General features: G+C 36.1%; 3 protein-coding genes and 1 non-coding gene across 5 annotated transcripts; 3 read left to right on the top strand and 1 right to left on the bottom strand.

Moving 5' to 3' along the window:
- Nucleotides 1–661: 661 nt before the first annotated feature.
- Nucleotides 662–16,766, bottom strand: Crym (crystallin mu). 2 transcript variants are annotated; one of them, XM_046429979.2, is made up of 8 exons: nt 16,539–16,765; nt 15,912–16,065; nt 13,620–13,682; nt 9,995–10,096; nt 7,778–7,961; nt 3,655–3,776; nt 2,959–3,043; nt 662–1,006 (listed from the first exon to the last, which is right to left on the bottom strand). In XM_046429979.2, exons 1-8 carry the CDS (start codon nt 16,706–16,708, stop codon nt 942–944), a joined length of 945 nt encoding a protein of 314 aa, XP_046285935.1. In that variant the 5' UTR covers nt 16,709–16,765; the 3' UTR covers nt 662–941. The 2 variants fall into 2 exon arrangements, with proteins under 2 accessions (XP_046285935.1, XP_046286020.1); XM_046430064.2 differs by lacking the exon at nt 13,620–13,682 and having other exon boundaries at nt 16,539–16,766.
- A 4,234-nt stretch (nt 16,767–21,000) lies between these two features.
- On the top strand, nt 21,001–155,432 carry LOC124093513 (phospholipid-transporting ATPase ABCA3-like). The gene is made up of 31 exons (XM_046445981.2): nt 21,001–21,074; nt 29,079–29,200; nt 29,494–29,746; nt 49,764–49,891; nt 56,647–56,803; nt 60,164–60,423; nt 71,954–72,070; nt 72,415–72,532; nt 77,009–77,182; nt 81,844–82,025; nt 83,756–83,890; nt 88,519–88,648; nt 95,812–95,966; nt 96,194–96,349; nt 96,540–96,750; nt 98,473–98,623; nt 106,290–106,388; nt 107,154–107,319; nt 109,337–109,637; nt 119,337–119,589; nt 119,747–119,951; nt 122,213–122,435; nt 131,747–131,908; nt 137,319–137,497; nt 144,331–144,456; nt 144,712–144,906; nt 150,746–150,933; nt 151,511–151,681; nt 152,058–152,248; nt 154,836–154,909; nt 155,292–155,432. Exons 2-31 carry the CDS (start codon nt 29,141–29,143, stop codon nt 155,430–155,432), a joined length of 5,061 nt encoding a protein of 1,686 aa, XP_046301937.1. The 5' UTR covers nt 21,001–21,074; nt 29,079–29,140.
- Nucleotides 147,420–147,525, top strand: LOC124093648 (U6 spliceosomal RNA). Its single transcript, XR_006852014.1, has one exon. It is a non-coding gene; the product is annotated as a U6 spliceosomal RNA (small nuclear RNA).
- A 1,746-nt stretch (nt 155,433–157,178) lies between the features above and the next one.
- LOC124093507 (phospholipid-transporting ATPase ABCA3-like) lies at nt 157,179–239,464 on the top strand. The gene is given in 23 exon segments (XM_046445970.1): nt 157,179–157,409; nt 161,235–161,321; nt 161,902–162,166; nt 164,396–164,523; nt 166,154–166,304; nt 171,844–172,103; nt 175,318–175,434; nt 175,875–175,992; nt 183,969–184,142; nt 184,858–185,036; nt 186,010–186,144; nt 197,307–197,436; nt 211,069–211,183; nt 214,420–214,522; nt 214,524–214,563; nt 224,726–224,904; nt 231,281–231,406; nt 231,623–231,817; nt 233,568–233,755; nt 234,422–234,592; nt 235,001–235,182; nt 238,761–238,834; nt 239,318–239,464. Coding segments are annotated over 22 exon segments (3,237 nt in total). The 5' UTR covers nt 157,179–157,409; nt 161,235–161,261.
- The last annotated feature ends 4,329 nt before the right edge of the window (nt 239,465–243,793 follow it).

Below are 243,793 nucleotides of genomic sequence, written 5' to 3'. Positions count from 1 at the left end.
GGCAGCCACAGTATCTTTACAGGGGAGAACACCCATAATAAGAAAACAGAATGGAGAGATGCAGAGAATAAGACTGGCTCCTGATCACACTTGCAGCCTGTGTAGACACCACCATAGCTGGAACCAGTTACCTGTTTACTTCTTAATTACGAGAGCCAGTAAATTCCATTCCACTCGTTCATTCCACTTAAGAGAGACTGAGTTGTGCTCTCTACTATCTGTGACCAAAGGATTCCTGACCTATAATAGAAACTCTATTTTTCTTTAAATTTTAAAACAGGCACAAAAAGTTGCATGGAATAGGATTCCATTTATAAGAAATTTCCATAAGAGACAAATCCATAAGAGGTAGAAAGTAAATTCGTGGTTTTTAGGGGCTAGGAAAATGTTTAGTAACACTAATGAACACCAGGATTCTTTTGGGGTGATGAAAACATTCTGAAATTAGATAGTGGGGATGGATGCACAACCCTGTGAATATAACAAAAACAACTAAATGGCACACTTTAAAATGGTGAGTTATGTGATGAGTTGTATTTCAACCAAAAAACAGAAAAAAAATTGTCATTACAGTCATTGAAGGCCCCCCAGGGAGTAAATGGAAGCATGAGCCTCCTCATTTCTTCACCATGAGGGATAGACGTTACTGAAACAAACAATGCAGAATTGGAAAATGCTTTATTTCAGGGGAATACAAAGTTAGTGAAATACAAGGGAGGGGGAATGTTATAATAATCTGGAATAACAGAAGGAATGGTTACCAGTGTTGCTTTCCAACTACAAACATTAATGGGGACCTTAGTATTTAAGATAAAACATGATAAGCACAAGTTGTGAGTCACTGGGGAATGGGCTTTCCTCATTTGATCTAGAAATTATGAAACAATCAGGGGCAGCAACCCTGGAGCTGTAACATCCATCTCAACACAAAATCTTTTGTTTCATTTACCAGATGACCAGGAATCATACACTAGTTTGGCTGCCACCATGTCTTCTATTGCCATTCCTGGAATGAACAGAAATTTGGGTCACTTTATGTCAGAACAACACCCAAAATGACCCAGGCCCTGTGACTGGCAGTTTTCTGATAATATTGTGCATGCTGCTAATGCCCATCAGGATAATAGGGACTGCTATCCAGAGGTGAGTTCAGGCTTGGATATTTCTGCAAAGGTTAGGTCAAGGCATGGACTATGATGTTAAGCAATAAATGCCCAAATGTGTGTCCATCAAGGCCTTGTTCAGGGGTCAGCATACTTTTAGCCACATGGTCTCTGTGACAAGTACTCAACTCTGACTCTGACAGTGGAAAAGCAGCTGTCGATGATAGGTCAGTCCATGGGCCTGCCTGTGTTCCGATAAAACTTTATGGGAACTCAAATTTGAAATTCTGTCATTTTCATGTGTCATGAAATATTATCTTTCTGGTTTTTCTTCTCCTAATCATTTGAAAATGGGAAACAATTTCTTTGTTTTTACAAAAAAAAAAAAAAGTTTCTGTCTCCTGGGCCATACAGAAACACGTGGTTGGCCAAGTTTGGCCCCATGGTCTGTAGTTGCTGACCTCTGGTCTGGTTCAACCCTGCATCCTTTGCATCTCCCCTTTGTTTTGTTTAGCTTGAGCATCCCTAATCTGAAAATCTAAAACCCCAAATGCTCTGAAATCTGAAACTTTTTGAAGATCAATTTTAAAGCATTACAGATTTCAGATTTTCGGATCAGGGATGCTCAACCAGAGCAGCCTGTTAAAATACTCTAAAATTGAAAACACCTCTGGTCCCAAGCATTTTGGATAAGGGACACTGGATCTGTAATTCTGAATATATACCTTAAACTTTGCACCCAGCACAGATACATAAAGGTGTTCAGATGAAAAGATGTGCCAGTAAACCAATCCCCAAAAGGTAGAAAACAGAATACTGCTCAAAAGGGGGAGTGCAGGTTTCTGCAGTGTTTGGCCTCCTTAAGGAGGCTGACGTCCTCTGGTCTGCTGTGAAGCCTGAAACTTTCAGACACAACAGGATCAGTGGGATGTCTCTGAACCAAATTCTGCATAAAGCTTATACTGCCTTTTTTGCCTGTCTTCAAGTATCTGAGAGATTTAAAAAATGTTTAATAACTGGCAAGGCATGGCTACTAAACCATACCATGGCTTCTGGGTGGCCAGAGCCCTCTTAATGCTCTGCCAAGCATTTGAGCTTGTTATGAAGTATGGAAGTCTTAAGAGAAGGGCAGAGGGCACTCCTGAGGGGCTCAAGGTAGCAACTATATACCAACAAATTTGGGATTATTTCAGTATTGTAGGCCTATCAGTTGAATGTGTTCTGCTCCCATGCACTTCTATTCTCTTAAATCTGGTAGAGTGGAAGAGGTGAGCCCAGGGGCCCAGAGGGGAGCCACTGGGAGCCCAGTCTTGATGGGTTTCTTCCCGTACCAGCGCAGGTAGTTTATAGCTCCCATGAACCACATTGTTTGAGAAGCAAGGAGGAGGGTAGGGAAGGAGGGAACAAAGAGGTATCAGGCTGAGCTTCCTATCTGAATCTCTTTTAGGCTTTCCCCCTTGTTCTCCCTGCCCCTACCTCTGAAAGCTGTCTCCTGAATTCATTTAGATCTAAGTCTGAATGATAGCACCAATCGGTTTCCAAGCACCTCTTACTTAATCCTCATAACAACTCAGAGTAACAGGTGCTGAAGAATGTGTGGCTCAGAGATGTCAGGATGAGGACACACACACCCAGTACATGGCAGAGAAGGGACTCCAAGCCAGGACTTCCCGACACGTCTTAGTGCAGTGAACTTCCCAGAGTTCACTGCACTAAGACATGTCAATAATTGACTGGCGTGATGGACTCAACAGCGATCCAGCCCCAGGGCCTGTTGACTCATTTCTCTTTGCCCCACTTGGGAAGCCTGCCTGTGCTCTGGCTGGATTTGTGCCCAGGGAGCAATGGATCTTACCCAAAGACTTGAACACCGTGGTCTTCTCACAGTGGGCTGGCTTTATGCCCTTCACTACTTCCCCCAGCTCAGCGAAGATCTCAGCCTGAGAAACAAACACACACGGACTAAGGGAAGGAGCCAGAGTCTGCTCGGGGTTGGCTTCAAGGGCTGAACTTGATAAAAGACCATGTGGAAACTGGATGCTGTCCCCTGAAATCCTTTCTGATGCCAAGAATGCAGACAGCTGAGCTTGCATGGAGCGGGGTGGCCTGCCAGGTCCCGGTCTCAGTGAGGAAATAGACGTGTCTTGATCTGAACATGCATTTTGGCTGCCCCCTTCTTGCTTCTATGCCCTGATTACAAGGGAAAAAGGCAGCCAAAAGGGGGTCAATCACAGTCCCATTGTCCTGGCCACACGGGGAAACTTTCCAGGCTGCAATAGGCTCCCAACTCCCAATCCTACTTCCTTATAAGAAAGTCCATTGGAAAAACCCCTCGAGCTTCTCTCTCCTGGCAGAGAGGGCAGGAAAACACATGCCATCACCATAATGGCCATTTTTTCTGGAATTGGATTTAAAAGGGTTATATGATGTTTAAGAGCTTCTTCCCCATCAGGAAGTGAGTGGACCAAGGTCTGGAAGAGGATAAACTGAAGGGGAAGTTAGTGAAACCCAGGCCAGACAACAGCTGTGCCAGGCAGGACAGGAGGCTCACCCCTGACAACAGGACATCCCCTGACTCCTTCAGGGCGGCCTCCTGGGAATCCACGTACAGCACGGCCTGCTTCATGAGTTCATCGTCCAGCTCACGCCAGTCAGGTCTGCTGGCTCCGATGGCTACGAGACAGCAAGACAAAACCTCAGCCCAGAAGAATCCCAAGGGATACTCATCAGGACAAGACATTCGAGAGAGCTGAACAAAGGTCATGTGGGAATATTCAGACTTGGAAAACTACATAACTCCCTAGGCCAAGCAGCCCCACCCAATTGGTAAGACCAAATATTATTAAAAATAATTCTTACCATTTTTTCTCCTTTCTGTTTTAAACTCTACCTTATTCCTAAAAGATTTTGAGGCTACTTAGCATTCGTTTATTGGATACTTACTGTGGGGTGTCTTACATACACTATTTATGGTCTTTACAAGTACACTTCGATGTCTGATTCCCATTTAACAGACACACAAATTGAGGCTTTGAAGGGTGGACTCTTAAGGTTACATCTCATCCTGAATCCAGGTTTGAGAGTGCCTCTTACCAGAAGTGATGGTATCCTAATAAAAACCTTGAAACAGAGCCATCCCTTAGAGCTTATTCACACTCACACTCCTTATCTTCTGCTGTTTAGTTTCCAATCATTACCACTCCTCATTCCTAAACACTTTTCTTTGAACTCATGAGAAAATAGCACAATGTCAAGGTCACAGGGAAGCCCTAATAGAAAGAAGGCTGGCTCCTTCCTGGCCTTGAGCATTCACATCCTCCACAGAGCCCAGGACCAGAACAATGAATCCAATACATCATGCCTCCTACTGCCTCCTGCTACGGGGACACAAGATAATGCAGAGCCTGCAACCAAATGCCTGCAGAGCCAGGCAGGTAATGGAAAGGAGCAGAGTTGATAGAGGTACCAGATTGGAAATGGTGGAGGCCACGAAACACAGAAGAGAGCCGGCCTTCTCAAGGGGATGGTCATTGTTCAGTTCCAGCTAATTACTGCCATGTGTGAATACTTGTCACTGTTACCAGATATCCCCATTTTTTTTAAGAGACCGGAAATCTATTTGCAAGTGTTATTTCTTGATTTCTCTAAGGTCCAAACAAAACAGGCTGGCTGGATCCAGCTCAGGGCAGTTAGTCTTTGAAAACTGCTGTGAAGTCTTTTCCAAATAGAAGGCAGCCTTTAAGTGTTTTCTTGCACTGACTTCCAGTTTTCTCAACTGTTCTCCTCCTCCTGTTTGCCCTCACTCTAATTTTCAAAGAGAGTAATGTAAAACTGTCCATCTTGAAGGTCAGGTTGTTGGTGCGGGGAGTTCTATAGAACAACAGCACTAGCTATTGAAGCTCGTAAATAAATCATAATATAGTGGGGAAAAAAAGCCTCCAGTTTCTGAGGGCATCCCTCATTCTGCAGTGTTCCCCTCAGTTCTCTGCTGCCCGTGAGCTCTCAAAGGGTTGTTTGAGGTTACTTAGGCAGATGGAGGTGGGCCAGGCAGCAAAGGAGGGGCCTAACTCAGAAAAACTGAGGACTAGAAAGACTTGAGAGTCAGAAGACTGGCTGGTGGGCTGGGGGACAGGGGATGTAAGTGTGGGGGAGGTTGGAATCAGGCCTCCTCTCAGCTGAGCTGTAAACCAGGTAAAGTCTGTTGGTGTTTCCCTGTTGTCTGTGGGGATGAGCTTTTTTTAAGTGCACTTGATGCCTCTGTGAATACAGACAGCAATTTTGACCCTAAGCAAGGGAACTAGAAGAGATACCTTGACTCAAGATCAAGTCAGACCTTCCTGGAGGGAGTTTTGAAGTCTGAGAAGGATCCAACACAAGGAGTTCTCTGCTACTGACTTTGAGGATGAGGAAAGTGGAATTGAGACCCTCTGTTCTACAACACAATGGACTAAATACTGTCACAACGATGTGGCCTGGAAGAAAACCCTGAACAACTTGATGAGATTACAGCCTAGAAAACACCTGATTTCATCCTGGGAGACTTCTGAGCAGAAGACCTAGCTAACCCATGGCCAGACTCCTGAACCACGGAAACTTTGAGAGGATAGTTTTAGGTTGAAAAACAAAAAAATCAAATCAGTCTTGGTGGATATTCAGCTCTGGCCCTGGGAACCCACTTCACCAAGAACTGATTCCTTTTGATTCCCCCAAGTCCTTCCAGAAAAAGTTTTAGTTTCCAAAAACCACCTCATACCTACTCTCTGGACCTACCTTATAACAACAGTCCAACGCAAACTGGGACCTTGATTTTACTTTGGCGCGTTCCTCAAACATGCCATGATCACTGTCACCCCTGAGGTCTTTGCATTCACCGTCATCTGCCTGCAGTGCCTTTCCTTCAGCTCCTGGCATAGCTGGCTCTTCCTCATCATTTAGGTTACAACTGAAAAATGCCTCCTCAGAGAGCTGTTCAGATAACCCTACGGATAGGACCTACCTCCACGTCCGCCCTCTGCTTCACTATCAAGTTCTGTCATGGTCCTGTTTCCTTCAGAAAGGCTCATCTTTAGCAGAAGCTGTCTATGTATTTGTAGTCTATCTCCCCTCATTAGAATGTAGCCACCAGGAGAGTAGTGTCCTCAAGTGCCTAATTAATTGTGGCATCCCCAGCATGGAGATCAATGCCTGGTGCATGGTAGAAATTTAATAAATGCTTATAAATGAACACATATCACCTGACTTGGCTCCTGCCTGCTCATCTGCCCAAGTGTACACAACTCCTAGCTTCCGAGTCTATATCGCTGTGCTTGTCACTGAAACATAGGGCACTGGTACCATTTTCTGATGGCTCTGCTCATCAGAAGCCAGTCTTTTTTTGGAGGGAGTGGGTGGATACCAGGGATTGAACCTAGGGGTGCTTAACACTGAGCTATATACATCCCCAACCCTTTTTATTTGTTGAGACAGGGTCTTGCTAAGTTGCTTAGGTCCTCAATAAGTTGCTGAGGCTGGCTTTGAACCCACGAACCTCCAGCCTCAGCCTCCTGAGCTGCTGGGATTACAGACATGTGCCAGGGCACCTGGCTCAATCTTATCAGAAGATAATATGGAACTTTGTTTAAGAGCTTGGGCTCTAAGGATAGACTTGCCTCTGTTCAAATCCCAATCCTGCCACCAAGCACCACTGGCTTTGGGCAAATTACTTAATCTCTCTATGCCTTGGTTTATCCTACCTGTAAAAAAGGAGCCCTGATAATTATGGTTACTACCTCATGAGGTTGTTGTAAAGATTATAACATAATAAAAACTTTAGAGCAGCACCTGGTGTTAAGTATTTGATATAGACCAGCTCTTGCTGTAAACTCAAAGGCGGATTAAAGATCTTCAGAGGCCCCAGATATCCTCAGGCTTAAACTCCTCTTCCCTCCTCCATCTCACCACACAAATTAAAAGCATTCACATGTCTTTTGTACTATAATTTCTTTGAAAAATTTTATAATTTTGTGTTTGAAAAACAAATGATTTCCTTTTGGCCTTTGAGATTTAAATTGCATCACATTTAAGAATGAAGCTGTGCTTTACCATTCACTGCAGTATTACATTTTATAGAACAGTATTAGTGAAATATTTATCAGTTTCAGAGTTGCAATTTCCTTTTTTCATATATATATGTACACACACATACATATATATACACATATATATATACATATATATATGTATGTGTGTGTGTGTGTGTGTGTGTGTGTATATATATATATATATATATATATATATATATATATATATATAATTTCCCCCCTTTCAGTACTGGGGATTGAACCCAGGGTGCTCTACCACTGAGCTACATACCCAGCCCTTTGAAATTTTATTTATTTATTTTTAAATTTCAGACAGGATTTCACTAAATTGACCAGATTGGCCTCAAACTACGTGGTCCCTTTGCCTCAGACTCCAGAGTTTCCGGGATTACAGATATGTACCACCACGTCTAGGTTCCTTTTCATACTTTGAGATATAAGATCTCCAAAGGCTCACATGTTTCTGAGGTCCTCATAAAGCTTGGGCATTCTGCACAATGAGGAAACCAGCCCTACCTATGTGGCCCTGGGGTCCAGTCTAAGGAGGACTCTTCGCCAAACCCTACCCATGGCTCATGGAGCCCCTCTGCTTACCATTGATGTGAGCCCCAGTCTTCACCCATTCACCAAACAGAATGGGTTCTGTTGCCATGGTGACTGTGATGATCACATCAGCACCTGTCACAGCCTCTTGCACTGATGAACAGACCCGGACCTCTCCTTGCACTGTGTTTGCAAACTTCTCTGCATTTTCTTTGGTGCGGTTCCATATCCTTACCTTCATTCGGGGTAACAAGAAGGACACTGGTGTCATTTTTTGTCTACTTACGTTACACCGGGTCCAGAGGTGCCAAAGGGAAATTGAACCTCTCTGGTTTAGGACTGTGATAGATTCCACAGGGAATCTAAATCATTCCCTATGGAGAATGGACATTTGATCAAGGACATGTTTTATCTACAAATTTCCTCTATAAAAAGGATGGAAATTCTCTAGTTGTAGGCAAGGACACACAGCCTCAGTAGCTAAATAGCTACTATACTATTACTGATTAGCAGATCGAGTTCTGGAGCCAGGCAGAATTAGAATCAATCCTTGCTTTGTCCCTTACTGCTCCTGAAATGACTCTACCTCATTCAGCCTTAGTTTTCATGTCTATAAAATGGAGATGATAACTAGGCAAAGTCTGTATAAAACTCACACTTTATGTCCGAGACCTGTAAAGGAGTCATATGGGTGTGATATTCATAAAAGGTATCTGGCAGTGCTTTGCATGGAATAACTTGATCTCTGCAAGGTATGCGGTGATCAAAGACCCAAAGGGTTTGAAGGTGAATGGAGAAGCTGATGAAAAGTCCAAGAGTGTGAGCTGGAATCAGGTTCCTGGGAGGTGCTGAGGTGGTGTTAAGGGATATCACTGACATAACTAGGGACTTGCTGGCTTGTAAACAGGTTTCAACATTTGGGTCTGGGGTTGTGAATCTTCAACTGAAAATAAGGCCTAAAGAATGTCTCACAAGGAAATATAGTAAATACAGACATAAACTTAAAGAAAGTTCATCAAGCCAAGGTGAAAAACAATGCATTATGCACAGTCAAAAGCGAACAGCTAGCCATGTTACCCCTCTTGACCAGGGAACATCACAAATATCAGGGGAAAATTAGAAAATTTGGAAAAGTGATATTAGAGCATTCAACAAAAAGGATAAACTGAATGCCTGACATGATTAAAACTATAAAAAGCTAATGAAAGAATTTTAAAAAACATTAACCTCTTGTCTTTGAAAACAGATGAAAGGTCAATTTCCTATCTTAAGTAATACCTCTTCTTTGGGAAGAAAATTCATTAAAAATTTTAAACATTCATACTTTAAATCTGTTCCACCTCTCTCATACACACACATAAAATAAAACAAAAATAGTATCATGTTATATGCACCTATAAAGGTACCAAAGGTGATTTCATATATATATATATATATATATATATATATATATATATATATATATGTGTGTGTGTGTGTGTGTGTGTGTGTGTGTGTAAAAGGAAGTTTAGTAGAGTAGATGAGGGAGAACAGGGGAGAGGAGGATGGGAAGGGAAGTGAGAGTAGGGATTGACACCAAATTCCTTACATGCATGATTTTGTCAAAATGAATCCAAATACTATGTATAACTATAGTTCTCTAATAAAATGTAAAAAAAAAAAGCATCAAACATTCTCAGTAGGAAGCATGAGTCAACACAGGGGAAAGGTGGGCCAATATATAGACTGCGGGAGGGAGATGCTGTGGCCTCCTGCTTGCTAAGCCTCATCCCTGGTTCCTGGATCCATAGCCCTGGATATTTGAAAACTCCTAGATTCTCCTAAAAAAAGCACAGAGAGGGGCTGAAAGGACCATCTATATGTAAGAGTTATAGTTCTTTAACTGACCAGGTGTGCTGCATCCCTGTGAACTGAGAAACTGACAAGAGGTTGTTATCAGGGGTTGGGGTTGTGGCTCAGTGATAGAGCGCTCACCTACCATGCTTGAGGCACTGAGTTTGATCCTCAGCACCACATAAATACATACAAATAAGACTAACTTTTGTTTTATTTTTGTATTGTCTGCTTAAAATTAAAAAATAAATATATTTTTTAAAAAGAGGTTGTTATCATACCTTCCTCTGACACTTACCTCCATCAGGACTTCTGGTAAAGAATTGTCTAGATTGGACTGTTAACCTAATTATTTCATAGAAACTCACACTGCAGTGAAGGAATACAGACAGAGTTCACTGGCCACTCCCTCCCCACCCCTCACCCTGAACTTACCTCCTTAAAGGAGAATTGCTCTGTGAAGATCTCATAATGGCTATAGGCCTGGACACCGGCCCCAAGGATGCACAGCACATCACTGTTGGGTGGTTTCAGAAACTAGGGGAGAAATGGGGTGGGAAAGGTCAAGGAAGAAATTGGCAGCCAGGTGAAAACAAATACAGTTTGAAAATCAGGCGACTTCTGCTCTATCTTCAAGACCTTGCAGGCAATCCCAGAGACGTCGATTTGTGTTTCAGTTTACTCTCTGTACAGTGAGGAGGAAAGAAAGAATTTTCAGCGAGCACCTAACCTATGCCAATACTTTACCCTCATGATCTCATTTAGTCTGGAGAAGGACCCTATGAGCTGGAAACTCAAATTATTGTGCTCTTTTTATAGATAAGAAGATTGAGGTCCAGAGAGGTTAAATAACTTGATCGGGAGTCTAAAACTACTAAATACCCCAGTGGAGCTCCAAATTTACATCTTCATGCTTCTAAAAACATTCATAGTGAACTGCTGAGAAGGAGAAAAGTTCAATTTGGTATTGTGAAATAAACCATAAATCTTAAACTTTTCTTTAAACTGTTCAGGATCTGATTAAGGAAATCTGATTAATTCTTTATTTTTTTTATTTGTAGGATTTTATGATCGACTTCTCTCCAGTGAAGTCTTTCTGACCTCCCTGATAGAATCCACCACTTCAAAATATGTGTTTGGAAATTCATTTTCAAAATTCATTTTCTTGTACTAGTCTTTAAGCCCCAAGAGGACAGAGTTAGTCTTATTTGTATAGAAATGATACATGCAGTATGTGGTGGCACATGCCTATTATCCCAGCAACTCTGGAGGCTGAGGCAGGAGGAGATCAGCTTCAGAATTTTAGCAAAACCCTGTCTCAAAATAAGAAAAAACAAAAAATAGAAAGGGTTGGGGGTGTAACTCAGTGGTAAAGTGTTCCTGGTTCAATTTCCAACACTGTCCCTGCTCCAATAGGGTAGGTGCCTATTATGACCTATAAGAAAGAGAATGGGGTTTCTCCATCTTGGCACTACAGAAATTTGGGCTGGGTCCTTCTTCAGTGGGAAGAGGGCTGTCCTGTGCAGTATATGATGCTACATAACATACCTTATTTCTATCCATTAGATACCCGTAGCACCTCCCATCTCTTTCCCCTTCAGTTGTGACAACCCAAAGTGTCTCCAAATATTGCTAATGTTTTGGGGGCAGATGGTGAAGTCCTCCTCCATTGTGAACTATGGATGTAGAGAAAGACATCCTTCACTTTTCAGACCATATTTATTAAGACAGACCCTCATCTGCCTTTTTTCTATTGAGTAAAAATTGAGTTTTTTGTGTCTGCTGTTTATTCTAATGCTACTTGCTAAAATTCTGGAGTATAACCTTAAAAGTGAAAAGTCTGTAGTGAAAAATCTTAATTCTGAATTCCCCATAAAACTCTTTAAAAAAGTCTCAGGACATTAGGATATTATCTCTTAAAGCTGCAGGAGGGATACTTTTCTGTGTTCAAAGAATCTGGGTTGAAATGTTTCAAAGAGACAAGATCCATAAGAATAATAATCCTATGCTCTTATCCAATAAATAGAATTAGGTAATATTACCATGTTTTTCTGTTCATAGGTAATATAAATCTAATTTTGGAAGTGCACTCGAGTTTCAGAAATTGTCAATGCTGGGAATAAGGCTATGAGTTTCAGCCTAAACTCTGAAATGTCAACCCAACTGTTCTGGGAGTGCAGATTGTATGTGTGTATGTGTGTGTGTGTGTGTGTGTGTGTGTTTGTTGCTGGGGATTGAACCAAGGGCCTATGTATGTGAGGCAAGCACTCTACCAACTGAGCTATACCCCCACCCACAGATTTTTATTAATGCAAACAAGCACAGTGTTCTGTGTAAAATGAGATCATTAATACTTGCTCTGTCTTCCTCAAAATCCAGATGATGGGTTGGAAACTATTTTGAAAAAGACTGAAGTCCTTCACAAATGTAAGGCAGTAAGATTCCTTCTGTTTCTAAATCACCAGCAAACTTATCACCAGCAAAAGTTATCTCAAGGAGTCTCTTGATTATTTCGATCTGATGTAATTAAAAACTAGTTTGTCGAGGTGTGTTCTGTGATCTACTCTCTTCACATACAATTATCAGATTAATCCTTGTTTCCTTCCCTCCCTGTAATATATTGAGAAAACCTTAACTTGCAATCTGAACACCTGGACTTGGCGGCTCCAATCCCCTCAGGGTCATGTTTCCATTAGTTTCCCATCATCCTTCTCCATTTAACATAAAAGCTTCCAGACCGGAACTGTTCCCAAAGACACCTCATTTTCTAAGCCTCTTCTTCTTAACTCTAACCCCTAAAAAGACATTGTTATTATTATTATTGTTATTATTATTGTTATTGGGATACCTTGACGCTGTTTAAAAATATTGTCAACCCATCACTTGTGGTTCCTTCTGCCTAGAGGGCTCCTCCACACTTTTGCATGGGTCACTCACTCACCACTTTGAGTCTTAATTCAAATGTCATCCTTTCAGTGAGGTCTCTCCTGAATAATTTAAAATGTCACCTCTTCCCTAATCCTCCTGATTTCTGATTTATTTTCATCTTTCTAACATACTAAGTGGATTTCTGGGGTTGTTGTTTGTTTTTCAGGGCTCTGAACACAGTAATAATTACTTATTGATCAATAAATATTAATTACACAGTAATATTTATTATTAATTAAGGATTATTGATGCAATTCATTATTAGACTCAAAAGGCTTTTTTTTCTGTTGTTTATTTTTTTAAGCAAATCATACTCTGTGTTTTACTTTTCACTTTTATTTTATTTTTGATCTTTTCTGTGTGCATCTCTCTGTTTTGTTCACTACTGGATCCTCAACAGTTAGAAAACTGTCTGGCAGCCAGGCACAGTGGCATACACCTGGAATGGAGGCTGAGACTGAGTCTGGAGGCTGAGGCAGGAGGCTAAGGCAGAGAGAGGATCATGGTTTCAAACGTCAGCCTCAGCGACTTAGCAAGGCCTTAAACAACTTAGCAAGACCCTGTCTCTAAATAACCCATAAAAGGGTTAGGAATGTGGCTCAGTAGTTTAGTGCTGGTAGGTTCAATCCCTGGTGCTGGAAGAAAAAAAAAAGTGCCTGGAATGTGGTAGCAGCTCAGTCAACACTAGTTGAATGAATAAAAGAGTGTGGCTTAGATTTGATATGCTCACCCTCTGCCTCTTGTGCACTACTGGCTGTCCTGTGGGGCAACCATACTGTCTTAGGTCTAATGTGGTACAGGGGTAAGAATGTAGTCCTAGGAGTTAGGTCAAGATTTATTACTTATTAGCTGTGTGATCCTGGGCAACTGATAGAGCCTCTTTGAGAATCTACTCTGCAAAGTGGATGGGAATAATACATGTGAGGTATTTAGCATCTGGTCATGCATGCTAAGTGGCAGCTGATAATTTGGTGAATCATTGTGCCAATATCTTGTATTTGGCATATAAAGTTCCAGCAATGTCCAAAGGAAGATAAGAAAACATTCCTTATTCTCTATTACTCTCTCAAGATTGAGGCACCCAACCTCACCCACCAGTTCACCTGATGGCACAGCCAGCCACTCATCTTACCTTGGTGGCGATGGCAGATACTGCAGCTGTTCTCTTTGCGGTAATGACATTTCCATCCATGACCTTGGAGGAAGTGGAGACAGTGAACAAGGGGTTCCCCTCTCTAGTACTCAAACTGGGATAAACAGCTTTGAAAGAGAAGCCCTACGAGTATAAAGTATCCTATAGAGAGCGGGGGCTTATGTCAGAGTTGGATAGAATCCTTCCACTTATGAGTCATGTAACTGAACATTTTAATCCCTAAGCATTGGTTTCATCACCTGTAAAAACAAAGATAATATAAGCCTTTCAGAGGGGTACTGAGAGGATTAAAGGCATTAGTGTATAGGAAAACTTCTAGCACATGGTGAGTTCTTAACAACTGACCATCTTGTTTCCTTGCCCTGGGATTTTCAAACACCAAACTGAGAAGGAACTTGTGGGATAAGATTGTCATTTCAGGGCTGGGGCTATAGCTCAGTGGCAGAACGCTTGCCTAGCACGTGTGAGGCACTGAATTCAATTCCTAGCACCACATTAAAAAATAAATAAAAATTGGGGCTGGGGATGCGGCTCAAGCGGTAGCGCGCTTGCTTGGCATGCGTGCGGCCTGGGTTCGATCCTCAACACCACATACAAAGATGTTATGTCCGCTGAAAACTAAAAAATAAATATTAAAAAATTTCTCTCTCTCTCTTTTAAAAAAATAAATAAATAAAAATAAAGGCATGATGTGAATCTACAACTACAAAAAAAAATTACAAAAAAAAAAAAAAAGATGGTCATTTCACATCTGTCAGGGGCCAAGAATTCCACATCAGTGGTGCTCACTCCAGCTGTTTATATGGGGAGCTTTGTAAAGATACTATTCCCAGATACTATCTTTAGATTAATTGAATATGAATCAGAGGTAGAGCATATGCCCAGCATTTAGGCCCTGTGTTCACTTCCTGGCACAGAAAAAAAAAATAGAACAAAACAAAAAACACCCCCGGCCCTAAAACCTAAATCTCTTAGGTGTAGGACCCAGACATCCTCATTTTCAAAAGCTCCCCCCATGATTCTCATGCACAGTGAGGACTTCTGTTACGCCTGCTCAATAACTATCTTTTGCACTGACCTCCATTTATAAGTTATTAACTTAGCCGACCTTCAAAAGGTAGGCATCATTATTCTCATTTTACAGATGAGGACAGAATCACATAGTACTGAGCAGAAGCAGCAAGGATCTAAGGTTCTGTCAAAGGCCCAGGAATCAGGTTCCAGGGGAACCACTGTTACAGGTAGACAGTATGGATGTTATCACCATTGGATGAATTTAGGCTGGGAAGAGCTAGATACTCGACATAGAGGGGTGATGAACCGTCAAGAGTCCTTGGGGAATCAGAAATTCAGGAAAGAAGGAAAGAGAGTTTAAGAGCCAAACTGAAGGACACTTAAGAGCATAAGCTCTAGTCAGTCAGTTAGACTTAGGAATGATTTTTAGGTCTTTCACTAACCAACTATGTGACATGCAAAGTTGCTCTAGAAACCTGAGCCTCAAGGACATCATCAGAAATTGGGTGGAAGAAGAAGGAGTAAAAACTCCCAAGGAGGAATTGTCAGAATTGAATGTGACTAGAATCTCCTGCCTGGCAGATAAGTGCTCAATTAAGTAGCAGTTAAAAAGGCAGTAGAGCACATCGTGGGCTTAGGCTGAAGTCCTGCCATGCCACTTACTAGCTACCTAGATTTGGGTAAGTTGGTCTCAGTTGCTGAATGACTTGATTTTCTCACCAACGAAGGGGGGTAATATTTCCTGCCTCATAGGTGGTTTTCAAAATTAAGAGGGCTAATACATGTGAAGTGTTTAGAACAGGACATGACACATTAAAAACTGCTCAATAAATGTGAGGTACTTCTACTTTTTGATTCTATAGTTACATATTAAAACAGGTCACTGTGTACTCCTCAGAAGAGACTTCCACGGATTGGAGAACACCCTCCCCCACGTTGATAGGGATTCAGTAAATACATATTCTCTCAGCTCAAGCTGTATGTGAGGTATCTGAGCAGATACGACCATGCAGAAGAATGAGGACATTATTATTTCCATACTGTCACACACTGGAAGCAGCAGTGGGCTGGGTTACACACCCTCAGACAGTCATACAAACAGACACACAGTTACAGATAACCCTCTCTGTGGCTAGTATCCATTCATTGGTAGAGGGGACTTGGGGTCACAACCAGAATGCCTCCCACTCATGCAGAACTAACTTTTGAGTCTAGCTCTGGAGCCCCAGCTCCACCCCAGGATAAAGAGTTGCTCACCGCCAGCAGGGTGCCATTGCTAGGCTCCAAGAGTAGCACAATTGCCTGGTGCGAGGGAACGGTGGATGTGGTGTTGTGGCCCTCATAGAAGGTGACCAACTTGGTGGTCAGGGCATCCTCTGCTGCACTGTAGACGGGCATGACCCCCAGGAAGCTACATGGAGAGAGGGAGCAGCTTCAAACCCTTCCCATCAACACTGGGGTCTCCTATAAAGTCCGATTCGCCATCTTTTCTGTTTCCTCCCCCACAGCTCCACTCCCGACCCTCATTACCTCTGCCCTTCCCTTATGCACTAAGCCGAAAAGCTTAGTGTGTTCAAAAGCCTGACTCTGGTCAGAAAACAAACCCAGGTCGGCCACTTATTAGCTCTGTGTACGCCTGGGTAAATCATTTAACCTCTCTTGAGTCTCTTTTCCCCATCAATATCTCCCGATGTGGACTCTGTTTGATTAAACCTGGTAACACCTGTAAAGCGCCCACTTAACAGAGGTTACCGAGGAAGTGACAGCTGCCATTAGCAATGATCAAGCAAGTCCTCTTTTCCCTTCTCCCACAGCATCCCTTCCCTGCCTCCTGGTCCTTCTCCTCAGTGTCTCCGGACCTTTACCCCGGTCTTTCTCACTCACCCCCTGTGCTTGGCCACCGGCACCACGGTGCGCACGGGCTGCACGACTCCTCTGTCCGGGCCACTGGAGAAGTTGGCCAGAGCCGCCTCCAGAGGCGGAATGAGGAGGCTGGAGCTTCCGAGGTGGTCCTGCACCTCGGCGGCGCTCAGGAATGCGGGCGCCCGGCTCATCTCGCCGCCTGCCTTCTAACCTCAGCCCAGCACCGACTGACACCCACGTTCCCCCCGCGGCGCGCTATAAGAGCGCGCCCGCTGGGCTGCGGTGCCGCCTACTGGGCAGCCGCCAGTCCCCGGGAGCCGGGCAACATCGCCCCGCCCAGGCTTGTCTCCGCCCCCCCCCCCCCCCCCCGACTCCAAGAGCGAGTGAGGTGGGTGCTCCCCAGGGGTGGAATCGGCGTCAGGCCAGGAGTTAGAATTCTTGAGTCTACTTTCTTAATTTCCTGGGATTAGCTCTAACTACATTCCTGGCTAGACGTGTTAGTGAGGACTTTGGCACTCCATCTCCGCTCCTCCCCACCAACTCCGCTCTTGGCTACTGTCTTGGCAAAGGAGATAGGGAGATGGGGCACAGGATCCTGTAGCGAGCATCTCTTATGTCTTAAACTATTACCTGCTGCTAGATCTTGGATGAAAGGAGACAGGATTATTAAATACTTTGCTTTCAATTCTGTCCCCATCTGGAGGCTCCAATCCCAATCTTACTCCCACCCACACTCCCCAGATGCCTGGCTATTAATGGCTTTAAGTGCAAAGCTGTCTCTCAGGCTAACTTATCAAATTAAACTTCACCTTAGAGGAGAGAGTTCTCAAGGCAAGGTGTAATGACCTCAGTCACACAAAGAGCAAAATGCAGAGGTTTTTTGTTTTGTTTTGTTTTGTTTTCCCCAAGGAGTTCACATTGCACTTGAGGAAACAGGACAGAAAGCACCCTGGAGGGAAATCAATGATGTACAGTAGTAACCCCTGGCTACTAAACCAGTCATATGGAAACAACTTTGTGTAATTCAAAGAAAAGAGATTATTTTGACTTGGAGTGGTTAGAGTGTCATGAAAAAGCAGGAGAAACCAAGGCTTGGAATGATAATAATGATGACAATACTTATGATCACGATTATTATTGATATGTGCTAGTACAGCACCATGCATTTTACTGCATTATTTCACTTAATTATGCAATAATCTCCGAGGTATGTAGGTGGTGTTATGAGCCTTACTGTCCATTTTAGGCGCTGAAAAGGGAAGGGATGTGTCCAAGGTCACCCAGCAAGTTAACAGAAGAGTTGGGCTTTGCCTTTGGAATCAGATTCCAGATTGATACTCATGATCATTAAGCTACTCTGGCAGAGAGGGAGGAAGAGGACATTTCAGGCCAGGTGAATCCCAGGTGTGCAAGGAATGTTGTCCAGTCCATGGGAACAGTAAGTTTGCCAGATGAGTTGGGCTAGAACTAGGGACTAATGTCAGGAGCATCAGTAGTAAAACTAGGATTGCTTCTTGGAGACCATTGGCTAAGAGGGTATGGTTCTTTGCAAAGAAATTACATGCTCAGAAAGATTAAGTACTTAGAATGCAAATGTTTAGGATAACACAGATGAGCAAGAGTGGGATCTGGAAAATAATAAATACAATTTCTTGGTATTTTGGCTGGGCATTTCTTAGGAAATGGTCACATCATAATAGAATAGAGTGAATTAGTAAAGGGTGTGAAAATATATATCAATGAAGTGAGAAATCATATATAGTGCATTTGGCACAGTGTTTGGTACAGAGTAGCCATGTGATAACCAAGTTTTTAAAGTAGTATTCCCAGGGAAGGGGGAGGAGAAAGGAACATCCACATGCAGGCACAGAGAACTGGGAAAAGCTGGTTTTCACACAAGGAGGTTGAGCACCTCCAGGGCTGTTGGGTTTACAGAACGTTATGGCCCCTTATGTGTATTGTTATAATCTTTATTACATAACATTTACTGGATTTTTAAAACACAGAGTATAAAGAAAATACAGTTTGGTCTTTCATTCTTGAGGAGAAAGCAAAATAAAACGAAACCAAATACTCATCAACTAAAAGTATGAAATAGGAAAACCACCTATTTATTTGCTTCCATTGTGAATTAAGGAATTTAATCCTGGTGAAAGAGAAAGCTTAAGTATTTGCTTCTAATATGTCCAGTAGGAACAGGACTACTCTGTATATCGTCTTCCTTATGAAGCTTTAGATGACATCACCCAGGTCCTCAGTTAAGCATAAGTAAGAAACTTTGCCTTAAATTAGTTCAAATAGGACTAGAGACATAGAAAACTAACTCTTGAGGTTCCAGAGCCTTTTCAAAATGCAAGTTATCCTGTTGTGGGTCAGGATGTATAAAACCTAAGCAGGTAGAAGAGAATTCTTAGTTGGCCCCAAATACCATTAGTCCAACTATCGGTTTTCATGAAAGCTCTTAATACTTAATGATATCTCTTTTATTATTTACTTAATATGTTTTGTTAAAAAATTATACTACCTTCTTTAGCTTTGGGTGAAGCAAAGTAACATAGATTAATGACCTACTTCAAGCATTTCCAATTTGTATCAAAATAAATGCATAGCTGCCAAACTAAAAAACAATCCTCCCCCCCCACCCCCACCAAAAAAGGGGGGGTCTGTAACTTACCTCAAATCATCTTCCTTGGAGGGTTTTGGGTAACCTTACCCAGGTCCTCCTGATGTTTTAGCTGCCAACTTGATGCTTTGATTTTAGCTAAAGAGCTTGTAACCATTGTTGGAAAGAAGACATAATAAAATGGGAAAGCAGCCTTCTTCCTTCGTCCTTGCTTGGTGGTAGCAGCATTGGTTCTAGTGAGACTGGTTGGTCCAGAATTCCAGGTGACCTGCACCAAGGCCAACTGTATACTGTATACTGAAATACTGCTATATTCTAGAATAAAAGCTGGTGATGCAATGGAAACTGACAGAGGGACCCATGAATGTACTTACTGCCCAGGGAAGAAGGAGATTACTGAAGTTCAGACATCTCATGACAGTCGGGGCTGTGGAGTTAGCATATTTTTGGGTGACATATAAATACTCTTCTATGATTACTTTCCAGAGCACTTTCATTAGGGATGGTTGTTAAGAGTCTTATATACATTTAAGAAATGATTATATCATTTCCCTACTTTAACTAATTGATGTGATGCATTATGTGAACATCCTATTATCCTAACTAGTTTTGGGGGGTTTATTGGAGTTCTAATGCTTTTTGGCTGAAATTCTCACCAAGTAGCTGGTAGTTGGTCAGGAGCTTCATATTTAGTGATTCTCAAGTAAGGGCTCTGATATTAGTCAGTTTAGATTTGAGTCCAGGCTTGTACATATGAGATAACCTGTAGACAAGAGAGGTAACCACTCCTCTAATCCTGATTACTCAACTGTAAAATTAGATAATACCAGTGATATTAGAATCAACCTTCCAGAGTTGTGGTGAGATAAAAGAGATCTTCTGTCAAGTGTTTAGCAGGCAAGTATTTATTTAATAGGTATTATTCATCAGCATATGAATAATTATTATTAAATATTATTGATGTTTTAATTATTATTATTAAAACAATGACACTACTAATTTAATAATGACTGAACAGAAAGAATGTCAATAAACTCACTAGTAATGTGGGGGCCACTATCCAGGAAACCAGGATCATTCTTCTCCCCACACTCTCCTGCAACCTTGTTATGGGATAAGTCTGAGGGGTTTGTAGGATTCTGTGCCTGAGTCTCTGGAAATTCCCTGCTTAAATCCCAATGGATTCTGGGGGACAAGGTGGCCCCTTGCACTTCCCCAGATTTCTGCCCACCACCACACTGAAGGTGAGGGTAGCACAGAGCTCTTCCTAGGGTGAACCAGGTATAGTGACTGCCAGTGGTACTCACCTGCAGTACAAAATTTATGGGACATACTCAGTACTCAAATAGTCAGTATTCCAACATGAAAACATTTTAACGCAATGTTTAAAGAATAAACATTAATGCAAGAAACCACGATGAACAAAATATCAACATGTTAAGTAAAGACAGGATTCGGAGTTTCTGTTTTATTTTAGGCTCTAATATATCTCCTTGTTTACTTTTTTAACTTTAAAATATCATATTAAAGAATCTCCGTAGCTGGTTGGCTCCCCTTTAAGACTAAGGCAAACGTCTCACCCCCTTTACTCCAGTCTCTGTCTTTCTAGAGGGAGCGCACGGCGGGGTGACCTAGGAAGAGCAAGCGGTGAAATTATTGTGAAAGTCTGACAAAGGTGGGCTAGGACTCCAGGGGGCTTTTGCAGGGAAGATAGACGCAGCAGCCGCCAGCCCTGCAGGACAGCCTCCCTGTCTCCCCAGTCTCCCCACCCCCGCTCGCGTCCGCGCCTTTGATTGGTGCGCGAGCCTAGACCACGCCCCCGATCGCGAGCCCGCTGCGCTGCAAGCGGTTGGGGAGCGCGTTGAGGAAGCGCTGCTCGGGGTCGACGCGCGCCACTCAGCGGTGGAGGCGGAGACGGTTGCGAGGCCTGATTGGTGAGTGTGCGGGTCTGGGACCTTTCCTGCTCCTGCCGGAGTGAGCCACCCTGCTTTGCCGCTACTCCAGAGAACTCGACTCCGCAGGGACGGAAGGTGCCCCTTGAACGCAGACAGACAAACAGACACCCAACAGGGACTTAGATACTTAGGGTTAAATTTAAACTTTTTTTTTTTTTTTTTTTGGATCAGCCTAAATTCGAGAGACTCCTTAAGGACTACGGGGTTTATTCGGGAGTAGCAGGGGACTCCAAACTGGATTGTGCATGCAGCAGAGGACATAGGCATCAACAAGGAGGTTGAGGCAAAGGGAAGCTTTTCAAGGCAAAAATGAAAAGCGTGCCGTTATTTGTTGTGAAATAGAGAAGGTTGGTTACAGGGCTTTAGCGCAGGAGCTAACTTTAGTTCCTTAGTGAATACAATGTCCAGCAAGCTGTCCCTGTGACTTATGGAACAAGGTGCAGTGTGGGAAGTACGTGGCAAAACGTTTTTGTTATAGGCATATATGCTTAAGAGCCCTTAAGGGAGCTTGGTGTTAATGTGCTTATCACAGACCACGTGTGCATGATGCGCTTCTCTTCTCAACCTCCTGACTCGCTATTTTGTTTGGGTTTGATACAAGTGACTCCATGTTGATATATGGACAACTTTTCTCAGGTTGTAGTTTAGTGGTTAGATGGATTTGGACCGTGTAGTCAACTTTGGTTGTAATCTGACTTGAGGCTTGACCTAGGATCTGATTTAGGATAAAAGTAGCATTTTTATCCTCTCTTGGAGATTTTCATTTAAAAAATTGCAGTAAAATTCAAATAACATAAATTCAACGACTTTACCCTTTTTGAAGTGTACAGTACAGTGGCTTTTACCATATTCACAGTGTTGTACAACTGTGCTATCTAATTCTAGAGCATTGTCATCACTCCCCAAAATAAACCCTCTTTATTGCTGCCCCTGGCAACTGCTATTCTGCTTTTGTGTCTATGAATTTGTGAATTGTGTAAATAGAATCATATGTTTCCTTTTCTTTTATCATGTTGTCAAGATTCTTGCCGGTTGTAATATGTATCAGTACCTCACTCCTTATAAGGTCAAATAATATTCCATGGAATGGAAATATCACATTTTGTATATTTGTTCTTCAGTTGATTTCTATGGGGTTGTTTTTACCCTTTGGATATTATGAGTAATGCTGCTGTGAACATTTATAAACTTCTTTTAGTTTAGTTTTTAGTAGAAAACATAAACTGGGAGTAGAATTGGAGAGTCAAATGGTAGTTCTGTGTTATAAGGTTATGAGGAACTATCAAAACTGTTTTCCGTATGGGCTGCACCATTTTACATTCCCACCATCAGTGTGTGAAGGTTCCTGTTTTTCCATGTTGTCAATACTAGTTATTTTCTATTTTGTTTTTATTAGTCATCCTAGTAGAGTGTGAGGTGGCATCATGTGTGGTTTTCCAGTTTGATTTGTCTAGTGACAATGTTGAACATCTTTTCATGTGCTTATTGGCCATTTGTTTAATTTCTTTGGAGAAACATCTATTTGCATCCTTTTCCCCATTATTTACTTGGGTTGTTTTCTTGTTGGGTTGTGGGAATATTTTATATATTCCAGATATGAACTCCTTATCAGATATATGATTTGCAAATGCAAATATTTCATTATTTGCTTTATCTTTTCCTTTTCTTGTTAGTGTCCTTGATGCTCAAAAGTTTTTTTTTTTCATTTATTTTTGTGAAGCCCATTCTATCTATGTTTTCTTTTGGTATTATGTCTAACAGCATGTTTCTAAGTCCTGATCATGAAGATTTACTCTTGTTTTATTCTAAGTTTGTAATTTCTGTTCACATTTGGGCCAATGATCCATTTTGAGTAAATGTTTATATATGATGTGAGGCAAGAATCCAGCTTTATTCTTTTGTACATGACTAGTTGGTTGATTAAGGACCATTTATTCAAAAGACTTCTTTTGTTAATGAATGAGCATGTCAATGTAGAAGTTCCCAGGAAGGAGGACCTTGACTTGGGTCCTTGGTATACATGATTAAAAAGAATTTCAATACATACCAGTCAGTCACTGATTTTTTTTTTTAAAGGAAAGCAGATACACATTCAAGGGAGAATGTGGGCCATATCCAGAGGCAGAGAAAGAAGCCCCTTGTTCTGGGGTGTGACAGTAGAGTGACAGTAGCTAGGGGCTAGACCAGAGGTAGAGTTAGGACAGAATTATATATACAATTTTGTGCCACTTTTCCCTGAATTTGAGAATCAGAAGAGATGTCGCTACATGCCATTGAAATGTAAGAAATACCCACAAATGTTTGAAGTGCAAAATAAGCAACCAAACCTATGTCCATGACCCATTTCCTTGTCCACAAAAAGTAACAGGATGCCAGGGCAATAATCAAGTTCAATGGCATGTAGCTACTTCTCTTCTGATTCTCACTATATCTTTCTTTTTCTTTATCCCCAAATTCCTGTTGTTGCCATAGTCCTAGGCGAGAGGCCTGACTTTGGGGATCCAACAAATTAAGTCTGGCTGCTTATTCCAGAAACCCAAGAGGAAAAGTAATTTTCCTTCTGTGAAAAGTACAAAAGGAACTTTTATTATTATAGCTACACTATAGAGACAAAGTGACCCATTTCCTTAGCTCTGTCTTTGAGGTGCTGATAATGACTTTGAGGTTTTATAGAATGGGGAATGAGGGCAAGGGTTTTGGTGGTGGGGGTTGCACAGCTGAAGGCTTTTCACAGCTGCCAAAGCAAATGACCTTGATCAGTCGTGGTCATACTGGTCTCAGGATTGGTTAGGTAGATCTTGTCTTAATAAGAAAGTTGCTGTTGCTGGGGGTGGGAGTTAGGTTTGATTATCACAAGATGTTTATCAGACCAGACCTTGTTCCTGGAATCCAAGGTGACTTGGAGCAAAGGAGATGAGTACAAAAATGGATGCCAAAATGTCAAGGTTTTAATTCTTCTTTCAGCTGCCCATCAGACATTTGCAGGCAAAAGTGAAAAGTTACACTATTTTAACAAGGATTTATTTAATGTATAGATTTATTTCTAGACTCTTAATTCTATTCCATTAATAATTTCAGTTTTTTTCTTGGACAGTCCAGATAATAGATGTGTTCCTTTTGTTGATCATTTTAAGGGACCATTTGGTTTCCTGGATTCTGCTATCTCTGCTTTAACCTACTTCTGGCCTTCTAGTAGCTTTGGTTTTAGTTTGCTCTTACATTTTTTTCTAACTTTTTAAAGTGGAAGGATAGGTTATTGATTTGAAATAGTTTTAAGTGTAAGAGTTTACAATTAACTTGCCTCCATTGCATCCCACAGGCGATAGTATGTTGTACTTTGTTTTCATTTATCTCACAGAAATTTTTAAATTTCCCCTGTGATTTTTTTTCTTTCATTCATTGATTGCTTAAGATTCTGTTGTTTAATTTACAAATATTGTGAATTTTCCAGATGTCATCCTATTACTGATTCCTAATTTTGTTTCATTGTGGCCACAGGAGATTCTTACTATGTGTTCTTTCATTATTTTTTAATTTATAGAGACTTGCTTTGTGTCCTAAATAATGCTTTGTCCATGTGCACTTGAGAAAAAAATGTGTATATTGTTATTTTGGAGTGGAGTATTTTATATATGTCTATTAGATCAGGTGGTTTATACTTGCTATGGTTTGAATGTGGTTGGTCTTCTCCTGAACAAATGTGAAATTTCATTGCCATTATGACAGTGTTTGGAGGTGGGCTGTTAAGAGATGATTAGGTTGTTAGGAGGATTAATGCCTTTCTCCAGGGAATGGATTAATCCTTACTAGAGTAGGATAGTTGTCACAGAGCAGGTTGTTATAAAGTCCTTTGTTCCTTTCTTCATTATACATGCCTGCTTGCTCTTTTGGTTTTCTATCATGTTATAATGTGGCATGAGGCTCTTGTAGGATCAAGCCACTTATCTTGGACTTCTAACTTCTAGAACCTGAGTTAAATAAATTTCTTTTCTTTATAGATTACCCGTCTTGGGTGTTCTATTACATACAACAGAAATATTAATACAACAGAAATACTAATAACAGAAATACTTTCTTTGTTGATCTACTTATTATTGAAAATGGGCTAATGATACTATAATTTTTACACTGTTTCTCCCTTATTTCTGTCAATTTTTGCTTCATAAATTTTGGGGGCTCTGTTGTTAGGAACATGTATGTTTATAATTATTATGTCTTCCTGATGTATTGGCCTTTTGTCAGTATATAATGTCCTTTGTGTCTTTTAACAATTTTTACCTTAAAGTCTGTTTTTTTCTGATATTGATATAGATATGATCCATTTTGGTTACTATTTTCATGGAATGTTTATTTTCTGTCCTTTAACTTTCAGTTTATTTCTGTCTTTGGGCATATATTTATTGAGTCTTTTATAGATAGGATATAATTGGATCCATTCTCTTAATCTCTACCCTTTAATTAGAATTACTGATGGGAAACCACTTCCACATTTGCACTTTTTAAAAAATGTCTTATAATGTTTTTGTTACTCAGTTTCTTTTCTGTAAGATAGATATTTTCTAATTTACCATTTCCTTTTTTATGCAGTATATTTATAGTGATATTTTTAGTAGATTCCCTGTGAAGTACAACTAACATCTTAATTTATAACATTCTAGTTTGAGTTAATTCAACTTGATTTCTATAGTATACAAAAATATTGCCACCTATCTATCTCTTTTCCACCTCTATTATTATTTTCACAAATTATCTTTACACATTGTTTGCTAAATCAGCATGGATTTTTATGTTTTTATGCAATTGTTTTTAAAATAATAGGAAAATGGATTATAGAATATTAATACTGACGTTTATATTTACACATGTAAACTTTGCCAATGTTATTTCTTCTTGTGTATTTGGTTTACTATCTAGTGTTTTTCTTTGCAATTATCCATTGTGATTTTGTATAGCTTTTTAGTTGTTATACTAGGGATTATAAAATATAATCTTGTTGTGGTCTATTTAGAATAAATATTTTATCATTTAAATTACAGTATAGAGATTTTATCAACATATAGGTTTTCTTACTCTTCCCTGTTTATATTGTAGCTTATTCATATACTACATCTTTATTCTTTGAAAGCTTCATCAGGGTGTATTAACTGTATTATTTTCAACTATCAAAATACTCCAGAGTATACTCAGGAAGAGAAGAAAAGAAAACCATTTTGCTTTATTTATCCAGATGTTTAACACTTCTGTTGCTCTTTCTTCATCCCCAATGTTCCAAGTCCTTTTAGTATCATTTCCCTTTCTCTGAAGAACTTCCTTAATTAATTCTTTCAGATCAGACCTACTGGCTGGGATGTGATGGGTATTAGTTTCCCATCATCTGTGATTATCTTCATTTCAAACCTGAGTTTCTGAAGGATTTCTTTGTTGAATATCCGATTCTGGGTTAACAAATTTTTTCTGGCATTTAAAAAAATGTTTATCATTTTCTTCTGACCTCTGTGGTTTCTGATGGCAATTTTCCCATTTTAAAAAATATTTGTTTTCTTAAAGGTAATGCTTTGTTTTCTTCTGACTTCTCTCTTTTCTTTCTTCCCTAGAGTTTTTGTCTTTAGTTTTTATTAGTTTATGATATGTCTAGACATTTATTTCTTTGCATTTAGCTTTATGTAGGGTTTGCTTAACTTCTTGTGTCTTTTGGTGCATTTGAGAAGGTTTAAGCCATTATTTATTCAAATTTTTATTAGTATCAGACTTTTTCCCCTCTTCTTGGATTCTAATGAGTTGAAAATTAGAATTTTTATTAATAACTCGCTTATTTTTCCCCTTCTCTCTCCCAGTGTATTTATATTTTATAATTTATATTAGATCTACATTCTAGTTGATGGATTATTTTCTCTTGTCATCTTCATTCTACTATTGAGTCAACCCAATGAATTAAAAATTAGTTTTAAAATTTTCATTTGAATTATCTTTACATTTTGTCTTTCTTCAATAATCCTTTCTACTTAAATTTTATTTTAGTACTATATGTGATTGTTCTCTTGAGCATTTTAATAGTAGATGCTTTAAGGCACTTTTCTATATAATTCCAACATCTATGCCATGACATCATTGGCATCTATTAATTGTCTTTTTATTCCAACCCCTCTGCCCTATCTAGAGTTCCTCTATTCCTCCTATGCTCCCTATCCCTATCCTACTATGAATCAACCTCCTTATATCAAAGAAAACATTCAGCATTTGGTTTTTTGGGATTGGCTAACTTTACTTAGCATTATCTTCTCCAACACCATCCATTTACCTGCACATGCCATGATTTTATTCTCTTTTATTGCTAAGTAATAATCGATTGTGTATATATGCCACATTTTTTTTATCCATTCATCTATTGAAGGGCATCTAGGTTGGCTCCACAGTTTAGCTATTGTGAATTGTGCTGCTATCAACATTGATGTGACTGTGTCCCTGTAGTATGCTGTTTTTAAGTCCTTTGGGTATAGACCAAGGAGAAGGGCAGCTGGGTCAAATAGTGGTTCCATTCCCAACTTTCCTATAGAGCACCTTTTAAAAAAATAAATGGAGGGGCTGGGGTTGTGGCTCAGTGGTAGAACACTTTGAGGCACTGAGTTTGATTCTCAGCACAACATATAAATAAATGAATAAAATAAAGGCCCATCAACATCTAAAAAGTTTTAAAAATAAAAATAAAAACATAAATGGAAAGCTAGTACAGTAGAGGGAGTGAGATGTGGGGTGAAGCAGGGAGGGAAAGTGGAAATAGTAGGGATTGAAATGGAGCAAATTATATTCCATGCAAGTATGAATATGTCAAAATGAATTCTACTACTGTATATAACTATATGTACTAATAAAACATTTTGAAAAAGAGGTGAATAGGAAGAAACTCTTACAGGCTACAAAATGGATGGACTTTCAAGTCATTTTATACCAAGGGAAATAAGCCACTCACCAAAGGACAAATGCTATGTAATTCCATTTGTATGCTACCTCCTCAAATTCAGAGAGAGAAATTAGAAAGGGGATTTCCAGGAACTAAGGGGAAGGAAGAATGGCTATCTATTGTTCAGTGGGTTTATCATTTTTGTTTAGGAACATGAAAAAGTTAGAAATGGTGATAGTAGTTATATAAAAGTCCAAATGCAATTGAGGCCACTAAACTGTACACTTAAAAATGTGATAAGGAGCCTGGGGTTGTGGCTCAGCGATAGTGCACTCAACTAGGGGTGTGCAAGGCGCTGAGTTTGATCCACAGCACCATATAAAAATAAGCAAATAAAAATAAAGATATAAAAAATACATAAATAAATAAAGGTATTCTGTGTTTAAAAAAATGGTGATAAGGCAAATTTTAGGTATATATTTTATCACAATTACAAAAAAAGTTGTGCATAGCCCTTCAGCTGTCCCCTCCATAGGAGCAAATAGAAGGACTTTATGAGGTAAGTGCTATAATTTTCTGACTTACAGACGATAATCAGTGATAGGTTAATTATTTTGTTGCTCAAAATTATATAGCTTGTTAAAGAGTTAGGATTTGAACTCAGTAGTCCTAAGTTCAGATCCTGAGTTATTAATTACTATGCCACACACAAAGAAAGATCATGCCTGTTTTGAATTGACCTAATGTTTAGCACAGAACATTGCACAGAGTAGGCATTAAATAAATAGTGGGTATGCAGTGTTGTGATTTGTGAAACTTTCAGAACCTGTCCAAATAATAATTGATATTCTACATCTGTGTTTTACATATTTATGAAAATGGAGCTAGAACTTTTGCTCTTTGTATCTTTATTGTATATTTTATACATATTAGAAGACTATTGGATGTGAATTTAATTAGGATATAAAAATATATAAGGAGAAAATATGTATTTAAAATTTTCATGTAGTTATTTTTCAAGATTGACAAAATAAAACTAGAAAATGAAGTAATTCTTTATTTGATGAAATTTAATATTTTGGCAGGTAACCTTAATTATTTTAGAGTTTTACTTCTTAAGAATTGAGCTTCCATTCTTTGTGAAAAAATGGATTCACTATGGCTCAGGCAGTTTTCAGTCCTCCTCTGGAAAAATTTCCACTTAAAGGTAAGTGGAAGTCTCTGTGAAAAATGTATGTAAAGGTTAGTGAAGACAAATGGGAAATTTCTTAATAGTTCCTTTGTTTCATTTTTTTTCTTATGCTCCAAGGCTTGGGGTAGCCCTTCTAAATCTGAAGAATACCCATAGGGTGAATCAATAGAATGAGTAATAAAATGTAGAAAAGACAATCCAGGAAACCATTCTTATTATAGAAGGAAGCAGGATAATTTAGGTTTGTAAACCCTAGAGTGAAACACACACACATGCCAATTAACATAGTTTTTTTGTTTCTCTTACAGATGCGGGAGATGAGTGGTTTGATTTTGGAAATGCTCTTGGTATTTCTGTTCTTTTTATGGACTTTGACTGTTCGAAATTATAGTGAAAAGAAGCTTTATAATTCTTCCACTTTTGATTCCCTTCCCCTGACGCTTCCTTCTTTTCTTGAAATACCTAACTTGACATTTGAATTGGTTTATGTGCCTTCTGAAAGTGATGTAGCAAAACGTATTACTGAGATGGTGAAAGAGGATTTAAACTTCGATTTTAAAGGTTAGAAATTTGTAATGCCTGCAAGGTTTTCTGCAGGATGTATTGTCAAATTCCATTGACTTTCATTATTTATGCCTAAATATAACAATGTGGGTTTTGTCAAATAATATTGAATGTATTCTTAATGTAATCATTATCAAAACATAATATTTAAGCTTAGATGTCTGAGTTACTTTCTTGTTCTATAATTCTAAATATTGTTTGTCAGTAATTATTCTTCTTAATCTTGGGTAAACATTGGATCTTTGGATTTGGTGTCATGGGCACACAAAGTCTTACACAAAGTCTTAATATCAGGTACATTTTCCTGGGTACGGAAACTTTTCTCAAGGTCATGACTTTTCAACATTTCATTAAAATATTACTTAAGCATGATACATAATACATTTGAAAAAATTGAAACAATATTAAATTATATAAAAAGAAATGCTTATCTCCTTACCCTTCACCTTCTCTTCACATCCAATTTCTCTTCTGCAGTTAAAAATACTGTCAGAATTTGTTCAACCTCCCTCAAGTCTTGTCATATGCTTTCCATGAGTGTTTGTATTTACTGTTATACACATTTAAAATTATGATTATATTCAGAATAGCAATAGCAAGACAGTAGAATAGAAGGTCCTCTGCTTGTATCTATGCATGGCAATAATTTTGCAGCCATCCATGGGGAAAAGTGCCTTTGTGGGAGCTTTAGGATCCAAGTAGTATATTGTGAAATCCCAGTGGAGCCCAAGACCTGGGAGAGCTATTTTGAATGAACAATGCCTAGGTGGCAGACTTGACAACCATGTCTCTGCCTTCAAATCTGGGCATGACCTTTACTATATCCTAATTTATCTTGATCTTGCTCTCAGAAGCATCCACCCAGAGACTTGGAATGAACAGTGCTCACTTATACCTCCAGTGATAGACCTGCTGACCTTAGTTCTGGCTGTGGACCAGAAATGGCTGTGAGACTTAGCTCAGCCCCTCTCAGCAGTGACCAGAGATCAGCTTTCTGGCAACATAGGAACTTGGTGAGAAAACATTTTGAGTTCCTAGGGCAGGCTTGACAATCTTGGTACTAGTTGTGGATGCCTAAATACATCTAAGACTTGGGTATAACCCCTCTCTACAGTGAGATCAGTCCTGCAAGTGGCACAGGGACCCCAAGGGAGGGGTGCCTTATGTAGGCTTGCTGATAATGGTCCTACTTGTGGACTCTGAAACAGCCTCAAGACTTTGTTCCAGCCCATCACAGCTGCACACCGAGAGTAGTCTTGCTCACCTATAGACTCAGGGAAAGATACAGCAGATCTGCCAACAATGATCTAACAGCAGACTCTGAAGTAGCTGCTAGACTCAGATGTAGTCCATCTCAACAGCAGGCTGAGATCAGTCTTGCTGGTGGCAAAGGGACACACAGAGGGATACATGGCCATCTGTGTTCCCTGGAAAGACCTAACCTCAGTTCTGGCTTTGGAACCTGAAGCAGCTCCGCAACATGTTTCCACTCATCTTAATACAGACCAAGGAAGTATCGCTGAGTCCTCCTGGGACCTGGAGGAAGCCACACCCATCTGTGTACCTCAAAACAGGCCCATTATCTATACCCTGAAGCAGACCCTAATCCTAGTACCAGATTTACATACCAAAAAAGATAGTCCATACCTGTTAGAGCTCCTGGTAAAAGACTTTCCAGCTGTGGACTTCACTTCATATCCAGAAATAGCCCCATGCTTAGATCCAACCCCAATCCCCATGATCCTGGAGGCAGTCCCATCAATCTGGGAACTTAACAGAAGGAGGACATAACCTGATGGGACTAATCAGTAAAGCCTGAAAGAGGTACTTGCTTATTCAAAAGTACAGACACTCATGCAAGACTGCATGGATAATGAAGAATGAAGAAGATAGCACTGCTGAAGGAAACTAATGAAGCAACTGACCCAAATAAATGGAAATCTACAAATTGCCTTAGAAGACTCAAAATATCCACCTCACAGAAGCTCAGGAAGATGCAAAATAACACAGATAGACAACTAAATAAAATTACAAAAGCAATGCAGGAACAAAATGAAAAGCTTAATAAAGAAATAGAAACCATAAAGAAAAACCTAACAAAACATTTTGAGTTGAAGAAAACAATGACATATCTGAAAAATTCAGTAGCTTCAATAGCAGACTCAAGCATGCAAAAAAGAATCGGTGAACTTGAAGACATAAATTTTACTTAGCCAATTAGAGGAGCAAAAAGAAAAAAGATGAAAAAGAGTAAAGAAAGCATAAGGGTCCTATAGGACACAAATGATTGTATGAATATATAAATTATATACCATGAGGAAGAGAAGTGGGGACATACTGTCTGAAAACTTTCAGAATCTTGGGAGAGATATAGACATCTATATTCTTAAAGCTCAAAGGTCAACTCAAAGAAGAATACTTTGAGGCACAATATGATCAATTGTCAAAGTCAAAGACAGAATCTTAAAAGCAGCCAAGAATAAGAGACTCGACACATGTAAGGGAACTTCCATAAGACTATCAGCAGACTTGTGAGAAGAAACTTTGCAAGCCAAGATATGCAAAGTGTTGAGACAACAAAAACTAACAATAATCTCCCAACAAAGTTTCCTTCCCAAATAATTAGGTACTAAATCACCTAGCTCTGAGAGCTAATGGAACCTGATATTTTTAAGTGCCCAATGACCAGAGAGAACAAAGAAACAATTTTAAATGGGTACTTGAACAATTTCCAGACTAATACTCTCGGCTCAGCATAGAGCAACTAACCCCAAATTCCTAGCTTCCAGTGTTTTTTTCTGGAAGGAGTTTGTATCCTTTTCAATTGCTGCCCATGGGTTTGCCTTCTTACTAGCCTAAATCTGGGAGCTGATGGGGCAGGAAATTAGTAATCCTCTGAAAGCCTGAACAACCACGAGGGCACTCTCTATACCTTCTCCTCATAATTCATTCCAGTAAAAAAACAAAACAAAACAAAACAAAAAAACCAAGTCTCTAGCTTCACCATGAAGAAATTTGTCCCAATTTGGGCACCATAACTATTATGGCTCCTCCTAGAGGGACTGCCTCATAAATCACCTGTCTCTAGGAGTGAGTCCCTCAGGACCATGGAACATAAAGAGATTATGAGTGTGTGAATAATTCCTAATTGCTGTCTGCCTTGTTCAATGCAGAGCAAGCCCAAAGGCAAAAATGTCCAACTCTCAGTTTCTTTCTGGAAGAAGTTCAAAATCACCCCTAACATCCTGTATTTCCCAGCTGCTGTGTATGGTAGGTTGGGCTTCTAATTGCTCTGTATCTGATAAATGATGGGGTAGGCAAGTAATAGTACTAAAGGAGCCCAAAAAGGAAGGAGACCATTTCCTACTGGCTTGGTTCAACGTAAAAATCAAGGGCCAAGGTCTAAATGTTTGTGTCACTAAAAAATTCATATATTTAAATTCTAATCCCAAGGTTAATAGATGAGGTTTGGGAGGAGGAGATAGTATCATGAGGGCCTTTATAAATAAGAAAAGTGTCTTAATTAGAGATCTGGTTTGCCCCTTCTATTATTTGAGGATACAGGAAGAAGGTACTGTGAATTAGGAAATAGGCTCTGAATCACCTTGATCTTGGACTTCTCTTTCCTCAAGAACTGTAAAAAATAAGTTTATACTCTTTAGAAGCTATTTAGTATTTTATTTTATTGATGTGATTATGTCTTGATATGATTATGACCACCGTGTGACAAAACTAGAAATCAGTATCCATGGGCTGGAATGTAACCCAGTGGAAAATGTTTGCCTGGCATGTGCTAGGCCCTGGGTTCAATCCCTAGCACTACATGGGGGGAAAAAGGAATCAATAACAGCAAGAAAATGGGAAAATTCACAAATACATGGAAATTAAATTCTTGAACAACAACTGGGTCAATGAGAAAATCAAACGGGCATATAAATATGAATAAAAATGAAAATATCACTAAAACCTATGTCATGCAGCAAAAGCAATACTGGGAAGAAAAGTTATAGTAATAAAATGCCTAAATAAAGAAAGATCTCAAATAATCTAACTTTACACTTCAAGAAACAATAAAGAAGAAATATACACTGGAGAAGATAGTCTTTTAAATAAATGGTGCTGGGAAAACTGGATATTCATACCAGAAGAATGAATAAAACTAGATCCCTATATCTCACCCTGCATAAAAGTCAGCTCAAAGTGGATCAAAGATCTGGAAATTAAACTCTTCATCTGCTAGAAGAAAACATAGATCCAACACTCCAACATATAGAAGCACACATTGGCTTCTTTATTAAGACTACTAAAGGAGGATCCAAGATGGAAGAATAGAGGAGGTCCTGTTTCTGACTGCTCTGTGGCATGAAACCAAGAAAGCAGACAGGCAGCTTCTCTACAAGGTCTCACCTAGATGGAACCCAATATCTCAGTGTGAGAAGACCCCTATACAGTGGATTTTCACAGGAATCACCAGCACTGCAACCACCCACACAGAAATCAGAGCCTCTGCATTCAAATTTAGACTCCAGACTCCGACCCAAAGACTGCAGTTCTAGCTCATGCATGGCTCACAGGCAGCTTAGCAGAATCACTTATCAGCGCCTCTGCAGAACTTCAGACTGTGATCCACTCCCACACAGGTAATTCAGCTGCTACCTATCCATAGCACAAGGCCATTGCCCAGCTCCCCCCACCTCACCAGACATCCCGGCACTGGAAGCAGACTGACTCCATCTTGGAAAACCTTTCTTGCCATTTTTTGGTGGGCGTGGCTATCAGATTGGATCTCCATTTGAGTAGGTACCTGGTTTCCAATTCCCCCCACCCAGTGGCAATAACTTGGCACAGTGGCCACTCAACACAAAAACAGCTCTCAGTTGGACAGGAGTGCAGTGCGCCGCGCACTTGGTGTGAGCCTGGGGGTGAGAGGTCCCGCAGTTGAAATCTGGTAAGTAAGAGAGGGGAGGGAACTAAAGTTTGGAGCACAACAGAGAGACCAGGATCTGGGAAATCTCCAGGCAAGAGAGGCAGACAATACTGGGGGCTCAAGTCAGATGAGTGGTCACAAAAAAAGACCCATGAGGTGCAGTTTCCCTGCTGAGACTGGTGGGTGGCACTCCCTGTTTCCAGACACTCCACACCAGATCCAGTCTTCTCACTCTGGTTACCTACACCATCCTGAGGGCAGAGGCACCAGCTTAAAAAAGACAATCCCATCTACTGGATGAGAAGAGAAGCAGGAAAGAAAGGGGTCTCTAAGAGTATTTTTTTCCTTCTTCTTTCTCTTTTACCCCTCTATCCTCTGGCCCTCACATTCCCAACATATGTGAAACCAAGAACTTTGCATGAAATAGGACTTTGAGGACTGAGTCACCTGAATAATATAATACAGAGGACTTGCATAAGCCCCTTTTTTCTTTTTCTTCTCTTTTTTCTTTCTTTCCATTTTTTTATCTTTCTTATTTCACCTTCAAATTTTATTATTTTTACATCCTGTATTTTTCTAAATACATATGTGTGTTTGTTTTATGTACTCTATTGGTTTCCCATGTATTTGTCTACCCTAATTACTTCCTATTCCCCTGCTACTAACCTTCTTCATTAGATTTCTCCTTCAGAATTCCTAAGATATATTAACTCTATACCCTCACATCTTTCCCCCTTAGCATATCATCCTATGCCTGGCCCCAATTCATTGTTTACTGCCAGAAACTGTAAACCTTTTTATGAAACTGCTGATTATATTTTAAATAATAATTGAATCCAACATTTTTATGGACATTGAGGCTAAACTGTAAATGTCTTAATAACAACAATTTGTTCATAAGTGGTGTATTGTTGATATTGGGATCTGTTAACATTGTCCTTCCCCACAAAGGAGAGATCTTGGAACCCTACAAGAGCACTACAAATCTATAGGATAAAAACAATAACACTGTAGATCCACAGAGCTGGAAAGGAAAACACATGAGCAACATGAAAATATAAGGGAAGGAAGTACCACAAACAAATCAAGACAACACATCATTAGAAGTATTGGCAGCAGAAAAAAGACAGAAGATTTCAGGATATTCATGGTTAAGATGTTCTGGGATCTCAAGGGAGACATAAAGAGAACAAATATAGGCAATGAAAGATCACTTTGACAGTGAGCTACATAAGCAAATCCAAGAAGCAAAAGATCAACTCAACAGGGAAATAGATTCTTAAAAAAGAAAAGAGAAAAAAAAAACAGAAATCCTTGAAATGAAAGAAATAATAAACCAAATTAAAAACTCAAATGAAAGCATCACCAACAGAGTAGACCACTTAGAAGAAAGGATATCAGACAACGAAGATAAACTATATCATCTTGAAAAGAACATAGACTGTACAGCAAAAATGATAAGAAACCATGAGCAAAACATTCAAGAAATATGGGATAGCATAAAAAGACCAAATCTAAGAGTTATTGGGATAGAGGAAGGCATAGAGTTCCAAACCAAAGGAATGAACAATTTATTCAATGAAATAATATCAGAAAACTTTCCAAACATGAAGAATGAGTTGGAAGCCTACAGGATGCCAAATGTACAAAATCACAACAGATCTACACCAAGGCACATTATAATGAAAATGCCCAACATACAGAATAAGGAGATAATTTTAAAAGCCACAAGAGAAAGGAATCAGATTACATATAGGGGAAAAACAACTAGGATAATGGCAGATTTTTCAGTACAGACCCTGAAATCTAGAAGATCCTGGAACAACATAAATCAAGTTCTGAAAGTTAATGGGTGCCAACCAAGAATCTTGTATCCAGAAAAATTAAGCTTTAGATTTGAAGATGAAATAAAAACCTTCCGCTATAAACAAAAGTTAAAAGAATTTGCAGCTAGAAAACTGGCACTTCAAATCATCCTTGGCCAAACGTTACACGAAGAGGAAATGAAAAATAAAAATGAAAATCAACAGTGGGAGGTAGTAAAGGAAAAACTAATCAAAGAGGAAAACCAAGTCAAGTAACAAAAATAAACAAATATGGAAATACAGACCATGTTTCAATAGTTACCCTAAATGTTAATGGCTTAAACTCGCCAATCAAAAGACATAGGCTAGGCAGATTGGATTAAAAAGATCCAACAATATGCTGCCTACAGGAGACTCATCTGATAGGAAAAGACATACACACAATGAAGGTGAAAGATTGGGAAAAATCATACCACTCACATGGACTCCGGAAGCAAGCAGGGGTTTCTATCCTCATATCAAATAAAGTAGACTTCAAGCCAAAGTTAATCAAAAAGGATAAAGATGGACATTACATACTGCTCAAGGGAGCCATACACCAACAAGACACAACGATCATAAATATATATGCCCCAAACAATGGTGCAGCTATGTTCATCAAACAAACTCATCTCAAGCTCAAGAGTCAAATTGACCACAACACAATAATCTTGGATGACTTTAACACACCTCTCTCACCACTGGATAGATCTTCCAAACAAAATTGAATAAAGAAATTATAGAACTCAATAACACAATAACTTAAGACTTAACTGACGATTATAGAATATTTCAACCTGCATCAAGCAGATACACTTTCTTCTCAGCAGCACATGGATTCTTCTCTAAAATAGACCATATACTATGCCACAAAGAAACTCTTAGCAAATTCAAAAAAGTAGAGATACTACCATGCATTTTATCAGATCATAATGGATTGGAATTGGAAATCAATGACAAAAGAAAAAAGAAAAAAATTTCCATCACCTGGAGACTAAACAATATGCTACTGAATGAACAATGGGTTACAGAAGACATCAAGGAGGAGATTTAAAAATTCTTAGAGGTAAATTAGAACATAGACACAGCATATCAAAATCTCTGGGACACTATGAAAGCAGTACAAAGAGGAAAATTCATTGCATGGCGTTCATTCCTTAAAAGAAGAAAAAGCCAACAAATAAATGACCTCATACTACATCTCAAAGCCCTATAAAAAGAAGAACAAATCATCAGCAAAAGCAGTAGAAGACAAGAAATCATTAAAATTAGAGCTGAAATTAAAACAATTGAAAAAATTGACAAAAGAAAAATTTGGTTCTTTGAAAAAATAAATAAAATTGACAGACCCTTAGCCACACTAATGAAGAGAAGGAGAGGGAGAACTCAAATTATCAGCATACATGGTGAAAAAGGTAATACCACAACAGACACTACAGAAATACAGAGGATAATTAAAAATTATTTTGAAATCTTACACTCCAATAAAATAGAAGACATTGAAGGCATCAACAAATTTCTTACGTCATATGATTTGCCCAGATTGAGTCAGGAAGACATACACAAATTAAACAGACCAATATAAAGTGAGGAAATAGAAGATGCCATCAAAAGCTTACCAACCAAGAAAAGCCCAGGACAAGATGGATATACAGCTGGGTTCTATAAGACCTTTAAAAAAGAACTAATACCAATACTCTTCATTTTATTTCAAGATATAGAAAAAGAGGCAGTAATTTCAAATTCATTCTATGAGGCCAATATCACCCTGATCCCAAAACCAGGCAAAGACACATCAAAGAAAGAAAACTTCAGACCAATATCTCTAATTAACATAGAGGCAAAAATTCTCAATAAAATTTTGGCAAATCGGATACAAAAACATATCAAAAAGATTGTGCAGCATGATCAAGTGGGATTCATCCCAGGGATGCAAGGCTGGTTCAACATACGGAAATCAATAAATGTAATTCATCACATCAATAGACTTAAAGATAAGAATCATATGATCATCTCAATAGACACAGAAAAATCATTGGACAAAATACAGCAAACTTTTATATCTGAACATTGTAAAGGCTATCTATGCTAAGCCTCAGGCCAACATCATTATAAATGGAGAAAAATTGAAGGCATTCCCTCTAAATCTAACAAGACAGCGATGCCCTCTTTCTCCACTTCTATTCAACATAGTTCTTGAAACACTGGCCAGAGCAATTAGAGGAAAGAAATTAAAGGGATATGTATAGGTAAAGAAGAACTTAAATTAGCACTATTTGCTGATGATATGATTCTATACCTAGAAGACTCAAAAAGCTACACCAGAAAATTTCTGAAACTAGTAAATGAATTCAGCAAAGTAGCAGGATATAAAATCAACACCCATAAATCAAAGGCATTTCTGTATATCAGTGATAAAGCCCCTGAGAAGGAAATGAGGAAAACTACCCCATTCACAATAACCTCAAAAAAAAAATAAATAAAAAGATCCTTGGGAATCAACTTAACAAAAGAGGTGAAAGATCTATACAATGAAAACTACAGAACCCTAAAGAAGGAAATCAAAAGAAGACCTTAGAAGATGGAAAGATTTACCTTGCTCTTGGATAGGCAGAATTAATATTATCAAATGACCATACCAAAAGCACTATATAGATTTAATGCATTCTGATCAAATCCCAATGGCATTCTTCATAGAAATAGAAAAGGCAATCATGAAATTTATCTGGAAAAATAAGAGACCCAGAATAGCTAAAGCAAGCCTTAGCAGGAAGAGTGAAGCAGGTGTCATTGCTATACAAGACCTTAAATATACTACAGAGCAATAGTAACAAAAACAAGATGGTATTGGCACGAAAAGAGACTGGTAGACCAATGGTACAGAATAGAGGACACAGAGACTAACCCACAAAATTACAATTATATTAGACAAAGTTGCCAAAAACATGCACTGGAGAAAAGATAGCCTCTTCAACAAATGGTGCTGGGAAAACTTGAAATCCATATGCAACAAAATGAAATTGAATTCCTATCTCTCACCATGCACAAAACTTAACTCAAAATGGATCAAGGACCTATGAATTAAACTAGAGATTCTGTGTCTAACAGAAGAAAAAGTAGGCCCTAATCTTCATGATGTGGGATTAGGTCCCAACTTCCTTAATAAGACTCCAATAGTGAAAGAATTAAATCCAAAAATGAATAAATGGGATGAAATTAAACTAAAATTTCTTTTCAGCAAAAGAAACAATCTGTGAGGTGAACAGAGAGCCTACATCCTGGGAGCAAATTTTTACCCCTCACATACCAGATAGAGCACTAATATCCAGGGTACATAAAGACCTCAAAAAGCTAAGCACTAAAAAAAATAACCCAGTCAACAAATAGGCCAAGGACCTGAACAGACACTTCTCAGAAGAGGACATACAATCAATCAACAAATATATGAAAAAATGTTCATCATGTCTAACAATCAGAGAAATGCAAATCAAAACTACTCTAAGATATCATCTCACCCCAGTCAGAATGGCAGCTATCATGAAGATAAACTACAATAAGTGTTGGCGAGGATGTGAGGGAAAAGGTACACTCATACATTGCTGGTGAGACTGCAAATTGGTACAGCCAAAATGGAAAGCAGTATGGAGATTCCTTGGAAATCTGGGAATAGAACCACAATTTGACCCAGCTATTCCTCTCCTTGGACTATCCCCAAAGGACTTAAGAACAGCATACTACAAAGACACAGCCACATCAATGTTTATAGCAGCACAATTCATAATAGCTAAATTGTGGAGCCAACCTAGATGCCCCCTAGTGGATGAATGGATAAAAAAAAAACATGGCATATTTCAGTCTGCATGCAGTGCCCATGGTGTGAAGGGTTCGTTCATGTGGGAAAATCCTCAGAGTGTTTAAATTAAATACACAGTCACCATTTTACCTTTAAAACAGCTCCAGGATGGCTCCTCAAACCCTCAGCATCAAGCTCCCCAGGGGGGCAGCGAGGTTTTACTGAAGAGGCTAGTGAGAGAGAGAGAGAGAGAGAGAGAGAGAGAGAGAGAGAGAGAGAGAGAGCATGCTAGGGAGAGGCTTTTATTGAGGAACAAAGAATTCTGGGGAAAATCCCATCTAATGAAGGTCAAGGGGGGCAGTGTTGCAAGGTCAGGTGCATTGATTGGATCTTTGGGGCAGTGGTGAGACATGCCTCCACACGGACAAGCTCTTGAACCCAAGAAGGGTGGGGAAAGCTCTGCCACATTAAAAGTGACTGAGCGCCTCATACCCAGCCAGGGAGGAAACTCAGTAACATGCAAGGATGGTCTCCCACATATTCCCTCTTTCTTTGAGAAACAGGTGATGATTTACTCTCTTGAGCCCCCGAATTCTTGTTTTGAAGACTCTTCATCCTATAATTACAACACAAATGAGAATTAACAGCAAAGAGAACAATGCAAAAACATACCAGGCTGAGTGTTTAAGAATGTTTCCAGGGTTAAAGCCATTTAATTCTTTTAATATTTGATTAGCTAAGGAAGAAGGATCCGAAAAATCAGCTCTATTATTTTGAATATCCTGAATATGATGATGGAGCTCCAAAAAATCCAAGCTGTTATTATTATTTTGCCAAATACCCAATAAATGGTTTTTCACCTTCTCCCAATCCCACAGGGAGGTATTGTACTTGGCGGCTGTAACACACACATATTTATAACTTGCATGACATTTAAGTCTTTCTTTAAACTTTAAAGCCAAAAGCCCATTACCTATATTTATGACAGTTGCCTCTAAGGCATTTAACTTAGTCTCAATCCTTTCATCAATATTTATTTGATTGTGAAGAGCCTTGGAAGTATTTTGAGCCAAATTATTAAGAAAATTTACATGTTGAATATTTTGAGGTAAAGCCACCGAAGCTGTGACTGTTGACGCAATAAAGGAAACCAAGGCAACAACTCCCACTATTATTAATTCCAATGGCACATTTAGGCCTCACTTGCTGGGCATGTATTTGTTGTAAAACTTGAAAACCAGTATCAGCATATCATGGCTCTGAAATATTAGCTGGCAATAAGACAAAAAGAGGGCTGATAAAGAATCAGCACTCCTTTTCCTTTATTATATCTGGTAATACAATTAGTTAGATTACATTTGTTACATGTTACAATATATCTATCATCTATCCATTTAATTTTCACATTTCTAATAATTAATACATAAGGAGATTGAACACAGGCTCGTAAGCCATAGCAAGAACCTTCCTTACAGTTCTTGCCAGCAAATTACGGTAAAGGCTTGTCTGTAAAATGTAAAAATTCTGAGGCTGCAATTAAGTGCCAAACATCCTTCTGAATACCACCTTCACTGTAGGTCAAAATATTGCTAACAATCCTGTAGGTATCATAGCAGAACTTTTTTGTAATTGTCTTTTATCAATTTTTGGAGACCAATCTAAACTATACCCACTATCTTTAGACACCTTATGTTGTACTGGAAAGATATTTACACAATCTATCCATCCAGGAAAGGTGCCAATTTCTATTGCAGAACTGTTAGGACAATTAGGTATTTGTGGAGGTTCTGCAGAAATGACTGGTTTGTTATGAGAAAGTCCCATTTTAATAACTGATCTAGTATAAGGTTCTAAGTCTCCATTAATAGTATGATTAATCAGTCTAGGTCTCCCAATTGCTGTCTTTTCCTCAAATGATACTCATAGACAGCAGCATGTTTATCGTGGGACCAACAAAAAGGTGATAGGGCACTATAGCCAGAATAATAAAATCCAGTCACATGATTGGGAGTAATATGAGTGTCTGTAAATCCTCCCATCATATATGAGTCATTAGTAAATACTGGGATGGATTCCCAGTCCACACAGCTGGGTGTACTAAAGGTGGATCTGGAAAATAGGTCCAATAAGTGTCTGACAGCCGAGTAATGCTATTACTGTGGCAAGCATCATAATCGGAGTCTTATTTCTCCCTAGGAGCCAAACCATTCATGAAGCATGTGTTGTCAGCTTCTTCAGGTCTTCCCACGAGATCAGCTTTTCCATGGGGTCTTGCTGGGTCATTTTCCTTCTTCAAAATCTCTTCCTTTGAGGGAAGGCTTCTCTGGGTCGACCTTCAGTTGTTTTAATTTGGTTTTATTTCCTCCATCTCTGATTGCACATTCAGGCAACCAAATAGAACAAAAAGCACCTTCTGGAAAAATACAAGCATGACCTCTGCCCCACATAATCACTGGATCTGGGCCTTTCCATTGACCAGTCTATAAGTCTTTCCACCAAACATGGCCTAAGGGGCCTGTTGTTGTGGAAGACATATGTCACTCAGCTGTAGTGTGACCTTATCACTAGGATAATGGCTTTCTATCTGATCAGGAAAATCAGCAAAAGCTATTTGCCACAAATTAGAAGCTTGAAAAAGCCAATTATTCTGTTGAACAGAAAATGGAATGATTATAATATCAGGTTCTGATCCAACTAGTTGTAAAACTCTTGTTCTGCCTTTTATTACTAATTGAGTCATGAAAAGGAATTAATGTCTTTTGGAGAGAGTGGGCTAAATGAATCCACTAAATGAATCCACTCAACAATTCCCAATATTTGCCATATAGCTCCTGTGAGGGCCATGAGCAGTTGGGAATATTAATAAATATACCAGCTCTTAAAAATTAATTCTAATATGCTGTGCATTCTTAATTGCAATTTCCACTTTTCTCAAAGCTGCTCTAGCCTGAGAAGAAGTTGGAGAAGGATCTCCTTGTAATATCTGGAATAAGGGACTTAAATCAGAAGTAGTTAACTTTAAGGATGGCCTTAGCCAATTAATATCTCCTAATAATTTTTGAAAATCATTAAGGGTATGTATCTTAACTCTTATCTGTAAGTTTTGAGGACTAATTGTACGTCCTTCAAATACATGGTCCAAATACTGAAAAGGAGGCATCTTTTGCATCTTTTGAGGCGCAATGCACAAACCCATTGCTGAAAGTGAAGTCTCTAATTAGGTAAAAATTTCTGAAAGTACTTTTGGATTAGCATGAGCTAATAATATGTCATCCATGAAATGAATAATATATGCATCAGGAAAATTATTTCTTACAGGTGTTATTGCTTGAGCCACAAATTTTTGACATAAAGTTGTACTATTACGCATTCCCTGAGGCAAAATCTTCCAGGAATATCTCTCAACTGGTTCTTTAAAATTAACTGCTGGGACACTGAAAGCAAATTTTTTGCAATCCTCAGGATGTAATTTTATTGAAAAGAAACAACCTTTCAGGTCTATTACCATTAAACTATAATCTGAAGGAATAGCTGTAGGAGAAGGAAGTTCAGACTGTAATGATCCTATAGGCTGAATTGCATGATTTATTGCCCTCAGATCCTGTAATAACCTCCAACTACCTGATTTTTTCTTAATAACAAAAATGGGGGTGTTCCAAGGGCTATATGACCAGCTTGAAGTTGTTCTCAACCAACATATGATTAAGTTTCTCCCTGAGATAGGCCACTGAGAAATCCATTTAGGCTCTTCTGTGAGCCAGGTAATTTTTTTTGCTGTCTTCTGGATTGGGGAGACACTCAGGGTCCCTAATGAAAATTTTGGTCTGAAGCATTTATTAATCTCTGTCAAGGAGACTGGTTTGTAAGCAGATATTCATCCTGCAAATTTCTTTCACTATCCCTAGGAAGAAACCCTTGATTAAATTTCTCAAATGACCTCATAGAATTTGCAGTTATCAATAGTAATCCTAATTTGCTTAGTACATCCCTTTCCCATAAATTTACTGGTACAGAATCTAACACATATGGCTTAAAAACTCCACTATTTCCATCTTGGTCCTCCCAGTGAAGATATTGGGCACTCTGAGCAGGCTGTGAAATCTGTCCTATTCCTTCTAAATTGGCTGGTGCTATATGTAAAGGCCAGTTCTTAGGCCCGAATTTGTGAGAGAGGACTGATCTGTCCACACTGGTGACAGTCACTCCTTTGAATGTTTATGATTAATTTTGAGTTCTAGTAGGGGGCACTTCTGTTGCACTAATTGAGCCCAGTACACTCTGATAGTTTGGGAGAGGTTTTCTCCGAATAATCGAAGGAATTACAGGGCAAAAGAATCAATTGAGCTACTGTATTCTCAGTAGAAACCTGGATGGCATAATCTGATTTTACAATAACTGTTATCTCACCCCCTAAAATAAGAATCCACAATTTCTGGTAGTACCTCGAGCACCTGTTTTAAATTGCTACATCCCCAAATCAACCCTATATTTCCTGTAGGAAGCAGCCCAAAAACTCTGGTAGGAATTTGCTGCAGACCCATTTCAGGTGTTAAGTCAGTTACCATGGCTGGTCGCAGAAGGATTCTCTGGGCAGGTTGCACTGGTAAAAATGGTGACTGGCCATGGCCAGCTATGATGACATCAGGCCCTTCGACCTCCCTTCCGTTTCCCCTGTTTTTTTGGCCCTGGGAGGGGCCAACCAGAAGTTTTTTGACTCCCTATTAGGTGGAAGTGAAGGCCAAGATGGAGGTGGACTGACGCCATATTGGTCAATTTCCTCCACTGCCACCTGGCCTCTCGCCCTGTAATAGCGCTGATGTGAAGCAGGAAGAGCCCTGGCCTTATGGCGTGGGTTTTGCAGTCTAGTGTAAAATGACCATTTCTCCCACAATTAAAACATCGCTCGCGGGATTGGAATTTCAACTGGCTGCGGTTGAAATGCTTGTTTTAAGGCGGCTGCAAGGGTAAGACCTTGTAATTGAGTTGGACCAATATCTGAACACAAACAGATACATTCTAAAATTGTTTCTTTCTATGGGTTCTGAGAACATCCTGACAAAGTTTATTTGCATTTTCAAACGCTAACTGCTTGACGATATATTCACAAGCACCTGGGTCTCTGATTGATCTGTTTGCCATCTGATACACATGGTCCACAAAGTCTGAGTAAAGCTTGTCTGTGCCCTATTTAATCTTAGTTAAAACTAATCTAGACTGGTCCCCCGGGATTTAATTTGTCACCATGCACACTTAGCACATGCGGTTATCTGATAATAGACTGCAAATCTGTAATTCAACTGTCTTTCCAAGTCTACAAATTCACCCCTTCCCAAAAGCATCTCCAAAGGGGTTTCAATATTTTGCCTTCAATTTCTTTCTGCTTGTTCTGAATAATAATCGGACCAATAGGACCTCCAAAGCAAAAAATCTCCATCTCTTGAACAAGATTGTGTGATGGCGATCCAGTCACTTGGAGCGAGTGGCTGATGACAAATTGTTTCTAGCAAGCTTTGCACAAATGGCTAATTAGGACCATATACATCACAAGCATTTTTTAACTCCCTGATAGTTTTAAATGAAATTACAGCATGGATGTGGACATGCTGGTCTTGGTCGTTAACCTGTTCAAAAACTGGGAAAAACTGAAATCCACTAACGTCTTCATCGGCCTCCTCAGCCTTCCTGAATCCACGTTGTAATGGTGTAAGGAAGGTCATTGCTAGCTCAGAGTACCTGTTAAAATTTGTCCTCATAACTGGAAGCGGCTGAATCTGAATAGCTGGAGCAGGTCCTGCTAGACATACTGTTAAAATTTCCTGGATTTCACTGTCTGACTCATCTCCCTTGGTCTGAGACCCATCCATGTGTCCTTCCTCGCCTCCATCTTGGCTTTGTTTCCCAAAGTCTCGAGGAGGAAGAGGACTCTCTACCTCTCTAAAAATTCTCTCTCTATTCTCCTCTCTCCAAGGGGCATTATCTCTCCCTCAGGAGGCTTCTTATCTATGGTTTTCCTCCCAACTTTCTTGGGAAAGATGTTTTTTCTAAGTGATTAATCTGGTCTCGTTTGGGTGGAGCTAACCTCCCAATCTTGGGTCTGGCTCCAAGGTCACCAGCCTGATGGGTAATTTGAATGGAATTTGATTCTGCTCTCAACCTAGGTAAAGGAAGAGAGATTCTTTTAGCTTCAGGCAGTTTTTCCATTTCTATAGATTTGATCACTCTCTGAATTCCTTTCAATAGATCTTGGGGGGGGGGGCGGGTCATGGACTCTGGCCCAAGTTATCAAAAAGGCAAATTTCTAATACAGTCCAAACCATCAGAATATTATCAATAGTACTGTTTGGTAATTCAGCAGAAAGACAAGCTTTATGTAATTTTCTTCCTAATCTCTCCCAAGTATGTAAATCTGATAAATCTTGATCACAAAACCATGGACAAATTCACCAACCATCTTTAAGAACTGTGCTAGTTGAGTCCTTTTGACCTGTTTTCCCTTTTGATTAATTACTGTCTCCAAAATAGTTAAATACATGTCTTTATCTGTTGAAGCTGAATTTCCCATTATTAATCTTTAACATCCTTAGCTCCAAACTGTCTGCTACCTCTGTGACCCTACAAAATTGCCAGGATCCACTAAATTTATATATAGCAGATGCTTCTCTACTCAAACTAGGATTTAACCCGAGTGCCCCACGTTCAAGGGCGCCCAGCACAGATGGTGTGAACCATTTGGTCATGGGGGGAAATCCTCAGGGAGTTTAAATTAAAGACACAGACCATTTTACCTTTAAACCATCTCTGGGATGGCTCCTCAAACCCTCAGCCTCAAACTCTCCAGGTGGGCAGCAAGGTTTTACTGAAGAGGCTAGCGAGACAGAGCAAGCACTAGGGAGATGGCTTTTATTGGGGAACAAAGAATTCTGGGGAAAATCCCATCTAATGAAGGTCAAGGGGGGAAGTGTTGCAAGGTCAGGTGCAATGATTAGACCTTTGGGGCAGTGGTGAGACACGTCTCCACAGGGACAAGCTCTGGAGCCCAAGAAGTGGGGGGAAGCTCTGCTACATTAAAAATGACTGAGTGCCTCACACCCAGCTGGGGAGGAAACTCAAGTCACGTGCAAGGATGGTCTCCCACAGCATATATACACAATGGAATTTTACTCAGCAATAAAAATGAATAAAATCATGGTATGTGCAGGTAAATGGATCGTGTTGGAGAAGATAATGCTGATTGAATTTAGCCAATCCCAATGAAACAAATGCCAAAAGTTTTCTCTGATATAAGGAGGCTGACTCTTAGTGGGGTAGGAAGTGGGAGCATGGGAGGATTAGATGAATTCTAGATAGAGAAGAGGGGTGGGAGGGAAAGGGAGGGGGCAGGGGATTAGCAAGGACAGTGGAATGTGGTGGACATCATTATCCAAAGTACAATTGGGTGTCAACATACTTTATATACAACCAGAGATATGAAAAATTGTGCTGTATACGTGTAATAAGAATTGTAATGGGGAAAAAAGACTACGAAAGCTTAAGATGTAAAACCAAAAATAAAAAAGGAAGGCATCAAATTTAAAAAATCTTCTGCAAAGCAAAGGAAATGAGCAAGAAGAAGGGAAGTGTGAATCAAAACTACTTAGATTTCATCTCTAGGTAGAATGGCAATCATCAAGAATACAAATAGCAATAAATTCTGTTGCAGATCTGAGCTAAAAATGTACTAACCCATTGGTTGTGGGGCTGCAAATTAGTACAACCACTTTGGAAATCAGTATGTATATTTCTCAAAAGACTAGCAATGGAACCACCATATTACCTAGCTATACCACTCCTGGCTATTTACCTGAAAGAACTGAAATCAGCACATGTGTATTAATATTTATAGCAGTGAAATTCATAATAACCACGTTATGGAACCAGACTAGGTGTCTGCCAACAGATGAATGGATAAAGAAAATGTGGTAAATATAAACATTCAGCATAAAGAAAAACAAAGTTATGTCATTTGCAGAAAAATGGATGGAAATTGAGAGCATTATATCAAGGAAAATAAGCCACACTCAGAAGGTCAAGGGTTACATGTTTTCTTTCATATGTGGAAGCTAGAGAGGAAAAAAGAAAAGAGGTGTGTGGGTGGGTGGGTGTGGAATCTCATGAAAATCAATGGGAGATCAATAGAGAAAAGGGACTGGGATGGGAGGAGGAGAGAGAAAGAGGAAGTGCTGGTGAGTGATATTGGCCAAATTATATACATGTACATAATCTCATATATATAATCACGTATAACAATGCATCCCACCAATATGTACAACTACAACATGCCAATTTAAAAGAATTTAAAAAATTGAGCTATATCCTCAAAAAGTTTAAAAGCTGCTTACAAAACTAATTTTACCCTATTGAAAATTATACTTGTGAGAGTTGAGAAGTCAGTAGAAACTGCCTCTTCATTTATGGAATTTGGATATCTTGTGTCTTTCCCTTCTTCATATATCATTCTTCCTTTTTCTTTCCTTCACACCCTCCTTCCCTCCCTATCTACCTACTTTCCTTTACCCTTTTTGTTTCTATTATTACTTATGCATTACATAAATTTTATCTAGTATTTCTATTTTGGGGAAGCAAAATATCTTAGCTTAGATAACCCATGTGCTTGAAACCAGAAGATGCTTGCCTTTGCATCAGGTTATAAATATGGAGCAACCAATTCACTGGATTCTAGTAATAGACAGAGATGACAGCATCCATCACTTACCTTTAAGGTAAATGTCATATGTTTTTATTTATATGGAAAAGGAAAAAATAATGAATAATTTTCATTTAATGTATACAAATATTGATATAACTACCAAATTCTAGCCATTTGATGCAATATGTTATGGAATCATTTTGTTTCTAACTTGCTTTACTCTGATTAAAATCTGATTTGAACACATCTTCATATCCTCCTTGGTCAACTCAGTCTATTGTTTTACTGTGAGGAGCTTATGCAAATATTTTTCATTTCACTATTGGCTTGACTATTTTTTCTTACTGATTTTAGGAGTTATTTACATGTTTATTTGTTGATTATAGGTATTGCATATCAGCTCTGTCTGTCTTACTTTTTACTTAGTGGTAGCTTTTGAAGAATAATGGTTCTTAACTTTAATAAAATCTAATATACCTCAATCTTTTTCTTTATATTTTTTGCTCTTTGTTTGCTGTTTAAAAAATTTTCCCTATTCCACAGTCATGAAAATATAGTCTCTATTATCTTGTGGGGGGGCTTTTTTGTTTTGGTTTTTATGTGCATATCTATGGTCTATTTTATTTTGGTTTTGTATCACATCCATTAAGTGGTCTGATATGTCAATGTTTAAGTAACAATGTTTTGAAATTTACCATTAGGATTTTGGTATTAATAGACATGTTACATATATGTGAATAATTTAGATTTTTTTCTTTCTACAGTTCGTGGCTTTTCTTCAGAAACATCTTTTGAAAATTATATTAGGACTGAAAATAATTCTAATCCTGTGATGGCTGCTATCATATTTGATCATGACTTCAAAAGCAGTGATGAGAACTTGCCACTTAAGGTGAGAAAGTTTATCTAAAAACTGATAATTATACTTTTAGATTTTAGAGAATTAGTGAGAAAAACTATAACTTGTTTAGGATCTTAACTGCTAATTTATAACTGAGCTCGCATTTGAATCTAGTTCTAACTTTTTAAAAATACAAGATTTTAAGCATTGCATTATTCTGCTGAGAGTCTATATCTGCCACTCTGTGGTCTTATATCAATGGAATATGGAATGATAGGAACATTAACTAGTCAGGATATTAACTTTGAAAACCTATTTGTCCTGGCAGATGCTTCTAGTTCTTCTTCAAATGGTGGGCAAGAAAATAAGAATATGCCCAGGTCAAACATATTCAAAGCAAAAGCAGACATATAAGTACTAGCAGAGATTCCAACCTGATAAACTTGCTTCTTTTTCATTAATTAGAATTACTTCTAAATCTTTAATAATAGCTGTTAGGCTCTGTCAGGTTGCATTGGAATTAGTACATACATAGATGCTAAGGGTTATGATCTCCCTTAAAGAGGATAGAAAAGGACAATGGTAACTTGGTAGTTTACCAGATCCTTTTTTTTTCATTAATTAATTAATTTCTACAGAAATGGAGCACAACTTTCCATTTCTTTGGTTATAAATGGCGTAGAGTCACACCATTCATGCAATCATATCCGTACATAGGATAATAATATCTGTCTCATTTCACTATCTTTCTCACCCCTACACTCCCATCCTTTCCCTCTCTTCTGCCCAATCCAGAGTTCCTCCATTCTTTCTTTGTGCACACCCCCTCCCCCCATTATGGATCAGCATCCACTTATCAGAGAACACATATAGCCTTTGTGTTTTGGGGATTGGATTACTTCATTTAGCATGATATTCTCTAACTTTATCCATTTGCCTGCAATGCCATAATTTCATTCTTCTTTAAGGCTGAGTAATATTCCCTTGTGTATATATACTGCAGTCTCCATTCCTCTAGGTTGATCCCACATTTCAGCTGTTGTGAATTGAGCTGCTATAAACATTGAGATGGCTATATCACTGTTGTCTGCTGATTTTAAGTCATTTGGGTATGGACTGAGAAGTGGCATAGCTAGGTCAAGTCATGGTTCCATTCCAAGTTTTCTAAGGAATCTCCATACTGCTTTCCCCAAAGAGTTGAAGCATTTTTCAATCCCACCAGAAATGTTTGAATGTACCTTTGTACCCACATTCTTGCCAGCACTTATTATTATTTGTATTCTTGATAATTGCTATTCTGACTGGAGTGAGATGAAATCTTAGAGTAGTTTTGATTTGCATTTCTCTAATTGCTAGATATGTTGCACATTTTTTCATATATTTGTTGATCAATTCTATATCTTCTTCTGTGAAGTGTTTGCTCAGTTCATTAACCCATTTATTGATAGGGTTATTCATTTTTTATGTGTGTTAAGTTTTTTGAGTTCTTTATATATCCTGGAGATTAGTACTCTGATGTGTATGTGTTAAAGATTTTCTCCCATTCTGTAGGCTCTCTCTTCAGGTTATTGATTGTTTCCTTTGCTGAGAAGAAGCTTCGACTTTGAATACATCCCATTTATTGATTCCTGATTTTATTTCTTGTGCTTTAGGAGTTTTGTTAGGAAGTCAGGTACTAAGCTGATATGATGAAGATTTAGGCCTGCTTTTTCTTCTGTTAGGCACAGAGTCCTCCTCTAATTCCTTGGTCCTTGATCCACTTTGGGTTGAGTTTTTTGCAGGGTGAGAGACAGGGGTTTAATTCCATTTTGCTGCATATGAATTTCCACTTTTCCCAGCACCATTTGTTGAAGGGACTATCTTTTCTCCAATGTACGTCTTTGGCACTTTTGTCTATGAGATAACTGTATCTATGTGAGTTTGTCTCTGTGTCCTTCATTCTGTACCATTGGTCTGCCAGTCTATTTTGGTGCCAATACCATGCCATTTTTGTTACTATTGCTCTGCAGTATGGTTTAAGGTCTGATATTGTGATGCTTCCTGCTTTAATCTTCTTTTTTATTGATTTTTTAAAAAAATAAATGACAGTGAAACTTATTACAATTCTTATTACACATATACAGCACGATTTTTCATATTTCTGGTTGTATAGAAAGTATGTTGACACCAATTTGTGTCTTCATACATGTACTTTGGATAATAATGTCCATCACATTCTGCCACCCTTGCTAACCCCTTCCCCCTCCCTTTTCCTCCCACCCCTCTGCCCTATCTAGAATTCATCTATTCCTCCCATGCTCACTCCCCCTACCCCACTATGAATCAGTCTCCTTATATCAGAGAAAATATTTGGCATTTGTTTTTGGGGGGGATGGGCTAACTTCACTTAGCATTATCTTCACCACCATCCATTTACCTGCAAATGCCATAATTTTATTCTCTTTTATTGATGAGTAAAATTCGATTGTGTATATATGCCACATTTTTTATCCATTCATCTACTGAAGGGCATCCAGGTTGGCTCCACAGTTTTGCTATTGTGAATTGTGCTGCTATAAACATTGATGTGGCTGTGTCCCTGTAGCATGCTGTTTTTTTTCCTCCAGTGTATGTTTTTGAAACCTTTGCCAAGAATCAGATGACTGTATCTTGTGGATCTGTATTATGGATACGTGTTATGGATATGATAGTTAAGACTATCATAACCTAATCATTCTCCTCTAAACCTTCTTGCATTGTCTCATACCAGAAGCTCATGTGTGAGACAATGCAAGAAGGTTCAGAGGAGAATGATTAGGTTATGATAGTCTTAACCCAGTCTGTGAATTAATCTCCTGTTGGGATTAACTGAGTGGTAACCAAAGCCTGGGGTGTGGTGGAGGAGGTAGGGCATTGGGGCGTCGAGGGGTACATATTTGTATCTGTCTAGTGGAGACCCCTCTCTCTCTCTGATTTCTGATCATCATGGGAGCTGCTTCCCGCCACCTCACTCTCTGCCATGATATCCTGCCTCACCTAAAGCCTGAGGAATGCAGCCTGCTGTCTATGGATTGAGACCTCTGAAACTGTGAACTGCTAAATAAACTCTTCCTCCTCTAAAATTGAGCTGTTCGGGTCTTTCAGTCACAGCAGAAAGAAAGCTAAAACAGCCTGTTTCTATATCTTCTGTTCCATTGATCTTTGTGTCTGTTTTTGTGGCAATACCAGGCAGTTTTTGTTACTGTACCTCCGTAGTGTAATTCAAAGTTAGGTATTGTGATGCCTCCTACATTCGGTATTTTTGGCTTAGAATTCTTTGGTCACTTTGGGTCTTATTCCAACTGAATTTTGGGATTTTTTTCCTAGTTCTGTGAAAAATGTCATTGGTATTTTGATGGGTATTGCACTGAATCTGTATATTGCTTCTGATAGTATGACCATTTTGGTGATATAAATTCTGTCTATTCATGAACATGGGAGGTCTTTTTATGTTCTAAGATCTTTGGTTTCAGCATTTTATAGTTTTTATTGTAAGGTCTTTCATGTCCTTGGTTCAATTTATTCACAGGCTTTCTTTCTTTTAATATTTTGAGACTATTGTGAGTGGGATTGTTTTCTCAGAAGATTCATTATTAATGTTTAGGAAAGCTATTGATTTTTAATGTTGATTTTATAACCTGTTACTTTGCTGAATTTGTTTATTAGCTCTAGCAGTCTTCTAAGATCTCCAAACAGTAATAATTTCACTTCTTCCTTTCTTTTTACTAATTGTTCTGGATAGAATTTCTAGTACTATAATGAATAGGAGTGAGGAGAGTGGGCCTCCTTGTCTTGTTTTAGATTTTAAAGGAAATGCTTTCAGCTTCCCCCCATTCACTATGAAGTTGGTTTTGGGATTGTTGTATATAGACTTTATTATGTCGAGGTAAGTTTCTTCTATCCCTAGTTTCTTCATGAATGGGTGCCAGATTTTGTCCAAGGTTTTCTCTGCATCTTTTGAGATGACCATGTGATCTTTAATTCTGTTTGTGTGGTGAATTACATTTATTGGTTTGCATATGTTAAACCATCCTTGCAGTCCTGGAATTCAACCAACTTGGTCATGATGTAAAGTCTTCTTACTATGCTTTTGTATATGTTTTTTGGTATTTTATTAAGGAATTTTGTTCATAAGGGATATTGGTTTTAGTTTTCTTTCCTGTGTATCTGGTTTTGGTATTAGTGTGATACTGGTTTTATAGAATGAATTTAGAAGTGTTCCACCCCTTTCAGTTTCATGGAATAATTTGAGGACCACTGCATTGTTTAACTGAAACTCCATGAACCTGGGTTTTTGTTGTTGGTGGTGATGATGGTGTTAGAAGACTTTTTATAACTGTTTTTATCTCATTGTTAGTTATTGGTGTGTTCAAATTTTCTGTGTATCTCAATTCATTTTGGCAGGTCATATATATCTAGAAATGTTTCCTTTTTTTCTAGGTTTTCCAATTTATTGGAGTATTTGTTTTTGAAATAGTCCCTGATGATCCTCTGGATTTCTATGATGTATATGGTAATTTCTCCTTTTTCATCTCTTATTTTATTAAATTGGGTCTTCTCTCTTTTCCTTTTGGTTAGTTGGCGAAGGTTTTATTTATCTTGTTTATGTTTTCAGAGAACCAACTCGCTGTTTCTTTGTTGTTGTTTCTCTTAAATTTGCTATCTCATTAATTTTGGTTCTGATCTTAATCATTCCTTGTTGTTGACTTCTAACAGTTTAGCCCTATGATGTCTTAGACAGCACCTTCTTGGTTTGAGTTTGTTATCTTTTGAATTTCCTTTGGGTGTCTGTATTGCTCCAACAATAGAGAATGTTTTCAGTAATTACTTTATTAGGTATGTTTTCCTATGGCTTTTCCTGTCTTCTCTCCTTCTTCAATAAATGTAAACATTTCTTCACTCAATGATATACTAAAGTATTACAAGCTTTTTCTTTCTTCCTTTCTCTTTAAAATCTGATTGGGTTATTTCAAAAGACCTGTCTTCCAGTCCAAAAATTCTTCTGTCTGATCTGTCTGGTCTCTTGTTAAAACTCTCAATGGTAACTTTTTACTCCCCGGATTGTTCAGGTACATGGTTTTTGTTTGATTCTGTTTTTGATATATCTCTGTTAAATTTTGCATTCCAATAATGAGTTATTTTCCTGATTTCTTTGAATTGTCTGTTCTTATTCTTTTGTATTAGTTTCTTGATATCATTATTTTGAATATTTTTGGCATTTCATATATTTTATTTTCTTTGCAGTCTGTTTTTGGATAATTTTTGTGTCCCTTTGGAGGTGTCATATTGCCTTTTTCATATTTTTGTGTATCAAAATTGATATTTGCACATGTGGTAGGATAGTTGCTTATACTAATTTTAAAGATTTACTTTCATAGTGGAAGTCTTTCTCCTGGAAATAGAATGTAGGATGTTGGTTTCGTAGAGCAAATGTTCTCAGGTGGGCCCAATAGTGTCATTGCCATTCAGTTTCTTCAGCTAATCAATGCTAGCAATGCTTGTGAGTGCCTCAACTGCATAGGCTACAGAGGTGTCACATCACTAGCTGTGACTCACTAGGGGCAGGTTATCGTAGTATTTTCCCCAGAAGTTCCTGAAACTGGTCTCAGGTCCTAGGTTGGCTCTAGGATTCTCCCATGGCACAAACTTCAGGTGTCTGTGGTGTCAAGAGGGGCTTTCAGCTTACCTTTTCCCTGTTATGAGAAATACCTCCTGGTTCTAAGTTGCTTCCTCTGGGGAGGTGAGAGGGAAGATGCAAGGTCCTTTGTTCCATTGTTCACAAGGCAACTGCCGGTCTTCGTGCTCCACAGTGTTCTTCATCAGACCCCTCTGCACTTCTGTCTCTCCCTCAGTTGAATACTAGTTGTTTATTCTATGTTTTAGTCATTTTTTTTGTGTGTGAGCAGAAGTATTTCTACTCAGAAGTCTTGCTCTTGTCATTCATTGTCTTTAATGCATTTTTTTTTTTTACTCAGTTCTGTGTACCATCGATGATTCCAGATTATTCTTATGTTTTGGGATTTTCAACAAAGTGTTCTTGTTTGTTTGGAATAGTGAAGCCTGGGACTTCCCTTTCTAACATCTTTCTTTTTTTTTTCTCCTAGAAGATTTATTATTTTGCTTTTCATATTTAGATCTACCATATACATAATTTTTTTTGTGTGTATAATTTGAAAGAAGATCAAGTTTCTGGTTGCTTCTGTGTCAATACAAGTTTATCCCAGCACCATTTATTGCAAAGGTTATTCATTCTCAGGGCCACCTGCCTTGGGTTCCTTGGGCTGCTGGGACAAAGCACTACAAACTGGATGGCCTAAAACAACACAAACGAATTTCCTCATGGTTCTGGATGCTGGAGGTGTGAAATCTGCTCTGGGCTGGGCTGGGCTTTCTGTGAAGGCTCTCGGGGACAATCCTCTCTAACATCTTTCTGATATCACCCTAAGTAGACTTTTTGATGTTCATTAACTAGGCAGACCTATTGCGGGTCTAGAACAGTATTCACAAGGATGACCAAGCCCCACTGTTGACTTTGAAACTCAGATGCCAATGTCATGAAGGTGAAAGAGGACAGATAAAAGTTTAGATAATTTCAATTTTTGGCTGTTTTTTTGATTTACTGTTTGTCCCATGTCACAGTGATAGTGTTGTTTCTCTTCATTTAGAATCCTAAATTGTTCATTCTGTCCTCAAAACACAATTTAAAAATTTGTGTTTTACTTTCCTTCATAAGTTTACTTTTCAATGTTCATTGTTTTAAAATGTTTGTTTTCTATGGTCCACTTTAGGTAAAATATCATCTGCGTTTTAGTAAGTACTATTCAACTTCAGAAGATACAATACCTGAGAGTGATAAAAGGACGAAATGGGACACAGCTCTTCTTTTTCCAAGTACCCCTCCTGAATTTCATAGAAACCCCATGGAAGATGATGGGGGAGAGCCTGGTAAGCAGATCCTTAAGCATATTTATATTGTTATTTTATTGCATGAAGGCAGGTACTACACATTTTAGATGTGAAAAAGTTGTTTATTCATTGTGGCCGTAATTTTTTCATTTTAATTTATATTGTAAAACAAACATATGAAATCTTATACTTATGAAAAATGTCTATATTGCTTTAAATTGTTTCCTGAAGTTTTTATATCTGTATATTTAAATAGTTTTAGTTGGTAAATTTCTGGTCTGCTGATCTGATAGATATATTTTCACATACCAACATGTCCTGCATACTTATGTTGATGATTTTTTGATTAATCACACAAAGGTAATTTTAATTTTTCTAAATTACCTTGAAGAAAAAAAAAGAACACCAGTAAGAACTAATGCTCCTAATTTTCTTTAGGAAATTATTCAACAGAAGACAAGAACTATGTTCAATTTACCATTACCTTTAAAATTTGAAAATAGTGAAAATCATCTGTGATAAGCACATGGTTACAGTTTGACAGACTTTGATGTAGTTATTAGAAGAATTACTTTCAGCTCTGATTAATATAGAGCTATAAATACAGTTATGGCTTTGGAAAATAAATATGAAAATATATAAAGATTTGGGTAGTTGTGAACTCAGGAAGGTGGGATTATGTGGTACTTTGTCATTTTATCAAAAACATTAAGAATATTTTTCTAATCAATAGTCTAAAAAGGAATCTAGTATCTTATAATTAATATGCTGCATCCCAAAGATATTCTGTGGGAACAATGGTAGGAAATGTCATGGTCTTAGAAGAGAGAGAGAAAGTTGATCTTATAAAAATATTTATATGCAACATTATTTTTGAAGAGAGATTTTACTTAAAATGTTGTCTACAAAATAAGAAAGAAGATAGACAAATTACAAATATTGAATGACTTTGTATATCAAATTAATATTTAAGTTTGGCGTGATGAGACACTCTTTTGTAAATAGTACTGTAATGTGATCAGGAGTCAGTTGACCTGTTCCCCCTTAAATTCTGTTATTTGGGATCATTAAGATCTTAATCTTATTTTCTTCAGATAACCCAAAGTGTTCTGGAAGGTGATCTCATATGTCTGTCTGCACCAAAATTCTGTAATGCTAGTTATTAGGACTTTTACCAGTGTCTTAATCTGTTTTGTATGGCTCTAACAAAATACCTGAGCTTGGTTATGTTTTATTTTCTTAGTATTCTGGTTGTTGGAGTGTTTAAATATCATGGCACCAACATCTGAAGCATTGAAACATCAGAGAAATGGAAAGGAAACAGCCATATGCAGAAAGGGCATGTACATGATCAAAGAAGCAACAGAGCAGGGAGGTGCCAGGCTTACTCTGCAGCAGCTCACTCTGCAGGAACTAATCCACTTGTGCTCATTCCATGAGACCAGTATTAATCCCTACTGATGGCAGTTATGGCCCAATCACCTCTCACTAAGCCTCCACCTCTGAATATTTGCACCACTTCTGTGTCACCACACTGGGGCCAAGCTTCCAGGACATAAACCTTGGGAGACAAACTACATCCAAACCATAGCTGTCTGTTAGATCAATTGAGAAAGGTAGTAGGTGAGAAGATTAAAACAGATTATTTTGGTGAATTTTAAGGGTGAGGACACATTTTGTGTGTTTGATAAGAATATTTAAAATGATGTCTACCCTCTTAAATTTAATTATTCCTTTGCTGCACAGAAAGTTTGGAGTTTGATGTAGTCCTGTTGGTCAAGTTTTTAGTTTCTCTTGCTGTTACAGTTATAAAATCATTACCAAATCCTGTATCATAAAGCTTTTCCCATATGTTTTCTTCTAAGAGATTTTTCATTTTGTGTCTTATATTTAGGTTTTTCATTCCTTTTCATCTGGTTTTTGTATATCATAAGTAGGAAGCCAGTTACATTTTTCTGGATATCTAGTTTTTCCCAGTACCAATTATTAATAAGAGACTGTCTTTTCCCTGTTGTTTGGTTTGGAGACCCTGATGAATATCACTTCACCACGGATGAAGCCTGTTCATTCATCTGTCATTATGCCAGTGGCGTACTCTTTTGGTTATAGCTTTGTAATATGTTTTGAAATGGAGAAATGTGAGAACTCTAGATTTATTCTTTCTTCTTGTTTGTTTTTGTTATTCAGGATTCTTTGGGATTCCATTTATATTTTAGGATGTTATTTTCTCTTGGAGAGGTGCATACTGAGGATTTAACTCAGGGGCACTCAAATCACTGAGTTTTGTATTTTATTTAGAGACAGGGTCTCACTGAGTTGCTTAGTGCTTCATTTTTGCTGAGGCTGGCTTTGAACTTGCAATCCTCCTGCCTCAGCCTCCTGAGCTGCTGGGATTACAGGTGTGTGCCACTGAGCCAGGCTTAGAATGTTATTTTCTATTTCTAGGAAACATACAACTGTGATTTTGATAGTGATTACATTGAATCTTTAGGTTTCCTTGGGTAAGTATGGACCCTTAAATAATATTAAGAATTTCATGAATATGGGATTCAAATGACTTGTGTCTTTTAAATTTTATTTTGGTAACATTTTATAGTTTCCAGTGTACAAGTTATTCATCATCTTGGTTAAATTTATTCCTAAGTACTTTATTCTTTTTGATGCTATTGTAAATTGAATTGTATCATTTTTTTCTGAGTTTCCTTTCTATTTCATATATTCAGTGTCTTAGTCAATTCCAGGCTGCTATAACTAAATACCACAGACTATACAACTCAAAATAATAAAAATTTATTTCTCACAAGTCTGGTTGGTTAGGAAATCCAAGACCAAGGTGTACCCTCTGATTAGACCTCAGGAAAGGGCTTTCTCTGTGCTTCCACAATGACAACTCACTGCATCTTCTGGAGGAGATGAAAGCTATGTCTCCATGTGGTGTGAAGGGAAAAGGGCAAAAAGATTATGGTATTCCCTTCAAAATCTTTTATAAGAGCACTACTTCTCTTCATGAGAGTGGAATATTCATGACTTAATAATTTCCTATAAAGCCCCACCTTTCAAAACTATCTCACTGAGTATTATTTCAAACATACAAGTTTTTGGAGGGACATATACATTGAAAACTATAGCAAGAGTTCTGTCTAATATTTGCTGTACTTCTCATTTAGTTTGATAAAATCACATAAAACAACTGTTCCGTTTTTACGTAATATTTTAGATTGGGGAAGGTAGTAATACAGTTTCATGGTGTTTATTATATGTGGATCCCAAATCACAGTATATGTTCATGAAATTGTTTTGTTTTCTGAGTTAAAAGCTTTGAGTTACCTGACTTGTCTTCTTAGCTTATACAGCTTTTTCTTAGTATCCAAACTTGACAATCTTTGTTTTCTCATTTAGGATACTTCAGAGAAGGGTTCCTTACTGTGCAACATTCCTTAGATAAGGCCATCATGATATATCATGGTGGTGAAGCTGCAAAACAGATATTTGAGAATACTGAAATTTACGTTAAGAGATTTCCATACCCTGAATATTATCATGATGGGTTTATGTGGCAATTCATAATTATATTTCCTTGGACAGCTTTATTTACATTCTCTCAAGTTATACTTATTGTTGTTGGGACCATTATGATGGAAAAGGAAAAGAGATTAAAGGTAACTTCATTTTCTTTGTAAAATTTTGGGCCTTTGTTACAGATGTGTGTTGGGGGGAGGGTTGGATTATTGATGTGTACTTGGCAATGGTAAATGGATATGGTGCAGTAGCAATATGCATATATGGACTTGCTAGAGTGTGCGTGATGTTACTTATCAATTTTTGATGTTTTGCTTTTATGTCGATTCTCCATTTGACTTGTAGTTTTATTGACTGTATGACTATTTGAAAAGAATGCTAGGAACAGAGGTCAAATATTAAATGCTCTGAATCATCTTTGAAATAAAATGAGCAATGAAGAAATAATCATAAGAGTTTTAGAATTAGATAAATTGATACACTTCACTTCCAACATTCTATGATCCTGTGATTCTTTAGTATCTAAACCTTAACAATCTGTGTTTTATCATTTAGGATTTTAAAAGATTATTTTTTTTACCAGGTTTTATCCTTCAAATCTCCTTTGAGATGACATTCAATATTAAGTCAAATCAAAGCCATATTGTGAAGAATAGTGGCTCTGAAGTCAGAGAGAAAGCCATTTATTTGTCAATCTATTCATCAGTTTATTCAGCATTTATTAATTACCTCTTTTGTTTCAGGAGATCTGACAGATCTTAAGTTTAAATCCTGTTCTCACCAGTTGTTAACTTTGTGAGCATAGTCTCTTTCCTTAGATGTAAATTGAGGATAGTAGTAACTAATTTTTATGGTTATTAGGAGATTTAAATGAGATATTTTTACGTTTCTAGATCTGTAGAAAGCATTCAACAAATGGTAGTTTAAAAAGAGAAAAAATTCCTACCTACAAAGGTATGAATTCCTACTTGTAAAAACCTTTCTTAAGATATCAGTAATCATATGATTTATATGATGATTTATTTAGTGATTTTATGATATGATAATTACCTATGCAGGTGGAAAACATTATTCTTTTTGTGTGTGTGATACTGGGGATGGAATATAGGGCTTTCTGCATGACAGGCAAGTGCTATACTGCTGAGCTTCACCCCCAGCCAATGAAAGTCATTCTGGAAGTGCAGAAGGATTGTTGCTTTTTCTGTACAGTGAAGGATAATGGAATTCACCAGGCAGATAGGAACAGGGCATGGTCTTTGAAACAGGGTAATGTATTCCTATTATTGTTGCCTCCAGAAAGGGGTATGGAGGATGGCTTAGAGCCTGGACAAGCATACTTTTCTTTTCTTGGGATGGAGGTACTAGGGATTGAACTCAGGGCACTCAACCACTGAGCCACATCCCCAGCCCTATTTTGTATTTTGTTTAGAAACAGGATCTCACTGAGTTGCCTAGTGTCTTGCCGTTGCTGAGGCTGGCTTTGAACTCACGATCCTCCTGCCTCAGCCTCCTGAATTGCTTGGATTATAGGCATGCGTCACCGTGCCCTTAATGACTACCAGACTTCTATGGAAAACAAAGATGGTAATATTTTAGGTTTTGTGGGCCACGTGCATCTATTCTTTGTTTTTTTTTTTTCAGTTAAAAAAACATTTTTAACTCTCAGTACACACAAAGATGGCCTGTGGCCTAGTTTGATGCATAGGCCATAATTTGATGATGAAGTTTGGCTGTGAATCCTGAAGATGAGGACCCAATTACAAGGTGATCATTACAGACCAGAGGAGAAGCAGAGAGGGCTTGATTGAAGGTGGTTTAGGATATTGGAACCAAGAGGGAAGGTTGCAAGAAATGCTGAGGCGGAGGAAATCAGGGGAAGTGAATGTATACACCATTAACTTCCAACTTTTGGAATTTTGCACATATTTCTTTCAAGGACTTGTCTACATATAAAGTTTTTTTCTAAGGTGGTTTGGGGAATACTTGTCAAATTATATTCATTTGAAGAAATGGCACTGTGTTTACTGAGGAGACAATGATGCTTACGTTCAATAAGACAAATGTCAATAGAGATAAAGCCATTGTTCTGGGCAGTGGTTTGTACCTCTTCCCCTGTTTCTTGGTTGCACAAATGAAATTATCCTTAAATCTTCCAGGCTTGAAACCTCAGTTTTATCTATGCAGTATCTTATTTAAGAATCCAACCATTTCCTACCTTTATAATTTTGGGGTAGGTTTATTAAGTTCTCTATACTTCATCTGTAAAATGGAGATGAAGATATTCCTACCATGAAGACCAGTTGTGATGATTGGTAAGATACTACTTGTTAGCACGGGATATTGGCTGTAGCACCAGTGTTAGTTATTTCTCTATTTTCTGAGTTCCTTCTGTGCAGCATATGTGAGGTGTTGAATTCTGCTTCTTTCTGCTCTCTCATGATTTATCTGCTTCTTTCCTTCTGCTTGTGGTAATGCCATCTTCTGGTTCAAGCTCTTGTTATTTTTTTTAACCATCTATCTATTTTAGAAGACTCTCATTTTTAAAAAATTTTTTATTTGTTTTAATTAGTTACACATGACAGTAAAATGACCTTGACATATCATAGATTTGAATCATATGGGATATAATTTCTCATTTTTCTGAGTATACAGGTTGCAGAATCACATTGGTAATGCAGTCACATATATACACACAGTAATAATGATGTCATTTCATTCTATTGTCCTTTCTATCCCGCCCTCCCCTCCCCTCCCCTCCCATCACTTCTCTCTACCCAATCTAAGGTGATGCTATTCTTTTTTTTCTTACATCTTCATACATGTATTCTGTATAAAGATGAGGGTCTCCTTCCACCTTCCATGCAATTCCCCTTTTTCCTCCCTTTCCTTCCCACCTCTCTTCCCTATCTAGAGGTAATCTTCTTCCCATGCTCTTCCTCCCTACCCCATTTTGACTCACCCCACTTTTATCAGAGAAGACATTCAGCATTTGTTTTTCTGGGATTGGCTCACTTCACTTAGCATAATCTGCTCTAATGCCACCCATTTCCCTGCAAAAGCCATGATCTTGTTATTTTTTACTGCTGAGTAATATTCCATTGTGTATATATGCCACATTTTTTTATCCATTCATCTACTGAAGGGCCTATAGGTTGGCTCCACAGTTTAGCTATTGTGAATTGTGCTGCTGTAAACATTGTTGTGGCTGTGTCCCTGTAGTATGCTGTTTTTAGGTCCTTTGCGTATAGACCAAGAAGAGGAATAGCTGGTCAAATGGTGGCCATTCCAAGCTTTCCAAGGAAAATCCATACTGCTTTCCAAATTGGCTGTACCAATTTGCAGTCCCACCAGCAATGTATGAGTGTACCTTTTTCCCCGCATCCTCGCGAGCACTTGTTGTTGTTTGACTTCATAATGGCTGCCATTCTTACTGGAGTAAGATGGTATCTTAGAGTAGTTTTAATTTGTATTTCTCTGATTGCTAGAGATGATAAGCATTTTTTCATGTATTTGTTGATTGATTGTATATCATCTTCTGAGAAGTGTCTGTTCAGGTCCTTGGCCCATTTGTTGATTGGGTTATTTGTTTTTTTGGTGTTTAGCTTTTTGAGTTCTTTGTATACTCTTTGTAGAGCTCTATCTGATGTGTGAGGGGTAAAAATTTGTTCCCATGATGTAGGCTCCCTATTCACCTCACATATAGTTTCTCTTGCTGAGAAAAAACTTTTTAGTTTGAATTTATCCCATTTGTTGATTCTTGGTTTGATTCTTTTGCTATAGGTGTCTTATTAAGGAAATTGTGGCCTAACCCCACATGATGAAGATTAGGGCCTACTTTTTCTTCTATTAGACGCAGAGTCTCTGGTTTGATTCCTAGATCCTTGATTCATTTTGAGTTAACTTTTGTGCATGGTGAGAGATAGGGATTCAATTTCATTTTGTTGCATATGGATCTCCAGTTTTCCCAGCATCATTTGTTGAAGATGCTATCCTTTCTCCATTGCATGCTTTTAGCACCTTTGTCTAATATAAGGTAGTTATAATTTTGTGAGTTAGTCTCTGTGTCCTCTATTCTGTACCATTGGTCTACCAGCCTATTTTGGTGCCAGTACCATGCTGTTTTTGTTACTATTGCTCTGTAGTGTAGTTTAAGATCTGGTATAGCAATACCACCTGTTTCACTCTTCCTTCTTAGAATTGCTTTAGCTATTCTGGGCCTCTTATCTTTCCAGATGAATTTCATAGTTGCTTTTTCTATTTCTGTGAGGAATGCCATTGGGATTTTGATTGGAATCACATTGAATCTGTAAAGTGCTTTTGGTAATATGGCCATTTAAATAATATAATTCTGCCTATCCATGAGCAAGGTAGATCTTTCCATCTTATAAAGTCTTCTTCTATTTCTCTCTTTAGGGTTCTATAGTTTTCATTGTATAGATCTTTCACCTCTTTTGTTAAGTTGATTCCCAAGTATTTTTTTTTTTGAGGATATTGTGAATGGGGTGGTTTTTCCTCATTTCCCTTTCAGAGAATTTGTCACTGATATTGATTTTATATCCTGCCACTTTGCTGAATTCATTTACTAGTTCTAGAAGTTTCTTGGTAGAGCCTTTTGGGTCTTCTAAGTATAGAATCATATCATCAGCAAATAGCGCTAGTTTAAGTTCTTCTTTTCCTATAGTTATTCATTTAATTTCTTTCATCTGTCTAATTACTCTGGCCAGTGCTTCAAAAACTATGTTGAATAGAAGTGGTGAGAGAGGGCATCCCTTTCTTGTTTCAGATTTTAGAGGGAATGTCTTCGATTTTTCTCCATTTAGGATGATGCTGGCCTGAGGCTTAGCGTAGATAGCTTTTACAATGTTGAGGTAAGTTCCTGTTATCCTTAGTTTTTCTAGTGTTTTGAACATAAAGGTTTGCTGTATTTTGTCAAATGCTTTTTCTGCGTCTATCGAGGTGATCATGTGGTTCTTATCTTTAAGTCTATTGATGTGATGAATTACATTTTTTGATTTCCGTATGTTGAACCAGCCTTGCATCCAGGGGGGTGAATCCCACTTGATCGTGGTGCCCGATCTTTTTGATATGTTTTTGTATCTGATTTGCCAGAATTTTATTGAGGATTTTTGTATCTATATTCATTAGAGATATTGATCTGAAGTTTTCTTACTTTGAAGTGTCTTTGTCTGGTTTTGAAATCAGGGTGATATTGGCCTCATAGAATGAATTTGGAAGTACTCCCTCTTTTTCTATTTCCTGAAATAGATTGAAGAGTGTTGGTATTAGTTCCTTTTTAAAGGTCTTGTAAAACTCTGCTGTATATCCAACCGGTCCTGGGCTTTTCTTGGTTGGTAGTCTTTTGATGGCTTCTTCTATTCCCTCACTTGGTATTGGTCTGTTTAAGTTGTGTATATCTTCGTGACTCAATCTGGGAAGATCATATGACTTAAGGAATTTATCGATGCCTTCACTATCTTCTATTTTATTGGAGTATAAGGTTTCAAAATAATTTCAAAATATCTTCTGTATTTCTGAAGTGTCTGTTGTGATATTGCCTTTTTCATCTCGTATGCTAGTAATTTGGGTTCTCTCTCTTCTTCTCTTCATTAGCATGGCTAAGGGTCTGTCAATCTTATTTATTTTTTTGAAGAACCAACTTTTAGTTTTGTCTATTTTTCAATTGTTTCTTTTATTTCAATTTCATTGATTTCAGCTCTGATTTTAGTTATTTCTTGCCTTCTACTGCATTTGCTGCTGATTTGTTCTTCTTTTTCTAGGGCTTTAAGATGTAGTGTGAGATCATTTATTTGTTGGCTTTTTCATGTAGCTCACATTTGTTTGCAGCTCCATGTGACTGTTGTGTTATTATTTTCTCCTATAGATTTGTATTGCTCTTGTATAGTTCCGAGATCTCTCCTTTGTGATGGGAGACAACGTCTAGAGATGTTAGATTCAATTGTAATTTAAAACAAATTCATTAGGTTCATAAAAGGCATACAAATTCTGGTGGCATATAGAGAACTGATGGTTAGGCATAGGACTTTATGTTTAGGGGTAAAGATGTGAGGGTATGGGGGTTAATATGTCTTATCTACTTTGGTGGAGAAATCTAATGAAGGTGGTTATTAACAGGAGAATAGACAGCGGGTATTTTGGGATAGCTAAGTACATGGGAGGACAATAAGAAGCATAGAAACATTAACCTATTTGCATTTAGTAAATTTCATGTAGTAGAAATAGTAACACTTGGGAGGTTGGGAGAGGAAGAGAAAGAGGAAGAAAAGTAAAAAGAAAAGAAGAAAAAAGGGGGAAGAGATAGAGAAAAAGGAATGACAAAAGAGAGAGGAAAAGAGAGAAGAAAAAGATAAAAAGAAAAAAGGAAAAAGAAAAAGAAAAAAATGCACTCTTAGAATTCTGTTTTCTTCTCTTCCAGTAGGCGGCCTTGTGCATTCCAGGTTGAGTCTCTGCCCTCAGGGTGAGCCGGCTCGCCCTCCCCTGCCTGGCGCCTCTCCAATCCCAGTCTCTTTGAGTTGCTCCAGGTCTCGATTCCCCTCACTTCTCCTGCCCTCCAGGCCCCAATTACTGGGACTGTTATCCACAGCCCTGGGTTCACTCTGGGCTTGCAGGGCCCTGGCTGCCCCGTGCTTCTGATCAACTGAGCGCTACCTCTGTGTTGGGTAGTCACCAAGTCATCACAGCTGTGGAGAGGGGGAGTTGGAAACCGGCAACTTCTTCTGACTTATTCCCTCTGATAGCCTCGCGCACGGATAGCTGGCGAGAAAGGTTTTGGGTTATTACAGCTGGGGGACGGGGAGTTGGAGATCAGGCACCTTCTCAGTTTCACTTGGCTCTGATATTCACGCCCACCGAGAGCTGGCAAGAAAGGTTTTGAGTTATCACAACTGGGTAGAGGCGGGCTGGGACACACCTGTGCAGACACCCATCTCGCTTCCTGTTACGTTGCCCAAGGCTGATGAGGTAGATTTTCCAAGATGGTGACCACCTGTTTCCGAGCCGGGGTGTCCCGTGAGCCGGGCTGCTCCTCTACTAAGTGCTGGCTTCGGTCCTCGGTCCAGTGCCCTGTGGACGTGGGTCACAGTCTGCTGTGCTCTAGCCCCAAAGGATCTGAAACTCTGTCTCTAGGCTGCCAGAACTCCATGGCGCTCAACTCCCCCGTCTCTGGCAGGCTCCCGGGCTGCGCGCTGCTGGCCAGTCTCGTGTTCTGGGCTGCACTTGTAACGAACCACTATTTAAAATGTTGTCACAGGCTCCATGAAGCTTAAATTCATGAATGGGGGCCTCTCTGGGGGAGAGTTTCCAACCACTCACTCTCCGCCATCTTGCCTCAATCCTCTCTCGTTGGTTTTTCTAACTACTGTTTCCCCTTAGTTTTATTTCATATTAAACCCTTTCCCTTCCAGCTAAAATGGTTCACTTTGAAGCTTTATTTGTCTCCTGATTTTGTCTTTCTCTTGTTTTACTAATGAGTAATCTCTTTGAAATCTATTGCCAACTTTCAGCAACAGTTTTCTCTCTGTCTTCAGGTCATGTCATACAAACAGGTAGTTCAGGTTATTAATTTTGATTCTAAATTTTTAATTAAAGTATGATACATGCATACAAAATACACATGTGTGTAGATAATTGAATTATCAAGCCTGAATACATTTCATAGAACCATGATGCTAATCAAAAAGTGGAATATTTCCAGCAACCTAGAAGCACCCTTGTATTCCTTCCATATCATTACACCTTTTCTCTTCCCCAAACGTAATCACTGCCTTAACTTTTAAAATCCCATTTTAGTGTTGGCCTGGTTTTGAATTTTATTTAAATAGAATCATGCAATAATTATCCTTTTGTGTTTGTAAATCATTCATATCATTTCAATTTAGCCACTTCATTTCTGTTTTTGTTATATTTTATATTAAAGTTTATCACTGTGTTGTTTTGGTCATTTCATTATTTGAGTATTGGGCTATTACAATAATGCAATAGTTCTCATGTCATTCATATAACCTGTCCTAATGATACTATCTTTCATAATCACATAAGAGAACTAGGAAGTTGTTGTGGTATAATATTCTACTTGGCTTGCCAAGTCTCTGGTAGGATTTCACCAGTTTGGGGATGGGAATGTAACTCAGTGCTGGCCTATCATATGTGAGGCTCTGAGTTCAATCTCCAGTACTGAAAAAAAGTAGGCTGCATTCCATGTTTTTTCAAGGGAGGTAGGGAAAGAAAACAGCACATAATTCTGTAAGTTTTGTTACAAATATCCATGTACTCACCTTCCTCTTGCAGTATGATTTTATTACCTCCCCCCAAAATCATTTGTGCTAGCTCTTTGTAATTGTATTTACTTCCTGGCAACCACTGATCTGTTCTTCATCACTGCAATTTTGTCTTTTCTAGAATGTTATGTAAATGGAATCATACAGTATATAATATTTTGCGATTTCTTATGTCACATCATAATACTGCTGAGATTGTTCAAGTTATTGTTTGTAATTGCTGAGTAGCATTCCATGGTATGGGTGTTTTATAATTTGTTTATCATGTCCCCACTGAAAAGCATTTTGATTGTCTCTAGTTATTGGCAATATAATTAAAGTTTCATTCTCATATTCCTTTTGTGTGGACACAAATATATACCTATTTGCAGAATAAATAAAAAAGGGAAGTGTTAGATTGTTGGATAATGTATAAGTATGTATTTTAGTTTATAAGAACTGGCTAGACTGTTTTCAGGAGTGGTCTTAATATTTTGAGTTCCTATGAATAGGTTATGAGAGATTCAGTTGCTCAGCACTTGGTATTGTTTTTTTATTTTAATAATTCCAAAAGTGTATATTGGTATCTCATTGTGACTTTAATTTGCATCTTCCTGATTTAAAATTATGTTGAATATCTTTATGTGCTAATTTATTAGCCATGAATATCTCTGCTTTGGTGAAAAGTCTGTTAAAATCTTTTGCTCTGTTTTCAATAGATTATTTTCTTACTACAGAGTTTAGAAAATTATTTATCTATTCTGGGATCAAAAGCTCTGTGAGATATGTGATTTTCAATCTGTATCTTTTAATCTAATCTAAATCTTTTTATTCTCATAATAGTGTCTTTTGCAGAGCAAATGTTTTTGATTCTGATTAAGTACAATTCATCGAGTTTGTGCTTTTAGTGTCATTTGTAATTCATATCCTTTTTGATCTAACCCTAGATCACAAAGATTTTTTTTCCGTAAAATGTATGGTTATATGATTTTCCTTTTAGAAACATTATCCATTTTGACTTTTTCCCCCTTAAGCCTTGAGGTTTAAGTTGAGACTTTTTATGGATGATCAAATACCCTAATGTAATTTGTTGAAAAGACTGTTTAATTATTTTTGTACCATTTAAAAAAAATCATCTGTTTTTAAAAAACCACATCAATGTTTATAGCACCCACTTCAAAATAGCTAAACTGTGGAACCAACCTAGATGCCCTTCAGAAAATATTATATACATAATAGAATATTACTCAGCAATAAGATGAAAACTTTGTGCTCTATATATGTAATATGCATTGTAATGTATTCTGCTGTCATATATAAATAAAAAATTAATTAAAAAGTTCCAAATCTTATTCAATAGTGGACAAAGTGTAATAAAACTATCATGTCTCCATTAAAAAAATTACCTGGCCATATTGATGGGATCTATTTCTGGATTCTATTCTCCATCATTGAGCTGGGTGTCCAGGGTATCCAAAGCTGTATTATCTCTGATTGAGAAAGAGGTGGGTGGGTGGAGGAGAAAGACTTAAACTAGGGTAATGTGATTCTTTCAACTCCAATAATTCTTCATTTGAAAATTAATTTTAATTTTTCATTCCTTTGCCTTTACACATATTTTTTAGAATCAGTCTGTTCATATCAAGTCAATAACTTGCTAGGTGTCTGGTAAAAGTTCTGTTAAATCAATAGTACAATTTGAGAAGGATTGACATGCGTTAGATTATTGTGTTGAATCTTCTAATCATGAACACAGCATGCCTTTCTATTTATTTAGTTTTTAAAATTTTTTTCTTCAATGACTTTGGATCATCTGTGTTAATATATTTTTAATATATTACTAGTTTTCTATAGCATTTAATATATTAATATAACCTAGTGTATTTTTCATCTCAAATATTTTTATCTCTCATGTCTCTTATTTCATTTTCTTATACTTACTGAACAGATTGAATGTAGTTGTCATAACTTCTGATGTCCTTATTTTCTGCTTCTATAAATTGCACATTTTATGTCATTGTGGGTAATATTTCTACTTCTTTGCATAACTGTTATATTATTTGTTGTCATATAATATCACACAGCTTATTAACTTAAAACAGCTCACATTCATCTTACAAGTTCTTCCTGTTGGATCAGGTACAACTTCATTGGTTTTTTGCAAAGATATAGTCAAGGTATCATCTATAGTGTGGACTCAAAATCTGAGGCTGAATAAGGGAAGATTTTTTTATTCTAAACTCATGTGATTGTTGGTTTAAGCTTTAAGATTTAGGTCCTTAAATTTGTAGAACTGAACATTTTAGTTTCTTTCTAGTTGTTGGCCAGATATTATCCTCAGCAACTTTACATACGGGCAGCATGGCTAGCAGCACCCAAATACAGCCAAGGAGAGCTTCTCAAAGTGAGACAAGTGCCATAATCCTATGTAACATAATCACAGAAACGACATTTCATTACTCTTGCCAAATTCCATTGATTTAAACACTATAACTCCAGCAAAAGGGACCACATGAGAATGTGAACACTAGATGGGAGAAATGATGGGCCCACCTGGAATGCTGTTTTTGGGACATAATAATTCTTTAATTGAATGCCAGACATGTTCTCCTTCACCTCAGGCCCAAAACTATGGCCAACTGACCATGGACTGAAGCCTCTGAAACTGTGAGCCAAAGCAAATCTTTCCTTCTCTAAGTTGTTCTTTACAAGTATTTCGTCACAGAAACAAACAGCTAAACACAAGGATTTTACTTTCTAACTTTTATCTGGTGGGACAAGAGTAGCATTTATTCCACAGCAGCTGTTCTCACTTTTGGGCAATTTTGCTCCCAATGTCTGGGGACATTTATCATGACTAGGATAGTTGTTACTGGAACCTAGTGGGTAGAAGCCAAGGATGCTCTTGAAGATCCTACACTGCATAAGGTAGCCTCCCATAACAAAAAATTATTTTAAAATGTCAACAAAATTATGACTCGGAAACTCTGACGTACATAAAGTATCAAGAAAAATGCTTTATACCAAGAAGTGGTGTTGAATAAACCAAGAAGGTTTATTCCTTCATGGAAACAGAAAATAATGAAAAGAAAGGAAGTCTTATTTTTTGATTTTAAAGTTTAAAGTGTTTCTTGTGTCAGAACCAGAACTGGCAAGGTATTGGGGAAAAACCGGACCCAGAATTTCTGAGTTGCAGACACAGCACTGCCTCTCACTTCGTGGATGTCTTTGATCAGGTCATTTGGTTATTTTTGCACCATGATTTCATACTCTGTAAAATGGGGATGATATTTAACTTATATAGGTTGTTGTAGGAATTAAATCACATAATACATGTGAATGCATTTTGAAATCTACAAACTGTTTTTCATGACACTTGGTTTGTATTCTCTCACAGGAGTACCAGCTCATGATAGGACTCAGTAATGCTATGCTCTGGTCTTCGTATTTCATTACTTTCTTATTCTTATATGCAATAGTCATCATTATACTTTGTATACTGTTATTTTACAAGGCAAGTATCTATTTGAATGGAGCATGCTACAAGCTAAAAAAAGCTTTGAGAGGGATACAGAAATTGTGTGATAGGCAAATTTTTGTTTTCAGAGAAGTAAATGTGTTTTTCAATGACTCCACTATGGAAGCTCAGAATATGCTTTAGTCTCATAGTAAATCAAACAGTATACCTAGATGAGAGACCCTTCTGTGAGAAATGAGTTATTCAGTTAATTTCCATCTCAATGAGCTGTGTAACCTATTTTACTAGGGCCACGAAATGTTTGATATGTTCCTTCACCTCCCTGTTTTTCTGCCATCTCTTAAAATATTACTGAACTACCTTTCTGATTGTTTTACTAGATTGTAAATGAGACAGTTCTCCAACACAGTGACGTGATGTTACTCTTTGTCTTCTTCCTGTTTTATGCCATTGTCTCAATAATGTTTGGCTTTATGATTTCCACGTTCTTCAATAAATGTGAGTCTACAGCTCCTTTTGTGAAAGAGCCTGAGTGTTTTGACTAAGAATTTTATTTGTGAGCTCCTTCTAAACTTTAGTTGTTACTTCATATGTAGGTTCTGCTTACTTTCTCACTAAAAAGTCAAATATCATACATGCATGTGAAATGATCTAAAAAGAAGTGCAAAGATCTACTAAAATAGGTTCATATAGAAATGTGTATTTATTCACTTTCTGAAATCTTTGGATCACTTATGGTGTACCTTGAGCAGTGTCAAAAATACAAACAACAGTAAAAACCAACCAAACAACCAAACAAAAAAAACCCAAAGAGAATTGTTTTTCTGCCCTTTCTGTCTAATTCAGATTGGACTAGTTGGGGAATTTATAGAGGTAATTCTTCAGTAGCCATTTTTTTGTAGTCACTTATTTTTTAAAGATGATAACAAATCTTCACCTTTTTCACTTTTGTATTTTTATATCTTATGTGATAAACAGCATATTACCTTCTCTTAGCTGTCACAAATACAATTGTATCATGGGAAAGACTTTTTTAGTGTTTTCACTAGAACATTGCTCTCAATTTGTTCTTTCAAAGTAGAGTGTCAACTTATCGACTTCCATAAAAAACTGACAATCCATAGGTATTACAAAAATATTAAAAGTATGGTTTCTGTGTGAAGAACATAAGTGGATATGATCAGCAGATTGAAATTCCAAGTACGAATATATATATATATGTGTGTGTGTGTGTGTGTGTGTGTGTGTGTATATATATATATATATGTAGAAAATTTTGTATTTTGTAAGCTCCACAATGTTTCTTTATTCTTCCAGCCCTTTACTTACAAAAATGTACTTACATATCCAAAGTATTTTTTTTCTTTATGATTCCTGTTTTAATTAACTTTTTTGACTAAAGAATAAAATCCCATTTATTCTTTAGGGGATAACCTACACATAAATTGATAGCATTCTACTATTTTTCCACAGATGAGTTTGCATATAGTTTGTCTAGATTTATAAGCCCTTTCAGATTTTTTTTATAACCATCATGGCCTCATTTATTATATTAGAACATAGAAATTTGCTAATACTTGCTCCATATGCCATTTTCTGATAGTATAACTGATATTCTGATTTACTCTTCTTTATAGCATGATTGCTTCTATAATTAAATAGTGTGTTAATTAATTTTGGTGAAATTTTTTTTATGATTTTTATATAACTCAGGATTACAATTTGAGCTTCCTCCATATAGTTGTGGGTAGCTGGTTTCATTTTTACTGCTGCTTAGTATTGTGTAGTTATTTTTCTATACTTGATGTATAGTTGGGGTGTTTCTGGTTAGTTACTATTATTAGTATTATAATACTAATATGAGCATTCTTGTATATGTTAGCCAGTGCAGATATGCAAGAGTTTTCCTGGGGCACATAACTTGGAGTGGAATTTCTAGTCTATCATAGAGTGTTACATGTTACCTTAGTAGGTCATATCAAACTGTTTCCAAAGTGGTTGTACAATTTTGCAGTCTTCCTAGCAGCAGATCAGTGCTTCTATTGTTTTATATTTTTTGGTAACTCTTTCAAAACTTGTTGCATATTTTTGGGCATGATAAATATCTCATAATAGTTTTAAGTTACTAATATTTGGTATATATGGAATGGCAAAATATATACTCTTGTGTCTGAATTGTTTCACTTTATATGTTTTCAACTTCATTCACATTCTACATGGATGATACAATGTTTCTTAATTGCTGAATAATATTTCCTTGTATAGATACACCACATTTTGCTTGCTTATCCATTCAGCCAATAGTTGTCATTGGATTATTTTCAAGTTTTTGTTGTTTCACTCTCTTTTTTAAATTTCTTTTCTTTTTTTCTTGGTACTGGGAATTGAACCCAGGGGCACTTAAGCACTGAGCTACATCTATAGCCTCTGCTTTATTTTTTATTTTTATATATTTATTTAGAGACACGGTCTTACTGAGTTGCTTAGGGCCTGCCTTCCTAACTTGTTGAGGCTGACTTTGAACTCACAGTGCTCCTGCCTCAGCCTGTGAATATTTCTCCTATGATTATTGACATACAGTTGTTTTCATTTCTCATAGAAGTAAAATTGCTGGATTATGAGGTAAATTCATATTTTAACTTAAAAATTTTAAAAAAATGTCTTCCAAAATGGACATACCTTATATTTATTCTTATCAGCAGTGAATGAGAGTTTCAGTTCCTTATATCTTTGCCAAAATTTTGTACTATCTATATATTAATTATAGTTATTATGCTGAGTATGTGGTAATATCTTATTGTGTTTTTAATTTAAATTTTTTAAAGACTGTTAATGTTGAAAATTTTTCACATTCTTATCAGATCAGCCATTCATATCTTTTCCTTGGTAAAATATCTGTACAGATCTTTTGCCTACTTTATAAATGGATTGTTCAGTTTTTGTTGAGGTTTTGTTTTGTTTTTGAGGTAAAATTAGCACAAAATAAAATTGACTATTTTAAAGTATATGTTTTGGTGGCATTTAGTACATTCACAATATTATGCAACTATCACTTCTAACTCAACATCTTCCTTATTTCCAAAAGAGACCCTGTGTGCAATAAGCAGTCACTTTTCATTCCCTTTACTAGCAGATCCTCACAACCAGTGACCTATTTTTGTCTCTACTGATTTACTTATTCTAGATATTTTAACTAAATGGAATCATACAGTGACTTTTTATATCTAGCTTCTTTCATTAGAATGTTTTTGAGGTTCATGTATGATTAACATGTATCAATACTTTATTTCTTTTTTATGGCCAAATAATACTCTGTTCTATGGAGATATCACATTTTTAAATGCCTTCATCCATTGGTAGATATTTTTATTGTTCCACGTTTTGGCTATTCTTCAGAATGCATAGGTAGGAGTGGATAGCTAGGCGTGAAACATAACATAATATATTAATTCTAGAAAAGAGGAAACTTTTGGTCAGGAAAAATAGCAAACAAGTAGTAGTTTGTAGGAATTTGGGAGAGAGATGAAGAGATGAAGCAAAGGGTGATTTCACAAAAATAGTGCACTAAAATTATTCTGCATGATATTATAATAATAAATACTTGACATTAAGCATTTGTTAAACCCCCTGCACCATACAACAAAGAGTAAACCCTTATTTAAACTATAGACCAGTTAGTAGTACTGGATTAATATTGATTCATCAATTTTAATTAATGTAACAAACCAATGAAAGACGTCAAAAATAGAGCAATGCTATGTTGAGGTAGAGGAGAGTTTACAGTTTTCCTGTAAACCTAAAACTGCTCGTAACCTAACAGAACATTCAAAAGACTGTAAACATCAATTTACCTGCAAATGCCATGATTTTATTCACTTTTATTGCTGAGTAAAATTACATTGTGTATAAATGCCACATTTTTTTAATCCATTAATTCACTGAAGGGCATCTAGGTTGGCTCCACAGTTTAGCTATTGTGAATTGTGCTGCTATAAACATTGATGTGGCTGTGTCCCTGTAGTATGCTGTTTTTATGTCCTTTGGGTATAGTTTGAGGAGAGGGACAGCTGAGTCAAATGGTGGTTCCATTCCCAGATTTCCAAGGAATCTCCATATTGCTTTCCATATTGGCCACACCAGTTTGCTCTAGATAGGGAAGACAGGTGGGAGGGAGGGAGGGGACAGGGGATTACAAAGGGCGGTGGAATGTGATGGACATCATTATCCAAAGTACATGTATGAAGAATACATGTATTAAGCATACAGTAGAGGAAACCTCCTCATGGCCAGAAGTGAGAGAGAGGAAGAGGAAGGCCAAAGTCCCAATGTCCCCTTCAAAGGCATGCCCTCAATGACCTCACTTCCAGCTATAAGGCTTCATCTCATAAAGGTACCACTTTCCTAGCACCAAGCCTTTAAGACTGGGCTTTTGGAGGATTTTTCAGTTCTAAACTATAGGAAACTATAATTTTGTTGTCTGTTTTAGATGTTCTTCTATGTCATCGGGAATAGGTATTTGAAGTATTGTAGACTAAAAGTATGTATAAAAAATACTACCAAGTTTTTCATTTTTATCTACCAAAATTTTAAAATTCAAGGAAATCATGTAGACATATTCTTGTGATGGGAATACTAGTGTACTAGAGTAATCAAGATGAGGTAGTCATGATCAAAATGAAGAAGAAAATTTAAATAAACAAAAATAAGTACTTTTTCATGTGATTAAATATCCATGACAATTGCATAAGTAGGAGAAGGATAAATTCCAGAAATTTTCTTCCTAAACTTATTCATTTAAGCAAAAACATTTATTGAGCACTTACCCTGTTAAGCACTGTGCTAAGATGATTTGAGCAAGATGATTTACCTTCTTTTGTAGAGGTTATAAATCTCTGTGTAGTAAAATGAGAGAATTTGTGTTTTAGGCTTCTTTAGCTCAAGTCAACTAACTATATTTTCCATCTAACTTTTCAGCTTCTTTGGCTACTTCTATTGCAAGTTTCCTCCATTTTGTCACGTTCCTTCCATATTTAGTGTTCCTTAGAAGATATAATGAAATGAGCCTTAGTGAGAAGCTGGCCATCTGTCTCATTACAAATACTGCATTAGGTCTGGGAACTGAAAAAATATGCAAGCTGGAAATGAAGGGTGAGTCTGTCCTTTGTAAAACTGCCTTAGATGTTTTGATTCCCAGAAAGAAAGGGCAATGATTTTGGGTCAGTGGTGGAGTAACGGATTAAGGGATGGTTTTATGTTTTGTGACTATTTTTTTGGATTATGGTATTTAACATAAAATTATATTTGTGCATTTTATGTACATATTGTGTATTATGAATATATAATATACACAAATGCATGCAAATATAAATAAAATAGTATAAATAGTAAGCACAGTAATATAAGTGATATATTAGTTATTTATACTTTCATGAATACATATGTCTATGTTTTATCTTTATCACTGTTCTCCTTTTGGAGCTAATTTTGCCACCTGGAGGATAATGGCAATATCTGGAGATTTTTTTAGTTTTTGTTGTTATGACTGAGGAGTGCTACTGACATCAAGTGGGCAAGAGCCAGAGATGCTACTAAATATACTGCAAAGTTCTGAAAAGTACTCACAACATAGAATTATACAGCTCTAAATGTCAGAGCTGAGGTTAAGACACCATGGTTGATATCCACTTATTAACCTCTGTGAGTTCTTTGTTACATCTAATTCCAATCCAACCTAGAGGCTTCTTCCTAGCTTTTCCCCATTCCATATTTTATTTTCCTTTCTAGCTGTGAGAAACTTGACACTTACCATTCTCAATAGATTTGCTTATTTGCTCAGTTTTGCAGTACTTAGGAAGTAATTACACAACTACTAATCCATACTACTGTGAACAGCAAATACTTTATACTTATTCTGAGTTTGTACTTGAAATATTGTGTTCAAACATAATGTTGGCCGTGTCTTCTTTGTACTTTCACTGTGGTTATATTATTTATTTGAACTAGGGATAGGTACCTTTGTTTTTATTTATACTCCTTTTTTAGTCCTCCCTCATCATTAACATAATGAAAATTTATGAATACGTAATTTTGCAGTTTTTAAAAAGTAGAAACATAATAGAATAATCAGTTTAGAGTCATTCCCTCCTCATGCTCTTACATCCCACACATGTGTACTACTCTTAGTTATTTGTAGTTTATCCTTTCTGTGTTTTACTTAAAAATATATCAGTTTTATATATATACTTATTTACTTACTTTCTTGTAAAAAATGGTACTGTACTGTATATTTCTTTGCAATTTGCTTTTTTCTAACAACATATTGTATAAATAATTCCATATGACTTTACATATATATTTTCTTCATTATTTTTTACATATACATTGTGTGGATATGCTATATTCATTTAAATTATATATGGACATTTAGGAAACTGAAAATATGATCACGTGTCCCTTAATGATGGGAATACACTCAGAATACTGCATCATTAGTTGACTTCATCCTTTTGCAAATTTTATAGAACAAACTTAGACAAACCTAGATGACATCGGTCCATCACTCATCGTGGCCTCTGATACATTTGAGGCTTCTGCCAGTGTATCATGGCATATGATTTTACAGAAAATGTGTTTTTCGTAAGTAGAAATACATTCTAAAATGATAAAAAATATAGTAAATAATAAATATTTAAACTAGTAACATAGTCATTTATTAAATATCATGATCAAATATGTACTCTACATAATTGTATGTGTTGTACTTTTATATGACTGGCAGGGTAGCAGGTTTCTTTGTGCTGGCAACACCACAACATACGAGTGGTGAATTGCACTATAGATTAGGATAGCTCTGATGCTATTAGATGAAAGTCATTTTCCAGCTACATCATAGTCTTCTGGAAACAGCATTACCTACACAGTCTACTTGTGATCACAACATTGACACATTGTGCTATGGCACCTGATGGTATTTTTCTGTTAGAACAAACGTGAAATGGGCTTATCCTTTGTATATGTATTTTTGTGTTTTTGTAGGTATATCATAAAGGGTAAATTTTTTAAGTTGTCCTGTAGTATTATTTGCGGGACTTTTTTTTATTTAGAAATATTCAGGTTATTTATTCTCCTTGAACAAGTTTTAATAGCATGTGTCTTGTATAGAATTTGTCCATTACAAATAAGTCAAAATTATTGACATCAAGATTTTCATCATATTCCTTTTTTTGTCTTTTCCTCAGGTCTTTTGAAATATTATTAAAATTTATATTCAGTAAAATTGCTCTTTTTGGGTGTAAAGTTCTGTGAATTTAAGCACCTGTCTAGACAACTGTAACCATCACAGAAATTAGGACACAAAACCTCCTTCCATCCAAACGAGTCCCTTGTGCTGACCTTTTGTTGTTGCACATTTCCTTAGCCTGTAATACCTGGCAACCACTGACCTGCTCTTCATCCTTGTAGTTTTACTTTTTCCAGATGTCACACAAATGGAATGATACAGTGTATGAACTTTTGCACTGGCTTATTCCACTTAGCATAAGGTGTTTGCTCTTCACCCATGCTCTTGCCTGTATTAGTAGTTCATTTTGTTATACTGCTGAGTTGTCAATTGATTATGGATCTTAATTATATCAGTTTTTCCATTTCTGCAAAAAGGGCTATTGGGATTTTTGAGTCTGTAGACTGCATTGGGTAGTATTGCTGTCTTAGTCTTTGCATCCAGCAATACAGGCCATATTGCCACCTATCTAGGTCTTTAATTTATTTCAGCAAAGTGCCATAGGAGTCAGGCTTGCATTTCTTGTTTAAATGTGTCTCTAACCATGTTATTTTGATGACATTGTAAATGGAGTTGTTCTCTCTCACTCTATTTTTTAAAAATATTTATTTTTTAGTTGTAATTGGACATAATACCTTTATTTATTTTTATGTGGTGCTGAGGATTGAACCCAGGGCCTTGCATGTGCTAGGTGAGCACTCTACCACTGAGCCACAACCCCAGCCGCCTCCATACTGTTTTTTATATTGTCTTTACTAATTTAAATTTACACCAACAGTTTGTAAGACTTTCTGTTCCCCCACATCTTTGCCAGCATTTATTATTATTTGTGTTCTTGATGACAGCCATTATGACTGAAGTGAGATGGAATCTCATTGTATTTTTGATTTGCATTTCTCTGATGGCTAAGATGTTGAACTTTTTAAATATACTTTTTGTTTATTTGTACTTCTTCTTTTGAGAAGTATCTATTCAGTTCATTTGCCCATTCATTGAATAGGTTATTTTGGTTTTTGGCTCCCATGTGAAACCAAATGTGACTGGTCCCATCTCTGGCCTCAGAGGAGGTTCCCTGATCTTTCGATTTCAAAGAGTGGGTCCTCCTCTCCACCCTGAGTCAGGAATTGTGTCAGAGTCTCTCCCCTGAGTCAAAATGGTCTCATGAGGCCATCACCTGCCCAGGCAACACAGGGGAAGAGATATAAATATGCTTGGATTTTGGGCTCCCAGAGTAGTACAATAGGATTGTTCTCAAGATAGCTCCTGACTCTAGCCATTCAGAGTTCAATAGGAGATGCAGTGAACTCCTCTAAAAATAGCTTGCTGTTCATTCATACTCCAGGTCTTTGATTTATTTAGGCTGTATGTCTGCAAATTGCAGGCTTCTGCACTAAACTAGGACTCTCTCTCTTTCACCTTCACCTTATCAAAGGGAAGAATGTCCCTTTTTTAGCTGTGGTGCCAATTGTTCTCCATAGTTCTTCATATTCAGATATAATCCTATAATGCAATATAGTTCTGGGATAGGCCAAAAAATTAGTTGCTAAGTTTAGTAAACACACTACAACCTTAAGTGAGAGGTAAAAGAGAGGAGGAAAATATTGGGCAGAAAGTAGAAAGAGAGACAGAAAGGAAGAAATAAAAGAGACCAAGAGAAAGATAAATACAAGAATAATTTACACCAAGGTAGAAGGGAGAAATAGATGAATGGTGTGTATTTGAGATAGTAGCAAATAATGCAAGAGAATGAGTTGGGGGTAAGAGAAGCAAGTATAAACTAGAGCTAGGATAACAAAGATAGGAGGATTGATTCCAATTAATGCTTTAAACCATTAGATGAAATACATTCAAATGGAGTCAAAGCACAATGTTGGCTGTTGGATTAACAATTGCAGTTCAAGTTGAACAGTCATTTTTATAATCAAAGTTAACATTAGAGTTGTTTGTTGTAAAGCCTATCAAGGTGAAGAAATTCTTGTTGACTCTTGGTTTTGATTTTATTGCAGTTTGGACATTTATATATCTTCCTGGTTATTTAAATTAAGATTAGCCTCAGGGAGAACAGAGAGAGAGGGCTGCCTTGCAACCTATGGCTCTGCTCACTGCTTTGAGTCTTACCTTCTTTTAAATTATTATTTTTGTTTATCACTATTAACTTTTTTTAAAAAAATATTTATTTATTTATTTTTAGTTATTGGCGGACACAACATCTTTGTTTGTATGTGGTGCTGAGGATCGAACCCAGGCCGCACGCATGCCAGGCAAGCACACTACTGCTTGAGCCACATCCCCAGCCCTATCACTATTAACTTTTAGTTGGTTTTGGTGTAGAGAAAGCCTCTTACATCATTGTTTATTTTAATTTCACTTGGGCAATCTAAATATAAAGATATCAGTAAATAGCAGAGTCAGCACCTGTCTCCAGAGAATATTAGTGCATTTTTCCTTATTATTTCATTATGAAGCAGCTGGGTAACTTTTTCTAGTCTCTGTTGGACATCTGAAGTAACTATCTCCTGTTATATTTCAGGGTTTGGTGCTAATTGGGATAACTTCTACTTAAAAGAAAGCCCAGATGATGACTTGACTTTGGCCCACGTTATGGGAATGTTTTTAGTTACTGCTTTCCTTTATGCCCTTGTGACCTGGTATGTAGATGCTGTTTTTCCAGGGAAGTATGGTGTGCCCAAGCCATGGAACTTTTTCTTGGACGTGAGTTCTAACGTTTCTGTTATTTAGAGAAACCCCAGCCCTTATTACGCATCTCATTTATAGATGAGTGAACACCATTACATTTGACATCCTCCCCTTGGTGCTTTACCTTGTTGTACTGATACTTTTTTTCCTTCTTGACTAAAGCCATTACGAGTTAACTTTGTAACATGTACAATATAATAAAGGATTTTTTTTCAAAAGAAGTCCCATTTGAATGAATACATGATGGTTTTCTCATAGACCCTAGGGATGAATTATGCCATATATCTTCTATTTTTTCTTTTTTACTTGACATAATAATTGTGCATATTTATGGGAAACAGTGTAATAATTCAGTGCACATATATAATATATAATGATGAAACCATAGTATATAGTATTTTCATTTCCTTAAACATTATTATTTCTTTGTTTTGAGAACCTTTGAACTCCTCTCTTTTAGTTCTTTATAAAGTATGCAATAAATTATTGTAAACTACATTCATTCTACTATGCTGTAGAACACTAGAACTTATTTATCCTGTCTACCAGTATTGGGGACCTATTATCTTGCCTCCTCCTCCTTCTCCACATTTTTTTCTAGCCTCTAGTGACCATTTTGCTAATCTCTACTTCTATGGAATCAACTTATTTTTAGCTTCCACATATTAGTGAAAATACAGGTCATGTGTCTTTTTGTGCCTGGCTTATCTTACTTAATATAATATCTTCCACTTCCACCCTTGTTGTCAGAAATGACAAGATTTCATCCTTGTTACCACTGAATAACATTACATTATGAATGAACCACATTTTCTTTATCTATTCATCCATCAGTGGAAAAGCTTAGTTGCTTCCATATCTTGGCTAATATGAATGGTGCTGGGATTGCTTAATCATATATAGTTCTGATTGTACTGTTGTTGAGGAACTTTATGCTTTACATATGGCTACACTAATTTATATTCTCAAAAATTATGTATGGGAATTTATTTTTCTATGCATATGCATCAGCATTTTGTTATTTTTGAACTTATTGTAATATCCACATAAGTGGGTAAGATGATGTCTCTTTGTTTTTGTTTGCATTTTCCTAATGATTAGTAATATTGAACATTTTTGTTGGCCATCTGAAAGGACTAAGACTTAAAAGGTTATTTTAAATTCTTCATCAAGTATGTAATTAAGTGAAACAGAGTATTTTCCTGTTAGTATCTTAGTGGTGAAGAAAAAAACGACTGTTTAGTATAGTTTTGTGCTTGCATTTTGATTTGTATTAAAGCACCAGCAGTTTTACCTACCATTGCTTTTATTCCTTTGGTGAAAATGTCAACACAGAAGAAAAGACAAATAATGTATTTTAAGAAATATTTTATGAAAATAATTTTGACATCATAGATTTATTGAAAGGCTAATCTATAGATCTCACATCCAAATAGACCTGATTCAGAGTGATATAGTACATTGTACTGTGCCGTTTTGTGGTGATTTCTTTTTGTCTCTCTTCATATATGACAGCATTTTGAATAGCATGTTTGTTCTGTGGTTACGTTTTAGGAACTAATATTATAAACAATTTACTTCCAAATTTATAATGATGAAACCATTTATAATGATGAAATTTCCAAATTTAGTTTCATGTTATCTGCTATCACCCATCTCAACACCAGAGTGATGTGAGCTAAAGAGTTTTCAAGTCATAAGCCACTTCATTTTTCAGTGACATTATGATGTTTTTGTTCTTTTAGAAATCCTACTGGTGTGGGGAACCACCATTAGAGAGTGAAGAAATTAGCGAAATTTCTGATATATTGCCAAGTGATTATATTGAACCTGAACCTGTTGGTTTAGCGACTGGAATCAGGATTCAACACTTGCGGAAGGTATTGTTTTACAGGTCTCTGTTTCTTGATAGACTTAAAAGTTAATCTTCTAGGGCTGGGGCTGTAGCACAGTGCTAGCACATGTGAGATACTGGGTTCTATCCTTAGCATCACATACAAAATAAGTTGCCATAGTTATTTGCTGGGAGCCATTAGCCAAGTAGGTATGACAATTTCCTTGCCAGCGTACCCCATGTTGCTGACATGTTGCAGTGACATTGAATGTAGGTGACCTTGCTCAAGGACCAAGGCAGATTAGGGTGTTCCCGGTTTTAAGATAATCGTGTTTAGGGCGTTCCCAGTTTAGGTTCCAGGTTTAAGGTTTAAGATTATTCCTGCTGGGAATAGGGCATATCCTGCTGCCTGAGTTCCCCTTGAGTTCTCACGGGATTCAGACAATATATTTTTTGAGAGATAGAAGCCCAGAGAACGTGGATTTGGGAAGAGAACGTGGATTTCCCCAGAACGTGATTGTAGACGGCTGGTGTGAGTTCGGGAATAAAGAGTTGCTGTTTGAATCTACAAGCTGTGTGGTGGCTCGTGATTGTGTGCCCAGCCAGACTGCGGCAGTTATTTTATATGAAATGCATGACAAAAAAAGAAAAAAAAATGACTAGGTATCTGAAGTTGTACAAAATTGTGACCAGTAACCAAGAGTAACAACATATAAAAGATTTTAACCTAGAATATGATATAAATATTGGTGCTAGCAAACAAAGTTATAATAATGATTGATATGTTAAAATGCTTTAACAGGCACAAAAATATGAAAATATAAAGAATAGCAGAGAAATAGAATAATTAGTAAGTATATAAATATGTATATAAATAATGGAAAACGATGATTAACTTATATGACCTAATTGATGTATTACATTAAAAAATGCAGAAAGCACATTATTCACCAAGTACATATGGAATATTTTTTAAAAGATAATAGGTTATCCATAAAGTACTTCTCAGAATAAATTAAACTCAAACATAGTCTCATTTGCTCAGGAGGCTGAGGCAGGAGGATTGCGAGTTCAAAGCCAGCCTCAGCAAAAGTGAGGTGCTATGCAACTCAGTGAGATCCTATCTCTAAATAAAATACAAAATAGGGCTGGGGATGTGGATTAGTGGTTAAGTGCCCCTGAAATAAATCCCCAGTAACAGAAAAAATTAAAAAAATTAAAAAAAAAGGTTCACCCACAACTAAAAAATATATATTAAAAAAGAGTAAAAGAAAAAATAATTAGAAAATCTCAAATGTTTATTAAAGAAAAGAGGATATTAGAAACTAGAACATATTTTGAAATGAATAATATGAAACAAAATATGTGCAACTAAATCCAAATAAAGAAAGAAGGCAATGTAAGGGAAAACTAGACACCACAGATAAAGAAGATATAAAATAAAGAAAAATTAACATAAGTCATTTATCTGGCAAGATCAATAAAATGGATACCTCCTAAAAAAGACATTCAAGAAAAAATGAAAATACAAAATTATCAATATCAAGTTTGAAAAACATAAGATGCAATAGATCTTACAGATATTAAAAAATAATAAAGTGTTAGAAACATTCATGTAAATACATTTGATAATCATGTGAAAGGTAATAATAAATTTAAAAGCATAACTTACCAAAATTGGCAGAAGGAAGCATAGAAAAAAGAAAAATCTATCTTATAACAACTGAATTGCTTTAGAACAGTTAGCCTCATTGATGAATCTTCCATATAGTTAAACAATTAGTTAAGAAACCCTTATAAGATCATTAAAAGAAGATAAAATTCAGTAACCAAATTGTCTCGTGTGCATAGATATAAAAATTCTAGACAAAATATTAGCAAATGTACTTCATCAATATGTAAAATGGATATTACATGATGACAGGGGAGTACCTGTCTGGACTACAAGGTCTGCTTAAAATTTGAATTTCAATTAGTTAATTCACCACTAGAAAAAAGGGTAGACATATTATTAGATATCAAAAAATACATTTAATATAATTAAACATACATGCCTATTTTAAAAATAAAGCAGTTAACAATGAAGATTAGAAATCTTCATAGATGTAACATGAAATGTATTATCTTAACCATTTTAGAGTATGCAGTTCAGTGACATTTAGTACAATCACAGTGTTTTGCAACCATGACCATTTGAATATGGGTATTTTAATCATCTCTAATGGAAAGACCAACCCATTAAGCAAGCATTCACCACTTTTCCTTTCCCTCTGACCTTGGAAAACACTAATCTGCCTTCTTCTATGAATTTTCCTAGTATGGATAGTTTATGTAAATGGAAAAATAAAATGAGGTCTTTGGTGTCTCACTCTTTTCACTTAGCATATTTTCATGGTTGGTTTATGTTATAGCACTGATCAGACTTCATTCATTTTTTGTGGATGAGTAACATTTCATTGTAAGTTTTTACCACATTATTTTTTCCATTCATCAGTTGATGGATACTTAGATTGTTTACACCTTTTGACTATTGTGAATAGTGCTGCTTTGAACATTGTTGTACAAGTTTTTGTTTGAATTTATGTTTTCAATTCTTTTGATTTGTTCCTGAGAGTGAAATTTCTGGGTCATATATTGATTCCGTTTTTAACTTTAGTGAAGAACCACCAAATTATTTTGCTTGACTGCAAAAATGGATATACCATTGTACACTTCATGAGAATTTCAGTGTTGCTACCTCTTGCTAAAACTTCTTATTGCTGCATTATAATTATACATAACAGTGGGATTTGTTAAATTCATGCACACAATGTAACAGTATAATTTTGTCAATTTCATTCCTCTGCACCTCCCTTTCCTTTTACCTCCTCTCTCCATGGTCCCCTTTCTCTACTTGAGGGATCTCCCTTTTGTTTTCACAAGATACTCTCACCTTTTTTTTTCTTTATTTCCTTTATAGTTCCTTTTTTAAAAAAATTATAAACCATCATGGTGGGTAGGAAATACTATTTAATTTTGGTTTTGATTCATACTTCCTTAAAAACTATTAATAATAATCATATTTCAATATTCTTTGATCATTTTGTATGTCTTCTTTGTATTAACATCTATTCAAGTACTTTGCCAATTTTTAATTGGGCACCTTTGTGTTGTTGATTTGTAGTTGTTCTTTATGTGTTGTGAATGCTGCACCATCATCAGATTTATAATTTGCAAATATTTCCTCCTGATCCTTAGGTTATCTTTTCTCTCTTAATGGATCCTTAGAAACATTCTTCTTCTCCGCCTGTTTGTTAGGCTCTGATAAAGTTGTTTTCTTCAATGACAGGCATTTTGTTTTATAGAGAACAGAACACTTTTTAGCTGCTTGCTGGAAACAGGAAATTATTTTTTCCCCTAATCTTCACCATGAGAAACCACTGGGGTTTTTGGCAGTTAAACTAAAGAAAATTTGCAGATCTCCTTTGACAGAGCCCACAGGAATATTTAATTCTTCAAATTAGTTTACACAAAGTGTCCAGCAATTTGTCAGTTACCATTTACATGTTCCTAGAAATTGTTGGCCCTAGTGACCTTTATTCCCAGGAAACTGTAATTCTTTGTATTTATCTGCCTCTTCAGTTTTGGTGCATAGTTTGCGTTGTGACCTCAAATTTTCTCATGGATCTAAGAAGTGATAATTTTTTAAAGCATTTTTCCCCTAACAATGAGAATGAGTGTGATCACTTCCAATATCTTTTTTTAAAAATTTATTTATTTTTTAGTTGTAGTTGGATGCAATACCTTTGTTTTATTTTTTTTTTATATGTGGTGCTGAGGATTGAACCCAGGGCCTTGCATGTGCTAGGTGAGCACTCTACTACTGTGCTATATGTTGGAGCAGACTGTTAACATCAGTTAAGCATGCTAAATTTTGGCTTTTAGCTTTAAAAGTATATAACTTGAGAGAAACTTACTTTCTTATATGAAGTGACATCTTTGGCTAGTGTTTAGTAAATGTCTAATCATATATCTTTAGGTATATATCTATGTATGTGCATGCATGCCTATTTTTTCTGTTTTTGCTAAAGCAGGTACAACGTCTGTCTGGCTCATAAATGTATACATAGTACTTTACATAATTTATGCCACATAACAAGACTTGACGATTACTTATTGAATAAATGAATGAATTGATCAGGAGTGATTAGTGACTGATGAGTTTTAATAGGTGAAGTATAGAGTGATGTCTAAGGAAAGTCAATCCCCAGTTGCTGGTGTGTATATCTAGGTATATAATGGTGCCCCTCCTGGAGATAAAGAACATAGCAGGAAGAATACATTTTCAGGTATGGTTATGAGTAGAGTTTGGAATGTGCGTAGAACAATGAAGTATGATAGGTTTCCAGCAGACAAACCTGCAACATCGAAAGACATTGTGCAGAGCAGACAGTGACTTCACCAACTTCAAGATGGTAACTGGAACAAAGGGTGACTGAATGAGATTGTTTTGGAGGAATATGCAAACCTACGTGAAGGACTATTCATCCATTGCTTCTAAGTATTATTTATTTCTTTCACTATTTAATCTAATTTTAAAATTTTCTTTGATCCTTACATTAATTATCTGACTAAAACTCTTGTCCTTTATAAGTAATAGTAATAAATATAAAGCTAGTATTTGCTTTTTTATAGGAATTCACATTTGGGGGTGCTACTGTAGTAGCAGTGAAAAACTTGTCTTTGAATTTCTATGAGGGACAGATCTCTGTTCTTCTAGGACCTAATGGGGCAGGAAAGACCACCACCTTATCCATCCTTACAGGTATGTATTCAGGGTCACCAGTGGTAAAGATACAGTGGATCAAGCTCTGAGGCTTTATGTAATTCTTGATAGTGACATTATTGTCATTTAACTGATACATACAGTTACTGACTAATTAACTCTCTTCTTTAAGTACAAATCATTTACTATAAAATTTAAAAGTTAGTATTTGTTTTTATATATCAGGTGCATTAAACTTATCCTTGTTTAGTGTACCATTCTTATTGGTCAAAAGAAGGGAGAGGTACATTTCACAGCTATTCAGACCAGGATACCCATAGGACAGAAAAGAAATAAGAATGACAAAAATGGTTCTGGAGTTTCAGGCAAAAGCCTAAAGTGAGACTGAGTTTCTCTTTGTGAGTCAACTCGAATGGTCATAATTTTGAAGCAAGAAACAATGAAAAATAACAATTCTTATCTTTGAATTCCTCCTGAACCTCAGTTATAATTCTGTTTTTTTTTTTTTAAGAATTGCTTTATAATCGATGTCACATAATTGTTAGGTGAATCGTTGCCAGAGTTGTAATCAGCATAGTATCATTGCCACTGACTAAATGTTTCTACATGTATTATCACATTCCATTTTTATATATGTTTGGAAGTTGTCCTTAAAGATAATGGTCCCCAAATGTATGTTCATATCCTAATTTTTGGAACCTGTGCCTGCCACCTTATAAGGCAAAGACTTTGCAGGTATGATTAAGAATTGTTAGATGATCTTACATTATCTTGGTGTGCCTCAAGTGCAAACACTAGTGTTCTTTAAAGTGATAAGCAGAGCAACATAACAGGCTGAAAAGCAGAAGAAACACAGAGGAGAGAAGGCTGTGTAGCAACGGAAGCAGACGGTGATGCTCCCACAGCCCAAGGAATGCCAATGGCCACCAAACCTGCAAGAGGCAAGGAATGGATTTTCCTCTACATCCTCTATTGGAAACATGGTATTTCTGGCACCTTTATTTTGACTCAGTGGCATGGATTTTAAGCTTCTGGCTTCCAGAACTATGACAGAGTAAATCTATGTTATTTTAAGGCACCAAGTTTGTGGTAATTTGTTACAGCAGCCACTGGAAAGCAATACACTTGTAATCTAAAAATGCATTATGCATCCTTCTGTGTACATGTATTTATTGATAGCCTTCTCTTCATTGGAATTGGCTGAAGGTTAAAGGGACAAGTTAAGGGGATAGTGAGAATAAGTATGGACCAGAATGTCCAGATTTGTATTATCTTGAAGGACACTGGCTTTCTCTCATGTGTGCTGGGAATTAGGGCAGGTGAGTGTTATCTGCCGAAAGCTGCATTCTTGCACACACACTGAGACAGTTGCTCCTTGGGATGCTGGTCAAAGAAGGAACAAAGCAAACTAAAAAAATTAATGATGCATTACTTCTGTAGTCTAATTTATAAAAACCCTCTCCCTGTGGCGACTGGTGCAAATCAGAGAACCATGGGAGGGAAGCGCTCACCTTGGCAGCTGCCCCTGGAAAAAAACATCAGGAAGGAAAGGAGGTACTACTTTCCAGTGAGTCAGTAGAGACACTGTGGAGCAAAGGTGCATCTGTCCAGTCTGTCACCATTGAACTTTCTGGTAAAGAATCTGTCTAGCTCGTTATCACTGAACCTTTCCTATAAATATTTTCAGTAAACTTTATATCTCATATTCCATCTCTGGGTATCTTCTTTGGTCTCTCAGCTAGACAGAGGCTTCCTGACCTCTACTTTAGCACAACTGGGCTGTGAAAGTTGCAAATAGTATGGCAACCCTGAAAATCAGATCTCCCTTTACCCTGGGGATTACCAATGGGTTTTGTTGTTTGTTTATTTGGTGACTTTTCTAAATTCTTTGATGTCTTCATTTTTTTTTGTGCACGATAAATATAGTCTGTTTTCTATTATCTTAGCAGTGAAATAGTGGGTTTTTGTTTTGTTGTTTGTTGTTGTTTTGTAGTAATAGGAATTGAACCCAGGGCCTTGTATAAGCTGGGCTAAGCACCCTACCACAGCCGTGTGCCCAGCCTGGTAAGCTAGTGTAAGATCACCTGAAAAGTCTGCAGAGAAAGAGGGCAGGGGCAGGGATGGGGGGGTTAGTCTCACAGTCTTTGCATATTGCCCCTCTTTGGAGCACATCGTCATTGCCTTGAAAAGCCATTTGTCTTCTACCCTTACTTGAGTAGAGTCTGAATATCAGTCAGAGATAAGAGTTAGGGCCTTCTTATCAGATCTTTTCTTATCATGGGTCCAGCCGTGTGTACATATACAGAAGTCTGAATTTCTCAGTTTACATAGGACTCCTAATTCTCCCTTGTATCTTTTCCCCCAGCCTTATTTCCCCAGACTTTTAAGTCTATTTGCTTCTCCAAACTTCTATCTCTTCCCCTAACTTACTTCAGATAATCCATTGACCTTTAAATATTTGGGAACATGCCACCCAGGAAGTTGCCTCAGCCCAGGGATATTTCAAGTTGGGCAAAATAAGTTTTCCCATAGTTCTTTGAGAATAATGATCGTATTATTTCCTTTGGCACTTACAAACAAATTTATTTTGTTTATGGCCTGCTGTCTTTATTGCTACTTCTGATCTTGGAGTTGGGAGATGGCAATTTAGAAATTGAAAATGACACACGCACTTTGCTACCTCAATCCAGCAGAATTTTTCTTCATTAAGATTTTCCTGGGCCAGGCACAGTGGCGCATGCCTGTAATCACAGTGGCTCAGGAGGCTGATATAGGAGGATCTCGAGTTCAAAGCCAGCCTCAGCAACTGTGAGGCACTAAGCAACTCAGTGTTATCCTGTCTCTAAATAAAAATACAGAAAAGGACTGGGGATGTGCCTCAGTGGTTAAGGGCCTCTGAGGTCAATTGTCACCCCCCGGTTATTTTGCTGCAGCCAGACTGCGGCAGTCAATTGCTGCTACCAATAAAAATAAATAAATAAAAGATTTTTGGGGTTTCTATATTTTTTATTAGATCCCAGAGTTCTGCAAAAGTTGATTCTGTCAGGTTTTATCAATATATAGGGTTTGTGTGTGTGTGTGTGTGTGAAGGGTTAGAGTCCTGGATTTCCTTACTCTACTATTTACAGTGATGTTACAGTTCTGTTAATTTTTATAAATACCCTACAGTGATTTATACAAAGCAGATAGCAAGTACATGTTTGCTGAATTTGAGTTTTGTGAATCCTCAACACACATTTGTATTATTTTATTCTGAATTTGACTTTAAATAATGGTATTTAATATAAAGAACCACATTGCTTTGCTTCACCAAGATTTGTAACCATATCACCCATCTCAAAAGAAAATAACTTTATTTTATATATTGAACCTTTTAACTGAACTTATTATATAATATCTATAATAATATTACATATTCATCAACAGACCAAACTTTCAAAACCTTTTTATTCCATTAAATTGATGAATAAAATAAGCCAATATTAAAACTGCTTTTTTATTTGAATTATCTGATAACACTAATAGGTAAAGCTATTAGTTCTTTAAGAAATTTCTTCTTCTTATAGTAGCTGAACATTTATAGCTATCTCTTCATAAGAAATCATGGAATAAAAATTAATTTTGATTCATCTTTTGGTCTAAATAAAAAATGAGTCTTCATGAAGAAATATGTAGGGGCTAGGGTTGTGGCTCAGCGGTAAAGCACTTGCCTAGCATGGGTGAGACCCTGGGTGCGATCCTCAGCACCACATAAAGATAAATTAATTAATTAAAGATATTGTGTAGACACATCTTTTATAGCTATAAATATTAGGGTTAGTAGTATTAAAATAGATTCTATGTATAAAAGCAGATTAATTTTCCCCTAGCTTTCATGTGGTCCTTGGTATGATTTGGGACCCCACTGTGGATAAAGTATTTGATAAAATTTATGTAAATTTATACTTTCATCTCAACTTTCTTGAGAAATGGGCAGAAAGCATTTCCTTTTTCATTATATATATATATATATATATATATATATATATATACCATTTTTTCTTTTTCTTAGTTTGTCTTCAGAAATATTTATTTTAAAATAAGAATCACAACAAACATGCAGGAAAATTTGACATAATAGCCCTGAGATGACTACTCTTAGAAAGGCCTGTTTGTAAGAATGACCCTTGGCTAGCACCCGGGAACTCAGGTTAGGGGAGGGTTTATACAATTACCTAATAAGAGTTGTTCACAGGGCTCAACATGTTTGCATGAACAATGTGATTTATGCTAAATATCTGCTTTCCTTTTAGGGGTCTAGAAATAGTATATGTGCTAGACAGAAGCTGCCTGCCTACATGATCAATCCCCAATAAAATACCTGGGTGCTGGGCCTCTAATTTTCTTCTCTGGTATACATAATTTGAGCACACACTAAAATGTGTGGTTAAAACGTATTGTTGGAAGAATATATCTTGTATGATTGTACTGCAAAAAAAGATTCAAAACTATGTACCTGGTTTCCTCCAGAGTTTGTCCCACATGCTTCCTGCTAAGCTATAATAAATTTAGCCATGAGTATGACTGCATGCTGAATTCTGTGAGTCCTTCTAGCAAATCATGGAAACAGGGTCATCTTGAGCAACTGTATGCCAATAAATTTGGTAACTTAGAAGAAAAAATGGACAAATTCTTGGACATATACACCTTACCAAGAGTGAATCATGAAAAAGTGGGAAATTTGAACCAACCAATACCCAAGTAAAAAGATTGAACCAGAAATGAAGACTCTTATTTTTAAAAAAGCCCCAGATGAGATAGCTTCACTGATGAGCGCTACCAAACATTTAAAGAAGACTAATACCGTTTCTTAAATTAATTTCTAAAACCTGAAGAGGAGAAAACTCCTCCAAACACATTCTATAAAGCTAGGATTATCCTGATAACAAAATCAGACAAGGACACAATAACAACAACAACAAAAGAAAACTATAAGCCAATATCCTTCATGGACATGGATGCAAAAATCCTTAATAAAATACCAGCAAAGTGAATCTAACAGCCCATTAAAAAAATTATTCACTGAGATCAAGTGGGACTCTTCTCAAGGAGACTAGGATGGTTCAGTATATGCAAATTAATAAGTATGAAACAACACAGAATGAAGGACAAAACTATATGATAATCTTAATACAGGAAAGGTATTAACTCTGAACAAATTAGGTATATAAGAATCATGTTTCAATATAATAGAGGCCATTAATTATAAGCCAACAGCTAATATCCCACTGAATAGGGAAAAGCTAAAAGCTTTGCTTTTTCTGTAAGATTTAGAACAAGAATGAACATGTTTATGAATTTATTGAATGTACTAGAACTGGAAGTCCTAATTAAAGTGTTCAAGTAAGAGAAATAAAAGGATATCCACACTGGAAAAGAGGAAGCCAGATTTTTCACATTTTTGGATAATTTATCTAATGAAGAAAACACTAAAGATTTCGCCACAAATCTACTAGAACTAACACATTCAGCAAAATTTCAGGATGTAACATCAACATACAAAACTGAGTACCATTTCTGTACATGAAAAGTGAATTATTTGAAAGAAGAATTTTTAAAAATTCCATTTATAATAGTTATGAAAATACCTGGGAATTAATTTAACCTAAGAGGCAAAAGATCTCTACAGTGAAAAGTGTAAAATAGAAAAAAATTGAAGAGGACACATAAAAGTGGAAAGACATTCTGTGTTCGTGTATTGGGAGGATCAGTATCTTTAAAATGTCCATATTTGCCAAAGTGATGTAAATATTTAATAGTATACCTTTCAAAATAGCAACAACATCCTTTGCAGATGTAGGAAAAACAACCCTAAAGTTTGTATGGAACCACATGCACACGTGTGCGCACACACAAACATGCACATACACACCAGGTAGCCAAAACCATCTTGAGGGAAAAAAAAGAATGAGAGATTTCATACTACCTTAGGTCAAAATACACTACAAAACTGTACCAAACAATATAGCAGTGGCATAAAAACAGGCACACAGCCCAATGGAACAGAATAGATGTACAATCAGTTGGCATCTAAAGCCAACTGATTCAGAATGAAAACAGAACCCCTATCTCTCATCAGCTACAAAATCAACTCAAACCTGATTAAATATTTAAATGTTAGACGCAAATCATGAAAATAGTAGAAGAAAACATGGGGAAAATATTTTAGGAATGGGTAAAAAATTTAGACAAGACCCCAAAAGTACAGGAAACAAAAGCAAAATATAGAAATAGGATTACATCACACTAAAAAGCTTTTGCTCTGCAAAGGAAGCAGTCATTAAAGTCAGGCATCCTAAAGAGAAAATATTTGCACAGTATTCGTCTGACAGGTGGTCAATATCCAGAATATATATGAAATGTCAAAAATTTTTTACTGCAAAAATTAAGCAATATGATTATAGAATAGGCAATAGTCATAAATAGACATTTCTCAGAAGACATACAAATGGTCAATAGGTATCAGAAAAATGGCAAATAAAAAAATCACAAGATATCACCTCACCCCCCAATAAGAATGGCCTTATCAAAACACTAAAGATACAGGTGGTAAGGGTTTATAGAAAGGGGAACTGTTGGTAGGAAGGTAAACTAATGCAGTCATTATAGAAAAAAGTATGGATATTCCTTTAAATATTAAAAATGAAACTACCATATGATTTAGCAATATCACTGGTTATGTATCCAAAGAAAATGAATTCAATCTGTCAGACATCTGTGCTCCCGTGTTTCTTGCAGCACTATTCACAACAGTGAAGAAATGGAAAACAGCCTAAGTGTCCATCAACTGGCGAATGGATGAAGAAAATGTAGTATACATGCACAATGGTGCTTAGATCATAATGTGGTTCCCATGTGTTATCAAATGGCTGATAGCTGTACTAGAACATTGTAATGCAGCAAATTCTTCAGTTACAGTACTCAGATATTTCAGAGTATTTTATACTCATGGAGAGTATAAGATTAAACAAAGAAAGGGAAGTTTTTTTAATTTCCCCATCACCAGATTATAACCATTGATATTTACTAGACATCCTATGTAGGAGATATTGCTAATTCTTTTACATCTTCTACAAGTACACTGTGAAGTTTAGGTGCTAACAAGTTCTCTTTGGGTACCCTTACTAAAACTAAGCTCCTGTCATGTCTTTGCTTCATTCTAGGTTTCTATCTTCCTACTAGTGGAAAGGTCTACATTAGTGGATATGACATCTCAAAGGAGATGGTTGAAGTCAGGAAACATCTGGGCTTGTGCCCTCAGGATGATATACTGTTTCCAAAGTTGACAGTATCAGAACACCTTTATTTTTACTGTGTGGTGAGCAAGAGATATGTATATTCTTTTCTCTCACTTTTTCCACATGTTTCTGACAGTGTGACCAAGGACCAATAGCATTATCTTTATGGGAAGTTCATGCTTTGAGGCATCATTCTTTTATCAGAAAGGGAGACAAAGAGAAGGAAAAAATGTATGTGGATAACTGTTAGAAAATTCTGTAAAACTACCTTAGAAGCACCATGTAGATTCTTGGCTTCTCTTTCTAGATAAAAGGAGTACCTTCTCAGAAGCGTACTGAAGAAATTAACAAAATGCTGACTGCCTGTGACTTGATACACAAGCGTAATGAATATTCAGAGAAACTGAGTGGAGGAATGAAGCGCAAGCTCTCTATCATGATAGCATTTGTAGGGGGCTCCAAGGTAAGTAACAGTCAAAATGTGACCCCGAAGAAGAATTGATATGAATCCAAGTCTTTATTCATCTAGCTGATATAATGTGTCATGGGTTTGACATTATTAATTTTGCAGCTTATGGATTCCGTATCTTAGCTTAAATATGAGGCAAAGCATGAGTTAAATACGGCCTTGCAATTATTCTTTTGGTCTCTAGGTGGTGATCCTTGATGAGCCAACATCAGGCATGGATCCAGTTTCAAGGAGAGCCACCTGGAATCTCATTCAGCAGCATAAAGAGGATCGTACCATATTACTGACCACACATCACATGGATGAAGCCGATATCCTGGGTGACCGCATTGCCATCATGGTCTTGGGAACCCTGCAATGCTGTGGCTCTTCCGTTTTCCTGAAAAAATTATATGGTCGGTCTCCTTGTGATCAATTTTTGGATGCTGATACCTTAATGATAGTTTTCTTTACACAGACTTAATTTTATTCATTAGGTCTAATATATTTTACTTGTTTTTCATGACTCTTTGTAATGTAGATATAACCTATCTGTTCAATGATTTTTACCATTACTACCCAATAATTATATTCCAATTTTGAAAGTTCTCTTTATTGATTCCACAAGCATCATGTTTATTTCTTCCATATGATTTCCATTGAATTGGTAATTTGTCATAGGAATGAACTTATCCCTTCATTTCTCTGGTTGTACACAATGTAGAATCACATCATTTGTGCAATCATACTTACATCCAGTGTAATGATGTCCATCTCATTCTACCATCTTTCCTACACCAATGCTCCCTCCCCTCCCATCACTTCCCTTTACCCAACCTCAAAGTTCCTCCATTCTTCCCATGCCCCCCCCCAGGCCTTCCCTAGGCATAGCTAAAATTTCAACACAATAGGAAGCACAATGTGAATTGATGACCATAATTTCATATTGCACTTCTTTGGACAAATGTACTTTTTCCTTAATGCTATCTAACACAGTATACACTTTGATTACATTTATATGTCCTTTCCCGCTGGAAGGACATCATTATGATGTTTACTTTTTGGCTCATTTGTATCTAGAATAATGCCTAACTCATAAAAGGTATGCAATGGGTATGTACTGAATGAATCAGTTACTATTGACCATTGTCCTCCCCATTCTCAATTGCAGTTATAGAAAGAAAGGAGATTATATCTCAGAGGACTTTGGGGAACATAATCTCCAAATTATCATCATCCCTAGACTCTTGGAGCATGTTTTGTAAACTATAGAAATGCACTTCCCTAGCGTTGTAGCCAACTGAGTTGTGATCTGTTGTGTTTTATTCTCTGTGCGCCTAGAAAACCTGAACCATGGAGACTAAAAATGGTTTTTAAGGAGTATAAAATATTCAAACTGCTGCGGATGCTAATTCACAATAAGGTGGGGGGCACTAGAGAAAAATGGTAGCATTACCTTAGATTAGGTAGAGGGAATGGAAAGGAGGGGGGAGGAAGGGGATGTGGGGATAGGAAAGATAGTAGAATGCAACAGACATTATTACTATATATATATATATATGACTGCATGACCAATATGATTGTACAACATGTACACTCAGAAAAATGAGAAATTATATTCCATCTATGTATGATATATCAAAAGTGTATAAATGTATTTTACTGTCATGTATAACTAATTAAAACAAATTTTTAAAAAATTTAAAAAGAACATTGAGCTAAAATGAAAAAAAAGTGAAAAAATAAAAACACCACATTTTTCCTTTAGAGTTTACATAGTTTCAATTTTACTGATTGCATCCCCACAGTATTTTGCAGCATGATCCTTTGTTCTCTTGACTTTCTATAAATTGTTGAGGAGATTAATTAGATTCAGGGTGGGATTTGATCTTGTTCTTGACTTAGTGTTTGGAAACACTATTCATAATTGATATTGTGGTTTTTCCCTCTTTCTTTTGATGGTAATAATCACTGACTATCATGTCTAAGGGCATTAATTCATTCAGGGGATGCAAAATGGTGATAGTTTCAATATATTATCCCGTCCTCATTAATTAGATGAAATATCTCAATAAAGAGACAATTTATTAGACTTAAAAATAAACTGCTTGATTTGGTTTTATAAATTAATCTTTCAGGTGTGGGATATCATATAATCATGGTGAAGAGTCCTAATTGTAATGTTGAAAAAATCTCTGAAATGATTAAACGCCATGTCCCAACTGCCAGTATGGAAACCAACATTGCAGCTGAATTATCATTTATACTACCCAAGGAGTACACACACAGGTATGGGTTCAAAGAATGTTAGATGAGTGGTTTGAGATCACTAGAAATCACTACTATTTTTCTAGATTTCCTCAGACTTGACAAATGGATTCTTTCTAGTTGCCATCCTTGACAAGTACTAGTCACAATGTTGCTTCAATAAAGATTTCACTAATGTACTGAGGGATGCTACAAATGTTAGATTTAATTTAGCAGTGCCTTAATATTTTTAGTTCTATTTCTCGTAACTTAATGCTAAATTAGTGGTAAGATATGGCAAATAATAAATTTTCTTCTTGGTGAGTAAAGCCAACTGAATTCATTTTTTGTTTTACAAAGAGTTATTTCCTTTTTTTTTTTTTTTTGATTTCTTTTTGTTGTTGTTGTTTTGGTTTTTTTTTATAATTTTTTTTATTGGTTGTTCAAAACATTATAAAGCTCTTGACATATCATATTTCATACATTAGATTCAAGTTGGTTATGAACTCCCAATTTTACCCCAAATACAGATTGCAGAATCACATCGGTTACACATCCACATTTTTACATAATGCCCTATTAGTAACTGTTGTATTCTGCTACCTTTCCTATCCTCTACCATCCCCCCTCCCTCCCCTCCCATCTTCTCTCTCTACCCCATCCACTGTAATTCATATCTCTCCTTGTTTATTTTCCCATTCCCCTCACAACCTCTTATATGTAATTTTGTATAACAATGAGGGTCTCCCTCCATTACCATGCAATTTCCCTTTTCTCTCCCTTTCCATCCCACCTCATGTATCTGTTTAATGTTAATCTTTTCTTCCTGCTCTTCCATTTCAATTGTAATTAAAAAATTAATATTGATTTGTGAGAGTCATTGTGATATTTTGATAAAATGTTTATATTGTGGGATGACTTAGTCAAGCTGATTATCGAATCCATATATACTTATTTTTTATAGGGAAACATTTAATATCTACTCTTTAGCAGTTTTGAAATATACAACCTATATAATAAATAATAAATATCTATTATAGTCAACATTCTGTATAAGAGATCACTAAGGCTTATTCCTCCTGTATAACTGAAATTTTGTACCCTTTGATCAACACCCTATCATCCACTCCCTTAGCAAGCCTCTGGTAACCATCATTTTATGCATTCATTTAACTGTGGATACCTAGTTTTCTCCCATGTCTTAGTTACTGTGAAAAATGCTGCATTGAACATAGAAATGAAAAAATATCTCTTTGGGATACAGATTTTAATTTCTTTGAATATATAACCAGAAGTGGGATGGTTGGATCATATGGCATTTCTGGTTTTTGGTTTTCTGAGAACTTCCATGCTATTTTTCATAATAGTTGTAGTAACTTACAATCCCACCAATAGTGCACAAGGGTTCCCTTTACTCCACATTCTCTCCAAAACTTATCTTTTGTCTTCCTTATAGTAGCCATTCAAAAAGGCATAAAGTGATATCTCACTGTAGTTTTAATCTTTATTTCTCTGATTATTAGTATTGATGTTGGGCATTTGTAAGTCTTCTTTTGAGAAGTGTCTCTTTAGGTCTTTTATCCATTTTTGATTGGATTATTTCCTTGTTATCAAGTTCTCTGAGTTCCTTATGTGTTTTTATTTGGGGTATGAGTCCTTTTTGAGATGTAGAGTTTTCAAGTAATTTCTCCCTATCCATGGATTGTCTTTTCGCTCTATTGATTGTTCCCTTTGCTGTTCAAAGATTTTTAGTTTGATGCAGTTCCAGTTTTTAAAATTTTTGCTTTTGTTGCCTGAACTTTTAAGGTAATATTCAAGAAATCTTTGTCTAGACAAATGGTTTTATACTCTTTTTATTTCTAGTGGTTTCAAAGTTTCATGTCTTTTATTTAAGGCTTTAATCAGTTTCCCTCCATTGTCCCAGATGTGAAATGCCTATAAAAGTTACATCACTTACAGTAATTTTGGAATAATATTTGAATATTTTTATGTCCACATAATTGAAGTTTTGGAACTTACTGGTTTTTAATCCATTCTGAGATGATTTTTCTATATTGCTATAAAATAAGGGCTCCATTTTATGCTTCTGCATGTAGATATACAGTTTTCCTAACACTGATTATTGAAGGGACTCTCCTTTATCCATTTGGGTTCCTGACACTTTTGACAAAATCAGTTGGCTATGAGTATATGGGTTTATTTTGGGACCTTTGTCCTGTTCCATTGGTTTCCATTGATGAATGGTTATTTTTATTGCAAAACTAAGTTGTTTGATTGCTGTAGCTCTGTAATAGATTTTGCTGTTTCGTTTCAATTTAGTTGTCTGGGGTTTTTGTGGTTCCATAAGAATTTTGTGATCATTTTTTCCTATTTCTGTGAAAAATGACGTTGAGATTTGGTAGAGATTGCATTGAGTTGGTAAATTTCTTCGAGTAGTGTGGATGTCTTAATAATAATTCTTCTAATCCATGATCACATGTTGTGCCATTCCATTGTTTTCTGTCATGTACCATTTCTTTCATCAATGTTTTATAGTTTTCAGCATACAGATCTTCCACCCCTTTGGTTATAATTATTATTCCTATGCTACTCTGGATTTTTTTAATCATAAAAGGAAGTTGCGTTTTGTCCGCATCAATTAAGATGATAATGTGTTTTTTTCCCATTAATGTGATCCCAACAGATTTTCATATGTTGAACCATACTTACATTCTAGGAATGACCCAACTTAGTAATGGTGTATAGTCTTTTAAATATACGGCTGATGGGCTAGGGTTGTGGCTAAGTGGTAGAGTGCTTGCCTAGCATGTGTGAGGCACTGGATTTGATTCTTAGCATCACATATAAATAAATAAAGACCATTGAGAACTAAAACATTTAAAAAAATATATTGCTGAATTTGTTTTGCTGAGCATTTTTATATCAGTATTCATAAGAGATTTTGGTCTGTGGTTTTCTTGTAGAGCTTTTGTTTGTCTTTGATATCAGGATAATGTTTCCTCATAGAATGATTTAAGACAGTTCCCTCTTCTTGAATTATATGGGAAAATATTAGAACATTAGTATTTATTCTTCTTTAAATGCTTGGTGGAATTCATGAGTGAAGCCATTAGGATCAGGGCTTTTCTTTATTAAGTAGATTTTGATTACTGACCTGATATCCTTACTGGGCATAAATCAACTCAGATTTTCTATTTCTTCATGATTTCATCTTAGTAGGAATTGTGTTTCTAGGATTTTGACTATTTCATGTAAGTTTTCCAATGTGTTGGCATACAGTTGTACTCACTTCTAATCCCTTTACTTCTGCAGAATTTTAAATAATGTATTCACATTCAGTTCTTATTTTAGTAATTTGAATCTTAATTTTGTCTTAGTCGATTAACCTAAAGATTGGTCAATTTGAGAGCTGGGGTTGTGGCTCAGTGGTAGAGCACTCACCTAACATGTGTGAGGCACTGGGTTCGAGCTTCAGCACCACATAAAAAAAAATAAATAAACAAAATAAAGGTATTATGTCCATCTACAACTAAAAAAATTAAAAAAAAAGATTGGTCAATTTTATTGATATTTTCAAAGAACCAACTTTTGGTTTAATTGATTTTTTATTATTTTACATTATTTCATTTATCTCTGTTATAATCCCTGTATTCTTTCTTTTGCTAGCTTTAGGTTTGTTTTGCTGTTCTTCTGGTTCCTTAAGGTATAAAGGTAGATGGTTAATTTGATATCTTTCTTGTTTTTTTTTTAATATAAGCATTTGGTGGACATCTGTTATCTCAGTGACTTGGGAAGCTGAGGAAGGAAAGGGCAAGTTTGAGTTTGGCCTTGGCAACTTGGTGAACCCCTCAACAAATTAGTGAGACTCTGTCTCAAAACCACAAAGGGGACCTAGGGATGTAGCTCAGTGGTGGTGCCATTGGGTTCAATCCCTAGTACCAAAATAATAATCATGGTCATAATACTAGTAAATTTTCTTTCTTAACATCACTTTCTCTGTGTCTTATAAGTCTTAGAATATTGTATCTTCATTTTAATTCATCTGTAAACATTTTATAATTTCCCTTGTGATTTATTCTTTGATTCACCAGTTGCTTAAGACCGTATTTCACAATTTTTTTGATGAAATGTTTAAATTCTATGATCTCATTCCTTTTTGTGTATGTTCTTCAGTTATTTTCTTTGAGTTTAACATTCTAAAGTAATAACACTCTAACTTCTATTTATACCAGTTTAATTCAGTAATATATAAAAACTCAGCTCCTTTTTAGCTTCTTCCCCACACCTACCTGTTATTCACGCCAAACAATTGCATCCTTGTGCATTGTGTGCCCCAAAACATAATAATTCTTTTAAATACATTGTATCTTAAATTATATAGAAAGCAAAATGTGGATAAATGAAGGTTACAAATAATACTAGCTTTTAGAATAATTAAGTGTATATTCATTTCTTAAATCATGTGCAAAACAAAGTTATTACAAATTATTGTAAAAATAATACTAGCTTTCACAGTTGTTCATATTCATCTTTATAAATGTTTTTTTTCCATATGTCTCTGAGTTCTCTGTAGTATTTTTCCATTTCACCTAGCAGAATTGTCTTGAGCATATCTCATAAGGCAGGTCTAGCATTAATGAACTTCCTCAGCCTTTGTTTTCCTGAGAATGTTTTAATTTTTCTTCACTTTGGAAAGAAAGTTTTGCCAGATACAGGATTCTTGGTTGACTTTTTTTCTTTTAACATTTTGAAAACATTGGTCCATTAATGGCCTTCTGGTTTTTAATGATTTCTGTGAGAAATCTACTGATAATCTTATTGAGGATTCCTTGTATGTGATAAATTGTTTCTCACTGCTTTCAAGATTCTCTCCTTGTCTTTTAAAAATTATTGGCACATAATTATTCAGAATAGTGGGTTTCATTGTGGCATAATGTACACATGCACATAACATAATTTAATCAGTTTTATTCCTCAGTACATCCCCTTGCCTTGCCTCTCCCTCCCTCCCCCGATCCCCTTCCTCTACCCTACCTGTCTCCCTTCTATTTTCAGGAGATTCCCTTTTGTTCTTTTGTCTTCTAGTTTCCACATAAGAAAGAAATCATATGATCCTTGACTTTCTGCTTCTATAACTTGGCTTTTGTGAATTGTGATGCTGTAAATAGGAATATTCATATGTGCCTGTAGACTCTAGTGCATTGACATTTTTCTTTTTGGATAAATATGAAGGAGTGGTACACCTGAATTTTCTGGTGGTTCCATTCCTAGTTTTTTGAGAAACCTTGATAATTATTTCCACAGTGACTGTACTAATTTACAGTCCCACCAGTGTATAACTTTTCCTTTTTCTTTGCATTCTCATCAGCATTTATTGTTATTTGTATTTTTGATGACTATCATGTTAAGTAGGGTGAGATGAAATATTAGTGTTGTTTTGATTTCTACTTCCCTGATGGCTAAGATGTTGAGTATTTTTTCACATATTTATTAGTCATTTGAGAAGTCTGTTTAATTCATTTGTCCAGTTGTTTTTTGTGTTATTTGTTATGGGTGTCCTCTGTCGGAGGAGTAGCTGGAAAAGATTTTCTCCCATCTTGTTGCGTGCTCTCTCTTCATAGTGTTGTTTCTTTTTCTGTGCAGAAGCTTTTTAATTTGATATTATTTCATTTATTGATTCTTGGTATTTTCTGGACTATTGGAGTCCTACTGATGAAATTATTGCCTGCATCTGTATTTTATTCTAGCACTTGCAAAGTTTCAGGTCTAATTCCTAGGCTTTTGATTCATTTTTAGTTGACTTTACTGCAGGGTGAGAGATAGGGAGGGGTCTGTTTTTATTCTTCTCCATATGTGTGTCCAGTTTTCCCAGTACCATTTGTTAAAAAAGTCTTTTCCTCAGTGTACGTTGGGGCACCTTTGTTAAGCATCAAATGACTGTATCTGTGTGGGTTGGTCTCTCTGTCTTTGATTATATTCCAATTGTTCTAAATATCTGTTTTTATACCAGTACCATGCCATTTTAGTTACTATGGCTTGGCAATATATTTTGAAATCAGGTATATGATGGCTCTACCATTTCTCTTATTGCTCAGAATTACTTTGGTTATTCTGGGTATTTTGTTCTTTCACATGAATTTTAGGACTATTTAAAATGTAATTTGGTATTTTTATGGGCATTTCATTGAATCTGCTTTTAACTTTCAGTAATATGGCCATTTTAATAATATTAATTCTGTCTACCCATGAACGTGGAGAGTCCATACTCTAGTGTCTTCTATTTCTTGATTTTTGACCATATGATTTTACATGTCTATTTGTATATCTCTTTTGAGTTCATCTTACTTGGCATTCATTGAGTTTCTTGATGTTTATATTCCTCAAATATGGGAGCACACTTCTGGAGGTACATTCGCATGGTGTTCTGAATTGCTTCACCAGTTTTGATAAGTTTGGCTTCACATTCTCCTAAAGTATAGGAGCCTTTCAATTAGCTTCTGATTTCTCACTAAGACAATTTGTCCATGAGTGTTTGCTGAATTAGTAAATGACATTATACATCTCATTATTATAATGAAATTATACAACATTGATATGGATGGAGTATGAACAGTTTTCAACATTTTAGGAAAATATCCATATTGTTAAATTTGGGTGCATAATTCTTTAATATATGATTCCAATGTGTAAAATGTGAAGATAAAGTAAAAAAAAAGATAAAATAAGTATACCAAATTTTTAATGGTAGTGTCTTCTCTGGGTGGTAGGATTATTTTTATTTTATTTACACATTTATATTATCTGTGTTGTCTGCATTTATTATGTTTTAATCAGGAGAATGGCTATGGCAATAATAATGATTGACTAATTTGTTGTAAATTTTGTGGGGTTTTTTCCTGATCTCTCCAGTTTGGAGTTTGCTGTTTAACCTATATACGTAGAAACATAAAAGTTTCTCATTATAATAATGATTGAACTAAAAAGTGAAAGGATCACAAAATCTTTCTTGGGTTTATTGTACACTGCTATACTGATGTATGTGTATGTACACTTGTTAATCTTGAGACATGTAGAAAATAATATACAGAAACTTTTCATTCTAATCATGAAATAGAGGGAACAGAATCTAATTTTGGCTCAAAATATAGAGAAAATTTTGACAGAAACTTCCACAATGGAGAATTTTCTGTTCTCATGTGGTTGGGTTCATAAACTGAAGGATTTTTGGAGTGATTAAACATCTAAACATAAAATCCTAAGAAATCTCAGAAAAACTATTTTTCAGAAGCTTTATACCATCACATTATAACTACCCAATGTTATATACTTCCCCTGGTTATGTGAGTGGACAGTTTTCTCCCAGTCCCAAAATTTTCTCTACATATCTTGATTTAGTGTGTTTCATGGGAATAATGCCCTACATTAAATAAATTAAATATTAACTACCAGTGAACATTAATATATAAAATGTCAATTGATAATTTTACCAGAAATTCAGGAAGCAGTTTGATACAGCAACTTGCTAGTGTTTTTGTTTTGTTTTGTTTTCTTCACATGTTCCACATTTTTATGGTTTGTTAGTGGGGCATGGAAACTACCATTTCATTAAGAAATAAGCTGTATTTTTTTCCACTGCCAAGAACAGAAAATATATAAGTAGAATAATCTGTTTTACTGCTAGCTCTTTCTTTGCTTCTATTTCTTCTAGTTTTGAAGACCTGTTTTTGGAAATAGAACAAAGAAAGACAGAGCTGGGCATCGCTGGCTTTGGTATTTCTATGACTACCTTGGAAGAAGTTTTCTTCAAGTAAGTAATAATAATGAAAAAGGGCAGAGCAAAACTTCCTACAAGTATATAAATATGTGATACACACGGAGTAAGGAGGTTAGAGACAAACATCCAAATAAAAAGCCCATGTAAGTCTTTAATGCTATCAATTACTATGGGGAACTTACTCTCCTATTATACTATGAATTCTAGTACCCTGTTTGATTATACCTGTCAGTTTCTTCCATGGAGTTGTAAACCCACAGAGGACAAATTAACCATGTGCTCACTTGCTGGATAAACTAACCCAGATAATTAGATTGCCTGGACTAGGAAATTGAGAAAATAAATCTATGGCACTAATATAAGCTTAAAATATAATAAAAAATAAAATCTGTAAATATTATTATTATTTCTTAGAATATAGATTTAACAACCACTGTCTTCTCAAAACAAAAGGATAATGTCTTAGATCTTTTACTTGACGAAGTTGTTTATTTTATCTATTGGGGGGTGGGGGGAGTGTATCTCAGTGGTCAAAGGACTTGCCCAAGATGCCTGAGGCCCTGAGTTCGTTCTCCAGCAACACATATGCACGCACGCACACACACATGCACAAAAAAAGAAAGAAAAGTAAATTTTACTGTCATTGATGTTAACATTGCATAATCATCATTAAAAAATGTTTGCTTCAATTTGTGAAAATCTTTGATGGATTGGGTATTTGGGAACCACTGTTATAGCTAAAATTATTATAATTTCTTATCTATTTGTGTGTGTGTGTGTGTGTGTGTGTGTGTGTAGGGTCAGTAATCTGGCAAACTACAAAGTGAATGAGGAGGCTCTCCAGATGTCTTCTGAACCAACCACAAATACAAATGAAAACAATCAGAATGTGAATGCATCCAGAAATTCTGAAAGATCTGCACCTGACACGAATAAAAATTCTGATACATCATTTAATACTGGGGTGAGCATCTTCACTAAGAATATAATGACAGAATAAAAGAAGTACACTTCATTAAAATATTTTAACTCAGGATCTTGAGTTTAGAATTTATAGTTTAGAAAGCCCAATAATGTAGGGAACAATTTGTAAAGCAATCCTATTAATTTTTCTACCTCAAACATAAAATACTATAGGCAAAAATCAGATTTTATTTTCACCATTGTTATTCCTTAGGATATTTCTTATGTCAGTTTTCATAACTGTTAGTTCATTCTGAATTGAAAAAGGGTCCTGTTAAAATTTGTTTTTTATATCCCTATTCACACACATAGAAGACATTTAAATTTATGCATTGGACTGCATTGTTACTGCCTAAGATCTATTTCCAATTCATCATATTCCTTCACCAGTGTGGGAATTCTCACTGAAGTGCCTAGCATTTATCTTGGTCTCCTAATTTCTCTTCCTTCCAATTTTTTGTTTTTTATTTTTGATGAGGGGTTCTGAGGAAGAGAATACATTTATCCAAGTTGCTTATTAGGCATGTCTTCACTGTGGGGCTTATGAGCCAGTTGTGAAGCAAAGCGGGTAATGCAAGGGAGTGTGGAATTTTTTTTTTTTTTGTACCAGGAATTGAACTCAGGAACACATAACCACTGAGCCACATTCCAGCCCTTTTTTAAAAAAAAATTTATTTTGAGACAGAGTCTCACTAAGTTGCTTAGGGCCTCCCCAAGTTGCTGAGGCTGGCCTTGTTGTCCTCCTGCCTAAGCCTCCTGAGCCACTGGGGTTATAGTCATGTGCCATCATACCCAACTGAAAGTGTGGAATTTTGAGCTAGACAGAACTATACTCCCGCTCTATCATTTACAGGCCGTTTGTCCTTGGCAAAGACATTTAGTACTTCTGAGTTTCAATTTCATTCTGTCTGAGACTATTTCAATGAGTTAAAAATACTAATTGTGAACTGTACAATGTTTGACATGAATTGGGTACTTAGGAATTGTCATTTCCTCCTTTCCCCACTTGTACATTTCTACTCCTCTGGCATTCTTCCCTATTTCCCCCTCTTGAAACATGCAGATGAATGACAATTTGACAGATCAGTCTAGAAAAGTAGTTGATTCCTCGACACATTTTTAGTTCTAGGAATATATCTTAATAAACAGTCTTTTAAAAGCTAGAAGTCACTTTTTTCCTACCATGAACACAATGTGAGGGGATTCTCCTTCTTGACTTATTTCTAGTCAGAGATGGCCTCAAAGCTGCTCATTTTATTCGGAATATATTGGTTGATTAATTAGGGATGTTTTCTCACTTTGTATCATTCATGGGGTATTCAAATATTGAGGGAAATAGGATAAGCATGTTTCTAGACCATTGGTTATATAGTCATGTAATATGCTTAATGTGTTTTTCTTTTAACTTTTTGACATTTTCAAATTAAGTCTCTACATTTGAAACAAGGGGTTCCATTGTCAATCTGAAAACATACACAATGAACTATGTATTGCCCCCAAAGTCTGGAGAAAGCTGTATATTTATGCACATTTTTTAAATATTAATGATTGCCCTCATTATTTTAAAATTAGAGGTTGGAGAAAACATATTGAGCATATTGCAATTTCAAAATAAACTTCTCCTCTGTTTCCTAACTTGCCACAATCCTGTTGATCACATAAATTAAAACCAGATAATAGAAACCTATTATGTATGCACATGCACATTGCCTCTGAATGTTTCCTTTACAAAATGAAGATATGATTGACAGATAGTGGTTTAATATGAAGAAAGATAGATGTATTGTTCTGTGCAAGAGAATGTTAATAATACATTAATGATAGATAAAAATCATCCTTTTGAGACTTTTGTTATTATTAGGTTAGAGCCAAGCCAGTCCTTTTAATGAACACATTATACAGATAGTAAATTTTACTTGTATGTGTGTATACAAAGTGTGTACATCTCTTATCCTAAGATTTGAAACATTCCATGCTGGTCCGTGATCTCTGTAATGCCACCTTTCTCTCCTCTACAGTTGGCTCTTCACAAGCAGCAGTTCCATGCCATGCTCTTAAAGCGGGTAGGATTCAATCGGCGCAACTGGAAAATATTATTGCTTCAAATCGGGGCACTTGTGGGTTTCATGTATCTTCAGATGAGAAGAACGACTGTTCCACCAACACTGGATGAGCCTGCCAGGGAAATGGATTTAGGACAATATGGTGAAACCATTGTGCCTTTCTCAGTTTCTGGAAGTTCTAATTTAACTGAGAATTTTAAAAAAAATCTTGAGATCATTCTAACGGATAAGAAACAAAAACTTAAAGAAGTACAAGGTAAGGCTCTTTAAAAATAAAAAGACTGCTAGTAAATGAAGACCAGCTTGTATTACTTTACAAGAAAGGACTCAACTGGAATATTGAGGTACTTGATTATTTATTTTTTCATAGTAGCCAATCTCATGAAGGCAGCCAAATCTGAGGCAGGAATCATCTTTCAAGCAAGTATTGAATACATGCTTTTGGCAAGAGCTTTTCTAAATACCTGAATGATCTAAATTTTGATAACCACATTTGCTAAAGTGGAAGACATTGAAGTTTGAAAATATTCAGTAAGTTGTCCCAAATCATGTATCTAGTACATATTAGAGCAGGGAATGAACGTTCAGGCTGCCTAGCTAGAGGCTACTATCTCAACCACTTGCTAGGTTAAATCATTTCTGAAGGAAACAACTGGATCCTCTTCCAAGATAGGTTATTTCCTGCCAGATACTTTATTTTTATTTATTTCAGCCATTGCTTTTATTTACAACATTACTTTAGGTAATTATATAACCTGTGCAGTTTAGAGGCAGCCAATACTGGTAAATTGGTGGTGGAGTGTATGGTGGGGGTGCCTTTCAAGAAGAATATATCCATAAAGAACATATCCATAAAGGATTTGTTCTTTTTTTCCCTTTAGGTTTTATTGTGAGAAATGAAATTGCTTTTGGAAATACTGGATGTTACTTATACCACTATCCTGACTTTACAACCAATACATCAGACTGGGTAGCATAAAAACTGTCAATAAATCATATATCCCCTTTCCTCTCTCATTACAAGAGCACTATAGATGAGTGCTTATTAATCGAAAATCAAATAGTTGTTCAGAAGAGAACAGGGAATAGAAGAGAAAGAAAATGAATTTCTCTGATTCATAATGTAATTCTTTTTTACTGTATTATATTACTCATATAAAAAATTTAAAAACTATGCTTCAAACATACATCAGTAATAAGATTATCCAGTTAAATATTTTTCTTTGTTTATTCTTTGAGTACCTTGGACTTGTCTTAATTTAAAATCAGGCAGTTTTTTTTTCACACACAAAAAATGGTGGACTAGGAAGCTCTGTGTATTCATCCCACTACAAAAATACTAGTAAACAACAGCAGACTAAGAACAATTTTACAGACGTTCTGGAGGCCAGTCAAGGGTCCTACCCAATTTTTAAAAAGACACTAAAAAACTTGTGTGGCACTTTTGCTCATTCTTGCCCCACCCCACCTGGCAAGGCAGACTTGTGACATGTAACTGGTGGGAGATGTTAGCAGCAGAACACAGTAGAACATTCAAGGCTCTACAAAGGAGCAAAGGTAAGACTTAGAGGGGAATTAAGATATTTAGAGGCAGCCAATACTGGGAAATTGGTGGTGGAGTGTGTGATGGAGGTGCCTTTCAAGAAGAACATATCCAGAAAGGTCTGAGAACAATTGAAGCCTTAATTTTGGTCTAATTAGTGAAGTTATTTGCCTGCATGGATGTAGTCAGCAAAGGCTGGGAGAGTGGTTGCTTTTGAAAATACCTAATTTTCATCAAAAGATCAGAAGATATACTGGGTGTATATTGAGATACTAACACAAGAAGCTAAATAAACTCCAAGTAGAACACGTTTAAAAAGACCCACACAGAGAATTTTCGAAATGGCAAGAGTAAATTGCCTCATCACAAACAAAAGGTTCTCCATAAAATTAACAGATTTTTCAGCAAAAGTCCTTCAGGTCAAAAGTCAGTGGGATGAATTTAACATGCTGAAAAATACTTTTAAATGTGTCAGCCAGGAATTCTATCCAGCAAAACTGTCATTCAAAATGAGAGAGGAAGGGTTAGTGGACCTGCAGTATGTGAAGGGGTAGTTTGTATGTCAGGAGCAAGGAGAAGGGACAGAACTGTGAAGGAGTAGAATTTTTGTTTCTGTATGTGATTGAAGTTAATTTAGTATCAGTTTAAAATACAGGATGTTATTTGTAATACCCTTGGTAAACAGAAAGAAAACATCTATAAAGGATACACAAAAAGAAATGAAAAGGGAATCAAAACATATCAGGAGAAAAGCAGTAAAGAAGAATATAAGGATAGAGAAAAATTAAGACATGCAACAAAATAGAAATTATTATTCTTTATTAGAATTACTATAAATGTAAATGTATTAAAATTTCCATTTAAGCCAAACGCAGTAGTGCACACCTGTAATCCCTGTGACTTGGAAGCTGAGTCACGAGGATCTCAAGTTCTAGGCCAGTCTCAGCAACTTAGTGAGTCTCTGTATCAAAATTTAAAAAGTTAAAAGGACTAGGGATGTAGCTCAGTGGTAAAGTATCCCTGGATTCAATCCAATACAAAAAATGTTTTCCAATTAAAAGACCCATATTGGCAGGCTGCATAAAAAACAGAAGCCAAATATGCTGTCCACAGAGATTGACTTTAACACGTGAAGGCTACAAGTAAAAAGATGGCACATGTGAACAGAACCACAGAGAACAGATCTACTTTACTAATACTAGAGTAGACTTTAACTCAAAACTGTTATAAAGAACATTAGATAGTGATTAAAGGGGGAAATTATAATAATCATAAATGTCATTCTTGATATCAGAATATATATCAAGTAAACATTCAAAGGAAAAGTAACTCCACAATAATAGTAGGAGACTTTCAATAATAGTCCCACTTTTAGTAGTAGACATATGAACAGCAGACAGACCAAATGTACCTAACAGACATATGCAGAAATGTCCAATCAACCACAGAAGGACAGATGTATTTTCTCATGTGCATGAGGAGTGTTACTCAATATAAACTAAGTGTTGTGCCACAAAAGTCTTAAAGATAAATTGAAATCATATCAAGTATCTTTTGTGTCCACAATGGAATGAAACTAGAAATCAATAACATTAAGAAATTCAGAAAATTTACACATGTAATAAAAATAAACAGCACACCCTTAATCATAGGGTAAAAGTCAAAATTGTAAGGGAAAAAACTTCTTAAGTGAAAATAAAGACATGTGATATCAAAACTTGTGGCATGTAGCCAAAGCAGTTCTAATTTAATGCTTAAATTTAAAAAAGAGGAAACCCCTAAATCAGCAAACCTAACCTTACAAATAAAGTAATTGGAAGAACAAACTAAGCCCTAAGCCAGCATAAGGAAGGAAATAATAAAGGTTGAAGTAGAGAGAACCAAAAAGACTAGGAAAACAAGAGGAAAAAGGTCAACAAAACCAAAGATTTTTTTTAAAGATCAAGAAATTTGAGACACATATTTTAAAAAGGAAAAAAAGAAGAAGACTCAATAATCAGAAATGGAAGGACATTACTTCTAATCTTACAAAATAAAAGGATTATACTAGAGTACTCTGAAAAATTGTACATCAAAAAATGATAAGATAAACTATATAAATCGGACAAATTTCTAGTAATGCACAAGCTACCAAGACTTAACCAATGAAGAAATATAAAGTCTCAATAAACTATAACTGGTAAGGATTGAATCAGTAATCAAAATTCTCCCAATTAGAAGCAGCCCTGTTATGGAGTGATGTTCAGCTTTCCATCTGGATTTTAAAATAATAATAGTGGATGGTAACTGTTATTTTTGGGTATGAGGTGTCCCCCCCAAAAGCTCCTCTGTGGATGCAAGAGTGTTTGGAAGTGAAATGATTGGATTGTGAGAACTGCAACCTAATCAGTCCATACTAGATTGAAGGGACTACTGGGTGGTAATCGTGGGCAGATGGGATGTGGCTGAAGAAGGTAGGTTACTGGGGGCTTGCCCTGAAAGCGTTCATCTTCCCTGTGGCCCTTCCTCTGCAAGCAGAGCAGCTTTCCCTTGGCCACACCCTTCTGCCATGTTGTGCCTAATCTTGGGCCTAGAGCAATGGAGTCAGCTGACTGCAGACTGAATCTCTGAAAATGGGAGTCCAAAATAAACTTTTCCTCAACTAAAAATACCTGTTCTAGATAGGTATTTTGGTCACATCAGCACACAGCTGGCCAACACACAACCAAAGATCAGATGGCATCATTGGCCAGTTATACTATCCATTTAAAGAGGAATGAACACCAGTCTTCCTCAAACTCCTCAAAATTGAAAAGAAGTGAATACTTTTAATCTTATTCAATAAGGTCTGCATTGCTCTGGTACCAGAACAAAACAAGGGTATGGTAATAAAGAAAAACTGTAAATCAATATCCCTGATGAAATATTTATGCAGTAAATGGGGTGGTATCAAACTAAAAAGACTCAGAGCAAAGGAAACAATCAAGAACATAAAGAGGAAGCCTACAGAATGGGAGAAAATCTTTTCCACCTGCAGTTCAGATTGAGCATTAATCTCCAGATATATAAAGAACTCAAAAAACTTAACACACACACACACACACACACACAAACAATAAATGGGCAAAGGAACTGAATAGACACTTCACAGAAGAAGAACTGTGATTGATCAACTAGGATGTTCGATTAGTATATTTCAGTTTTGTTTTGTATTATTTATTTTTTTATCTCACTTATCTGTTTCCCTTCTTTCTCTCTTCTGCTGTCAGCCAATCTCTATTGTTTTTTCACTCTTCCTTTTAATTTTTTTACTTCTATTTTCTACCCTCTTCCATCATAATCAATCACATCCTACATCACTACTGTTCTTTCCCTATTCACCATTAAAAATTGTAAACCCTTTTACAAACTTACTGTTTTTACTGTGGGCAGTAACTGATCACATCATTTCTGTTTATTGTAAAAATTAACACTGTGTATGTCATAGCAGAAACTACTTGGTTTAATGCCATACATTGTTTGTATTGTTTGTTGTTATTATTTGTCTCCCCCTAAATAGTGAGGTCCTGGAATTATTCAGGAATACTATTAATCCACAGGGTAAATCTACTGCCTCAGATCCATAAGGTTATATGGTAGACACACAAACAACATGAAAAAGCAAGGGAAAAAATCATCCCAAACAAACCACAGTACTTCAGTAATAGACTCCATCAACACCACAGTGGAAGAAATGTCAGAGAAGGAATTTAGAAGGTTCATAGTTAAACTGATCTGTGAGGTAAAGGATAAGGTAAGGAGTGGAATCAGAAAATACAGAAAGTGAAAGATCAATAAAGAGAAAGCGATTCTGGAAAAAAAAAAAAGCAGAAATCCTCAAAATGAAGGAATCAATAAACCAAATTAAAAATTCAATGGAAGCATCTTCAATAGATTAGACTACTTGGCAATGAAGACAAAATATATAATCTTGAAAATAAAGTTGACTGGAGAAAAAATGTTAAGAGACCATGGCAAAGCTTCCAAAAGATATTTCCAATATGAAATGACCAAGTGTAAGATTTATTGAGATACATTGTTATGGTTTAGATATGGTGTCCTCCAAAAATCACACATGTAAGAAAATTCAAGAAGGTTCAGAAGAGAAAGAGTTGGGTTGTAAGAGTTTTAACTCAATCACTGCATTAATCCCCTGATAGGGATTAACTGAGTGGTAACTGAAGTACTAGGATGTAGCTGGAGGAGGTGGGCACTGGGGTGTGGCTTTGGGTATATATTTGTATCTAGAGAGTGTGGAGTCTCTGCTTTCTGATCATGATGCAAGCTGCTTCCCTCTGTCACACTGTCCCGTCATGATGTTCTGCCTCACCTCAAGCCCCAAGGAATGGAGACAGACTTCCTTGCTCTGAGACCTCTGAAACTGTGAGCCCTCAAATAAATTTTCTTCCTCTAGAGTTGTTCTGGTTGGGTCTTTCAGTTGTAGCAGCAAAGAAAGCTGACTAATACATAGGTGAAGTCTTGGAGATAGAAACCAGAGGAATACACAGTCTTTTCAATGACATAATATCAGAAAATTTCCCAAACCTTGAGATGAAATGTAAAATCAAATACAGGAGGCTTACAAGACCCCAAATACACAAAATTACAACAGACCTACATTATTATGAAAATGCCTAACATACAGAATAAGAATAGAATTTTAAATGCTGCCAGAGGAAAACTACAGGTCATATTTAGAGGGACACTAATGCAGATCTCAGCTGATTTCTCCACTCTAAAAGCTAGGAGATCTTGGACTAATACATATCAAGTTCTGAAAGAAAATGGATGCCTACCAAGAATACTATACCCAGAAAAATTAAGCTACAGAATTGACAATGAAATGAAACTTTCCATTATAAAAGTTAAAAGAATTCACAACTAGAAAGCCTGCAGTATAAAACATTTCATGAAGAAAAAATTAAAAGTGAAAGTGAAAACGAGAAAAGGGAGGCACTACACAAGAAGAATAGCCAATCAAAGGAAAACCTAATTCAAATTAAAAAATGAGAAAAAAACAAAATGACAGGGAATAAAAATCATATCTCGATAATAACATTGAATGTAAATGACCTAGACTCATCAATTAAGACCCGACAATATGCTGTCTCTAAGAGACTCACTTCATAGGCAAAGACATCCTCAGACCGAAGGTAAAAGAATGGGGAAAAACATCATTCAGTGGCTCTTCATAAATAAGCAGAGGTTTCTATCTTCATATCTGATAAAGTGGACTTCAAGCCAAAGCTGATCAGAAGGGACAAGGAAGCTCATTTCATACTTCTTAAAAGGATTATACATCAACAGGACATAGCCATTGTAAATAGTTATGCCCCAAACTATGAAGCATCTACACCCATCAAACAAACCCTCAATTCTAATATCAAGAATCAAATAGACCATAACACAATACTTCTGGACGGCTTTAACATGCTTCTCTCATCACTGGATAGTTCATCCAAACAAAAACTAAATAAAGAAGTAATATACCTAAAAATATAGTTAATAATTTAGATTTACCAGACACATATAGAATATTTCATCCATCAATGACTGAATATACTTTCTTTTCAGCAGCACACATATCCTTCTCTAAAATAGATCATATTTTAGGCCACAAAGCATCTCTTAGCAAATACAGAAAATAGAGATAATACCTTGCATTCTATTAGATCATAATGGAATGCAATTAGAAACCAGTGATTAAAAAACAGAAGCCTCTCTAACTATGAGGACTAAATAATATGTTATTGAATGACCATTGGAGAGCAGAAGAAATCAGGAATCAAAAAAAATTAAAGTTAAATGAGAATAATGACACAACATATCAAAATATCTTGGCATTATGAAGGCAGTTCTAAGAGGAAAGTTCATTGCATGAGCCCATTAAAAGAATAGGAAGTCACCAAATAAAATAAACTAACATGACATATCAAAGCCCTAGAAAAAGAGGAACAAATCAACACCAAAAGTAGTAGAAGATAGGAAATAATTAAAATCAGAGCCAAAATTCATTAAATTTTAAAAAAATCAAAAAATCAACAAAACAAAAACTTGAATTTTTGAAAACAAAATAAACTTGATAAACCCTTAGCCAAGCTAACCAAAGACAGACTCTAAAATTCATGATGAAAAATACTACTGAAATACAGATGATAATCAGAAACTATTTTGAAAAGAGATAAACCTGTTTGCTGACAACATAATTTCTGTATTTAGAAGACCCAAAAAACTCCACCAGAAAACTTCTAGAACTCATAAAAAAGTTCAGCAAAGTAGCAGGATATAAAATCAACACCATAAACTAACTGCATTTCTCTATACAAATGATGAATCAGCTGAAAGAGAAATTTTTACCCCTCACACATCAGATAGAGCAATAATCTCTAGGGTATATAAAGAACTCAAAAAGCTAAGCACCAAAAATAAATAAATAAATAAATAACCCAATCAACAAATGGGCCAAAGACCTGAATAGACACTTCTCAGAAAAGGATATAAAATCAATCAACAAATATATGAAAAGATGTTCATCATTGCTAGCAATTAGAGAAATGCAAATCAAAACTATCATCTCACTCCAGTCAGAATGGCAGCTATTATGAAGATAATAATAAGTGTTGGCGAGGATGTGGGAGAAAAGGTACACTCATACATTGCTGGTGGGACTGAAAATTTGTGCAGCCAATATGGAAAGCAGTATGGAGATTCCTTGGAAAATTGGGAATGGAACCACCATTTGACCCAGCTATCCTTCTACTTAGTTTATACCCAAAAGACTTAAAAACAGCATATTACAGGGACACAGCCACATCAATGTTTATAGCAGCACAATTCACAATAGCTAAATAGTGGGGTCAACCTAGATGCCCTTCAGTAAATGAATGGATAAAGAAAATATGGTATATATGCACAATGGAATATTATTAAGCATTAAAAGAGAATAAAATCATGTTATTTTCAGGTAAATGGATGAACTGTATACTGTATACTATCTGTATACTATCATGCTAAGTGAAATAAGTGATTTCTCAAAAAGCTAAGGGCAAATGTTCTCTCAAATGTTCTCACAATGCAGGGGAGGGAGAGAAGAACAGATGTTCATTGGGTTAGACAAAGGGGTATGAAGGGACAGAAGAGGGGATGGGAATAAGAAAGACAGTAGAATAAATGGGACCTATCTTCCCTTCGCTCTTATATATGAATGTGCAACCACTGAAATGCCACATCATTTACAACTGAAAGACTGGGATCCTAATTAGAATAAGCTATACTTATATATGTATGATGTTAACATATACTATACTGTCCTATATATCTAAAAAGAACAAATAAATTAAAAAAGCCATCATTACTATTTTAGACTTGACAGGTCATAGACAGTATGTCATCATGTTGTTGTGGTAGTAGTAGTTATTGTTCCTTCTTCCTCCTCCTCCAATTGAAAATGTAAGAATAATTTTTACCCTATCCACCTAAATAACAAATATTCAGCTATAATTTGATGGCCCCAACATAGAGCGTAAGACTTCTTCTATGAACTTTTCATTCTAGGTCTTAGATATTTATGTTGTGGCTACTGGGCAGTCTAGAAACTCCTCTGATGTGTACTTCATGAAACTTTGAAAGCTCTTGATAACTATAGCTCTCTGCTCAACTTTTTGCTATACTTCTTATCATCTTGATCTGCTGTGCTTATATTTCTAGAACTATATGGAAGAGAAAAGTAGTATAGATTGTTGGATTTAACTCTTTCAGATCTTTGCAGTTTCGAATCAATTGTCATAGTAATTTTCTGGTTCCTTCAGGTTTATTTTGTGGCTTTAATTTAGAGTTTTTCTTAAAAAGTTACATTCCCAGCCCTTGTTTATTATTTTTATTCATTCTTTTTTTTAGGCATAGACAGATATTTACGAATGTAGATACAAAAAGAAAGGTAGATACAAATTCAAAGAGGGATATGGTCTATCTAAACAGTGAGAATGCCCTTGTTTATTTCTATATTGAGAGGGTTGTGCTAAGTTCCCAAGACTGGCCTCAGACTTGCAATACTCCTGCCTCAGCTTCTTGAGTAGCTGGGATTACAGGAGGATTTGGTTTTCTATACACTGATCTGTCCAAGTAGGAAATGGCAGTCCTTCCAAATCAATTTTACTAGTGAAAGTTTTGAGAGGAAGAAAGAAATTTGAGAGAATACTTGGTGGACTGTATTTTCTCAGCAAAAAGATATGAGGTTTGTGTGGATTTGCAATGGAACAGACTTCTTGAGAAGAATGATCAAGACATGTCAGAACCACTGTGAATTATTGGATTCTCTCTCTCTCTCTCTGAAACACACAGGAAGTGGCCCTACTGTATGCTCAGCTCATAACTGGTAGTGTTTCCTCATTTCAGGTGATCTGCAGGAATACTTGGTGAAGAATAATGAATGCCTTTATTCATGCATTATTGCATTTTCCATTGAGATTACTAAAACCAACATCACAGCTGTCTTTTGGTTCAACAATGAAGCTTACCATTCACCATCCCTATCCCTTGCAGTATTAGACAACATTATTTTTAAAATACTTTCTGGCCCTAATGCTTCTATTACAGTCTCCAACAAACCACAGCCTAAATATATTTCTCATAAGAAATCTGAGATAAGGTATGTATGATTTTTTTTACTGTAATTAAGCTTTGGGCTTTAAGTGTACTACATTTTCCCTTTCTAACCATGTTATTAATAAAAAGTAATATTATTAGTAATCAATATTCACCACTTTGTTTTTACCAATGTGTCTCCTTTTTCCATTCTTTTGTAGAGAAACACCAGGACTCCAGATAGTCTTCACTTTGATTTTTGGTATGAGTATTTTTGTCAGTGGCTTCTGCCTCCTGACAGTGACTGAGAGAGTTAATAAAGCAAAACACATCCAGTTTCTGAGTGGGGTCTACACTTTTAACTTCTGGGTTTCTGCTATATTTTGGGATTTCATCATCTACATTTTTGGCTGCTGCTTACTTCTGGTGAGTGTTGGACACAGTATCTTGAGGACTCAGTCTCCCACATGCCACAGAAAATTTCCCCTTGGCTAATATCCTAGATGTAAATCTCTCAAGAAATATGAAAACACATTAACTAATCATGCCAGATAGTACATTGTAGGTTACATCTCATACTAATATTTTTCTCCCTTGCATTCCTTCTAAATAAAATTTCCCCATGTGCTGAAACAGAAATGTTAAGGAAGTTTCTAACATACTTGGTCACTGATACGTACTGGCCCCGAAGATGCTTTGCACATGGCAAGATCTGTCATAGTAGACGACCAGTCCTATACTCTATAAGGACAAATAATTTGCATTTATTTTTATCCTGCTTCTGGAGTTTCCCTATTTTTGTCATCTGTTGTGATTCTTGATTACACAAGAGATACTTGGACTCAGCTTTTGCAGTTTCCCTCTAGAGATTTTTAAATTTTTCTCCATAGATCATTCAAATGTGTGTGTGTGTGTGTGTGTGTGTGTGTCTGTGTGTCTGTGTGCGCGCTCGTGCCTGCCTTGTCTTGCCAATGTGTCAAGTGTGATCTAGATCGAGACACCTCATTGTTGAGGTGTCCACAGCCTTTGTGTGAATTCTGTTTTTGCTGTAGGAGTATATGTCCATGAGTGGAACCTCAGTGCCCATGGCTTTTCTTACTTTGGGCCTTGCTGTTAGACTGGGGCTTTTGCCTCTTCTATTCTTTGTATTAAAGTATTGGTGAAGTTTGAGTGTGGAGCAAGGTACACTTTCTCTTGGCTGGATTTAATTCAGCAGCAGTCTCTATTCAGAGCAACCATAAATTAACCATCTTGACTCTCCAACATTTGGATTTCTTGATGCTTTGTTTTATCATCTGAATAGCCTCTGCCTGCTGGAAAGGTAGCTAGCACTGTGTTTCAGTACAATCTAATTTTTCATTTGCACACATTTTGGTGTAGTTTGAAATTTTGCTTCATATAGTTTGTTTTATACAATTTCCTGTTTGAATGACCTGTTTTATCTTCCCATTCCTCCTTTTTCTACTAAGTGTTTGTTAAACATTATTTTCATGCTAGGCAAGTGCTTTACCACTGAGCCATATCCCATGACCAGGGTTTGTTATTTTGATATATGCACATAATGTGTAATGATCAAATTAGGGCAATTAGAATATGTATCACCTCAATCACTTACCATTTCTTTGTGCTGGGAACATTCAAAGACCTCTTCTACCTATTTTGAAATATTTAATAAAATTTTATTAACTATAGTCACCCTACTGTGCTCTCCACTTTCTATAGTAAATATCTAAATATTTTAAATATATCTGTATCATTTCTGCTTGTGTATGTATTTCCACTTTTTCATTTTTCTTTTAATATTTAATTGTGATCTTTGGCATGCCTTCTAATTTTTTATTGTGAACCACACATTATAGCCCTTTCAACAACAGCAGAAAAAGCCTCGGTCATTTTTGTTTCCAAATGGTGATTGTATTTATTCCATTTCTCTGGAGACTGAAATCGTGCGGTGATAGAAACAAAGCATCCATAACCTTAGTACCCAACTAGTTTTAACTAAATTATAATGATTTCTTTGTTGCTTTTTCTACTCCTTTAAAAACATTTTAATAGTCCTTCTCATTTAATCCCAATATTTCTCAATGATTCTGCCACTTAATTATTCAATGCTAAAAATAGACAACCAAGGAACTTTTGTAGAAACTATAATTAACAACTAATAAGATGATAATTTCTGGAAATTTATTTCCCTCCCCCATCTCTACAGTTCCTTTCTTTCCTTACATAGGTCCCCTCTAGCTTTGGCTTTCCCTGGGTGTTACTCAACTGAATGGCCAAGATGGGGAGAGTAGAAACAACAGGCAGAACCTAAGCATCAAGGGCAGTTACAGTGGGTCTCAGAATCTCAGTTTAAAGCTGCCAAAAGGGGAATCTTCTGATTTCAGCAAATATTGAGAGTGGGCTTATTGGGGGATTCGAGAAGAAAAAAAGAATGCACCCTGATCTTGTGTGAGTAGAACAAAATAAAATCTTTCCAAAAATAGAAAGGAGGAGCACAGTGGTTCTACTCACTGGTGAGCAAGCAGATCTTGCTGTTTTCATCAGCAAGATGATTTGATTGCAGAATAATACTGTGTCCTATTAAAAGAAGATTTTTTTTCCTTTGCTAAGTTTTCAGACTTGACTATTTTGGTATTACATAGTTTTCTTCACTTTGACTGTTATTTCTGTACTCTGTGTTTCAGGTGGTATTCATAATCACTAGATCGAATACATTGATCAAGAATGGGAACATAATGCACACAACATTCATCTTCATCCTGTTCGGCTGGTGTGTTATTCCCTTCACATACCTGTTAAGTTACTTGTATTCTAGTAGCACCGGTGCATACATTAAGCTCTTCACACTCCATGAAACTTTAGGCTTTCTAGGTGTTGTTGTGGATCTTGTAATAACCATCATGGAAGGTAAGGGCTTCATACAATTTCCCTTTTTCAGAGGTTTCCTGTGAATAAACAAACATGAGTTTGACAAGAACATTATAAAATTGTTTTGTTCTGGATTTCTGGGGAAAATATTTTTGTTAGTTATAAGGTAAAAAAATTTATTGAGTGACATTAATATTATAACATTATATTTACTATAATGCAAAAAATCATGCAACTAATATTATCACTAAACTAATCCCCTGTTTTCAAGGCCTTGTTTGCTCAGGATATGTACATTCTTTCCATTTTCCTCCTTTGCTCATAAGTTTCAAGGATAGCTTCCTGGACTGACAACAACCACAAATAGGAATGTTTTAGAGTATAGGCAGCTGCTACTCCTTTGTCAAAGCACCCTATAAACATTAATTTGGCATCTGTTAGTCAATCAACCACGCTTGGTCTTGCAGTCTTCTAATTCATTTCCTGACACTAGGCCTCAACCTTCCACCAATGAATTCCTTGAGTTACATGAAGACTACTTTAATACTGATTGCATGCCTTTTTATTAAACCCTATGAAAAAAAATTGATCTCTGACTAGTAGACTAAAATATGCAAAAAGTCTTACTGCTCATTCTTTGAATTAATCACATTGCTATCAATTAGTCTGTATTAGTTTTTAATGCTGTTGTAACAAATAACCACACATTTAGCAGTTTGGGTTTTTTTTAATTTTTAAAATTTATACAAATTTATTATCTTGAAAGTATGTAGATTAGAAGTCTGGGACAGATTTCACACGGCTAAAATCAAAATATCTGCAGGGATTCATCCCTTTCTTGAGGTCGTATGGGAGGATTTTGATGTGTTTTTGTTATTTATTTGACAGAACTCACCAGTAAATGCCTCAGGATCTAGAGTTCCCTTTGTGAGAGGTTTTGTTATTAATTATAGATTAAATTTCTTCAAGATATGTGGCTATTAAAATTTCTTATACCTTCCTGTGACACCATTGTGTGGTCTTTTTCTAAGAACACTTGCACTTTATCTACATTTTGAAACTATTGACATGAAGTTATTTATAATATTTCCTTATGATCCTTTAATGATCTTTTAAGGTCTCCTTTGGTCAGTTTTTTTTTTTTTTTTTTTTTTTTTTTTTGCCACTGTGACCTAAAGACCTGACAAGAACAATTTTAGAGGAGGACCAGTTTATTTGGTGCTCATAGTTTCAGAGGTCTCAATCCATAGATGGCTGGCTCCATTGCTCAGGACCCAAGGTGAGGCCAAACATCTTGATGGAAGAATGTGGTGGAGGAAAGCAGCTTGGGACATGATACCAGGAAGCAGTGAGAGACAGAGAGAGAGACTTACAGACCAGGGACAAACCAAAGTACACCCCAGTGACCCACCTCCTTCAGCCCAACCCCATCTGCCTATAGTTACCACACAGTTCATCCCAATCAGAGAATTAATGCACTAAGTAGGTTAAAACTTTACTAAACCATCATTTCACCTTTAAAATTTCTTGCATTGTGTCACATTTGAGCTTTGAGGGGACACCTCATATCTAAAACATAGCAAGGTTTTTTAAGGTACAGGCATTCTTAATATTACTGTCTTCTCTATTTTTTCCTTCTTCCTCTCCCTCTCCCATAATTTTGCCAGGATTTTTACCAGTTAATCTTTTCAAAGAGTGACCTTTGGACTTTGTTAATAGTCTCTATTTTTTGTTTCCTATTTTATGGATTTCTGTTCTTATATTTATTTTTCCTTCTTTCTGTATAGCTTGATTTAATTTTATCTATTTATTATGTCTGTGTAAGGTCAAATATTACATAATTTAAAGTCTTTCTTCTTTGTGACACAAACATTTAAAGCTATAAAATTTATTCAAAATACTGTTCTATTTGCATCCCATAATTTTGATATGTTGTCTATTTATTATTATTCAACTAGAATTATTTCTCTAATTTCCCTTGTAATTCCTATTTTAACTCAGAGGTTATTTAGTGTGTGTTTATCAAATATTTGATAACTGCCTATATTATCTAATATTTGATAACTGCCTATATAACTGCATATATAGGCAGTTATCAAATATTTGATAAATAGTTGTAATAAAAATTAAACTTAAAAATATTCTAGTCTTTTATAATGTAATTGTGCTCCAGGATATCCTCACCTCTCAATCACACTGTTCTGATGAAAAGAAAATGTCCATGTCTCAAGACAATCCTGTGTTCTAAAATCTCCTGAAATATTAGATATTGATTCAAGAATATCCTCACAGAGTATCTAAGTGCTCTGATTCCATGTGTCTACAGGTCATATAAAATAGTTATATAATGTATTTCAAGCCTTATCTCCCCAAGGAATTAGATATTCTCCAAGAAGTAATTCAAGGATGGTTGGTTTGAAATTATCTCTTTGCATTTTTATTAAGAAAAATACCACTGAGAGACCAGGATCTGTTAAGCAACAGTCTCAGAAAAGGGATCTGTGTGCACAATTTACAGAGCAGCAAAGATATAAAATAATATTTAACCACCATAAATTCAGTGCCCTGATGTTCAAAGCCTTCTTATATATTTGCTCAAAAAATTGAATAGATTAATAGGTAATCTTTGAGCAGAAATAGGAGCATTTCTTCCTATAAATTTTTTAGAAATGTCATATTCAGAGAAAAGAGTCATCTAAATATCTAGATGGCTTCATGGAAGGATTTTCTAGCCGCCATATTTATTTTTTTCTACTTTGAAATCTCTTCAGAATAAATGGAGATACTGGGAATAATTTGGCAGGATTTGTCCAGTTTAGTGTTCCTTAGCAAATTGCATTGAGAGTGTATAAGGAGGCCATAATCCTGGAGAAAGAAGACTTACCTTGGTTACTTCTAATTCTTAGATATCAGACATGATTTCTCATATCTCTGATTAGAGGATCTTTATCTATAACATGTGAATATTAGTACTATTCACTCACAAACTTGTGAAAATTAAATGGTTGAGATACATGAAAGAACTTTACAAGTTAAAAAACATAGGGCCAACACTTTAACATATTGGCACAGGCATTAACTTCCTGAAAAAGACTCTTAAAGCTCAAAAAATAAAGAAATGGTTTCAAATTAAAAGCTTCTTACAGCAAGAGAAATAAAAACATGAAGAGAGGGCCTTCAGAATTGTAGAAAAGCTTTGCTAGCTACTTTTCTGATGAGACTAAGAACCACAATATATATAGAACTCAAAAAACATAATCATTAAATTCACAATTGAACTAAATAGATATCTCTCAAAAGAAGAAATGCAGATGGCCAACAAATGTATGAAAAAATGTTAAACATTCCAGCAATCAGGTAGGATGCAAATCAAAACTATGCCGACATTCCATGTCACTCCAGTTAGAATGGCAATCATAAAGAATAAAGATAATAGTAAATGCTGGTGAAGATGTGGGGGAAAAGGTACTTACATTGTTGGTGGGACTGCAAATTGATACAACCACAATGAAGGACAGTATGGAGATTTCTCAAAATAATAGGAATGGGTCCACCATATGACCCAGCTATACTATTCCTTGGCATTTAACCAAAAGAACTAAAAACAGCATATGATAGTGATAAAGGCATATCAATGTTTATAGCAGTGCAATTCATAATAGCCAAGTTATGGAACCAGTGCAGATGTCCCTAAATAGACAATTGGACAAAGAAAATGTGGTATATATATATACACAGTGGAGTTGTACTCAACCATAAAGAATGAAATCATGATATTTTCTGGTAAATGGATGGAACTGGAAAACATTATGCTCAGGGAAATAGGACAGATGCAAAATTTCAAGGGTGGAATGTTTTCTCATATATATGGAAACTAGAGAGAAATATAAATTTTAAAAAGGGTAGAGTCTCATGAAAATAGAAGAGAGATTTGTGGAGGAGAGGAAACAGGGCTGACCAAAGGGAGGAAGAACAGAATGAAAGTAGCCTGTCATGTACATGTGTGAGTATATCACAATGAATTCCATTTTTATGTATAACTACAATACGTCAATTTTAAAAAGTAGATTAAAAAGTTTTTAAAAATAAAAACAATAATATTAGAAAAATAGCAACATAGATAGCACTCTCCATCTGCATAAACATGAAGAAAATAAGCAGAAACTATCAGAACAATCTTTAGCTGAACTCTGCAGAATTGACAGAGTTTTGAAACAATCAAGTATTGCTGAACCAGAAAAAAAAAAGCAACTTAATGAAATAGGAAAGATCTATGGCATTATTACATGTCCTTGCTTTATCCCTTTGCCACCTTGGTGGCAGACTTGAAGACACAAACCATTCTCCAAGAACATAAACGTGTTCCTAGGTCCAGCGGAAATACAGCAGAGTTTCATCATAAATTTGCATGTAAGTCTGTATGGTCTTCCTCATCTATAGGACCAACATAAGTCCCTTTTCTCTGTTTTGCCTCGCTCAGAAAAACAGGGCAGGAGAAACAACAGGCACTGCTGAGAAACAATTTGCCTAAGGTCAGAGACAAAAGACAGGGAAAGGATCGTCAGGAAAATGGGGCATTCAGAAGCACCCATGGACATGAGATATTTCAGAGAGCCATATACATACCAATTGACCAGAAATAAAAAAATGAGTAAATGATTATGAACAATTGTACATCAAAAGTTAGATAACTGAGATGAAATGAGCAAATTAATAGGTACACATAGATGATTTAAACCAATTCAATAAGAAATAGAAAATCTCAATAGACCTCTAGCAAGTAAAGATACAAAATGAGTAATCAAAAACCTCACAGAAAAGACCAGATAAATTTCCTACTGAATTATACTAAATATTTAAAGATGAAAAATTGTGCTCTGTATGTGTAATAAGAACTGTAATGCATTCCACTGTTGTGTATTTAAAAAAAATAAAATCAATTAAATAAAAAAGGGACATTTAAAGTACAGGAAAAAAAAGAAGAGTTAACATGAATCCTTCTCAAGTTCTAATAGCAGGGGAAAGAGTATTCCTTAACTCACTCTATGACACTAGCATCACTCTGAAAACAAAGCTAGATAAAGACATCGCAGGAAAAGAAAATAGAGACTAATGTCCATTGTAATTATGTATAAAATCCTCAATAAAGTACTAGAAAATCAAGTACAACAAGGATTATAGGATTATGCCATAACCAGGAAGGATTTCTAGTAAATTTCAGATTATAAGATTAATACACTAAAATCAGTTTTGTAAAAAAGAAAGCAATTCCATTTGTCATAGCATCCAAAAGAAGTAAATACTTTAGAAAAATTCTAACCCAGGCTGGGGTTGTGACTCAGTGGTAGAGTACTTGTCTAACATGTGTGAGGCCCTGGGTTTGATCCTCAGCACCACATAGTTAAAAATCCATTGGCTACTAAAAAATATTTTAAAAAGAAAAATTCTAACCAAGGAAGTGAATAACTTGTACATTGAAAATTGCAAAGCACTACTGAAAGCAACTAAAGAGTACCTAATTAATAAATGGAAAGACATCCCATGTTTATGGATTGCATGACTTAAAAATGTTAAGGTACCAATACTAGTAAATTATCTACAGATTCAACACAATTCCTAGCAAAACACCAACAGCTTTTTTTTTCACAGAAATGTAAAAATCAGTTCTCAAAATTCATATGGAATTGCTATGGACCCTGAATTACCAAAACAATATAGTCGAAGAATAATAAAGTTCTCATACTTTCTGACTTCAAAACTGTGAATCTATAGAAATTAAAGTAGTATGGAGCATATATTATCAACTAATTTTCAACAAAGATGCCATGATCATTTAATGAGGAATGGATATTTTCAGAAAATGGTGCTAGGAAAATTGGCTCTCTGCATCTAAATAAAGTTGAACCCTATTTCACACAATATACAAAGGTTATCCCATCATATATTAATGATCTACATATAAGAGCTGAAACCATAAAACTGTTGGAAGAGAACAGACCTTGGATTTGGCAATGGGTTCTTAAACATAAACAACAAAAGAAAAAGCAATCACCAAAAATTTAAAGAAAAAACTTTTGTGCATCAAATAAAGTAAAAAGATGGCATATAGAATGAGATAAAAGATTTTCTATTCATATATTTGATGATATAGTATCTAAAATATAATGAACTTTTATAACATAACAACAAAAAGCTATCCCAAATAAAGAATGTGAAAAGGGCTCTAAATAGACTTTTTCCCCAAGGAAGATGTACAAATGCTAAACAAGCACATGAAAAGATGCTCATATCATTAGTAGGTAGAACATAAAACTTAAAGCAAGAAAGAAGTAGCACACTTCATTTCAATTATGATAGGTATTATAGGGAAAAAACACAAATAACAAGTGTCATGAAGAATGAGAAGAAATGGATTCCTGAGCATTGTGGAAAAGAATGTGGTAGTTTTTCAACAGGTTAATGTAGAACTATCATATGACCCAGCAATCCAACTCCTAAGTATGCATCCCAAGATTTTAAAAGAAGGACTCAAAAAGACATTTGTACAAAATATATTATGGGCAATAAATGGAACATTATTCAGCTATAAAAAGTAACCAATTTTATATGCCAATTACATCGTGGATGGACCTTGAAAATGTTATGCTAGGTGAAATTGGAGGGACCCAAAAATGCAAATATTATATGGTTCCACTAATATGAAATATCTAAAATAGGCAATCTCATATACACAGATATAGAAAAGAGATTGCCATAGTCTAGGGATAGGGATACATGGGAGTTATTGTTTAATGGATACAGTTTCTGTTGGGGAGGATGAAAACATGTTGAATAAAGTTAGTGATGACAGTTATACAACATTGTAAATGTATTTAATGCCACTGAATTGTACTCTTACCAGTTGTTATAATGATAAATATTATGTGTATTTGACCAAAGTAAAAAGATACTTAAACAACTATAAACTAATGATTTTTATAGATACAATATGTTAGGTTAAGATAGTTTCCTTCATTTGTAAGTTTAATAAGCTTTATAATGAACAGGTGTTGAATTTTAAGAAGCACTTTTTCTTTTGAATTAGTGAAAGATAATCATTTGGTTTTTCTTCCTTATTTTAATGTGGAGATATTTACTAATTGTTTGTTAATGTTAAATTGTTTCTATAATAATCAAACATTTTTATTATCCCTTATCATGCCTTTCTAGATCCAAATTGTTAATATTTTATAAAGCAATTTTTTGTTAGTGTTCATGAACCTGATTGACCTGGAATTTCCCTCCTTTATAGTGTTCTTAGATTTTAGTATTATCATTATTTTGTTCTTGCACATGAAGTTATAAAGACATCTTTTTATATTCACTAGAAGATTTTTTATGATATGTACTATTGTTGTTAAAGATATCCATTTGAGTTTGTAGATATACCAAAGATGCTATCATTTCTATGTTCAACATGGTCCCAGAAGTTGTAGTCACTATGACAAGCCAGAAAATATAAAGTGTAATATTAGAAAGAACAAATAAAGCTTATTATTTGTAGATGGTGCTATTGTATATATGTAAAATCTAAATTAAATGCAGATAACCTGTGAAAATTAATGAGTGAGTTTTGCAAAGTTATTGTATATAATTGAGATATAAAATAGACATTATTTGTAAAAGAATATTTAAGATAACCTAACAGTAATTTGCCATGACCAGCGCCACTAAACTCGCAGTATGTCAAAGGGCGATGGGGGATTAAAAACAAATACTCACATAGTATATTCACACCAATTTGTGTCTTCATGCATGTACTTTGGATAGTAATGATCATCACATTCCACCATCATTAATTACCCCATTGAATGAATATACTATGTATACAACCAGAGATATGAAAAAATTGTGCTCTTTATATGTAATAAGAATTGTAATGCATTCTGCTGTCATATATAAATAAAAAAATTACATTAAAAATAAATAAAAATCAAACTGAAAAAAATACTCACATATGCAGATATGAAGATAAAGCTGGGATCAGGTGGAGTGCTGCTCTCTGATGGAGAAATCAGATCTAAAGAGTTATGCAAGCAATCTTGAAAGTGAAAGAAGGAAGCAAACCACAAAATGGCACTCCACATTCTCCATATATGATATGCTCAGCCCTCTATCTGATCCCTGAATACATGAGTGCAAGGTATTCTACTTATTGGTCAGTATTTAGCCAAAAGAAGAAACCTGCTGTAATGGAGGATAAATATTTAATGAATATTATCCATGTTTTTACAACACATTGTATCCCTGCCTCACTCCCAACCATATGATAGTAGCTTTCAGCACTTTGTCAACTAAGGAATCATATTACTCCTCTTTATCTGGAAGATTTTCCTCTGCTCCTTGGAGGTAAGAGGATGTTTAAATGCCTTCCAGAGAGAGACTAGATAAACATTATCCTGTTGTTATTTGGGACATCTATTTAAGTGGGCAATCAGTATTCCATATTATTTCTATCTGTCAAATTATATGTATCTACACCAATTATTACCCTCTTTGCACCAGACTTGGATGACTTTACCACTTAGAGAATTTACGTGGTAGGTGGAAACTTCTCTTTCTTTGTCATCTGTCATCCTCACTCATTGGCCACATTTCTTATGTCAGAAAGTCTTATGAATAGTCTTTTTACTCAGAGTTATTGATTTATCTTTATTCCCAATGATCTGAATTCAGTCTTCAGTGACAATTCAGAACCTTAGTACTTAACTATGTTTCATGTTTCCTCATGTATATCCATCAACTATTATATATCTTTAATAGAGAAACCTCTATTAACTTTGTTTCTTTGACAATATATCTCCTTTCAACTGACAAAATATTCCTTATATTTTCCCTACCATTGAGTTCTAGGATAAATTTCTCATCACAACTTGCTTCTTTATTGAACACATAGGATAGAAATAAGAGAAATTATCAATATTAATTTCCTGTTCACATCAGATGACAGGAAAACAGATTATAATGGACATCAACTTTTTCCTAAAAGGATTTTCCAGAATTGCAATTATCAATGCAAACTATGTTTTTAAGATATCAAAGGTAGTATAATTCCCAGCAAGCAACTGGAGTTTTTGTGAAAACAGTATTATGGCTTTATAATTTCTCAGTTTAATTTGACCAACTTAGGGAGATATTATTTTCCTGGGAGAGTTCATTTATTTATTTATTTGTTTATTTATTTAGGTGCTGGGGATCAAACCCAGGGCCTTGTACATGCAAGGCAAGCACTCTACCAATTGAGCTATATCCCTAGCCCAACAGTTCATTTTAGATGGAACATGCTAATGTTATCTTCTTTTTAATTAAAGGCTATAAAGCTGCCAGGAAAAATGTCATACTTAATATGTTGACACTGATACCTATGTATAACTTTGGGATGAGCATCCTAAAATTTTATGATCTTGAAGAGACAAAGAAATTGTGTGCCTCCTTACCAGAAATGGCTAACACCCCAAGATGTAGTAAAGAAAGTGAGTATCTGTTACTTCCCAAGTCTCATCAGAGTTATTAGTAACAACTTATGCAGTGTAAATAACTCTTCTTACATTATTGTGAATTTTTTCATTAACATATCAAGTTATGTGATGTAATCATCATTTTGAGGGAAATAAAAACCTTGCACAAATATAAATAACTTGCGCTATTACACAAAAATTTGTACAAGATCGAGCTAAGATTCAAAAAATGTTTATATGTAAAATATGTACATAATGCATCTTCTCTATGAGAAAAGACTTCCATGGTGAGGATCTAATTGTAATCTGTGTTGTATTTGCATTTTCTGTCATCCCTCTTCCCCTCTGTTATGGTTTGGATGTGGGGTGTCCCCCAAAAGCTCACATGTGAGACAATGCAAGAAAGTTCATAGAAGAAATGATTGGATTCTAAGAGCCTTAACTGAATCAGTGAATTAATCCCCTGATAGGGATTAACTGGTAACTGAAGTTGTAGGGTGTGGCTGGAGGAGGGAGGAATTGGGGTGTGGCTTTGGAGTATATGCTTGTATCTGGCAAGAGTCTGTCTCTCTGTCTGCTTTCTGATCATAATATGAGACTAAGTTTCAGACTAAGACCTCTGAAACTAAGCCCTCAAATAAACTTATCCTCCTCTATGGTCATTATAGTCAGGTTTTTTTAATCACAGCAGTGAAAAAGCCTGAGTAAAACACTTTCCACACTAGTTTTGAGGGAAAGGTGAAAAATTAATTAATTCAGTGAAAAGAAATGAATAAACATTCATGTCAACTTCAGAAATCCCCAGTAGGGACCCTGTGTCAGTTATTACATATTTCTGCAGTATTTTCATATCTCTGGGGAAAAGAGAATGTGGGAAAGAGAAAATGTAAGACAGATTCTACATATGGGGCAGCACAGAATTAAAACAGTTGTACTTCAAATGCAGATATTCCAATAAGCTTAAGTGGATGGGTCCTGGGGAAAAATTGAGAAGAGAGAGCTCCCATGTATAGTGTAGTAAAAGGATAAGACAGGATAAGGTTATAATCATGTGTGTTGTTTCCATGCATAATCCAAGAAATAAATGAGAGCATAAAACAGATTAGATGTGTCACACACAAAAAAAGCTGTATAGTTCATAAAGTTGTAAGAAGGAATTGAGAAATTCAAAGTCAAAATTGAGAGTACTGAAAAGTAGACAAATCCACAATGATAATTTGGATATTTCAATATTCTTCTATGAAAAGACCTGATAGAACAGGAGTTTGAAAGTCAGAAGAGATATAGGAGATTTGATTAATTCTAGTAATCAATTAGACCAAATTGACATTTTCATCAACAGTACTCAAAAGCAGCAGAATTCATTTTTTTTCATGTGTACATAGAATACTCACTAATATACAGCATTAAATAGCTGTCTTCAATGAATTTAAAAGCTCTGAAATGACTCTGTGTGTATACAATTATTTGAAAAATTTTCAGATACCTGTTATTAACTTAGTTCATAAAAGACATCTAGAAAAATCTCAAAAGAATTGGAAATTATATAACATACTATCTCTTTTGGATAGTAGTCATCCTTACCAGAGGAGGTGAAATTATTATGGTTTTGATTTGCATTTCCCTGATGATTATTGATGTTGGGCATTTTTCATATACTATTGTCCAATCAATGTCTTCCTTTGAGAAGTACCTGTTTAGGTTTGCTGCCCATTCTTTATTGGTATTCACTTATTTCTGCTACTGAGTTTTTCAAGTTCCTTATATATTCTGGATACTCTTATCAGATGTATAATTTAATTTTTTCCACATTCTTCTGATTGTTTGTTCACTCTAGAAGCATTTTAATTTGATATTATCCCATTTGTCAACTTTTGCTTTTGCCCAGTTCAATGTCCTGAAAAATTCCCTTTATTTTTTTCCTACAAATTTCATAGTTTTCAGGTCTTACACTTAAGTCTTTAATTCATTTTTTAGTTAATTTTTTGTATATTATAAGAAATAAGGGTCTAGTTTTATTCTTCTGCATGTGAATATCCAATTTTCCCACCACCATTTGTGGAAGAAATTGTTCTATCTTCATTGTGTGTTCTTGAGTTTGTAAAAAACCAGCTGAAATTGTGTAGGGTTATTTCTGAGTTCTTTATTATACACTGTTGGTCTATGTGTCTTTTTATGCCAATACCATGAATAGTTTTCTTTTTGTTTTGTTTTGTTGATTATACCGGTGCAGTACATTTTGGAATCTGATAGCCCTGATGCTGTCAGCTTTGTTCTTTTGCACAATATTGCTTTGGCTATTCAGGGTCTGTTGTGGCTCCATACCAACTGCAAGATTTTTTTTTCTAATTAAGTGAAAAATGGCATTAGTATTGTGATGGGGAAGTATTGAATCTGTAGATCAATTTCAGTAATATGGACAATTCAACAAGATAAATTCTTCCAATCCATGAATATGGGATATCTTTTCATGTATTCTCTTCCGTTTCTTTCATGAGTTTTTATCATATAAGTCTTTCTTTCACCTCTTTGTTGAATTTATTTCTAGTTATTTTATTTTTCATAGCATTGTTCTCTTTATTTATTTTTCTAGTATCTATTAGCATATAAAATGCTACTGATTTTTGTTTGTTGATTTTGTATCCTGCAACTTAATTGAATTTGTTAATTCCAGTTTTTTAGTGAATTCTTCACAATTTTCTATATAAAAGCTGATGTCTGCAAACAATGATAGTTTGATTTCCTCCTTTATAATTTGCATGCCCTTTACTTTTTTCTCTTGCCTAATTGCTTTGAATAATTCTTTCTGTACTTTGTGGAATAAAACTGGTGAAAGTGGGAATCATTGTCAGAAGAAAATATGTCAATTTTTCCCAATTCAGAATGATGTTAACTGTGGGTTTGTCATATATGGCCTCTATTTGTTGAGGTATTTCGCTTATATATTTAAATTGTTTCTATCATGAATGGGCATATATCACAATTAGTGGTATATGCATGTTAAACCATCCATATTTCCCATGATGAATCAAGCCCACTTGGTCATAATGAATGACCTTTTTAATGTGCTATTGAATTTGGCTTACTAGGGTTTTTTATTTTTTTAGCACTGGTTGAACCCAGTATAAATATAAATATACTTTTTATTATGAAACAGGGTCTCACTGAGTTGCTTAGGGCCTTGCTAAGTTGCTGAGGCTGGCTTTGAACTTGCAATCCTCCTGTGTTAGCCTCTAGAGCTGCTGGAATTACTGGTGTACACCACCATGCCTGGCTTTTGCTAGTATTTTATTGAGGATTTTTGCATCATTTTTAGCTATTGTTTTGTCCTCATTTGGTTTTGCTATCAAGATAATGCTAGCATTATGGAATGACTTGAGAAAAATCCCTTCCTCTTTGTTTTTAAAAAAGTTTGAGAGGGATTTGTATAAGTTCTTCCTTATTGTTCAGTGAAATTGTTCTGTGAATCAATTAGATTTTGGCTTTTACTTTGATAGAAAAGATTCAGTATCACTGTTTGTTATTTATCTGTTCAGGTTTTTCTAATTCTTCACAGTTCAACTTTGGTAGCTTGTATGTATCCAGAAATTAATCCATTTCTTCTGAATTTTCCTTGTCAGGTATTTTGATTATACTGATACAAAGCTGACGGACATATGTGATGAATATATCTTTGGGTTTTATTTAGCTGGAGATCTCTATGCTTCTAATATCTAGATGTTGGCTTCCTTAATCAGTTTGGGAAATTTTCATCCAATATTTCTTTATTTTTTTTTTTCTCCTCTAGTTTGGTAATTTCAAATGTTCTGTTTTCAAGCTCACTGATTATTTTTCAGCTTAATTGAGCTTCAAAGTTTTCTGTTGCATTTTAAAATGCAGACATTGTAGTCTTCATCTTTAAGATTTCTGGTTTTTTTTTTAGTAGTTTCTATCACTTTGTCAAACTTCTCATTTTGTTCATTATTGTTTTCAGTTTCCTTTAATATTTTATCTGTATATTCTTGGAGTTTACTAACTTTAAAAAAATATTTTAGTTGTAGATGGACATAATACCTTTATTTTATTTATTTATATCTGATGCTGAGGATGAAACCCAGTGCCTCATATGTGCTAAACAAGGGCTTTACCACTGAGCTACAACCCCCACCCACTCACTGAACTTTCTAAAGGTGATTATTCTGAATTATTTTACTGACATTTCATAAACCTCCCTTTCTCTAGGGTCCATTGTTTGTTAGAGCTTTGTTTGGAGACTCTGTTTTAGAGGTGTTATAATTCCCTAAATCCTATGTCTTTACTTTAAGGTTTACTCAATGGTAGAGGCCAGCACCTTTTCTGGCTTTTGCAGGTATTCTTTGAAAATGATAGTTCTTCATTATTTATAGCAGCATATGATTCTGGCTGAGTCAGCCATTAATGTCCCTTAGCTGGTAGAGCTTGCTTTTATGTTCTCTTTGCTGCTGCCTTTGCTCTGAATTCAGGTTTGGCAGCTGGCTCTGTTCTGCTATCTAGCAAGACTACTGGTTGTAGTATGTAACAAGACTGGGGTTCTAAGTGAACAGTGCAATTGCCAGTGATGTGGCTAGGCCAGAGTGTGTGTTTTCTGGTACTGTGGTAGTCTTGTTCTTTCTGAGTAGGATCTGAAGTGTGGCGCTTTAAGCCATGGGATGCGCTATTTAAATTCCCAGGTTTGGTTTTATCCCACTCCTGGCAAAGTCTAGAGGTGTTCTTCTGGGAGGACATTTTAACCTTCAAATGCGGCCTATTAGCTTTTGGAATTTGCCATGGGGGCCTTTTTCCCTCCATGGGAGACCCCAGGTTATAGGGTGATGCTACATCTCAAAAATGGCTGTCTAGGAATCATGGCCTAGATTGGCTATGCCAGTGGGCTATGTTGTTTTTTAGTGAAGTACCACTTCTGGCAGGCACACTATACTTTCACTAAAATGGCTTGCTGAGCTCCGTAAGCTCTGCTTACTTGCTTTGTTTCTATCTGGCCCAGTATGGTTTAGACCATTCAGTTTTTCTACTAGAATCTCAATTGAGAGTTGAGAACCAAAATGGATTTACCCTGCTTCCTATGTACTCTTTTCCCTCTGTAGAAACTGTGGGCCATCAGGATTCCTCTCTGTGTGATGGTGTGCCACCCGGCTAGAAAAGCAGGGAGGGATGTGGTCTAAGGAAGACCCTTTCTCTTACCCTATCAATGAGGATTTTCATTAATCCCAGGGAGCACACTCAGTCTTATTCTTACATTTTGAGTGTTTTACCAAGGTGTTGTTTTCCATTGATAATTGCTAGGATGCATCCATGGGGGCGGGGAGTGAAAGTTAGAATCTTCTTCTCAACCTTCTTAGTGGCCTCTCATTATGTTAACTTTTATTAAGTGATCCTATATATTTTTTGTTGTTGTTCTTGTCACCAGAAATTGGAATTTCTGTATATAGTATGGAGGAAAATGGAATTGGAAAGTATGTAATTGCAATGGCTGTCACAGGATTTCTTTACATCCTCTTGATTTTCCTTCTGGACACCGTCTCATGGAATGTGAGAGCCTTAGTGTATCGCTCTGTTTTATTTGGCATCTTCAAGAAAATTAATAAGGTGAGTACTTGAGCGTGGACCTTAGAGACAAAAAGTGTATCTCTACACATGCTTAGCTCTATTACTGGATATAGGAAAATAAGTCAATCCATATTGACTGGGCTATATATGAATCAGAGATCTTAATAATCATAATTTGAACTTATGGTTTCTAAACATTGTGACCTCCATCAATTAGAACATTGTTTTTAAGGGATTGCTTATAACATAAAGTTCTCCCTTGAATACCTCCTATGACAGAGACTCATTTCCTGCCAGTGCTTTTCCTTCATCCGAATTGGCTCTGGATATTTATTTTAAAAATTCTTAGGTTCTTGTAGAACACATATTTAATGTCAAGACTCTAAAGCAGTTGTTGACATACTTCAGCATTTATTATAATCACCTGTAGAGCTTATGAAACCTATAAATTGCTAGCCTCTGTCCTCTGATATAGTACCTCTAGAGTATGTCCTGAAAATTTCCATGTGTAACACATCCCCAGGTGATTCTTCTGCTACTGCTCCACATTTGGAGAACCAAAATCTTCAGAGGAAAGAAAAGTATGAGGCAGGGTGGCCGGGGCGGGGGTGGGGGGGAGCCTCTTTGTTACCAAAATACATGAAACTGCGTAACTGTTCCATAAGACCTCAGTCTCAGTTCTTGCCACTTCAATGTGGCTTTTCTTCATATTGCCCAGCACAGGCCTGACTCTGAAGGTACTCAAGAAAATGTGTGTGAAGAAGAAATAAATAGTGGAATTAGGTGAAGCATGAAAAACAGATTATCCAGTATATGCCTCTAGAGGCCCAGCACTGGTGACACCAGTGGACTCAGCATCTGGCATCTAAAGCCTATGATAATATTCTGTTCAGCTGAGGTATTAACCTACAAGATGAAGTAGGGCGTTTTCCAGTGGGTAAGCAGAAGCTAGGGATATGGGAGTCAGGACAAGTCAGCAAGCAAATAACTGGTTATTAGTAGTAACATTGCTCATAGGAAGCAAAGTCTGATGCCCCACTCTGAGGTTGTCGTACATTCCAAAGATGTTCCTCAGGTACCCATTATGTGCCTGGTATCACATTAGAAATTGTATAGCATTCAGACTCCTTAAAGGGGTCCAGGAAGAGAAGCAATAGATCCTAGGACTTGAAGGAGATATGAAAGGAGACCTCCACAGATGTGTAAAGACCCCAGCCTTAGGATGGGAACTAAGCTAGAGATCAAATACCAACCAGGGAAATACGAGTTCTGATAAAAGGAAGGAAGTATAAGATGTTGAAATTGTATCTAGGAGGCACCAACAACAAGCTACAGGCTTTGAGGAAAGTGAATTCAAGGCAGAGGGGTCAGTTTATGTGTAGACAAAGAGGTAGAGAATATTCAGAGAGCTACAAAGAAGTTACTGAGTCTGGAACCAAGTTCAGGTATTGTCAGGTAGTATAAGATGCATGCAGAAAATGACAGGAGCCAAGTGTCAGGGAAAGCCTCATAAGTGCTAGGCTGAGGATCTTCTACTCCATTCTGAAACAATGAAGAATAGTTGAGGAATTTATTAACATAAATATTTTTTAGTTGTCAATTTTATTTTATTTATTGATACATGGTGCTGAGAACCGAACCCAGTGCCTCATGCATGCTAGGTAAGTGCTCTGCCACTGAGCCACAACCCCAGCCCTTGACATAAATTTGTTTATAATTTCTTTTTATTTTGTATTTAGTGTTTGTAAGGCAATTGTGTTTTCCCCAAACTCAACCCCCATTTTATTCCCTTTTTATTTTATAAACTTTGTATTTCTTTTTTAAATTTTTTATTTATATGTGACAGTGGAATGCATTTCAATTCTCATTACACATATAGAGCACAATTTTTTATATCTCTGGTTGTATACAAAGTATATTCACACCAATTCATGTCTTCATACATGTACTTTGGATAATAATGTCCATCATATTCCACCATCGTTTCTAGCCCCATGCCCCCCTCCCTTCCCCTCCCACCCCTCTGCCCTATCTAGAGTTCATCTGTTCCTCTCATGCTCCTCCCTCTCTCTTCCCCACTGTGAATCAGCCTCCTTATATCAGAGAAAACATTTGGCATTTGTTTTTTGAGGACTGGCTGACTTCTCTTAGCATTATCTTCTCTAACTCCATCCATTTACCCACAAATGCCATGGCTTTTATTCTCTTTAATTGCTAAGTAATATTCTATTGTGTATATATGCCACATTTTTTGATTAGCCTTACTAAACTGTTTACCAATTTTATTAATCTCTCCTGAACACCCACTTCGTAAATTTTTACTTCTTTGTTGCATATTTTTTTCCATTTCACTGTTTTTTTTTTCCTGTTCTATTTTCTTATGAGGCCAAAAAAATCCTTTTTTTGTTCTTTTTAGTTATACATGACAGTAAAATGTATTTTGACATATTTTACATACATGGAGCACAACTTACCATTCTTCTGGTTGTACATGAGATAGAATTACATTGGTCATGTATTCATATATGAACATAGGAAAGTAATGTATGATTCATTCTACTATCTTTCCTATTCCCGTTCCCCCTTCATTCCCATTTGTATAATTCAAAGTACTTCTGTTCTTCCCTAACCTCTGCCCCCTTATTGTGAGTTAGTATCCACATATCAGAGAGAATATTCAGCCTTTGGTTTTTGGGGATTGGCTTATTTCACATAGCATGATATTCTCCAGTTCCATCCACTTACTGGCCAATGCCATAATTTCATTTCTCTTTATGGCTGGGTAATATTCACTTGTTTAAATATACCACATTTTCTTTATCCATTCATTTTTTAATGGGCATCTAGGCTGGTTCCATAGTTTTGCTATTGTAAATTGAGCTGCTATAAACATTGATACACCTATGTCACTATAGTACTGCTAATTTTTAGTCCTTTGGGTATACACCAGTGAGTGGATAACTGGGTCAAATAGTGGTTCCATTTAAAGTTTTCTAAGGAATCTCCATACTGCTTTTCAGAGTGGTTTTACCAATTAGATGCAAAAATTCTTAACAAATATATTAGTGGTTTGAATTCATGATCTGGCAAAGTATACTCCAAAAATGTAAGAATAGTGGAACATTATAAAATCAATCACCACATTATCATAAAATATGGACAATGAGAAAAAAATAAAATTTTGAAAAATTTAGTAAAATGATTTTAGGGGAGTGGGTGTGTACCTGGGATTGAACTCAGGGGCACTTGACCACTGAGCCACATCCCCATCCCTGTTTTGTATTTTATTTAGAGACAGGGTCTCACTGAGTTGCTTAGCACCTCACTTATTGATGAGGCTGACTTTGAACTCATGATCCTCCTGCTTCAGCCTCTGAAGCTGCTGGGATTACAGGCATACACCACCATGACTAGCTAGTAAAATGATTTTATAAAATCCAGTTAATTATAAATTTCAAGAGAAACTAAAAATAGAAGGGAATTTTCTCAGTCTGATAAAAGTATCTATAACAGCTATGAAAATATGCAGCAAATATTGTAATTCTTGAAAGTCTTCCTTCCAGGTCAGAATAATGTAAGCATTCCCAATTCTCTATAACAGTTTTCTGCAGGGTTTAGTCAGTGTAATAAGGCATGAAAAAGAAATGATATGCATAAAAATTGAAAAGAGATCACGACTATAATAATTTAAACAAATATATAGATAAGTATTGGAACAAATATTGCGAAATAAAAAGCCAGAATCTTTAAAATAAATGAGTAATGAAGACAGACAAATAGAATAGTGCATCAGTAAACAATATGAATAATAAAAGAACCACACACTTTTCTTTAAGTGTTGCTATCTTCTTCAGCTAGGAATTTGTTAGGAATGCAAAGTTTTGGCCCTCATCCCAGACCTAGTGAATTAGAAGCTTTTGTGGTATAAATCAACATTCCATGTTTTAACATGCCATCTAAGTATTTCTGGTGCAACTTAATTCTGAGAATAACTAGAATAGAATATAAAGAAATAAATACACAAATATGTGGTCATCTGACATGACGAAGCTGACATATAATGCAATGGGGAAAGGATGTTTTCAAAAAAATGGTGTTCCTTCTGTTGACTATGTATGTGGAAAAGTAATAAACTCTAACTCCTTCCTTACAGTTGTAGATGGATGACTCTTTTTGTGAACTAAACATAATAGGCAAGACAGTAAAGCTTTAGAAAAAATGTAGAAAATAGCTTGACCACTGAGCCACACAAAGACACTGTTAAGTGAGTAAAAAGGCAAGTCACAGAGTGGAAAGAAAATTTTAATTACACATCAGTGAGAAGAAGGCAGACAATCCAATTTCAAAGACTTGGACACTGACTTCACACACAACCAAAAAAATTCCAAATGTCTGATAAACATATGTAAAGGTGTACAAAGCCACTGAGGGACATTATGGTATACCCATCAAAAATGCTAAGGGTTGAAGATGCAGAACAATTAGGAATGTAAGTTGATACCCCTTTGGAAAACTGCTTAGCATTGTCTTCTAAAGCATCCTTTATATGCCTATTAACATATGCAACATTATGACCCAGCATTCCCTTCTAGGTGGATACCCAATGGAAATAAATACTATTTGCCCACTAAAAGACATGTAGTTCTAGACATTCTAACAATGTTCATATACTATTATCCATAATAGAAAAGGAAGAAAATCACATGTTTATCAATATTATAATGGATTAAAAATGTCTATTTTTTTTACAATAGAGTACAATCATGAGAAGGAAGAGCCTGTAACTCGTGTAAACAGCATAGAATAATTCCACAAACATGATATTATACAAAAGAAACTAGACACAAATCTATATGCAATAAAATTTCACTTAAATAAAGTTCAAGTACAGGTAAAACTAACATGTAATAAGTATGTATGGTGTTATAAATCAGAATCATAGTTCCTTTGGGGGGTAATGTTCTTTTATTTATCTAGGATGGTTTCACTGGTATTATTGTAAGCTGCATACCTTGTGAAAATTCATTAAGATGTAGATTTATGACTTATGTACTTGGCTGTTATTTTTCAATAGCTTAGACTAAAATTGACATTCAAAGTTGTAAGCAAAAAGAACTGAAAGAGGAGCAGACCTCAATGGATCAGCAAGCTTTCTTTATTAAGCAGCAGTGGAATGGCACATTTTTAGGGGAGAAAATGGAAACTGGTTACAAGAGGGGGGATCTCTCTTTTATACACTTTGGTTAGAGTTAATCGTAGCAGAATATTTAGTGTGACTTAATCATCAGAGTCCTAGACATGCTGCTGGAAGTCAGGAAACTAGGTGTGCAGGTTCAAAGTCTAAATCAGGAAAAAAGTTGGAACCCATTGTTACTGGGATGAAAGTCCAGAGCCCAGAGCCCATTGTTTGCCTTCTCCACCTGGGACCCATCCTTTCTCTCTGGGGGTTGTTGTTCCATATCCTTCAAAAGTATTCAAGCTATTTTGCACTAAGATTGAGTAATATCTGTAGTTTAGATAATTAAACCAATGTTGATTTATTAGTTTTGATCAATGTACCAATGTTATATATATATAAGTGTTAGGAAAATGGTAAAATGTATACTGGAACAGTGCTATAAAGATTCTATAATCACAATTCTTTTGAAATAAAAAGTTTAAAGTAAAAGAAGACTGAAATAAAAAAGAACTATGGCACAAGTTGAGAGTTGCCTTTCGGCTATATGGAGTGCCCAACTCATCCTCTCTCTTCCCATTATAAGTCTTTTTTTTTATTGGTTGTTCAAAACATTACAAAGCTCTTGACATATCTATTTCATACATTTGATTCAAGTGGGTTATGAACTCCCATTTTTACCCCGTATACAGTCTTCTGATAAATTCCTATTTTATTTTTTTTTTCAATTTAACTCAGACATTTCCTGCATAAAGCTGTTCCTGGTTTCCCTTTTTCTCTAAGAAAATAGTTAATCTTTCCCCTATTTTAAGAATATATCTCACATACACACACACACACACACACACACACACACACACCTTCTAGAATATATTTTATTATTAATAAGTGACATTTGGCCACAATTTCTGACATCTGTTGTGGTTTAACTTTTTTTTTTTTGTGGTCTCTACCTTGATGAGAACATGCTGCTTGCTCATGACTGGGAGCCTGGTTTTGAACTTTGGAAATAGGGAGTAAGTTTATATATGAGAGCTGAAGCAATGTGTAGGAAGTCTCTTGGAAATGGCTCAAACTTTCTGTATTTACATCATTGAAGTTGCTAGCACAAAAGGACCAGGCCAGATGCAAACTTTACAGATTAGCAAAAGCCTTTATTCAGGGACAGAATCACACCTCTGATGGACCCACTTTCCTGGTGGAAAATGAGCCACTGGCCAAAGGGGGAGTCTGCACTTATATAGGTTACACTGAGAGGTGACTTAATGAGCATGTCAGTTTGGGCACTCAGGAATTTGGGATCTGTTTTATTGGGTGAGATGGGCGTGGTCTGGGGTTAGCCATCAGTGCCTGGGGTTTATCTTTATTGGGCCAGATGGAGGGTCTGGGGTCAGCAGTCAGTATCTGAAAAAGGATTTGTTTTGGGAAGGATCAATGCTTTGGCTTCTTTCCAGAGACTGTCATTCCAGACTTGAGAGATATCTCCTGCTGGGGGCCTGTTTTGTCACTGGGAAAGAATGTATTGGGAAAGGATCCATGTATTTCCTTCTCCTTCATTCCCTCTCCCCAGGCCACACTATTTTGTGGTTTGTCATTTTCCATATTCAATAGAAATCATCCTCCTGTTTTGCCTCCCTAAATTCAACTAGTCTAGGCCAGGTGCTTCAAAGATATCCACCACTGATTTTTGTCATAGGAAACAGTGTCCAAAGAATTTTCTGGGGAATCTGACGATGAAGATGTACAAAATGAGAGACAGAGAATCGTGGAGCAGCCTCTTGAATCACTGAATTCCACAGTGGTTATTAAAGAACTCACCAAGGTAACATCATTCAGTGGTCAGCAATGCTAGCTTCATCCATGTGGTTCTGTGGGATCTACAGGTCTACGGGTGTTCTCCTAGTAGATTCTCTGAAACCCTCTGAGGTCCATGGTGGCCCAAGGTATTGATTATATTTGGCAAGTATACATATATACACCTACATGTATAATACATATCTATACACACAAATACATACATTCACATGTGTATGTATATGTGTGTGTAAATTTGTATTGTGTTTTCTTTATTTTTAAGATATATTTTCAATGTCCACCCATTCTGGCTGTGAGAAACATCTCTGTTGCCATCCAAGAGGAGGAGTGTTTTGGATTGCTTGGATTAAATGGGGCTGGAAAAACTTCTACCTTCCAAATTTTGACTGGAGAACATACTGCTACTTCTGGAGATGTGTTCATTAAAGGTTTTAGCATCACCAAAAATATCCTAAAGGTAAGATTCAATTAGTGTCTGTGAGAAGCATGTCAACTTGGGAGTGCAGGTAACAGACAAGTGGAGGGAGATCACAGATGGCAATCATTATAGGCATTGATATTGATTCTGGGGACTCAGCCAATGCATTTTGGAGAGAGAAATATATTCTTAGGGAAAGATATTCAGGTAGGAAAAATCACTTTACCCTGAGAATCTAAGTCAAGAATAGACAAGTTCTCTCAACAGTTCTTCTAACATATTCCAGATAATGTGCTTGATCTATAAAAAATAAATTTGACTTGTAGTTTCTGGTCCAGTATTTAAGAAGTTTGCTGCTCTGATCTTAACAAGTAAAAATCTCAACAAACTGAAAAAAACTTTTTAGATCATAAGAGAAATGAGATTATAGGGCCAAGCATTACCACCAAAACTGTAGATGCTGAGAAGTGAATACAGAGAATCACAACTTACCTGACCCAAAACTCACAGTGGCTGCACTACATTACATTTGCTCCATCAGTGTTTGGGGATTCCAATTTTTCTAGTACTTGCTGATATTATCAATTATGTTCATATTTGATATTGATTTGGGTTTATTTTTGCTCTTCTTTTCCAGTAAAATCATGTAATGCTATAAATTTGTCTCTGCATTGCTTTACCTACATCCCACAAATTTTCATAGTTGTATTTTCATCATATTAAAAATATTACATAACTTATTCTTAAAACTCTCTTTTTGACCCATGGAAGTATATTGTTTAATTTTCAAGTTATTTTTTGTTTATCCCAAAAATGTATGTTTTTCAGAGTCTACAGTCTAGGTTGGTGATTGTTGTGGTTTGGATATGAGGTATCCCCCAAAAGCTCCAGTTAATAATGTAGGAGTATTCACAGGCAAATTATTGGATTATGAAAACTCTAACCTATTTAATTCATCCTAGTTTGAGTGAACTGCTGGGTGGCAACCATAGACAGTTGGGGGTATGTTTGGAGGAGAATGGGTCACTGGGGGTGTGCCCTAGATGGGTTGTTCTGCCTAAGCCTCCTCCTCTTTTTTCTCATGGTGGTCCTCCTCTTCCTCTTTCTCTTCCTCTTCTCCTCCCCCCCTCACCATGAGTTGAGCAGCATTCCTCCCTGGGCCTTTCTCCCCATGATGTGTTGCTTCACCCAGTTCCAGAGCAATGTATTGGCTGTGTATGGACTGAGACCTCTGAAACCATGAGATCCAGATAAATTCTCCCACCTCTGAACTGCTCTAATCAGGTATTTTGGTCACAGCAAAGTAAAAGGTGACTAAAAGACCAGTTACTGTCTTTCAGCATATTGAAAATATTATTCCTCTCTTATTTCCCTCTTGATTCCTTTGACTTCTGATAAAGTTATCTGTCACTTGGTCCTTTGAAAGTAGTGTTATTTTGGGGAGAGAGGGGCTTTTGGTATTTTCTCTTTGTCTTTGCTTTGCAGCACTCACACTATGGTGTATTGGAGGAGCAGATTTTATATTTATTGTTTGAAGATTTGTTGGCATTCTTTTATCCTACATTTCCTTCTTTGTTTTTTTTTTTAGAGAGAGAGAGAGAGAGAATTTTTAGTATTTATTTTTTAGTTATTGGCAGACACAACATCTTTGTTGGTATGTGGTGCTGAGGATCGAACCCGGGCCGCACACATGCCAGGTGAGCGCGCTACCGCTTGAGCCATATCCCTAGTCCTCCTTCTTTGTTTTTAAAATATTTCTTCTGCTTTATTCTCTTTCTTCTTTCCTTTTATGAATCCAGTTATTTTTCAGATATCTTTATAATATTCTCCATATCTTTGCTTTCAGATTTTCCATATTTTATCTCTTTATACTGCCTTCAAGGTAATTTCTTCTGAGTTTTTCCAATTCATAATGCTTTCTTCAGCTATATCTAATCTTGTTAAATTCAGTCATTTAGTTTATGCAGTCTTTTCAGATATAGTATTTCTCATTTTTAGATGTTCTTTTATTTTAGTCAGCTAAGTGTATATGCTTTCTGTTGCTTAGATATTGTCAAATTTTTCATTTATTTTTTTAGCAACAGATCTTTTTAAGGGTTTTAAGTGCATTCATTGTACTTTCAGGTTTTCTTTTGTGTTTAGAATTCTTCAGAATAAATTGGGAGATATTAAAATTAGTTTCTTATTTACTAAAATGAGTAAACATAGTAGTTTTCTCATGGGAGAATGCTAATTGCAATATCTAAGGTTATCAAAGAATTGTTTCTGTTGTCTGTCATTTCGGGTATTTGTCATTTTTGGTTACTTGTTAACTTGTGCACTGAATTATTCTTTTTTTTTAACTCTTTCTTCCTCCCTCCCTCCCCCCCTTTCTCTTTCTTTCTTTCTTTCTGTTGGGGATTGAACCCAGGGCCTTGTACATTCAAGGCAAGCACTTTACCAACTGAGCTATATCCCCAACCCCTCAATTATTCTTTGAATCTATGTTACGCTGCCTCTAAAACATTATATTTGAGAGTAATTTGAGACCTTTCAAAAAGAAGAGAGTTTGAGTGCTTGCTTCGGTAGCACATATACTAAATTTGGTATGATACAGAGAAGATAGCATGGCCCCTGTGCAAGGATGACACGCAAATTCATGAAGTGTTCCATATTTTTAGGCCAGCCTACTGAGATGTTTTCCATCATCATTTAACCTGCAATGGTTCTAAAAGTTTTCCTTTTAATGATTGTATTAACTTTTGAGCTTAGGTAGTATTTTTTTTTTTTCTTAAGGCTATCTTAGAGCACACTGGCTGAATGTTGGCATGTGTAGCAAAGTGTTTACTTTCTTTAAATAACCAACTCTGTAATAGTTCTTTATATTTCTAGCAGTCTATGTAGTTGTCTTCAGAGGAAGATTTTTTCACATTTATGGGGTTTCCTTATGTTTAGGGTGGTAAGAATCATTCCCCGCCCCTTTTTCCCTAAAGTCAATGCAGATGAGGGTGCGTGGGTAAAGGGATGTTTTTAACTAGCATGATAGGTATAGTCAGTTGTGTGGGAAGGTTGTTAGTATTCTTTTATTATGAATCTTGTTTAATACTGTCCATTAGCTCTCATGCCTGGTCAGTAAAATGCTTTAATTTTTTTTAATAGAATCTGACTTGGTGGAGTGAGTTTGTTTGTTTGTTTGTTTTGTTGTTATTGTTGTTTTAAAGGAAAAGTAAATGCAGGATTGGGGGATTCTAACACAGGTCTTATGCATGGTGTTAGTCATACTGACTACATTAAACCTCTAATTTTTATTTTTGTTCCAGGCAAACTGATAGGAGAAATATGCACCACCACAATAACTTCTCTGGCTTCAGAAAGCAGACTGTTGGGGTGACAAATACCTTTTGCCACTTTTTAAGTGGTCTTGGCCTCGGGAATGCCAACCCCATTATTTCAGTGGATGGGTGGGGAAATCAAGATTTCCCCCAAAACCTTTAGTAGGAAAAAGTGGGGTTTTCTTTGTTTTTATTTCCCCCTTCCCCTTTTTGGCGTTTACTTTTAAATCTTAAATGTTAATATTGCAGGCCATAGGCATGACAGGAAATGACCAGATGAAGAACTTACGAAAAAGTGTTCAAAAACTCCTGAATTAGCTAACAGGCTTCTGAATGTGTCACTGTGGTCCACAGAGAAGGCTGGGGAAGGTAGCAAGGAGATGCTGTAACAGCTACTACAGCCTTAAAACAAAGTTGGTGTCTCTTTAGACTTTAAAATTATTCCTATGCAGTTCATTTTATTTTTGTTTAATCAAATAAACAAGAGGGTTTTCCATGAAGGGGGGAGAAGTTTGGGTTTTCCTCTGCTAGGGAGATGAACATTTTCAGAATTTTAGAGCATTTTAAATTTATAGTTCAGGATTTTCTGTCACACATTAGGTAATGTGGTGAAAGTTACTGAAAATTATATCTAAAGGTTTGGCTCAGTGCCTGGGTTAAACCCTCTTATCCTGAGAGGTATAATGAGTTAGCTTTCCTTTTATTTTAGTCTTTGACAGTAGTCTTTGGCAGAACCTTCACATATATTGTAAACTTATACAACACAGATTCATCCTTTGTATCCTTATCTCTTGAAATCCCTGATTATCATGGGAAGACTCTCCCAATAGATGCCTTTATTTTGGAAAGATTCTTAAATTTTCTTTCTAAGTCAAAACCAAAATTTATATTCCTCTAAATCTTCAAATGTCTTCAGGGCACACACGACTTTGACATTAGGATTATTAATGTATGCTCTTGATATTTGTTTAAAAAATATTTGACCTGTTAATTACTTATCATGTCAGCACTTCTATGTTTTGAAATATGTTAAAGACCAGTGGAGGTAAAGGAAGGTAATCGTGGGGAGGGGGAGGATAGGGAAAGGTAAAGCACTGGGGAATGAAGTGGGTCAAACATTTTACATGCATTCATGAATATGTCAAAATGAACCACTAATTTGTGTAACTATAATGCACTAAAAAGTTAAAAATATTTTAAGGTATTTTATCAAGGCTGTTTTGTTGTTTTTGTCAAGGAATTTGACCTTATAAACCTAGTTATAAATGAACTGAAAAGAAGTGCTGGGTTTTTTTAGCTTTATGAATTTATTGATTAACTCATTCAATTTTCAGTCTTCTTTCATTGTGAGTTTTTATTAAACCATGATATCATTTGGAGTTCAGTTTCAAATTTTCAAACACATTCTTGTAGAATTTTTTATTTTTTTTATTTCAAATTTAGTTGCATCATAGTTATGAGTTTTCAATGGGTTAAAGAGATATCAAAATATGTTTTGTATAGGATTTTTCAATGATTTCCTCAAAAGGATTGTTCTGAAAAACTGAATCTAACATTCAATAAAATGAATCTGTTTTCTTTTTAATAGCTTTATGAGTTGACCTCTTAATCATTTATTTAACTCATTTATTACTCTTCCTTGTTTGAAAGTGGCCTCTTCAATATATTTCATATTGCTTAAAATATTTTGTAAGTTGTATTGAGTTCCCTTAACCCATGAATTAAGGGTTTACTCTTAGACATTCGTTTCAAATTTCCAAATGTATGGAAATTCTAAACATATTCATCATTCTCTGTACTGTATTAAGACTTTCTTTATGATTACTATGTGACTGAAATAAGAGTTAGGATCCCAACTCTGCTCAACTCTTTTAGGTAATTCTCATAAAGCCACATTACACACAAAAGAGAGATGTAGGACCCTGTTGATAAGCCATCCATCTATCATTACCAACAAAGAGTAGAATTTGAACAAACCTAACCTATGTATTGCAGTCCTTCTATAACAGTCTTTGATTTCCATATCCTGGCATCCTTTGAGATTGAACTCATGAAGACATATTATAGAAAATAAGACCCCACGAATCAAAAATGTTCATCTAATTATTACTTCCAGACTTATTACTATTAATTTTACATCTCTTTTGCTGCTTAGGGTAATCAGACTTCTTTCTTTTACAGGTTGAGTCATTGTTAGACTAACCTTTTTCTTTTACATTCCTCTTCAGATAAATATGTGCATGGTATATTGCTTTAATTTTTAATTATTTTAAATTTATTTTGGATCTGGTCTATGGTATATGATAGGAAGAAAACTTTGTTTTATGAAAACTTACCCTGAATGCATACGTTTTTGTACACTTACAATCCTAACACGTGACAGTAGCTTCTAACTACGGTGAATCTGTAACCACTGAATGACAAGAAATTCCTTGCAAGAACTCTGTGAGGCATCAAACCCTCTTAGAGGAATGGCCTAGGGAACTTTAAGTCTTTTATGTCATCCATGATTATTCAATTCTCAATGAGATAATTGATTTATGTCCAATGCTGTTCTCTTCTTTTAGGTAAGGTCAAAAATTGGTTATTGTCCACAGTTTGATGCCTTGCTGGATCACATGACTGTTCAGGAAACGATGATAATGTATGCCAGGTTGTGGGGGATCCCTGAGAACAACATTAACTCTTATGTGAACGACATTTTGAAATTGCTAAATCTGCAACCCCATGCTAACAAGCGTACTCAAACTTTGAGGTGAGATACTATGCAGCTTAGTTTTTAGAGCCTCCCTGTGTTTGAAATACTCACATTAACCTGAGCTATACTGACAAACAAGGAATGACTGTGAAATAATAGGTTTAGATGCTAGCAACAAAGCTGCAGAGATGAAATTCAAAAACCTTCTATTTGAATCGTAGCCATTGAGTTATAAAAGGCAGCACTCTTTCCCTATTTTGCTATGGTTTTTTGTCTCCCAAATAAGCACAGATATGAGATTCTTTGTTTTGGCCTGGCCACCATGTAATCCTGAGGAATTCCTAGAATAATGAATTTCACTAGTAAATATCATCGAAATGAATTAGGTACACAAAAGTCATCTTTCTATACTTCAAATGAAATGAGTTGATTTATATATCTGGATTTGTATCTCATGACTTGACAGAGTCACATATAGCTAGCATTTTTTTTTTTGACTCTGCTGTTTCCTGCAACTCAGTTTTGGGAAACCTTAGCAAATTGTTTCTTATAAATAACAGATGTATATTAAATTACTGATTTGTATGCCTTAATGTGCTTCTCCCACTTTTTCTCTCCTTCCTTGGCCATGAAGTGGAGGAAACAAACGTAGGCTGAGCACTGCTGTTGCCATAATGGGAAGACCCTTTGCTGTGTTCCTGGATGAGCCATCCACTGGCATGGACCCAGTAGCCCAGCGCCTGCTCTGGAACATAGTGACAAAGACACGTGAGAGTGGCAAAGTTATCATCTTGACCTCTCACAGGTGTGGTTCAGTGGGAAGTCTGGTTGAAGACTATGAAGAGTTGTAATAATTAAAATGGAGAATTATTTGGGGACAAGAATACTGGACAATAAATTTTCCAAGTATGTGAGCTCCTTATGAATGGAATCCTAATGAAAGGAATAGCTGGAATCCTTATTTGGTTAACTAGTGAGGGGAAATTCAGGTATTCCATTTGAGGATTTGATCCTCTGCTATTTTGAATTTGAAAATATCTTTATTTCCTGTGATCCTGATGATAGGCAAATGAAACTTCCCATTTAAAAGAGAATCACAATATAGGAATGTTTGAATTACAGAATATCCTCCACTGGAGACGTTTTTAGCCTTACATTGTTCTGGTGTCTTGTTTTTCTAGTATGGAGGAATGTGAGGCTCTCTGTACCAGGCTGGCCATTATGGTGCAGGGAAAGTTCAGGTGCCTGGGCAGCCCTCAACACCTCAAGAACAAGTTTGGAGATGTTTATACCATGTTTGTCAAGTTCAAGACTGGTACAGACCAAAATATAATAGAGGATTTTAAAATATTTATTGCCAGTACTTTCCGAGGTAAGTCAGGTTGCGCTAATAACTTTGTTAGTGAAATGGTAAAGTCATATTTATTGTTCTTGCCATACATATATTTTGTATTTCTAACAACTGTTTGCTATGAGTTATTGCTACTTTCAACCTCCCTTCAATGAGTTCTTTTGGAGATTTATGTCCCTATAAGTCTTTTGTACCTGATTATGCTAAGAAGTTTGCAGGAAACAAAACAGAAGTTCACCAATCTCTTGTCATATGATTTATTATCTCATGTCATAAAATTTAAAGTTATAAAGATTGAGCATAATTTTTAACAGACATTTTACTTTTCCTTTTTAAATAACTTATTAATTTATTTATTCATTTTTATGTGGTGCTGAGGATCGAACCCAGGGCCTTGCACGTGCAAGGCAAGCACTCTACTGCTGAACCATAACCCCAGCCTGGAAGTTTGAGAATAATTTTTATTCTTTGAACATCATTTGTATTAGTCTGCCACAACTTCCACAACAAAATGTCACAGACTGAGTGGCCTAAACAACATTTGTCTTCTTACAGTTCTGGAGGTTGGCAGCCTACTAATAAAATGTCAGAAGGTCTAGTTACTACTGAAGCCTCTCTTACTTATAGGACTCTTTTCTATCCACATACATTTCTGGTGTATCTTCTTTTCTTAAAATGATACCAGTCATAGTGGAATAGGAGCTTCACCCTATGACTTCATACAAACTTAATTACCTCCATAAAGTCCCTGGGGATTAAGGCTTAATATGTACCATGAAAAGTCTTAAGGTATTTTGTCCTGTACTAAAAAAAAGGTAATTCTAGCCCTTTCTTGTCTTAGTCAGAACATAGTTTAAAAATGCAAAAAGATCTACCAAGTGTTTCTCTCTTCTCAAGAACCCTTTTCCTTCTGAGTAACAAATTCACTAAGCACTTTTTGCCAATATGGTACAATGCAAGATACGTGTCAAGGATTTCAGTCATTGTGGGTTTTCATCTTAGCTTTGTCAGGCTGAATAAAATGTAACAGAAATGTCTGTTATGAATTAGGTTAAGGAGTAGGAATTTTATCTTCTTTGCAAGGAAAAATGACATGATTGATTATACAGTAGAAATGGAGATTATAAAATAGATAAAAATAGATGGGGACTGGGGTTGTGGCTCAGAGGTAGAGGGCCTACTTGCCTAGCACATGTGAGGCACTGGGTTTGATCCTCAGCACCACATACAAAAATAAATAAAATAAAATCATTATGTCTATCTACAACTAAGAATATTTTAAAAAAATAGATGGTAGAACAGTTTGTGTGGGAAGGTAATCAGTGGTCATTGTGACTATGATATGCCTATAAAAAATGTCAAGGGTCAAGGTTTCAGTATGGTGGATTAGAAAAAAAAATCACCTCTTTCTCCACAAGTTGGAAGCAAAACACTAGAGAGCAGTATTCAACAAGGTGGAAAGACTGGAAAAATGCTATAGTTCAATAGTGGACAGACAGAGACTTGGAGAAACCCAGATACTCTGGATAATAGAACAAAGGTTGAGAAAGAAAGCCTCATTACCAAGTGCACAGCAGCACAGCAAAGGGAAAGGGTAGTGGAGAAATTGAGACACCTAGTAAGCATGACTAGCACAGAAATTAGCACAGTGCAGAAAGGCAGCCTAAACATAACTGATCTGGAATCTATATAACAGGCTGATGCTGGAGAAATTGTTTGTACTTCTCAGAGAAGTATATAGACCAAAAATAAAAGCATTGGTTAGGAGAGACAAAGAAGGTATTGATTATATATTGATGAAGAGAACAATCCCTTCAAAAAGATATTATGATTAGAAATATATACTCACTAAATGTTGGAGCACCCAATTTTATAAAACAAACACTACTGGACATAGAGGGAAACAGACCCTAAAACAGTAGAATTCAGTACCCTATTCTCACCAACAGATTATTCAGACAAAAAAACTAATAAAGAAACATCAGAGTTCAATTACAATATAGATCAAATATACTTAGTAGATATCTACAGAATATTGCAAACAGCTGTGGAAGTATACATAGTTTTTTCATCAGCTCATGGAACTTTTTCCAAAACAGATAAATATTTTATGTCGTAAAGTGAGTCTTAGAAAAATGCTTCAAATTTTTAAATAATTTCTTGGGTTTTATCATATCTTAATGGAATGGAACTAGAAATCAACAGCAATAGAAACTACAGAAATTACACAAACACATGGAAATTGGATAATACATTTTTGAATGAACAGTGGGTCACTGAAGAAATCAGGGGAGATATTAAAAGATTCCTAGAATCAAATAAAAATGGAAACACAACATATCGGCATCTGTGGAATATAGTGAAAGCAGTACTAAAGGAAATTTATAGCTGTGAGCACCTCTACACTATAAAAAGAGAGATCTGAAATAAATAATGTAATGATGCATCATATCATGCATAGCAAAAAGAGTGGGTTATTGGATCATGCTCCCTTTTGTATAAATCCTGTATATTCATCTCCACCGTATATAACATTAAGTAAATGTAGCAATATTTAGCAGTTTTTAAATCTGTAAAATTATTCTCTTGTTCTGTTTTCCTTTCTTAGGTAGTGCCTTGAAGCAGGAGACTCAAGGGGTCCTTAACTTCTATATTCCCAGCAAGGAAAATAGCTGGGGAAAGGTGATGGGAGCACCCATACCCTTCTAACGCTATAGGCTAAGAGAGCACTAATGATGGGAAGTATTGGGGATTCTGTCAAGTATTTGGGATTCTGTCATCAGAGCCTTAAGGCTACTTTTCAAATACTCCTTGAGTTTAATGACTGATTTCGGCCCCCCAAATCGTACTGTTAACCCAACAAGAAAATGGGGACAGAGAACTCCCTCCTCTCAGCTTCTCAATTACCTATTTTTTTTTTCTATTTATCATCTCTCACTTCTGTGGCTCTAGCCTTTATCATTAACTTTTGTTAAGTTGTGGAAGAGATGGGAGGCTCATCTGGGTTGAGTACTGGAGGGGAGATTGCAATGGTAACTACACATTTTTATCATTGTTGTTGAAGGTGTTTGGCATTTTGGAGAAAGCCAAAGAGCAATTCGATTTAGAAGACTATTCAGTCAGTCAGATAACACTGGAACAAGTCTTCCTGACCTTTGCTAATGTAGATAAACCAGCAGGTGGCTCTGAAAAGCAAGCACAATGAGATTCAGTTGCCACCGGTCACCTCCTGGATACATAAAGGAGCATTTCTCTGTGTGTATATCTTGGTGTAAATATAATTATGCAATAAAGAGTTCCCCAAAAGAGAAAGTTTGCCCGCTTCTTTGCAGATTTAGATGAGTGGCCTATATATCTCACATGCACAGATTTATAGCCATTAGGCGAACTATCCTATTTTCCGTCCTAGAAATATGAAAGAGCAGAATTTATCAGGGTGAGGACAAAGACTCCTATTCCTGAGTATTCTGAATATTTGAATAGAAACATGGAAAATAATGGTGCTGTCTTATGAGACAGTCTGAAGAGCAAGAACATCATATTTTAGCAGCTGGTTATGGATAAGAGGGGTTTAAATACACACGTTTATATTGTTTCAAAGATTAAGATGCAAGTTGGATTATTATTTCTAAAACTCAAACCAAGATTCTAAATTTGTAGCTGGGAGGACCACAAGTTAAAAGCCAGCCTCAGCCACTGCAAGGCACTAGGTAACTCAGTGAGACCCCGTTTCTAAAATAAAATACATAAAGGGCTGGGGATATGGCTCAGTGGTTGAATGCCCCTAAATTCAATCCTCAGTAATCCCCCTGCCCAAAGAAAGAAAAACAAACAAAAAAAAATTCTATATTTGCAAGATATAATCTTTGCACCAAGAACGTTTGGAGTTAAAGAACAGAAAGAAAGAAAGAAAGGAAAAAAACCCATGATTTAAAAAGTGTTCTCTTTCCTATTCTCGGCCCACCTATAATTAAGACGGAAAGAAGAAGGAAATTGAAAGAAAACAGGGATCTCATTCTTTTTAGGGCCGATTGATTCCCCATAGGCTTCATGAGAAATGTAATTTCCCCACAGGATTCACGGTTAGATGAGCATACAGAAAGGATAGGCATAGTTGAAATGCAAAACGAAGAGTAAGAAGCTGCTCTACTTTAGGGTGTCTTGTCAAGATTTTTATATACTCAGTTGGTTATTGTAAGTAATAAAGTGATATTCTGAAGTTATTCTCTGTTCTATTTCTCTTGTCTTTAAAAAGGGAAAAGGAACCATTACCGGGTTATTAACAGGCTTCCACTCAAAAGCAAACAACCGAGGCACCTGCATTACTCAGTAAGAATCCGCACTCATGGGGTGCGGGGCAAAATGCCAAGGAACATCCTGGGAGAAGCTCCTTGTTTTACAGCGTTCCTCTAGCGCCCTCTCCTGTCAACTCTTGTCAGTTCAATAGTCCTGCTCCCATTTGGGGTTGAGGCAATAAATTCATACCCAGCACATTGCCAGAGTGAATTTGCCTTTTAACAGAATCCCGAACCTATGATTTTTGCAGCTGAGCTACTGGGGAGGTGGATGGAGTATGCCAAGAGAAGGGGGCACCAATGTACTTGGGGAAGACATCAGGATAATTAGAAAACTTGGGTAGGGAGTCCCACATGTTGAGTGGACAAGGGCTGAAGCAACATAGCGGGTGGAAGTCTGGGTAAAGCGCAGGCTCAGTAAAGGGACTAGGAAACAATGTCCTTTGCTTCTAGTGGGCTAGAGCAGCATAGTGGAAGCCGGTGGGCAAACAGGGACTGTGGAGTAGGCGCAGCCTTGAGTGCGCGCGCTGGGGACACCGAGCCCCGGCCCCCACACGTGCTACGCACGTCAGCGCTTTTGATTGGTGCACGGGCTGAGGCCACGCCCCTATTTGCGTCCGCATCTTTGGTGCGCGAAGCCGAGGCAACGCCCCTGCCCTCGTCTGCGGAGGCGGGTTGTGAGTCCTGAACAGTTGGAGAGTGGGCCCTCGGGACCTTTCCTGCTCCTACTTGATTGGGTGGAGTTTCTCTGCTCTACCGCTGCTCCCGAAAGCACACGCTGTGGGAGCCGGAAGGCACGCCCTGTACGCGGACAGACTCACACTGGCGGGGTGTGAGAGGCGTCCGGCCTTGTGCCCCCACTTGTGGAGACCCACTTGTGAGAGACGGTGCGCATTCCTGTTGGACTTAGGGAAAGCGAAGGTTTGGGAGCTCGGTAGAAATTGGTTACGGTCCTTTTGCCGGCTGTAGGAGTCTCATCCAGCCTCGTGCGCAGTGGATGGAGATAACGCTCACACTCATCTCCACAGGGCCTGAGGCAGGAGATTGAAGCTAAGGGCAAAGTGCGGGCGGAAGGGCGTGCACTGGGAGTGCAGGAATGTGAGGAGCCCAGAGTCTCAACTTTAAGGAATTCATGAGTACGTGCTCTCCTCCCAACCAAAACCACAAATATACACACAAAGCACTAGAAACCCAACCAACACACACGCCCTGAACAACCCGAATTAATCAGACTGATGGACTCAGGAATTTTATTTTGACTAGTTCACAATGTATTGGGGATGATTCAAATTTCTGACTCTTAGGAATAATCCTACCAGGACATTCTTGTATAAGGCTTTTACTAACCCCCCATATATATTTTTGTTCCTGTTAGAGTTAGATGAATACCAAGGGGTGTAATTAATTTTATTATTGGATAAGCAGGGCTTCTCAACTTTGGCACTGTTGTATTTTGTCGCATGGAATTCTTTGTTGCAGGATCCATTCTGTACAACTTCACATCCTCTACTTAGTTGATACCAGACATTGTTAAATGTCCCCCGGATGTGAGGCAAAGCTGCCCCACTACTTGAAAACCACTGGTTAGCTATTTCACTTCTTTAAGAAATTGCTAAGGCATTCCTTGGACACCCACTAGTGATTGATGAGTCTTTTTTGCTCTGCATGCTCTCCAAAGGATTGACAACATTTTTTGACGTCACTGATTTAGCCATTGTCATGTGTGTGTCAAGATACCTTGTTTTAGTTTTCATTTATATTTCACTGATAGCTTATGATGTTAAACTATTTTTCCTGTTCAGGTTTTTTTCCCCCATTAAAAATTAATACTGGCTTGTAGCAGTGATTTATATACTCTGGATATAAATCTCTTGTTAGATATCTGTGTTAAAAATACTTTATTTCAATCTGTGGCTTTTTTTTTTTCGTTTTTCAAAAATTTAATTTTTTAAATTTCTTTTTAGTTGACAAAATGATTAGCATGTACAATGTGTTTTGAAATATGTATAATCGTAAAGTGGGCTAAATTAAGCATAATAAATGCAAACATCATATACTTTTTGTGGTGAGAACATTTAAACTTTAAATAACTTTTGAGAATATAGTGCATTGTTATTAGCTATAATCACCATGTCATATAATAGGTCTCTTGAATGTATTTCTCCTATGTAATTGAAATTTTGTATTCTTTGACCAATATCCTTCTGACCCCCACAACACCCTTACCCCACCCAGCCCCTGCTAATCTACAATTGCACTTCCTTAGATTCCATGTATAAGTGAGATTGTGTGGTATTTGCTTGGCTTATTCACTTAACATAATGACCTCCAATTCCATACATATTAATAAATGACAGAATTTCATTTTTCTTTATAGCTGAATAATATACACATTTTTAATCCATTCATTAGTTGATGAGTGCTTATATTGATTACCTATATTGGATACTGTAATACTGCCATGAATGTGGGATTTGCAGATCTCTTTCATATAATGATTTCATTTCTGTTGAATATAAAACTAGTTGTGAGATTGCTGGAACATGATAGTTCTAGTTTTAATTTTTGAGGAACTTTTGTACTGTTTTTTGATAATGACTGTATCTGTCTTTTTTGATAAAAGCCATTCTAATAGGTATGAAGGGATATCTCACTTTGGTTTTAATTTGAATTTCTCTGATATTATTTTTTAATAGACTTGTTAGCCATTTATATGTCTTCTTTTAAGAAATGTCTATTCAAATTATTTAAAAATCTGATTATTTGTTTTCTTTCTGTTGTGTTTCTTTTTTTCTTATCTACTTTGGATATTAACCCCTTTGAAAGTGTTTTTGCCCATGTTGTGGTCCTATCTTCACTCTGCCAATTGTTTCCTTAGCTGTGTAGAAGCTTTTTAGATTGGTGTAATTCTATTTATTTTTGTTTCCTGTGCTTTTTGGGTCTTGTCAAAAAAAAAAAAAAAACAGCCTTTGCCTTTTTCAGTATCCTTAAGCATTTTCTTTATCTTCTAGTAGTTTCAGGTCTTACATTTACATTTTAAATGCATTTTGAGTTTATCTTGTGGATATCCAATTTTCTTAGCACTACTTATTGAAAAGACTGTCCTTTCTCCAATGCATGTTCTTAGCACCTTTGTCTAAAATCACTTGGCTGTAAATGTGTGGATTTACTTCTGGGCTGTAGTCTGTGTGTCTGTACTTTTGGATACTTTGTGTTATATTTTGAGGTCAAGTAGTATAATGCCTTCTGATTTATTCTTTTTGCTAAAGATGGCTTTGGCTATTAAAAGTTGTGTGTGTGTGTGTGTGTGTGTGTGTGAGAGAGAGAGAGAGAGAGAGAGAGAGAGAGAGAGAGACCATATGAATTTTAGGATTTTTTTTCCAGTTCTTTGAATAATGCCATTGGTCTTTTGATAGTGACTGCATTGAATCTGTAGATAGCTTTGAGTAGCCATACATGTTTTCTTGATTTTAGCTTTTATGGGCAGACATTTTAGATGTTGATTTGAGTCCTTATCATCTAGTTTAAGAAAGTAGCAATAGAGATTTTCTGTTTTTATGTATGTGTTATATTCAGAAAGAGTATTTGCAGGTGTAATTGACTCTAGCATCATGTTATTTTCTCCAGAGAAACTTGTTTTATGCCAGGCAGCTGAGGGCAACTGCAATCTAAAGATTGTGATGGTTTGAGGCTAGATTGCAATCCCTGCAAAGGCCACTCTCCCTCAGGTTCATCTTTAATTATAAAGTGAAATCCTAATCTCATGTCTCATATATCTGGTCCTGAATTTGAACGCTCTTTCTCATAGTCCCAAGAATTCAATCTGGTGTTCAGGTTATATTGTTATTGTTAGAGCTGGGATTTTTATTTAAACAGTCTGATTTCAGATTCCTAGTATTAAACATAACCTGCTGTGCCATCCACACCATGAGGGATGGGTTTTATTTGTTTTGTTTCCTATTATACACCTTTACTAATAGGGCACAAATTTGCAGAACAAATGTTTATAAAATATAAAAATTAATCCATAAATTAGTCCATAAATTAATAAGAACTAACTTTAGTTCATTTTTGCTGCTCTAAAAAAATGCCAAAGACTGCATGCATGGCTTATAAACAGAAATTTATTGCTCACAGTTTTGGAGGCTGGGACATCACAGGTTCACCTACTGGCAGATTCAGTGTATTGGGAGGTCCCTTTCCTGGTTCACAGATGGTGGTCTTTTCTTTATGTCTTCGTGTAGTGTAAAGGATGAGGGATCTCTCTGGGACCATTATTATAAGTACACTAATTCCATTCAAATCACATCCCAAAGTCCCTATTTTTAAATACTGTCAAATTGACTGTTAGGATTTAACGTGAATTTGCGGGGGACATAAACATTTAGTCTGTTGTGAATCCATTCGTCTTAACAATTTTGTTAGTGGCAGTCATTTCCAAACCTAGAAACTTGCCTCAATAACTCATTGATCTTTGTTTTGTATTTGACATTTTTTACATATTAGAATCTCCATAGATATTGAATAAATTAAAAATTAGGGATAAACTACTTCTCAAATAGTTCAAATGCTTATTCTTTCTTATTGTCATCTTTAAAACTTGATTAGAAAATTAAGTGATTTAAATTTAATTTACTCTTTGAAAATATACATGTCATTAATCTTAATTTTCTTTTCTTAAAAAAAAAAAAACAACTTTGCTCCCTCCATAGAGTTGAACTTCCACTCCTTTTAGAAGAATGAATTTGTTTGGGTACAAAAAACTTATGATTCTTCTCTGGAAGAATTTTACTTTGAAGGTAAGTTGAATTGTTTATATTTATTGTTGTATACACTATTGTATATACAGTACAAAGGCCACTGGGTGAAATTCTGACAACCTAATCACTAAATTTAAGTTTATATTCTTTTACTTTTCTTAGATCCAGGACTGGGGCTATCTGATCCAGACAGAATCTCCACAGAGTGAAATAATAGCAGATTATAGAAAGGGGGAAAAAAGGCAATCCACAAAACTGCTACTATCATAGAGTAAAGCTGTGCTTATTGTCTATCTATTCTTTATGCAGTATCTTGTTAATGTAAAAAAAATTAGCCACTGGGTATGGTGGTGCATGCCTGTAATCTCAGTAGCTCCAGAGGTTGAGACAGGAGGATGGCGAGTTCAAAGTTAGCCTCAGCAATGGTGAGGCACTAAGCAACTTAGTGAGACCCTTTTTCTAAATAAAATACAAAATAGGGCAGGAGATGTGGGTTAGTAGTTGAGTGCCCCCCGAGTTTAATCCCCAGTTACCCACCCTCCCCCCCCCAAATTAGCTATTTGCGTACCTAATGATCTCTGAGGAAAATCAACATAATCTTGTTTTTTCACTCTTATAGAGGCGGAAACTTGTGGCTTTAGTTGTGGAAATAATTCTGACAATTTTATTTGGTATTATACTTTTGGCAATATGCAAGTTTATTATCATAAAGAAGATTGGACCTTTCAGTTACAATGCTCATCCCATCAATGATTTGCCTTCATTCATCAGATCTCCTGTCACTGTTTCTTATCCTTGGGAATTGGCTTACGTGCCTTCCAAAAGTATTGTGGTACAGAATATTGTTGAAAATGTGAAAAGAGATTTAAACACGAATTTGAAAGGTCAGAAATTAAGGTTTTCTGAAAAAGCATTATTAAATTGTTTTAGCAAAAACATATTTGTAATCTTTTTAATTGGGCATTCACCTTCGAAGGAAAACATTGTAGTATGATATTATAAACTTGAGAGTTAAATTTAAAAAATCGGGGGGAGGGGGGAAGAAGGACAATAGAATGAATCCAGACATTATTACCATGTGTGCATAAAGGATTACATGACTGGTGTGATTCTACAACATGTATCACCAGAAGAATGAGAAATTATACTCCATTTATGATGTGTCAAATGCATTCATCTGCCATCTATAACTAATTATAATGTAAAAATATTTTTAAAAAAGAATTACCATATGAGTCAGCTATACCTCTCCTAGGTTTATATCCAAAAGGAAATGAAGTCAGCATACAAACGAGATATCTATCTCTATTGTGGTACTGTTCACAATAGCCAAGTTATGCAATCAGCCTAGGTGCCTGTAAAAAAATTAAAAAATAAATAAATAAATAAATTTAAAAAATCGTTTTCCCCCCATGGAGCCAAGAACAGATGCTTACTATTTACCCTCTTCTTACACTGATAAATCTGAAGTTTCATATCATAACTTCTCATCAGCAGTAGTCCCTAAGGAACAATCACAGGTTTCTTTGATACCTTGTTTGTATCACAAAATAACATACCTGTTAGCATTTTGGACTAGAAAAACAATACTTTTTTTTTTTTTTCAAAACAAATTGGGTTATCCTTGATATCATCCCCAGCCCTTTCGAGACACAGTAGTGTACTCAGATTTGTGCTAGAATATTGGATACTCCCCCTGGCCATAAATTACCAGTATTAATAGCAAGTCCAGAGAAATGCACGTCCTGGTGAGTGCCCTGAGATTTGTGGAAATTGGTGAATGATTTTTAAAAGGGAAGAATAATGGCATCAGAGTATGAACTGGTCCTATGGAGTCACATCTGAAGCCGGAATGTGTTTAATTCATCTAATGATGGAATGCCATCAACCTTGGGGAATGGTTACATTGCTAACTAGAGGTCAGATTTAAAGTTTGGGCACAAAAAATAGTCCATGAGGCTGGATCCTTCTAGTGGCTGCCTCAAGTACATGCTTTTAAGAAAAATTATTGTGAATTCATGGCATCTCCCAGGCTAAACATTATCCAAGGGTCACCAGAATCAGGGTCACTTCCATAATTTGACTTCATACTTTCTTCCTTAAGCAAGGCTATTCCTTTGTTTTATGATACTTATAGGAATGACTCATTTTTATGCAAATGTAAAGCAAGTATCCAGCCAACACAGTCACTAAATGCAGATGTTTTACAGGATGAAATACTCACCAAGGTCTCATGTTTCCTAAACAGAAAAACCACTAAGATGGAAGATAATTCTTTGGAGTTGAGTTTTGTTGTGTTTATAAAATTGTTTGTAAAAAAAATGAATGGAGAAAAGTAGCTAAAGGAATTGACTTTATGATAGTCTTTGTGAGATACAGAAATGGTGACATACCTTGCAGTCCAGGTGACAAGTGTGGCAGAGTGTACTTTGGGAGTAGGAACTTTGGAAGCATGAGATAGTACTTGTAATGAGGATGATGGTGCCATTGGAAAAATTGTGACAGTCAAGTCTTTTAAATTTTAGTAATGAAACTTCATAGACCTTTATTTTCATGCTTGGGCTGTTGGAATTCTTTGGTATCCTGTTTACTCCTAGTAAGATCTTTAGCATACACAAATGCCTATACAGATATGTTAAATGACTGTGTATTTTGACTTTGAGGGGTACAAATAGCACCATAGCCTTTTCTAATATAAATTAGGTTAAATGTTTAGGCCAAAGTCATTCATTGATCAACTCAAATATTAAAATATTATTACCTCACATATTAAGGGAATCTTTTATTCATATATCATGGTATATAGTACTTTGAATAGATTGCATTTGATCAATTTTTTTCTAATTTCCTTCAAGACAGAAATTTCAAAATGCTCTTTAAAGCATTCTTTATCCCTTTGCTTTCTTCTGTTTGTATTTTATTATTATTTTAAATTTGTGATAATTTTAAAATTCCCAAATATCCATTAGTTTGTTATGCTAATATTTGAGTAACAGTGTTTTGAAATTTATGACATTTGATGATCTTTCATTCATCTCACAGATAGGAGGAAGGGCTGTCATACATTTTGCCTTTATATGGACAACTCATGAACTAGATTTTTCTCTTTTTAGTTATAGGCTTTTCTTCAGAAAGAGCTTTTGAAGATTATGTTGAGCAAACTAATAACTCTAAAAATGTTCTGGCTGCTATTGTATTTGATCATGTCTTCCAAAGTACCAATGATCCTCTCCCACTTAAGGTGAGAAAGCTTTATGTAGAAACCTCATAATTGTACAGTCTATTTCCAGAGATTTAATGAAATGGAGGTATCATTCCATTAAATAATGAGGAGACTATAACTTGCCCAAAATCATACACGGCAGATGCTTGGATGGTGTTTGTGCATTTATTGAGCCAGTGTTTTGTGATGTGGAAAGAATCATAATCACCACCTACCAGACCTTATTCATAAACTGGCATCATAGAAAACACTGGCAATTAAGGATATAACTCAGTAAAAATTAAGTTAAGAAAAAAGTCAAGAGAATATGTTAAATAAAATTTGATACAATAAAATATGTTAAATAAAATTTTATTTGTTAAATTTAAAAAAAAACAAGGATATACCTTTGTCCTGTATCTGATATGGTAGCTGTCTCTAATTCCACAGGTGATGCTAAAGTAAATTCCCATTTCCTAACACCTGATGTGATAAAGTATGTACATCTTCACTAGCAGGTTGAATCAGAATTAGGACATCTGTAAACACTGAGGAATACTCTGATAACCAAGTATAGAATATAGATGTGTGTGAAGCCAGAGTTCTGCACTTAGGATATATATGGTTATCAGTGAAAAAAAGGGTAAAGAAGATCATCTGTTTGGTGTAGGAAGTTGTAGATATCCATTCTTTCTGTCCTGTCACTTCCACACTGACTTCCTATGTGTTAACTTTCCTCAAGTGACTGACTCAGTGTTGGCTGATGCAGATAAAGGCTCAACAGTGTATATAAAACCTGGTCAAAATGTTTTTGGTGCAATTACAAACCTCATCTCTTCTTGGTTCTGTATAGTCTCCCCTCACCCAGTTCCCTCACTTGCCTTACTCTTATTTTTATAATTGTGCTGTGATACTACATTGTCTCTCCTGCCTATGTATACTTCATCCCCACATAAACATATCTCATCACTGAATTTATACTTAATATATAGATGTTGTGCTCCTTCAGGAACAGGAGCTCTCTCTGAGCATGTAACAAGTTTCTTACCTGCCCCTGCTTACATTACTGTTGTTTCTGGCCTGACCTTCTGACTTGCCAATTCTTGGTCCATATGTTGTCTCAGAAAACTACTTAGGCCTAACATGATATACCTTAAAGTATACTCAGCTATCCAGAATTATTATTATCTTTTCATTAAACAATAAATTATGTAATGGTAATCATTTACGTCTTATATCCCTTCTCTGTCCTCCTGTAAGATTCTTATGTTGCAGTCACTTCTAGAAGAGGAAGAGATTTTCCTCTTAGAACACTTGACTGACATTGACTGACAAATAGGAAGAGTAATAATAATGCCTTTTGGAATATGTATTCTCAGTATGCATGCCAGCTTTCTGTCTAAGGAAAGATAAATTCACAATGATGTACAAGTTGCTACTGTATGTGCTTACTGCAAACCTACAATGTATATCCAAAAGTTATAGACACTTCAAAAAAAGAGGACAGATTTAAGGGTAGTAGGCTTAAATTTTGATGGTATCTGAACAGGTGATGTGCCTTACGGCAAGTTTTCTCTCACGTCTTGATGTTCAGAATCTACTTTGATGCTTGTCAGTATATTTATATATTTTTTGCTTTATGGATATTGTGTTTTATTGTTCCTCCTAGGTTAAATATTATCTACGTTTCAGTAGTTTAAAGAAGAACAACAAGTTTGGGGGTTCTTTTGAAGCAAGTAGCTGGTTGACAAATTTTCTCTTTCCATCCGTGCCTCCTGTGGGACCCAGAAACCAACAAGAAGAAGATGGGGGAAGTCCTGGTAAGTAGATTTTTAATCATACATCTCTTAATAGTCTGTTTCATAATAAGAACTCATGTTTCCACCTTGTGATGAAAGCTGTTTAATCATTTTGTATGCAGGGAAGCTTTGATAAGCTGAACTTCAGAAAGGACAAGCCTTTCATGGGTGAGCAGAGAGCTCTTGTGGCTTTCATACCTGGAAACAAATGCCTGATATGGGTGCAAATGTGTCAATCATAGCTAGAGGCAGTCTGTATACATGGGAAAGTGTTTGACAATAATATGGACTAGTAAGATGGACACAAATCTGAAGAGCTCTCCCTCCTCAAAAAATAATGTTTCAATTCAACTATTTTCTTTCCCCTAGTCCTAGGATTTTTGTGAAGTAGCCAACAGTGGAAGTGTGCCAGAAAGCAAAGAGAGCTCATGCAGTCTAATCATGGTTGTACTGTGGGACCTAATGGAATTAAACCCTAAGGAAAACCCAAACTCTCTGAAACTATAGACCTACCTGTCCTGCTTATAAGATGAAGAGATCAGGAATTTCAGGAGAGACATGCCAATACTGAAACCTTGAGGCTGTCTCTCCCTCTGGAGATAGCCCACATTGTCCCCTTGCTTTACCCCAAAGGATCTCTGTTTTGATATTGCCCCATTCTCCCTTAAGTGGATATCTACTTCTGTGCCTTAAAAATTTAAAAATAGATATTATTGAACAAAAATACAATATGTTAAATAAATTCATATGTGAGATTAATAGGATACAGAACATGACAAAATAGTCAATAAATTTGAAGATATATATTATACATTTTGCAGAGAAAGATGAGGACTGACATTACTTGGTCATATATACAAATGAAGTACTTTGATGCCACAGTATGTATGAAACTTGAAAACAATATGCTAAGTGAAAAAAGGTCACATATTGTATGATTCCATTTACATAGAACATGCAGAATAGAAAAGTCTGTAGAGACCAAATATTTGTGTTTTCCAGGGACTATGAGGAGGAAGGAATGGGAAGTAAATGTGTAATATAGGTGTGGGGTTTCCTTTTGGGAAATTGAAAATGTTTTGGAACTAGGTAGAAGTATTTGTTGCATAATACTATGAATGTACTAAATACCACAAAATTCTGCACTTTAAAATTATTAATTTTATGTGATAGGAATAAAGAGAAATGAGTTTGCTATCTCTGATGATTAATCTCCATCGTATTCAACTTGATTGGATTAAAAGACTCTTCCTAACTAGTAAAGCATACTGCTGGGTGTGTTTGTCAGGGTGTTTCCAGAGATAATTGGCATGTGGGCAGCAGAATGAGGGGAAAGATCTGCCCTGAATGTGGGTAACACCATCTAGTAGGCTAGAGGCCCAGATGGAACAAAACTCAAGTTTGATTCTTCTTGAGCAAGTTTATCTACTGCTGTCTGTCACCCATGGACCTTAGATGCCAGTTTCTTCAGTTTTTTTGTGTACACTCACACCAGCAACTCTCTAAGGTTTCTAGGACTTTAGCCTCAGCATGAGACTATATTATTGGTCCCTTTGTTCTGAGGCTTCTGGCTTCTTTGAGCAGAAGGGGTTTCTCTAGCTTTTTTGTATGTAGACAGTCATTGTGGGACTGCCCAAACTCTGAACATATAAGTTGATCTAATAAGTCCCCCTTTCTCCTCTTTTATTGGTTCTTATAACTTATAACTAATAAGAATCAGTCAGATAGTATTAAATGTTTCATATTTGGAATTGGAGGTATCATAAGTAAAGAGAAAGAAAAGGGGTACCAAATGTGTTTGAAGGTCTATTGGACATTTTTCAAATTCCATAAAAATTGTAAATTGGTATGTCAAAGAAGTTCTAAAAACCTCAGTCAGGATAAATATATCTACCATAATCATACACATAAATTGTAGAAAATCAACAATGAAGAGAAAATCTGACAGGAACTTGTCAAAAAAAGATATATTACATATAATCGATTTTCATTATCTTCAGTGATTATATTCTTTAAAGTTGTCAAGAATACTAAATTAGCAAATGTTTAATCATTGTTCCAGGGGAAATATAGGATTAGATTTCTATAAGCAATTGGTCACAACATTTTTGTCAACTCATCAACATATAGTCTAGTTTTATGTGTGTTTCTGTTTTTAAAATCTTAATATCTGTGGTTGATTTGTAACACTGTAACACAACACATTGGCACTGTAATTCAAAAGGAACATTACAGACTTCTTGTTCTTAGAGAACATTACATTTTATAGGTGAACTTACCAGCCAAAAGCATAAAAATGTAGAAAACTGATATGAAAGTCACTTACTTACAGTTGGAGAGCTGTAAGAAAAAGAATTACCCTAAACTAAACAACAGAATTTTTTAAAAAGGAGGGTAAAGAAGAACCTCAAGGACAGATGGAGTTATCAAAAAAATCTAATACAATGGAAGGAGGCCCTCATCGTTATACAAAATACATATATGATGGTGTGAGGGGGGAAGGAAAAAAAAAGAGAGAAATGTGTCACAGTAGATTGGGTAGAGAGAGGTGATTGGAGGGGAGGGGAAAGGAGAGGGGGATAGGGAGGTCAGCAGAATACAGCAGACACTAGTATTGCTATATGTATATACGTGGCTGTATAACCAATGTGATCCTGCAATCTGTACACATGGAAAAATGAGAATTCATACCCCATTGAATCAAATGTTTGATATGTCAAGATCATTGTATTATCTCGAGCAACTAATAAAAAATAAAAATTAAAAAAAATCTAATACACTATCAGAGACTGGGATAAAGAGGAGAAAGAGAACAAAGCTGGGGGGTGGGAAACACAAGGGATAATTGTTATGTTCCTCATGACAAAAACATTCCTCTTCCCATCACGGGAAGGAGAATGCCAGTCATTCAGTGAGACCACCTCCCACAGAAAATGACTGAAAGTTTCTCAGATTTGAAAAGAGAGAGAAATCCACTGAAAACTAAAGACAAAAAAAAAAAAATCTTGAAAGCAGCCAGAGGAAAATTAACATGTTACATACAGGGGAAAACAGTATGAATGACAGCCTATTTCAGAAACCATGGACATTAAAAGGAAATTGTAATTAATCAAATTACATTTTTATGTATGTACAATTGTGTTATGACAAGAACAAGACCCATTGTTCTATATAATTAATATGCACCAATAATCAAGGGGAAATTGTAAAATCTCAAGCATGGAAAGAAAATGTGTTGCCAGCAGAACATCCTAAGAGAATGACTAAAGGAAATTCTCTAAACATAAAGGAACTGATTTTTTTAAAAAAAAGAAAACCTGAAAACATCAGGAAGGAAGGAAGAATATTATAGGCAAAAATATGGATAAATATAATAGATTTTTCTTGAATTTTCTGAAGTATGTTTGATGGTTGAAGCAAAAATTTTAACACTGGTGAATGTGGTTCACATTATAAGTAAAAAAAATTGACAATTCTATTATAAATGAAGGAGAATAAATGTATATAAATGGAGTTGAAATTTCCGTACTTAGAATTATACTAGTTAGTTGTGAAAAAATTATTTGTATATAATGTAATACAGAGAACAATGACTAACAAAGCTATGTGAAGAGTTCGTTAAACAAAAACTATGGATTAAATCAAATGGTTGAACATATATAAGATTGAAATACCAAAAGGAGAAGTAAGAAAGAATAGAGCAAAAATTTTTTGAGGAATTAATGACTGAAAATTTTCTAAAAGATGACAGACACTAAACCACAAACCCCAAAAAAGCTTAGAGAACATCAAGCAGGATTAAAATAGAAGCAAACAAATAGAACTCCCCATTTAGTCATATCTTACTCACACTATATAAAATCAGTGACAAGCAACAATAAATGTTGGCAAGATTATTGGGAAAGGGGTACACTCATACATTGCTGGTGGGACTGCAAATTGGTGCAGCCACTCTGGAAAGCAGTACGGCGATTCCTCAGAAAACTTGGAATGGAACCGCCATTTGACCCAGTTATCCTACTCCATGGTATATATCCAAAGGAGTTAAAATATATACTACAGTACAGTGATGCAGCCACATCAATGTTTGTAGCATCTCAACTCACAATAGCTAAGCTATGGAACTAACCTAGATCCTAATTAGAATAAGATATATTCCATGTATATATAATATGTCAACAGATGCATAAAGAAAATGTGGCATATATACATGATGGAATGTTACTCAGCCATTAAGAAGAATAACTTTATGACATTTGCCAGCAAATGGATTAATATGGAGATTGTCATACTAAATGAAATAAACTAATCCCAAAAAACAAAAGGCAAATGTTCTCTCTGATATGCAAATGCTACACAACAAACAAAGGAGGGAGGGGAAGAATAGAAGTTCAGCGGATTATATAAAGGGGGATGAAGAGAAGGGAAGGGAGTTGGGAATAGGAAAGACAGTAGAAAGAATCTGAAATAACTTTCCTGTGTTCATATATGAATACACCACAGTGAACCTCCACATAATGTACAACCACAAGACTGGGATCCTAATTAGAATAAGATAAATTCCATGTATATATAATATGTCAAAATATACTCTACTGTCATGTATATCTAAAAAGAAAAAAAATCAATTACAAATGTTAAACCTTGAAGGTATTATATTGTGCCAACAAGGGAGAATTCACAGCTAATTTCATGTGAGAAACAATGTAAGCAAAAAGAGTGACATTTTCAAAGTGTTGGGGAAAAAAAACCCATTAACCCAGAAATCTGGTGACCCAGTGAAAACATTCTAACAAAGAAGAAAGAAAGCCTTTCTCACAACAAAATTTAAAAAAATCTTGTAGAAATTTATTGCCAACAGAACTGTTCTATATAAATTATCTTGTACTGCCTTTGCAACTTGTCTGCAAAAGCTGTTTATTTTTTAAAAATTAAAACTATATTTAAAAAAATATCTCCACTCAAAGTATCAGTAAGAGATTTTCTCAATCTAATAAAGCACATAGGTAGCTTACTGGTGAAATAGTGAACATTTCCTCCTAATATCAGGAATAAAGCAAAGATGTTTATTTTCATCAGTTTTGTTCAGCAGATTATTGGAAGTTCTAGAGAAAATATCAGAAAAAGAAGCATCATAACATTTGGAAAGGAAAGAGTGAAATTATCTTTATTTACAGCTGACACACTCATTATGTATTTGGGTGGCAAAACTCTGATAGCTGCTCTGAAATTTAGACTACGACAAGAGCCTTGTTACAAAAATTAACTTATGTTGTTTGCCTTTGACATACAGTCATGTGTGGCTTCACATTGGAATAAAGTATGAAAAATACATCATTAGGCATTTTACACTTTCACAGCATGATAGTTATAGAGTGTTCTTACACAAACTTAAGATGGCTACGTCACTAGGTAATTTTATATGACCACTACTCCACTATTGTACAGGTCATCTATTTGTTGACAGAATATGACCATACTTTATTGTGCTTTTCTTTTGTTTTTGTTCAACTCAGCTATTTTTTGGTCTACAGTACTTAATCTTTGTTTTCTCATTTAGGGTACATCAGTGAAGGGTTCCTGCTTGTGCAACATGCTTTGGACAAGGCCATTATGCTACATCACAGTGGCACTGCTGCAGAAAAACTGTTTAATGGTGTTAGAATTTTTGTTCAGAGATTTCCATACCCAATGCAGTATCAAGATTTCTTCTATGTATTTGCTGGTATTTTTATCCCTTTAGTAACCATATGTATCTTCTCTTTGAATCATCTTATCTTAATTCAGTCCATTGTGTGGGAAAAGGAAAATCGATTAAAGGTAACTCTACTTTTCTTGTGGTAGGTAGAGCTTCCACAGAAAATTTTGAGTCTGTGGGGCAAATTTATGTAGAAGATTATATTATTTCTACACACTCAAAATGGTAGATGTTTATGTTTCAGTGGCAGCTAAGTACTTTTGACAATTACCCATAATTTTGTTTTAATTGTAATTCTTGGTATGAATTTTAGTTTTAGTTACAGAAGACTACTCCAAAGAATATTACTGATAGAATTCAAATGCAATGCTAAATGCCCCTCTAAGACATTTCTGAACTAAATAATTATCTGAACTCTTAAAATTATATTTAGACTGATTAAGATAAAATCCAATTCCAAGATACTATGATTCTGATTTTTTTTCTTAAGTGAACTTTTCAGCTTTCTTGAGTGAATCTTTTCCAGTTTTGAGTTTGGTCCAGAGTATGTTGTGTTAAACCAGAGACTTTATAGTTCAAAATTCAGTTATCACCCAATTAACCAATGATTTATTCAATGATTTATTAGTATCTACTTAGTTTTATTTTATTTATCAGTATCTACTTAGTATCTACTTTATTATTGATTTATTAGTATCTACTTAGTTTCAGGGATTCTTATAAACCATGTTTTGACTCTATTACTCATTAACTCTAGAACATCATGTAAGATTTCTATATTATTTTCTAAATTGAGCTTAATTAATAAAACCTAACCTTCAGTATAGTACAATATTAAGTGAGATGTTATATGAAATTTTTTCTATCCAAAGTTACTATTGTGAGGTGTAACTGAGGAAATACATGTAGAGTGCTTAGTAGTACAGTGTCTGGCATGTAGTGAGTGATCAGTAATTACGTGTGTAGCTACTGTCGTCAGTCATTTCTCCTTTTCATTTATCTTCTTTATGTAATCATGAGTCATACAATTTTCTTCCTTTCCTTTGTTTGTGGCAGCATCACTTCAAAGATGGGCTCTCATTGTTTTTTACTCAGGGCTCTTGTTACTCATCTTCATATCCACTATCTTGCTTCCTAATCTACCATGTACTTAGTTATCACGTTAATTGTCCTAAACCACAGATTGGCATAAGTAAATATTAGGGATGTATTTATTTGATTGCTTTTTGAATACATTTCATTTAAGCATATATATTTTCTAAAACTTGTCAACTTTCTACTTCTCGTTTTGTTGTTATTTACCTCAGGAAATCCCAATGATGACATAATTTGATGCTTCATTTATGTTTGTTTCTTCTGACTATAATACATTTCTTTCCCTTCTGATTAGTGAAGTTTCCTTTCTTGCCTCTTCCTCTAATTTCATACTTCTACCTCCTTGGTTTTCTCTTTAATTCTCCTGTATAATCTAACACTTTTTTCTTTATGCCCCCAGAACATGCTATACAATCAGTCAAGCTTTTAAGATTCTTTAATTAAATTTTTTTCATTGAAATATACATATACAGAGAAATGTGCACAAATCATGCATGTGATTGAATGGATTTATTATAAAGAAAATATGCACTAAGAGTCACTTTGTACACGTTTGAAAACATTTTCCCGAAGTTATGTACTAATCTAGCTTCTAAAATCATGAGTTCATTTTGTCTTTTAAAACTTGATAAAATTGAAACATGTATTATATGTAACTTTGTGTCTGTGTGATTCATTTAGCTAAATATGTAGATGTGTTTTGTGTAAGTTAATTAAGTTTTGATTCTGTGGTATGACCATAATTATTTGGGTTGTTTAACATTTGCTTGTTATTACTGATATTCCTATGAATTTTCCTTATCTTTTTTGCTGAATATTAGGTTATACATGTCACCCATTAGTAGCTAATGCTTGAGTTTTTCAATAAAATTTTATAGGTTTACCCATCCATTACCAATGCATGAAAATTCTTTTTTCTACCTATCTTCACAAGCATTTGGTATTACTGGTCTTTTCTAATTTTATCATGCCTGGTGAGTGTGTAATGGTATTGCATTGTATTGGATCATTCAGTTGCCAGCCTGTTTATACTGGAAACTGTATTTCTAGAAAATTCCTGCCTACATGGTTCCTTATTGAAGTTGGCTAAAAATGAAGTGCCATCAAATAAACCAATCAATAAATGGGCCAAGGAACTGAACAGATATTTCTCAGAAGATGATATATTAGTCAACAAATATGTGAAAAAATGTTCAACATCCCTAGTAATTAGAGAAATGCAAATCAAAACCACTCTAAAAGTTTATCTCACTCCAGTCAGAATGGCAGCTATTAAGAATACAAACAACAATAAGTGTTGGTGAGGATGTGGGAGAAAAGGCACACTCATACATTTCTGGTGGGACTACAAGTTGGGGCAGCCAATATGGAAAGCAGTATGGAGATTTCTGGAAAACTGGGAATGGAACCACCATTTGACCCAGCTATCCCACTCCTTAGCTCATACCCAAAGGACTTAAAAACAGCATTCTACAGGTATACAGCCACATTGATATTTATAGTAGCACAGTTCACAATAGCTAAATGTGGAACCAACCTATATACCCTTTAGTAGATAAATGGATAAAGAAACCATGGTGTGTGTGTGTGTATGTGTGTGTGTGTGTGTGTGTATACACACACACACACACACACACATACATACACACACACAATGGAATATTACTCATCATTAAAAGAGAATGAAATCCTGGCATTTGAAATTCTTATTGGCCTTATACATTATGTTCTTAAATCCTTTTAAAATATTTTGTTAAAACTCAAAATACCACATAAACTACTAGTTCTGAAGAAAATATATTATTGATAAAAATGACTGCTTTTCTTCCTCTTTTCATATTAATTTTAGTGCTTCTAATTTTTATAACTGAATAAACTGTATTTATATTTCTTTACTACCTCCTGGAAGAGGACTTGATACAAAGAAGAAAAGATTAATTTATGTGGTTTATAGCTTTATTTAAGTATTCTTCATGTCTTATCAGTATTAGGTAAATTGCTGGGGAAACAATCTCTGGGCTTATAAGAATTACAGACTCACTAATAATAATTTAATCAAGTTATTTGAAATTCTGAGTCTTGATTTCCTCCTCTTTAAATTGGAGATAATATCTACCACTTAACTCATTTCAGTTATGGTCATGAAATTATATAATTTTTGTAATGCATTTTTAAAACTCTAGGGTTCTTTATGGTTATACTGTTTTTCGTGATAATTGATTTGTTTTAACTCTTCTGCAGGAGTACCAGCTCATGATAGGAGTCAGTAATTGGATGATCTGGGCTTCCTATTTCTTCACATTCCTCTGCTTATATTTTTTGACCATTATTTATATGTGCATAATTTTATTTTTCAAGGCAAGTGTCTATTTGACTGTAGCATGGTACTGCTAAACTTTAATAGAGAAAACAGAAGTATGGTGGGAGCTCTTAAGGTGACTAGGGAATGAAAATGTGGCTTTTATTTATTTGCAGAAACTCAGATGCCAGTTAGTCTTTCAGCAAACTGTACTTTTTTTTTAAATCTTGTGGTGCTGAGGATCGAACCCAGCACCCCACGCATGCCAGGCGAGAGCGTTACTGCTTGAGCCACATCCCCAGCCCTCAGCAAACTGTACTTTAAACCTAGATGGGTGGACCATCTTTAATAAATGAATTCTTAATGATCCATCTTACTGAGTAGTGTTATAGTTTCACTAGGACTAATAAAATGTTTTAACGATATTTCATGGCTTCTTTTTTGTTTTGTTATGTTGCTACTTAGAGATGATTAAACAGAGTTCCTGATTTTTTGCTAGATCCAACCTGCACCAATCTTCCAGTACAGTGACCCAGTTCTTGTCTTCATCTTTTTGCTGTTTTATGCCATCTCCCTAATATTCTATAGCTTCATGATTAGTACATTCTTTAATAAAGGTGAGTCTAAAATTTCTTATGTAAAAGATTATTAGTGATAAAACACAGATTATATTTGGAAGCTTCTTATAAACCTTACTCTACATTCTTACTGAACAGACAAATGTCATATGCACATGGAATGTTTTGAAAAAGAATGAAGAGAGTATAGGGAATGAAAATTAGTATATCACAATATATATGTGGTAGTAGGATCATATTTGAGTGTTTTTTCTACCTTTAGTTGCTACCTCACATATTGTATCTGTCTAATCTTTCCACCAGGAAAGACTGTTAGAAGGATCAATATCAGCTAGTACCTGATGATGAGCCTGGTTTATGTAAAAGTAAGAAAACAAAAAAAAAAAAATTGCTCCAGTGAGAGAAAGGCTTTTACACTAAATTAATAGATGCTTATTGTTTGCTGTTTGTTTGAAATACATTGCCTGCTTCATAGAGCTGACCTTTGTGGCATAGATACACAAAATATTGTTTTAGTCAGAGTTATTCGGAGAACAACTGAAGTTGGCTAAAAATGAGGATATTTTGGATGATCAAAGAAAATTTATTATAAGGAATTGGTTCAGTGTGATTATGGAGACCAAGAAGTTCTACAATCTGCAATCTGTAACTGGAGACCCAGGAAAGCCAGTAGTTTAAAGGCCTGAAAACAAGAGGAGCCAGTGGCATAAATCTAGTCCAGAGGCAGGAGAATATGGATGTCCAAGTCAAGTAGACAGGAAGAAAAAAGGGACAATTTTCCCTTCCTTCACCTTTTTGTTCTTTCTGAACTCTTGATGGATTGGATAATGTCTGTCCATTCAGAGAAGGACAATATTCTGGACTTAATCCACACGTTAATGCTAATCTCATCTGGAAATAGACTCACAGACTTACCCAGAAGTAATGGTTAGTCTATCCCATAGTACAATCAAGTTGATACAAAATTAACCATTTTAAGAGAATAGACAGCAATGAAAATTGATGGAACATTGTGCACATATAAAAAAGACATAGATGAAAATATTCCAGGTTAAAATAGACATAAGAATGCTGCCAGCGGGGAGAGGGGGATTTTGAAATGTTTTTTAAGGATTAGAAGATGGAAATAGGAAGTAAAGTGAGTGTGTACAAATATCCATTCATTTATACCTTTGGGTTAAATACTTTTTGCTAGCACAGTGTCTAATAACAAAGACAAGAATTGATTCCTTGTGCTTTGAGGATTATGTGGAAGCAATTTAAATCTACATTTCCCAATTACTAATGGAAGTTTAGTATGTGTTACTAGTATGAGTCATGTTTCCTTTTCTGTAAAATCTCTTAATTCATTCTGATTTTTATAACTCTTGATAACATCCTTCTTTATTTCTTGTAACAATGTTTTAGTTAAAGTCTATTTTTGTCTGATATTAGTATAGCCAACCCAGGTCTCTTTAGGTTGTTTACTTGGGGTACCGTCTGTCCTTTAACTTTCAACTAATGGTATATTCAGATTTTTAAAAATCCTTTCAGTCACCTTTACCTTTCATAGAGATTTTAATCTTTTTAAGGTAATTACTAATGAGAATGAACTTGTATCTGCCATTTTATTTGTTTTGTACATGTCATATCTTTTTCCTTTCTCATTTCATCATCCATTTTAATGTCCATGTCATTATTTTTTCATATAATTTTTTTTGTTCTTACAGGCAATTGGAAAACTATAATTAATATCTTAAATGATTTAATTTTAATTAATGCCATTTTAGCTTCAGTAATGCACAGAAACTTTTCTGTCAAGCCCCAGACTGTCTTTGTTGATACGTTCACAAATCATGCCTTTATATTTCTGTTTATTAATATATTTATAATTATTATGTGTATTCATCTTTGCTGAATTCATTTATGAGCTCTGGAAGTCTTCTGGTTGACATTTTTGGATATTCTAAATATAGGATCATGTCATCAGCAAACAGAAATAATTTGAGCTCTTTTTGTCTACCCCTATCCCTTAAATTTGCTTCTCTTGCCTCATTTCTCTGGCTAGCATTTCAAGGACTATGTTGAATAAGAGTGGTGAATGTGAGCATCCTTGTCTGGTTCCTGTGTTTAGAGGAAATACTTTCAGATTTTCTCTAATTAGGATAATGTTGCCCTTGGGTTTGTCATATATCCTTTATAATGTTAAGGTAAGTCTCTTCTATCCCTTGTTTTTCTAAAGTTTTAAGCATGAATGGGTGTTATACTTTGTCAAATGCTATTGATATAATCATGTGATCCTTCTCCTTAAGTCTGTGTATGTGGTGAATTACATTTATTAATTTCTGGATGTTGAAACAACCTTGAATCACTGGGATGAAACCCACTTGATCATGGCACACTATCTTTTAATGTGTTTTATATGCAGTTTGCCAATATTTTATTAAGAATTTTTGCATATATGTTCATCAAAGTTATTGGTCTGAAGTTTTTTTTCCTTGATGTGTCTTTGTCTAGTTTTGGTATCAGGGTGATACTGGCTTCATAGAATGAGTTTGGAAGGGTTCCATTCTTTTCTATTTCATGGAATAATTTAGGAGAATTGCTACTAGTTCTTTAAAGATCTGATAGAAATCATCTGAGAATTTGGCCAGTCCTGGGCTTTTCTTTGTTGGTTGGCTTTTGATGTATGCTTCAATTTCATCACTTGAAATATATCTGTTTTTTTAATATCCTTCTGGTTCAATTTGGGTAAGTCATATGCCTTTAGGAATTTATCCATATCTTCAAGATTTTCTATGTTACTGAACTATAAATTTTCAAAATGGGTTATTTATTTATCTATTTATTTTTTCATCTTTTTGGTACCAGGAATTGAACTCGGGGGCACCAAACCACTGAGCTACATCCCCAGATCTGGTTGGTATTGTATTTAGAGACAGGGTCTCACTGAGCTGCTTAGTGCCTTGATTTTGCTGAGGGTAACTTTGAATCCCGTGGTCCTTCTGCCTCCTCTATTCAGCTACTGGGATTGCAGGAGTGCACCACAGTGCCTGGCCTCAAAATAGTTTCTGATGATCCTCTGTAATGTCTGTGGTGATAATTTGCTGCCACTGAACTATTGTTGAGCATTTGGTCCCACAATTACGCATGAAGACTCTTGAGTCTTAAAATTGACAATTTGTTTACTGAGGGAGAATGCTAAGCTGCAGACTGCTTTGTAATTGCACACAAATCTTTTCTAGATCAATATGAGGTTAAATATTAATTATGGCATAATATATTGAAAACAACTAACTTGATTGCTGGTATTAAGAAAACATTTTTTTTCCTAGTGACAAAACAGGATATGTTCTCATAAAATCCCAGGAAACATACACCTAAAGTATGTAGCAGGTAGAACAGTTGGGGCCTTATTTTTATCTTTAACCGGGATCATTGTGCCCCACAAGAATTAGCCTAGGGTGAGAAGTTATTGCTGTACTGCCACATTCAGCATTCCAGCCTCGTTGGCTTTGGCTAATAAACAGGAACTCTGCATTTGGATTCTTCGGGGTGTACGTTCTATGACCTCAGGAGTTAAAACCCCAACAATATTTCCTTTTTTATCTTGGCTTTTGTTAATTTGAGTTTTTTTCCCTTATTTCTTTTGGTTAGTTTGGCTAAGAGTTTATCAATTTTGTTTATCCTTTCAAAAACCAACTCTATTTCATTGATCTTTTGTATTTTTTAAAATCTCAATTCCATTGATTTTTGTTCTGATTTTAATAATTTCCTGTCTCTACTGATTTTGATATTGATAGTTCTTTTTAAAATTTTTTTTAGTTGTAGATGAACACACAATATCTTTATTTATTTTTATGTGTTGCTGAGGATTGATCCCAGTGCCTCATACATGCAAGGCAAGCTCTCTACCACTGAGCCACAGCCCCAGCCCTGATTTGTTCTTTTTTATAGGACCTTAGGATGTAATATTAAATTATTTATTTTGTATCTTTCTATTCTTTTAATATATAGCTCAATTTTATGAACTTTTCTTTTAGGTCTGCCTTCATACTGTCCCAGAAATTTTGAGACGTTATATCAGTATTCTAAAATAAGAATTTTTTTATTTACCCTCTTATTTCTTCTGCTATCAATTTATTATTCCAAAGCATGTTGTTTAGTCTCTAAGTGTTAGAGTGGTTTCTATTTTATCTTATCACTGATTTCTACTTTCATTATGATCTGATAGAATGCATGGTATTATCTCTATTTTGTATATTTGCCAAGATTTGCTTTGTGACCTAAAATATGATATATTTTAGAAAATTTTCCATGTTATGCTGAAAAGAAAGTGAATTCAGTTGTTGATGGATGAAATATTCTATAAATGTCTTTTAGGTCCATATTATTAGTTGTATTTGATAACTACAAAGTAATCTTTGTCTCTTCTGATAAATCTTGGCTTGAAGTCCATTTTATCTGATATGAAAATAGCTACCCATGAGAATAGCTATCCCTGCTGGTTTATGAGCCCCATGAGAGTGTTTTATTTCTTCCCATCCTTTCACCTTCAGTCTGTGGGTGTTTTGTCTGTGAGGTGTTCCTCATGCAGACAGCATATGTTTTAGTCAGCTTTTTCACTGCTTTGGCTAGAGGATCTGACCAGAACAATTTTAGGAGGAAAAGTTTATTTGAGGACTCATGGTTTTAGATGTATTAGTCCATAGAAGGCCTACTTCATTCCTCAGGGCTTGAGTTGAGGCAGAATATCATAAAGTAGGAGTGTGGCAGAGAGAAGCAGCTCACTTGGTGATCAGAAAGCAGATCCACTCTCCAGATACAAAATATACACCCAAGCTGCTGGGATTACAGGCATGCCCCCCTGTATATTTGAGGTAGTAGCAAATAATGCAAGAGAATGAGTAGGGGGTAAGAGAAGCAAGTATAAACTAGAGCTAGGATAACAAAGATAGGAAGGAAGATTGATTCCAGTCAGTGCTTTAAACCATTAGATGAAATACATTCAAATAGGGTCAAAGTACAATGTTGACTGTTGGATTAACAATTAAAGTTCCAGTTGAATAGTCATTTTTATGATCAAAGTTGACATTAGAGTTGTTTGTAGTAAAGCCTGTCAAGGTGAAGAAATTCTTGTTGAATGTTGGTTTTTATTTTATTGCAGTTTGAACATTTAGCATTTGTCCATCAGTCTTTGGTGTGGCTCTCTCCCTCCCAAGTTGTGGGTCACAGGAGCCAATTCCATAGCTGCTAAGACCTCCAACCAGCAGCTTCTGGTTTGTTGGCTCAGGGGTCTGCAGCTGATTGCTCAGGGGGTGCAGTGTTGTGGCAAGGCTGCTTCTATGGCAGAAGGATGCAGGCTCTGCAGTATCCCTATGATTGCTATGGTTCACCATCTACCAGCTCCCATCTACTGGATTTTCTTCAAGGTATTGAAGATCCTGGTGTTGTCTGTGAATACAAGATATCTGGTTTTGTTTCCCATGGGTGATTTGCAGTGCAGAAGAATTACCCTGATTGAAGCTTCTCTGTAAGGTATTGCACTGAAGGATCTCAGGTGGTTCACCAGACTGTAGTTACTACTGCCCCAGGTTGTGAATGGTGGGCATTGATCCCCTCTGTTGCTAAGTGTGATGCAAGGTCCTGAAAGTATCCCAACAATGGACTTTCAAGGTTAAATCTCTAGTATCAAAGAGAGTATGCAGTACTTGCAGCTGCGAGTTTTTGGTGGAACTCAGTAGGTTCCTCATTTCCCCTTCCTCACCACTCTGTGAGGGACCACACCCTTTCTTGCAGGCTTACCTCAAGTCCCTGTTTGGGCACCAGCTATGTGGACTCTCTCTCTCTCATCCAGGGAGGAGGTCCACAGAACAGGGTAGAGGAAAGTGTGGCTGCAGAGTTGCTAATCAAGACCTCTGGAGACCGAGATGGAAGCAGGTCTGATTTTATTGCAGTTACCAGGTATAAATACTCAGGCAGTAGCTAGGCAGATTATAGGCAGCTACCAATACAATTTCTTGCTAATTGTTCTTACATCGAATAATCAAATAGTCAAGAATAGTGGAGAAGTGGGCCGTGGAGCAAAGCCCCAGGACTGCAACACATGGCCTCACACCCAGGGCTGTGCCTACAGGGTAAGCGGTTTGCCGCTCATGTACCTAGCATGAGGGGAGTGGCCTGCCACTCAGATGCCCTTAAAGTATGCCATGTATGCAGTACGCTTTGCACTTTTCCCCACTTATTTCCACTGAATCCTCTGGAGGTTAATGTCACAATATTGTGGTCCCTTCCCCCTTGGCTGAATCCTCCTGGAATCTTTAAGTCTTAGTTTTAACTACACTGAGCCTCAAGTAACATGTTAATGACAGTTCAGGATTTCCAGCCCCAACACTGCTTCTCTCCACAGTTTCTGCTGGTGTCTGCTTCAGTAAGCCATGATTTCCTATATTTACCAGTCTGTCTCCGGTCTTGAGGCCAGTGATTTGTTATGTGTTCTCCCTTCTTGAAAAGATGAAAACAAGAAAGTGGATTTGTGTTTGTGCATTTCTGTTTTTTAGTGCTCATTAGATGTGATACTGCTTCTAAACTCATTACTCATGGAACTGGAAGTCTCCCTATTTTTGAAGCATATGGTTCTCTCATATAGAATTTATTAGTTGAAAAGGTGTTTTTTGTCTTGTTTTTATGTTCAGCACTTTAAAAATGTTACCCAATTGATTTTTGGCCTTTATATTTCTGAAAAGAAATCACTCTTGAACATTATAATATGCTTCTCTTTTACTACTTGATGCTCTCCCCACTGGGGATTTAACCCGGGGCCTCATGGGTTATCAGTGTTTTATCACTGAGCTATACCTCTAACCCCCTGCTTTCAGCATTCTCTTTTTGTCTTTGATTTTTGACATTCTTATTTTAACTGAGTCTCAGTGTAAGTTTCTTTGGTTTTTTTTCCTCCTTGAAGTTGAACTTTTTGAATGTTTAGATTTATCTCCCCTGCCCCAAAATTTGGGACATTTTCAACCATATTTATTCAAATAACCTCTCCAGCCCTTTCCATTTTCTCTGCATATGCTGGTTCCTCTGATGTCTCTTAGGCTCTGCTAATTTTTAATTCTTTTTTATTTTTGTTCTTTGAGATTGTATAATGTTAATTATACTATTTTCAACTTTGCCAGTTCTTTTCTTTGCTCAAATATGCTGGTAGACCCCTCTGATAAATTTTTATTTCAGTTATTTTATTTTAAGTCCTAGACTTTCTTTTTAGTTCTCTTTTACAGTTTATATCACTTTAACATTAATATCTCATTTATTCAATATTTTTCTCCTCCCCCATTAGGTATTTGAGCATATTGAGAACAGTTTATTTTAGTCTTGTTTAATAAGTCCAACCTCTGGACTTCCTCAAGGATAGTTTTCTTTTTCTAGTGAATTGGCCATACTCTTGTTTATTTGCATGCTTAATAAGTTTTGATTAAAACATTAATTTTTTACATGTTCTAGTATATGTATGTGGTAACTCTGAAAATCAGAATCACATTTTTGGAAGTTTTAGTACTCTAGTTTTGATTTGAATTTATTTAATTGCTAGAGATGTAGAACATTTTTTTCCTCATATTTGGCTTTTTTATACCAAGTTTGTCTTTCTCTATACAGGACTCCTCCTTGTCCCCTCATAATGCCTGAAAACACACTCTAGTTATATTCTAATTATGCCAGTAGTTGTATTTATATTTAAAATTTCTTATGATGAGTGGTAATAAATAAAAGTATAAATTTCCATTAAAATTTCCAGTCATTACATATAGAATGATAAATTTCAGGGGAAAAAAAGTTCCTCATGTGTTTCATTTCAGGCTTTTCACTGAAAAATATTTTGAGCACCTACTATGTTTCAGTTATTATGTGCTAAAGGAAGTATTGGTAAACAAAACAAATTTCTATTTCTCATAGAGATTATTTTAGTGTACTTTTATAAAAAAACATATCTTTGAAACCTACTTAAATTTGCCTTATACTTTCCTTCTTGCTTGCAGTCAATTTTGCTGTTGCTTTGGGAGGTTTCCTTTTCTTTATCACCTACCTTCCAGCTACTAGACTCCTTGTCAATGCTGGACAGATGACATTGAAGCAGAAACTGATTTTCTGCCTCAGCTGTAATGTTGCAATGGCCCTGGGATTTAAATTCCTGCTTGATGCAGAATCAAACAGTGAGTATTTTACTTTGTAAATTTTGCCATATTTTAGTAGGTTTATCTTTACTATCTTAGTGGATGTTCACAGTTTTAATTTTGATTAATATCACTAAACTGTCCTTCAAAAGTTTGTATTACATTATACCAACACCTATAGTGTAATATTAATGTTTTCACATTCTCTCCAAAAATTTACTGCAAGTCTGGTAGAACTGCTTCCTTTTACTTTTGGATTTGTCACTTGCTATCTAGTGGTATTGTGGGAAATAACACTCTACATTTAGTGGCCTCCTTTTTCCTTTTTCTGTTAGTGCAGTGGACATGCAAAGCACTTCTAGTTTTCTATCCTATAGTCAGTATCTGTCCCTACCTTTCCATGATTGTTTTTCCAGAATTATATAACCAGTAAACATTTAGCATGAAGAGAGGTGGAGAGAGAGGAGCCACCATCTTACCCTGAAGGTCTGCTTATTTTCCTTTGAGCTTCCCCCATCCCTGTATTTTCTTTTTGTTTCAATCATTTCTAATTATTTGTTTGGGTATAATGAAAGACACTTTACATGAGTACTTACTCAGATGCCCTCTGGGGCAATCTAAATTCTAAGGGTGTAAGAAAGTGGTTGATTCTACTAGTAATCTCTAGAAAGTGCCACTATTTAATTATGATATAGCAGGATATCTGTTTTAGTCTCACTTGGCCTCTAATTAAATGTCTTCTATTATGTCTTAGAAATGGGAATTAAATGGAATAACATATTCTCATCAGCCAATCTGGACAACTTTTTATTTGCATATGTGCTGGGAATGTTTTTATTTGATACTTTCTTATATGGTCTTGTGACCTGGTATATAGAAGCTGTCTTTCCAGGGCAATATGGTGTGCCCAAGCCATGGAACTTTTTCTTGAAGGTGAGTTCTAATGCTTGTTATTCAAAGAGCTATAGTCCTTATGAGGTGTTTTTAAAAAATATCTTAAAAACCATTATAATTTAATTTTGCACTGTCTATAATTGAATCAATAGATGAGGTGAAAGAACTATTCTTACCTACCCCCCCCAACTTCACTAATTTGTTTTAGCTTTTTCCTAATGTATGCTAAGCCCTCATGTATTTATATAAATGTGTGCATGTGTGTGTGTATATATATATATATATGTATGTGTATGTTTGTGTGTGTGTGTGTATTTCTGTTGTCTATGTACTCACAATCTGCTTTATTTCCTTGGTTAGCCAGGTTTCTTAGTCAGAATCATAGAAAAATGGGAAGCATGAACATCTTGCCTTCTATTATTTTTCCATATCCTTTTTTGTGGGGGGGTCAAAATGATAGAAAAGGGTTGGAGAGCTTTCATACTTTTCCATTCAATTTTGACATTTTATGTCCAAGTTTTCATAATGTGCAATGCAAACATTTAAAATTATGTTTGATGCTTAATATTTGATTCACATATTGCTCAGAGAAGATCAGGCAGAAAGTGATATAATTCTTTTACTATAACCTAGTATTAGAGCAATTTTCATATTTTCTCCCTTGAACAGTTAGGACTTTAATATCCTGCTCTGAATACTGTTGGATTCAAATTATAACCAATTAGCTTCAAATTATTTTTTAGCCCACTGTTTAATTGATTTTAAAAAATGACAGCAGAATGCATTACAATTCTTATTACATGTATACAGTACAATTTTTCATATCTCTGGTTATATATAAAGCTTCAAATTTTAATCCAAGGAATTTTCTAGAATATATCTCAATAAAAATACCTGCTAACATTTATATTGAGATGGAGTACAGAAAATGGATTATAGAAATACATTTGTGTTTTCTAATGTTTCCATTTTCAGGGCCATTACAGTGATGATACTTTTATTCCCTTCTTAGCACTCTTACTGGTTTGGGGAACCACCTAAAAAACAACTTGAACCAATTCAACATCATGAGACAATTGAAAACAAGTATTTTGAAGCTGACCCTACTGATTTGGTAGCAGGTATTCAGATTAAACACTTGCACAAGGTATTATTTCACATACCTCTTTTTCTTAATGAAACTAATATTTAGCTTACATTCATTGTAAATGTTCATTATTAGAAATACCAAGAAAAAAGATTAGGTGCAAATAAAAGGTTGTAGTAATTGTGTTTACTTCTTTTGGGAAATATCAAAAGGAAATTTATACAGTATATTATAAAAAGTCACATCTTTCTTCTTCCTACAGAATAAAATCATATTGCCTATAAACTGTAATTGTCTACTCTATAAATTATCTCATTTAAAATGCAGGGTCTAGTGGAGCTTGATGTTTTGAATATGTGAACATAAATTTCTGGTCACAAATATTTTATATTCATATGTGAACATAAATTTCTGGTTACAAATATTTTTTATTCATCTATTTGTAATCTGCCTGGGCATATGATTGGGGGTGGGGGTGGGCCCTCTCAGTTTATTTGGATCATCTTCAGGTGTTCAGTATTCAGATAAATAGGTTTTCTGGCATTTCCTCACCTCTCAAAGATCTGCTTAAACAACCCACCCCCTAACTCCATAGCTTAGTGATATCCAAAGCATTCTTGAAAATTTGGCTATCTTTGTGAGATGTTTAATACTCTTATGGTCCCCTCTGCCTTTATTATGCAATATGATGTCTCTATATTGGTTACCTTAACCCAGATTAAAACTCAGTCTTTCCTGGTGTCAGGAGAATTTTTCATATAATTTTTGTGAATATTTATAACCTATAATATAGATGAATGATGGATGAGATTTGCTCAAGAAACACACTGGCTGTGACGACTTCCCCAAATCGGCTTTTATTTCTCTATTCTTTTCTTGATTGCCCCTGAGAACCTCATCTAATTGCCAAATACTTCACTGCTCCCCATATTTCCCTAAGACTTGCATATCTACGATCATAACAAAGTTCAGAAGAAACCAAGACCCTGGGTCTTTTTCATTCATTCATTCATTCTTGGTGAAACAGCAAGTTATGGTCAATGTGCTTGAGCAACTTACATTCTAGTGTAAGTAAAAGTAAGTTAGCAATTAAATAAACAAGATAATTACAATATATGATAAATTTCATGAGGAAAATAAAAAGGATGTAGAAATAGAATGGAAAGGAGAAATATTTCAGGTAGGTTATCCAATGAAAATATGGTCATTGTAAATGCTGATCACCCTCTATAAAAATAACCTCAGCTGAGTAGAACCATCTCACCCCAAATCAGGCTATTTCTGGGTCAGCTTAAACCAAATGACTGCTCAAAATGGAGATACAAAGGCCCAGCTCTTTCCTCCAGCTCAGGTCAGTTCTGAATGGTCATCCAAGCTACATAACTCTTTGTCAGTTTAACTTTGTTATTACTGTACTGCAGTCCAACTATTCTGTCTCCTAAATCTGTATCCTTCCCTTCTTCACATAGATGTTGGACCCAAGAGCACTCCTATATGCCAATCTCTTTCTTACATAAATGGAACCTAAATAGTGATTATTGGTACCCAGAATTGACTGAGAAAGCAGATGGTGAGAAGTAGACTGTGGTAGAAGGTAGCCATACAATGTTTATAGGTGATGAATTGAGATGGTATACCTGGGAAAAGAAGGGTATTGCTAGTTGGTGACATGTATCAAGAATTTGAAAAATATGGGATAATTAATAATTATAAACACCATGTAATTGGGTACTATTGTTAGGGAAAAGTGACACACTGGAGAAAATGAAAGACCATATATTATTAGTGTAAAATCTAGTGAGCTTACCAGAAATCATATAAAAAGTTCTCATCCTCAACAACCAAAGAGCAGAAAAATCTGAAAACTAAGCTCTACATGTACTCATAAGTCTAAGAGACCTCTAGGGCAGGGGTTGTGGCTCAGTGGTAGAGCATTCGCCTAGCATGTGCCAGGCACTGGGTTCGATCCTCAGCACCACATAAAAATAAATAAAATAAAGTTTTTTTTAAAAAAAAAAAGAATAAGAGACCTCTAGAGAATGTTATATCTTCTCTTGCCACCATGAAGCCTTGATTAGAATGAGAAATATAGGACCCCAAATTCTGACTCATATTTTCTCCTTAACCTTCAACCTACAGAAATGATCTACTCCTTCCTTTAAAGAAGTAGTTTTCATTCTCCACTTTTTTCAATATGCTGCAGTGGCCTTTGCCCCACAAGACAACCCATACACACTTCTGGCCATTAGGAAAATACCTTGAATTATGTTATAAGATGTAACACACAGCCTCCAAGATGACCTCCAGTGACCTACGTCTTCAAATTTTCATGCCTTTGAATAGGGCTGACCTGGTGGTCAGTCAAAAACTTCAGAAGTGGCAGGATTATTTTCCAAGCCTAAGTCATAAAAGAAATTTAAGCTTGAATATTGGTCTCTCAGATTGCTTCCTCATTACATATTAGTAGTTTGTCAACATCATTACTTGTAGTAATGAGAAACAGAAAATGTACCTAATGAACTGGTTGATTGATCTAATGATGTCTCCAGGAAAATTGGTGAAGGAACTGCCTAATTTCTTCTTGTTGCCTTAGGGGAAAAGGCAATAAATGTGAGAGGAGACAAACTCAAGAAAGAAATGTAAAATATAAAGAATCCAAGAATTGGTTTTGATAATTCCTAGCTTCTCCAAATGGTGGATGCTGTTGAAATTTAAAAAAAAAATCTTTGAATCAAAGATCAAATCTCAGTCTCTGTCAGAAAAACATGATTTAAAGTTTTGAAAGCCAAAATTGTAAAAAGTATTTTGTCATAAACCTCAAAAAGATACAAAATGGTGCCTCAAAGGATTATACAATCATATAATAGAAATTCTAACAACTTAGAGAATTATCTATTAGGAGCTTCAGCAGAAAACAAAGGTAGAGAAAGATTGTCTTAATATATCTGTGCAGATGGCTTTTGTGGCTTAGGTTGAACCCAATGTTTTATATGAAGTTTTGCTAGAAATTGTACCAACTTGAAATGACAGAAAGTACAAAATTAAAAGAGGCCTTTTGGCCTTCAAACTTCTACAGGTGGAAAGCAGTCTGAAAAGAACTTGGCTTCAGACAGGGCTACCTTTCATGGAAAAGGAAGCATAATTAAGAAGAGTCCCGGAAGGTGGAGCCAAGAGTATGGGGAATCATTCTCTGATCTTGAGTCTTAATCAAAGTACTGCCAGCATACCAAGGAATGGATTCAGAATTTCTATTCACTCTTGTGTTTCTTGTTTTCCCCTTTTTGAAAGAAGGTGTGTGTAGTGGGTAACATGTTTATCCCACTATTTTATATTAGGTTTGTGGGGAAGAGTGAAGAATGAAAGATTTCATGTTTGTTTCACAGGCCGTCAGATTTAGAGGAACTAAAGTCTAGAAAATATTTTCAAGAAACATTAGCACAAGAGCTTCATTCACTCCTGGATTTGATTTAGGTTACAGAAATCTGGTCTTTGAGCTGATGCTTCAGCTGAGAGCAGGTGAAGGTATTTTGCATGTAGGAGGATATGAATCATTAGAAGTGGTTTCTAATTGGCAGCTTTCATGATGCCCCCCAGCAATCCTCTTTTCCTTGCCTGTACTACCACCCTGTGCCTTCCTCCCCCACATTGAATTAAGCTGACCTGTGTGACCTGTGTAACACTACAGAAGTGATGGTACATGTTTTAGTGATCTTTTTCGCTGCTGTTTCTTAAGGTCCTAACCAGAGCTGTTGTAGAGGAGTGAGTCTCTTTGGAAGTCAAGTCTTCTAGTCTCAGTCAAGCATTCAGTTGACTACATCCCAAGTCAACATTTTGACAGTCCAAGCAGTAAAAAATGTACTAGCAAGAGGAACATCAGCATCATTGAAAACTGCTGTTAGCAAGGGGAATTACTACCTCAGAACTGGACTGATAGCAGTGAAAATAATGATTCTAAAGTCATAGACACTGGTTGGTGGCACAGGCATGAACACTTTTTCTAACAACAAGTATTGAGTGGTAGTCTGGAGAACTTGATCCACAAATGATGATTGATACATAGTTCCCTTAAGGCAAGGTAGATGGACAGCCAGCAAAGGTACTGCCCAAGCCATGCAATCAGAAGAAAGGATGAGTGGATCATCAGGAGTTGGAGTACAGGCACATAATATCAGTCTATGATCTTTCCATAGTTTCCAGGTTTCAGAGCTGATGTCTGTTGACAGAGGAAGGGCTTATTTGTTAAAGAGAAACTCCTTGAATCATCACAGCAAATGAATGTGATAATGGTTACCATTTATGGTTGTGCATTTGCAAAGGGAAGCTATTTGCTTGGATAACCATACTTAGAGATCAAAAGAAACATCGTTTTCTCCTTGTTAGGGCCAGGAATACATGCAGGATAGACAATAAATGGAATTTAGACCCTTTTCTAGTTTATAAGGGTACATTAGAATCCACCTGGTGAGCATTTACACAGTTGTCAAATGTATCCTTGGAAAATAAATATTTGGAAGTTGGAATAATTTCTACAATGACTCCTTGCCTCTGGGGAAGAACTGTTGTACTAGGGAAGGTCATGTGTAATTCTTTGAAACTACCTAATTCCACTGGTCAAGATGGTAAATTAATTTTTGGAGGAGTGGAAAAGATTTTTTATTTAATATTTTTTAGTTGTAGTTGGACATAATACCTTTATTTTATTTATTTTTATGTGATGCTGAGGCTCAAACCCAGGGCCTCGAAAATGTTAGGCAAGTGCTCTACCACTGAGCTATAACCCCAGCCCTAGAAGAGCTATCTTTAAGCAATGTATAAGTAGTGGTCTCTCATTATATTATGATTTAACTCAACATTTTGTTCCTTGCAAAAGTCCATCCAGACAGGTTCTGAGGGATGAGAATGGATCTCTTACAAACTTAGTAGTCAACCTAATTGCAATTGCTGTGCCAGATGTGGCATCTTTTACCTGTGATACGCCATTAACACAGCCTAAGGATATGACACAGTGCCATTGATTTGAGAAAATTCCTTTTTCCAACACTTAACTTTTTCAGGGTTATGAAAATTCCTTGGCTCTCTGTCCTAACATAATCTGAAGGGAACTTGACTAGCTATTCATCTTACAGAGCATCACTCTGATTCGCTGTATTGATGACATCATTTTAATTGGACCAGATAAGCAAGACATGACAAATATATTTGGAGGCCTTGGTAAGACATGTATTCTGAGAAGGGGTAGGATAAAACCTATAAAGATTTGGGGACACATTAGTAAAATCTTTAGGAGGTATTAGTCTGGGTTCTGTTAGTGCAAAATATATGCCCCAAAGCCACACCCCCAAATGAACCACTTCCTCCAGCCATACCCCACCTATCTCCAATCACCACTCAGTTAATCCCATCAGGGATTAATTCACTGATTAGATTAAGGCTATAACCCAACCATTTCTCCTCCAAACCTTCTTGTCTCTCACACAAGCTTTTATGGGACACCACACTTCCAAACCATTTTGAAAGCAGCATGTTCTATACCTATTGATACTAATTTGATTCCGATATGAAGTGACACAAAGGCTGCCAATTTTGAGTATAGTCCAGAGTCAGAAAGGCTCTGCAGCAGACCCATGTATAAGCACTCCTGCTGCTTGGACATTACAATTAAGCTGACTTTATGGTATTAGTGGTGTCCTACTAGAAAAATATATCATTGCTTTTATGGTTAAGCATTAGTAGAGTTCTGGATCAAGGCCATGCCATCATCAAATGAATCAGAGAAAGCCATCTTTCACAAATAGTTGATGATGTTGCTATTGGCCTTGATAGAGATGAAGCAGCTAAACATGGCATGTCAAATAACCATTTGTTCAGGCTAACCATTTTGAGTTGGATTTCATTAGATCTACCAAATTAGTAAGCACAGGCAAGGCTAGCAGCAGTCCATTATAGAAGTAATACCTAAAGGATTGAACATGAGCAGAATCAAACAACATGAGTAAGCTGTGTAAGCAGGGAGTCTAGATCCTCATATCTTCTACCCCAGTTTCATCAGTGCTTCTTTCTCAGCTCATAGCTATGGCTATATTAGGAATCCACCTTAACCAACTCAAGGAAAAAGCTTGAGCTTTGTCCATAGGTAGCTCATCTTGGTACATGGGTAGAAGCCAGAACTTAGCAGCTACACTGCTGCCCCAAATAATGAGCCTTGAAGGATGAAGAGGAATTCCCCCAAAAGGACAAAACTTCAGACCATTCACATGGTCATCTGCTTTGTGTAGCATGGCCCCAGATTGCTGAACTCATAGGCAAGAATAAATGTTCTAGACAATTAGTTCAGGGTCCTAGAAGAAGAAAGACTGGAAGATTGGGGACAAGGAATTCTAGGATTGAGGCATGTGATGTAAATACAGGAATCAGAACAAAATGTGAAGATCTTTGTAAATGTTAACATTCAGCAGAGATTATATGCCAAAGGAGAGGCAGTAAATAACTAGCTAGACAAACTGATTGAACCAGTGAGCATCAGCCAGCCTTTTGTCAGTGATCATAATCACCTGCAATGACAAGGGTACAGGATAAACTTAAAGCATAAGCTCTCACCATGGATTATCTTGCTACTGCTACTGCCAAATATCCAGCATGTCAGCAAAAAATGTTCAACATCTCTAGCAATTAGGGAAATGCAAATTAAAACTACATTGAGATTTCATCTCACTCCAATGAGAATGGCACTTATAAAGAATATAAATAATAATAAATGTTGATGAGGATGTGGATAAAAAGGTACACTCATACATTGTTAGTAGGACTTGAAATTAATGCAGCCACTCTGGAAAGCAGTATGAAGATTCCTTAAAAGACTAGGAATGGAGGGGCTGGGTTTGTGGCTCAGTGGTAGAGCACTCATCTAGCACTTGCGAGACTCTGGGTTCAATCCTCAGCACAAACATAAAAATAAATAAAATAAAGATATTGTCTCCAACTAAAACTACAAAAGAAAAATATTTTTAAAAAAGACTAGGAATGTAATCACCATACAACCCAGTTACTCCACTACTCCAAAAGATTTAAAATCAGGATACTACAGTGATGCAGCCATATCAATGTTCATAGCAGTACAATTTACAATAGCCAAGGTACGGAGATAATCTAGGTACCCTTCAACAGTTGACTGGATAAAGAAAATGTGGTATGTATACATAATGAAATATTATTTAGCCATAAGAAAAATGGCATTATGGCATTTGCTGGTAAATAGATGGAACTGGAAACTATCACGCTAAGTGAAATAAGCCAATCCCCAAAAGTTAGAGGTTGAATATTTTCTCTGATATATGGAAGCTAATCCAAAATAAGGGAGGGGGGACTAAAAGAGAAGAAAAAAAGAAAAGGAGAAGGAATTTCATCAAAACAGAGGAAATGTCAGTAGAGTAGACCAAGGGGATTAAGGAGGAATAGGGACAGAAATAGGGAATAACAGTGAAATAAATCTTACTGAATGCATGGATGTGGCGCAGTGGGTCCTGGCACTGGGTGTATCACAGGACACTAAAGATAAAAAGTAAATTTTAAATGGATTGAAGAGGTGGAGTGGAGTGGAGGGAGGGGAGTGGGGGGTGCCATGATGGGGACTACTGGGGACTGAATTGGAGTGGGTTGTATTCAATGTTTTTTTGATTATATCAGGGCATATCTTGGTGTTGTATATAGCTCTAAAAAGGAATAAATAAAAAGTATATCAAAAAATCACTATAGGCCTTTTGAAGGAGAGGAGTATGATATTGTTTGAAAAGATCACTCCAGCTGCTATAAGGAGTATTATTAGAAGAAGAAAGACAAATTGAAGACTTTTATCATAGCTCAGGTAAGATATTATGGCAGCATTGACTATGCTGAAGATAGTGGAAGTATACAGATGCAAAACATAGGTTGGATGTGTGTGATTGAGGGAAAAGAGAATATTAGTGTGCATTTTCATCTTGTGACATAAAGAAAAGGTCAATTAGTGGAGTAATGTTTGGATATTGGAGACACTAGAGGACTCAGGATTTCTTTGGTTTGTTGACTGATCAATTTTTAAACGAGTGTGGGAAATGAGGAGCATGATTTTGAATATAGGAAATTTAATCATCATCCAAGTAGAGATTTCAATAAGTAATTACACAAGCCTGATGCTTAGGTCTAAGAAGTAGATGTGATGAAAACACTTAGCCACCATTTGGAGTGAAAAGTCAAATAGATTTATTTTCTCTTACACAGGTCTTTGTAGTCATTATCAATGGGTTATATTAGAAGGACTATGTCCTTTAATTTTGAATGACATGGGCTTGAATCCCAACTCTTTCTTTAAAATATTTTCACCTCTTTCATGTTTTTATTGGTATATTATAATTATACATTGCTGTGGTTCCAGTCAATTAATTGCTCGGCTACCTTGTTGCCAGGGGGTAGAGACACAGAATCAACACACAGACCCCGGGAACTAGTGAGAGAACTGGCTGGAGACCCACCTCAGGACGTCATCCAGTAGCTCAGTTTATTTTTAGAATGCATATAATTGTTACAGGGTTTGAGTGGGGCATGCCCATCAATCATACACAAGCAAGATTGATAGTATCCATAAGCCAATCATCTTATGCCTAATGTAACCACACTATGAGGATGCTCTAAATATTGCTATCATCAGGAAGGGACTTTGTCCCTAGGGGAGGGGATTTATAAAAAGTTCCATTCCTGAAGCTCCTGGCTATCAGTTTCCTGGTCTGGCAGCTTGGCAATGCTAACCACAAGTGCTAAGGATGTGGTTTCACTAATGGCTCACTAGAGCAGAGCATCCCATCCTGTAGGCATTACTATCAGGCCTGAACAAATGTAGATTCTTCAAGCACTCCAAGCTGCTCATAGCTGCTAGCTGCTAGCTGTAAACTGAAAGTTATTCCAATATTACATTATAGTAAAATTTATTATAACCTATTTGTACCTGCACACACAAAAAAAGATAATTTTATTTCATTCCACAGTAATTCCACCTTTCCCTTCCCCTCCTGCATTCTCTATCCCATTACTCCGCTTTACTGGCCTTGATAATTTCTTAATTGATTCATTATAATTATACCTAAAAGTGGGATTCATTGTGATATATTTGTACATACACATAGCATAATTTGATCAGTTTCATTTCCTAGTATTTCTGCTGGTCTCCCCTCTGTTTTAATGAGGTCCCTTCTTTATTCCTTTTTTTATCTTGATCTTATTCATATAAAAGAAAACATTTGATTCTTGACATTATTTCACTTAGCACTTTGTTTTCTAGTTCCATCTATTTACCAACTATTTAATGAGATGATGATGATGTTCTTTATGAATGAATGAAACTCCATCGTGTGTGTGTGTGTGTGTGTGTGTGTATCATGTTTTCTTTATCTGTTGAGAGACACCTAGACACATTCCACAATTTGGCTCTTATGAATTGTGCTGCTGTAAACATTGGTAAGCATATATTACTGTGCATTGCAAATTTTAATTCTTTTGAATAAATACTAAAGTGCTAGAATATGGGCTGGGGTTGTAGCCCAATAGTAGAGTACTTGCTTCACATGTGGAAGGCACTGGGTTTGATCCTCAGCACCACATAAAAATAAAGATATCATGTCCATCTACAACGAAAAGATTTTTTTAAATATTAAGGAGCAGAATAGCTGAGTTCTGTGATGGTTCCATTCCTAGTCTTTTGACAAATCTCCATAATGATTTTCAGAGTGGTTGTACTAATTTTCAATCCCATGGACAGTACATAGTTTTTTCCCCCCTCATCCTCACCAGTATTTATTATTATTTCTATTATTTATGGATGCAATTTTAAATGGAGTAAAATGAATTCTCAGTGTAGCTCTGATTTGCATTTCCCTGATTGCTAAGGACGTTGCAATGTTTTTTTCATATATTTGTTGGCTATCTGTATTTCTTATTTTCAGAAATGTCTGTTCATTTACCCACTTATTGATGAGGTTATTTGGGTTTGTTTTGTCTTTGGTATTTTTTAGTTCTTTGTGTATTCTGGATATTTTTGTATTTTTTTCAGAAGAATAGCTGGTAAATATTTTCTCCCACTCTGAGGACTCTCTCTCTTAACGTTCTTCATTGTTTCCTTTACTGAAGCTTTTTAATTTGATAGTATCCCATTTATTGATTCTTGGTTTTAGTTTTAGGAGTCTTTTTTAAGAAAGTCAATACCTTTACCTATTTGTTAGAGTGTTGACCCTATGTTTTCTTACAGCAGTTGCAGAGTTTCTGGTCTCATTCCTAGTCTTTGATCTACTTAGAGTTGACTTTTGTTCAGAGTGAGAGATAGAAATCTAGTTTTATTCTTCTACTATGTATACCGAGTTTTCCTAGTACCATTTGTTTAAAAGTCTCTCTTTCCTCCAGTGTATGTTTTCAGTGCCTTTGTCAAGGATCAGATGAATGTACGTGTGTGAATTTGTCTTCTGTTCTATTCCATTGGTCTTCATATCTGTTTTTATGCCAATACCATACATTTTTGTTATTGTAGGTATCTTTAATTTGAGATTGGGTTGTGATGCAGTACTCATCTCATTTTTATTAAATAGTAACCAAAATCTTCTTACAAGTTTATATAGCATTCATGTCTTCTCCAGGTAAGAGAAAATCCACATACCATCTCTCCTTGAAAGTTTCTATGTTTTATTAAATTTCAGGCTAATTGTTTGCCTGTAAACCTCACCTCTCTGATGGGTTGGAGAAAAGTTATGGTTTTGTAAATTATTCAGCTTCTACTTGTTGCCAGAATGAAAATGATGTTTTTCCAGCTTTTTGCATCCTAAACAGAAGCACTGCTAGTTTACACAAGGGAAAATTTCAGAAAAACATCTATGTGTAGGTTTTTTATTGGCATTTCTCCAAATTAAGACAAAGAAATGAACTGAAGATGATTGTGGCAACTTATCGACTTTAAGATGGTAATTGAAATAAAGCAGAAACAGATGAAATTTTCAGAGGATACTTTAGATCTATTGTGAGATTCTGAAATGTATGTTCCTGTAGAAATTTGTTTGTTTTCACAGTTCTATCTTTTTTTACTTTTTTCCTCATATGATTAATGATGTGATCTTATTTTTGTCTATAGATAATTGATATGAGTGCTTGTTCTTCCAAAGTGATTGTGAAAAATATATAATTAGTATTTGTGGGTTTTCCCCCCACAGGTATTCAAAGTGAATCATGCTATCAAAGTAGCAATTAAGGACTTGTCTTTGAATTTGTACGAGGGGCAGATCACTGTTCTTCTAGGACATAACGGAGCAGGAAAATCCACTACTCTGTCAATTCTTTCAGGTATGTGTTCAGTTCTCATCAGAAGATGTCTTCACCCAGAAATTGTAAATAAAGCAATGAGGCTTTTGTGTATATTCTTTATGTTAAAGTTTAGTCATTTTAGTGATACATAGTTTAATAAACCACTTTCTTTTTAGGTTTACAAATAATTATGAAAATTAGAATGAGAATTTTGGAGGGAAAAACATTATATAATGTAGAAATGGTTAATGTACTAAGGAGACATAGCAATTTTTAGTACACATGCATCAAAGAACAGAGCATCAAAATAATTAAAGCAAAAAAACTGACTTGAAAAAAAGAGTAGATATGTTTACAATTATACTTGGAGACTTCAACACTATTCTTTCGGTACTTGATATAACCAAAGGGCAGAAAATTAAGGATGTTTGAAAATTAGCAGCACTATTAACCAACATGATCTAATTTGTGTTTATATAAAACTTCATCCTAACAGTTGGGCCTACTTGCTAGGCGTAATACCCAATGAGGCAACGAGCTTAATAGACAAGGCAAAGAGACAGCCAAAGAGACCATGCTAAAACTGCTGTCATCCCAAGGTGACTTCATATGAGAAGTGTTTACTTTCCAAAGAGTGGTAACACCAAAGACATTGTGCTGCATGGGAAATAGAATTAACCAGAATAGTCTAGCAAAGTTACAAAGTAAATGATGACAAAAACCATACCTGATGAAGACTAAGGGGAATTGGTATCTACAAAAAATTGCTCAAATACATTACAAAATATCCAGTTTTCCAAAAATGTTTGAGACATGCAAAGAAACAAGTGTGAATAATACTGGGGCAGAAGAACAGACAACAGAAATTTGTTATGAGAAGTTCCAGATTTTAGGTTTAGAAATCAAAATGGTCATAATAATAGTTCAAATAAACCTTGATTAAAGAAGTAAAGGTAGAGCATTCAAGATGGAAGGGTAGAGGAAGGCTGCATTCCTAATTCTTCTGTAGCTCAGGATTCAAGCAGTAGGAGTACTGCCTCTTAGCAAGGTGGGTAAAAGGTATTTCAGTAAAATCCGGTATTGGATTTTCAAAGTGTCTTAGAGATTAAGAAATTTGGGTACAGTAAACAAGAAAGAATACATTTGAGCTTAGCTGGCAGTGGTGTGCCAGAAGTGGTATTGGTGCTGGTTCACCACAGAGGGAGGGAAAACACAGAGAAATACAGATTTGATATGGAAAAAACAACATTAGAAAAGCAGCCTGAATTTAGCTGATCCAATAGCTGCACTGAGCACTGATGCTTGAAAAGCACTGTTTTTCAACTGGCCACAGAGAGCTGAGGTGAGAGCCATCATGAAGCAGCCACACTGCAGCTGCTGGTGTGGAAGCAGGAGATTGTAGCAAACAATGCCACACTGTCCTCGCAAGTACCTACCAGGTGGCCTCGGGTGTACCTGACAGGACATGAGTGAAAAAAGGCACAGTTAAGGTTGTATCCAGGGGATTCAAGTCATAAAAGTGGAGACCTGCAACCGACCGGCAGAAGAGGCCCAGTGGCCCGCCGGTGTGGTAGACACATCACCCCAATTGGAGGAAGGGCCCAGCTGCCGCCCGCAAGGTAGGCAGACCACGCGTCCCGGAGAAGGGGCCCAGCAGCCCACCGGCCTAGTTGAAAGATCACCCCAATTGGAGGAGGGGCACAGCCGCTGCCCGCGCCTGCAAGGTAGGCAGACCTGCAACCTGGAGAAGAGGCCCAGCGGCCCGCCAGCGTGGTTGACAGATCACCCCTATTGGAGGAGGGGCCCAGCCATTGCATGCAAGGTAGGCAGACCACGCGACCTGGAGAAGGGGCCCAGCGGCCTGCCGGTGTGATAGACTGATCACTCCAATTGGAGGAGGAGCACAGCCGCCACCCGCCCCTGCAAGGGAGACTTTGCAACTATACAAGAGCAATATAAATATACAGGGGGAAAATTCAATAACACAACAGTTTTGCCAAGCAGAAAGAAACGCGAGCAGTATGAAAAGACAAGGAAAGAAAGGACCACAAGCAATGCAGGTCAACTCAACTTTAGAAGAGGTAATAGCTGCAGCAGATGGAATGTCAGATAAAGAATTCAGGATTTACATGCTTCAGATGATCTGGAGTCTCAAGGAAGACATTAGACAGCAAAATCAGACAATGAAAGATCACTTCAACAATGAATTACATAAACAAATCCAAGAAGCAAAGGATCAACTCTACAGGGAGATAGAGGTTATAAAAAACAAACAAACAGAAATCCTAGAAATGCAGGAAACAATAAACCAACTTAAAAACTCAAATGAGAATACTACCAGCAGAGTAGAACACTTAGAAGATAGAAACTCAGACAATGAAGACAAAGTATTTCAACTTGAAAAAAACATAGACAGTTCAGCGAGACTCTTAAGAAACCATGAGCAGAACATCCAAGAAATATGGGATAACATAAAGAGACCAAACTTAAGAGTCATTGGGATACAGGAAGGTATAGAGGTCCAAACCAAAGGAATGAGCAATCTGTTCAATGAAATAATACGAGAAAACTTCCCAGACTTGAAGAATGAGACAGAATCCCAAATCCTAGAAGCCTACAGGACGCCGAACGTGCAAAATCATAAGAGATCCACACCTAGACACATTATAATGAAGATGCCCAACATACAGAATAAGGAGAGAATCTTAAAAGCTTCAAGAGAAAGGAAGCAGATTACATTTAGGGGTAAACCAATCAGGATAAAGCTGATCTTTCAACACAGACTCTGAAAGCTAGAAGATCCTGGAACAACATATTTCATACGCTGAAAGAAAATGGGTTCCAACCAAGAATTGTGTATCCAGCGAAATTAAGCTTCAGGATGGAAGATGAAATTAAAACCTTCCACGATAAACAAAAGCTAAAAGAATTTGCAGCTAGAAAACAATCTCTTCAAAACATCCTCGGCAAAACATTACAGGAAGAGGAAATGGAAAATAACAATGAAAACCAACAGTGGGAGATAGTACAGTAAAGGGAAAAAATAATCAAAGAGGAAAAACAAACCATGTTAAGTAACATAAATAAACAAATATGGCTGGAAGAACAATCCATATCTCAATAATAACCCTAAATGTTAATGGCTTAAACTCACCAAATAAGAGACACAGGCTAGTAAGAGTGGATCAAAAAAAAAAAAAAGATCCAACAATATGCTGCCTACAGGAGACACATTTGATAGGAAAAGACATACATAGACTGAAGGTGAAAGGTTGGGAAAAATCATATCACTCATATGGACTTCAGAAACAAGCAGGAGTGTCCATACTCATATCAAATAAAATAGATTTCAAGCCAAAATTAATCAAAAGGGATAAAGAGGGACACTACATACTGCTCAAGGGAACTATACACCAACAAGACATAACAATCATAAATATATATGCTCCAAACAATGGTGCAGCTATGTTCATCAAACAAACTCTTCTCAAGTTCCAGAGTCTAATAGACCACCATACAATAATTATGGGAGACTTCAACACACCTCTATCACCACTGGACAGATCTTCCAAACAAAAGTTGAATAAAGAAACTATAGAACTCAATAATACAATTAATAACCTAGACTTAATTGACATATATAGAATATACCACCCAACATCAAGCAGTTACACTTTTTTCTCAGCAGCACATGGATCCTTGTCAAAAATAGATCATATATTATGTCACAGGGCAACTCTTAGACATTATAAAGGAGTAGAGATAATACCATGCATCTTATCTGATCATAATGGAATGAAACTGGAAATCAACGATAAAAGAAGGAAGGAAAAATCATGCATCACTTGGAGAATGAACAATAGGTTACTGAATGATCAATGGGTTATAGAAGACATCAAGGAGGAAATTAAAAAAATTCTTAGAGATAAATTAAAACACAGACACAACATATCGGAATCTATGGGACACAATGAAAGCAGTTCTAAGAGGAAAATTCATTGCCTGGAGTTCATTCCTTAAAAAAAGGAAAAAACAACAAATAAATGATCTCACACTTCATCTCAAAATCCTAGAAAAAGAAAAGCAAAACAACAGCAAAAGAAGTAGAAGGCAAGAAATAATGAAAATCAGAGCTGAAATTAATGAAATCGAAACAAAAGAAACAATTGAAAAAATTGACAAAACTAAAAGTTGGTTCTTTGAAAAAATAAACAAAATAGACAGACCCTTAGCCATGCTAGCAAAGAGAAGAAGAGAGAGAACTCAAATTACTAACATACGGGATGAAAAAGGCAATATCACAACAGACACTTCAGAAGTAAAGAAGATAATCAAAAATTATTTTGAATCCTTATACTCCAATACATTAGAAGATAGTGAAGGCATAGATAAATTTCTTAAGTCATATGATCTGCCCAGATTGAGTCAGGAGGATATATATAACCTAAACAGACCAATATCATTTGAGGAAATAGAAGAAGCCATCAAAAGACTACCAACTAAGAAAAGCCCAGGACCAGATGGGTATACAGCAGAGTTTTACAAAACCTTTAAAGAAGAACTAATGCCAATACTTTTCAAGCTATTCCAGGAAATAGAAAAAGAGGGAGAACTTCCAAATTCATTCTACGAGGCCAACAGCACCCTGATTCCTAAACCAGACAAAGACACCTCAAAGAAAGAAAACTACAGACCAATATCTCTAATGAATCTAGATGCAAAAATCCTCAATAAAATACTGGCCACTCGGATACAAAAACATATCAAAAAAATTGTGCACCATGATCAAATAGGATTCATCCCTGGGATGCAAGGCTGGTTCGATATACAGAAATCAATAAATGTTATTCACCACATCAATAGACTTAAAGATAAGAACCATATGATCATCTTGATAGATGCAGAAAAAGCATTAGACAAAGTACAGCATCCCTTTATGTTCAAAACTCTAGAAAAACTAGGGATAACAGGAACATACCTCAATATTGTAAAAGCAATCTATGCTAAGCCTCAGGCTAGCATCATTCTGAATGGAGAAAAATTGAAGGCATTCCCTCTAAAATCTGGAACAAGATGGGGATGCCCTCTCTCACCACTTCTGTTCAACGTAGTTCTCGAAACACTGGTCAGAGCAATTAGACGAAAGAAATTAAAGGCATAAAAATAGGAAAAGAAGAACTTAAATTATCACTATTTGCAGGTGACATGATTCTATACCTAGCAGACCCAAAAGAGTCTACAAAGAAACTATTAGAGCTAATAAATGAATTCAGCAAAGTGGCAGGATATAAAATCAACACGCATAAATCAAAGGCATTCCTGTATATCAGCGACAAATCCTCTGAAATGGAAATGAGGACAACCACTCCATTCACAACATCCTCAAAAAAAAATAAAATACTTGAGAATCAACCTAACAAAAGAGGTGAAAGACTTATACAATGAAAACTACAGAACCCTAAAGAGAGAATTAGAAGAAGATCTTAGAAGATGGAAAAATATACCCTGTTCATGGATAGGCAGAACTAACATCATCAAAATGGTGATATTACCAAAAGTTCTCTATAGGTTTAATGCAATGCCAATCAAAATCCCAACGGCATTTCTTGTAGAAATAGAGAAAGCCATCATGAAATTCATATGGAAAAATAAAAGACCCAGAATAGCAAAAACAATGCTAAGCAGGAAGTGTGAATCAGGCAGTATAGCGGATCCAGACTTCAAACTATACTACAGAGCAATAGTAACAAAAACAGCATGGTACTGGTACCAAAACAGGCGCGTGGACCAATGGTACAGAATAGAGGACACAGAAACCAATCCACAAAACTACAACTATCTTATATTTGATAAAGGGGCTAAAAGCATGCAATGGAGGAAGGATAGCATCTTCAACAAATGGTGCTGGGAAAACTGGAAATCCATATGCAACAAAATGAAACTGAATCCCCTTCTCTCGCCATGCACAAAAGTTAACTCAAAATGGATCAAGGAGCTTGATATCAAATCAGAGACACGCCGTCTGATAGAAGAAAAAGTTGGCTACGATCTACATACTGTGGGGTCGGGCTCCAAATTCCTCAATAGGACACCCATAGCACAAGAGTTAATAACTAGAATCAACAAATGGGACTTACTCAAATTAAAAAGTGTTTTCTCAGCAAAAGAAACAATAAGAGAGGTAAATAGGGAGCCTACATCCTGGGAACAAATCTTTACTCCTCACACTTCAGATAGAGCCCTAATATCCAGAGTATACAAAGAACTCAAAAATTAAACAATAAGAAAACAAATAACCCAATCAACAAATGGGCCAAGGACCTGAACACACACTTCTCAGAGGAGGACATACAATCAATCAACAAGTACATGAAAAAATGCTCACCATCTCTAGCAGTCAGAGAAATGCAAATCAAAACCACCCTAAGATACCATCTCACTCCAGTAAGATTGGCAGCCATTATGAAGTCAAACAACAACAAGTGCTGGCGAGGATGTGGGGAAAAGGGTACACTTGTACATTGCTGGTGGGACTGCAAATTGGTGCGACCAATTTGGAAAGCAGTATGGAGATTTCTTGGAAAGCTGGGAATGGAACCACCATTTGACCCAGCTATTCCCCTTCTCGGTCTATTCCCTAAAGACCTAAAAAGAGCATACTACAGGGACTCTGCTACATAGATGTTCATAGCAGCACAATTCACAATAGCAAGACTGTGGAACCAACCTAGATGCCCTTCAATAGACGAATGGATAAAAAAAATGTGGCATTTATACACAATGGCGTATTACTCTGCATTAAAAAATGACAAAATCATAGAATTTGCAGGGAAATGGATGGCATTAGAGCAGATTATGCTAAGTGAAGCTAGCCAATCCCTAAAAAACAAATGCCAAATGTCTTCTTTGATATAAGGAGAGTAACTAAGAACAGAGTAGGGAAGAAGAGCATGAGAAGAAGATTAACATTAAACAGGGATGAGAGGTGGGAGGGAAAGGGAGAGAGAAGGGAAATTGCATGGAAATGGAAGGAGACCCTCAGGGTTATACACAATTACATACAAGAGGAAGTGAGAGGAAAGGGAAAAATGATACAAGGGGGAGAAATGAATGACAGTAGAGGGGGTAGAGAGAGAAGAGGGGAGGGGAGGGGAGGGGGGATAGTAGAGGATAGGAAAGGCAGCAGAATACAACAGACACTAGTATGGCAATATGTAAATCAGTGGATGTGTAACTGATGTGATTCTGCAGTCTGTATATGGGGTAAAAATGGGAGTTCATAACCCACTTGAATCAAAATGTGAAATATGATATATCAAGAACTATGTAATGTTTTGAACAACCAACAATAGAAGTTATACAAAAATTTTAAAAATACCAAAAAAAAGTCATAAAAGTGAAGAGGAGACCAATTCACTTCTCTTTTGAGTCTGGTGGCTCATGTGACCAGCTGAAGTGAGCCAGGAGTCTGAACAGGTGGTGTGAACACTTAGGGACTCTGTCTTGTGAGCAGCAAGGTGTGTGTAAAATTGGCTCCCCTGCCCCGTGAGAGGAACTCTTTAGGGAGGCTCTTGAGATCCAGACTCCCATCAGAGATCAGCAACTGCTAGGCCCTAGGGGTATGTTAATCTATTAGACACCACCCAACAAAGTCGCTAAGGCCTGATTAGATCTAAGTCTCACCTGCCAGAAATCACCTCATAGAACTCTGCAGAAGTTTTACCCTGGAAGTGCACAGATCTGGTCTGTATGGACAAAACTCCAACTGACAATACTTCCTAGTCCATTCTACCTCATACTGGTGGGAAGGAAAGCTGAGACTTATTTCAAACAGCTTCAGTTTTAGGCTGCTCCAATTAGCAGCTCAGAAAACAACACAAAAAGAGGAAGGGGTTCACAACTCCAAACCCCACCCCCTTCAGTATATAGCTCAAGAAGAGTCAGAAGACATTTGGGCATAGACAGTGACTATCCATTCTTGTAAACTATTTTGACCACTGCAGTAGAGATTATTCCTTCATTTTATCATTAAGAATCTTGTGTGTGTGTGTGTGTGTGTTCATGTGTGTGCGTGCACAAGTGCTAATTGATTCAAAGACATATGCATATTTGTTTCCTTTTTTCTCATTTTTAGCATTTTTAAAAAATATTTTTTAGTTGTAGATTGACACAATACCTTTATTTATTTTTACGTGGTGCTAAGGATCGAACCCAATGCCTCACACGTGCAAGGTACATGCCCTACCACTGAGCCACAACCCCAGCCCCTCATTTTTAGCATTTTTAATGTAGTTATTTTTCCTTGCCTTATCTTTTAAGGATTAGAGGTTTTTAGTTTAGTTTGCATTGTTTTCATTTGTTTGTGTCTCTTTTCTTCTAACAGCAAAATTCTACTGTTCTCTCTTCTTCTCTCCCTTTACTTTTCTTCTCCTATTTTTTCTCCTCCTTCAGTAACCATCACCTGCTACCTCTCTTCTGTATTCACACTTCTCACTTTTTGAAATTATAAGCTCTTTTCTACCTTCCTAGCATATTTTCTTTTCTCCTAATTAACTGTATTTTTACCAGTTAATTACCATCTTTTTTATAACTAATTCGTTTATATGACTTCTGCCCCCCACTTCTACTAATGTGATTATTACTGCTATGGATGGCATGGTTGGCACCTGCTGTTTGCTTTAAAGCCAGATCTAGTTTATGGTTATTGTTGTTTTTTTTTGACAATTGCTGACCCTACCATTCCTGTTTTTTATGGTAATTAATGTGTAGATGTCATAGTACGAACTGGGTATGTACTTCAATGTTGTGTATCATTTGCATCAGCTGTTACTATTGTTTGGCCCTATTCTGTGAGGTTCTGAGAACCTACAGGGACACTACAAGTTCACAAGGTAGAGGCTCTGCTGCTGAAAAACGACCACACACCTTGTTCCAAAAATAAATTATTGACATTCTTCAGCTACACTTTAATATAAAGAACAGAAAAGACAAAAACCCAAACTAACAATGAGACTTTGTTAAATCCTACCACATTCAAGTTTTTGGGACTAATATACTACACAAAATAGTAGATACCCATTGTCAAATGCCTTATCTAGTTCATGTTTTTTTAAATTGTTGATATCATTCAGAACCCATTACCTTAAAAATGATGGTGAAGCCAGGCACTATGGTGCACACCTGTAATTCCAGCAGCTTGGGAGGCTGAGGCAGGAGGATCATGAGTTCAAAGCCAGCCTCAGCAAAAGTGAGGTGTTATCAACTCAGTGAGACCCTGTCTCTAAATAAAATACAAAAAATAGGTCTGGAGATTTGGGGATCTGTCTTAGTAGTAGTTGAGTGCCCCTGAGTAATCCCCATTATGCCCACCCCACCCCCCAAAAATGCTGGTGAAACTAGGAATCAAAGGAACTTACCTTAACATTATAAAGCTTTGACAAGCCCAAAGTCAACATAATGTGGAAGGTATAATTTTTTTGAGAGAGAGAATTTTTTAATATTTATTTTTTTAGTTTTCAGTGGACACAGCATCTTTATTTTATTTTTATGTGGTGCTGAGGATCGAACCCAGCGCACTGTGCATTCCAGGCGAGCATGTTACTGCTTGAGCCACATCCCCAGCCCAAGTCAACATAATATGGAATGGAGAAAAACTAAAAGCTCTTCCTGTAAAATCAGGAACAAGACAAGGTTGTCCACTGTCACCACTCCTATTCAATATGGACCTTGAAATATTAGAGCTATCAGGCAAAAAAGAGAAATCAAAAAAATACAGATGGGGAAAAAATAAGTCAAACTATTTGTCGACAATATGACCCAAAAAACTCCATCAGAAGTCTTCTAGAGTTTATAAATGAGTTCAGGAGAGTAGCAGGATACAAAATCAGCTTTCATAAATTAATAAAGCTTTCCTGTTTTCCAACATTGATTCAGCTAAAGAGGAAATTAGGAAAACTCTTCTCATTCAAAATAACTTCAAAAAAATAAAAAAGCTTGATAATTAATCTAAGCAAGGTGGTAAAAGAGCTATATAATGAAAATTATAGAGCACTGAAAAAATAAAGTGAAAATGACCTCTTAGAAGATGGAAAGACTTCCCATGTTCTTTGATAGGCAAAAGTATATTGTCAAAATGGCCATACTATCAAAAACAATATACAGATACAATGCAATTCCCATCAAAAATAGCAATGACATTCTTCACAGAACTAGGAAAAAAACTATTTTTAAATTCATTTGGAAGAATAAAAGACCCATAATAACCATAGCAATGCTAAGCAAGAAAAGTAAAGTAGGAGACATAACAATACCAAATCTGAAATTATACAGTACTAACAAAACAGCATGGTAGTGGCATCAAAATAGATATGAAGAAAACAGAACAGAATAGAAGACACAGAGACAAATTCACAGACCTGATACTTGAAAAAAAGCCAAAAATATATTTTGCAGAAAAGATAGCCTTTTAACAAGTGGTGCTTGGAAAACTGGATTAGCTACATGTAGAAAGATGAAACTGCACCACTATCTCTCACCCTACACAAAACTCAAATTGGAATGGATCAAAAGACTTGGGAATAAGACCAGAAACCCTGTAGCTGCTAGAAGGAAACATAGGGTTAATACTCCATTATATAGTTACTGGCATTGACTTCCTTAACAAGACCCCCAAAGTGTAAGAAATAGAACCAAGAATCAATACGTGGTATGCCTTCAAACTAAAAAGCTTCTTCATAGTAAAGGAAATGATTAAGTGCATGAAGAGAGAGCCCACAGAATGAGAGAAAATTCTGGCCAGCTACTACTCTAATAGAAGATTAATATCCAGAATATATAAAGTACTCAAAACAGAAGGAGGTAAAATGGTGGCTTAGAGTGAAGCAATATTTCTCCTAGCTCAGCAACCCAGAACTCAAGCAGCAGGAATACTGCTTCTCCCTGAGGTTTAGAGTGACAAATCATGAGACTGGAGGGGCAGTCTACCCTAGCCAAACCAGAGACTCATTAAACAGATCTAAAAACAAACAAAACAAAAATTTGTTTTGAGATTGTCAGTCATCTGTGGAGAACCTGTCCAAGAGCCATTTGGGGATTGCAGCACCATAGAGCCAACATAAACTGGAAACCCAGATCCATGGGCATGTCTGAGCCTAGAAGGATCTTGGCTGGGCCTAGCAAACCCATGGAAAGTCAGAAACTAGGGGCATTTTCCCAGGGAAACACAGGTTACAGAGAGCCCTGTGAGACTTGTGGCTCATAGCTCCCCCATCCCCCGAGTAGTGGGTTAGGAGGTTGGAAGGGTGGGTGTGATGGCATTTGGCTCTCAGCTTTCCCAGCCAGCTGGTCTGACACCCACAGGTCAGACCCAGGGCCCATGCAGGTTGGTACTCACCAGATCATGGCACCAGCCCAGTCCCCAGCTTTCTCTCCAGTCTGGTATCCACTGGTTCCTGGGCCTCTGGGACCTTCCAGGTCTGGCACCAGTCTAGCATCCACCCAGGCCCCCTGGACCCTAGTCCCCAGTCTCCCAAACTCCCGGCCCCAAACCCAGCCTACCAATAGGCCTACCTGGCCTGCAGCTTCATTACCACTGGCCCATAGCCCTGCTTGCCAGGTTGCTGCTTTGCCACCAGTCCTGCCCAGCCCAGTACATAGCTTCATTGCCAGCCTTCAGGACCTACAGGTCAGGTGGGTTCCCCATACATGGCCAGCCACTTCTCTGGCCAGCCACTTCACTGCCCACCTACTACCCAGCTTGCCTGGTACATTACTTCACCACCAGACCTGCCTGACCTAGTCAGCTGCTTTGCCACCCAGCCCACAGCCCAGCCTGCCCACACTAATCTCCCAAGAAGGGAAATTGGGAAATCTTAAACCCCAACCTTCAACTTTTGGAGCAACACAATAAAAAGGAAGGACTCAACAACCCATAGCCAATACTCCCACACTTACCTCAAGAAGAAATAAAAATCAGATAGGCACAAACAGTGAACATATTCACTAACTGACTCTTTTGTCCACTATAGTGGAAATGACTCCTTAATTTCTTAGCATTTCACCAAGATTTTTTCCTTTTTCTGTTGTTTTTGTTTGTTTTTCTATATTGGGGTTTTGTTTTATTTGAATGTGTACTGATGCAAGGACTCCTATATATTTGCTGCTTCTCATTTCTAGCTTTTTTTTTTTCATTTTTCAAAAGTGTTATTTTCCCATGCTCTGTATTTTGTGGGTTAGAGTTTTTGATTAGCATATTTTGGGTTTTTTTTTGTATCATCTTTGCCACTACTCTATCTCCCTTGTTTCCCCCAACTTTTTTCTATTGTTAACACCCAAATTTCATTCTCTCTCTCCTTCATATTCTTCTATTTTTTCCTTCGCCTTTCACATTAACAACATATCCTAAGTTACCACTGCATCTACCCCATTCAGCTTTTGAAATTTCAAACACTTTTTTAATCATCTTTTTCTTTCCTTACACACAACTCTACCCTTAACAACTCTTAATGCCAATGATGTATATAATATCTGCCCCTACCACCAGTGTCACAGCAATATAATATGACAGAAGTCATAGATTTTAAACCAGACATAATGCATGATTATTTACTGTTTTTACTGATGGAAATTGCTGATCCTACTATTTTTACATATTGTACCAATTAACTCTAGATATCAAAATAGGAAATAAGGATCTAGTCTGCTGGTGTGTATTGTTTGCATAGATTATTGCTATCATTCAGCTCACTTCCCAATCTGTGAGGTACTAGTAACATAGAAGGACACTATAAACTCATAGGATAGAAACTCTACAGCATCATATCCATCCAGATAGATGGGTAGACACACAAACAAAATGAAAAAGCAAGGAAACAAAGCATTCAGCAACACAAAACACCTCAACAATAGACTCCATTGATACCACAGTGGAGGAAATGTCAGAGATGGGATTCAGAAAGTTCATGGTTATACTGAAATCAGGGAGACAATATAAGAAGTATAAGCTTACTTCTGAAGGACAATCAGTTCCAAAATCCTTGAAGGAATCAATAAACCAAATTAAAATCCATTTCAAATACAGGAGGCTCATAGTACCCCAAATATACAAAATTACAGTAGGCACATAATGAAAATGCCTAACATACAAAATGAGGATAAAATTTTAAAGGCTGCCATGGGCGGGTGGAAAGGTCACATTTAGAGGGAAACAAATCTGGATGTCTAAACCCAGCCCCTCAAAGTTAGGAGGTCTTGGAATAATATATATAAAGCTCTGAAATAAAATGGATATTTTCAAGATATTTTCAAAATCAAGAATATTACATCCAGAAAATTAACCTTCAGAATTGAACTTGAAATAAAAACCTTCCATGATAAACAGAAGTTAAAAGAAGTCACAACGAGAAAGCCTATACTACAAAACATACTCAATAAAACATTTTATGAATAAATGAAAAATAAAAGTGAAAACCAGCAAAAGGAGGAAGTGTGCTAGAAGAATAGTCAATCAAAGGAGAAAATAACTCAAAAGCCAGAACTAAACAAAAGATAGAGAATTAAAATCATTTCTCAATAATAACATTGAATGTCAAGGGCCTAAATTCATCAGTCAAAAAGACATAGACTGGCAAATTGGATTAAAAATGAGACCCAACAATATGCTGTCTTCAAAAGACTCACCCTATATGCAAAGACATCCACAGACTGAAGGTAAAATATGTGAAGAAAACATCATTCACATAGATCTCAAGCAAGCGAGAATTTCTGTCCTCATCTCAAATAAAGTGGAGTTCAAGCCAAAACTAATCAGAAGGGACAAAGAAGGGTACCTCATACTGCTTAATGGAATCATATATCAACAAGACATAATCATAAATATTTATGCCCCAAACAGTGGAGCAGCTACATACATCAGACAAACCCTTCTCAAATTCAAGAATCAAACAGACCACAACACAATAATACTGGGGGACATTAACACACCTCTCTCATCACTGGATAGCTTATTCAAGCAAAAACTAAATAAACTATAGAAGTAGAAAGTATAATTAATAATTTAGACTTAACAGACATGGAATATTTCATCTATCAATGACTGAATACACTTTCTTCTCACCAGCACATAGACCCTTCTCTAAATAGACCATATTTTAGGCCACAGAGCAAGTCTTTACAATTAAAAAAATGGAGATTATACCTTGCATGCTATTAGATCATAATGGAGTAAAATTAGAAAACAATGATAATTTTTTTAAAAATAGAAGTTACTCTAATACCTAGAGAATAAATAATATGTCATTGAATGACCAATAAAAGAAATGACCAGTAGAAGAAATCAGAGGTAAATGCAAATAGTGACAGAACTTATTAAAATCTCTGGGACACTAAGAAGGCAGTTATAAGAGGAAAGTCCATTGCATTGAATGCATTCTCTAAAAGAATAGAAAGTCACCAAGTAAATAGCCTAACATTTCATCTCAAAGTCCAAGGAAAAGTACATATCAATACCAGAAGCAGTAGAAGAGAGGAAATAATTAAAATCAGAACCAAAATAAATGAAATTGAAACAAAGAAATTTTTAAAAAATCAATGAAACAAAAAGTTGGTTTTTGAAAAAATAAAGTTGATAAACCCTTAAATTAAATTAAATTAAATCTCTTTACCAAAAAAAAATTTTGAGGTGATGGATGTGATAATCATTCTGATTTGATCATTCCACAATGTATATACATGTCAAAACTTTACATTTAATATATATAATTATTATTGGTCAATTCGAAATTAAGCTAAAAATAAAAAAAAAATAGTCCAAAGTTTCAGAATATTATACATAGTGTAAGTGAGAATTGGTGGATTAAAGATGAATACAAAAGGACTAGAGCTAGGGCTCAGTGGTAGTGCATTTGCCTGGCATGTGTGAGGCACTGGGTTTGATTCTCAGCACCACATATAAACAAATAAAATAGAAGTCTATCAACAACTAAAACAAAAATTTTTTAAAAAGATGAATACAAAAGAAATACACTTAATCCCATGAGATAAAAAGATAAAAATATGAAATCCATGGAAGACAGAGAGAGAAGTTCCAATAGAGTTCAGAAAGTAATAACAGAACACAAAGATGTAGTATTAAAAAAGACACTGGCTGAGATTGTACACAGTTGTTTACAAACAAATCTTCAGTGGCAAAAGGCAACTCATTGGATACAACATCATAAGACTTCAGAATGCCAAGGTTAAAGAGAAGACTTCTGAGGCAGCCAGAGAAAAAAGTTGAATAGGCATGTTTAAATATCCAATGTAACCACAAAGGAATACTTTTTAAAGTTTAACTTTAAAACATAAATGACCAATGCAGAAGAAAAAAGAATTTAAAAAACTAAATCACATCTAAACTACAAAGAAGGGATAAAAATAAAGCAGAAAAATCTGAATAAATAAATAAATAATATGATAATAACAACCCACAAAATTAATAAAGTCAAATAACAGCAAAACATGCTCATTAAATAAATGACAAGACTGCCATTGTGGACTTCCCCAATCCCCACATTGGAAACAAGCCCCCAACTTCATGCTATTTATGGAAGGCACAGTAAAAAAAAAATAAAGATATAGAAAGTAAAAGAATGGCAAGCACTATGCTACAAAAATACTCATAAAAATAAAACTCAAGTGATTATAGTAATAGAAAAAATATTTAGAATTGAAAAATAATATAATTATGCTATAGCTAAAGTAAAAAATTGTATAGCCTTAACTAATCAATAAATTTTAAAAGTTTGGAAAAACACCCAGCATTGCATATTCAAAGAAAGAATGGTGAACATTTAAAAACAGGGAGTTAGCAAGGATGGTGGAATGTGATGGTCATCATTATCAAAGTACATGTATGAAGACATGAATTGGTGTGAACATACTTTATATACAATGAGACATATGAAAAAGTGTGCTGTAAATGTGTAATAAGAATTGTAATACATTCTGCGGTCATTTACTTTTAAAAAATCAATTAAAAATTTTTTAAAAACAAAAATTAACCAAATAGAAAGTGAATATATATAGCTGGCCAGTGTGGTGTACACCTGTAATCCCAGTGACTAAGGAGGCTGAAGCAGGCAGATCACAAGTTCCAGGCCATTCTCAGAAACTTAAAGAGACCCTGTCTCAAGACAAAATAAAGGGGTCTGAGGTATGGTTTAGTGGCAGAGGGCCTCTGAATTCAATCCCCAGAACTGCCCCCCAACACACGCACACACACACACACACACACACAGTACTCTGATTTGACCATTCCACAATGTGAATACACAATAGAGAGTACTAACTAAGCCAGACTAACAAAACTGTTACACTTCTAGAAAGATGCAGTTTACTAATTTGATTTAAGAAGAATTAGAAAATTTGAATTGTACTACAAGCATTCAAGTGACTGATGGTTCAAATTTCTGTCCATAAAGAAAACAAAAGCCTAGACGGCCATACTTCACCAAAAAAAATCGAATTCTGTAATTATCAGCAAAACCTCTTATCACAAGTATAAACTATTAAAAAACTTATTAAGACGTAATTCCTGTTCTTCAAAGATAATCTTGTGGTAAGCCATTCTTATAGACCGTGGCCGCCATTAGAAGATGGCGCCGGCTTCCACTGTGGCCTGTGATAAACAACTCCTTTTTTGGAGAGTTGGCGCGCAATCCCTTACCACCCTATGAGAGAGATCCACGTGGCAGCTTGGGATAGGTATGCGGGAGGCTTTATTAGGCTGTGCTTGGGCGCTCGGCGGGGGGGTCACTAGAAGATGATACATGAAACAAGGCCTGAATAAACTGCTGAAAGAAGAATCCTGTGTCGTGTTTTCCCTTGCCGGCGAGGGGTCGCGACATAATCTGGTTTTTAATTTCCTAAATTTGGTTGGATCATTACTGGGGGATTTTTTTATCTTAGAGATAGTTTATTTTCTATTATGTAACCTACTCTTATCATACTTTTAGGAACATCGACTAACTTGTCTATTGGCACCAGAAAATTCATACATAATTCATTTCTGCTCTTTCCCAATTATAACCTTGGGAAATGCATCAGTGACTATACTGTTATCTACCATATGAAGATACTGTGCACCCAAAAAAAAGAGTATTCACAAATTCTTAAATTGTAGTAAAGAAAGTAAGTATCTTGAGGATCTCCATAAATATCCATGAAATTAACCTCGGGTTCAGGCCACAAAACATGTATAAATCTGCTGTTCATTCAAGGAGAGAGGACACATGTTTGGTACATGTGTCATTTTTCAAGCCAAGGAAAACTTCTAAAATATAGTAAAACTTTAAAAGTATATCAAGGTAATTTTAAAATAATTATCAGGTATAGAATAAGAGCTACTAATAATCAACCATCTACTAGTATAACTTTTTAAAAATATTTATTTTTTAGTTGTAGTTGAACACAATACCTTTATTTTATTTATTTATTTTTATATGGTGCTGAGGATTGAACGTAGGGCCTTGCCTGTGCTAGGTGAGCACTCTACTGCTGAGCCACAACCCCAGCCTAGTATCACTTTTGGAAATATCAGTTTTTAATTTAGTGCTGATATAGAGAATACAGCTCAGAGTTCATTTTTGCATGTTGTGTTTGCTAAATTATTTTTAATAATTTAATGTAGATTACTTTAATTAATGTATTCAAAGCATATACAAATAGTGTATTTCTTTTCCAATCCATATTGTAGATGTTTCTTGTTCTTGATTTACTGCTTTGTCAGACAGATACTGAAAGAATGAACAAGGCTCATCATCAGAGAAAATGCCCGTTTATTGAGGAACAGCTCTGCATATTTATAGAGCCGGGGGTGGTTTGACAGTTATGACAGTTTAACAGTTTAATGATTTGACAGTTGGTACGGGTTGTTTTCTGATTGGTGGGTAAGGATCATGTGAGTCAGCAGGGCTAGTCTGATTGGTGGGTATGGATCATGTGAGCCAGCAGGGCTAGTCTGATTGGTGGGTAAGGATCATGTGAGTCAGCAGGGCTAGTCTGATTGGTGGGTAAGGATCATGTGAGCCAGCAGGGCTCACCATTGGATGGCTCTCTCGGGGGATGGGGAAGTTAGTCTTTGGAGCCGGGGTGACTCCCAACAGATACAATAGTTAAATTGAATCAAAGTGACAACAGACCTCCATTTTCATTCCAATATCAGAGTTAACATTGTAATATTTTAGCATTAAGTATGATGTTTATTATAGAAACTTTATAAATTTAAGGAGTTCCTTTTTTTTCCATGTTTGGTTTTTTAAATCACGAAAAAGTGTACAATTTTATCAGATACTTGTTACTGCTTGTATTGAAGTGAGTGAATGATTTTTCTTCTTTGCTCTGTTGAATTGCATATATATTCTATTGAATTACATAGTGAATTATTTAGCCTGAATTTGTAATGGCAAATAATTATAAGTCATATGATAAACTGAATAAACCAAACAGTGTTATGATGTATAAATTGTTATACATCAGACTGCTTGCTACTATTAGTAAGGATTCTTACATCTATGTCCATAAAAAATTACATAGATGTAATTTCAGGTTGATTTGTTTTGTTTTGTAAAATATTTATAAAAAGTTATGGAATAAAAAATATTTAAGAAGTTTTTATTTGGTCAAAATTTTGTGGAATGTTCATTGCAGCTCAATTCACAATAGCTAAGCTATGAAACCAACACAGGTGCCCTACAATAGATGAATGAATAAAGAAAATGTGGTATAAATACACAATGGAATATTACTCTGCCATAAAGAAGAATGAAATTATGGCATTTGCTGGTAAATAGATGGAATTGAAGGCAATCATGCTAAGTGAAATAAGGCAATCCCCAAAACCAAAACCTGAATGTTGTCTCTGATATATGGATTCTAACTCACAATGGGGAGACAGGGTTTGTTCTTGGAGGCTTACTGAATTGGATGGGGGGAACGGAGGGAAAGGTGGGGGATGGGAATGGCAAAGAGAATGAATTAGACATAACTTTCTTATGTTCATATATGAATACACAACCAGCATAGCTGTACATTATGTACAACCTCAAAATGGAAGTTATTCTCCATGTATGTAAGATATGTCAAAACACATTGTAGTATCATGTGTAACTAAAAAGAACAAATTAAAAATTTTTAAATTTTGTGGAGGAGGATTGGTGTTATTTTTTGTTAAATGATGGAATTCACTTTTGGAAATTGTGTATGGAGATTGTTTTTTGGGATGGTTTTTAAACTATTGATTGACCTAAGAATAAAGATAGAATTATTGAGTATTTTATGAGGCAAAAGTTTTGGTAGGATCATTCATTACATCTAAATTTTCAAATTAATTGGAGTAAATTTGTTCAAAACATCAACATTTTTAACATCTGTATTATTGATAGTGATATCCCCATTTTAATGCATAATATTCCTGATTTTTGCCACTTGCCTTTTTTCTTGAGCAATCTTAACAGAAGTTTGTCAGTTTTATTAGTCTTTTCCAAAAAAAGAAAGTTTTCAGCTTTCTTAGTTCTTTTTATTGTGTGTTTGTTTTCTAATTTATTTAGTTATATTCGTTTTCATTTTCTTCTACATTTTACACTTGGGAGATCAATTTTCTAACATCATAAGATGGGTTCCTACATCATTTATTGTCCATGTGGTTTGGTGTATCAATATTTTTCCTGATTAAATACTCTGAATGTCTAGCATCTGTGATTTGATGTTTCTTTAGTTTGAGAAAAATTTTCATTCATGGGAAGAGAAAACATCCAAGGGGAAAAAAAAAAGTTTGAAAGGCAATATTGGCCCTTGGAGCCTTGATCTTATCTACGAAGCAGGAAACAAAGGAGTTAAGGATACTGCAGAGGCTGAGCCGCTCGCGTTTTCCCAGCGCGGCCACCCAAGGCCAGCGAAGCCATGGGCGCCACGACCCCAGAGCAGCTGCAGCCGCCCGGCACCAGCCTAGATGCAGCCCTCTGAAAAGGATGTGTTCTGGAGGAAATTCAGCCAGATCTGCAGGCTTGAAGCTGTCTGTGGGAGTCACCAAGACAGGCTTCTCGTGTGGGCCTGATCCAATATATCAGGTGAATATCATCACCTGTTCTTTGTTAGGAAAAAACATGGATTAATTGTTTGGCTTAAGTCTACCAAACTAACATTGGCCCTTTAAAAAACAAATACTGAGAAGAGGAGCAGCGACCTGCTGAGAGGCAGAGCCGCCCCCCACCCCCCGCGCCTGCCAGGTAGGTGGAACTGTGACCACGGACAGAAAAGGCCCAGTGGCCCGCGGCGGGACAGAGCTTCCAATCACTCCTGCAAGGTAGGCGGGCCTGCGACCCACCGGCAGAAGAGGAGCAGCGGCCTGCTGAGAGGCTGAGCCGCCCCCTCCCCCTGCACCGGCAAGGTAGAGGGAACTGTGACCACGCACAGAGCAGGCCCAGTGGCCTGTTGAGGGGCAGAGCCACCCCCCACCCCCCGCGCCTGCCAGGTGACCACCCACAGAAAAGGCCCAGTGGCCCGCGGTGGGACAGAGCTTCCAATCACTCCTGCAAGGTAGGCGGGCCTGCGACCCACCGGCAGAAGAGGAGCAGCGGCCTGCTGAGAGGCTGAGCCGCCCCCTCCCCCTGCGCCGGCAAAGTAGAGGGAACTGTGACCACGCACAGAGCAGGCCCAGCGGCCTGCTGAGGGGCAGAGCCGCCCCCCACCCCCCGCGCCTGCCAGGTAGGTGGAACTGTGACCATGGTCAGAAAAGGCCCAGTGGCCCGCGGCGGGACAGAGCTTCCAATCACTCCTGCAAGGTAGGCGGGCCTGCGACCCACCGGCAGAAGAGGAGCAGCGACCTGCTGAGAGGCAGAGCCGCCCCCTCCCCCCAGCGCCTGCAAGGTAGACGGAACTGTGACCACCATCAGAACAGGCCAGACCTGCAACCGAGAGACAGAACAGGCCCAGTGGCCTGAGGAAGGGTAGAGCCGCCGCCCCCCCCGCGCCTGCAAGGTAGGGGCACCTGCGACCCACTGGCAGTACAGCCCCAGAGGCCTGCAGAGAGGCAGTGCCGCTGCCTGCGCCTGCAAAGTAGACAGAACTGTGACCACCGACAGAACAAGCCTAGCGGCCCGCAGAGGGACAGAGCCGCCGCCCGCGCCTGCGAGGGAGACTTTGCAACTATACAAGACCAATATAAATATATAGGGGGAAAATTCAATAGCACAACAGTTTCACCAAGTAGAAAGGAACGCGAACAGTATGAAGAGACAAGGAAAGAAAGGACCACAAGCATTGCAGGTCAACTCAACGTTAGAAGAGGTAATAGCTGCAGCAGATGGAATGTCAGATAAAGAATTCAGGATATACATGCTTCAGATGATCTGGAGTCTCAAGGAAGACATCAGACAGCAAAATCAGACAATGAAAGATCACTTCAACAATGAATTACATAAACAAATCCAAGAAGCAAAAGATCAACTATACAGGGAAATAGAGGTTATAAAAAACAAACAAACAGAAATCCTAGAAATGCAGGAAGCAATAAGCCAACTTAAAAACTCAATTGAGAATACTACCAGCAGAGTAGAACACTTAGAAGACAGAACATCAGACAATGAAGATAAAGTATTTCAACTTGAAAAGAACATGGACAGCTCAGCAAGACTGTTAAGAAACCATGAGCAGAACATCCAAGAAATATGGGATAACATCAAGCGACCAAATTTAAGAGTCATTGGGATACAGGAAGGGACAGAGTTTCAAACCAAAGGAATGAGCAATCTATTCAATGAAATAATACGAGAAAACTTCCCAGACTTGAAGAATGAGACAGAACCCCAAATCCTAGAAGCCTACAGGACGCCGAATGTGCAAAATCATAAGAGACCCACACCTAGACACATTATAATGAAGATGCCCAACATACAGAATAAGGAGAGAATTTTAAAAGCTACAAGAGAAAGGAAGCAGATCACATTTAGGGGTAAGCCAATCAGGATAACAGCTGATCTTTCAACACAGACTCTGAAAGCTAGAAGATCCTGGAATAACATATTTCAAACACTGAAAGAAAATGGGTTCCAACCAAGAATTGTGTTTCCAGCAAAATTAAGCTTCAGGATGGAAGATGAAATTAAAACCTTCCACGATAAACAAAAGTTAAAAGAATTTGCAGCTAGAAAACCATCTCTTCAAAACATCCTTGGCAAAACATTACAGGAAGAGGAAATGGAAAATAACAGTGAAAACCAACAGTGGGAGGTAGGACACTAAAGGGGGGAAAATAATCAAAGAGGAAAACAAACCATGTTTAGTAACATAAATAAACAAATATGGCTGGAAGAACAACCCATATCTCAATAATAACCCTAAATGTTAATGGCTTAAACTCACCAATCAAGAGACACAGGCTAGTAGAATGGATCACAAAACAAGACCCAACAATTTGCTGCCTACAGGAGACGCATTTGATAGGAAAAGACATACATAGGCTGAAGGTGAAAGGTTGGGAAAAATCATATCACTCATATGGACTTCGGAAACAAGCAGGAGTATCCATACTCATATCAAATAAAATAGATTTCAAGCCAAAGTTAATCAAAAGGGATAAAGAGGGACACTACATACTGCTCAAGGGAACCATACACCAACAAGACATAACAATCATAAATATATATGCCCCAAACAATGGTGCAGCTATGTTCATCAAACAAACTCTTCTCAAGTTCAAGAGTCTAATAGACCACCATACATTAATCATGGGAGACTTCAACACACCTCTATCACCACTGGACAGATCTTCCAAACAAAAGTTGAATAAGGAAACTATAGAACTCAATAACACAATTAATAACCTAGACTTAATTGACATATATAGAATATACCACCCAACATCAAGCAGTTACACTTTTTTCTCAGCAGCACATGGATCCTTCTCAAAAATAGATCATATATTATGTCACAGGGAAACTCTTAGACAATATAAAGGAGTAGAGATAATACCATGCATCCTATCTGATCATAATGGAATGGAACTGAAAATCAATGATAAAAGAAGGAAGGGAAAAGAATACATCACTTGGAGAATGAACAATAGGTTACTGAACGATCAATGGGTTATAGAAGACATCAAGGAAGAAATTAAAAAATTCTTAGAGATTAATGAAAACACAGACACAACATATCGGAATCTATGGGACACATTGAAAGCAGTTCTAAGAGGAAAATTCATTGCTTGGAGTTCATTCCTTAAAAAAAGAAAAAACCAACAAATAAATGATCTCATACTTCATCTCAAAATCCTAGAAAAAGAAGAGCAAAACAACAGCAAAAGAAGTAGAAGGCAAGAAATAATTAAAATCAGAGCTGAAATTAATGAAATCGAAACAAAAGAAACAATTGAAAAAATTGACAAAACTAAAAGTTGGTTCTTTGAAAAAATAAACAAAATCGACAGACCCTTAGCCATGCTAGCGAAGAGAAGAAGAGAGAGAACTCAAATTACTAACATACAGGATGAAAGAGGCAATATCACAACAGACACTTCAGAAATACAGAAGATAATCAAAAATTATTTTGAATCCTTATACTCCAATAAATTAGAAGATAGTGAAGGCATAGATAAATTTCTTAAGTCATATGATCTGCCCAGATTGAGTCAGGAGGATATAGACAACCTAAACAGACCAATATCAATTGAGGAAATAGAAGAAACCATCAAAAGACTACCAACTAAGAAAAGCCCAGGACCGGATGGGTATACAGCAGAGTTTTACAAAACCTTTAAAGAGGAACTAATACCAATACTTTTCAAGCTACTTCGGGAAATAGAAAAAGAGGGAGAACTTCCAAATTCATTCTACGAGGCCAACATCACCCTGATACCTAAACCAGACAAAGACACTTCAAAGAAAGAAAACTACAGACCAATATCTCTAATGAACCCAGATGCAACAATCCTCAATAAAATTCTGGCCACTCGGATACAAAAACTTATCAAAAAAATTGTGCACCATGATCAAGTAGGATTCATCCCTGGGATGCAAGGCTGGTTCAATATACGGAAATCAATAAATGTTATTCACCACATCAATAGACTTAAAAATAAGAATCATATGATCATCTCGATAGATGCGGAAAAAGCATTCGACAAAGTACAGCATCCCTTTATGTTCAAAACTCTAGAAAAACTAGGGATAACAGGAACATACCTCAATATTGTAAAAGCAATCTATGCTAAGCCTCAGGCTAGCATCATTCTGAATGGAGAAAAATTGAAGGCATTCCCTCTAAAATCTGGAACAAGACAGGGATGCCCTCTCTCACCACTTCTGTTCAACATAGTTCTCGAAACACTGGCCAGAGCAATTAGACAGACGAAAGAAATTAAAGGCATCAAAATAGGAAAAGAAGAACTTAAATTATCACTATTTGCAGATGACATGATTCTATACCTAGCAGACCCAAAAGGGTCTACAAAGAAACTATTAGAGCTAATAAATGAATTCAGCAAAGTGGCAGGATATAAAATCAACACGCATAAATCAAAGGCATTCGTGTATATCAGCGACAAAGCCTCTGAAATGGAAATGAGGACAACCACTCCATTCACAATATCTTCAAAAAAAATAAAATACTTGGGAATCAACCTAACAAAAGAGGTGAAAGACTTATACAATGAAAACTACAGAACCCTAAAGAGAGAAATAGAAGAAGATCTTAGAAGATGGAAAAATATACCCTGTTCATGGATAGGCAGAACTAACATCATCAAAATGGCGATATTACCAAAAGTTCTCTATAGGTTTAATGCAATGCCAATCAAAATCCCAACGGCATTTCTTGTAGAAATAGAGAAAGCAATCATAAAATTCATATGGAAAAACAAAAGACCCAGAATAGCAAAAACAATGCTAAGCAGGAAGTGTGAATCAGGTGGTATAGCGATACCAGACTTCAAACTATACTACAGAGCAATAGTAACAAAAACAGCATGGTACTGGTACCAAAACAGGCGGGTGGACCAATGGTACAGAATAGAGGACACAGAAACCAATCCACAAAACTACAACTACCTTATATTTGATAAAGGGGCTAAAAGCATGCAATGGAGGAAGGATAGCATCTTCAACAAATGGTGCTGGGAAAACTGGAAATCCATATGCAACAAAATGAAACTGAATCCCTTTCTCTCGCCATGCACAAAAGTTAATTCAAAATGGATCAAGGAGCTTGATATCAAATCAGAGACACGCCGTCTGATAGAAGAAAAAGTTGGCTACGATCTACATACTGTGGGGTCGGGCTCCAAATTCCTCAATAGGACACCCATAGCACAAAAGTTAATAACTAGAATCAACAAATGGGACTTACTCAAACTAAAAAGTTTTTTCTCAGCAAAAGATACAATAAGAGAGGTAAATAGAGAGCCTACATCCTGGGAACAAATCTTTACTCCTCACACTTCAGATAGAGCCCTAATATCCAGAGTATACAAAGAACTCAAAAAATTAGACAATAAGAGAACAAACAACCCAATCAACAAATGGGCCAGGGACCTGAACAGACACTTCTCAGAGGAGGACATACAATCAATCAACAAGTACATGAAAAAATGCTCACCATCTCTAGCAGTCAGAGAAATGCAAATCAAAACCACCCTAAGATACCATCTCACTCCAGTTAGATTGGAAGCCATTATGAAGTCAAACAACAACAAGTGCTGGCGAGGATGTGGGGAAAAGGGTACACTTGTACATTGCTGGTGGGACTGCAAATTGGTGCAGCCAATTTGGAAAGCAGTATGGAGATTTCTTGGAAAGCTGGGAATGGAGCCACCATTTGACCCAGCTATTCCCCTTCTCAGTCTATTCCCTAAAGACCTAAAAAGAGCATACTACAGGGACTCTGCTACATAGATGTTCATAGCAGCACAATTCACAATAGCTAGACTGTGGAACCAACCTAGTCGCCCTTCAATGGATGAATGGATAAAAAAAATGTGGCATTTATACACAATGGAGTATTACTCTGCATTAAAAAATGACAAAATCATAGAATTTACAGGGAAATGGATGGCATTAGAGCAGATTATGCTAAGTGAAGCTAGCCAATCCCTAAAAAACAAATGCCAAATGTCTTCTTTGATATAAGGAGAGTAACTAAGAACAGAGTAGGGTCGAAGAGCATGAGAAGAAGAGTAACATTAAACAGGGATGAGAGGTGGGAGGGAAAGGGAGAGAGAAGGGAAAATGCATGGAAATGGAAGGAGACCCTCAGAGTTATACAAAAGTACATACAAGAGGAAGTGAGGGGAAGGGGAAAAATAATATAAGGGGGACAAACGAATGTCAGTAGAGGGAGCAGAGAGAGAAGAGGGGAGGGGAGGGGAGGGGAGGGGAGGGGGGATAGTAGAGGATAGGAAAGGCAGCAGAATACAACAGACACTAGTATGGCAATATGTAAATCAATGGATGTGTAACTGATGTGATTCTGCAATCTGTATATGGGGTAAAAATGGGAGCTCATAACCCACTTGAATCAAATTGTGAAATATGATATATCAAGAACTATGTAATGTTTTGAACAGCCAACAATAAAAAATTTTTAAAAATAAATAAATAAATAAAAAACAAATTAAAAAAAAAAAGGATACTGCAGAACAAAGAGCCTGTTATGGAATCAGAAAACAGTATCTACTCCTCTACCACCTCCACTATCTCCACCATCTCCACCACCTCTCAATTACTCACTTCAGAAAAACAGACATTTATAAAGAAATTACATTTCATTTTACCAATAAAATAGCTTTCATAATCTAAGTCTTTGTTCCAAATATATCATCATTAAAACATAGAATTCCATGAAAACTCACAATTCAAAAAACAAGGAGGCAGCTAGTTTTCAAGAAAAACTAGTATAAGAATACAAAAAACAAGATTAAAAACAAAACATATAACAAAATTATTTTTTTAAGAACCACAGAAGCAACATACAAATATGCCAGTATGAAGGTGTGGGAGCTAATATGGCAAAATGTTAACAACATTGATACTAGTTAGATGGAGTACTGTTTATTATTGTTTGAATTTCATTTTACATTTGAGAATTTTAGAGATGATAACATAAGAAGAAACAGATTCTCGTAGACAACATAGATTATGATACTGTTCTTTATAAAGTTCAAGGATAATCGCTTCTTACACTCTAAATACTTTGTCTTAGTTTAGCCTAGTGCTTCATTTTATCCTGTATTTCTTCTTCTTTGTTGTTCTCTTCATCTGTTCATGGTGTCAGTACGATTAGCATTCTCTCTCACTATTCCCAGATACTGAGAAGAATATTTATTCTTTGGAAGAGCATACAATTGGAAAGCATTTGATTATCATGAGTATTGCAGGCTGTCTTTTTATTCTCTTCATTTTCCTTTGTGATAACACTTTGTGGAAATTAAGAACATTTCTCAATAAACATGTTTACTTTGCTATCTACAAGAAATATAAGAAGGTGAGTGCTTAAGATCAACTCTAAGAACATTGAAAATTAGGTCCTCAAAAGTATGTGTTGATATGTGACTACCAGTTACCAGACTCAGTCACCAAATAAAAGAAAAATTCATCTGCATGAATATAAATTAACATTACTGAGGTAAAATTATCTCTAACAAAGTGAATTCTCTTTGATGATCATTTCAAAGGACTAAAGTTTATCTTTATGAATTTTCTGTACTGCTGACTATTTTCTCTTTCATTGATGTTTTGATTATAATTTCCTTCGTATTTCTCCTCTCTTAGAAGCCTTAATTCACAGCTTTTAGGTTTCTCCTCATTTCTAAATAAGTATTTAAAACTAATCATTCCCTAAAAGCACTACTCTAGCTATGCCCTTAAATTCTGATGTATTATTTTTATTTTTTTAATTGACAAAAATTATATGTATATTTAAATGTATAGCTTGATGGTTTGATATACATGGTGGAATGGTTTAGTTAAGCTTGTTAATATATTCATATATTTGTCTTTTCTTGTGGTGAGAACATTTCAAATCTACTCCTCTAAGTATATTCTTTCTTAAGTTGATTTTAATTGAAAAATAATAATTGTGTTTTAAGGGATACAGTGTAATGTTTTGATACGTTTACAGTGGAATGATTAATTCAAGCTAAAGCATTTAAGATATACTTTTTTAGTAATTTTGAAATATATAATGCATTGTTATTTATAACAGTCAACATTCAGTGTGTGATAGGAAACAAAGCTTATTGCTCACATCTACCTGAACTTTTGCTCAGCTTTTCTTACCCCGCAAGCCTCTGATAGTCATCGTTCTACTCTTTACTTCTGTGAGTTTAATGCTTTTAGAATCCACATATAAATGAGGTCATACCATATTTGGCTTTTCATATCTGACTTATTTCACTTGACATAATATCCTCTAGGTTCATCCATGTTGTTCCAAATGACAGGATGTCCTTTTTTTAAAGGCTAAATATCATTTCATTATGTATTTAACCACATTTTGCTAATCATACATCTTTTGATGAATACTTAGGTTGAGTCAATATTTTGGCTTATTGTGAATAGTGCTATCATGAGCATGAGAGTGTAGATATCTTTACAAGGTGATGATTTCATTTTCCTGGGATATATATACCCAAAAGAGGGATTGCTTGGTCATATGGCAGTTCTATTTTAAACTTCCATACTATTTTCCATAATGGCTGTGTTACCAGAGTCTTAGATCAGAGGCCCAGTTCAGGGGTTCCCAACAAATCAGGTCTGAGCACTCACCCCATAAACCAAATGGAAAAGGTAATGGTGACAAGAGAGAAAGGAATTTTTTAATAGGTAAAGCTACCCAAGGAAGACAAAAGTGACCAGCATTTCTGGGGTACTAGTATGAGCATCCACATTACATAGAGAGGGGGACCAGAAATACAGAGTCAAGTAGTCTTGCCCAAGCTGATCATGATCTCAGGATTGGTCAGGTAGGACCTTGTTGGTGATAAGAAAGTTGCTGTTTCCTGGGGGATAGTTTCAACTCATCACTAGGTGTATATCTATTGGACTTGCTTCTGGAATTCAAGGTAACTCAGAGCAAAGGAGACAAATGCAAAATGAAGATGCCACTTTTTCCCCTGTTTTCCATTACCCATTGGACATTTGCAGGTTCAAATTAAGAGTCAATGTTTTTAGCCAAAGCAACCTACCTCTAAGTCTTTGTTACACCTGTGCTTATTTATATTCCCACCAACAGCATACAAGGGTTCCCTTCACAACCTTTCCAACACTTGCTATATGTTGTGTTTTTTATGATAGCTATTGTGTGTGGGTCAGGAGTTATCTCATTGTGGTTTTCTTCATTTTGTAAATTAGTGAATTATAGTTATGCATAATATAGCATTCATTTTGACATAATTCTTGCAACTTTGGAATATAATTTGCTTCAATAAGATCTCTAATAATTTCCTTTTTCTCCTGTCCTCCCTTCCCATGTTCATTTTACTTTACTGGTCTTCCTTCTATTTGCTTATAGTTTTTTTTTTAATTAGTGCTTTATAGGTAAACATAAAGGTGAAATTCACTGTGATATACTCTTACATGCACATAAGATTTGGTCAATTTCATTCCACCATTCTTCCCTTTGCCCTTCCCTCCTCTCTCCCTTTCAGTCCCTCTCCTTTGCTCCTTTCCATTTTGTTGTTTCCTCTGCTGTGCAGAACTTTTTTGTTTAATATAGTCCTGTTAGTTTATTTTTGCTTTTGTAGCCTGAGTCTTTGATGTAATATTTTTATGTAATCATTTTTTTATAAAATGCTGTTATCCTATTGGGCCTCTCTAGTTAGTTTCAGATGATTTTCTCTTATTGATCCCAGGATTTTCTCCTTATCTTTGACTTTCAGCATTTTTACTGATATGTTTTTATATGGATATCTTTGTGTGTTTATCTCACTTGGTTTTCCTTAAGCTCCTTGAATATATAATATTTTTCATTATATTTAGAAGTTTCCAGCTAGTACTTTTTTGAATATTTGCTAATTTGTTGTTTAGCAACAAGCTCAAATATGTTAGTAAACTCTGGTTCCCTTGCAGTGTGAAGCCTGTGATAGTCCTCAGAGGGTGTGGGCCTCGGCATGGGCACAAACACCCTGAAATGGCAGTGAGGTTTTTAGGGCTCTTTTTGCCTATGTCTTTCATGACCACACCCAGCTGTTAAACTCCACTAATTGCTGACTGAATTTGGTATGGTTTTCAACAATGCACTAGGGCATGATTTTCCAAGTACTGATCCAATTTACTGATCATCTTTGGAGAAGTAGTTAAGGTCAATGAATAAATTTCATTGCTATCCCCAAGAGGATTCTTTATTGTGGTTCTCTCTGGTAAAATAGCTAGCCTGTGCTTTAATATTTTTTTTGCTTTAAATTTTTAAAATTTTATTTATTTATTTATTTTTATTAGGTATATATGACAGCAGAATGTATTTTGATTCATACATGTACTTAGGATAATATGTCCACCATCTTTCCTACCCCCATGCACCCTCCCTCCTCTCCCACCTCTTTGCCCAATCAAAGTTTCTCCATTTTCCCTATGCCTCCCACCTCCCTGTTATGTGTCAGTTTCCACTTATCAGAGAAAACTTTCGGCCTTTAGTTTTTGGGGATTGGCTTACTTTGCTTAGCATGATATTCTCCAGCTCCATCCATTTAACTGAAAATGCCATAATTTTATTCTCTTTTAATGCTGAGTAATATTCCATTATGTATATATGCCACATTTTTATCCATTCATCTATTGAAGGGCATCAAAGTTACTTCACAATTTAGTCATTGTAAATTGAGCTGCTATAAACATTGATGTGTCTGCATTACTATAGTATGCTGATTTTAAGTCCTTTGGGTATAGACTGAGGAGTAGGATAGCTGGGTCAAATGGTGGTTCCATTCCAAGTTTTCTAAGGAATCTCCATAATGCTTTCCAGATTAGTTGCACCAATTTGCAGTCCCATCAGCAATGTATGAGTGTGTCTTTTCCCCCACATCCTCACCAACACTTATTGTTGTCTGTATTCTTGATAACTGCCATTCTGAAGGGAGTGAGATGAAATCTTGGAGTAGTTTTGATTTGCATTTCTCTAATTATTAGAGATGTTGAACAGTTTTTACAATATTTGTTGTATATCTTCTTCTGAGAAGTATCTGTTCAGTTCCTTAGCCCATTTATTGATTGGGTTGTTTGTATTTTTGGTGTTGTTTTTTGAGTTCTTTATATATCCTGGAGATTAGTGTGTGTGTGGCAAAAATTTGCTCCCAAAATGTAGGCTTTCTGTTCACCTCATTGATTGTTTAGTTTGCTTAGGAGCAGTTTTTTAGTTTGAATCCATCCCATTTATTAAGTCTTGATTTTATTTCTTGTGCTTTAGGAATCTTGTTAAGGAAGACAGGGCCTAATCCAAAATGATGAAGATTTGTGCCTACTTTTTCCTCTATTAGGTGCAGGGTCTCTGGACTAATTCCTAGGTCCTTGATCCACTTTGAGTTGAGTTTTTTTGCATGGTGAGCGATAGGGGCTTATTTTCATTTTGCTGCACATGTATTTCCATTTCTCCCAGCACCATTTGTTGAAGAGGCTATCTTTTCTCCAGTGCATGTTTTTGGCACCTTTGTCTAGTATGATATAACTGTATTTATATGGGTTTATCCCTGTGTCTTCTATTCTGTAGCATCTGTCTACATGTCTATTTTGGTGCCAATAGCATGCCATTTTTGTTACTATAGCTTTATAGTATAATTTAAGTTCTGGTATTGTGATGCCTCCTGCTTCACTCTTCTGCCTAAGGATTGCTTTGACTATTCCAAATGAATTTATGATTGTTTTTTTTTAATTTCTATAAGGAATGAAATTGGCATTTTTATTGGAATTGCATTGACTCTGTATAGCACTTTGGGTAGTATGCCCAAATTTATTTATTTTTTTATGTGGTACTGAGTATCAAACCCAATACCTCACCCATGTGAGGCAAGTACTCTACCACTGAGCCCCAGCCCCCATGCTTTTAGATTTTAATCTCTTTTAGTCATTGTAAATTGAGCCACTATAAACGTTGATGTGGCTGCTTTCCACATCAATATTTATAGCAGCTCAATTTACAAGCATTGTAATTGCTTAATTGCTTTCCACCAAAATCTCCATTACTGATTAGAGCATCCTTAGGTTGTAACTTTCCCATGCTGTTTCAAATAAAGTAAATTACACTGGATAGAGCAAAGGAATTCTGTTTGACAGCCTAACACTCCTCACTAGGCAAAATTGGTGGTTCAGATATGGGACAGTAATACAATGGGACTTCAGTATTCCTACCAACTTCATAGGTTTTCTTGAATAAATTTTTCTCCATTTACATTACAGTACATCCTTAGATCATTTCAAAAAACTTTAAGTGATCATATGTTAAAATAATTTTCAGCAGTTTCACTGGAGCACAAATTCACAGATCTCTAATATTGCCATTCTGAAAGTCTCAAATGTTTTCTATGTGAAGTGTTACTGACTGTTTCTCTCTCATGTTTAGATTGTTCTTAGCTATAGCTTCAGTTTTTCATGAGGTGTCTGATTTGGGAAAAATAACAATAAGCTCTGTATTCCTGACTTCTTAAATTGAAAAGAGCAATAGTCAATTTGTTCTGAAATGATTGGACAAAGCACTTTTGAAAACTATGCCAAATTTCTTTTCTAACATCTTGGTATTTGTTTTTTTCAGAGGCTACTTGGTCTAATCAAGAGCATTTATATCTGTAACATTTATCTAAAAAATATCATCCATGGGTCCAAATAAGCCTTGCTGATGTTTTATTAGTTCCCATTCCCTTTTAATTTTGGCAAGTTTATTTATGATTACAAATGCATTACTTTAACTTTCCCGACTCTCTTGAGATGGCTTCTTTTGTAAGGATCCACGTGATAAAATCATTTCTCTGAATGCTTTGAATTCTATATTTCAGAGATTTTAAAGTACACATAGTAGCATGTTAATTTACACTTTTGGGGAGATACAGGAGATTTAACCAAGGTGACACTTAACTATGCCACATCCGCAGCCCTTAAAATTTTTTATTTTGAGATAGGGTCTCACTAAGTTGCTTAGAGCTTCACTAATTTACTGAGGCTGACCTCAGACTTGCAACCATCTTCTTGCCTCAGCCTCCCAAGTTTCTGGAATTATAGACATGTACCACCACACCTGGCCAATTCACACTTTTTCTACCATGTGAATAACTTTTCCCTCTCTGGTCCCCACCTTCATTTCATAATTTAGTTAAGTTGTTGATGAGATTCAGGAAGTTTCTTGGAAATTAATCAAACCTTTTTAGAGCATCACATGACTAAATCAACCAGGGTCACTCCAGGTGAATTTTGGCTGACTAAATAAAGACTCAGTCACAGAAAGTAACTTTTTGGGTTCAGGGACCAGTCCTCAGCCACAGCTTCCAGAAGGGGACAAGGCAGGCAAGAAAGAGAGTGAGGAACAAGTTCTGAACCATTTTATTGGAGAGAAGCCATTCAAAAGAGGCAAGGAGTCAGGTTTTAGGTGGTTGAATCTAGCGTCGTGATAACTTGTGGGTCAGGAGGTTGACTGACATCTTGGAAGGCCATGCTCATCTCATGTACTGTGTGGGGATCAAAGGCAGAGCAAGAGAAAGGGACACATACATGCACAGCCCAGACAGAGCAGTCTACTTTGTGTGCTCAGAACGCTCACAGCTCCCACACACAGCCCATGGCTGGCTCGCCACACCTTCTATTTTAAAATCTTTAATAGTATCTCTTGGTTTAGATTTCATGAAGCCATTCAGTTTATGATTCTTGTCTTAAAAATATAGGATACAATTTCCAAGGAATTATCTGGAGAATCTCCAGATAAAGATGTAGAAGATGAGAGAAAGAGAATTCTGGAGCATTCTAAAGAGTTGATGAATTCCCCAGTGCTTATTAAGGAACTCACAAAGGTAAATCATTCAATGGCCAAAATATTCTGTATTCATAGCTCCCTGAGAGCATGCCATTGGTGTCAAGGACTCGCTGTGGTTCTTCAGTATCTATGTGTATTCTACCAAGATAGTTCTTAGGAAACTGTCTGAGGTAGTGGCCCATAGGTCTAAGGTATTTATTGCATTTGACCCATAAATATTCTTTACTGAACTGTATTTTCTGAATTTTTTTAGATATACTTTACATATACAGTAATTCTGGCTGTGAAAAATATTTCCCTGGAAGTCCAAAGGCAGGAGTGCTTTGGATTACTTGGATATAATGGAGCAGGTAAAACAAGTACATTCCAAATTTTGACTGGAGAGCAGAGTCCTACCTCTGGGGATGTGTTTATTGATGGCTTTAGCATCACCAAAAATATCCTAAAGGTAAGATTATATTACAGTATAAGATGACTTATGGGTGCAGGCAGATGGCTAGGGATAATGGATGACGATCCTGGTGGATATTGTATTGAATTCTGAAAAGAGAAAATTTTGAGGAAAGAATGAAGCAATTAGAGCATAACTTACAACAAGAGAGTCTTTTATGTCTTTGAAATTGTTGGAATAAAAGGCAAAATTCTCTCAACAGTGCATCTAACATATGCCAAACAAGGTATGGTAAGGGTAGAGAGACTGGGCAGAAGAAGATTTTCTGCAATTCAGTTGCAGCTAAGCCCTTGATCAATATTACTAAGGGCTCTGAAGCACTATGTCACTTTTTCAGTGTGATGGCAAATCAAAGCAGGTTCTATCTTTTAGATACTATCTAAATACAAATACTACCCTTTGTATTCCTCTATCAGCTAGTCATTGGCTAAACATGCCATCTAGAAGAGGGCTCATCACTTTGGGAAGAAGCTAAGTGTGGTGAGAATTTCAAGAAGAAGAAAGTGGTCAAATTTCAAATGCTAGGAAATCTGAGGAAAGCCTGAATAGTGTACTAAATTATTGAATATAGAGCATTTCATCAATGAGGGTGTCGAGAACAATCCAAATTTCTTTTCTAACATCTTGGTATCTGTTTTTTCAGAGGCTACTTGGTCTAATCAAGAGATTCATATCTGTAACATTTATCTAAAAAGATCCATTGGGTCCAAATAAGTCACTCCTCTACATCCCAAGCCCCCCATCAGGTCTTTTTACAGGGAGAGTTTCAGTTTATTGTTTCTTTTTTCCTTTGGGTGGGTCATATTTTCTGTTTCTTTGTATGCTAGTGAGTTTTTATTGAAAATTGGACTTTTGAATCTGATAATGTGGTAACTCTAGGGATAATATTCTCCCCATTCTCCTACTATTGCTGGTTGTCTGTCAGTTTTTTAGTTGTCATTGTTTTTTATTGTTCAGGTTTTATTGTCCAAGGCTCATTCTGTGCTTGGATTCAGCCCCAAATACAAATTTAGGGCAATATGGTCTTTTCTGAGCCTGTCTATACATTTCCCTGAACAGAGGTATCACCTTCTAATTTTATTTATTTATTTAATTTTTTTAAAGGAGGAAAAGAGAAAAATGAAGATGAGAGTGCAGGGATTCCTTTAAGTCCACTGGAATTTATTTTATCCCACTAGAGATTGGGGAAGCTTGCACTATGCCAGGATTAGGGGCATGAATAATCTAGTCGATGTAAATTAAATATTTGTTTAAATTCACAACTTTTCTCTGGCTACTTTAGCGGTGTATACCTGAGTGCAAATCAGCAAAAGGGTTTGACCAATTTCTGAAGCAACACTCATTTTAGTCTCCTATTTGTGGAGCATTGCTTTGAGTTCAGCCTGATGTGGAACAAGATGTGCACATGGCTGTGCAGATCGAGCAGTGTAAAGTCATCCATGGTAGCCATGCCATTTGGAACTCCTGATTGAGGAGGGGAGCATCTCAGTTTTCAATATTGAGTAGGCACTGAAATTTTATTTTTAACTTCTTCATCTTCAAGATCATTAATACTGTTTACAGGAAACTATTATTATAGTGTTCTATAATTGGCCCAAGAGCCATACTTTGGTAGCCCTTCAGAAAAGAAAAATTCTTGGTAGGACTCTTAGAAGCATGACCTGGAGGACTGCAGGTCTGTCTCATCCATGGATGTTCAGTAGGATGGATGATGTAGGTTTTTACTTAAAGTAATTCTTATAATTAGGTGAAGTCAAGAATTGGCTATTGTCCTCAATTTGACGCTTTGCTGGAATACATGACTGGCCAGGAAATAATGATCATGTATGCCAGAATATGGGGAGTTTCTGAGCACCAGATTCATCTGTATGTGAACAAACATTTGAGCTCATTGGAATTGGAGCCACATGCTGACAATATTATCAGGACCTACAGGCAAATCATTGTGCTGCTTTATTGTTGTTGTTAATGATGCTGCTAATCTTGAAGTGTTTCTCCTCTGTGTTCCTGATATTTGAAATGAATAACCACAGCTCCACCTATGTCCCTGTATCACAGCTACTAATTGTGAAACTGTCTAATGCCCTACTAGATTTCAGTTTCAAGTAAAAAGGCAGATGCATCAAGTTCCACATTTTCCCTTTGCAGATATGAAACTCAAAATCCTAGTTCTATTTGAATTGCAGCTCTGAAACTCAAGAGGGAGCATCTTATTCCTAGTGTTCCTATGGTTCTTTGTCTTCTAAACAAAAGAGGAATATAGGCCTTATGATTAATGGTGGGTTTATGTACCTGGGAAACCATGATAACCTAAGAATGAGTAAATAAATGTTGTTGATAATGCTGCCCGAATCAGATACATAAAAGTCACTCCTCTACATGTCAAAATAAAATGAACACACACACACACACACACAGACACACACACACACACAATCTGTAGTTGGACTTGCTGCATTGTTAATCATCACAGTGGATGTTCATGTTAAATATTTGTTGAATCTCTCAGCATTTGGGATATTTGTGCTAAGTATTTTCCTAAATAACTGATATATATAGTCTCTTCTTCTACTTTCTATCCCTGCTCCTTTGACCATGAAGTGGAGGAAACAAACGTAGGTTGAGCACTGCTATTGCCATAATGGGAAAGTCCTCAGTCATCTTTCTGGATGAGCCATCTACTGGTATGGACCCAGTAGCCCGACGCCTGCTCTGGAACACAGTGACAAAGACACGTGAAAGTGGAAAAGCTATCATTATAACCTCCCATAAGTCTGTGTGGCTCATTGAGGGGCTTGTTTAAGGCTGGCAGGAATTGTAGTGGCTCTAGAAGAAATTATTTGGGGTCAGGAATATGGGATGGTAAACTTGCATATGTATATGAGCTTCTCTTTAGGAATTAGGATTCATTTTAATTCTAATGAGTGGAATGGCTAAGAATTTTTAGTATGTTTAAAACTCCAGAGTAGACAGGAAATTTCAGAAGATGTTACATTTGAGAATTGGGTAATACTATTATTTATCACTTTTTAAAAATACACTTTCCAGTTATGAGCTTGATGATTGGTAGGTTCAAATTCTGATTGCAAATAGAATCACAAAATCTTGGCTGTTTCAACCCTATGTCCTCCAAAGGAAAACTGTTTAGCCTTACTTTATTCTGCTCTCTTATTTTGCAAGCATGGAGGAATGTGATGCCCTTTGTACAAAGATAGCCATCATGGTGAAGGGGAAACTTATGTGCTTGGGCAGCCCTCAGCACCTCAAGAACAAGTTTGGTGATATTCATATCCTGAAAGTCAAGGTCAAGACTGAGGATAAATTAGAGGATTTTAAATATTTCATCAAAATGACATTTCCAGGTAAATGCAGTTGCTTTAACTTTGTTAGGGATGTGTTAAATCATATTTGTTGTTCTCACCATGCATATGATTTATGTCTTCAACATCAGTTTTGTGCAAGTTATTGACATCTGTAAGAATGTAGATCAGAAAATAGATAAAATAGATTGTAGAACAGAGTGGAGAACATGTGGAAAAATAATCATCTCAGCATTGGTCATAGTTATTATGATGTGCCTATGAAAATCTATGCAGATAGGTATGTACATCAAGAATTAAATATTCAATTATTCATTCATGCAACAAATATTTTTGAATACTCATTAGTACTAGAGTTCTATTTGATGTGGTATCTAAATCTCCACAAAGAAAATTATGACCAGAAAACCTCATTTACCATAAACTGTCCTAGCAACTTGTAGACACAAGCACTTTTACAAGAATATGGTTTGAGACATATTTTTAAGTGTAAAGTGGTGGTCATCTAGTTCATCTGTAATTAGTCCTTGAGCAAATAGCTATTGAAATATGAAATAATTTTAAAAATTAACTAATACTAAATCTATACATAAATATTAATATCTAAAATGAAGAAAGAGGACCCACTTATTCTATTTTTATGGAATGAAGCACTGCCCCCAAAATGTAGCCAGTTAAGATCTTTAAATTAAAAGTAAATAAATAAGGAATAAATGTTATAAGCAAAAGGCAGCCAGAATGTACTCTTCTAAAAAGGTCTTGCCAGAGGAATCAGAATTTTTAAAATGAGTCCACACAATCTCAAGGAAATTTAATGATTGTATATTATTTTTTCATGCACAAGTAAGATGATTCCATTTCTTCAGTGAGAAAGATTATATCTCCAAGAAACACTTCTGGTAAACTTAAATAAGAAATTGATAAAATTAAACAAGATATCTTTAATGCAATAATTGGCTGAGAAACAAAGATAAGAAAATTCTTTAACAGCCAAAAAAGAAAATAGGAAAAGCAAGAAAGAAAAAAAAATAAGTTAATGGTGAACTGAAACATGAGAGTGAGCAGTAAGAAACACATCCCAAAAGACTCTGAGAAAGGAATCTTATAGCTATGAAGATAAGAATGTTATTTTGTCTGATCCACCTATTACATAGGAATCTCCTTCCAAAACTATAAGAATATTCATCTCACTTAAACGTGACCAAACATAAGGATTATAATTGAACCCCACAGAAAACTTTGACTAGCAGAAAAGGATAAGAGCAAAACCTAATGAAAACACAGAAGATGTATAATACCACAAAAGAAATAAATCTATTATCTTTCAGTATGAATCTAACGAACTACAAATAAGATAGATGCCATGAAAGAAAATCCTGAATCATAATTGAAAGGGCTAAGAAATTAGATGACTAGACAACAGAATATTCAAAAACAGCAACAACATTGGAGAGGTTTTTTAAAAGTAAACATTTCATAAATACATAAATATAAAGAACAAATAGCATAGAAGGTACAAGGAAATGGAGACTGGAAAGTAGGAAAACATCAGACAGACATATAGATAAGCATTTGGGAACAAATATGTAAGAAGCAAGGCTATGACAATCCAATCCAAGTACAAAGTAGTCCACAAAGAAGAAAGTAAAGTGATAGAAGAAATATTAAAAACTATCATTTAAAAAATTTTCTGAAATAAAGAAGACAAACCTAATACTAGAAGGGTAACTGGACAACAGAAAAATTTACCTAATATCAATACCAAGATAAATAATTGTATTTTAATAATAACAGGAGAAGGGGGACCTTTGGATACAAATAAAAAGAGCAGGGAAAGAAAGAAAAGGTAAAGAAAATTAGATAGACCTCAGATTCATAGCTAAAATGTTTTCTTAGGAGAAATTATAAGCAAAATGTAAGACAAGGTTTTTATATGCAGCCAAAATGACCTTCAAGAATGAAAGTCACAAAGAGTTATGAACACATAAAAACTCAAGGAATTCTACTCACAAAAAGCCCTTTCTGGAGAATAAACAAACAAAAAATTTCTTTATCACCTTTGAAATCACTGGAAAAGCTTCTGCATAATCTGTATTGGTGGAGGGCTGGAGTTGTAGCTCAATGGAAGAGCACTTGCCTGGCATGTGTGAGGAGGCACAGGGTTTGATTCCCAGCACCACATATCAATAAATAAAATAAAAGTCCATCAACAACTAAAAATATTTTTTTAAAAAGATGTATTGGTGAGTCTTGGATGTCTTTAACTTTAGACCTAAGCTTAAATGAAGGAGTTCTAGGTGAGAGAATATCATAAAATTGAAAATATTTTAGAAATGTATATAAAGTAATCAAAAACAAAATATGTGAGAAGTACTATATAGGAATAAAAGAATATTAATGTCCTGATGTGTAAGACTATGGGCATTGGCTTGGTATGGAAAAGCAGGCCAGCAGTCTGGGAGCCAGCACAGTGTGGGGGATAGTCCAGAGTCTGACTGGTTTGGCATTGAGAGTGGTGGGCAGCTTGGAGTTGCTGAGGTCAGCCTAGCACTAGGGCCAGCCTAGAAGCTCGGTCTGAAGGTACTGACTTGGAGTCTGGTACTCTGAGGGCCATCAGACCAGCACTTACAGACCTAATCTCCATGCTGGCCCCTACAGATACAGGATCAAGGCTAGTACCCACATACTGACATCCCAGACCTAAGCTCTTAAATACCTCTGTATACCCAGGTCCCAGGTTATATCCCAAGGTGAGATCCCAAGGTCCTAGGAGCTAGGCTATTCCTTCTATACTAACCTCTAGGTCTGCATATGCACACCCAGCCTTTAAACCAGCCCCAGCTTCAGGCACTAGGCCAGCACCTATAATTCTAGAGTTCAGGCCACCTTGCAGGAACCCAGGCTCTTCCAGCACCAGGATCCTGATCAGTCCCTGTGACCCCCCCCCCCCCAGGATCAAAAGGATCCAGGGATCAAGACTACTTCAGTAGACCCAGGTTTTAAACCTATCACAGTAGAATCCAGTGTCAGGCTGGATCCCCATAATTGTGTCTCCAAGACCACCACTGTACCTTGAGCCTACAAGCCAGCCACTATAGAGGTAGAAAAATTGTTGGAAAATTTCAAAGCAATTTTATTATTTTAAACATCTCAAAGAAAATATCTCAGTAATTTAGATATAAAAGGAACTTTCCTCAACATATAAAATGCCATCTATGATAAGACCACAGCTAACATCATACTCTACAGTGAAAAATTGCAAGCTTTTCCCCTTTTAGGAATTAAAGACAAAACAAGGATGCCCAATCTTGCCATTTCTATTCAACATAATACTGAAAATGGGTCATATCCCATTTATATAAATCCCATCTCTTTACTTGTCCACTTTTTATAATTAAATATATGTGGAAATATTCTAGAATTTTTAAACAAAATCTGTGAGATCGGGGACTGGGGCTGTCTCAGAGGTACAGCGCTCGCCTACCATGTGTGGGGCATTGGGTTCAATCCTCAGCACCACATAAATGTAAAATAAAGATATTGTGTCCACTTATAACTAAAACATAAATATTTTTAAAAATTCTGTGAGATCATTTACCTGTACTATTTTCCTTTCTTAGATAGTATCTTGAAGGAGGAGAATCAAAGGATCCTTAACTACCACCTTCCGAAAAAAGACAATAGCTGGGGAAAGGTGATGATAGAAACCATGCCCTCCTAACACTACGTGTTAAGAGAGCATTAATAATTAAAAGTATTTGGATTCAGTCATGTGGAATGGGAATTGGAGCCTTTAGGCTGTTTTTCAAACATTCCTATAGTTTAGTTGCTTTAATTTGTTGTGCCTGAATCCTATTAGTAGTTCAGGTTCATCCAAAGAATGGGAACAACCCACTTGAATCAAAGTGTGGAATATGATATGTCAAGAAATTTGTAATGTTTTGAACAACCCACAATAAAAAATTAAAAAAAAAAAACAAAGAATGGGAACAGATAACTTCTTCCTCTCAGTTCCTCAATTATTTATTTCTTCTACTTACCCCTCTCCCCTTTCTATGGCTTTGGCCTTAACATAAATTTGACAAGAGCTGGGGAAGAGATGGGGAGGCTCCTTTGGGTTGGGGGCTGGAGGGGAGATTGTAATGGTAACTACACATTTTTATTGTTGTCATTGAAGGTATTTGGTGTTTTGGAGAAAGCTAAAGAGTGATTCAATTTAGAGGACTATTCCATCAGTCAGATAACCCTGGAACAAGTCTTCCTGGCCTTTGCTAACCCCGTTAGTGGATTAACAGCAGATGATGATGAACAACAGGTTCCATGAGACTCAGTTGCAACCAATGTCTTGCATGTCTTTCTTCGACTACACCTGTATACATAGAGGGACATTCTTGTGTGTGTGTATATATATATATATATTGACACAAATATATTTATATAATAAAGATTTCCCTAAGGGAGAAAATGTGTCCCCTTATTTGCAGATTTAGATTAGAGGCCTATATGTATAACATGTGCAAATCTAAAGTCATTTGGTGAAATTCCTCTTTTATTTCCTAGGAATAGCCAAGAGTAATATTTATCAAGGTAAGTATAAGGACCTATTCCTGAATATTCTGAATGTTTCAATGAAACATGAAAAGTATCATATGTTCAGCAGCTGATTATGGATAAGAAAAGCATAAGTCATGGAGCAAATCAACATTGTCACAAACAGAAGGGAGGTGTACATATACAGATAAATATATGCACACAAATTTTATTCCTTAATATATCAAATTTAAATCAACATCAGTGTTTGAGGGATGAGTTGTGTTACTATTTCCACAACCCAACATAAAGTCCTTATGCTCCAATTATAAAAAGAATAATTTCACCAAGAACATTTGGAGTAATGGAACAGAAAGAAAAATATCCTTTAAAAAGTGTGTGTTTCTCCCTACACTTTCCTCAGCTCTAAGAAAGAATAAGGAGAAAACAAGTAGAGAGAGAGACAGAGACATTTTTCTAGGCATATGAAATAAGCAATATAAGAAATATTATCATCTGTCTGGGATTTATGGGCAGATGAGCAATTAAGATGCTTCTTGTAGAATTGAAAGTGTCCATGAAGCTGCAATATTTTTGAGTAGCTTGTTCAAAGTTTCCAAACTCTTCATTGGATAAGATCAATTATAGAGTGATATCCATAAGATTACTCATTATTTTGTTCTTTTTAGATAAGGAAGAATTAGAGTGTTTTGTTTTTGTGAAGTATCTGGGAAAATGAACAGTCTCAAATGTGTAGTTTCTCTTTGTCTACTTAAGCTATATCCACCTGAAATGCAAATCAACAGAAAAGTTTGACTAATTTCTAAAGCAACACTCATCACAGTCTCCTGTTTGTGGTATCAAAAAGCCATATGACACAGAAAACAATAACAAAATAAATAAGTCTTCTTTATTGTTATTACTTTTAATGTATGTGTATCAAACTTTTCAATCATACAGAGACGGCAGAATTGATTTTAAAAGTATGATGTAAGAATATACTGCCTAGAAGAGATATATTAGATCAAAAGATGCAAAAAGTCGAAAGTTCGAGGATTCCACACAAACAATAACCACATAGAGATGGATGGATAACTAATACCAGCAAAATACAATTTAAAAAGTGTTTCAAGAGACTAAAAGGATATTGTACATTAATAGAAGGGTTAATGCAACAATAAATAATTGTTGTTATAAATATGTAGATAGCAAGAGTCAGAGTCACAAAATAAATGAAGCAACATTTTTTAAAAATTGAAGAAATAAAAAAACATAGTAATACTAGGAGACTTCAATGTACCGTTTTCAATAATGGATTGAACAGCCAGACAAAATATGGAAATATGAATAGCACAACAAATTCATTGGACATCATAACATATAAAGAACACTCCAATAAAAAGCATCAGAATATACATCCTTATCAAGTGCACATGGAACATTCTCTAGTATATACCAAATCGTAGGCTATAAAGCAAGCCTGAGTAAATTAAAAAATACTGAAATCCTGGAGTGCCTTATGGACCCAAAATATAATAAAACTAGAAATCAAAAAAAAAAGGAAAACTGAAAAAGTCACAAATATGTGGGAATTTAACACTCATTTAAAAAAAATTTATTAGTGCATTATAGTTACACATAGTGGGGTTCATTTTGACATAATCATACAACCATGGAATATAATTTGTTCCATTTCAATCCACAGTACTTCCACTTTTCCTCCCCTCTACCCTCGCTCTGCGCCACTCCCTCTGCTGGTCTTCCTTCTGTTTATTTTTTTTCTTAATTGGTGCTTTATAAATATACATAAAGGTAAAATTCACTGTGGTATATTCATTTATGTACATAGCATAATTTGGTCAATTTCATTTCACCGTTTCTCTCTTTTCCCATCCATCTTCCTTCCCATTCTATCTCCTTTCTCTACTCCCCCCCACCTTTTTTTTTGTCCTACCACTTTGCTGAATTTGCTTATCAGCTCTAAAAGTCTTTTACTCAAGTTTTTGGTTCTTATAGATATAGGATCATGTCATCAGCAAACAGATAATTTGACTTCTTTCCTGATTTGCATCCTTTTAATTTCCTCTTGCCTGATTGCTCTACTAGAGTTTTAAGAATTATTTTGAATATGAGTAGTGAGATTGGACATCCTTGTGTGTTGAACCAACTTTGCTTCCTTGGTATGAAATCCATTTGATCATAGTGTTCAGTCTTCTTAATGAGTTTCTGAATGCTATTTGCTAATATTTTATTAATGAATTTTGTGTCTGCATTCATCAGGATATTGATATAATTTTTTAGATAACCAAAATTAAATAAACAAATGCCTAGAAAGACAAAATATACCAAAACTGAAACATTAAGAAATGGAAGAAGGAAAGAAAAAAATTAAAGCTGGAAAAAAAGAAGTAAAATTGTCTCCGCAGATAAGCTGATATTATGTATAGAAAATCCTAAAGTGCCAGGTGCTGTGGTGCATGCCTGTAATCCCAGAGGCTCAGGAGCGAGCCTGAGGCAGGAGGATCACAAGTTCAAAGCCAGCCTCAGGGACTTAGCAAGGCTCTAAGCAACTCAGTGAGATCCTGTCTTTAAATAAAATTTCAAAAAGGTGTGGGGTTGTGGCTCAGTGGTTAAGTGCCCCTGGGTTTAATCTCTGGTTTAAAAAAAAAAAAACGAAACCAGTGAGTGAAAATCCTAAAGATTCTACAAAAATCCTGCTGCTACAAGTAACAAGTTCTTGTAATAATTTCCTGTGTTTCACATTGTCTTTTTAAGGTCTTTGTTTACTTAAGAAAATAATCTTCTCTCTATCTTGATAGAGTTAATTTTTGCTTGGGGACATGGATTCATTCAAAGGGAAAAGGCATATTTGAGTAGCTCTTCAGGACTCATGCCCAGATGAGTTCAGCAGAGAACTTCCACATGTAATTTTAATAAAGTCTGCTTAAGCTTTTTATATCTTGAATTGGAAAGTGTTAGGTATGAAATATCCGAGTAACTAATCACTAGCCTTCTTGGTTTTAGCCTAAGTGTAATTTCCTGGGGATTAATTAGTACAACCTGCCCTGAATCTCTTGACTAGTGATTTCAATACATGGACAACTTTCTCCCACATTACCAATTTAAAAAGGCAGAGTAAAAGTTTATTAAGCTATTATTTACATATAGTCTCTTGTCCTAAGATAATTATATGAAGTTCCTGTTTCCTGGGGAAGTGTTCCTCAGCCCTCTTTGGAATATATGCATTTTAAAAGCTTCCCATTTAAATGATCACTTTATAATTCCTGTATAATATCAATCTCTATCTTTTCTCTTGACAACTTGCCATCCATACTTACTCCACAGATAAGTAAAATAGTGTTTAAAATGCTATACTTTAAAAGTACTGTCAAAATAATGCTTCTTACTTGCACGTAATCTTTAAATAAAGCTCTTTAAGAGCTTGATAGACAATTCTTATATTAACTATTATAACAAAACAGTTACTGTTAGTAATGTATCAAGATTAATAAGGACATAAACCAATAATGACTAATATTGAGCAAGTAGTAATGTCATTGCCCTTCAGGCAAAATTCACTATTAATAGAGTTGTAGTCAGAGTTGTCTCTGCAACAAGGAGATACTAGAACTACAGGCTTGTTAGTAATTGTTAGGAAGAAATGAGAAAATATGGATTTAAGATGAATTTGGAGCAGGGGTTTTGCTCTGAATTGAATGCTGTCAGAAAACATGATTCCATGATTATCTTAATTTTATCTCAGAGATAGAAGAAAACAAGGCCAGAGTTGTAATTGGTAAAGGGGTGGCATATTTAGCCAAAAAAGGGAGATGTTTGGGGGACTATTTTGGTTTTTGTCATCCTCAGACATAATCAAGGAGGTTGTTTTCTGGTTTTGTTTTGTTTTTGTCCTGATTAAAATGTTATTGGTGTTCTGCTAAATCATATTCAACAAGAAACCACAAAGGAGTAGCTTCAGTTCAGGCCAATTCCTAGTAACACTATGACCAAGAACACAATGTCACGCCAGCTCCTGGCTTTCAAGGCCTGCCCTTGTCTTTTTCAATAACAACAGGAATATATTTGTAACCAGGCATAAGTGGCCTGATTCCTTTCCGTACTT

The sequence above is a fragment of the Marmota monax genome, unplaced genomic scaffold (genome assembly GCF_021218885.2).
Source record: "Marmota monax isolate L192 unplaced genomic scaffold, Marmota_monax_Labrador192_F-V1.1 WCK01_AAM20220418_F8-fsc00035, whole genome shotgun sequence".
Classification (NCBI taxonomy): domain Eukaryota; kingdom Metazoa; phylum Chordata; class Mammalia; order Rodentia; family Sciuridae; genus Marmota; species Marmota monax.
The sequence above is the reverse complement of the archived record's forward strand: the minus strand, read 5'-3'. Positions and strand labels throughout refer to the sequence as shown.

What these genes read in the sequence shown, in the direction of transcription:
- Crym (XM_046429979.2), bottom strand. Translation starts at nt 16,708, where the DNA reads ATGAGCCGGGCGCCCGCATTCCTGAGCGCCGCCGAGGTGCAGGACCAC. An exon ending in CCGGTGGCCAAGCACAGGGG is followed by an intron (nt 16,066 to 16,538) that starts GTGAGTGAGAAA and finishes CTCTCCATGTAG; the next exon opens with CTTCCTGGGGGTCATGCCCG. An exon ending in GGGATGTCCTGTTGTCAGGG is followed by an intron (nt 3,044 to 3,654) that starts GTGAGCCTCCTG and finishes TTTGTTTCTCAG; the next exon opens with GCTGAGATCTTCGCTGAGCT.
- LOC124093513 (XM_046445981.2), top strand. Translation starts at nt 29,141, where the DNA reads ATGGATTCACTATGGCTCAGGCAGTTTTCAGTCCTCCTCTGGAAAAAT. An exon ending in TTTAAACTTCGATTTTAAAG is followed by an intron (nt 29,747 to 49,763) that starts GTTAGAAATTTG and finishes TTCTTTCTACAG; the next exon opens with TTCGTGGCTTTTCTTCAGAA. An exon ending in TCACCAAAAATATCCTAAAG is followed by an intron (nt 144,907 to 150,745) that starts GTAAGATTCAAT and finishes CTCTTCTTTTAG; the next exon opens with GTAAGGTCAAAAATTGGTTA.